The 238,520-nt window shown below is 37.3% G+C and overlaps 1 protein-coding gene, 1 long non-coding RNA gene and 1 other non-coding gene across 7 annotated transcripts; 2 read left to right on the top strand and 1 right to left on the bottom strand.

The window, feature by feature from the left end:
* The first annotated feature begins 12,382 nt into the window (after positions 1-12,382).
* DAAM2 (dishevelled associated activator of morphogenesis 2) lies at positions 12,383-229,214 on the top strand. Of its 5 annotated transcripts, none has more exons than XM_087935119.1 (26): positions 12,383-12,494; positions 109,860-110,065; positions 132,453-132,542; positions 147,666-147,740; positions 151,023-151,117; positions 159,668-160,001; positions 168,502-168,612; positions 168,747-168,850; positions 170,335-170,401; positions 172,344-172,461; positions 176,795-176,933; positions 177,266-177,324; positions 177,683-177,867; positions 179,486-179,806; positions 184,683-184,790; positions 186,990-187,025; positions 188,216-188,319; positions 200,370-200,454; positions 202,634-202,740; positions 203,807-203,895; positions 204,517-204,685; positions 206,165-206,272; positions 208,118-208,178; positions 214,732-214,863; positions 224,951-225,121; positions 227,027-229,214. In XM_087935119.1, the coding sequence occupies exons 2-26, from the start codon at positions 109,892-109,894 to the stop codon at positions 227,243-227,245; spliced, it is 3,261 nt and encodes a 1,086-aa protein (XP_087791245.1). In that variant the 5' UTR covers positions 12,383-12,494; positions 109,860-109,891; the 3' UTR covers positions 227,246-229,214. The 5 variants fall into 5 exon arrangements, with proteins under 5 accessions (XP_087791245.1, XP_087791225.1, XP_026551382.1 ...); XM_087935099.1 differs by lacking the exon at positions 12,383-12,494 and adding an exon at positions 50,749-51,070; XM_087935110.1 differs by lacking the exon at positions 12,383-12,494 and adding an exon at positions 51,438-51,515.
* LOC148127628 (uncharacterized) lies at positions 92,864-98,980 on the bottom strand. Its single transcript, XR_015740977.1, has 4 exons — positions 98,865-98,980; positions 98,623-98,665; positions 93,903-93,988; positions 92,864-93,245 (listed from the first exon to the last, which is right to left on the bottom strand). It is a non-coding gene; the product is annotated as an uncharacterized LOC148127628 (long non-coding RNA).
* Positions 206,279-206,465, top strand: LOC113433457 (U2 spliceosomal RNA). The gene has a single exon (XR_015741348.1). It is a non-coding gene; the product is annotated as a U2 spliceosomal RNA (small nuclear RNA).
* Positions 229,215-238,520: the final 9,306 nt, after the last annotated feature.

Here is a 238,520-nt window from a genome sequence, read left to right as displayed (position 1 = left end):
ATGTCTTCAAAGAAAAACTAGAAAGTTCAGTTGTCTTTTGAGAAGCACCTTTGAGATATGACATAAAAGGAATGGAATGAATTGGGTAATCAATATTCTTGATTTCATTCAACACATATTTAATTATACTATCTCAGGCAATTAGGTTACATAAATTCACAAGCAGTCGCTCAAAGAGCTAAACCAGATTATGATTATGATCTGTGAATCTAGATCCAGAGACCTTTTAAGATAATAATTTGTGAATTTGCAGGTGTGATAATCTGTTTGTATCCTAGAATAGTATTACATTTTGAATTAATCCATTTGACTACAAGGATGTCACCGTGGAAAATTGCTTCATTGTTTTAAGATCTTAGTATTTTGAAGAAACATACCTTACTGCACTTCAATATTTTTTTTTAGTGCCTCTCCCAAATATTTTTGAAGGGGAATCCTTACCTGGCCCTAAAATGAAATCCCCTTATTAGCTCATAATCACATAATGTAATGGAGCTTATTTTAATCTACAAAAGTTTTAATCCGATAATCCTGCCATGATGGTGTTGTACAACTGGATAGGATAGTTTAAAAAACATTGAATCCTAGGCACTGTTTATTAAAAACATTTTTACCAAAAATATTATCTATCAGGAAGTTTTATCCCATGTTTCTGTATTAATGACCATTAGTCTTTAATTTCAAACCAGAATCTGCTTTCCTTTCTTTTACCAAAGTTCAAAATATGTACTGAAAATGCCAAACGAATGACGGAATCATTTATTCATAAGATTATATTATTTGGAGGGATTTCTTTAAAAAAAAAGAATTTTCAGAGTCAAAATCGGTTCTCAATGTGATCATAGATGTGTTTGTGTAGTTTAGTTGACAACAATTTCCCCTTTGTCATTCCAAAATTTAATTTAGAACTTACTCTAAAAACTGATTCCTCATAATTTAGTAATGGAAATAATATATTTCTTGATCCATAAAAGGAATGGTTATTCTCTACCAACAAAACATGGAGGATTACTAGTCTCAAATGTGCAAATTAATAGCAGAATATTAGGGCAATAAAAAAAACCAAATTTGCTAATTTTAGAAAAATTTAATAAAAACTCCAATAAATGAAATATTCAGCTATTCTAAGTGTTCTTTTCTACAATAACATTACATTATTGTGCAGTTAAACATAGGCTTCCTTATATTAAATTGTTACTATAATCAATATCATTCATTGGTTAATGCACTGTGAGTGTATTATTTGAAAGAGGACTACGAAAGCTAGTGCAGTTGTTTGTTACAATATGTCACAGCAAGCATTTTCTGTGAAGTAATGCTAAGAAACTGAGAAATCCTACATTCAGTTTCATGGATGACCACAAGTTCTATAGAGTAGACTTAAGAGAAAATAGAATTTCTCTTTTACAATTCAACATATAAATGTGTTCTAAAAATATACATTACTTGTTCTTCATAATCACAGTGTTCTCACTCATTAGCCATTGGAGCTATCCTTTTTTTTTGGAAAAGGAGCAGAATTGCATACGGTAAACTGAATGTAGACATTGCATATTTTTTTGATTTATGTAAAGTCTCCATGTAGCATATATATTAAACCATAATTCATCTCCAATGCATATAAAACTATTTAATGAAGACTGGCTTGAAGGCTTATTGTCTTTGTGTCCAATTCCCAAGTCTATTCGGCTTGCTTTTTCCTGGGCGGCTTGCCATATACCCCTTTACTCTCTGTTGTTGATATTATTTGGAGTCAAAACTTAGAAATATCCACAGTTCAAAAAGAAATCATATAAACTGTTGTGTTCTCTGGATCCTAATGGGCAGCAAATGCAATCATGACCTATCAATCTGCAAAGGAATAAACAGAAAAAAACTATTGGGGAAATAATTTAGGGGATTGTTAACAACTCTTCCTTCTCAAAAGAATTATGATCCTACAAAGGCTTCTTGTATGTTCTGGCAGGAAAACTTTCTTATAATAATTTTAGATGTAGTAAATGGTATTTAATGATCTGAAAAGGCTGTGGGGAATACAATAAAGCTTAGAACACATGAGATGAAAAGCTGATAAATTCCCATCAGTATGTACATTTTCTGATAGTATCTTCAATGAAAATATTTGTCAATTCTAATTTTATTGCACTCTACATTTTTCCAATTTAAGTTTGGAGGAAAAAGTGAAGGAGCACCATTTTGATTTGCCTCATTTTCAAGGCTGACTCAAGTTATTTTACTTGAGGGCAAGGAAAAATGACAAATAGGAGGAAAGAGTATTAAGTTGTGTTCGCCACCTTAAATTATTCATAAAAATAAAGGTGGGACTTAAGAAAATCTAAAAACTTTAAGGCTAAAACCAGTGATGCTCCAATGAATCTAACCACCAGGTTCCCTTATGATTGTCTGTTTAGGCCCAGAAATAGCAATTAGTTCAGACCACGAAATAACTTTCAGTGGTGGTTCTCTATATTCCTTCCAAGTTCCAAGCCTAGCAAGAGCCCAATATCAGAAATGGGAATAAGTTCAATTTTGGGATTTATTATTTTTTACATAAGAACTGAGCAAAATGGTAAATTCCTTATAAATGTATAAAAATTTAAATTTATAGATTTATAGAGTCTTACGAATGGAACAAATAATCAGATCAGGAAGTAATAAAATAAATTTGTGCAGACAGCCAGACGGATTTGAATACTGAATTCTTAAACATATGGGTGCTGAATTCTGGTTCCCCGTCTTTGCTTTTCACAGCCCCATGATAAGGTAAATATAACTTGATCCCACGGTGTTGTAAATATTGAACTTGGCTGGTATAGATGGGCTGGGCTGACAGGTTTATTTTTTACTTGCTAGAAAACATGAAGTTCTTTATAAATGTAATGGAAAGTTTATTTATATTTTAAAAAATTAAGAAAGCAGAGTGACAGTTTTGTACATCACTAATTTTGACCCCCTTTCTTGTTGATTGACAACTATTTATATGCTAGATACTTTTTGGGAATAAAGCATAGTCTGATAACATTTGTCAAGATGAACTAGGATGATAATGCAAATTTTGTGGTTTCCATGTTCAACGCTGTTGTGGGATACAAAATAAAAGCATGTAATTGGTTTAAATCTCATGTAGGGCATTGGTCCAAGATATGCAAAAGTTGTTTTGATGTTTAACAATTTCATATGAATCAACCATCTAGCCAGAGCTTTATGCAAGTCATAGCAATAAATCTCTCTCTAGAAGGTCAGCCAGCACTCAAGAGTAGTAGTGGCAATATTAGTAGTAGTGGTAGCACTGATAGTAATGGAAAAAGCAAGAACAAAGCTTAGATATATAAGTTGTTTTTACTATGAACAAACAAAGAAGCCCTAATAACAAAGATTATTGGCTACAACATGATATAGCAACCATAAACAGAGAACATTTCCTGGATTTAAATCTTCCCTTTCCCCCCTTCACTTTTACCATAGTAAATTCACTACTTATTTGTTGCCTTTTGATGTGGAGCATACTTGTTTTAATAATAATTATGTCTGGCCTTAACCTCTTTGCTCCTGGTTTTGGCAAATTAGCAAAGCCAAAACAAAAGTTCTGTAGAGAGAAATTAATCCTAATAAGAATGTATTGATTAGGCTAATCAGAATAAAAATAAAAAAGACTATGTGTTACAAAATAGAATAAAAGGCAGAACTAAAATGAAATGAAAATCAAATTGTCACCCCTACAATTACCCAACCTGATCTATATATGCAATTCTCAGTTGTAATGTTTTGTTCAGATAAAGAGCTGTGTTCTATGTACTATTTTGGTGCTGATCACATTTGGAATATTTTGTTGTAATGTAAGATTCCCATAGGCCATTCATCTACTCTAATGTATGATCCAAGATATTGATCTCTCTTTCTTATATCGTTGACATTCAAATAATGTATATGCTGTATCTATCTATCTCCAGAGCTTCACAACACTAATAGATTTGTCATAAGGAATTCGGTTAAAACTTTCCATATTTAACCATTGCGTCCAACTACTCAAATCTCACTCAAATAACTATCCCCCTAAAACCTTGGATATGTTTGCATTTTAAATATTTTGCAGTTTGGATGATGACCAATGGCACATCCATTTCATTGCGGCAACCTATTGAAAGTAGCTATATCTCTCTGATCTTCAATGACCAAAATTATTTGTGCACCTTTTTTTACATTTGTTTTCCAAAGATAGATAGGCAGGAAACAGGGAAACCACACAGTTCTTGATATAGTTTGTGAGTTGTACAATCAAAGAGCTCTATAGTTGGGGTTTTAATATGTTCTATCAGACCCAATATGGGGGACGGTCAGCTTTCATAGCATTGATTTTGCACCAGTAACTTTATGCCCCGATTTTAGACTAAAGTACTATAAATTCTCAATTTGTCTCTAATTGCAGCAGTTGAGATTCTTTTATCCACATCTCAAATGCTTCTCAAGATGTTTTTATTGCATTTGCTTAAGTAATAGTATGTGTTTTAAGTTCCAGATTTAGCTGTTCCATATAAGAGCATAAGGATATCTTTAACTTTGCATACCTTATTAATTGGGATTAAGAAAACTAGATAAAAGGTATTTATTAATTTCAGCAATAAAATTCATATGTGGTTGAGCTCATTTGATATTGAGAAAGCCAAAATCCATTCTCAGAGAAGTCTATTCCAAATAAGGAAAAATGTTGACTTGCTCTATTGATTCCAGAAATAATAGCCATTTATGACCGTGATTTTCTATGAATTGTTTGAGGACTTTTAAAGACTTATTTTATGAAAACCATGATCTTTGACTTTGATTTATTAATAATCAGAGACTTATTATGATAGAAGGAGTGAAGAATTTTTAAAAGGCAGCCCAACCTTTGAATATTCAAAGCAGGGTTTTGCAAATTTATTTTATTAAACATTTGTATTCTAATTTTCTGCTAGTAATAGAAGTGCACAAGGTGGCTAATGATTACTGTAAACATTGTAAATATTTCACTCAACATTAATTAAAAATTCCCAAAAATAATAGCAAAAAAGTACATCATATACATATTATTTCAATTTCTTTGTGAAAATATAAATGCAAGTTTTGCTTGTTTCTGAAATCAAAAAGAAGAAATAAATTAGGCATGTAAGGACAGCCACTGTCTGAATGCCACCACCAAGAGGCACTATTTTGTATACCATTCATTTGTAGAGCCAGAGAAAGGTCTCTTTTGAAAAGCAAAATATGTAGAGAGATACTGTGAAGAGGCAGTCCTGTAAAAACTTTTAAATAAATGGAACTGACAGTCAGAAAATCAATTTATCAACTCAGTAGCTGGATATCAACAGTAAACTAAGCCCAAGCTAAAATATGATTATTGTAGGGTTCCTCAAGTGTTTTGTGACTATGTGATGGTAAATGAAAATGACCTTGGGAGACAGGTAGAAGAGCTACAGAGTATACAACTCAGACAACAGCTAGCTGAACCCACAGAAGAAATGTTGGCTTTGCAAATATCTCAGAAGAGACCTTCCCCAGCAAAGGGAGAGAAAGTGAAGGGATAGTTACACTTTTAGACTTATAAGATTGAGGTCAGCCTTGTGAGGTAGTCCAGGCAAGAAACACACATCTAGAAGTACTAGTTCTACTTTATTATAAAGATACATTAATGGAATTAAGTCTGAAATTATTTTCTTACCACCACCTGCTGTCTTTACAGTCCAAGAAAGTAGTGAATGTCCCTCCTGAGATCTTTGCCATGATCACATTCCTTCTGTGGGCTCAGCTGCCTCTTGCCTGCCTGCATCTAGTCTGCAACCCAATATAATCTCATACTGTGACCCACTAAAATAATGTACCCCATAAATAAATCATTAATTATTTAATTAGGGTTAAGGTGGAATGAGAAAGCAATATACCTCTTTTAATAATTAAATATTATTCTGTGTCAAAGCAAGAATATTTGCAGGAGGATCAAAAAAAGTCAAAAAGGCAGTAATGACTGCCGTTCTTTTTGTAGGTGTGTTGATGTTGCACACAAAGAGGTAGAGCTTTAATTCTCCAGTGGCAACCATTTTTTTTTAACTTTTTGGATTTTACCCTGCAGACATCACTAAACACACTAATAGAATCTTAACTTGGTAAAGTAAGTTTTGTAGTAATTTCAGAGAGAGAGAGAGAAAGAGATTCCTTACCTTAATCAAGTTCTCTTAATTCTAACATGTTGCAACTTGATAGGTTGTAAGTTTCCTTTGGTGCTTTATCTCCTAGCATAGCCAGATTGAGATAACATTTATGACCATTTCTTCTTCTTTTTAATATTGATCATTGTAGATCCCTCTTGCTACTGTTGTGATTTTTCCTTTCTGCTTCCTTAGGCAGATAGGTGAAGTGTAGACGCCTTTGAACTGTGGTGCTGGAGGCAACCATTATGCATCCCGTGGACTGCAAAAATAACAAGCAAAGAAATCTTAGACTGAACATCACCAAAAATATCACTTGAAACCAAGATCACCAAGCAGTGGCTATCATACTTTGGTCATGTCATGACAGCTGACTCACTCGAAAAGTTAATCATGCTGGGAGTGATCAGTGGAAAAAGGAGAAGGGGCCACCCTAGTCACCGTTCATTGAATGCTACAAAAGATGACACTGGGATTAACATGGCAGATCAGAAGGAGGCGAAGAGAGATCGAGGGGCATGGAGAATGCTGATCCATAGAATGGCTGAGGATCAGACACGACTGAATGGCTGAGGATAATGACTATGCTTCTTTAGAGCCTTTCCTCCTTTCGCTTTTGTCAAAATTCCTTCTGCAGAGCAGGGGTCCCCAACCACCAGGCCTGGACCGGTACCGGTCCATGGATCATTTTGTACCAGGCCACAAAGAATGAATAATCATGATATAAAAATATGTTTTTGCCTCTGGGTGTCTTATTTTGAAAGACAACCACTTCCACCCTCGCCTAACTTCCGTGCTTGACTCTTTGGCGCGTATTTATCCTGCATCAGCAATGCAAGCTAGCCCTCGCAAAATGAGCCAGAAACAGAGATCACTGGAGGTTTTTTTTGGAAAGGGTAAGTTACGGGTTCATTGCTTATTTATTTACTGTTATTGGAACCTTCACGCCCCTACACGGTCCTTGAAAAAGTGTTTCTGCGTGAAACTGGTCCCTGGTACAAAAAAGGTTGGGGACCACTGCTGCAGAGGAAATGTCAAAATTTTGCATACTCTTCATTGATACGTGATTATTTCCTCCTGTGAAAGGAGGCTTCATGCAGGGCTTTGGATCCCTCACATTGCCTTGCATTTGACATATGTTTGCATCAAACTATTAAGGTTGCAGGTAAAAAATTTTGTAGAAAGCACTTCAGGAACCTTCCATTTATTGTCTTTTAACTCCCTTTGGAATTTGCGCACCCTCCCCACTTGAAAAAATGCTGGCTTGATGCAGTATTGCATAGGATGGGTACAAGGGTACTCTGGTGAAGTTCTACCACAGATTCTAGCTATCACTGGAGAGGATTGCTCTAACCTGCCCTTCTGTTGTCACAGAAGCACTTCTGTCTGAAAAAATAGCAGCAGGCTTATGAATCTGGATTCACACAGCACACTAACTTGTGGTTCCTTAATGTTGCTGAATATATAGAAGCTCAGCCATTATGGTATGTAAATTGTGGTTTATGTCTCAGTATGTTGAGCAATCAAAGGAAAGTTCAGTAAACTATGGTTTGGCACAATGAGAGGGAAGAAATAAGAGGCAGGAAAAACACAATTTTCCATCATGCTGGGTCTGACAATTGGAAGGGATTACAGCTGCTGTGTTCTGTCTAGGCACTCGGTGGAGGTGAAATAACTTCTAATGCTAGTTCAGTTTAGTTTTAGTTTACTTTATTGTTATTGCACCTCATACAACAAAATCAAACACCATCTTCAGTGCACATCATGACCATGACCATGAAAATAAACACAAACACACACCCTTCACCCTACACACATTGAACCTAAAATCCCTGACACCACACCAATACTACACTATACAGCAGAATTCAAAAGAGCTACTGCCCTGGGATAGAAGCTGTTTTTCAGCCTATTTGTCCTTGTTTTTATTATTTTGTACCATCTACCAGATGGTAATAGTTTTTAAAAAAAAGGGTTCCCAGGATGAGATGGATCTTTGAGAATGTTTTGAACTTTCTTAAGGCAGCGGGAGCTATAAAGCTCTTCTAAAGAGGGGAGAGGGCAACCAATGATCTTCTGGGCAATGACATTAACTCTCTGGAGTGCTTTCCTATCTGCCACTGTGCAATTGGCAAACCATACAGAGGTGCAATATGTTAAAATGCTCTCTGGTGCAGTGGTAGAAGGTCACCAGCAGTTTCGCATTCAGTTGTTGTTTTCTGAGAAGCCTCAGGTAGTATAATCTCTGCTGGGCCCTTTTGACCAGGGCTGCAATGTGGGCACCCCAGGTCAGGTCCTCTTTTAGCATAACACCCAGAAACTTAAAACTGGCCACTTGCTCCACTCGGTCTTCATAGATAAGCCAGGGCTGGATGTCTGGTGTGTTCCTTCTATAATCCACTATAAGCTCCTTGGTCTTATTGGTGTTGAGGACCAAGTTGTTGTCTCCACACCACAAAAGCAACCGGTCCACCTCATCTCGGTAGGCAGACTCATCCCCCCTGGAGATAAGTCCTACCACTGTTGTATCATCTGCAAATTTAGCAATATTATTACTAAAGTGAGTGGGAATGCAGTCATGCACATAAAGAGTATAGAGTAAGGGACTCAACACGCAACCCTGTGGTGTACCAGTGTTAAGAATAAGGGCTGCAGAGGTATAATTACCTAATCTGACCCTCTGTGAGTGGCCAGACAGGAAATCCATAATCCAAAGGCAGATTGAATTAGAAAGCCCAAGGTGCAGAAGTTTAGACACTAGTCTATGTGGAAGAATTGTGTTAAACGCAGAACTAAAATCCACAAAAAGCATCCTCACATAGCCCTCCCGCTGTTCTAGATGAGTCAGAGCTGTGTGAAGAGTGATGGCTATAGCGTCCTCTGTAGATCTATTTTTTCTGTATGCAAACTGGTGTTTATCAAATGTGTGCGGAAGACCAGAAATGATGTGCCAGAAGACCAATTTCTCAAAGCACTTCATGATGATAGGAGTGAGTGCCATTGGTCTGTAATCGTTGAGGTTATTGATAGGGAACTTCTTTGGCAGCGGAACAATGGTGGAAGCCTTCAAACAAGATGGAATAGTGGACTGGGATAAAGACCGATTGAAGATCCTGGTAAAGACTCCAGCCAACTGATCAGCACAGTCTTTAAGCACTCAGCCAGAGATATCATCAGGACCGGCAGCCTTTCTAGGGTCCACAGCCCTCAGAATGCTCCTCACCTCCTGTTCATCCACAATGAGGTGGGGGCTACAATTGGCTGGTAGTTGTGTTTTATCTGTCTCTGATGTCTCCACTTCAAAGTGAGCAAAGAAATGATTCAGTTCCTCTGCCAATGAAGCATCCCCCTTAGCAGGGATGACATTGGTTGGTTGATGGTTTGTAATTTCTTGAATCCCTCGCCACACCTGCCTCATGTTATTGCTATAAAAATTATCCTCAATCTTCCTCTTATAATCAGTCTTGGACTTCTGAATACCTTTCTTCAGATTAGCTCTGGCAACACTATATCTTGCCCCATCACTGGACATAAAGGCCTTGGTCCTGTCATGCAAGAGGCGCTGGACTTCATTGGTCATCCAGGGTTTCTGATTGGGATAGATCCTAATACGTTTATCCACAGTGATAGTATCTGTGCAGTGTTTGATATAGCACAGAACAGTTGCAGTGTGCACCTCTAGGTCAGGGTGGTAAAAGATGTCCCAATTTGTGTTCTCAAAACAATCCTGAAGTTGTTGGGAAGCATCTTCTGGCCAAGATTTCACTGTCTTTATTATAGGCAGAGCCCGTCTCCTAAGAGGGATGTAAGCTGGTGCTAAAAGCAGTGACATATGGTCTTATTGTCCCAAGTGTGGTAATCGTATAACTTTATAGCCATGTTTGATGTTTGTATATACTTTGTCCAATATGTTTGCTCCTCTAGTAGCACACTTAACATGCTGATAGAATTTAGGGAGCACTTCTTTTAAATCAGCTTAATTAAAGTCCCCCGCTATGATATGCACAGCATCGGGATACTTATTCTGCTGATTACTAACAATGTTATATAAGAATCCCAAACTATGGTAATATTGGCATCAGGTGGGATATAGACTGCAGTAATCAAAACCATGCTGAATTCCCACAGAAGATATATGGGTCTACATTTAAGAGTCATATACTCCAGATCCATGGAGCAGTGGCTGTCTACAGTCTTTGTATTGATACACCAGCTTTTGTTCACATAAAGGCTTAAACCTCACCCTTTGATCTTGCCAGAATCTCTACTCCTATCCTGCCGGTGAGCTATGTAGCCTTCCAGCTCAACAGCTGCATCTGAAATGAGTGAATGAAGCCAAGTTTCTGTGATTAGCAAAACACAGCTGTTCTTGATGAATTTAGTCTTTGCAATCTGTAGCTTAATTCATCCATTTTGTTTGTCAGAGATCTTGCATTGGTAAGAAATATACTTGGAATTGAAGGCTTGTGTGGAAACTTACTCAGTCTAAAGAAAACCCCAGCACAGCATCCTCTCTTCCTCTTCCTGTTCTTCTTTCTCCACCTCTTCCTCCTTCCTACAGGGATAGTGATCCATGGCTCCCCCAGGGGCCTAGCTGCCTCCTTCGGTATGTTATGAGATTGTATAAAATCGTCTGTAATAGCTTTTCACGTTTCAGTCCAATTTGTAACAAGGCTTGCCGACTATAGATGCTCCTTGCCCCGCAGGATTCAATCAAGGAAAGGATCCAAAACACACACAGAATCATACATAACACACACCGAAAGAAGGAGCGGTTAGCCGCAGCATCCATGTGTGCAACCGTTTTCTAGTGTGAAGAAGGAATTCAGAAATGGGGTGGTTTGCCTCCTTTCAAAGTTTGATATCATTTTTATTATCAAAATGTTAAAACTTAAACTGTACGTGATTCTGATACAATTTAAGTTGCCCATAATTTTTAGTGCAGACTGTTCCCAGGATGCTTCTCTCTTTTATAAATAAAATCCCATCAATCCTTGCAGAAGAATGATGTGTTACCTTAAGGAACTGTCAAATGGCTTTTATCAGAAACTTTCTCAAGCAATGCTATAGACTAGAATTTATCATGCCAGCTATCTGTGAGATTCTGTATACCGTGGATGTTTTCCTTGTTTTGGCAATAATTTGGCTGATACAAGTAGAAAGTCAATGAGGTTCTTTTTTTTTAATTTATAAGAAGAAATAGGGTATAAGGAAAGCAGGCAAGACACACCAGAAAAGCCAAACTTCACTGTAAGACTGTGCAGTGCATTCATCCCGCTCTGCAGCACTGCTGTGATAAAGTGTATGTCTCTACCTGTTGGTTGATGACCTACTGAAAAAGAATGAGAGCTCAGCTACTGAAGACCAGTCAGCTTGCTTTTAACAAACTGCACTCCCACAAATCAGATCAACACAATTAGGCAAGGGGTTGCAATAGAAACAGGACAGGGATGGTGAAAGTCAGCAAAATTCATTATGGTACTATTTGGTGCTGAAACGGAGGAGATTGGATAATGCTTGGCTAGGGAGAAATGACTATAGGAATCAGTTTTTACAATAGTAATGAAACCGGATGGGAGTCAGACTTTCCAAAAGGCAAAGAATGGATACCCAGGACATAAATAACCGAGTGGATATTGAATTCCTGGATGGATGGAAATACCCAGCGGGCCAATTTCCATCAAAAGCATCCGGTCATTTAATATTGAAGTCTTCAGGTGCCTGATCTCCGCTGAGGCATTCCAGCATCGCCTTGTGCTGCACATGCTCTCTTTGGCCCAAATCAGAAGGTGTAGCTCACTGCAGGTGACATCCACTGCAGGTGAAGGACGCTCTTAACGCTCCTGGGCACCTCCTTGAAAAACCCGCGAGAAGCCTCTGCGAGGGACGAAACACCAGCAGCGGTCTTTCCTTGAAGTCGGGGGGAAATCCCGCTTGCCCAAAGTCTGCCCGGGTCCCACGCCCAGCTCCGGAGGCTCTGGGAAGGCTTTCCAGCGCGCAAACCCCGCCTCTCCATGCGGGGCAAGCAAAACCCTTCGGAGGAAAGCGATTCCGTCCATTCGACCCATAAATAAACCTGCTTATAGAAGCCTCTTGACGTCACAGGCTCCGGCCAGAGGGAGGTTTGCTTGGAAAGGGAAAGCTGCGGCGTTCCCCTCCGAAAGCGGCGCGGGGAGGAAAGCAGAGCGAGCGGTCGGGCTCCGCGTGGATTCCAGATCGCAGAAGGAAGCGGCGGAGCGCCAAGGACCCAGGAGAGTGACTCGCGCAGAAGGTGGCTTAGTCGGGTCCCGGCTGCAGGGGAAGAAAGGCAGGAGAGTAAGTGAGCTTTTCCCTCTCTAAATCAGTGCAAGACCACGAGCTCGGGCTTCAAATGTGGAGAGCTGAGGTTGAATTCCTGTGAAGTGTTGCCCGCAGAAGCAAGGCGACTATGGGGTTACCTTTAGGTAGGTAGGTAGGTAGGTAGGTAGTAGGTAGGGGACATGGGTTTAAAAGAGAGGGAGGAAAACCAGCGGCCTGGTTCCACAACACGCTTTGCGGGGACAGGGAAAAGATCTTGTATGTTCCAGCTTCGCAAGCCTGAGGCTCGGCTCAGCTTCTTTTGATTAGGACGTTGGTTCGGTACCCAGGATGAGTTGCGAGACTGCAGCCACGGGGTAAAGGTAAAGAACAGGCTGACTGGACTTAGCTCCTCTTTAACTAGTCGAGGACTCTACGATATAGGGAAAAACTTAGAGCAGGCTTGTCTGCATTCGACCCATGCCTAATTCCCTAATCATTTAATTGGACCTTGCAGCCATCCTCAGTTGTGTGTCAGTGGTAACATAGTTGGAGCCTAAGTATTTCTGAACGTGTGTGTGTGTGTGTGTGTGTAAGAGAGGGAGGGTGGAGGGAGAGAGAGGCCTTTCAAATGCTTTATGAAGTCAAAGGCAATTTCCTTGGTGGTTTAGCTGTATTTGAAAAATGTCTTGTTGCACTGCATCAAACTTCAGTGGGTGGGTGGACAAGGGTGGGGAGAGTTACCTTACTGGTTCTCTGACAGGTCTTAGACTTCCTAACCAAGAGAGTCAGGATTTGCAACTTCAAGCTGGTGAAGTAACATTCTGAGATGAAGGAAGGAAAAGCAAGTGTAGGCTATCACCAAGCCATTACTTTCATCTCACTGAATGTTCATCCATATTGGCTTGAAACCATGACTGAAATGGAAAATCACAGGAACTGAATCTATCTTTTATGGAGCAGGTTATAATAGGCAAGAGACGTTATCATTAGGTCAACCAAAATGAATCGTTGGTCAAAGATTAAGAATCCAGATGGCTTGAGAGAGATGCTTTGACTGTGCAACAGAACAGTGCCATTAAGATGGGCTAAGAAGGAAAATAGAAACCTACTGTTTGCCACAGCTTCCTCATACCACATGGCCACTTAATTCATTCATAGCCCTTTCCATTAAATTAGTGTAGTTCATGTGACCAATGAGATAAAAAGTGAAATAACAGGGCAAACAGTGTAGTCTGATTTCATTCCTAGAGGGGAAAAGAAAAAAAAAAGTTTGATCATTACGTTCTGACTTGAGCTTCATTGTGTAGAAGCAGAACTACATATAGAAATAATATGATAATTGCGCTGAAGAGTAGGTCTCTAGATTAGACTCCTCTAATGGATCCTTCCTTGGTTTTTTTACATGGAAAGCTACTGATCTTTGACTCCCCTCCTTGTCTTTCCTCTCTCTCATGTCATCTGTATATCTTAGTTGCTTTGCTATCTGCTTTTGTTAAAAACCATTAGTACATTTTTTTAAAAAAATATTGCTCAATACTCAGCCCTCCGGGTATGCTAAGATTATAGTTTTTGAAATCCCTAGTCGTAGGCTGTGCTGTCAGGGAGATTACAGGAGAAGAACCCTATGGCTCCAGGAGGTAGGTTGGCCAAAAGTGACTGAACTGGGAAGGAGTGAAGAAATGGGAACAAAGGAATGGAATTGTTTATGCATCCCCATTCTGAAGCCATGCTTACAAATGTCCCAGTGCACTACTGGGTACTGTATGACATAAATGCTGGCTGAAGTGAGCCTTTAGAACATTCTCTCATCAGCACTCTTTCTGTGCCCTCTTGCTTCACAGGCCAGCAAATTTCAAAGAAGCATTTTCAAAATGGCTTCAGCTTTTATTTATTACTTGCTGTGGAGGATATGCTTCTGAATAGGGGAGAGTGGGACAATGCTGTGTCAATAGAACCACTTTGCTGCAAAAGAAATGGTTGCTGGAATCCTTTTTTATACTGATGTTAGGTGATGCTTGGAATGGTGCTTTTGTTGACTAGCATGATGGGCTAATGTTTTAGCAGACGTGTTCAAGGCTAATATGCCCCCAGCTCTTTTTTAGATGGAAAAAAAATGGCTGTTTATGTCCTTGTGAGTAACTTTTTATGCTGCAGTCTGAAAATTTTGCCTAATACCGAATATCTGGATTTGCAGAAGAGTAGCACAAAAACTGTTCAGTGCTGCTTTCTGAGTGGAGTTTATTTCCAGTAAGTGTACTGTAATTTTTCCTAGAACAACTGCTTATAATGGACAAACTGAGTCAAGCTGGCATGACCTCAAAGAAAAATATTTCCAAATTGGCCCAGAGTATTGTTTGCTGTCAAGTGTATTTTACATAATAAAAAAGTTGCAGAGCTAGCTGATATTTATTCTATTTTTGGTCTCATCTCAGTACCACCAAGATAACTCTTATTATCATTACATCACTGGTGTGGTTCAGCAGGAAAAAGTTCGGTGAATGCTACATTGTACATGGTATCCTATTGGGTAGTAGATATAATAGATAAAAGTAGAGACATAGGGATATTTTTTTCCAAAGACTTTTTTTCCCCTTAGCATTGTGTTATCTAACATTTGATCTTACTCATCCAATACCAACTTATACGTATTCCATTTTATAATAACCAAGGTTTTTTTTCAGTAGAATATTTATTTTCTAACAATTTCTCTAACAATTCCTTAGATTCTCATCTTGCAACATTGTTCTCAGACACAACTACTGATCAATTTTTAAGAATGCATTAAAAGGAATCGACACAATGCACTAAAAGATTGTTTTGGCTGTTGCTTTGTGAAAGTCATTTGACTCATTATAAAATGAAAAACAGGCCCCCATTGGCAAAATGGAGCTTTGGGGTAAAAAGGTACTAGAGTTTTTCAGTATATGCTGGCCTTCGTAGGTGTAGCTATAGTTTTCTTAACTGTACTGTGTTCAATAAATCACAGTGGCTGGGTTCATATAGCATGTTCCACCAGAAACAAACCATATATGATGATGTGAATTCAGCCTTAGTGATTCAGGCATGTATCACACTTGCCTGAAATATTTAAAGGCCTCAATATCTTCAGCAACTGTGGAAGGAACTTACTACAGACTTATATTTCTGTAATATTCAGATTGAGCATAAGATGATGTGTTAATAAAATTCATACCCCATCAGATCTCTTGTTTGCATCAGATTTCTAAAAATACTCAATACGGGTATTTTTCCAGAGAAAGTAAGGTTAACAACCTCTTCTAACTCTTGTGCCTTGGCTTTTGGAAAAGAAAACCATCTCCCAGTTCCATTCAGGAACTACTGAGAAAAACTCGTAACCATTAGCTATCCATTAGTTAGACATAAGGGGCATTGGTTGCCTCAGGGGGCACTACTCTAGTTTTAAAACATAAGGAATCTGACATTATAGCTCATGATTTGTAGTAATAAACACATTCTCTGGTAACCTTTTGAACAGTGTCTTAAAGTCACAACAATATATTCAAAAAATCCAATACAATAGTACTAAATGGAGAATACTATAAGCCACTTCTCTACTGTTTGTGGCTGAAACCCATTCAAATGGATTTGCTTCACCCCAACAGAAAACAGATGATGTGTTAGATGTACTATGATTTAACATAGCTAAGACCACAAACTGTGGAACATCTGCTGACAAGCTACACAACAACTATTGGATATATTAGATGCAGAAATGTGATGCAATATGGAAAACATGTGGTACAAAGGGCCATTGGGCACAGAACCTATTTTCCTAGATATTTTTCATTGTAATTGTAGCATGTTATCAATTATACTGTACTGTTTAAAATATTGAACTGATACTAAGGTTCAAGTTCCTCTCCATCTTGCTGGATGATTTTGTGCTGAGAAATAATGACTAGACCTATTTACACCATGGAGCTGTTGTGCTCCTAAAGAAAAAGCAACATAATGTAATGATGAAAAATAATAAAACACATAGTTACTTTCTGAATACTCTTTTGTAGATTAAGGAAGAACTGACATCAGTATTACCTAGCTCAGGGGTATCACACTTGATTTGTTTGAGAGCAGCATCAGGGTTGTATTTGACCTCGGGGGCCAGGGTTGCTGTGGACAGGGTGGGCCTGGCCAGCTTAATGTCACTCGTGTCAGGGGTGCTTGTGGTGGCCCGAGTGCTCTGGCAGTGAAAGTGGACTCCTGAGCTCTGTTTTCAGTTGCAACAGCCTCCTGCAGTCCTCTGCCAAATTGCTGGCAGAGGACTGCAGGAGGCTGTTGCAGCTGAAAACAGGACCTGGGAGGGCTGCATGTGGCCCTCCCGAGCTCAATTTTCAGAGCAGCCCTGCGGGCCAGATCTAAGCACCTCATGGGCTAGATTCAGCCCCTGGACTTTGATTTTGACATCCCTGACCTAACTTATGAATGAAAAAAGCAGGGAAATCTTAAGATAACCACTAACAATAAATAGTTGAGAGTAATCATTGGAGTTGTGCAAAGCTTTGAACTTCATGGGGAAAATGCTGCTGGAATGCGGGAATGTAATACAGCACCACTCTGTGACTTGCTACGCAGTTGCAACTGGATTCAGAATCGCCTTGCTACTTTAGGGAGATATTTGCTACAGTCATGCAATCTTGAAAATAATTGCAGCTACTTTAATGAGTTACAGGACAGGTTCATGTTCCTATGCATTGTAAGGCACCTTCCCCAAACTACATACCGCTGGTAGTTATGAAATTTTGCAAATTTGGGTTTTGAGTCAAACATTTTTCTAATTTGCAAAAGATGATATATTCTGCATTTGGAATATTTTTGGACCAGTACAATAAAATAATTCAAGTCAAAGAATGAAATTGTTGACATTGAGTTGCCTAGACTATGTGGAATACTTTAATAGTCTCTTCTTGAATCAGGAGTTTCCCTTGACACAAGCATGAAGACTTATTTTCAAAGCTGATGTCTTAAATGGGAAGAATATTTGGGTAATCTTTACTGATAGCACAGGGCTGATTTGTTTGCAGGGCAACTTTTTCTTAAACTTTAGCTTACTCTTGCAATTTTCAAATAGCACCCTTTTATTTTACTAAATGCTATAGAACCAGTGTAATCATTTAATAATCTATGAGTAAATTTGTGCTTGGCGGGACTGTATCTACACACCAATTTAGCTGAATTATTTATGGAGTATCAATCTGTAACTCTTGCAATTTGGGGTTAATGTTTCTTCCTCAATAGGAATAAATCCATAATGGAAATGTAGAAGCATTGTAGAATCTTTCTAATTATCCCATTTAGTATTTAAGTAGTGAGTGAAATCCCACTGGATTTGTTTAGCCTTTTATAGACAACTTCCAGATGTGTCACAATTCTGTGCATTATTGACCATGATTAACTTATTTCCTTGAGGAACATCCAGATAATTCCAGAAGTACAGAAAGTCATTTTAGGGCAGCTACATGTTCTGACTGTTGAGACATATTCTAGAACAAAAAATAAGATGAGATGAGATGGGATGAGTAGGAAATGTATTTCTCAATTATTGTATTACTATAACTTCTTAAGTTTAAGAACTATAAGAAAAATCTATAAATTAAAAACTGCTAATTAAAAACTTTGGGAACTTTGGGAACATTTTGTTCTGATCTCATTAGGTCATCTCTCCATATTATCAATTCAAGTTTTAATAATGTGGAGAGATGATCTAATAAGATCAGAACAAAGTGTTCCCAAAGTCTCTAACCAGTAGGAATACTTTGTAATTTTTTAAAATATTTTCCTTGTATGTCTAATCACTACTTCTTCCCAAGTATTCATTTTCCCAACTGTCCCTTGTTATTCCTGGTAGATGCCTATCCTTTTTCTAGAATGTTAATTCATATGAATTCATTACATTTTTTCTTCATTGTAAGTATCTCCTAAAATATAAATACTGAAGAGCCTTTAAAGCTAACATTTTATATGGGGTTTATATGGATTGTTCCCCATTATGCTAAGTTCAGACAAAATACTAAATTATAAACCATGATGTGCAAGACACAAATGAGTGAGTGAAACAAATTGCACTAAGTCAAAACAAATAAAATCACATTAAGGCTTAATACAATACATGAATCATGTGAATATGTAATAAACAATAAGTCTGTGGATCAATTCTTTGATGCAATGACATCTGGTTTAAATTTCTACTATTGTACATGGTCATAACTAATAAGTAATTGTTATTATTTTTACTTTTTACATTTAATTTCTTTTCAATTTAATTTTTCTAGTTATTTTCATTTTAACCCCTCCCAAATAACTGTGGATAGCTATATAAAAATCAACATTACCCCACCCCCCATACCTGAATTCTCTACAGAGTCCTCACCAAAATAATTTTCTGCTCATTCCTGAACTTAACAAAGAGGAAATAAGACTGAAATCCAATTGCAGTTTGCTCCATAATAGAGACCTGACAAAAGAAAATGCAGCATGCATTGTTGATATACATGATGGGACCTGTTGAAAAACATTGTTCAAGGCCTTACCGGTCTCTGTACAGGTGTAGCCATTCTTACAACCAAAGTGTGTATTTTGAATTTGGTTTGGGAAATAAAGAGCACCCCGTTGAACTGTTGCAACATGGGATTGATGTGGCATATTTGAGAAGTGCCTTATGCCACCTATGTTACAGCATCCTGGATTAGCTGCAGTTTCTGGACCACCTTCAAGGGATGCCTGAAAAATGCCTTACAGTAATCTATCCTTTATGTGACCATTGTGTATAATAATCCAACTTTGGATTTACAGTAGGTGTAGTTCGGTACTATGAATGTACTGAATGTTCATGGAGATTTTCAGACATCCAGGTCATGGTTGTCCCAAAGGTGCTTTTTCAAGAGGCAACTGGACTTTATGACTATAACTTTTTGACTTACTATGAGTGTACTGATTTACTATTCCGTTCCCTAAATGCATGTATCTGTGTTGCGTACATAGTGGGATTATATACAAAGTGGGGTTTGGTTTTGCATTAATTCAATTTGTCAACCTTTGTTGTGAATCAGGTTTGTGGTATAGGATTATCTGGAAAACAGGCTAACATAGCTTCAATAAACCTTTGTTTAAAAGAACCCTTAGATAAATGCTGCATATGAATAAGCCATTCTTGTTACATGTTACGTTCATTTGATGGAAAAAAAATATAGTTCCAGGAAAGTTTACGCCATAATAAAGATGATAGTTTTCAAAGTGCTGTGAGACTCTAGTGTTTTTCCTGCAACTATTTATCATTGCTGTTCAGTTCAAAACTCTTGTTAGGTGATTTACCACAGTTTCAGCTTGCCCTTAATGGAAAGAAGATTCTGAGGAAGAGAAATATCTATCCTTCAAAATGCATGCACTGCACTTATTTTCCCAAAAAGAATTTTAGAAGTCACTACATGCTCCCTCTAGCCAAAAAGGCTGGTCTATACATGCACATATACACAGGAGTGAGAGGAGGGGGGAGTTCTAGTTTGTTCAGGTTTAGACAAAATTTAAGAAGCTATTTGAAACTCAAATTATCAGTAAATGCAAGCTAAACATACTAATAATTGACTTATATTTTGTTTTACAATAAGGATAGCAAGGATAAAGTAAACAAAAGAATACTAAAAGATGTTTATATAACTAGAGCTGAACAAAAGTAAGTCTTACCTGTTCCACAGCTTTTAATAATTTAGGGAAGGACAAAGAGAAAAGAATTAATTGATACCAGTGACAGCACTTTAAAGTCTTGTAAGAGGGGGAAAAAAGCACTCTTATCTGTGATAAACTACACTACTGAGCTTTTCTCCTTTGCAGATGTGGGTGGAGGTTATATTTTAGAAGGCCTTTGTAGACAGATAAAACGTCCCTCTGCCTGAGGTATTCTGTTCCTGCCAAGTTCTCATAGGACGATTGTGGCTATAACAGATCTCAGATTTCTCTAAAAGGAGAAATCTTGAGCAAGCAGACAGTTGGAGTAATTTTGCATTTGGGAATATAAGAGTGCATCATTTTTAGTGTTAAATGAATATCTCCAATGTATACTGACCTTCACAAAGATTTACAAAATATTTCCATACTGGAAAGCACTTCCTTCCAAAGAAACTATGGGTATTTGTCCAAGTCATTATTAAGAATCAATCAAGATTGACTTTCAAGCATTCTTCCTTTGCCACACAATTAACATTCTTCTCTTGTTAATTTTGGCCAGCAGCATTCTGCAATTAAGTTTTAATTGCTTTTCCAATTTGGGGAACCCTTGGACATTTATTGATAAGATATTAACAATTCTTTGACATATATGCTTGTGAGTGATTAAATCGGGCAACATGAAAATTAAAAAGAGGGAAAGAGAACAGACAGCATCAGCATGGTACTGCTTGCTGTCCCTGTATATTTTTCAGGAGGTTGTGACGATGGCTCAGTATGAGTCAGCATACATCAGTAACAGGCAGCCTCCCCAGATGTAGCATAATGGTACCAATACACAGCTGTCCAGTGAAAAATTAAACAGAGATGAGAGCATCATGGTAAGCCTGGGAATGATTAATTTGTGCCATTCTATAGCGGACACTTCTCAGCCAGTTGTCCACATGTACTTGTACATACCAATCCAGCTTTTCCCAATCTGATCTACTTCAGATGCAATGAAAGAATGATAGGATTTGAAATCTAATACATCTGGAGGGCATCAAGTTAGGGGAAACTATATTAATAAATGGTATTAAACTCATGTGTGGTGAAATTCCTCTGGGTTGAAATATTTTTAAGGAGTTGTCGATACTTGGAGCAGAGTGTAGCAACATGTTAGTGAATGTGATGTTAGTGAATGTTTGTGCATGGCATCACATATTTATTTTGCAACTGGTTGTTTGCCCATTTGTTTCTGAGTGGAACTGAAGACTTGTATAATAATAATTGTATCATGCTGCTTTGGTTTCTTAAATTCCAATTCTGGCACACCAAGTATAGCAACAATAACACATATTAAAAAGTATATACATGCTTATATCCTAAAATATACCACTATTATAAAACATCAAAAGTTTTATAGTTTGTTTTAGCTTCCTTTAAAATAGCTTTAGCTTTCTTTAAAACTCCTCAGTGTGATTAGGTGTTTTAAGCACAGGGTAGATAGGAAGGGATACATACACCACTATTCTCTTACTATGTATACTACTATATAACACCAAATAGTTTCAATAAGTTTTGCCTTTGCACTTTAAGCTAGGTAGGTATTTCCACATTATTAATTATAGCATCATTCAGAGATTTTTCACATGTTCTGAAGAAAACATACAGGTGAGTGGTGATCTCACTACTAGGGAAAGCAGAGGTACAGAACCCTGTGTGGTTGATGAGAGCACTGGTTTTATAGCTGACCAATTGGAATCTTGCATGTTGCACCTCATCAGGTTCCTTTTTCAGATGAATGGAATGTTTGCACAGAAAATAGTGGAAAGCACCACTTTTTGCGAGATCTAGCTTCCCTCAGCAGCACTCTGGCTGGCACTAAGGTGGAAGTGAGGAGGACATGTCCTTAAGAAATGGTTAACTGGCCATCTTGTCAATGAAACAAGGAAGGGGCGTGAATGAAGCCTTTATGTACAGTAGGTCTCAATTTTGTTGCACAATAGTCACTGGAATTCTTTTGTAATGGCTGCTTTGCTTCTCTTACAATAAAACTTCTTATTTCTGGAGTCTTATATGTCAGTTTAATTGCTTCCAGTCTAGCCTGCTGGGCAGAAATCAGTATTCTTTCATTAGTTTTGCACAGCCCAAAATATGGCTGACAAGTTTGTGGCTCAATGAGCTTCATGCATCTAGCTAATACAGTCAGTTGTTTACTGTATTGTGCAAACTCAGGCAACTGGGAAAATAAATACCATTTGATTAAAAAATACCCATGGATTAATAATGTGGACTGTACAGTTTTGAACTTGTTCACTTACCATGCTAAGACATTACTAATGGGGTTGAGTCAAGCTATAGGCATCTTCCATTTTATAAATGTCTTCTCTCCTGAGCTATGAATGCTGGCATTTTACAAACTAGCCAAAGCTATATAGATCCAGTGGGCATTTAATCTTTAGTGCTTATGATGTGGCAAGATTTTTTTATAAATGATTTGTATTATTTTGATCTGATTTTTTAAAATATCTTGATTTGCTATACTCAGAGTCCATTTGGATTAGGGCATGCTATAAATATTATTGACCAGATGGAAAGATGAATAAATAGATAAGCCAACTTAGGCACCATATTTTAAAAAATCACAGTTTACGGCATGTGTTCAGTGAACTCAGCCAATCATCATTTAGCCTGTCCTATATTTCTTTAAATTATGCTAGATCAAGACATGTAAATTTTTATTTGTGGACAAAATAGAAACTAATGTTCTCTCAGATAGGATACTATGCTGAATGTAGTTTGTTGACTGTCATCCAGAATAGTCAAAACCTTCTGCTGCAGTTTTTTCAACCAAAGATCAAGATACAGTTTCAAAGATATCTTGGTGGTTTTCCTGTTTCTTGAAGTCAATTGTCTTCATTCTGGCCAAAAACCATTCTACAAAAATCACCTTCAAGCTTCAGACTAACTTTTGTAGTTTCTGCCCTTTCTCTTCCTACTTTATTTCAGCTTCCCTGAAATTTCCCTATTCTGGCAAGCATTTTTTTTTGTAAGGCAGATGTTTTTTATGTGGTAGACCTTCATTTCAAAATGTTTTAATCTGCTGAGTCTGTTTCCATTTTTATGTTGCTGTCTTTTGTCTTTTATGGGATTGTTTTGTATTTAATCATTGCAAGCTGCCTTGTACTCGGCAAATATATTGGAAGGGCTGAGTATATGTTTCCTAAATAAACAAATATTTTTTCCACATACAGATGCTAATGTTTTAAATGATATATCATTTGCAAATGTAGAACAAATTATCTTCAATATGACACAAACAAGATAGGCATCATAGCCAGAGAGGCATAATTGAAAGGAGAGGAAAAGATGAAAGTAACAAAGACATAGTTGCAGCCCATGAAAAAAACCACTTGCTGATGAGCAATTTGCATTCAATTTTATTAGTGTTATGGGAACACTGAATGAAGCAGAAGACCAGAAGGGAAGATATTATCATCACAGTGGTCAAGCCAAGCCCAAGGAGAAGTTGAAGTTGCAAAGTGAGCATACTGTTGATGCTATGCACCTCTGCCTCAAATTAGTTTTTGAGAAAGGAAGACCCACAAAAGCTGTTCCCTAATTCTTTATAGATGAATCACTTTTATTTAGCACCCCCTTTTCCCCCCAATTGTGAAAGTTTGCATGATTTTGGAGAAGTATGCTAGCAATACTTAATGACTGTTTGAAGTTATGGTGACAGTGGACAAAATGACTTATGTCCAGTCCTTGAACTTATGGCTGTCCCAGCATCTCTGCAGTTAGGGGATCAAAGTTCAAGTGTTTAACAGCTGGCATGTATTTATGATAGTTGTAGCATCCCAGGGGCTCATGATTGCCATTTGGTACCTTCTTAGGGGGCTTCCAACACGCAAGGTTAATTGGGGAAAGTTGGATTCACTTAACCATTCTTAGTGATTCTTATAGTGTACATGGCAAGCATGGCTGTAAAATTTCACCCAATTTGCTTAATGTTCTCATCACTTAGCGATGGAAGTTCTGAACCCAATTGTGGTTCTAAGTCAAGGGTAACCCTGTGAACTATTTCAAGAAAGATATTAGTTTGAAGAAGTTGTTTCAATTTAAGCATCATTCAGTGCTTAGCCAATAAAACACATCTTCTGAATGTGCATTATCTCTTCTTTTAAAGTCTCTGATAATGATCATCCTTGTGCTGAATCTTATGGAAAACATCTGGCATTGCTGTATATTATTAGTGGTAATTGAGATTTTTATTGGGTTTCTTTTTTTGGTTTTAATAGAAGCTTTAATAGAACCTTTGTTCATTGCCCAGAGTTTCTTTGGACAAATGTGGCCATATAAATAGGAAAAAGAAATAATATGTAAGTACTGCATGGGTATGAACAGGCACAAGAAATGTTTGCTCATAATTACCTGAAGTATGATTATTCTGTATACTTCATTTTCTGGATCTTCAATATATTGGAATTGAATTGAAATCAAATTCTGGTTGCAGGGACTGTGTTGTAGTATACCCTAAGCAGATATGTAGTTGCCAAGTTTATAGTTCAGAAGGTTGAACAAAACAGCAAGACTTGATGCACAATGTTTTGGTTCCATGAAATGGGCACACCAAGCCAGTCAACATTTCCACAGAAGGCTCGCCATTTTTCTCAACATTTAAATTTTGAATGTATATCATAACCTTCCATTTTCATTTCTTCTTCTTTCTTTGTAATGTCTTTTATCATTTTTCTTTTTTTGTTAAAATCCTTAAGAATTGAAAGAAAATTGCAGTAGAATCCCAGAATTAGAAGGAGTCATATAAAGTATCCAGCACAATAGTGGAGGTGCCCAAATGGAAACATCCATGGCAACTGCCTACCTTCCACTTGAACATAAATTATAAAAGGGAGCCAAACAACTTTCCGGGTACCTGGTTCTTTTCTCAACTGCTCTTCCTGTTTAAGAAGTTTGCTTTCTTAAAAATTAATCACAGTCTGCCTTCTTATAATTTAAAATCACTTTTCCATATCCATTCCATACTCTAGAATAATGGATTATTAAGTAGTGCTCCTCAAATACCTGAAGAACACTATCAAATCTCTTTCTCCTTCAGTCTTATTTTACTTTACTGGCCAGTGGAATACCTTTTTCTTAGAGAAGAGTGAGACTTTATTGGCTAGCTTTTGTCATCTTCATTGAACAGCTGATAGGTCAATTCTTTTTTGTTCTTTTATTCTGAATATCTCTACAGAAGCATGACATGATTATTTTCTCTACTATTTCCACTATGTTCTCTGCAAAGTTTTCCTTATTAGTTAGCATTAATTCAATGTTTCTTAATGTCTTCTTGTACCTTCTAAAGGAGAAAATAATCAGAGAAGCATGTTAGAATTTGGGAGAGTAACTATTCCAACATTTATTGGAAGATACAAAAAGCTGTGGCTACTAATTTTGGTTTACTAGCCATGGTTTGTGAACCAAGATATTTAATTTTATTTATTTATTTATTTTTGTCAATTACTTACAAGATAATAGGTATAAGTAAAAACATAGTTATGAATACATGGATACATATAAGAAAAAAAATAAAAGAAACAATAGGATAGGGACAGTAGGCATGTTGGTGCGCTTATGCACCCCTCCCCCCAGACCTCTTAGGAAAAGGGTGAGGTCAATAGTAGACAGTCTAAGGTTAAAGTTTTGGGGGTTTGGGGAAGAAACCACAGAGTCAGGTAGAGTATTCCAGACATTGACCACTCTGTTGCTGAAGTCATATTTCCTGCAATCAAGTTTTTTTTGCAAACCTATCCAATAGTTTAGCCATTTTTAACCAGCCATTGCTATGCATGCTGTGTGAACCTAGTCATGAAACTCAGTACATAGTACTGGCATGATAAGAAATTGCACAAGGGTAAATTTTCCCTGAGAAAAAGAAATATGAGCACATACTTAAGTTTTAAAGATCTACTGATATTTTCAGTTCCTTAGTTGAAATTAACAGAGTAAGGGCTCAATGTGTTTTTGGTCTGTTCTTAGCTAATTGGATTTGATCAAAAGTACTTATGACTTACAGAGTCCTACTACTCTCCAAAGCCTTTTACTGAAAAAAAGAAAAGAAAAAGGATTGAGGGAGATCTCCCAAATGAGAACAATGATCAAAGAGAGAGCATGTTGGACTACATGGGGGAAAAGAGAGGGTGATGTAAACATGAGTCTGGAGGGATGGGGAGGAGGTTTGTTGTAAAGGAATATTATGCTTACTTTTGTACTTTCTGTATTTGACTTCTTCAGAGCAATAATCCTGTCAGCAAGCCAAAATTTTTGTTCATTAACTTTAAAGTTGACATTTGTTTCTTCTCAAGATCATTTTCCCTTCTCTTTCAACAGTGTCCCAGGATGACTTACAAGCAGTTGACATGTATCCTAGCCAGTGAACATTTTCCAGAACTATGTAAATCAGGTGTTATTATATTTAGAGCCACAGTGCTTCCTTTACTACTTTACAACCTTTTAGTATTTTAATTTTATAGCAAACTGTGTTTTTATAACAAACTGGAATAGGCATACATTTACCTTGGATTTCCCTCCTCGCACATCTTTTGATTGGAAGGAAGAAAAATCCTTCTATTTATTGTGATTATTGTCTTTATGCCCTGAGAGTGCCAACAGGCTAATGTTTACATAAAATTGAGGTGAGGAATCAGAGACAATTTCATTTCTATAACTAAAGCTCAAAACACTTGTTTTTTTTTTTCATGAGCAACAAAAAATTCAGCTGGATCAGCTCAGCCTAAAGAAAAGCCAATATGGTGTGTCAGTTTATGGGCAAATTTTAAATATCTGCATTATGAATTAGCAGATAATCTTTGCCTGTAGGCCTCTATCATGTCTAAGGCAACAGAAGGGTAGAGGCAATTCTAGCTTAGTGTGCCCAAGCTGTGGTATTATTCTGGGGAGCCCTTGTGGCACAATAGTTAGAATGCAGTATTGCAGCTAACTCTGCCCACAGCCTGGAGTTCGACCCTGATGTGGCCCAAGGTTGACTCACCCTTCCATCTTTCTGAGACCAGTAAAATGAGAAACCAGATTATTGGGTGCAATATACTAACATTGTAAGCCACCCAGAGAATGCTGCAAAGCACTTATGGGGTAGCATATAAGTCTAAGTGCTATTGCTATTTTATTTGTTTGTTTGTTTATTTATTTGTCAATTGCTTACAAGATAATAGGTATAAGTAAAAGCATAGTTATGTATACATGGATACATATAAGAAAAATAAAAAAAACATAAAAGAAACAATAGGACAGGAATGGTAGGCACATTGGTGCACTTATGCACGCCCCCTACAGACCTCTTAGGAAAGGGGTGTGGTCAATAGTAGACAGTCTAAGGTTAAAGTTTTTGGGGTTTGAGGAAAAAAAAATACAGAGTCAGGTAGAGTATTCCAGACAGTGACCACTCTGTTGCTGAAGTCGTATTTCCTGCAATCAAGTTTGGTGCAATTGACCTTGAGTTTGTATCTATTGTTTGCTCTTGTGTTGTTATGGTTGAAGCTGAAGTATTCATTGACAGGTAGGACATTGCAATGTATGATTTTATACACTATACTTAGATCAGACCGAAGGTGGCGTAGTTCTAGGTTTTCTAGGTCTAGAATTTCGAGTCTGGTGGCATAAGGTATTCTGCAACGAGTAGAGGAGTGGAGAACTCTTCTTGTGAAATATTTCTGGACTTTCTCAACTGTGCTAATATCAGATACGTAATGCGGGTTCCAGACTGATGAGCTGTATTCGAGTATTGATTGGTCTAGCAAATGTTTTGTATGCTTTAGTTATTGGTGTAATATTATCAGAGAAAAAGCTACGTAAGATTAGGTTAACAACTCTTAATGCCTTTTTGGCTATGTAGTTACAGTGGGCTCTAGCACTTAGGTTATTTGAGATGAGTTCTCCAAGATCCTTGATAGAGTTTGGATCATCAACAAGGTCTTGACTATTCAGCTTGTATTTTATTTTCTGATTTTTTTTGCCAAAATGTAGGACAGAGCATTTATTCATTGAGATTTGAAGTTGCCATTTGTTTGACCATTCTGATACATAGTCAAGGTCTTTTTGAAGGGTAGCAGTATTGTCTGTGGTGTTGAATAGCTTTACATCATCAGCGAAGAGAACGCAGTTGCTCTTGATATGATCACAGAGGTCATTTATGTAGAGTATGAAGAGAGTTGGTCCTAGAACACTGCCTTGGGGGACACCACTGTTGACAGGTACATAATTTGATAGGACGCTCCCAATTTTGACCATTTGTTGTCTGTTTGACAGGAATGCTTCTACTCAGTTATGCAGGTGTCCAGAGATACCGTAAGATTTTAGTTTTACGAGTAGTTTGTCGTGTACCACTGAATCAAAGGCTTTACAGAAGTCTATATAGATTGCGTCTATTGCTTTGCCCTGATCGAGTGGTATAGTCCATATGTTTTTGCAGTGTAAGAGTTGCAGATTACATAATAATTTTTTCCTGAAACCAAATTGTTTATTAGAGAGTAGGTTGTTTGTTTCTAAGTGGAGGAGGATGGATTGGTTAATAATTGATTCCATGACTTAACAGGTGACGCAGAATAAAGAGATTGGTCTGTAATTTTCAACTAGGCTGGGGTCTTCCTTTTCGAAGATGGAGATGACCGTAGCTTGTGACCATAGTTTTGGCAAAGAGCTGGTCCTGAAAGATTTTTCAAAGATTATGCTTAAAGGTTCGGCTATAGCAGTGGATAGCTTTTTAAAGAAGTAGGCACATATTCCGTCCGGTCCAATAGATAGAGATGGTTTTAGATTGCGTAGTGCTTTTTCAACATTGTCTTCTGTAAAATCGATATGTATTAGATCATTGTAGTTGTCTGTGGTTCGGCTAAGAAATACTGGGCATGATCCATTGCTGTTTACAAATACTGAGCCAAAGAATGTCTTAAAGAGGTTGGCTTTAATAGTGTTGTCATTGCAGTCTTTACCATTAGGTCCTTTCAGGGGTGGGATGGACCTCAAGTCTTTTAGTTTGTTGTTTACAAATTTGTAGAAAACGTGGGTAGGATTGGTGCATAGAAGGTTTTTTTCTTGTTTAATGTGATAAATGGTGCATTCAGTTTTTATCTGGTGACATACATTTTTGTATGAGCTTTTGAAATTGGTGACATGATCAGATTTGTTTTTCCACCAAAGTGATTTCTTTTTGTATTGAAGCTTCCTTACTCTTTTGGGTAATTTTTTTTTCTGGTTTTGGGAGTTGTTAATGGTACATATAGTTTGATGACTCTTTTGACTTCAAGTAAAAATATGTTGTAATGGTCTTCTACAGTATTTCATCCAGAGAATAGAAATTGCCAATCAAGGGATGAGAGATTGTTGTTTATAAGATCATAGTTGCCTTTTTTGAAGTTATAATTGGGGATTCCATCATTGTGATGATTTTTGTGTGGACGTATATTGAGACAAAAGTCAATCATGTTGTAGTCACTGTTGGAAAAGGGTTCTTTAATTTGTATTCTGTAAATTGAATTCAAACTATTGCAGAAGATGAGATCGAGCAGTTGTTAAGTCTAGTATAGTTGTTCCAGTCCCACGTTTGTTACAGCATTGTAGAAGGTTGCATGTGTGGGTTCAGTTGTACATTCGTTAAGGGTCCAGTTAATATGAGGAAGATTGAAGTCACCAAGAAAGATAAAAGCGTGTGGGCAGGATACTGCCTATGTTAGTAGTGTATTTAGCTTTTTTGCATGTTCGATGTCATAATCAGGGGCTCTGTAACATAGTAAGAACCAAAATGTGATATTTAAGGACAGTTCACAGACGATGGCCTCAGGAATAGCAAGCTCCTGGGTAACTTGGATGTTTTTTAGATGTAGGGACTTTTTATAGAAGATAGCAACACCACCTCCCCTACGGATTTCATGATGTGATTGGTAAACATGATAGTGTCTTACTGTGGTAATGGAGTCAGGGAAAGATGCATTGAGCCATGTTTCACAGACATATATAATGTCGACTTTAGCCATATTTAGTAAGAGGAGAAATTCAGGTATTTTATTTACAAGGCTTGAATTGAGTAGCTTGCACTTAAGGCCAGTTGTGGTTGGAATGGAGGTAGTTAGGGGTGTGCATGCCTAGTTTTGAGTGATGTTGGATTGGATGGGGTGTGGTTCGATGTGGAGTTATTATTCAATGTTGTTGTTGTTGTTGTTGTTGTTATTATTATTATTATTCAATTATTATGATTCAATGGTTCAGATAACCATGATTTATTGAAACCATAATTGGCTGAGTTTGCACCACAGACCCTTAACTGTGGGTTGGTGTCTACAACATGCTAAGCCAAAGCCAAATAAATCATACTGTGTATTCTATTCTGTGAATTTAAAGTATGGCAGTTGTTGGAAAAGAAACTCTCCTTTTCCAATTAATTTGTTCTTCTTCCCAGACAGAAGTCATTAGGAAATGGCAAAGGAGAAGCAGATAATGAAGAGAGAGCTCAACCATGTTTCCTGTCTATTTACACCATCCTTTAAGTTGTTTCTCTTCTCATATATAAGAAAACAGACATAACCTGTGTTTTGTCACAGAGATCATAACACCATAAGATCCAGGCAAAAAGTATTGGACAAAAATACATACATGGTTAGAAAAAATGATAAAGCAACATTATTAACTTAGAATCAGAAATATTTTTGCTGGCTATTTTACCAGAACAGTATAATAAAGGGAATACATATCTAATTTTACATGGGTTGACAGCAGCGAGAATTGTTTTTGCGCGACAGTGGAAAAATGAAGAGATCCTTACAGATGAAAGTGTTATAAAAAATATTAGAATGAACAGAGATGGATAGATTAACCTTCAAAATAAAGGAGAAGGAAGAAACAATAATTTTAACATGGGGTTTGTTTTACCAATGATTAATTAACAGAAACAGAGGTTAGAAATTAAAGAGATTAAGAGAATGATTAACTACATAATGAAGGTTTACCAGTATCGATAAGCTAATATTATTATTAATATGTAATTATTATTAATGATATGTATATTATTATTACTATCCTTTTGTTGTTCAAAACTAATTGTACTCAGACAACACAGTCTAAATAGATATTGAGTTCTTATGTTTACTAAAGAAAAATGTGTGTGTGTGTGTGTGTGTGTGTATACTCAATATCTATATCTAAATCTAAAACTCAATATCTATATGGACAGCGGTTCAATGAATGGTGTTGGTTTTAGTTTAGCATGATGTATAAATCTATCTGTAATAGATTATAACCGCTATGTATTTTTAAGTTGTGTAAATCAGTCATTGCCTTGTTTAACAAGCTAAGTTGAAACAAGCTGCAGTTACTGTGATATAAAATCAAGACTGAATAGACGTTTAAAGAGCAGCCATGTTGGATCAGCATTCTTCATATGCTGAAGAGGTATTGTGAGATTTTAAGTGTCACAGGCAGATGGTAGTGTCTTGCATAACCAAAAATAAGGAATTGTTTTCTGTGATTAATTTATAGCCAATTAATTAGGGTAGGCTTTCTTTCTCTCAATCCAATCATCTTAACTTCAGAATCAAAGTTAATATGGGTCACTGTAAAAATTTGCTTGAAGGGGACAGTTCAAAATTTGCTCCAAGTTATCAGAAACCATCTGATTTCATTAAAATTGTATGCATTATCCTTAAATATTGAAACCGCAGAAGCAGTAAGCTCTTGGAACTGAAGCAAAGCATAACAAAGTGTCTTTTGGAAATCCACACCAAATTTCTGGGCTCAACAGTGGTATATGTAATTTTTTTCAAAAAGAAGTTCTCCCAATTTTTTTTCATGGACTGGCTTAGCTCTAGGGATGTCCACAAAAAAACCACTTCTTGTTCTCAGAGTGATAAAAACAAAATCAATGTAATGGGAAGGAGGAATAACCTTGAAGAACAGAAGGAAGAGCCACAATGATGAAAATGGTCAGTTTAAAGGTATCTGAGTTGGAACCAGAACTGTAACTTGAGAAAGCATTTCAGATAAGACTCTTCATAGTCTTCAGGAAGATAAAGGAAGCAAGAGGGGACACACACTCAGACTTGCAATATTTTGTTAATTTGTTTTTTCTTCCATTCAGTTTTATCTGATTCTGAGAAGCTGTCTGGAAAAATCCCTACACTTTTCATGGCAAAGTTTTTCAGGAAGTGGTTTGCCATTACCTCCTTCCTAGGGATGAGAGAAAGTGACCAGTCCAAGCTGGCTTCATGCCCAAGGTGGAACCAGAACTCATGGTGTCCTGATTTCTTGCTTGATGTCTTAATCACAATACCAAATGGCTCTCCAGTTTGCCCTGTTACTATACCTTAGAATAAAAATAATATTATCAAGCATGACTTTATTTTCATAGTCCGGTCTACCTTGAAGGGCTAACAATCTCAAATCTGCAATTCCATCAATTTGGGGTATGTGTAGAAGGTTGTGATGTACATAGAAAAAGGACAGGTTTACAGTTAGGGTGCCACTCTACTGCTGACAACAATCTGACATCCCGCCGCTTGGCATGTTACTGGATTTTGCTTCCTGTTTTAGGTCAACAGTCCTTTGTATCTGAAATAAAAACATTATAACTTGAAGCTGTTTTTTCCTTGGTGGTACTACATCTTATTTCCATAGGTTCTTGGTTGTAAGGTTCCTCAGTCTGGTTCTGTTCAGAGGAAGCTGATGTGTCCAGCTGAACTTTGACACCAACAGTGCGTTGAAAACAGACTACTGCTTTCAATGAAGGGAAGACAATGAATTATCAAGAAAATGGTGAATCTCAGCTTTTCAGGAAGCTTATTCATGAGTTCTGGTTGTACAAGCCAAAAATAATCTCTAAGAACACTGCCAGACAATGTCCTAGCTATAACTTTGGCATCTAGGTCTCAGCAGTTACGACGAATAATACAAAATTTAGAGCAAACCATCAATTGATTCCTTTGGCCAATGAAGACAATTCAATGTTTTTCAGATGTTTTAAATTAATTTCCTAATAGTCTTGCAATTGGTTATACTTATTGGGGTTCATGGGAGTTGAAGTCTAAAGCATCTGGAAGAAATAACATTGCCTTCCTCTGTTCATACAAAGAAAACTCTTTAGCCCTCAGAAAAGTTCTAATGGCTGACATTTTGAAGCTCAACAGCAGCAAGGTAGTAACTTAATGTAGAATACATGTATACTTTACTTCCAAAAGGTCTGTGATCCAATATCTGGTATCACCCTGTAGGGTTGGGAGAGTTTGAAGTATTGGAAAATTACTTAGCACAAGCTTCAAATTAAATCAGTAAGTGTAATGGTATGTGAGAATGTCCTTGTGAGGCCAGGGGAAGAACTGCAGCCAGGGGAATGGTTGGATAAGAGGCAACTTTGCCCACAACAGGAATGGGAATGTGACAAAAGTTGTAGAAGTGACCCTCCCTAATGTTCTTGACCTATAAAGGCAATGGGAGACAGTTGTACTGTATTTTCAGACTGGCAATGTAACCTTACAATAAAATAGAATTAGTTCATCTGGACATGCTTCCTGCACTACCTCACAAGGCTGACAATAAGTTGATCTCTTAAATCAGTGGTTCTTAACCTTTTTGAAAGAATCACCCCCTTGAGCCATTGAGGAAGTTATTGCCCCCTCCCCCAGCATAACCTCTCAATCACAACACCAGGAAATAATTCTTCAATTTATGCAAACATGTTTTTTGTTTTCTTTAAAATTGTCATCAAGACATATCGATGCAAATAATTTATTTCCAATCTTTTTCCCATATCTCAACTGTGTGAAAAATTCTGATGCCAAACTTCGTGATACATGTATTTCATTATTATCTTATTTATTCAAGACACTTAAATGCAATGACCACTGAAAACAAAATTCAATTGCAAGAAAATGAAATGCCTGAAAAAAAACAGTAACATTTAATGATTTAATTACAAGTGAATTTTAAGACGCAAAAAGAAATATAAAAAGGGCATGAGAACAAAACGAAAACTCTGAAACTAAATTAAGATTCGAGGAAAATATATATTCATGCACACTATAAAAAGGGTTAAAAAGACACAAAGAAATTTTTTATAGAAGGAAAGCAACAAAAATCAGAGCAACAAATTTAATGCTTAAATTGAAGGAAGATATATATATATATATATTTTCATAAGTTTTCGCAGGTACTTACATGTATGGCATTCAGCTTTGTTCGGGTATTTTCCCACATCATTGTAGTTGTGCTTTTAAAGTTGTAGCAATATTTCGGCAGAATCTCATCTGCCATTATCAGGCTTCTGGTGAAGCCTGATGATGGCAGATGAGATTCTGCTGAAACGTTGCTACAACTTTAAAAGCACAACTACAATGACGTGGGAAAATACCCGAACAAAGCTGAATGCCATACATACACACACACACACACACACACACACACACACACACACAAAGTTTACATGAAGACAACAAAAAATTTGAAACCATAAAACCGAAAAACCAAAATATAATATCAAACTGGAGTGCACACTAAAAAAGTACAATACAAAGAGACACACAAAATGTTTTACAGAGTACAACAAGAATTCGAAAATTAAGCCAAAAACTCAAACTGGAACATGAAAGCAAGCAAATACAACAATAAGAGCTGAGACAATTATTAACGAAGAAAATGTATGTACACAAAAAGCAAAAAAAGAACATCAATGGCTGCCTTGTGATTGGTGAGCTGATGCCAATTTCTTGATGTCTGGAACCATTTCTGTTAATCTCATTCTTAAATCGCCGCACTCAGTGATATTCAACATGTTCCTTGACTTAAAAAGGATCTGTTGGACGATGCTGAAGCCCCTCTCCACTAAGTAAGTAGAAGAAGAAACAACTTAAGAAACAACTTAACTTCCTTCCACAATATTGGGTAAGTGTTCCTCATTTTCACCCAAAAAGCTTCGTAGCTGTAACTTTGAAAATGTGATTGGGCTTCACAGTCGTATTTCAGATCTGTCAGTGGCTCTTCCAGTTTGGGATGAGGTTGTGCAAAGTCAGCTATGAAAGGATTTAGCACCCAAGTGGGGACTTCCAGATTTATCAGATCATAGAATCTGGTTTCCATATCTTCTTTTAGATGCTTCAAGTGGCAGCAAAAAATGTCCAAATCTTTTGCTTGGAGTTGACATTCATTACCAAGGCTTGGGAACTGATACATCTTCTGGAGACTAATGTTGCTTGCAAGGAGGTCCAATTTGGAAATAAATGAGCAGGTTATTTCTTTGGCCTTAAGAAAATTGATATTATCTCCTTGCAGCTTTACGTTCACTTCATTCAGCTTGTCAAAAACATCAGCAAGATAAGTTACATCCAGATGTCGAAGTTTAAGAGAACTGCTTAGACTTGGATCAATGGATTCAAGAAATTCGACAACTTCGTCAAAAAGTTTGTGGAATTACCGCAAACACTTTACTTTTGAAAGCCACCTTACTTTGGTGTGCAAAAGGAGACATTCAAACTCCTTGTCATTTTCTTCACAAAGCTTGTGAAAAAGTCGGTTGTTCAAGGCATTTGACTTAATTTTATTCACAGCGTTGATGACATAACGTATAGACTCGTGCAAATGGCCATTCAAATTTTTTGAGTCAAGATGCTGTCTAAACGATGCAATGGACAGTCATAACTCCAGGTACAACCAATTTTAGATGAACTTGAAATCCACGATATCATCCAATCATGGATGCACATGCCATGACATTTGTCAAAGGGATGTTTTTCTCATTAAAATACTCTTCAACCTTTTTAAATATCGAAGAACCTTTTGTGTCGGTGGCTAAATTTCAAGCAAATAACAGTTCTTCCCTGATCTCTTCATTTCTGTTGATGAAACGGACATAAGCCAATAACAAGGCTTCATTTTCATGAATTGTTGACTCATCAATCTGCATCATGAATTCTGTACTTTTCAAGGTGTCAATAAGCCTTTCTTCCACATCAGCAGCCATTTCATCAATTCTTTTTGATATGGTGTCATTGCTCAAAGGAATCGATTGTGTGACAGTGCTTGCACTGAGCCCCAATATGGTGGCAACAATCTGTTTCACTGCTGGTAAAATCAGGGTTTCTCCGATAGTGTGAGGTTTGCCACATTTTGCTATCAACAAAGATACTCAGTCACCCAGCTAGCTTTCATATCTAAGGGAGGACTAGAGCTCACAGTCTCCCAGTTTCTAGCCTAATGCCTTAACCAAATATTCTTACCTGAACTTCCCAAAAGTATTTGGTTCTGCACAGGCTGAGTTTTGCACCATTATGTGCATCTGTTTTTAGTTTATTCAAGCGGCTTTCTCATCTCAAGCAGTTGTCCGTAACTCTTTGTGTCTACTTGTCTGTGGCCAAATACAGAGTGTGCAGGGCCTATCCTTTAAAATCCTTGGAATTTACATAACCTCCAATTCTAGCAATGTGAAATGTGGCTTTGGTTACAATAACAAGTGTTTAGGGAACACAGGAGATTTCTAACTGCAAAAAGAACAAAAGCAAAACAAAGCAAAACTCTGCATATTGTTTTGATTTTCAATAGCCATGTGAGGACATCCTCTAGTTTTTAACTATAAATAAGCAACTGCTGTCAGTTGAGGATGGATAACATTTCACATTTCTCTTGATGTTTTCTTAAATGGTAATTTTCTTCCCACAGTCTTTCCAAAGTGAAAATCAAGGCCAGTAAAGCAAAATCCATAGCCATGATGGTTGATTGAATAAACAACAAATTGGCTGGGTCCACATGGCAAGCTATACCACAATGGCTGGGTGACAAAATATGTAAACTAACAAACAAGGAATCACATTTTGACTTTGCATGGTGCATGAACCCATTTACTGCTTAGATGGCTCTATGAAGCCACATAAAGTCAAACTGGAGTGAAAACACTTTATTTTTACATTATCAAAACTAGGATCCTCAAGCAAAGTGGTCTCCAGCAGACAGTTCTCCATCTGAGGGAGGACAATGAGGAATTCTTCAAATTCAAATCATTTTGTCTTTGAAATATGGGTGATTTGAAATATATTCAGTTTAAATACTGAAGCAATAGCACTTAGCCTTATATACTGCTCCATGGTGCTTTATAGCACTCTCTGAATGGTTTACAATGTCAGCATATTGCCTCCAACAATTTAGATCCTCATTTTACAGACCTCAGAAACATGGAAGGCTGAGTCAATCTTGAGCCTTGTCAGGATCAAACTCCAGGCTGTGGGCAGAGTTAGCCCGAAATACTGCATTCTAACCACTTTGCTACCAGAGCTCTTAAAATCAGAGTTAAGACTTGTAATAGTACATCAAAAATTTATACCTAGATCTGTCAACAGTCACAGAGGTCATATAGCCATAATTCTTGTTTTCATGTTGAGAGTATATTAAATTCTTCCTAAATTTCAACTCATACAGTATATATGTAAGGATGTATACAAAGTTTATGCCAAATCATTATACTAGATCTGTGGATGTGATCAATAAATGAAGTGTTCTGTTTCTCAAAAATGGTGGATATATGAATTGGTGAGTTTCAGAGTTTCAGAGACATGGTGCTCATTTCAAATCTTTGAATACTGATAAATTCTTTGCCCAAATTACACTATGTAGAAATTAAAACTTTGAAAAAAACAAAAAGACAAACAAAATGCAGTAAACAGCATCAGAAACATAAAATCAAGTGTTCCAGTACAAGTGAAAGAATTACATAGAGAATACATAAAACAGACTTTTCAAAGTTAGGGTCATTTTAATGTGTTGGAGATTAATTGCCACAATTCCTATGCTGGCTGGGAAGTTGGTTCAATTCATCAGGAAGAGAACAGCTTTGGGAAAGCTGGCATAAGGGATAGTTTTTTCCACTGTCTTTTCCCACCATACATAGATATATATTTAAAGCTCTGAGTCTCAAGGAGATCATCATGATATTTTCTTCCTAGAAATCCAATTGGGAAATGTCTCAGATTCTGATTGTTTGGGTTACTTTTCAAAGTAAAAACTTTAGCCCACTAGGAGAAAATGATTTGTAGCTGCGATTCTTGGTCATCTTGGAGTAATAGATATACACAGCCTGGCCAAAATTATACTGCCAAAGAAATGTAGCTTAGCAGGCCAGCATCAAACATATCATTAAAGCAGACTGTCAAGGACAGCCTGAGTTGGCAGTGCATGCCAGAAAATTATCAACAGAATATTTGCAGAACTAAATCAGGATCCAAACTATCCATTGGATGGTCTGCTAACAGTCTACCATTTGACATCAGTAGACACAGAAGCCATGTTCTTGCAGAGGTAGTGTTATCATGCAGATGACATTAGTGCAGGTGACTTTTTAATGGATCTTTTTAACATACAGAAGTTACAGCACATCACCACAGTTTTATGGTGTATCCGTATGGTACCATCATCCTTTAATTGGTAGCCCATGTTTTCTCTCCTTTTTCTCACTTTGTCTCAAAATGGAGGTCGTTTTAGGCAGAAAAACTTTTGAGTAAGAAGTGTAAACCTCAAGAAGCAAGCAGGTGTTTCAAAACGACTCATTCATGGAGTTTAGGAGAGGGAATTTAATACCAGCAATGATTTTCCCTTTTGCAGTGGCTGTGGTTGTAAGCATCTGAGAAGTTGAGTTACTTAATTGGTTAAGTATATTGGTTAAGCTCTATTTCCAAGCAGCTTATAAGTTACAATAACAAATAAAAACAAATCAATATTGTTGTTTGTTAGGTTTTTGACATTGATGTTTAGTGGTTGATCGTACAGAAATCGTATTGTTCAGCTTGGACATTCCTATGAATATTATAAATAAATATTAAGCACAACCAAGTTCAGCTGGGGGCCCCTGCTGATAACAGCCCCTTAGCAAACCTTTTCTGCTAACCCTTCTCTAGCAACCTCCCTGGGCAGATAGTTATTTTTATACAGACATTTCCCAACCTAGCACACACCTTCTTTTATGATATTAATTTCAAGCACCAGACTTTTAAGATAGAAGACCATCACATTTTAAAATCAACTGCGTTTCACATTTAACTTTCAAGTCAGAGCTGAGGAAGATGATGCTTTGCTAATACAAAAGTAGGAATGGGAAGTCTAGAATTCTTATCTGGAAAAAAGGGGTATGTAATCAAATGGACTGCTTGCATGGCAGGTTAATTTCATTTCGGTGCCAAGAGAGAAGTGCTTTCTCCCTTTTTCTATGCAGACACTCCTTCCCTAATATCTGCTCCAGGAACATTTCTCAATCTTCTCTTGAAGTAGTCTGTTAAGGAAATGCAGAGGAAGTGAAAGAGTTAAATCTTCCACGATGCAAATCCTGCTTGTGGCTTGTTAGTTACTAACCATAGTGCTTGTGATTTATAATGAGCTATGGATGAGCATTTCATTCTTTCAGAATCCCAGTGGAAAAACATTTTTTTTAAAAAGATGCCTACTTATGATCTTATCAAAAAAGAGTGTAAGTTGTAGTTTTGAAAGTTTACAGCTCAAATATGAAAAAGTAAAGTTGTGTAGGTGATGACAAAAAAGATCTGAGTGCAGGATCATACTTACATTGGTGGCAAGAGAAGAGAGGGTGAAATAGGTAGGATAAGCATCTCTAAACATAGGCACATCTTGTTATGCCAGTATGTATGGGATAATGGAGATCTGGAAATAAAACAGAGAACTTTTTTTAAAAAAAATAGTTGTGTGGGTTGAGAATTGCAGCTCAACAAACAATGAATGGAAAAATTGCAATATGCTGCAGAAGAGGGCTCAGAGGTTTGTGCAAATCAGCCAAGATTCACTGTAAGCTGTAGATTCAATTCAGATAAATCAACAGATTGGGACTTCTGGGTTGGTGTGTGGGGGGGGAAATTCTCTGTGCATGTATAATTGTTCAAATAATCCAATTTGGAACATTTGATTCAATTCAGTGTTTCAGATTAGTCAATTGGATTTGGAATTCATTTGTCTTCAAAGTGAATCTCCAAACTGACTAAATACTCCTGACAGTAATAGGAGTGGCTATGAGAAAGTAAATTGAGAGGATATTGGACCAAACCCAGCAGGCAAACACAGACTGGCAAAGTGTGGACTAGAAGTGCAGGTTTTGTGGCATCAGGTCTAGATTAGAAGTCAGATTAGAACAATACAGGAAACAGATATAAAACAGCTCAGCTCCAGCCACAGCAAGTAAGAACAGTCTTCAGAAATTGCACTGAAGGTGGGTTTGTGAGAGCCTGGAAGCTCTTTGAGAGATGAAGATGATATAGTAACTATTAAAAAATGGCAACACTTGGGTGTATATTTTGAAGTCCCACAGGAATCAAAGAAAGGGGAATCATATAATCTATCAACAGGCAACATTCCTGATCACATGTAGAAATCTAAATCTAATACCTATCCAGCTTTGTTCAGATCTATGTCTAAATATATTTAAAAAAAAACAAAAAACAAATGACCCAATCTACTCTATTCATGCTTTCATATGCAACAGGTAAATTACATTTACAGAAAGTAATACAGAGAAACAATTAGGAACCAATACCAATTGTATATACATTTATTTCTTCATCAAAACATCCCAGCTATCATAAAAACTTTCCAGGCATTCCATGATGGACATGACCTATATTTGTGATGAACTGCAATGTCTAAGACTCTAAAGAGAAGAAAATAATGTGCTGAATTGTACAGGCCAGTATTGAGATCTATCTCTAGGCAGTATAAAATATCTTAGGAAATTATTTGGGTTGGAGATTTCTGGACTGTTTGCACAGAGAGAAAAACTTTATCGGATGGGTTTACAACATTGAGATTAAGTAGAAATAACATGGTATAAAGAACAAGGTGTCAGAAATAAGAGTAGGTTTTATTGACTTATTATGTCCTGCAGATTGTCAAAATATACATGAACATCTAAATTTTATCTCTCTGCAGGGAGGACATGAAACCTGGGATAAAATTAACAGAGACATATATTGTTCCTGTGAATTAGGAATTTCACCTGTGTATACTTGGTAAAAATGTTAGTCTAGAAAGATATGCAATAGAAAGCATCTGGAATACCTCAAAATGAATTAACAATATATAAAATTTATGCAATCCTTATGCATATTAATAGTATGAGTGAGTATTGGATATATCAAAGACCATAGAGCATAGAGAAAGAAAACTAAACAAAAACAGAAAATATACATACATACATTGAATTATTGTACAAATTCTCCCCCTTTGAATGACTAAATATATTAACTACATTTAATATAATTACATCTAAATTAAATCAAAGCAGTTGTTAATCTAACTCTGACCAGTTCATTTTGGAACGTTGCCCCTTGCATGATGTTTGAAGGATAAGGGTGGCTCTTGGGCCAAGAGAAAAATTGCACACACTGCTTTAAAAGTGTGAACAGTGCTAGATAGCAATGCACTAGAATTATCTTGACAAATGCAGAACTTGTTCCAATTATTTTTGACACAAGCTGTGTACTCTCAGACCATTTATATTTTTATTAGTCAAGGTTCCAGATAATTGAGGCCAAGATTAAGATCCTCTGATTCAGTGGGATATGATGGCTGCAGCACCCCTTTCCCATTTCTCTTGGCACATTCTCTGCTACTCTCTGTTTTTCTATTAATAGGGACTTTAGTCTCAAAGCTGAAGGTTTATATAGTGGGCTAAGTATAATATTGTGGGTCTCATTGAAGTGAATTGTAAGGATGACCCAGAAGTATGATTCACATTGTTTTATTATTTTTATTTAATGTTTCTTTATTCTTTAGCTTAGTTTTATTAATGTTCTGTTTTATGCTCTGCAATTTGTTTATTGGCTAACCAATAATAAAGTTAGAGAGAAGCATAATGATCTTTGTTTCAATTTCATTTAGCCTATACAATCGATGGTTTAGTTTATAGAAAGGCAAGTTGTTGGAATCCAGTAAATTTAATCAGAAATTATAGTAAAGCTAACAAGGGTTTAGCAAACTGTATGAATACATTCAATGGGTATTAAAAAGAATTGATGATGGCCTGGACTAGGGATGTACACACATTGCAGTTTCATTGTACCCATCATGATTAGGGCAGAGTACACATTGTTATAATAAACAATTGATTAAAACATATGTTTCTTAGACAGCTATCTTAAGATTAACCTAAATTTAGCAAGAATACAAGTATTTGCAAGAAAGACTGGGTTGGTACCAAGGGTACTTAATGTTTCCAGAATTTACAATTTTTTCATGCAAAGCACCCCTCCTTCTAAAAACATCCCCCCCCCCTTTTAAAATTATGCACAATTTGAAAATGATCCAGAAGCATTGCTTTGGATTTCCCACAAACACAGAATTACTCTGCCATTCATTAAAGGAGCCCACTTTTTTTGTTTTTACAATTCCATATGAGCCTGAGAAAAACTTGCAGCTACTTTAAATATAGTCATTATTCGCTTTAATGAATGATTCTTTAAAGCAGCAGCAACAACAGCATCATTTTTTTTCCTCAGGAAGTCAGGCTGTTTTAATGAATAGCTGAGAGATACTATGCATGGACTTGGAGGAGACCTCAAGTGCTTCTGAATCATTAGTGATTTGGAGCCTGGTGGTGAGAAAAGCAGGAAACAAATGTGTTGGGTCAGCTAAAGAGAGAAAAGGTAATCAGATGGGTTTCACATCCTTCTTCTCTGCTTTCAGCAAAATTACTCCATGCCTAGTTTTATTGTGTAACCAGTAGTTCTGCCTTTGGCATTACTTGTTGTAAAAGCAAAGTGATCTATTCCTTTGGATGTTTGTCATATGCCCAAGAATCTTATACAGAGGAATCCTTGTAAGCCAAGCATTCTTTAGGAAATTAACTGCCACAAACTAATTTTCTGTACTCTTGGAATGATAACTAATGGTATCTTTATGACGTACACGATTTCAAAGCCAAAACAAATTGAGCTATGAATTGCAAACTAATGTGAGATGTATAGCCTCAGATGTGCTTTCTCTTCCCCTTTCTCAATATATATTATGGAGGTTTTGACTAATAAGAAAAAGCAATCTCTTTCCAGTTCCCAACTGGGCTGTTTAAAAGAGAATATTTCTCTTAAAAGCTTCCTACTTTGCTGTGTCCACAGAGTGCTGGCCCTATCATTAGACAGAGTGAAGCTGCCACCTCAAGAAGCTGAATCAGGATGTTATTAAAAGACAAATTGATAGTTAGTTCCGGTATTCGTTTTACAGTCTTACAGCCAGGAAAGGGAACATTTGAAAAAACAATCTGCTGGTCACCATAATGTGACTAGTCTTGATTTTGGTAAGGATAGGTGTGCAGAAGCCTTGTTTGATGTTTTCAGCTTTCCTAGTAGCCAAGCTGAAGAGCGAATGGAAGCATGCTAATATTTCCCCTGCTGTTATCCTAAATGGTTCTTTCCAATCTTCTTTTTTACTTCAACTGCCAGCTCTTAAAATAAGGAGATTCGGGAATAATTTGCTAAATGAAAACAGATATGTTGGAAATGAATGAAAACTGATTGAGAAAGAGGAAGCTATCCTCAGCCAGAATTGGAAGTGGAATCCCTTGCTCCGTCCAGATTTCAATAATAAGGAACATTCTGCTGTGTTGATATTTTTATTCAATAACGTCCTGTGGTACTAGAAGAACTTGGAATATGGAACATTCAATGATTTGTTTTTATAACATTCCTATTGGTTTTAAGTGGAGAGCAACAAACAATCAAAACTCTTGATCAAGACTTAAAGGAAAGGTAATCATTCTAGCAATATTTCTCATTTAAGGAGACTAACCGTAGTTTTTCCCACTACTATGGTAGTAGTTTGGGGTTTAAGTGGGATTCAGATTCATGAAACTCCCATGGTGATTTTGCCGAATCATAATTTTATGGTATTCTGACATAAATCCTCTGAAAATTTGTTGCTAATTATAATGTGAAGGAACCAAATGTTCATATGTGTTAAAGCCTAGGCATTTGGTGAAATTTCTAATTATCTGGGATTATTTCCTCAGAAATAATGGACTCAAGCCCAACAATATTTTAAACATTTTATGAAATAAGTAAGACTTTAAGCAAACAAGTTTGGGGGATGAAATTTATCCTGTAAAAATTGCCATGCCAAGCAATAGTTACAGCATATTTACATGTCAAAGTGGGAATTAATGCCTTCCCCTCTCTACACATCAACATTATTTCACAGTAGTGTGAAAATTCTAACCTTAAACCCTTCCCAGTCTTTCATTAGATTGTTAAGGCTAATATTTTCCAAACAGGGCTTGGTTGTTCTGGGCCTCAATTGAATTTTAACCTCTGCCATTAGCCTCCTTGAATATTATTTTTAATGAACACACACACACACACATCTTTCTCTGCCAGTCCAGCCCTTTTTTAGTTGTGTATCCCAATAACTTCCATCAGTCTCTCTCACATTATCCAGACAGAAACACTCTGGGGGACTCTGATTTGTTTTTTGGAAGCTAAGGGTGTCCCAAGAAGAGACTTAGGAGAGCCCCTCTTACTCTAGGATTAATGTGAAACAAGGTCAGAAGTCAAATGGCTACTATGAAATTAGTTGGGTATCATTCTGAAGTCAAGTTTCTTTGAGTTTAGCAAACTCAAGATCTCCCCTGTTTTATCTCTGAGCGTAGATGAAGATGTAACTATATTGGGTCAGATGTAAGAGATATTTACAATTTCTAACAACAAAGCTGGGCACTGCTTATTGTCCATTCCCAATCTATATGCGCTTGTTTAACCTCTTTGTCAGAGGGAACAAGCAGCCTGGCACAGAAACTCTATACACAATTGGTACCTTTGTCCTTAGTTTAACAATACTCAGATTCCTTTGTTTTGACAACTGATCTAAGAAATGATTTAGATTAGCCAAGGCTGATACAGAGGCACAGCACAATGCAGAAAACAACTTCCTTTTATGGAATAATCTCACTTTTAGAAAATGCTCTCCTGTTACATTTTTTTAAAAACTCATCTTCTTATAATTAGAGACATGACTCTCCACTGAGATATTTGTAGGTTCATTTCAGTCTCAGAGCAGCTTCTGAATACTTCTCTTTCTGAATCATAAAATTAGATTTGCAAAGGAATTATTGAAACATTTTTGAAGCTCAGAATTTATGGACTTTAGGCATAGTATGCATAATTAGAGTCTGGGTTATGTTTACATACATGGTATAATGACAAAAAGCTTTATTTCTGTTAATTAATCTTACATACTTTTCAGGGGTGGCTAATGAATGGCCCTGTTGATGTTGATGAACTGTCACTTCCATTATCTCTCATCATTGGTCATATGGCAAGGGCTGATGGGATGCTCATATTTTTCTCATGTCTGGTCCTTCAAGTGCATCTATAAGTACTAAGCACTGGGGAGTTCCAGAGGTTCTGGGAACACTTAAATTTAATTGCAAATATTTTTAAGCCAGGTTTCCTATGGTTTTCTTCAGCATCTGTAGTTAGTTAACTGGAAGGGAACTAAGTAACACTGTTCTCTCCTTGTCAGCACTTGTTTTGGTGGAAGGGAAGGTGAACACTATGTAATGTATAGAGATTTGGATTGTAATTCTTATTTATCTTGGTTAACATTGAGTAAAAATTTGAGGGGGTGCTCCTGGAGAAATATCCCCCTGCAGCCAGAGTTGGGAACACTAACTGGAATACAAATAGAAATTGAAGGTCCATAAGCTTAGACTTAGTTTATCTTCTTTTCCAATTACTAGTGTGTCCAATTTTATATAGAATAGATGCAGAACTCTGCCTCTTCCTTCCAGGACTCTCATTGGTCCCCAGGAACATGGCCCAGCCCTCTCAGGTGAAGGTTAATCCATCAGATAAACATTGTGCACAAAGCCAGCCCTATCCTACTTTCCCCACCATTGTACTTGTTAGTGTTTGGGGATAAACCCCCAAGCAGAGTATGCAGCAGCAGTCAAGCCAGGCAGGCAAATGAGAGAGAGAGTGGGCCCAAGAGTATACACACACTGGAGACAAAAACACTGTTTGTAGTTATAAAATAGTTATTTATTGCACACAGAGATTAAGAAGTGTCATTCAGTCCATATATCATTATCCAGTATATCCATCCAGTTATCAAGTCCATTAACAGTAAATACAATGCCCTTATCTGCTTGTAAATCTTCTCCTCCTGATACCTTTCTCTCAAAGACAACGCTGAATCCACAGCTCACCAAGCAAACAGTCCTTGTGTTCAGTTGAAATGGTATCTGGCACAGTAGCCTCCAAAAGTAAGCAGATAGACGTTCCAGCAGGCAGCAGACCAGGAACAGAACCAGGTGCATCCAGAAGCCGGGTCTATTACGTTTCCCTTCCTACCTATATTACTGCCTGCAACCGCACCCACAATGACATTGCAGTTTCTTGTGCTTAAAGCTACAAGACACTTAATCCTAGGTTTACATATTTATTCAACCCAAACCTGGTTGGTGTATCCATATACCTAACAGTACTTTATGAGTTTGGCTGAACATTTCTTTCATTTCTTTCTATTGGCTGACTATTTGCTGGCTGAAAAGTTTCCATGGTATTTTTTTTTGGCTCAGAGGTCAAATTAGAGATTAGAGATTGGCCATTGTTTTGAGGTCTGCTTGTTCTATCCTTTGCTGGCAAAAATTTAGCAACGGAGAGAAAACTAGGTTTAAATAGCAATGATTTAGGTCACGCAGAAATCTTTATCAAATTCATTTGATGCAGTTTAATAGTTATTAGTCATTTACTCCTCATGGAAGGACTGCCTCATTGGTCCTTAGGAAGGAATGGTCAATATCACAATAACTACCAAAAAAATCCCAATTTTCACTGGAAGGTGATAATAAATAATAATAAACCTTGTTGTAAGAAAGATCTTACTCATCCCATTTTTTCTTTATATAATAGACGAGGGCACACAGACACATACTATAGAGGAAACTGCATTTGCATTAAATATTGCATGCATGTGCAAATTTGTATGGCTATTGATCAAGAAAAACTTTTTTGAAAAATCATAGATTTCTTTAATGAAATCCTGACATCAATTTATATATATATAAAGTTTTCACGGGTACTTACATGTATGGCATTCAGCTTTGTTCAGGTATTTTCCCACGTCATTGTAGTTGCGCTTTTAAAGTTGTAGCAACGTTTTGGCAGAATCTCATCTGCCATCATCAGGCTTCTAGTGACACACCCCCCCACCCAATCAGAACACAGCCAAGCCCCCACCCAATCAAGTCCCACCCCCACTAGCAGTTAAAAGGAAGAAGCAGCTGCAATCTCACATCACTCTGAGAAGCACAGAGCCGGAGACAGAAGCCTGAAGATGATGAATGAGACTTCATCGAAACGTTGCCTAGATATACCCGCGAGAACCTCAGAAAACAAATATATATATATATATATATATATATATATATATATATGCACATACATACATACATGCATGCATACATACATACATACATACATACATATATAATTGGAGAGCTTTGATGAGGTTTTTATTGGGTTCCTTTAAATCATTCTATTGTAAAAAAAATATATGATGCTGGATAACTCTGGCAGTGCAGGGGCCACTAGCACAGAAAAATGCATGTGTATTATAGTTGGCAGCATTGCCATTTCTTTTACCAAGATGTACCTTCCCTGTGGTTAGCTGGTCATTCATCTAGGCTAGAGGTTTTCAACCACTAATCTTAAGAATGGGGCTCAGTCTGCAAATTGCTTTGCCTTGGTCTGCAGTTAGAGAACCAGTTCTGCCTATTGAGTTGGAAAACCTACCATCTTTCTCCTCTAAAACACTAGCACAATCAAACATCCTGGAGAGACAGTTACTTCCTTCTTTTTATCCCACCAGATTACCTGCTTGAGCAGGAGGCTGGACTAGAAGACCTCCAAGGTCCCTTCCAGCTCTATTCTAAGGTTATGTTAATAGAACTGTTGGGGTTGCAGAAAGTGAGAAATCCCTTGTGCTAACCTGCACAACCTCTAGGAGGGAGATGTTCATGTGTTCAGGCCTATCACTTCCAGCTATATTATTCTAAAGAGCATGTTATAAGCTAAAGAGCAGATTCATATGAATCCTCTCCACTGACTTCCCAGAGTTTTGGAGTGATTACTTTTTATCTGCTAGAAGGAGAATGGGATTCAACAGTGCTGTCTTCTTATTGATTCTTCTTCTTGTTTCTCTCCCTTTTAAATTGTATAATCTGCTGTATCTTCTTAGAGAAGAATGGCATTAAAAAACTGTACTGGTTTTAAATACATATTTTTTTTAGGGAGGTTTTTTTTTTTTTTTACAAGACAAGAGCATTAAAAATGACTGTGACTTACTTTTGGGATTTCTGGAAACATTGGGTAAATGTTCTGGCTTCCAGATACCCAAACTGGTTACTGTTTTAAGTCTGAACAAAATGGTAAACCACGATTAGTTGGCTGTAGAACTATATGTGGTGGGAATAAAATGGCAGCTGACACTCATGAACCAAGCTTTTTAGTCTAGGGCAGAGGTCTCTAAACTTGGCAACTTTAAGACTTGTGGACTTCAACTCTCAGAATTCTCCAGTCAACTATGATATGCCAGCTATGCATAGCTAAGCCAGCTTTGCTGGCTGGAGAATTCTGGGAGTTGAAGTCCACAAGTCTTAAAGTTGCCAAGTTTGGGGACCCCTGTCCTAGGGTGTCTGGCAAACATGGCCATTATTATTTACACAATCTAGTATTATTTATTCTCGATTCACACATTATATGAGTTATAATGTATTTTGCTCAGTTTTGCCTCAGCATGTTGACTAAATAGAGAAATATAGTTTGTAAACTATGATTTGTGGCTTAATATAATTACAGATGCCATTTATTATATCTATCTCTATCTCTATCTCATGGTTGAACAAAACACTAGTGATGCATGAACCAGGTCTGACAACCGCATTTCATATTGGTGCTGCAAAATAAAGGTCTCAGGCCTGTTTTCAAAGGGCCCTTTTAAATAAAAATCCTGTGACTTTCCACATCTGGGCCATCACATCAAGCCTGTAGCAATAAGATCTTTGGATGCTTTGGAAGAACTGAGCATGAAGCCCCACAGAGTCAGGTAATTGTCCACACAGTGTATTGGTAATTGGGAAAAGGTGCTTCACACATAGACACAGTCTCTCTTTACCAATAAAGGAGAACATTTGCAGCTCAGGGTTGAAAGGAGGGGTCCTTGGTGCTCTCTGAGGTTGTTTTCTTGCAGATGTTTCATTACCCAAACTAGGTAACATCATCCATGCTAGTAAGAAGAGTTGTTAGCCATCAGTTTATGTTCTGGTTTCTTACTTGTCTGTGTGGGTGGTCTTAGGGATTCTTTGGTTGGGCTGTTTACTAATGGCTCTTTGGCAGTCTCGCTTTACTTGTCTTCTGCAACCTTAGCATCTAGCACAGGTGTTCCCAACCTGTGGGCCACAACCTATTTGCAACCGGGCTTCAATTGCACAAATGGTGGGGGGCGTTCTCCTGCCCCGCCCACAAAACCATCTAACAGATAATCAGAGTTGGAAGGGATCTTGTAGGTCATCTAGTCCAACCCCCCACCGGAGTGGGAGAACCTACACCATTTCTGACAAATGGTAGTCCAATCTCTTCTTGAAGGTCTCAAGTGATGGCTCTCCCACAACTTCTGAGGGCAAGCTGTTCCATTGGTTGATTGTTCTGTCAGAAAGTTTCTCCTTATTTCCAGGTTAAATCTCTCCTTGTTCAGTTTCCATCCATTATTCCTTGTTGGCCTACAGGCGCTTTAGAAAATAGCTTGATCCCTTCCTCTTTCTGGCAGCGCCTCAAATATTGGAAGACTGCTATCATGTCTCCCCTGGTCCTTCTCTTTACTAGACTAGCTGTCCCCCCCTTCCAGGCCCCCAACCCGGAAAATCTGTTCCCATCTAACAGATGGGATTTTCAGAGCTATAAGAGACAGGACTCTAAATCTCATGGGCTCAGAAGCAAAAGGGCCCTTTCCCTACTTGCCTTTAACCACGGCCCCAATAAATGCTCCGGGTTTGGCCCTGGTCCGCATGTCATTACCTCCATCCGTTCCCCAGCCCACGAGTGACTTAATCTTCTGAGCTCCACGAACGTTTTTTTTTAATACAGCTTCCACAGCTCTCACCTGTCACATATCATCAAGATCTGCCAAGCTGCAAATCTTCCGCAGCCGTCATCTTTCTTTGACAGGTAGCCTGGGAACAGAGGCAAGGAATGGAATCAAGAGAAGGCCATAAATGTCACCGCTGCAGGATGCAGCATTTGACGAGAGAGAGAGAGAGCTTTAAACGGGGATCGAACAAACCAGCACCAAAAGCAAAGGCTCGGCTTCTGGTGTGGCGAGGTGCGGGAGCGCAACTTGGCATCCCCCCAAGCGCCGTTTTCATTCAAGAGCGTCGAGGCTCCTTTAAAAAAAAAAAAACACACACACACACACACAGAGCACAAATTTCGGCAGCTTCACCGCAGCGCTGCTTTTCCTCTGGTTGGAACTGGAGGCCGGTCCCTTTAAGAGAGGGTAGCACAGTAGCGGCGCAGGCGATTCCCGCCGCCTAGCTCCAGCTTGCGGTGCTTTTGTAAACCGGCCTCCGACTGGCAGCGGAAAACAGTCCCGGCTTCGAGCTTCGAAGGGCGCGTCCACGCCGCCCCGTTTCTCCCCCACCCCACCCCCTTCCCCCACGACTTAAAAAGAGTTTGCTCGCCAGTGCGAAATCCCGCGGGGGAGGTTGGCGGAGGGCGTGGAGCCGCTGCCGGGGCATGGCAGGTCGGGAGTCCTCAGCTGGATGACGGAGAGAAGCCAGCCAGCCAGAAGAGAGGGAAATAAAACCTTCCACCCAGCCGACACCTTCCCCACGTCCCCCATCCCGGCATCCCGCATGGAAGAGCTTGGTAAGTTAAGACTGTGTGCATGCATGTATGGTAGGTATGGTATGGTATGTATGTATAAAATTCTTCGCCAGCTCCTTTCGGCGTCTCCTATACGGGACAGCTGACCAAACACCAACCGCAACGAGAAGGGAGCCGCTTGAGGTTGCGGACTCCTTCGAAAAAAAATGCCCCCTTGCCGTGTTAACTCTTTGCAGCTGGAGTGAGAAACGGGAGGAGGAAGGAAAAACGCCTAAATCACCCGAGCGAGCCGAAGAGCGAAGGGCCGGGGCGGAAAACAAGCGACAAGCTCTCTCACTTGGGAAGGGCGAAGGGTTGGGTTGGGTGCGATTCAATCTGCAGGCAAGAGCTGCGTTCAGGGGCGATTGCTTCCATTGGGACGCAATTGCGGGCGCAGGGACGGCAAAAGACAACCGCGCGGCGCCTGGTGAGAGGGTTTCATTCTCAGGTACCGTAAAGCCTTCGCAGGATTATGGGCTAAAAATAACTCCCCCGCCCCCCGCTTGTTTGCCTGGCTTTTAAATGTTGCGTTGCGCTTCGGGCTATCCATTGGATGGCGGGGTGTGGGGTGTGTGGTGGGGCTGGAAGAGAAGGGAAGTAAGTAAAAAAGTAAAAAAGCAGGGGCGCGTTAAGACGTTGAATTTGAAGGTTTCTTCAATCCGTTTCGTCGCCAGTTATTGGAATTGGCTTGATCCGAGGCTCAGCTGGAGCAATCCTTGCAAGTGCCGACGACGTACGGCAGGGGGCATCGCTGCGAAGCTGGTGTGTGGCGGGGTGATCGGGTGTAAAAAATACGGGCAACCGGGTAGGATTTGGCGAGTTGAATAATTCAGTGGCGTTGACTTGGTAATGGAGAAGGGTGACCGGCCTAAACGGATGATTACGAGGATAAAACGTGTGAAGTGCTATTATTGCTCTGTCGATTTTGAACTCTTTTTTTTTCCCGCCTGTACAAGAATTATACAAGAATTATTTTTTTGTATTGTACAAGATTACTGAAAGATATGTAATTATCATTCCATAGACGATAATAATCTGTCTTTGCATGTTGTTAAAATATATTGATTTGGAATTTTTCCCAAACTTTAAAAAGGTGCACTTAGTTGCTAAGCGTATCAAGTTTGAGAAATGCTCCAGGCCAGGGGTCTCCAACCTTGGCAACTTTAAGCCTGGTGGACTTCAACTCCCAGAATTCCCCAGCCAGCTGGGAGTTGAAGTCCGCCAGGCTTAAAGTTGCCAAGGTTGGAGATCCCTGCTCCAGACTGAGCTCGGATGGCAGGTCTGTTCAGTAAAAGGACTGTCCCCAGAGGAGAATGCAGACTTAATGTTTTATTGAAAGCAACTGGAATTGAACTCCGAAGTGTGAGCAAAATTTACACACAACTATTCCCTGAATTGAAGATTAAGTAACTGGATGCCCATGAACAGCAATGATATTTCTTCTCCCATTTTTTTGTGAGGCCCTTGGGGATATTAATATCCAGTTGCTTGAAGATGTCAGCATAGGGCAATATCTTGTCAAATTCTTCATCATGTAAATGAGGGGTCCTTGGTGGTCTCAGAGCTTGCTTGTTTGCTTCATCAGTGCCTGATGATGATGATACCTAATTGGGGTAATTGAAACTTCTGCAAGAAAACAAGCAAGCTCAGAGACCACCAAGGACCCCTCATGTCAATCCTGAGCTACAGATACTCTCCTTTATTAGTATCACGATATAAATGTCCATAAACATATTGCAGGGTTGAGTGATCCTCTTCAAAAATGCCAACCTTTGTGTTGTCGGGATATTGATTTTTCCTTCCTTTCCTCTGATGTTCTGCCTCTACTGCCTGTTGTTGAATTCCTGTTCTGTGGCTACAGTGTAGCTCCAACCTGTTACATTTCTTACCTGTTGAATTACTATTTCTTTTCTGCATTTTTTGTACCTTGAAAAAAAATGAAATCATCTGATCATGAAATCTGTTATCTTTCCCTACTGGGTATGGGGTCAAAACCCTTTGCTTTGCTTGTAGACAGGTGACAGGATGGTATTCAGGACTTCTTAGGCTAGGCTGGAAAAAGGCTTGCCTGAAACCAGAGAGGGCAGATGCCAATCAGTCTCCATACTGACAATGGACCCAGAGGCTGACTTGGCAACAGCAGAGCTTCCTATATGCAGATGGTGCAAGTTGGGTAGCTTGAGAGTGACATTTGGAGAACGAACTTACTCCTTTTGATTCCCAGGACTTTGAATTGGTCTGACTATGATTTGTTAGCCCTTCTAAAGGATTAAAAAAAAGGGGACGAAGCACTGTCTTCTCAGCGGGAAAAGAAATAGCCTGGCATATCAAGAGCAAGTTTGTGGCTCTGAAGAAATGACCCATTGAGCCTCATCTGGTCACTTTATTTACTATTAAGTCTTGAATCTCTATGGTACAGTTTTTGAGTGGGTTTAATGAGGCTTCCTGATAGAGCAGTTGCATTGATGGATTCGTAAATACAAAGAACATCCTTTCCTGCTGAGCTGTGGTTTTCTTTTCCAGAGCTGAGTGTGAGTTCTGGCCAAGAACAGAATATAAAAGTTGAAGCTTCTTGCTTTTTTTCTTTTTTTCTGATGCTGAAATTGGTAACAATCTTTTACTATCCCTGTCTTCTCTTCATTTCAGGTTGAAGGCTTATGCATGCTTTCCTGCAAATATAGTTAAGTTTAGTGCTAGTAGAAAAGTGCAGTTTGAAGTGCAGATGATTTAATATCAGAGCTTGATTGTGTCTGTAGAAATTCAGATTTTGAGATTTCTAGGGAAAATCCAGGACAGGCATTCGGCTGAATATGCAGAGCAATGTTTCTAAAGTTCTGTAACCATAACATTCTGAGGCTGGGAGATCACTCACTGACTTACTCTTCTCAGTGCAGACAATAAATCTTGGAAAAGCTACTGAAAACATGTCACGAGATTTGCTCATTCAAGTCTTTGGCATTTACAATTCACTGAAGATTTTAAAAGCTTGCTGTTACGGGTGTTGCTAAGCACATCAGACAGGAAGGTTATCTTTACACACAGTTGGCAGGTGATGTGTATATTTTCAGACCTACTTTCACTTTTTAGGGCTTGGTGAAATCCAGCATTCTGTTTCTGCTGGTAGAAGAGACATAGGAGAACTGGCTCCCCCCAGCCTCTTCTTCTGAGTTCCTTAGTGCACACTTAGATCTGTTCATAAAACTTGGAGGGACCCACTGGAGCAGCTTTCTGGGGGATGTCTGAGGATTGCATTGGGGAGTGGGGGAATGAAATGTTTCTTTGTGCCTCTAGATTGCAGCTCCTGCAGCCTTTAATTTGGGCCTTTTGTAGGTGCGCACACTGGGATTTTTCCTTTCCCCCAACCCCGTCCCCTAATTCCATTTACAGTGATGGACAATATCAGCAGCAGAATTGAGAGATTCTTAAAAAGGCGTTCTGGAATATGAATGGCCAATTGAGGTCTGGGGGCATAATGGAACTAAACTTATTGTTCCTCCAATGTGTGGGAATGAATAAAATGAAAACTAATGTGAAGTGGTACCTTGTTTAAGCTAAGACCATCTTGTTAAAAAGTAAGATCTTTGTGCAGCCAAATATTTGGGTTGACTGCTGGAAGACTGGCAATAGAGAATGTGGACAAAGAAGACAAGTGCTTTTTTGTTTTAAGTCTGATATCATTCTTTTCTCCCCTGAAAGGATTGACAAATTATGCAAAGTTTTCTCTAAAGTTCTGGAAACTGGGATTCTTGAACATCTGGGTAGTACAGATTGAGGAAAAATGGATTATGCAAAGTATTGCAATTAAAAGAAATTGACTCTCAGGGGACATACAGAACATGCCATTTAAAGATACAGTGACACAGTACATTTGAAAGTTAAGAATTTTTGTCTTAATAACAGCAATACAGCAATAGGTACAATTTCCTAGGTAGTAGTGGGTCCCATTTATGGGTTATGTTCCACATTTATTTGATTCATCCAATTTAGGCATCACCCATGTCACAATACAAGTCATTCTGGGTAGTTTGTCAGATAAAGATCATAAAACCATCTAAAAAGATACAATTAAAATAGACTTGGGCTATTCATGAAGTCGAGAAGCTTCATTTGGGGGGTATTCCTATGTTGAATCCCAGGTTGGATTTAGTGGCTAATTTTTGCACTTTCTGGGCACAATATGGTCAATTTTTATGTATCTGGGTTTTCTATTCTGTTCTGAAAGGCCATGAAGGGCTCTTTCTAAAATGCTTGGTTTTGTCTTGGGAAAAAAACTGTATATTTGCTACATCGGCTTTCGTAAGATTTATCCAGCAGCCTTAATCTTCACACATAGCATATTTTAAGAATGGACGTTTGCATTGTGCATTTCTTAAGAATTTCTTATACAACATGGACCAGTTATATGTGCCACAGTTTATTATGCTACACTGACAAAAATATAAAGATACATGGCCTATTGCTTTTTCTTATCATAGCTGATAAATCATCTTGGTAATAAATGGTGAAGGATGGGGGTCAGGGGACTATTTCTCCTATTGCTGCAATCCACCAAACATCTTCCTCCTCAAAATATTCCAGACTCTCCAAATGAATGCATCGTTTTGGACATTAATCTCTTGGAGAATTCTGAACCAGTCAACGCAAAGTCATCTTGAGATTTCTAAGGCTACTTCCAGAGTGAAGTTTCTCTAAGATCTAGTGCTCTTAGCCCCCACAAGCCATGCAGAAATTACGGCCTTTGTCTGGTTGCTGTTAACTCAGGTTGTGTTCCTTTTGACACATCCACCAGCATAAATTGTAGTGTGAAGTCATCCATTGGAATAGCATGCAAGTGTCACTAAATTATAGGGTATAGTGCCAGAAGGAAGAGTTGCAGTGAGCTTCAGATGTGTGTACTGTACTGTACCCACACACTTCGTTCTCTTTTGTCCAATATGATTGTTAAGTGGAACTTAACAAAAACTTCCACTTTTTATTAAATGCAGTTTAGTATTAAATCCAGCTGCAAACAGTTGAAGCAAGGGCTTCTAAATTTCTCTTTATAATTATGCGGATAGGCTGGGAGTAAGGAACCTTTATCTGCAACTCCATGAAACTCTAATTGTGATCTGTCCAGACCATAAAATAATGAGTTTGGTTTTGAAAAGGAAGGCTTTGATGCTGCATAGGCCTAAATAAAGAAAACATTAAAAATTCCAGTTTGACCTACTTGTTCATGCTGGTATTCTGTCTTCCGAGCGGTTGATTTTAGAAATGTGCATAATATTAGTGATCTGTAAGGCACCAGAACAAGAAAGCCTTTTTGCTGTTGTTTTAGAAAAAGAATGTGTGGTTGATGGTTACTGAGGAAATTGGTGTAATGAGAAGACAAAGGCTTTATGAATATGCAGAATGGAAGGTTATTATAGTAGAGTTCAGTTCATTATAAAATGGATTAGAGGAGAGGAAGCTGTTTTTGCAGCGATGTTTGCATACTGTACTTCAAGATTAATAGATAATCCTTATCCATAGTATGGGATTGATCTTGATTTATTATGTTCTGTGAGCACTGTGGTTATGTGACTCTATTATGCAAACCCAAGCAATTGTGATCAGTTCTATAAGCCTTAATTGAACAAACCATGGCTTAGCATGTCTGAATTTGGTCAGTAGTAAGGATTACTTGACTGGTTAAACAAAGGAAAGGGAGTTTTTTCTGTGCTCTGAATGTGATCATCAGTTGAACCCTGAGCATGAGGCAAACTTTTACATTTTGAATGCATCCTCAACTCTCTCTCTCTCTCCGTCTCTCTCTCCCTCCCTCTCCCTCCCCCCCCCCCTGTGTGTGTGTATGTATGGTTTCCTAACAAACTGAATTCCAGGGGATGTTTGTGCCAAAAGGATGTAACAGGAGCCAATTTTCCTAACTCTTCTTTTAGTTCTGATGAACCATTTAGGGGCCCCAGGGGGCTGATATCCCTGTAAACAACTTTCAATCTGGAAGAAATGTGCTAGAGAAAACCTGGCTGCTTATGGCTTATCTTATAAGGTGAGACAATACAGAAAAATGGGACATAATGAAGCAAAGCAGATTGTTGACATGGGATGATAGAGAGGCAATACAACTCTTGGATTACTGCCAATTATTAACATTAACATTTAACTAGGTTTAATGCTCTGCTCTCAGGACTTAGGGATGGTAAACATCAAAAGATTCCTTTCCATGAATGCATCTCCCAAGGCCACAGAAGGTATCTCACATTGTCCTCTTACGGTGCAAATTTTACAGAGACTTTTGTGATATGTAGGCCCTTTATATGTAGGCAGACATGGTGATTAATTTAACTCTTTTTGTGCTGGCAGACCATAAGAATGCTATTACTCACCGTGTAGCCAAATCCTATCTGGCTGATAGGAGAAAGAGGCAGCAGAGACTGTCACACCCAGTTGTACTCTCATTTTGTGAAATTCAATTAAGAAGCTGTAACAGCTGTAACAAGAGCCAGTTTGGTGATTAAGGCACCAGGCTAGAAACTGGGAGATTGTGAGTTCGAGTCCCACCTGAGACACAAAGCCAACTGGGTGACCTTGGGCCAGTCACTTTCTCTCAGCCCTAGGAAAGAGGTAACGGAAAGCACTTTTGAAATTTTGCAAAGAAAACTGCGGGACTAATCCAAGTAGTCTCCAGGACTTGTCCAGATAGTCTTCAGGAGTCAAAACTGAACCGAAAGCACAAAACAAAACAAAACCAGCTGTATTGCCTTGGCTCTTTAGTGGAAATGGAAGGAGGAAGTATGATTTTTTTTTCTAAAGCTCAAACTTATCTTTCCTAGTGCAATTGTTTCTTTTGTGCTGCTATTTAATTGGCTGTAGCACAATTGTTAATTTAAAGAAGGCTTTTAAAAAAAGTGGGCTTCTGTGCCAGGATTGTCCCATTTTTTGACCTTTCTCTCTGGAATCCCCCATTTATGGTATTTGGCAGTTCTGAAATGTGTGGGTGGTTGAAAGTTTATCCAATTTCTAAATGATCTTGCATGTGGATTTTATGTGTTTGATGCAGTATCCATGCAGAAGAAGGTGGACTAAGGACAAACTAGAAGAAATTGCTTTTAGTTTGATGAATATCTCATTAGTGTAACACACATGGTTTGAACCTGGCATTTTGTGGCTTTTCAAATGCACAGTGTGGCTGCCATGTAGCGAAATTTAGTGGGTGTGCCAATGTGCACAGCTCTGTGGCTAGTAACTTTACCTAGATCTGGCTATTTGACAGCCTGATCATATGGCTGTGTTTATTTTGAAATCTGCGGAAAGTACTGTAACTTCAGCTTTTTGGAGTAAACATTTTCCAGCCATTGATGAAACTGGAATGCTCACCAAATGGTACCGTTCTTGTGTTATTATTTTCAGTTAATTAAAAAAATAAATTTTGGAAAACCTCGTAGAAGCAGTTTATGCTACAGTATATTTCAGCTGTTGCCCTACTGCCCTTCCTTAAAGAAACTCCAGGGCCTGAGTCTTACAAGTACTGCTGAGAGGAAAAGGGGAAAATAAGTGGTTTCTGCTCCAATTTTATTAAAGATATTCTTGATTAAAGCTTAGAAAGTGCCCAGATAGCATGAACTGGAAACTCTTAAGCCTGTGAGGGAACTTTTGATGGAAATATTTAAAAGGATCAATTTTATCGGCTGCTAGCAAAGCAGAACGTTTTTATAGTAACCTGATACTGTAATACCAGTAATGTGAGCGGGACTTGATTGGCTGTGCCAAATGCTTATTGCAAACAGAGAATATAGTTCTCGGTATAAAAAAAGTGTGAATGAAAAATGGGAGCAGGGACTCTCTTCTTAATTATAAAGTTGCCCTCTTATTTTTAATTTGTTAGAAATAACTCATGTCCTGCACTTTCATATCTATAATTACCATTCATTCTGACCCGTAACGCCCGCTGCCTTCCATTAACATTAAATGTGCTCGTTCCCCAATTAATTACATGCAATTTATTTTTGATATTTTGTGCAGAATAACGGTACTTTTTTAAAAACATGCATTTGCAAATGTATTTGAGATTTTATTCATCTTTTATTGCCTACTATGTATTCTAGTGTGCATCAACATCAGGGAAAACTCTTTGTGTGTCTTCCCCATTTGAAAAGCAAGGGAGTTTTAATAAGCTGTTTTGCTGCACAAAATAGACAAAATGAAGTGGTATAAAAATCCAGTAGAAGAGGCAATGCTTTAAACGAAATTATGAGATGGAACATGTATTCTTATCTCACCCCAACTTTTATATGAGACAGTGATTGGCGAAATATTGTTGTGGCTATAAATCTGTATTTGTCTGGCTTAAATTCATTTAGATGGAGTAGGTATGAGTACAGATAGTTGATGCGGGTGAGAATTTACTTATAGACTTGATTCCCTAGTATTACACTTCTAGCCTCTGCAAACAGTGAACTGTTACGCTGTGGTGTGATCCAGGATAGATCTGGTTCTTTAAAACCTTCAGAGGAATTGTCAGAACTTCATAAATCCTTTTGAACCCAAATGGGAGGATTGTAGCTTTCTATTCTATTTATATATAGTAGGAGTAGATACCTTGTTTTTAAATGATGGAAAATTTTTAATAGAACTAACTTTCCCTCCCCTGCTGGTCAAAAAAGAAACCGCTGTTCACTGAACGTTGGTGTCTCAACTTATTTTCATTTTTGTTTACATCTCTTTTTCCTTTCTTGCAGACCCCTTCCATAATCACCATGGCTTCATCCTATTGCAGCCTTGCATTTTACAGCTCACCTTGTTGCCAGCAAAAAGAAGGAAAACTATGCTTTACTTGCCAAAGGTTCATGAAGAAGCCTCAGAGGCTAGATTCGCACAACCTGCTGAGCCCTAAAGTCATTTGCTTGATGTTGTGAGGGTCAGAATGCCTTGCCCCTCTTGTGCAGTTGCTATTAGAAGTAAAAACAGGATTACAGGTGGCCCACTTTTACCAGCTGCCTCATTTAGTAACCAGAGACCAAGAGCTGAGGTTAGAATGCAGTACTGCAGGCTACTTCTGCTAACTGCCAGCTGACAGCAGTTTGGCAGTTTGAGTCTCACCGGCTCAAGGTTGACTCAGCCTTTCATCCTTCTGAGGTCGGTAAAATGAGGACCCAGATTGTTGTGGGGGTGATATGCTGACTGTGTAACCACTTAGTAAGGTCTGTAAAGCACTGTGAAGTGGTATATAAGTGTAAATGCTATTGTCATATTGCAGTCACAGCAATGATGAAAAGTAACTTTATAACCTGTTCTCACATTTGCAACTTTCTCAGATCTGTAAAGCCAAGGAAACCTGAAGTAAAATCATAAGCACAGTTCTGGTTTCACTTGATGACTGCGTCACTTAATGGCCAACTTGTTGGTTCTGATTGTAGTCACTCAACAAGAACTACGTATTGCAAGTCTTCAGGATTTATATCTACGCCAAACTTTGCTGTCCTGTCCCAAGCCTAACTGACCTGTTCCTTCCATATTTGTACATTTCTGATTTCTTCACCATCTTTCTTAACTCTGCATAGTAGTCTCTCAACCGAGAACACCTGTCTCAAACTTAGCTATATGACTTGGCAAGGAATTGAAGTAATATGGGAGATAGTGCATCACTTCCCACTTCTTCGATGTATTTTTCTAATTTGTCATATCATTCAATATTAATTTTTTGTTTGTGCTAGCCCCACCTGAGATTCATCAGATAATACAGGTAATCCTCCACTTACAACAGTTCATTTAGTGAACATTCCATTCAAAGTTACAACGGCACCGAAAAATATGATTTATGACCGTTTTCCACAGTTCTGATCTTTGCAGCATCCATATGATCATGTGAGCAAAATTCAGATGCTTGTGGCAACTGGTTCATATTTATGACTGTTACTTTGTCCCAAGGTCATGTGATCACCTTTTGTGACCTTCTCACAAGCAAAGTCAGTGGGAAAGCCAGATTTACTTAACAACTGCAGTGATTCACTTAACAACTGTGGCAAGAAAGGTCATAAAATAGGGCAAAACACACTTAACTAATGTCTCACTTAACAACAGAAAATTTGAGCTCAGTTATGGTTGTAAGTTGAGGACTACCTCAGTGGTGGGATTCAAATATTGTTGGTTTGGTGGGCGCGGCTTGGTGGGCGTGCTTTGTGTGCATGCACACACTTTGCATATATGCGTGTGTCAAATGCACACCTTGCACAGGCACAGAGGGCATTTGCGCAGGCGCGAAGGCGTTCTAGCTCACCTCCTGAAAGCCTGCACGATCCCGGTTGCTTCAGAAGCTGCCGCGCGGCACTCTTCTGTGCTGTGCAAAGCAGCTGCGCTTCAAATTCAGCAGATAAAAGGGAGTATGGGGGAGGGTGGGCAGGCGGGCGGGCGGGCAGGCCCAACAGCAAAGCGGTGGAGAGAACCGGTTCGGTCTCTGCTGCTCATTGCTGCTACCGGCTTGCCAGAACCAGGCTGAACCGGTTGAATACCTGCACTGGACTACCTGTATCTGTCTATCTACTATCTCCTTTTTAAAGTTTGGATTTCATGTGTCACAGTTCTAGGTTTGATTGATATGGATTTGTTATCCCGCCCCTTGTGTTCACAGCTCATGGTGCTCCTGTTGTGTGAAATTGTCAGTGTGATGTGTTGCACATGTGTGTGTACAGCAGATGTTTAAAAAACAATGACAATATTTTTTTCCAATGAGGAATTTTTAAAAAACTTAATTATGAATGGTGGGGACAGGCTTGTAAGAGTGGCTGATTAAAGAATTCTGAGAACTGTGTAGGCAGCACAGAGCTAGTACTGTTACTATAGAAGTTGGAGTGAAACTCCTGGATCTTTATTTGACCTCTTTTGGCAATCATCCTGTACCACTAAGAAATCAGTAAGGAATCCTTTGCAGCTTTAATTTTTGGAGTGCAGAGATGGTTATACAGCTCTGAACAAAACTCAATTGATTTCTAGAAGTTCGAAGTTACTCAGCAATCTTGTTTTAGTTACTTTGAGATATTAAATGAATATGGTTTTTGTAAGGACAAAAATCCACATTTTCTTTTCCTTGGCACTGGGAAATATTTAACTGCTTCCTACTATGCTGTTCCAGTTGATTTGAGCCTTGATTGGACATGTTGATAATCTATGTGCAAAGGAAGAGAAATCTGCCCAAAAGATCTCTTTCCGAATATGCTTCAGCTTAGTTTGTAGAATTCTATGCGTGAATTGATTTTGTCTGATATTTTAATCTTTCATATTCTGGGTATAAAACTAGGAGTAAGATTTTAACCTGGTGTGGTGGTGGATGTAGAGAGCCAGTGCAGTATAGTGATGAACTAGAACTTTGGAGACCTAGTTTCTGGTTGATGCTCAGCTATGGAAGTTCAGTAACTAAGTTTGGGCCAGTTTCCTGCCTTCTCTCACTCAGCATAACCTATTTCACAGGTTAGGGTTGGAGTTGTGGGGAGAAATGGGAGGAGTGAACATCATGTACCCTGCTTTGAGCTCCTGAACTGGAATCTAATAAATAAAACCAGAAAAAGGAAATGAGTAAGTTATAGGTAGCCAGATTGACCTGGGTTAACTATACTTACCCAAGGAAACTGGCCAAGTTGAGGATTAGCCATAGATAATATTAGGTTGCTGTGTTCTACTATTGTGATCCAGAAACAAATTTCTGAACATTTTCTATACGGAATCAAGGCAAAAATGTGAAAGCACTGCTTTTCTGGTTTCAGTGACATAAATGGTTATCCCAGCTCTCTTTTTTCCCCCTCTAATCAGTTGCGAGGCAATATTTTCATATTTATCTTGTGAAGAAATGTGGCGTTTTCCTGCTGCAAAGAAATCCATGCAAATTTAAGTCAGCTGAAGTTACAGTCATTTTCCTTTCTTTGAGATTTATTATACCTCTGTATTTTTTGTATTTTTTGTATGGTCTAGTTTAGGGCTTTCATTTCTTCAAACTCTGAAACAAGACTTAGAGAAACAGCCAAAAAACTTACAGAGGATATTTTAAAGACCAATTTTGTTAGTATGATCCTTCCAGGATAGAACTGCTTGGGGTGGTTTTGTGTACATTTACATTCAACATTTATCTGATTTGTTCATTTGGATCTGCCTTAAACAGAAATAAAACACAGTATCTTCTAGCAGAATCCTTGGCAAAGTAGAAACCTTTGTCCCATCATGTATGTCCCAATACAGGAACAAAAGCTTGGAAAGGAGGAAATCTGTTTCTAGAAATTTGATTCTCTGAGATCGGGATAGAGGTCAGTACGGAGCCTGAGAGTTTGCAAATATTCTCCAAAATCTGGAATTGTATGTTACAAAGTACAGTGGCATTTTACATGAACTACAGACGTCAGATAGCCCTTCAAAGCAATTGGCTGGTTGTTATGAATTAAGCGTAGTCATGGGCTACTGTGGGAGAACAACGCTATGATGGAAAGATTGACAAGCTTTGTTTCTATTTTTCTTTTCCTAACATCTTGCTGGGGTTTTGGAGTGTTGGAAGTTTTATTTCTTGCAGCATGTAGGATACACAGTAAGATTTTACCATGTATGAGGGTTGGCTTCAGAGAATAGCAGGTGGGCATTAACCAGGTCTTCATCCTGGTTGATTCTACTTTTCTATTTTGCAAAGAGAGGGGGAAACAGGGAAAACAAACTCTTGGCTGGTATCTTCTGCTTGGGGAGTAAACTGCCCAGAGGGCCTAGCATGAATTCAACCATTTGTTATGATCTCGCTGTTTCCTCCCTCCACCTCTCTCCTGTTTCTGAGTGGAGTATAAACCCGTCTGTTCTAAACCACACTGTTGCTTTCAGCTAGGAGAGAAAGACATTCTATCTAGATATAATGAAGGAAATCGGGCAGAACTGATTTTCATTAGCATGTTGAAGTTTTCAAAATGTAGTGAAGGAAAGAGGGTAAAGATTCTCTGGGTTTCCTCTGTATGTCTGTTTTTGAGGGATGAAAATAGCTACTCGTACTCAGCAGGGAACTGGGACTTGCTCATAAAGAAGAAGGAAAATGTTAACTGTATTTTTATTATCATAAGAATAAACAAAGTACCTATTATCATCACAGCACTGTATCCTTCCTGTGCTTTCTAAGGGCTTGCCACAAAGAAGAGAGAGACAATCTATTTTTCAAAGCACCTGAAGGCAGGACAAGAAGCAATGGAGGAAAACTAACCAAGGAGAGCACCAACCTAGAACCAAGGAGAAATTTCCTGATAGTTAGAACAATTATCAGTGGACAGACTGCCTCCAGAAGTTGGGGTGCTCCAACACTGGAGGTTTTTAAGAAGAAATTGGACAATTATTTATGATATAAGGTTTCCTGCTTGAGCAGGGGATTGAACTAGAAGACCTCCAAGGTCCCTTCCAAGTCTTTTATTCTGTTACACTTCCCAACTTTTTCAAGTTTCTTAACCTTTCTATAGCAGTACTACTGTGGGTCTCTCATTCAGAATAGCTAACAGGACAGGCTTCATATTTTGGTAGAGGTGGAGGAGTACAATAACATAATAAAGTTCAGTCTTAGTTAAGTTCTTGCTGAGATGTTGTAAGTTTGCTGAGTGGGAGGATATTGAATGTACTGTACTGCTATAGGAGAGAAGATTTAAGGATTAAAGGAATGTTTTATCAAGAATTTTCATTTCCCATTAGAGTCCATTAGAGTTGAGCAGTAATAAATGCAGATAAATAAATAACATTTCCCAAGAAGCCATGAAACTTAGCATCGAGTATTAACTCAAAAGAATGCATTGAACTTCAACTTCTTAAATCCCAGCATAAGAAAGGTTGAAGGTTGCATTAGAGGTGAAATAACAGGAACAGATCTCCAGTATTGTTCTAAAGTGTAACCATCTTGTCTTTCTAATTTTACTCCCCGTTGCTACAAAATCTACTATAAATACTACCATGTAAAAGCATACAATTTTGGTGGTGGTGGGGGGACTTGGTGTTGCAAGATAATCAGCACCAGTTACAATCAGGTATGCATTTAATCATAGGACTGTGATCTTGTGGTGTTCATCGCTTCTCCCAAAGACAAGAAGATGGACTTAACCACTGGCTGAATGCCTTTTCCATAAGTGTGGGCCATGATGTCATTTCCCTCTTCTTTTGAATATAATTTTGGATAGACCGTTTTGAAAGTAGCATAAGCCCCTGAGTGGGATTTTCTTTTTCCTCCAATAATTTCCTTCAATTCCTAGAGGACTGACTAATAGCTTGTGAGAGTCACTGTTACAGCAGAGCAATATTATAGCTAATGTGGAATCTGAGACTCTTGTCATCTTTATAAATTGAAGTAGGCAATTACCTTTCCTTTCTCCCAGACTCACCCAGAGTTGTTAAAGGACAGAAGGGAAAAGGCAAACTAAAAAAATACCCTTATGCCTCATTATTTCCTCCACCCTCCTGTTCTATGCTCCAACATTGCTGGCAACCTTGGCAGTCCTTTAGGCTCAGGATAATTGGAAAAGTTGCCTACTTAAGTAATTGTCTAGATAAAGTTGGGCATTATGTGTGCATATGTGTAGGAGTGTGCATGTCTCTCTAACACTTTCTCTCTCTCTCTCCCTCCCCCCTCCTTCCCTCTGTCCCTCCCTCCCTCTCTCTCTTTGTCTCTGTCTCTCTCCTTAACCACTAGATCTCATAAAACATTATACTGTATTCCAGGGATGTCAAACTCATATAGTCACTTGACATATTGTGAGTTTCCCCCCCTTTGCTAAACTGGCCATGGCTGTGGTCAGCATGTGATACATCTGGCCCACGGGCTGCAAGTTTGACCCCTGCTTCCAGGTATATGTATTTACCTGGAAATTTACACCTAGTTCCATACCCATTCTGTTCCTGAGACCTACCTCTATCCCATATTTCTCTTCTTCTTCATGAACCTTCCAGAATATCTTAACATGTCAGCATCTTTACAATTCTCTTTCTCTTGGGAAGTTAGAACATATCTTGGAGTCTGGCTTAGAATATCTTCAGAGCCATATCTCTCAGGATTGTTCCAAATCTGTTGCCTCCCCAAATATAAGCTTTCTTTTAGGAGGTTCACCTGGGTGCAATACTACTTATTTTCTGTATCCAAACAAAGACATTATTTCTGGCATTTATATTTCTGACTTAATTTTGATTTTCCATTGTCTGCAATGGCAAAATACAAAAATATACCATCATTCCTGACAATATTTGCAGTCCAAACTGGTTTATTCCCTTGGACAGGATACTGCTTTTCAGTGGATTAGTGGACCAGTGTCTCAGAGTATCAAGTTAGTTGTCTGGTCTACAGATAAGTAGACCACGTCACACATACTACTCTGCCCTTCAACATTGTGGTGCTAATCTCCCTCCCCAGCATCTATAGATAGCCTAGGCTACTACCTCCTGCCTCCTGCTACAAGGGACGTCTTCTGTGTTGTTACGTTAGATGCATTAGAACAGTCTTATTGCACCTGGCCAAGGTCTATCTTAGTCCAGCATTTTTTATCACAGTGGCTGACCAGATACTCACTAGCAAGAAATGGTGGATGAACTCTCCTACTATAGTTCTTCTGCTACCTAGTTTGTTCATCTGCTACTTATATTCTGCTCTCACCCGAGACATAACACTGAGTCTTCATACCCCTTATAGATTTACCCTCCATGGATTGATCCAGTCCTCTATAATGAAGTTGGGCATGATTCCAGTGTCTTATAGTTAAAAGCTCCACAGGCTAATAATGTTACATTCACTTCCTGCTTGGGGAAAAAAAAGAGATCAGCATTTTTACTTTTGTCATATTCTTGCAAAGTATCCTGGTTTAGCCTAGGGTAGTGAATACGCCTTGGCCCGACTTTAAGAGCAAGGAGATATCTCTGGGGCATCTAAAAAAGTAAGCTCATGGCCAGGGCACAGCATACATACAGTCAGATTTATTTTACGATTCTTCATTGCAAGTGGCTTTCAACCAGCAGAAAGTTTGTGGCTATGGTTTCTAATTTTTCATTTTAATAGATGACCTCTGTTGCTTTAATTTTATTGGATACTTACAAAAACGTAATTGTCTGCCAGTGAAAGAGTAAGAAATACAGGAAAAAGGCTAGTTAGGATTCCAGCCTCTGCAGCTAATAGCTTATGAATGCAAGGGGAGCTTTCCAAGACCCACACGGTTGCTTTGAAACTGCAGTTAATACTGTCAGATGCAATGAAGTGTACATAAACCTCTCCTGTTTTTATCACAAAATGACTGGCTTGCATTATGAATTGGAAGTGTTCTTCCAGGTTATTAGTACAGCAGAGGCTAATTGGATCAAAGCCCACCAAAGTCTGCCTTTTTCCACAGTTTAACAAATGACCTCACTGTGGTTTTGATCCATTGGAGTTCACAAGAACATGGATGTCCAAAATTTCTTTTGGAGAATGTTCTCTCCACCGGTAGGCATTTATATTCCTCCCTGGGTTTTATGGGATAAATGTATTTTGATGGCTTTCTGCTGCAGAAAGTGAATCAAAAGTAGTGTTCTGGTATGGTCTACAACCACATGCCTGTGGTGATGGCCAGTATTTCTGTGAAATAACAGACCTGCAGGGGTAGACACTTTCCCAACGCTGGAGCCAGATTCTTCAACAAACTGCAGAATTCCCTTGGGTCTCAAGGGCATCAAGCTCTATCCTGCGTCTACGGCTTGTGATCATTTCTGGGTCTTGCTGTTGTCTGCAGAGTATTTTTGATGGTCCTGTGTGAGAGAAGCTTTCTCCAAGTATCTCCCCAGTCGCTATGTTGGAATTCTTCAGATCCCTAGCCAACCCAGCCAGTAACTGAGAGGGAAAGATGTGATACACCTTTTTTCTTCTCTGGATGAAGGTCTATTCCTTTTTCTGTTGAGGCTGAGGTTGAGGTGTGTAGCCTTGTGGCTTCCGACTGCATACTTTGTGGTTATCTTTAGCCATAGCTGCCGATATGCTCTTATATTATAAGATAGTAGCTGGTCTTTATAGTGCTTTGAGGTGGTAGATATCAGAATATCTTCTTTCTGCACCAGTTAAATCTGTTAAGATTTTATGCAGACCCATATTTTTCCTCAAACTGAACTCAATTTCTGAATTACATGATCTTATTTATTTAGTTTCCTTTGCAAGAGTATTAAAATGCTTTGCCATTTGCTTTTCCAGGCTGTTTTTTTCCCCTCTCTCTAGTCTGCAGCCTGGAAGTTTCCTAGTGGTTTCCTGTCCATGTGCTACCTTGACCTGATTCAGCTTAGCACTTTGCAAATCAGCCAAGACTGGCTAGGGTGCTACTACCTGTATATTCATAAATGAAAAGAAATTATGCTTCAATTCTATCCTTCTCCATTTTTTGTAAGCGATGCAAGGGAGAAACTGGATATAACTTCCAGTTTCAAATGAATTGCATTTGATTTTGTTTCACCAGAATATTATTGCCTTAAAGATAGTTTGTTAAAACACACAAATCAAATCAAGGAGTTTTTGGTTAGATGTGCCTTTTAATATATTATAGATTAAAGTAACTACAGTTCCTGATTCAGACAAGGCAAACTGACTGGTTTAAACCAGGAATAACACCGGAGAAGAGTTACCTAGATATAGTTTCTGTGCAGTGTAGGGTTAACACTAAATCTGCTCTCTGTTTTGGGGGGGAAAAAACCCTGCACTAGAAATTTTCTTCCATGACTTTTTAGTGACTACTATTAAGCATGCCACACCTAACATTGTGCATGCTGAAGTGTTTCCACAGAAAGGTTGGGTTTTTGTGCATCTGGCTTCATATGCAGAGGCATTCTTTTGTGAAGGTTACAAATACAGCAAACTCATCTCTCTTGCTATGTTTCTCTAAATATGGAGTGGCCTAGCATCATGAACTGTTGTATATATTCTGTTTATGTGGTTTCTTTTCACATCTTTCCTCCTCTTGCACTAAATCAGCCATTCCAGTCTATCACGGAACGTGCCTAAACAGTGATGTCCTGGCTAAGCTGGATTTGTGTGTGTGTGTGTGTGTGTGTGTGTGTGTGTGTGTGTTTACAAAGTTGCTTGTGAGACCTAGTCATTTGCTTTTAAAGCATGATGTGAATGTGAACTGGGGATATGAAACAAGTATTGCCAGGAACTATGTATTTTACGATGGGCCATATGGGGTAGCTGAATGGTTTGCATGCTTTAAAGATGTAGTTAAATGATAAACTTTGCTTGTTCTGGTTTTTAGAATAGTTCTTCGTTCATTTTGTTTTTGCACGTAGTTTCTGGTGCATCAAAACAGCAAACAAGTTTTGATGCTATGCCTATGAAGGAGAAAAACGAAGAAGTTCAGTTTTCCAGATGAGTAAAGGGCAGCCTAGATGAGCAAATCTACATCTGTAGAAGCCACAAGAAGGTAACAGCATGAAATGATGAGAAGGGTTGTTCTGAGTAATGAACTCAGGGAGTCAGGACTCTTACACTTCTTTCAGGTTCAAGAGATCCTTTATTGAGTACATCATATCAGCACTTAAAAAGGTGAAGCTAGCTCTAAATTATTCCTGAACTCTGGGATAGAATAAGACTTCCCCACCAGGGGTGGGATTCAATTTTTTTTACTGCCGGTTCTGTGTGTGTGGGTTGGTGGGCGTGGCTTGGTGGGGAAGGTTACTGCAAAATCTCCATTCCCTCCCCACCCCACTAACATGCTTTCCAGCTCCATTCTCCTGTGCAGGGCAACAAAAGAAGTCCCAACTGATCAGCTGGGACTCGGGAGGCAGAGAATAGATGGGGGTGGGGCCAGTCAGAAGTGGTATTTGCCGGTTCTCTGAACTACTCAAAATTTCCTCTACTGATTCTCCAGAACTGGTCAGATTGACAGGGGTTTCATTTCAAGGTCTTGTGGTCTTACATTTTGGTCCCCACTCCTTTTAGTTTATGGGGCAATTTCCTTTGGCATTTAAGTTTCTATTATATAGTTGAATGAAAAAGATATTTACCTCAGGAAATATTTCTATTCAATCACTACTTTTCTAAATGATTCTCTCCTTGTAGCTGTTGTCAATAACTCTTAGGATTGTAAACAAGTTAAACTCAGTGTGCTAAGCCATAGCATATAGAGTAAATCATAAGTGTACGCCATGTGGGATTACGGATAAAGACACTGAAGTAGGACCAAAAGACCAGGTTGATTCACTTTCAGCTGTAGAAGCTCCCTGGGAGATGTGGGCCATTCATTCTCTCTCAGCCCAACATGACCCAAAGGATTGTTGTTATGGCAAACAAATTACAAGTTGAGTGAGCTCCAGAAGAAAGAAACGAAAAGATAAAATTGTATCTCAGCTGTCCAAGTGAGGTATATGTAAGCTGGTGATGTCAGTGCATTGATGAGAGGGCAAATCTGCAATGGTATGCTGGCTTCCCTGAATTCTTGCTTTCTGAATTACATATAATGAAGATTGATGGGCCTTGTCAGTTCCCATTTTCTTCTTGCCTTGGTCAAAGCATATCAGAAAAATAGTACAGCAATGGGAGCCATTTAAGCCTATTAAATTCTTTCCTGGTGATGGGAGACGGACACTCAGATAAGAAAAACACTTTAAAACTGGTAAGATTTTTCACTGATCTGCAAATACAGCTGTATAGTACAATGTGTATATAATGCAACCTATTATTTCCTTTGGAGTAGACTACACTAAGGAGCCAAATGTAAACTTTGAGGATATGACCTAGAGAAATTTATTGGTTTCATCTAATAGCTCACATTCCTAAGGACTTCTGTCATTCTTGTATCAAAACTAGTCAAGAGAGGTGGGGGGGGGAACAGTAATTTTTCTCTTGGTAAATATCTACATTGCAGTCTCTGATTGCTGAGAGTTGATATTTCATTTTGGATTGAATTCTGTAGATGGATGCCATTTATAATGAGGAAATATGAGTGGATTTCCTCATCTCAAATATGTTTGACAGCTCCAAAGCTCAAAAGTTCAAAAACAACTTTTAGAACGTATTTTCCCTTTGTCACAGGAAGTATTTATTGGTATGAATTAACAGATGAGCTCCAGTTGGTTTTTGTGCCTTTCATCAACCAGAGAGGTAATATTTCCATTTTGAAGACTGAAAGATGCAAAATCTCCCTGATGCAGATATTGTAAATTATTACAGAAGTTTGTAAGCTGCTGCAGGTGGAAATTTGTGTAGGACTATACAGGGAGTAGGGAGGAACCCTTAAGGAAGTTATTATAAAAGCGCCATCATAATAAATCTACCAAGCATTTCAACATTTCTCTCTACCCTCCTGTAAGCTACCTCACACCTTGCATTTTTTTTTAAAAAAGTGTAAACCTCAAAAGTTCTAATCTAAATTAACATTGTCTCAAATTTTGCCTTCCTGTTTCCTAAAGGTTTTGTCAGCTGTGGAATAGCTATTTTTCTGCTTGATTCTCTTGGTTTAGAATGTTTTTTTAATGGTAGTTTTGCAAGGCTGGGGCAGGTGTTGATATATGTGTTTCCCTTAAACATCTCAACATCAATCTCTGGTTGTGCTTCCTTCCTTCTTTATTTATTTTTTATTTATTTATTTGATTAGAAAAATAAATAAAAAAGAAACAATAGGACAGGGATGGTAGGCACGTTGGTGTGCTTATGAACCTCTTAAGAAAGGGGTGAGGTCAATAGTAGACAGCCTTAAGGTTAAAGTTTTTGGGGTTTGGGGAAGAAATCACAGAGTCAGGTAGAGTATTCCAGACATTGACCACTCTGTTGCTGAAGTCGTATTTCCTGCAATCAAGTTTGGTGCGATTAACCTTGAGTTTGTATCTATTGTTTGCTCTTGTACTGTTATGGTTGAAGGTGAAGTATTCATTGACAGGTAGGACATTGCAATGTATAATTTTATATACTAAGATCGGACTGAAGGCGGCGTAGTTCTAGGTTTTCTAGGTCTAGAATTTCGAGTCTGTGGCACAATGTATTCTGCAACGAGTAGAGGAGTGGAGAACTCTTCTTGTGAAATATTTCTGGACTTTCTCATCTGTGTTAATATCAGATACGTAATGTGGGTTCCAGACTGATGAGCTGTATTCAAGTATTTGTCTAGCAAATGTTTTGTATGCTCTAGTTAGTAGTGTAATATTACCAGAGAAAAAGCTGCGTAAGATTAGGTTAACAACTCTTAATGCCTTTTTAGCTATGTAGTTACTATGCAGTTACAAAGGGAAAACAAAGCATGGAGGACTTTCCCTGGAGTGGAATTGAAGACATTGAAGGGTGCGTGATTGTAAATGTACGCCAAAAGTCCATACTTAACCTCATAGTTTTGTACTGTTCTACCAGTGGTACTATTGCCCATCTGTCTAGTTTTGCAAGGACTCCTGTTTCTATTGTTACCTCCTCATCCCGACATGCAGCAATGGCAGAAAAAGAAGGGTGTAACAATGGAAACCAGAGATGAAAGAAACCACAGGTAAATACATGGCACAAATGACAAGATAATATGGGCTCTCAAGAAATGTTCTGAATTAACTTTATAATAAGGTTTTGCAAGAGACTGAGGCAATTACAGTTTCCGCATTGCTAACTCCCTACAAATGTGGGAAATACTCTGTTCCTTGTAACCATATAAAGTAAAATGGAATTGAAAGTAAAATGGAAATGACAGCCAGGCATTTAAATATAAGACTTTGCCTGACTTTGCTTTATAAAACTGACTAAATAAAAAAAGGGAAGGGGGAGGGAAGGAACAAATCACAAATCACATAGCCTGCTGATGCAAATTCTTTTTTTAAACAAAAAATAGTCTAAATGCTATGTAACAAAGAGCATTGTGGCCTCATTAATGGAAATTAAAAATATTTTGAATTAGAAATTAAAATAGCTGCCCACAAGTGCTTATGGAAAGGAGTTGCAAGAATCTGAAACCTCCAGCAAAATTTGCACAGAATCAGCTGCAGCTCTGCACAACACACAACATTTTATTGAAGATTTTTTTTTAACACAATAAAAGCAATGCCAATATTAGAAAAGAATAAAAGAATATGAAAAGGAATATTGCCTAAAAAGGAAAATAGGAAGAGAAAAAATAAGCAGCTTCTAATCTCTTTGACAGTGGATATAAATGCATTTATATTTTACTTTTAAGATTACATTATAATTTCCCTTTTCCATAGGCTGCCATAAGCAACTCTTTATCACAATTTCATTTTTTTTCTTTCTTCAGAAAAAATCATGGAGTTCCAGTCACTAATAAATGCAACATTTGATCCTTCCCTAAGCAAACAGGCTGATTCTGCCATCTGTGCTACTTCCATCATTTTCATTAACCATGCCTCCATTTCGGGAATATCAGAGTCGTTCCATTTTTGTGCATATTGTAGCCTTGTAGCAGTAATCTTATAAAAATAGTCTTTTCTGATCCTTTTCTAGTTGACTTCCATTAATCCCAACCAAGAAAAGTTCTGCTTTCAGTTGAATCTTAGTCTTTAAAATTCTTTGTATCAATTTGCATATTTGAACCCAAAATTTTCTGACTTGTTTTATAAGTCAACAGGGCAAACCAGAGGTGGTATTCAGCAGGTTCTGACCAGTTCTGCAAAACCGGTAGCAGAAATTTTGAATAGTTTGGAGAACTGGCAAATACCACCTCTGACTGGTCCCGCCCCCATCTATTCTCTGCCTCCCCAGTCCCAGCTGATTGGCTGGGTCTTCTTTTGTTGCCCTGCACAGGAGAACAGAACTGGAAATCAGGTTAGTGGGGTGGGGAGGGAATGGAGATTTTACAGTATCCTTCCTCTGACATGCCTACCAAGCCATGCCACGCCATGCCTACTACACCCCACCACGCCCACAGAACCGGTAGTAAAATTTTTGAATCCCACCCCTGGGGTAAACCTAACACTGAGGTAGAGATGCTCACTGCCTGCACAGTCAATAAGGAGAAGGAGGAGTTACTTGACAAGATGATATTTATCCAGTGTATCTGCCATATTCACATAATGGTTTGGATCACAGATTACACTAACCATGGCTTAACATTGGTTGAGGGAAAAAATAGAGTGGTCAGGCTCATGGAGAGATGACATAAGGCTATACAAATTCTTTGAAGGAAGGGCTTCCAACATGTTGCCTTAACAATTATACCTAACTAGCTGTTGAGATACAATAGCAGTTTCCAAATATCTGAGGATTGCTACAAAAAGAACAAAAAGAACGGACTTATTCTCTATGGCTCTAGAAATCAGGACCAGCACCAATGCATTAAAACCACAAGTAAGGATGTTTAGGTTAGATATCAGAAGGAATATCTTGACTGTAGAGGTTGTCAGCCAGTTGAACAGTCTGCCACATGATGTTCTGAGTTTTTGCTAGAGGTTTCAACAAAAGGTTTGAGAGTCATCTGTCAAACATGCTTTAATGATCTTACTTTGAGCAAGGGATTTGGCTGTATGATAACCTCTAGTCCTATAAACTAGGGATTATGGCTCAGTATATTACCCAGCCAACAGCACTAAGATTAATGGAGCGATTGCTTTCTACAGTATGTGAACCTAGTTGCTATACTGTTTAGGATTTGGGCCTACCTTTGCTCTCTAAACATTTCTTATTTTAAGATTGTTCACTGCTCAGAGTCGCTTGCTGAGATGGGTGGCTATACAAATGAAATAAATAAATAAATAAACAGATAAGATTACAGGGAGCCCTCGATTTACAACAGTTCATTCAGTGAGTTTTCAAAGTTACAACAGCACTGTATTTATTTATGACAACCATTGCAGCATTCCCATGGTCATGTAATCAAAATTCAGAAGCTTGGCAATTGACTCACATTTAGGACGGTTGCAGTGTCCCAGGATTATGTCATCACCTTTTGCAACCTCCTGACTAAGCAAAGTCAATGAGGAAGCTGGATTTACTTAACCGTGCTACTAACGTAACAACTGCAGTAATTCATTTAACAATTGTGGCAAGAAAAGTTGCAAAATGGGGCAAAATTAACTTAACTGTCTCACTTAGCAACATAAATTTGGGGCTCAATTATGGTCATAAGTTGAGGACTACTTGTACTGTAGAGTTGTTTTCTTGTAGGATTCCAGCATAACTATAGTATTCAGAGTCTACCTGATAAAGTTGTTTGTGCTGGATGCTTGTGGTAAACTATGGGAAGATCTAGGGGAGACATGATAGCAGTCTTCCAATATTTGAGGGGCTGCCACAGAGAGATAGGGGTCAAGCTATTTTCTAAAGCGCCTCTAGGCCAGACAAGGAATAATGGATGGAAACTGAACAAGGAGAGATTTAACCTGGAAACAAGGAGAAACTTTCTGACAGTGAGAACAATCAACCAATGGAACAGCTTGCCCTCGGAAGTTGTGGAAGCGCCATCATTTGAGACCTTCAAGAAGAGACTGGACTGCCATCTGTCAAAAATGGTGTAAGGTCTCCCCCTTGGGGGGGTGTTGGACTAGATGCCCTATAAGGTCCCTTCCAACTCTGATTATCTGTTATCTGTAAGATAATTAAGGAAGAAAAGGAAAAACTCATATTATTAAACTTAACTGAACTTTGATATTCAGTAATTTCAGCATGAAAAAGTCATAAGGAGGCAAAACATAAGACATGGGAGAAGAACCACAGGGAAATGCTAGCTAGTCTCCTTAATGGAGTGGCATTGCTTTAATATGTTTTAATAATGCTTCAGAAGTACAGCTGAATGTGTTTCTTTCACAGTATCTGCGTAAGCATTCAAGGAGATGCAATTTCCATGCAGATACTGAGATTAGAGTATTTTCCCACAATCATTGACCATACCCTAAAGGTGAGTGAATGGAATAAATGGTTTCATTGGTCAGATAAAAAAAAACATAGTCTTCTTAATTTATATGTAACATGAAGACCCCCTTTCAGATTAAGATGTGCACTTGGTGGTGAAATAAACCCATTATTGTAGAAATGAACTGCTTCATAGATGCAGCCAAAGTACTACAGAACATTCAGTGTTTATCCTTGGATAGAGGTTGAATTTGATCCACATTTGAGAGAATTAAACACATTATAGGTGTTGTGCTGCTTCTGTTATCATCCGCGATGTCTTCTTTATTTTTTTTCTAATTAGAACTCCCAACTACTAAAGGAGGATATGATCACCTTCCTTTTTTCTTCTATATTTTTTCAAAACACATCAGGTGTGAAAACAGTTGTAGGAAACAAGCCTGTCTTTTAACACCCAGCTTCAACGATAACTAGATAGACTACACTTCCCTGAAAGTTAGAACCCTTTCTCTGCATTTGTTCCAAGGTCAGATGCCTGGAGCTGAAGCTAGGACTTGTGTGCCTTCGCGTTACTTTGAATGATAACAGGCCAACACTGGAATGTGGAAATTGAACTGCCTTGGATAATACAGATCGTCCTCAATTTATGACAATAATTGAACTCAAAATTTATGCTGCTAAGTGAAAATTTGTTAAGTGAGTTTTGCCTCCTTTTAAGTCTCTTCTTGCCACATTTGTTTTTTTAAAAATAAACTTTATTGATTTTATCAATTAAAAGCAAGGCAAACAACACAAATAAAAAGATTAAAAAATGTCAACAATGACGGATTGTGGTTTTCTGTTTGCAACATTATTTTGTACAATATTTACAGTGATATCTTGTACGAATATATATTAATTGCAACTACTGCTTATATTCCAATACTGTTTTCCATATAGTCTATCTTCGATCCACCCATTCATACCAATAATCACAAATCTTATAATATTCTGATAACTCTTTATCTTTTAAAGCTAAGGTGAATTAATCCATTTCTGCAAAACTCATTATCTTTTGAATTATCAATTCCTCTGGTGGAGTGAAAGGTTGTTTTCAACACTGAGCATAGGCCAATCTAGCCACAGTCAGTATATGTAAGATTATATATTTAACATTTTTAGCATATTTTCCCCTAAATATCCCTAGTAGGAACAATTCTGGTTTTAATTCAATTTGTTCATTTGTAATTTCTTCCAACCATTTTTTGATTCTCAGCCAATATTTTTGGGATTCTGTACAGGACCACCACATAAGGTAGTATGTACAATCCTTTTTCCTGCATTTCCACCATCTTGTTTGCCACATTTGTTAAGTGAATCACTTGTTAAATGAATAACACCATTGTTAAGTGAATCTGGTTTCCCCATTAACTTTGATTGTCAGAAAGTTAGCAAAAAGATAATCACATGGCCAAGGGACACTGCAGCCGCCATAAATGCGAGGCAGTTGTCAAACATCCAAATGTAAATCAGGTGACCATGAGGATGCTGTGATGGTCATAAGTGTGAAAAATGATCACGTTACTTTTTTTCAGTGCCATAGTAACTTCGAATGGTCACTCGGTGAACTGTTGTAAGTTGAGGACTTCCTGTACAGGCAGTCCTTGACTTACAACCACATTTAAGTCCAAAATTTATGTCACTCACATATATTAAATAAGTTTTGCCACAATTTATGACCTTTCTTGCCACAGTTGTTAAGTGAATCACTGCAGTTGTTAAGTTATTAACACGGTTGTTAAGTGAATCTGGCTTTCCCATTGACTTTGCTTGTCAGAAGGTCACATGAAGGGGATCACTTGACCCAAGGACAATACAACCATCATAAATATGAGTCAGTTGACAAGCATCTGAATTTTGATCATGTACGGGGATGCTACAACGGTCGTAAGTATGAAAAATGGCCGTCAGTTTTTTCAGCACTGTTGTAACTTTGAATGGTCACTAAATGAACTGTATGTCGAGGACTACCTGTAGTCTGCCTGAAACTAAGAGGGAATTCCTTAGCTTATTTTACCCACATTTGACTTATTTACCTATATTTGCATTGCTGTCCCTTGGATGGCTCCTGTGGTGATGTTGCAGAAAGGGTTGCTATGGTGATAGGATTACAACGGGCAAGGTGGGGTTGAAAAGTGCGTGCCTACAACAGAGCTGGGCAACTGCTGTAACAGAGCTGCTTGGAGAGAAAATGTGTGTATATTTAGGGCCAGCGTACATCTGATATGCTTTCTGAGCTTAGTGTTTCTTAGTAATAGAGGACTGTGATTGTGCAAAAGGCCACTTTATTAATGAGGCTTGGAGAGGTGGGGAGATCGTAATGAAACAAACCACGATTCAGTTTCTGCTGACCAATAAGATGTTTTACCATCCTGCTCAGTGGGATGAGCCTGGTGAGCCAGGCCTTTTCCACACATGTATGAAGAGCAGCTCGCTCTCAAGCCCTCAGGCATGCCTCTCATTTCTGAGGCAAATGTCTGCTTAAGCCCAAACAGCGTTGAATAGGATTGTGCAGCCGGCTTGGATGGGGATGGGTCTGACTGGCCAGCCGGCCTCTGCCCTTCCCCAGCCTCCTCCACAATCTCCGGAGCCACATCTCCACTCCCTGTCAGCTGTTCCTCCTCTCTAACAAGGGCATGACACTGGGACACTACAACTGTCACAAATAGGAGTCAATTGCCAAGCATCTGAATTTTGATCACGTGACCATGGGGATGCTGTAATGCATAGACCCGGTTTCTAACATCCTGTTGGTGCAGTATTATTTAAGTTTTTGTGCCATGCTTTTTTCACTGATTTGGTGCTGTAGCAGATGTTATATCAGCAGTTGGGGCTGACCCATGTTATTATACACACAACAATGACAGATCCCAGTTTTTTAGATGTTGACCTTTATACTGATCAAGTTCTTCCCAAGAACCTAGGTCTTAGGGTGTTATAATGGATCTCAGCAGTGTGGTCTTTTATACATGTAGTCCTCAACTTAAGAACCATAATAGTGCCTTTAGTCATAAGTCATAAGCCATGATGGTTTTTTTATTTTTATTGTCTTTTTGTGGCAGTAATTAAGCAAATGTGGTCATTAAATGAACTAGTTCTAAGTAATAGATCCATTGCAAGCATGAACTCCGAGGTAGGTGAATTCCTCAAAGAATAGCTTTATTGGAAATATCATATTGGCACATGTCTGGTGAAAACCAACTCTGAAGGGTCTCTTGGTTTCGACCTATTTAAAAGTAAAAAAATTTCCCTCAACCCCAGTCAGTCAGTCACATGGTCCAATCAAGGCAGCATCTGCTGGTCTGGTGACATCACTCCTCTTTCTTCCAGCCAGGTGTGAGAACGTCCTTGGTTCCCAAGAGAAAGTATTTTATTTTGACCTCACAACCCCAGCGATTTCTAATACCCACTCCCTATACCTCGCTCCAGTGTGGCAGCACTGTAGCTCCAAAATGGCTTTGGCCAGGTCAGCTTCAAGGTTGACACAATGGACTGTGGATACAGTTTTGCTGAAAAGCAGAAGTAACTGCTGGTTTCTCTTAAAACTGATCTATACACGATCACAGGATGCTACAAACAACTCTAATTGTGACCATGTTGTTAAGTGCATCAGGACTTTGAAATCTGATTATAAGTAGCCCTAAGATACGTCTGTTGTAACTTTGAATAATTGCTAAATGGGGAGGGGGAGGAACTTTAGTTGAGGACTACCTATAATTGACAGATGGAAATTTGTCAGTACACAGATTTTCTAGGTGCCGTCCAAGATTTGTGCCAATAACAACTGGGACCACCACATCTGCTTTATGCCACAATATTTCAGTTTCTATTTTCAGAACTTGATTCTTTGTGATCTTCAATTCAATCCCCTGTATTGCCACAACAATTACCTATACTTTATGGTTGGCTGCATAGTCAGCCAGAAATTTAGACTAGATTTGGTATGTCCTTCCCTAGGACTTCAGATAGGCAGTTGCTGTTGTTTAATAATGTTAAAGATACCATCACAAGATTTAAGCAAGCTGTTCCAAATACAGCTGCCTTTTGCAATTGTCAATGCATTTCATGTTCAAGTGTGATCCAATTGCTTCTGGATTGCACCTAAGGTGCCTATTACTAGTAGCACTATCTTTGCTTGCTTTTGCCACAGTCATTCTATTTCTATTTGCGCTGTTCATATTCTGTAATATTCTCCAGATCTTTCCCTTCTTTTCTGCTATCTCCAGGTACTGCCAAACTCCAGCATCCAGACCTTTTTAAAAAAATCTTTACTTCCATCAGTTGTTAAGTCTGGGGTGTTATGTAGCAGGTGCCTGTCTGTATGAATTCTAAAATCCTAGAGATTAGTTGCTTCATTTTCTATTACTTCATCTATTTTATGATTCCCCCAGTTTTTGCTTGTAGGCAAATGGTATTTCTTGCAGATATTCCAATGTATGATGAAGATGATGATGGCTGGTCACACAGTCATTTTTATCTACTATTAAGTCCTTTCTAAGGCCCTGAGATAGATACTGTAGGTGTTGTTTGATGGTGTTAAAGATCACCTCATCATTATTATTAAGTGGAAATCATAACCTTATTTTGTTTTACACGCAGATCTTTTGATGGAGATGGCTACCAAAATTCATCTTCAATATACCAATAATCAGAGCTGGGGAATGGTTTTTGAAGTGTCTCCCTATCACATGAATTGGACTACTGGTCTAAACATAGACAATATGCTGCTAAAGTTAATAAAGTGGAGACCCTGGAAATATATCTGAATTATTTGGTGAATCATTGGCGCTAACAAAAATAAATATTATTTGCATATTTGTGCTGGATGGCCTCTGAGAAAACCCATCAGATTTGAAAATGGTCATAGTACAGTTAAGCTATCAGAAGTGTGAGCCATTTGTCTCGTTTGCATGGGAATAGTGTGGTAGATACTAAGGCACACTTACAGAATAAAAATGCTAGATTATCTCTTACTGGGTTTTGTTTTGTTTTTGGTCTGTCAGTCTCTCTGTGTATGTAATAGATAAGAATTAGAAAACTACTGGTGTAGAAGAAAGCAATCCTTATAAGAAAAGAATGCAGAAATGACCATGTGTATTCTCCAAATTTATTCTCTCTGCTTCTCTGGTTTTCTGTTGCACAAAGTGAGAATCATGTTTACTGCAATTCTGAGGTGGGAACAACTTTTATGTGAGCTCTAGACTAAACTGAATGTATTTAAACAACAACAAAGTCCTTTCACTATACAATGTGCCAGAACTAGAAAACTAACTTGAAACTTGTGTGTTTAGGTATGTAGCTTTACCTCTTTTGATCACTGCCTTTGCTAAAATATTAAAAGCTGTTTCTGGCCATCTAAATATTTCCTACCTTTATCCTAGAAAATGGTAGCCTTCTGCTGCTAAAGTTAATAAAGTGGAGAGCCTGGAAATATATCTGAATTATTTGGTGAATCATTGGTGCTAACAAAAATAAATATCGGGGAAAGGGTTAGTGGGGTAATTTTTTATGGCACAACAGAATGATTTTGGCTGTATGGTGGGTTTGGATTATCTAAACAATGTTTTCTAGCTGGGAAATTCTGGGAATTGAAGTCCATGCATCTTAAAGTTGCCAAGTTTGAAAAAAATGCTGATCTAAAAGGACATCATGAAGAGATCCATATGGGAAAGAATAATACCTTCTGAGGATGACAGACCCAATTTACTGGTATTCTGCTAAGTGTAAGAGTCAGAAGAAACCACCCACCTGGAGAATTTCTAGAAAATTCTTCCTTGGAAGAAGGAATCTGGTATCTGCCAGCGGTGAACTTGAACAGATGCTTAGATTTTGAGCTTGTGGGTAGCCATCTGGTTTTGTTCATGTATTGCATTTAGAATAGTTTTTCTTAGGACTCTTATAAAAACTTGATGATGATGATTTCAGAATGTTTTCCACTGATGAGTTTTGTTTTGAGGGGCTATAAATAAAAAGGCATTCTCCTCCTATCCCTGTCTCCATCTCTTTCCCTTCTGCTGTCTCATGTAGCCATTTGTAGCCTTTCAGCCGCATATGGGAAGATTAACTATGTGGGGATTAAGAGAGTATTTGCAAGTCTTACTGCAGGGCCCCAAATTATAGAAGCACTTCTAAAGACCTTTATACATTGTGGGTGAAAGTTTGCTGAGGTTTCATAAGCAGCTTTTGCAAAATGAATGTACAAGCTGACTGATTAAAATTCCCAGTGGGGAAAAAGTTTGAAAATGAGTTAATCTACTGATGACCCCTTTGCAAATCTTAGTACAATACAATATACAGAGTTCAGAGAAGGAGCCATATGGATAAGCTGAGAGGTTTGTCCACATCTGTCCATTTTCTGTATGTTTTACCTCTCCATGTCATTTGAAATTTAGATGCAGAGGGAGGGACCTTTTAATGTTTTAATGTTCTGTTTTTGAACAGTTTTTCAAAGATATTAGGTACAACTTTTAGAAGTAGAATGCTAGGTTAGTAGGTCCTCTGACTGGCTCCCGCAGGGTAGTTTTTGTTCATAAGACTTGTCTGTTCATGTTCACTAAATGTTCACTAAAATGCCATAAATTAAATTTATTTAATCCATTTCTTAGCCAGCTTTCAAAACCATATGAACTTCTCAAGGCAGTTCAGCAACGGAAAATACATTGTATGCATTATGTAATTATATTATTATCATAAACAAAAATATAAATATATTAATTCCATATTAAATATAAATAATTTTAAATAAAACCAATTATGATAAAATACATTTTCAGAGCGCGCATCTGCAATAAATACTATGAAATTTAAGTGTGGCTTTTTAAAAAGATGCAGCTTTGTGACTGTGTGCGGTGATGTTCAATGGAAGAGAGATGGGGCTTTATGTACCTCCCCAGTTGCTTTCCTATTACAAATTGCCTCTAATTGTTTTTCCCTTGATTGGCTCCAGATGTTTTAATATGATTATTGTGCTTTCTTACTGAGAAATCATAGAAGCTTTTTGAGCAGTATACAGTTGGTAAAAAGATACAGTCAAATGGCAAAACTGTATTAAAATGCTGTGAAGATAAATGAAATGCAGAATCATTTACAGAAATAAAAGGAATTCCTATAATGGGGAAGAGTTAATAGGGAAAGTGTTAAGTGTTAGGAAAAAAACTTGTTTTAACTACTAGGCTGTTAGAACTACCACTAATAAATGCTATAAACATCTTGTCCATGATGGGGAAAATCTATATATATGTTTTCTGAGGTTCTCGCGGGTATTTGTATGTGGATCTTTGGTTGTTCGGGTTTTCTCCCGCGTAAGATTCGAGGTATCTAGGCAACGTTTCAGAGTGAGAAGCACAGAGCCGAAGACAGAAGCCTGAAGATGATGAATGAGACTTCATCGAAACGTTGCCTAGATACCTCGAATCTTATGCGGGAGAAAACTCAAACAACCAAAGATCCATATATATATGATTTATATCTTGCCTTTCTTTCAGAAAATCAAGGTGGTGTACCTTGATAGAACTCTGTGCTCCAATTTTTTATCTCTTTAATCTCCTATAATATTGACAGGATGGAAGGTGACAAAAATAAGTAAGTGAAGTTTCTGTTCAAATCAAAATCAGTGTATTGGTCACTGAACAAAAATAACAGAATATAAATGATATTATATTCTAAACACCTTCTCTATAACTTTCCCTCAGAAGGGAAGACTGGATGAATATTATCCAGTATCATTGGGTCCAGAGATGGTTGCTCGAGCATGCAATGAATTATCACCTCCTTAAGACATGGCCATCTCTCTTAACTGAGAATTATACTCTCCCTCACTTCTATCCCAGAGAAGCTGAGCTTAGCTGTCACATCTGGCTCCATGTTGCTTAGCTGTCTGCTTCTCCTGAAAACGACCTCATCAAAACCATATGGCTGTTTCCAGTTTCTATCTTGCTTCCATCTTTTAACAATCTGACATCCAGACGTTCTTTCTCCTTTCTTCCCTACCAAATAATTTGCTTCCTTTCTTGTCTCCCAGGTATTTCTTTTTCACTTTTTCTCCAGACAATGCATTTGGACATTAGAAATGGTATTTAGTATTTTGGAGAGCAGGGCTTTTTTTTTTCTAAGGCTGTAGCTTTTTTGTGGTAGAAAAATTGTTCAGTTGTGTTCTTGTGGGAAGAGGGAGGGTGCTAGGTTAGAAACATGCATGTACAGAAAATGACAACGCATTGTCTCTTAATTAATTTGCTGTCCCACCCGTCTCTGGAGGGCTTGCATCATCACAATGTTTTCTGTTTTCCTTCTTTAGAGTGGCAAAAACAGAGGTAATAATTATTTTCATTTAAAAGCTGTGTGTCTGTTGCTTATTTGCAAAAACTGTGTTTTTGCTTTTGGCCTTGAAAGAATTTGCACCCCAAAATTCATGTTCACCCCTAAATCGGGAAGCAGCAGCATCCTAATTTAACAGAGACAGCTTTCAAGTTCACCACCTCCTTGGAACTGAGTGAAAAGGTTGGTAGTTCAAGTTCTTTTCTACTCTGGTAAGATTAATGAAATATACAAATATTACATGGTTCTGTGTTGTCCATATTTTCATCTTCTTCCTCAGAAGCAAGATTTGACAGAGAATCCTTTAACTGGCAGAATATCAAGAAGTTAGTTAGATGACAAGGTGTATTGCTATTTTTTTTAAACTTAATTCATATATGAGTTTGGCAATTGGGCATTTGCAACCAAGGTCACACAGATGATAAAGTTTCAGGATTTGGGGATAGCTGATGATTTTGTCCTTCTCTGGGCAGTGCAACTTGCTTTGAAGTCCATGTGTTTGGTCTCTTCTCTTTCTGAGGTGTTCCAGTTATTAAGGAAATTTAAAATGAAATTCAATCTCTATTGGAGAGAAATCTTACTTAATTTCTCCTCCTTGTTTCCCCATTAAAGCACAGATGATACAATGGAAGGAAAAATGTGTAGCAAAGGAAACTATTATGATTAGGCAGCTATTAGCCAGTTAATTCATGTCTGGTTTTTTTTATGTATTTATAAAAATGATGCTTATTAGTTGAATTGGTTACTATAAATAGTATCTTGTGCTGGCAGAGTTTCATGTAATATCTTTACTCTTTCTTTTAACATTTCAATATGGACCTTATCTTGCTATTGTTATTAAAAGGAATTAGTCCATTATTTGTAAACACTCCCAAGCATTAAGGCAAAGAATAATGGCCACGGTATGTTGTAGAGTGCTGACACCTAGGACTGATTAATTGATTGACTATATTTTTTATTATTTTATTTATTTATTTATTTTTGTCAATTGCTTACAAGATAATAGGTATAAGTAAAAACATAGTTATGAATACATGGATACATATAAGAAAAATAAAAAAAATAAACAATAAGACAGGGACGGTAGGCATGTTGGTGCGCTTATGCACGCCCCCTATAGACCACCCATCTCACTTGCATGTGATTCTTGCTTGATGAAGGTTCAGTCAACATCTTTACTTTTAAGGAATTCTCATTATGGTAGAATTTTCAGACTCCCACACTACATTTCCAAGAATTTCTTAGAATGGAGGCATGACTTTTGAAATGAAGCTATCAAAGCAGATACCTTTACTTCCTGTTAAGGCTGTATAGAGCTCTTGATTTGATATGAGAAAAGTACTCTCTCTTGATGAATTGACAATCAAAAAAGAATGGGATTACACGGAAAAAGTAGAAGTTTGCTTTGCTTTTATGATGAGCTGTTGGGGTTTTGACACTTTTTAGAAGTACTGATACACTTCTCCCCCACTCAGCTTCTATAGCTTTTTAATAACTTTATATTTTAAAGCATTTTAACATTCATTGTAAGGAAGTTGGTTGTACAGAAATTATCCTTGAAACATTCTTCTCAAGCTGGTTCTCCTATTTTTATATTACAATATAATTAAACTTATCAGATTATCTCTCCCTTTTCCCCTTCCCCATGTCCCCACTATTTCATTTCTATTTCTTTAAAGCCATCTCTTCCACCCAACCTCATGGCTTCTAAGAGTGCTGGACTACATTTCTCCAATGGCAGTTGTAGTCTAACACATCTGATAGGCACCAGGTTGAGACAGCTGTCTTAAAAATATTTGACCAATGCTGAGTATAGCCAGCCATAGAACAAATCGCAACGGGGATTGAAAAACCAAAAATACACACTCTGCATATATTACAAACATCTATGGCATGCACTTGCAATCATCGTTCTAGGTATCAAAAGTGTTATACATGCTTTAGGTCAAGTGGATGTGACATTTTCCCATAGAAAGGGAGCATTTAGGTTGCTGTATCTTTTTTCACTCTTCCTTACACAGCACGTGCTATTAAATGACATACTGTTCAATGACAGATGAGAGAAAACCCAGCCCACAGGCAAGATGCCAGAGATGCCTGTGCTGGCAGTCAGTGGAAAGGCTTGAATGAACATGAAGGTTGCATCTAATTTTTCACACCGTTCTTTTTGACACAATTATTTTCACATCTGAAAGCAGGAATTCCAATACCTCTGGGCTTCCCCAAAGCTTTGGTTACCCATTTGTGGCACCATGGTGGTATTCCGTTCACTGAGGCAAAGAACACTAACAGAGTAAAATAAATGATTCAGAAAGGCATATTTAATATATGAGGCCTGAATGCTTCTTATTAATGTGTAACTGGACTATGCACCCAATCCTCAGTATAAAACACTGTGGGATTTCCTGTATTGGCAGTAATAGTGATAACAGTAACATTAGTTTCTGTTGTGAAAATTAAGAAATCCCGACATTTCAGTCACTTGACACATTAAGAATGTAAAAAGCTTTATTGTTGTACTGCTATGCCAAATGGTTTGCGGTGATATAATTCTGGCAGAGAGGCAGGACGATGAATGAAAATATGTTTTTGTAAAAAAAACAACAACAACCCTGTGACATGCTAGGCATGATTCAATTGAGAAGCCTGGAATTTACCTTTGAGAGTGGTAAAAGTTAGCTGGTGTTAGATGTCCATGAATATCTGTACCTATCACTTCTTAGCATAATTTTGGAATATCTTACATGATAGTTTTATAGTGGGCAGACTTTATTTTATTTGTTTATCAAATTTATACGATTGGAGTGACATGGTGGCCTAGAGGTGAAGACGCTCTCCTCCCATTCAGAAGGATGAGAGTTCATTCCTAAGCAGTGACATATATTGCTCTATCAGGGCACAAAAGAGAAAATATCTGCTGTGAACTCCACATAGGCATCAGGAAGGACATCTGGCAAGTAAATGCTCAGTTGCATTCAGTCGCCCAAACCCCACCCCGAAGCAAGGGAAGGGAAAAAAAAAATCAAATTTATATGGCCATCCATATCACATAAAGCGACTCTGGCTGGTGTACAGCATAGATACAAAGCAACAAACACGTAAACAACCAGTTATTATTAAAGAGTTTAAGAAGCATAAGGCAACACAAGAGATTACATTAACAAAGGAGCCACCACAAAATTTCCCCAGTCCCTTGGAACCACCAGGCCCAATGACATAGTCAGGTCTTCAGAGGACTTCTGGAAAATAAATAGGAATGGAGTTGACCTCACTTTGGGGGAGGAGAATGTTTCATAAGGTAGGTGCCAAGACATCTTCTTGGGTCTACCAATTGTAGTTCCCTAACTCTGGGAACCTGCAGCAGTCACTTCTACCTGATTTGATGGGGGTGAGCAAAGGTAATTTAAGAGTCCCTCAAATAAAATAGATAATCCAATTCCTCCAGGATCCCCTGGAATTGTGGAGTTATCCTCTTCTCAACAACCTTTTCTACAAAGAAAAGGTTGGGAACTAGTTGAAAGCTGACCAGAACAATAGGATCCAGCAAGGGTTTCTTGCAGAAGGAACAGACTACTGTTTCCTTAGCTGTGGTGTGCAGTGGTTAAATGCAGTACTGCAGGCTAATACTGCCGACTGCCAGAAATTTGGCAGTTCGTTTCACTGGCTCAGGGTTGACTCAGCCTTCCATCCTTCCAAAGATAATGACCCAGATTGTTGGGGTCAATATGCTGACACTATAAACCACTTAGAGAGGGCTATAAAGCACTGTGAAGCAGTATATAAATCTAAATGGTATTGCTTTTGCTATTGCTATAAGTGTATAGCAATGATCTCTTCCCAGGTATGTTTGTATGAAATCTACCTTACAACAGACTGCAGACTCTCTTATTTAAATTATCCTGAGTGCATATGGAATATTTTAATTTTTCCTACAGTGACGCAATAGCCCATTGGGACAACTTCCTTCATTTCAGTTAAATAGCCAAAAGTGGAAGGTTTGAAATACGAATGAAAAAAAACCAACCCTGATTTCTTCACCATAAGTGGCCATGCTTGTAGAGATTAGTAAAATCAGAAAAACAAAAACAAAAAACAAATTCAGAGAGTTGAGTGTATGTGTGTAAAAAGAAGCTAAGGTTGATTTGTTCTCTCCCCTCACCCCCCGTTTTACATGAACATAGAAACAGTTGGATATGCAATCAGTTTCTTCTAGCAGAATTTAAGAGAATGTCCCATTATTGATGTCTTGCAAAAAAATAAGTGAAATGTTGGAAGGAAAAAGGAAATGAAAATTGCCTAGGCTTCTGTAGTCTGAATCTTGCATATGAAATATTTCAACTTCCCAATGTTTATTCCACTACATTCACTGCAAAAAATCTAAATGGGACAACTTTGGGATACTGATTTTGAAAGAACCCAAAACCATTAAACCAACAATTAAATCAGTGAAGACTTGGTTGGATGAGACAAAGCTGAAACTCCAGGCCTGCCTTGATTGCACTGACTGGAATGTTTTTGAAGATGCCTCTGCAGACCTAGAAGAGCTCACAGATACTGTAACATCATATGTTAGCTTCTGCGAAGACTTATGTGTACCAACAAGGAACCTGCAAATATATAGTAACAATAAACCTTGGTTCACAGCTAAACTTAAGCAGCTACGTCGTTCCAAAGAGGAAGCCTACAGAAAAGGTGACAGATTGTTGTACAACCAGGCCAGAAACATATTAACAAGAGAGATCAGAACAGCAAAAAGAAGCTACTCTGAAAAGTTAAAGAATCAATTCTCAACAAATGAACCAGCAAACATGTGGAAAACTCTTAAAAACATCACTGGCTTCAGCAAACCTCCTTCCCAGGCAGAAGGAAATCAACAACTAGCAGATGACCTGAATGTGTTTTATTGCAGGTTTGAAAAGAAACTACAGCCACCTATCTCCACAACCCACATCTCAAACACACCAACAACAGCCAAGCCTCCTACAACTGGCCCCAATCCATTGGGCTCACAACCACTGGTGATCACAGAAAAAGAAGTGCAAGATCTATTACACAGAAGCCAGGAAAAGCACCAGGGCCTTCTTGCTTAAAAGTCTGTGCTGACCAATTGGCCCCCCATCTTCACCCGAATCTTCAATAGATCACTAGAGATGTGCTATATTCTTTCCTGCTTCAAACGTTCTACCATCATCCCAGTGCCAAAGAAGCCCTCCATCAAGGAACTGAATGACTACAGACCAGTTGCTCTAACATCTGTAGTTATGAAAATTGTTGAAAGGCTTGTGCTGTCCTACCTGAAAACCATCACGGATCTGCTGTTAGATCCCATGCAGTTTGCATACCGAGCAAATAGATCAACAGATGATGCTGTTAACATGAATCTGCATTACATCCTACAACACCATGAATCTCCAAATACCTACGCAAGGGTCCTCTTTGTAGACTTCAGTTCAGCATTCAATACCATCATTCCAGACACCCTTCTAAGTAAATTAAACCAACTAGCGGGACCTGAACACACTTGTAAGTGGATCATAAGCTTCCTAACAGGAAGCAGCAGGTGAAGCTAGGCGGAATCACATCCGATACTTGTACAATTAGCACAGGGGGCCCCCAAGGCTGTGTGCTATCTCCACTTCTCTTCTCCCTATATACCAATGACTGCATCTCAAATGATCCATCTGTTAAAATACTGAAGTTTGTTGATGACACAACAGTGATTGGTCTCATTCGAGACAACAATGAATCTGCATACGGACAGGAGGTTGTACAACTTGCCTCATGGTATAACTGGAATGATCTGGAACTGAACACACTCAAAACTGTAGAAATGGTGGTGGACTTTAGAAGAAACCCTCCCATACTACCACCTCTTACAGTACTAGACAACACCGTATCAACAGCAGAGACCTTCAAATTTCTAGTTTCTACTATATCACATGACCTAAAATGGACACCTAACATCAAAAACATCATCAAAAAAGCACAACAAAGAATGTTCTTTCTGCACCAACTCAGAAAGCTCAAACTGCCCAAGGAGCTGCTAATACAGTTCTACAGAGGAATTATTGAGTCTATCATCTGCACCTCTATAACTGTCTGGTTTGGTTCTGCAACCCCACAGGACAGACACAGACTTCAGAAGATAATTAGGATTGCAGAAAAAACAATTACTACCCACCTACCTTCAATTGAGGACCTGTGTACTGCACAAGTCAAAAAGAGGGCTGTGAAAATATTTACAGACCCCTCACATCCCGGACATAAACTGTTTCAACTCCTTCCTTCAAAACAACGCTATAGAGCACTGCACACGAGAACAACTAGACACAAGAACAGTTTTTTCCGGAAAGCCATCACTCTGCTAAACAAATAATTCCCTCAACCCTATTCAAAGTGTACACTGTTTACAAAGTGTACACTACTATTACTGTTAAATCTTGTCATCACTCCTTATCACCCATCCCCTCCCACTTTTGATTGTAGAACTGTAACTTTGTCGCTTGTATCCTTACGATTTATATTGACTGTTTCCTAGTATGATTTGATTGCTGATTATACCCTATGACTATCATTAAGTGTTGTACATTATGATTCTTGATTCTTAACGAATGAACCTTTTCTTTATGTATACTGAGAGTATTTACACCAAGACAAATTCCTTGTGTGTCCAATCACACTTGGCCAATAAAGAATTCTATTCTATTCTATTCTATTCTATTCTATTCTATTCTATTCTATTCTATTCTATTCTATTCTAAGATGGGGAATATTTAAAGGTTCTGAATGGTTGTGTTTTTGTTAAGGCAAAAAGTATTTAGATTTTAAAAGGTTGGTAGCCAAAATCTGCTACCGCAGTGGGGTATAGAAACAATAACGCCTTGGAAGTATCCCTTATAATTTGCAGAAAGAGAAAACCATTATCTTTTTCATGCTCTGAAGAAATGCATTTTTCCACTGGGTTAATATTCCAGAAGAGATTCCTGATACTCAAAGCAATTTCAAGGGCTAAGCTGCTGAGAACCTTAATTCACCTTATGGTTTTGCTTATGATTAATTCCCAAACCAGAACTATTACGTTATGGAGAAGAGCAGGATATATTAATCTATACTTAAACTGCTTTTAAAAACAAGTCCTAGAGTTGTCCAAGCATTATTATGTTAATAAATATTTCCAATCTGAGTTAAATTAGAGCAAAATTGACTTGGCAATGGTGAAAAGTATTAGCCTTTTATTACCAGGTTACAAAACAGAGGAAATCATGATAGTATAAAATGTCAGTATACTAGCTTTTTGTTGCTTCCTTTGCATAGCATTTGTCGACTCAGCGTGTCTTACATAAACTATTAAATATTTGGGAAGATAAAGGCCTCTAAGCAGGAAATTGCTTCCATTTCTTGTCTCTCACACAGTAAATTAATTAAGCAAGTTGCTGAATGCAGTGTATACAACATGCCTGGGAGGGTGGATACCCTTTTTGCTAATCTTGTTGTGTGTTGGACATTAATACTGTATACATCTGGTTTCAAATTTTGGACCCAACAGAGTTCCAAGGTCCCAGACGAAGAGATGTTTTATTAGGTTTCTAGAGGCATTCCAATGCCTTTTTTCCCTGTTCAGCTGTTCTCTTACTTCTATTTACTCTTAAGATTAATGTATCAGAGTAGACTAGGACTGGACTGCTGAAAATGGAATTGGTAGTCCTTTGTCATCTCTTAATAAGTTTTCGTCAGTGGAGAGTACATGGAAATTCTATATGGCTGACAGAGAAGCAAAAAATATTAATCAATACAGAGGGTCTGTTCCTTAGCTTTGAAATCACAGTAGATAGATAGATAGATAGATAGATAGATAGATAGATAGATAGATAGATAGATAGATAGATAGATAAGTCTGCCTGCCTGCCTGCTATAGTATCCTTATCTTTATTCTATCTGGCATTCCGTTTTCCATAGATGCCTAATTTTAAAGAACAAATTATACTAAACAAAAATCCTAAAAAGGTGCCATTGATGACCTTGTTAATTAATTATGTGGCAAAACATGCTCTCTAAACCAAACCCCTGGCACATAAACCTATGGGCTTTAAAAAAGATGCAACTAGAAGTGGATTTGTCCGCTTACAGTTTACCATTTCAATAGTTTTAGTAGCAAAACAACAATGCAGTAAGTTTTTCTGTGATCAGATATCATTCATTCTGTCGAATTATACAGTCTGGAACCAAAGGTTTCTATCATTGCCCATTAGAGGAATTATTGAAGGAGTTGGCTATGTTTGGCTGAGAGGTGATATGAAGATATGCATTATAGATCAAATTGTGTTTTATTTTATTACCCCAGAAGAAATGCTCTTAACCAGTGGTTCTCAGCCTGTGCTCTGAGGATCTCAGAGGGGCTGCAATGTCGTCACAGAGAGTCTGTGAAGGTTTGAAAAAATGTTATGATTTAAATCTTGAGTTAAGTCTTGGGGATCCATGAACATAGTCAGGGGCCACAAAAGTTATTTAAAGGGTGGTGAAGAAAAGGTTGAGAACCACTGCTCTAAATCATTGGTTTTAACACATAGAGATTCATGATCACTTTACAGCTAAATGTTGGAACAGGAAGATAACCTAATCTGACTCAATTTAATTGCTCCACCTCAAGCAGTGAAATTAAAAAAGAGAAGTAAAATTCTTTTTGCAAAGTTTTGTCAAGTGGCCATTAGTTTATTATTGTAGGAAGAAACAGAGGGCAGTTTATCCACCTGGAAAATACCATGCTGTTGCTTCTTGAAGAGCATAATTTGATGGTTGGAACTCCATCTACTTTCAACAGAGCTTCCTGAGGTGATGAGTTGTTGAATGTTGGAACAGTTTGTCTCATGCATTGTGAATGTTCTTTTGTGAGAAGTTTCTAAGTGGCAATTTGGCCACCTAATGCTGCAGCAGTGGCTATTTGGAACTGGCAGGATTGGACACAATGGTTTTTGAGATCTTCGAATGATTCTGAACCATTGTTTGAATCATATTCTGTTTTTAAATCATCCGGTGTTCTACATCTTTGTCACATTCCCCCATTTGCTGTCTCATTCAGCTGCTGCTGACCTTTTAGAAGCAATAAGTAGATTTACTAGGCTGGACATCTGCTGACATAGCTGCTGAACTGATGCAGTTATTAAATCATGTAGTAAGCTTATCTGATGCCTCTTCTAATATTTATCAGCTGCAAAACTATTGGAGCAAAGCCCAACAATAGGTCATTACCATTCTTCAGTCTCTGGCCAGCTCTTTCTGATGGGGCCTCCCTTCCAATGCAACAAAACCCCAGAGTTACATTTTGCCCCTATTATTACAATTAGGCTGTGAGTATTTTTAGAATTTTCACAGGAAACTTCTGAGCATTTAGAAATCAAATGTGACATTTTGTTTTCTCCACAGAATTTATTTGTGCTACTTCTACCCTGACCACTTAATAAACTCACACAATAGAGCTGATGTGACATAGCAATATTTAAAAAGCCATTTAAATAAACCACAGATAAAATCGTTGTTTTAAAAACTATGATTAAAAAAATCAGCCCTGTACCCCGGACATTTCAAGCTGCCTAAGTTATTGGACGTTTAATAACACTTATTTTCCATAGAGCAGGAAAAGTGATTGTCTTAAGTATCCACATACTTTCCTATGCTGCTCATTTGTCCTTCTGACTTTGGGAAGTAAAGTGTATCCTGGATTAGTTGAGGTTTTGAGAGTTGGCTCACCTTTGTTTCCTTGTTTATCCATCATACGTTTTGTATATTCCTTTGTTGCTATGTCTTGAGGGAAGTCTTTGGTTGTTGTCTTTTCACTAATGATTGCAAAAAGAAAGGCAAACTTAACACTGTGTTTGGGTCTATGACATGCTGAACTAAGAATGAGTATGACAGACAAGAGAACTCATAGGTTTTTCAATCTTAGCAACTTGAAGATTTCTGGACTTCAACTCTCAGATTTCAAGTTGCAAAGGCTATGTAGGTGTTTTTGATAGAAACTTCTCAGTTGAGTACTGAGTCCTGAAATATCAAAAGTTACCATTCCTGCAAATCAAACTTAGCTCCAAGAATCTTCTTCAACATGCCATATAATTTTCTTGACAACAATGTGGAAATGAGTTACAATGTGGGAATGAGTGTCAATTTTCTTGGCAACAATGTGGAAATGAGTTACTACTGAGTTTTTATTCTTCCAGTATGTTTTTTTCCTGCCTGCCATACAGCTTTGTAATTTCCTGGTGGTTTTCCATTCAAATACTAACCAGGTTTAGCCTTGCTGAACTATGTCAGATCAGCCAGGATTGTCTAGGTGCTGCCACCTATTATGACTTATGTATCCTCTAAATATAAAACAACTTTCTTAAGAGAAGACTAACTAGGGGCTTCCATCTAGCTTGGGTCATGTTTATGTAGCTATCATTAATTATGTCTGTGCAGCATGCTCCATGTGGGACTGCCCTTGAAGACTCTTTAGAAAGTGTAGTTAGTTCAGACCCAGCAATGTGGGTAGTTCGGGACATTTCTTGTTAAGGCCCTGTGAAACCTCTACTCTATGAACAGCACCTGCTTTGCAGTGTAATTTATACTGCTGATTGCCAGCTATAAATCTTTACATGGCATTAGATTGGTTTATTTGTCAGCCCACCTAGACCCAAGGGATCCTGCCTATCCTTTTTGGAGTATGTGGGATTAAAACAATGTCATCTTGTGGGACGCAAAAGTCATGCCTCAGACAGTCATCTCTGCCCTTTGGAATGACCTTTTCCCCAACATATGGTTGAGCCCAACCCTTGAGACCTATACAAAGTTGATTAACACGTGACTCTTTCCTCAGGCCTTTGGTTCAGGACAAGTAGTGTTCCTAATTTGAGTAGTGTTCCCAATTTGCTCTTTTATTGTTTTGTAGGTTCTAATGAGATACACTGGTGTCTGGAGGTTTTGACACTGGTGCCTGGAAATTTTGACCAGAGGTGTAAAGATGTTAATCATGTTCTTATCTGCGCTATCATTTAAGTTTGCAAGACATATAGAAGAAAATATAACAGTGCATTGCATATAGACAATTGTAACGGGGTATTGGGATTATTCCTGCATGTTTTTTGTGTGTGTGTGAGAGGAGGGGGAAATAAATCTCACAAAAAGGAGCAGCTTTTATTTCTAGATACATATTAAGGCTCACATGACTTACTGCCTGCCATTTAATTTGCCCAGAAAACAGCACTTTTTGATCTGAATGTTATTTAAATATATATACGCAGCCCTTATCAGATAGAACTTCTGCCAGCTAGCAATTATTCATCAAGACGTTTTAGGTTAAAGGTTCAACACTGATGCTAAATTGCTGCCTCAGAATCCAGATCTGCTTGCGTAGTACTGAGGTTGCAGAGTCATTAAACCCACATTTAATGGCTGCAAAAGGCAGAATGAAAAGGAAAACAGTGCATTGAAATATTGTGCTTGACCTTTCTATAACATTTTGATTTCCAGTGGGAATGCAAAGTTGATTCCACATTGGGAATCCCAGAAATTCCCAAGTACCCTAGCTATTAAGTTTATTGTGTTAAGTGAGACGTTTGCATTGATGTTTTTTTTTTCTCTTAAGAGCATACCTTTGGACTTCTCTCAGCACTAAGCTCTGAAATGCTGAAGAAGTAATTGTGATCCTGTTCATAGCTTGTCACATAAAGGTCAACTAACAGCAATCAACCCATGACATAGAAATTGCTGTAGAAATAGCTAACCCACTTAATATTATCTCTTTGTAGGAGGAGGTGGGTAAAAATGCAGTTACTTTCCATCCATAATCTGGACATCAATGTTCTTGGAAGATAAACCAAGCAGACTCCATCCTTTATCTTAGCAGCAAGTAGGACCTACTACTAATATTATCTAGTCTTGGAAGCTAAATGGGATAGGACAGGTTAGGATATGAGTAGGAGACCATCAGGATTGTACACTACATTAGTAAGTTAGAAAACATCTTGGAAGAAGCCAGTAGCAAACCACCTCCATACTTTAGCCAAGAAAGGAGCATGTTTATGTTCTCACCAGGAGTCAAGCTTTGCTCAGATAAACTTTTAACTACTAATAAAGGAGTATATTTGTAGCTCAGGGTTGAAATGAGGGGTGTTTGGTGTTCTCTGAGCTTGCTTGTTTTCTTGCAGATGTTTCATTATCCAAAGTAGGTAACCTCTGTAAGAAAACAAGCAAGCTCAGAGAACCTTTTAACTATTTTTGGTTAGTAATGATTGATACACCAGGGACTAGAACTGGAATCTTTTGGTTTTTGATTGTGTGCTACAGTCCCTGTAGCAGGACTAAAACAAGAGTAGTCTTCTTATCTCTACATATATTATTTTCATCTGATCTTCCTCTTTTAAAATATGTAAAGGGCAAACCAAACTTTGTGGTGTCTTGGTGTCTTCCTGTTGGAAGAAATATTCATCTGGTTCAGTTCCAAATAGGGAGAAAGACACTGGAAACATGGAGGCTGCTTGGAAATGGTTTATAGATGAACAAGACCACGTGGGTTTGAGGTTCTGAGCAGCTGATGACATGGAGTGGAGAGTGAGGGTTATTTATATCCTCTCTGTATTTGAACTTCAGCTTCCTGTTCCTGTAGCAAGAGCATGCATTCTATTGGTTGCTGTCAAGGTCATAGCTAATTTTGAAGGTTATCTGAATGAAGCTTGGTTGAAGCTTGCTGATGCAGTGAAGGGGCTTGTTGGCAATTGTGGCTAAATGGCTTTGCCCTGAAGGATAATCCCATTATCCTGGAGCTGAAGGTCTTTTGTTTTGTAGATAGGCTTTCTTAATGGGCACCAAATATCTGCTGGGAGCAGGGAGCTGAAGCTCTGTGTTTCTGTCTCCCTTAAGATTTCCATTTCTCTTTTAGGGGAAATATAATATTCTGCCTTTTAAAATGTTTCTCAAAATATTTCATTCTTCTAGGAGGGGTGGGTGCTAACTTTCTACATTGCCTTAATTTCCCAAGCCCTTATAAATGTCTTTCCATGTGTAAAAATCATAGCACTCCTTGCCTTTTTTTTCTTACGTTCTTCTTATATAAGCCCTGCAGAAAGAGCAATATCCATATGCAATTGGTGTCTACTATTCAGATTAATGGATCTGTAAACCTGTCCCTTCCAAAGCATGAAATTACTCATATCTAGGAATAATGTAGATTGACTTTACATTTACGCTGCTCATCTATGCCTGTTACAACTATGTTATTGAGGTATGCAGTTATACTGAGTTTTATCTAGGTATTGTATACACCTAGCATACATTTTTAAAAAGAGATTCTTCTAGCATAATGGAGTAAATTAGAAAACAAGAATCTTTCATTTAGTTTGAAGTTAATAGGTAGAAGAGCACAATAAAATCAATGCTATTTTGTACCCAATTCCATTTTTAAAGTAATTTTAGATAAGATATTCCTCCTCTCCTTCAGTACAAGTATGTTTCTCATGCATCTGTAAATGTAATGCTTACTCTGTGAAAGTTTGAGCAAAAATAAAACTGTGCTGTGATAAATCTGTTAATCTTTACTATTCTCCTCGTCCAAGGAAAAAGTAAAGGTTTCCCTGCCCAATCATGTCCGACTCTAGAGGGTGGTGTTCATCTCTGTTTCTTGGCAGAGGGAGCCAACATTGCCCAAAGACAATTTCTGTGGTCATATGGCCACATTGCACAAAGCTCAGGTCTTGAATCTGGGTTGTCAGCTCTCTAGTTGACAATCTCAGCTTCTTTAATTGCTGAGCCATCATGTCCCCTTCACCCAAGAATAATAATATTTAACAAGCTAACTCTTTAAGTATGATTTTAATATTGCAGATGGGTTAAGGCTTTGACCCTAAATGGGTTCTGTAAGTCTTTTTTGACAGGTTTCTCACAATTTATCAGATGCTGTTTCTAAGTAAGTTTCCAACTTTGAAATTTCAAGTTTTCATGAAATTTGGCAACAATTAAATAACCACAATATTGACTAGATGCATGGGTGACATTAGATGCTCATGAACTCCACAAATTTTCTCATGTTTCTCTGGGAATAAATTCCATTCAATTTAGTGAATCAGCTTCTGAGAATAGACACAAAGAGTAGCACGCCTCTTTTACAAACAAAACCATTTCCTAAGCAGCTCTCTGATGTCTTAAAAGTACATTTTTGGATGCTTCTTTTTGAACAGGAGGCAACAAAGAAGAAGATATTAAAATATTTTGTATTTCTGAACTAGGGAATCATTATATAGGCTTTATTTTAAAACAAAGATCAGGAGTGCTGGAGAGTAGCTAAACTGGCCCAAACTTCAAGCAGACTTTTTAATCCATTATTTGCACAAAGGGATCTGGCATTTAGAAGATGTAGTGTATTGAGAGCCCCACCCCAATTTCCATGCCAGTGTGGCTCTCAGAGAGAGAAAAACCTTAGATGCAAATGTCTACTTACATTGGTCAATCCTGTTCTCATTGTGTTCTTCGCCTCTGGTCTTCTGTGGGAAGGAAATTGCACATGTTTGACAGCAGACAACAAGATGTTATACATACACCCATGCACTCTCTAATTAGGCTGGCAAACCTGGGGACAATAGGTCATTTGCATAATTGCCACTATGGGAACTAATTATTTGTAAGAATGATTAACCCAGGACTTTTCCCCCTTTTAATTATGTCTTAATTCTTGGAGAGTACCTAGCTAAACCCCTGCAGTTTTCTTGGCAAGTGTTGTCTCCTTCCCAGGGTTGAGAGAGAGGGACTGACCCAAGGTCATCCAACTTCATGCCTAAGATGAGACTAGAGCTCATAGCTTCCTGCTTTCTCATGTGATACTTTAACCACTGCATCAATTTGGCTCTCCTAAATCAGGACTATTTTTTTTTTAAAAAAACCTGACATCCATTTGATTGGAAGAGATGAGGAAGTAAAACAAATGTCAGTCACTTTTAGCAGAGCTACAGAGTAAATTAATATGGAGCTACTTTTTCTGATCAAGCTTGCTGTGGAAGGGGAGATACAACTACATTAAATTGGTTGTGTTTGGTCACCAGTCCAAGTGACTTTGAAATGAACATGTACACCCTGTCAGAGGAAGAGGACATTGCTATAATTAAGGTTTCTGGCAGAAATCCAAACTCTACTGCCTGACCTGGACCAGCCTATTGACTTAGCTGGATGGGAAATAACAGGCTGAGGAAGGGTGGAAATGAGACATCAAGGCGTTATAAGGAATTGCTACATGTTTGTAAAAAATATACAAAAAAAATCACAAAGCCAAGAACAGTTCAGAAGAAGCCTTGGGTATAAGGTAAACACAGTTTTCAATAGGGAATTCCTGATGGTTATCTTGGTACACAATTTCCTAGCAATATAAAATATGACAGCTCTGCTTTGTTTGTTTGTTCCTGAATAAACCCCTCCCTCTTGAACAATGTTTACTATCCTGACAGGAAATTTTAAATAGGATATTTTTTGTCAATAATAATTTTCACAAATGACATACTTCAATATTTTTTTTTCATCATGGTGAACAATATAGAATATCCTCCACTCACCCCCAATTAAAGCAGTACTTTAGTCTCTTGCCCTCTTATTTAGAAATGTGTGCAGGCATTCCTAGAATTGCTATCCTGATATTATTTTGCCATAATATATTCTTGAAAAAATGCATGATTTGCAAAAGGATCATGAAAGAAGGCTGTCAGGAAGGCTGTCCAAAGTAAGCTATGTGTATTAAAGGTATGCAAAAGATTTTAAGGTCTGAATGCCCCATTTCAAAGCTGGGCCACTTTAGGCAGTTGTGGAGTATCCTGTTTCAAGAGGACATCCTGATGTTGAAATATTCATTTAAATTCATATTCATTTTATTCTTGCAACAACCCTGTACTTAAATGGAAGAGTAATGAAGGAAGCTTTGAGTCCTGAGAAAATAGGTTAACCATCATGCCACTTTTAATGCACATATTAGTCCATATTTAGTCCAAACACTTGAATGATTTTTTTTCCACATTAAAATAAGCTCCTTCACTCGTCAAACATTCTGGTTTTTTTTTACAGTGGCCAACAGGAAGACATGAGGGAATCAACTGTCCGCTGTCACTGTTGTATAATCATTTTTAATTCCATGTAGATTTCCTCTGAAGTTAATTTTAGCGCCAGAGGAACAGCAATAAAATCCATATAAATCAAATCAGCAATATAATACACAAATACATTAACAAGTGTAGTCATCTAAAAGCAGCAAAAGCTAGACCTGGCTTTGCTAGAGGTTTAGCAGTGCCACAGAGATAAAATGCAACATGGCATAGAAATATAAGGATTAAAATTCTGAATGATTAAGAACGTTGTTGTCTGTCATCCAGACATTAAAGAGACTCCCCAATAGAAAGTCTGCTGGTAAGTAATTACCTGCCTTATCTTAACAGGCAAGATTTCTCAGAGCAGGACCTCTGAGAATTTTTAGGATTGTAGAGGAAGGAAGAAATATTTAAGCTAGCATGGCTGCAAGTCATAAGGGCTTGGATCTGTCCCATAAATTACTATAATTTGGAGCTAGTGAATGAGATATAATGACTGTAATTATGGAGAGGTTTTTCCAACATGATTATGATGATGTGAGCTGATGGCCATTGCCACTTCTTGTCTAGAGTATCAATACCACTTGATTCCTTGTATTTTGCTTAAGAGATGGGGCGCTAAAAATGTTCTGAGCAAGAGTTGGATGAGCCAAAGTTGCTATATTAATTGACAAAAGTCTGTATAAGTCTGTATAAATGCTGCTATCAAACAAAGCAAAATTGGACTTGTGTCCTATTTCGATTTTTCCTTAATGAGATAAGGGACAATTCTCATGAAATGAATGTGTAATGTAGATTGTTGAAAAAGAAAAAAAGGACGTTCTTTCACTAGCTTTGTAAAGCTAACATCCTGATTTTTGAAATAATTCTTTTTCTGAACCTCACCTACCTTCTCTCTTGCTTACAAATATACTCTTTTTCTTTCAGTGGGTTTACCTAATTTTAAAATTCACTGTTTTGTTGAATGTGGGCTTTATGAGCAATAATGATATATTTGAATGAATATCTCAAGGAATACAGCATTAGAGGTGTGACAGTAGCTTGCAGAAACAGCGGAGAAAGACTATGAAACAGTCTTTTGCTGGAATGAATATCTGAGTAGATTCAGGCTAAGGAATAGTACAATCAGGCTACCATATTTCTTCCTACAAAGTACAAGCCTTTGTAAAAATAATAATAATGTGCTCATTGTTTCTTGAACACCTTAATTTCATCAAGTTTTAGGATCCCCAGCTAATGATCCCCTCTGTCTCTCACATGCATACATATACACTTAGCGATTTGCCTGTAACTTTGAAAATTATAGGAGGTTTTAGAAGTATGAATTATGATTGCTGCAAACTACACAGACTGTGCTTGCAAATTTTCAGTAGTGTTTGTCACACTGTGATTTCATCAGTGGTCTCTGTTTTTATAAACTCCAGACACAATTATATGCTTAGGCTCAGGAGGTTAGAATTTTCCCTGTGTAGAGAATGCTGCTTACAAATGTGGTGGCGGGGCTGGATGCTGGAAATTTTTACAGCTTCTAAATATAGACTGTATAATGGAGAAGAATACATTAAACCTTTTATTGCATTGCTGTTGGATAATTGCAATGCTGGTGGGTCATCTGTAGATTTTCTCCAACACCTGGTCAGGAAAGTATTGCAATAGAACTAACTAGCTGCAAGAAACTCATTTATCAGGGTTTCCCATGGCCATCCTTTTACCTTTGATTTAAACATGGAAATGAGTGTAAGGCTTTATAAATGTAGCTGTTTAGGATAACAGGCACCTATCACTAATTTGCCTGCTAGAAATGACCCTTTGTTCTTTAAAAGCAGGTTGCTAAGGCCTTATTACTAAACAGCAAGGAGGCTGATTGGACAGCTGTAAGTTTATTCCTCATGACAGTGATTTCACATGATAGAAATTGGAGTTTTGAAATTGTTAGCTAGGAAATTTCTCAACTCATTCTGTGTAACTCTGTAAGAATGAGTTGAGAAATCCTAGCTGACAATTGTGAACACATCCAGGTGGCCAAGTATCAAGCAATTCACCATATCTGAATAGTTTTATGTACTGTGGTATCTGTTTGATTAGTAAGCTGCTACCTGCCCAATGAGGAGGAATTGTTCATCTGTTCAGCAGATCTGAAGGTTGTTTTAATGCAAAATAGGGAAATCAATTTTAGGCTGGATCAACAGAAGGCTAATTATACATTATTGAAAAGAAATTTTCCATTTTATTCTGCTTTGGTCAAAGCCAGCTCCAATTCTGTGTCATCTTTGGCTACCCTCTTTTATAAGGACTCAGAAAGATTGGAACAATTCAGAAAAAACAGCAAAGGATGATCAGGAATTAAAAACTAAGTGCTATGAAGCAAATGAAGGAGCTGTAAAGGTTTAGCTTTGAGGAAAAGTTACAGAGGGAATACAATAAAAAACCTATGAAAAGATATCACACAGAAGAATATCAAAACTTTTATTTTCAGTATAGGACATGATTTAATGAATTGAATTGACAGGAGGTTAGATATTAGTTAAAAGTGGTCAAAAGTTCAACCAATTGTCTAGAGAGATTATATTTTTGCCCTTCAAAAATATATATATCCAAGTAGAAGGTGGATAATCATCTTGTCAGAGATGATTTAATTTGCATGCGTCCATTGAGCAGGAAATTGAATTTGGTGGCTCTCAACTCTATAATCCTTTTTTTTGGACTATGAATATTTCTGATGAATAATACCATTTATATAGTTTGTTCACCTGAGGTACTGACCATGGTGCTGCTTTTGGACACTTAGTTAATTATAATAACGCAGAAATATAGAAGGAGAGCATATAGCAGGCGTGTCCAAACTTAGCAAGTTTAAGACTTGTGGACTTCAATTCTTATAATACCATAACCAGCCATGCTAAGAGTAGAAATCCACAAGTTTTGTAGTTGCCATGGCTGGACACCCTTGGCATATAAGCTGAAAAGCCCAATCTTCTGCTTCATGCAGTAATCCAAAGTAAAGCAAAGCTGCTTGTAATATGCTAATGCGTGGAATTAAGCAAAATGAAATAAAATTAATAAAGAGGTAAGTATTACTAATGGATGAAAAAACACTTCAGTTTTATATCAGATTAGTGCATTGTGGCAGAGCAGCCTTGTCCAATGTGGTGCTCTCATAAATGTTTAAAGAGCTTTCTTAATTGCTTAATTCTCAGCTGTAGCAAATGGTTTTGCTGATGGGGAATGTTGGGACTTGTGGTCTTGACTTAGTTAAACAACATAAGTTTGGGAAAGATTAGGCATATTCACTACTGTTTGTGTCACAATATTTAAAAAAAACCTTCGAAAGTTCTTGGAAGCGAGATCTTGATCTGTTTTCCCCAAAGCCTGGAAATGTGCACAGCCATTGCTTGCTGTTCATTCTGATTTACACTAACTGGTTCTGTGGGTGTGGCCTAATTTGTGGGTGTGGCTTGGTGGTCATGTGATTGGCTGGGCATGGCTTCTATGTAAATATTATAAATATTTATATAAATACTGAATTTTTTTTATAAAAAAAGAGCAACTTTTATCCAAAATCAGGCAAAGCAAGCAGGCAGATTGAGTTGCTCACTGAATCATTCAGTGATCTATCTATCTGCCATCGGCTAGCTCATTCTCTCAAATTTACTTGCCATGAGTCTGCACTGAATTTGCTTGCAAGCAAACCTTCAGTCCTAAGGGAGGTTCAGCTGTGTTTAGCTAGAAAGCAAGAAATCCAACCATTTCCTGCTTCCTAGCTAATCTTAATCTCCCGCCAGAGCAGAACAGATGGTGGTTGGAAAAAGGAAAAATAGCAACTTAGCAGACAAATGCTGGGTAAGGGGGGAGTGGACAGGGAGTATTCCTGCGGGCAATGTGGGCGGCACAGCCTTGTGTTTCTGCACAGCCTGGATTAATTGCTTTGGGGGGTGCTCTGGGGATGATATTTCTCTGCGGCCCACCAAAATTTTCTCACGGCCCACCAGTGGGCCACAGCCCACCAGTTGGCGACCGTTGTTCTAGTTGAACCCCCTGCTCCAGCAGGAAACTATATCTTTTCAGACAAATGGTTTGTCCAATCTCTTCCTAAAAACTTCCAGTGTTGGAGCATTTACAACTTCTGGAGGCAAGTTGTTCCACTGGTTAATTGTTCTAACTGGTAAGAAAATTCTCCTTAGTTCTAGGTTCTGATCAGTTTCTATCCATTGTTTCCTGTCCTTCTTTCAGGTGCTTTGGAAAATAGGTTGACCCCCTCTTTTTTGTGGCAGCCCCTTAGATATTGGAACACTGCTATTATGTTTTCCTCTTTGACTGTATGATTTATGCTTTTACATAGTAATAACAAAGATGATAATTTGCTTCTGTGGGGCTGTTTCACAAGAATGGGGCTTAAAAGTTACTGGTAATTCTGGGGATCCCAACTGTTCCTTTGGGAAAAAAGAAAGTTAAATTCTTAGATTCTTAGAATTTAGACCCTTTTCTTTATTTCTCTTAAACCGGTCAGAAAGTTTGCACTAATGTGGAAAGGAAACATAAAATAGATTAAGAAGAAACATCAGGAACCAAACGATTGTTTGATAGTCTTGGTTTTTTTGTTTTTGTTTTTGTTTTTAAGAAGTGGCATTTTTGGACTTTGCTGAATACAACTTATTCAGTGTTGTAACTTAGTTCTACAGCTACCATTGGAAAAGGTAATGTGCTTGGTCTTCACAAGGGCTCAAGGCAGCCTTGTTCAGGCAAATAAACAACACTGTGTTTCAGGGCTGATTAAAGTGACTCAGTTACAGCAGCCTGCTGGAGACCCCTCAGCTGTTGATGAGTGGTTGACTGAGTTGACTGAGTGGTTCTGTTCACCTGCCTCCTTGTTCCCTTCTGCTCCAAGGAGCCAGTATTTTGAAAGACAGCTTTAATTATTGACACTCAAAATGTAGTTTATTCTGCAGATTAAATGAAAAGGATGAAATGCTTGGAGGGTGTGTGTGTGTAGGATAACACAAACAAACTCCGAGCTGTTGGACAACTAGTCCCTTAAAAGGACAAAATATGCAGGGTCATGCGGACTGCACAGATCCTTCCTTTCAAACTCCTGGCAGGAGACTTCCTGTTTGGATGTAGGACTCACAGTCCATGCAGTGTGCTAAGATCTAAGCATTTTCCCCTCTTTTTCTCTCCTTGGCTTTCTGTAGGCAATTCAGACTTCTCATTCAAGAAACCTTTCAAGCACAGAGTTGCTCTCAGAATATAAATGGGAAGAGATATATTATATGGCTATGCTGTCATCCAGCCTGCAAGTATCAGCCCTTAGGCTTATGTAAAGCCATAAATCTACTCAGAATTGTGGCAGGATGTTGATTATCTGGCTAGTTGACACAACAATTTGTAGGTTAAGCGACATCTTGCTGCTAACTAAGTGTGATAGATTATGATTAACTAGGCATTAATTAACACAAGGCTAATTCCTTGTGTTCTCTTGTCAAGGGCAAATTCAGGGCAAGGAGGAAAGCATTCCTAAAGCACCCCCAAATTCTAAGGAACTATCATTCTTAGCATTTGCTACCTTGGTTGCATTATTGGAGACTGGCCAATTAAGTCATCCCACTGTTTTTCAATGAAATTCCACAAGGCTCTTGTCTCTAGGGTTTAAGGGTTAGGAATTAAGAGGGGTGCACCATTCTGAAGGTTGCTTCTGGATTAGGAAAGACCCTACCTTTCTCCGCATACTTCGTATTCCTCTTTTTCCATCTTTGACAGTAATTATTACTGTTGTTATTTTTTGCTTTATTATTTTAATGCGCAGTAGTTTTAATGTTTGCAAGCCACCTAGAGTCGTCCAGTCACCCAAGTCACCTGGATAAGATGGGCAGCATCTAAATTTAATAAACAAACAAACAAAATTAATAAGTAAGTTGCAATTGACATTGGTTGGCTTACAGTTAATTTATTTGACTCATTAGTGAATTACAGAAGAAGACAAGAAGGTTTGACCTACATACCTGTGGCTCTTATTTTATGCATGGAACACAATGCCAGCTACTATTTAGAGTAAACCAATTAATTGTGTCTGTCTATATTGTACCAAAATTAAATCCTGGTAAACCACTGAAATACCAGTGATTTTCATTGACAAATAATCTCTGTGTCTTGCTATTCAGCTTGACAGCTGGGGCCCAGCATTAAGCTGTTAGCTTTTAAATCTATATAACATTGCTGATTTTTAAACATGTCCACCAGCTTGTTTCAACTGTTCCTAGTTAAGATTCTCTATAGCATAGGGATGCATGCCATGCAAAACAAAATATTTTTGAGTTTAATTGAAATCAGAAGCTCATGTTTCCATGAACTTTTGAAACTACGACTGAGGAGGTATATAATGGAATAAACCAATACTTATTGTTGCTAGGATTTTACTCATTGGTCATCACTCAAAAAATCCTCAGTAGTTTTATTTTTCCTATCCTAGGTCTTTTGCAGGACATGGTAGCCTTATAAATATGATTAATTTTGTTTTCTGGCCCATTCACAGTTTTACTTTTTGGGCTTAAGTTTAAGTAGTTTATTTAATAAGGCTTAAAGTATGGGTGTCAAACTTGATCATGATGTTTTTTGCCTTTGTGGAACTGGGGTTGGCCTGGCCTGTGTAACACACCCAGCCCATGGGCCGCCAGTTTGATACCCCTGGTTTAAAGAATGCCCACCTCCAAATAACTCTGGGCAGCTTACATGAAAAAAATAGTAAGAACAGCAAAAAAGAAACAGATCATAAGTGTACAGAAGGGAAACTCTGTATAATAATTAAACATCCTAAAGGGCCCAACTACCACTCTGCTCCAGGATTCTGGGAGAATAGAAGAATCAGTAAATAGACAGTCCCACAGTTAGCTAGGCTCTATGCTGTGAAGGTCTGAATAAGTGATAATCAGCATCTTCAATGGCATGCAGAAGCCAACTAGTAGCCAGCGCAGCTAATGGAAGTGCAACATCACATGGATAGAATGTGTCACGAGCATCACTGCCTAGCCACCAACCTGGAATAGCTGTCTCTTTTGAGTGGTTTTTAATGGCAGCCCCATATGGAGTACATAGAATAGAATAGAATAGAATAGAATAGAATAGAATAGAATAGAATAGAATAGAATAGAATTCTTTATTGGCCAAGTGTGACTGGACACACAAGGAATTTGTCTTGGTATAAATACTCTCAGTATACATAAAGAAAAGATACATTCATTAAGAATTAATGAACGTACAACACTTAATCATAATGTACAACACTTAATGATAATACATTGCAGTAGATTTATTTCTGAGCGACTATATCATGAGCAGTTTCCCAATGAAGGAACATATATAACCGGTGCACTAGATGAATCTGTGTAAAGGCCCTCTTGGCCACAATTGTTTTTTGCTCTTAAGAAGGAGTTATAAATCCAAGACAACCCCCTGACTGTAGAACACTCTTGAATGCAATCCCATTCAAGACAATTTTTGGAAAATCCCTAGAACTGGGAGTTCCAAATATCTACATCCACTCACTCTTGTCAGGAATGAGCCTGAGTCTGTTCCTCACCATGCAGGTTCACACAGTCTCTAGACAGTGGGACAAAACCCTAATAGTATTTTTGGGTTGGAAGATGTACAGTGAATATTGCCAGCATACCGATTATAACTCACTTCAAACCAGCAGTTTTATATAGTTGTTAAGCAAAATAGAGTCCTGAGTTTGAGACAGGCCATAAATGAGGGGCCAACAGACTTAGTCTCTTCCCGCATCAACAGCAACTTCCCCCATCAACAGAGATCAAAGTACAAAGGAAGGAGGAGAACCTTCTGCATTGTACCTTTACCGTAAATCCCCTCTACCAGTTTAGGAAGGATGCACCATCTCCATCAGGCTCTGTCAGAGGTCACTGACAAGTATGACCAGAGCTATCTCTATACTGTAGCCTGTCATAAAATGGATCCAGATAATCCATTTCTTTCAGGATCATTTAGAGGCTGCTGCCTAACCACCTTCCCATAAAGGGAAAGCTGGAGACCAGGTGGTATTTTGTCCAGAATTGTTAGTTCATCTGTGGCTTTTTGAGGAGTACACTATTGCTTCTTTAAGGTCAAAGAAATATTTATTTTTATTTTATTTATTATTATTTATTTGATTTGTCAATCGCTTACAAGGTAATAGGTAAAAGTATAAACATGAGTAAGAATACAGGAAGTAGGTATGAATAAATGGGTACAAAAGGACAGGGATGGTAGGCGCTATTGTGCACTTATGCACGCCCCTTACAGACCTCTTAGGAATGGGGTGAGGTCAATAGTGGATAGTTTGAGGTTAAAGGAGTGGGGGTTACAGGATGTAACAACAGAGTCAGGTAGTGCATTCCAGGCACTGACCACTCTGTTGCTGAAGTCGTACTTTCTTCAATCAAGTTTGGAGTGGTTTACATTAAATACTCCCTCTTTTAAAGAAGCTGATGGGACCACATCGATCTAACCATAGTTCATCTGCTAGACATCTTTAACAACCCAGGAGAAATCTGAGTCTAATAGGCAGATTACCAAACTTGCAGTCTGAATGACCTTACCTACTTCATGAAGTGTCATAAACATAAGCTTGATCCAAGTAACCCCATAAGACTATGTTCCAGGAATGGGAAACCTGATCTGTCGAGTTGGGAGTCCAAAACTAAGTAGATCAAAGCAACGTTTTGTCAAATAATGAAAATATTCTTCATATTGGTCCTGTAGATATTCCTGTGTCACATGCCCAACAAAAAAAAAAAAGTCAGGTTATATAGGGACACCAGACAGCCATTAGTAGATGCAATCAAGGGTTGTGAAATAATATTTTTCCACTTTTATCACCATAACATAATCCCAGATATGGTGGCTTTTTGTGTTTGATCGGCTTTGTCTTCTTCCAAAGATGTTCCAGGCATCTCTTCTGCAGTATATTATATTACTTCTGGATACTTCTTGGCTGGATCATATATTTTTTTCTAACTTGTATCCAGTTCTGGCACATATATTATATAGTTATGCTTCTGTCCCAAATAAATAAAACTGTTCTGGGTTAAACAAACAAAGAAACAAAACCAGAATTGATTCACAGGGCTAAAATCTGCTTAGTTTACTGCCTTATATTTTGCACTAAGATAACCCAGATAAAGTCTTGAAAGACAGTGGTTGTTAGTCATTTTGTAATTTAACATTGCCTGCACCTCTTTCATTTCCATTTTTTCTAAAGAATGCTTAGATACTGTAGTTTTTTGGTTTTTTTTAAATATTTATTTATTTATTTTTGTCAATTGCTTACAAGATAATAGGTATAAGTAAAAACATAGTTATGAATACATGGATACCTATAAGAAAAATAAAAATAAAGAAAGAAACAATAGGACAGGGAAGGTAGGCACGTTGGTGCACTTATGTACTCCACCTACAGACCTCTTAGGAAAAGGGTGAGTTCAATAGTAGATAGTCTAAGGTTAAAGTTTTTGGAGTTTGGGGAAGAAACCACAGAGTCAGGTAGAGCATTCCAGTTATCTCAAAGTATTCAATTCATGGGCCTTCATTTGGAGTCTTTATAATGTTTCTTTTCCTTTCTCTGCAGATCATGACTGTTAGATAGCATCCCATATCACAATGACTATGGCTCCCCGAAAACGGAGTCGTCATGCTTTGGGGTTTCTTTGCTGCTTTGGGCGGAGTGATCTGCCTGAAATCAACCTCAAGGACAACAACCCTCTGCAGTTCTTGGAGTTCTCAGTGCCAATCCCACCAGCCGAAGAACTGAATGCAAGGTTCTCTGAGCTTGTGGTAAGTATATTTAATTTGGGGGGAGGAAATGCCTCAAATTTTATCTTGAGTATCTCTGTGCTGAAACCTCTCCATTTAATATCTCTGAGTTAAAGCTTGAAAGAAATTCCAACTTTCAACATACTCTGGGTATGTCTTGACAGAAGAGGATGGTAATTGAATGGCATTAGAGGTAAAGGTACATACAAGTGTCACAGGCCAAGTCAGCTTTGTAAAGATAGGAATGGCAATCATCCAAACCTAATTTAGTATAACATATCATATGAATCTTCCATTATTAGTCATTCAGATTCACAAAGGCACTAATAATATGGAATTATTTGCTGACCTTTAAATTTGTGGTAAAATAAACATTTTACCCCAAACTTAAAGTGACTGTTTTTAAGGGCAGAAATGACTACTGTATTCTGGACTGAATCTAAATGTGAAAAAAAGGCACAAGGGTTTATGACAGTGGTAGTCTGGAATAGAAACAAGGATTATAAGTTCCAGAATCTGCCTCCTAGGCTTCTGCTTGGAACAGATTGACAGCGGGCAGCTGCATTTGTATTGATTGGTTGTGCTGAGGTTTTAATTGAATCTGAAAATTCAATCAGAAAATGAAGTAGTGTAAATCAGTGACCTGGAAATGTTTGAAAGAGTTGTGTACATTTTTGTTAGCAATTCAACTCTGCAACCCACAGTTGTGCAAGGGCATGTAAGTACTCTCGTTTGATGCCACTGTAACTTTGAATAGTCGCTTAAAATGAGTAGAGTTAAATGAGGATTCCCTGTCAAAGTTTGACCTTTAATATTTGCCATTTGCTTTGTAGAAAATATAATGCAATGCTTTTGCATTTGATTCTATGGATATTTGTACATGCATAGGATCACATTAAGCATCAGAATGTGGGTCAATCCACTGCCTTTCTTTTTTCTTACAAAAAAGCAAGCAATAAAATGCAGTCTTAACAGGACTAGGCTGACTTTCTTGTCATCAGTAAAAATATTAATTATCCTTGAATGCTTTACCTGCTTTTAAGGAAAACACGTTGGCTACTTCTTGGTCATTGGTTGACTTGTTTTCTCTGTCTTCCTTCCCTCTTGAATTTATTGTTTTGATAAATTTGTTTGTCTCCAAATTGTTGGCACCACTTTCAGAAACACCCTTTGATGGACAATGGGTTCATAGTGTGATTAGTTTTCCTTCTGCAGCCCAAGAAGTAAAAAAGCTCCAGACTTTCTTGATTAAATGTTCAAGACGCCAACTTAGAGTTTGATGAATGTTGTTAACATACCTGCTTTATTCAGGATTATTATTATGATAGGGAAAATAGGAAGCAGATCTGGTGCTGGTCTTGCATGGAACTATTTATTTAGCATTATTTGGATAAAATGGGTTTCCTAAATTTGTGTCACTTGCCTGTGTCCTGTATGTAATTTAGAGGCAACAGATCATGTGATGGGAAATTAAACCATTGGAGATCTTTTCTGTATTTTTGTGCAAACATAGTGATGCTTGGTATGAGATGAGTAGCCATAAAAATGGCGGTCTGCAAGGAATAGAAATCCTTCCATTTCCCACCATCCAGTCAGAGCTGAAGAAGGTTCTTGGATGAGAAGCGAAACAGAAAAACAAGATAGTTCAGTTGCCTTTTGAAAATGCACCTTTGGGACAACCATGACTTGGATGACTGAGAATCTCAATGGACTTTTCATTGTTGTGCGTACTGATTTTGTACAATCAGCTGAAAACAAGCATAGAAATAAAGAATTATGGCAATAATCCTTACAATTACTAGGATAAGGATCTGCTCTTGCAAACTGGATCATAAATTCCTCTTCATTAACCAAAATCTGTTGAACCATGTTTTGAGATTCCTTTAGGCCTTGCCTTAAGGTAAGCTCTCAGATGGAAAGGAACTTCTTGAATTAGTGTTGACTTTCTTCTGGCCTTCTTGAAACAATGAAGAAAGGCCTCCCTATATATTAGAGGATGCTGGCAGGTTGTATCCGTACCCCAACAGTTGTGAATCTGGCCCATGGCCATAATTCTAGTGTGTCTTGGCTAGCTCCCCATTTTTCTCTGGCACGAAACACATTATTTCTAGTGAAGTACTTTTGCAGTTGGTGGTCTGTGCAAAATGTGCCAAGCTGGTTGTATGACTGCTGGCAATGTGGGCTTTTCTATGAGCATATGTTTTTCTTTGTGCAGATTTATTGACTGAAGAGGAAATAGCAGAATTTGAAAGATTTGCTCCTCCAACTTCTTTCCCTAAACTTTCAAGGTGTTATAAACTGCCATAATTCTATGGAATATTGATGTGGGTTTTTCCAAGGCCTTCTGGAACATAATATAATAGGTGGCAACATTTTGGTTTATAACATCCTTTGATATTGCAGATTTTGGAAATTAAATGAAACATGAAAGGAAAGTACAAATATTGCAGAGTAGAGTTGCTAGATGAGAATATATTGTCAGCCAGAAGTCAACATAGAAAAGCAAACAAGGGGAACGGGACAATCGCAATAATAAAATATAAAATATAATTATAGACTATGGGATCCACTGCATTACAGCTCTACTCTGTTTACAGCATTTTATTTTTATTTTATTTTTAAATTCAACCTTGGAAGTACACAATAAATCTCTCCTAGAGTGGGGCATTGGCCAAACCATAATAAGTTTGTCAGGAATTCATCTTGATTTAGAACTTTTCCTCCAAGTCCTCTTTATTTTTGTTGTCTCTTATGTTGAAGTTGTTATTGTAAGTAATGTGGGCTTCTTGTTTATACAGAAGCCTAAACCATCCTTGTAGATCTCTCATCCTCTGACAATATATATTTTAATTAAGTCTTGATTGTGGAATGATACAGAACTAAGAAGAGAAGGATAGAATTTTACTACACATCCTGTGCTCCATTGGGCCACTGTTTCAGAAACATTTCTTTACCGAACAGAGGAACAGAGTGACCAAGGGCAGATTTAAAAAATGCAGTGCTAACAAGGGCAGCTCCCAACTTCCTGCTGGCTTCTTTATTGAGTTTCCTTTTGGGAATCTGGCAAGGAGCATTGGAAATCTTCCCTTCTCTACAGGCAGGAAAGTGGCTGCTGCTGCTGGGTGGGAGAGGGAGTGAAGGATTACAAGACTGGCTGGGAAACTGTCTTGGAACATTGAAAATGAAGATCATATGACGGCAGAAGCAGCAGCCAGATACATTAAAGCAGACACAACTTCCCCAAATTTCATTCCCTCAGGAGTCATGGGTCCTAGATTTTAAACACATTCTGTAAATTGGCTCATTTCAGATACCTTAATTCAATAATTGTTGCCCTTTGATGTAACATTTCATCCAGTTATTGATAATGGCAACAATAGCTTTAGTCATCAAATTTAGGCCCCAGCACTCTCACTTTTTAAGTGACTGGGCAGATAACATTCATAAACTCATGTCAAAAATACAGTTAAAACAAAATTAAAATGGAATGACAAACGAATAATAGCAAGAATAAACAAATTAAAAGACAGAGGGAGCTTACTTACCCCCTCTTTTGGGAATATCTGGATAATTTACATGCTACAGAAGATTATGCATTGTTATCTTCAGATCCTGCCAGTTGTATGTTTGACTCCACTTTCTGTCATTATCAGTTCTAATTTTTATGACATACACATACAGTAAGTTTGTACTGTATATGAAGCCACTTTCGTGCAGTAGCTAAGGTGCTGGCCTAGAAACCAATCACTGTATCTAAACTCAGTCCAATCCCCTTCACAGAGTTATTTTTTGTGTGGAAAATAGGAGCCAGGATTATCTATGTTCACTGCCTTGAGTTGACCAAATATAAGAAAGGTAGGATAAAAATATGATGATGATGAACATGTCATTTATTGTAAATTCCAGAAGTAAATACATAATGTCCAAAGGATTCTTGAAAATATGAGAGTTATTTAATCCTGTGCAAGTCACATATATAACAAGTCTGATGTAGCAAAAGAATAAGACTGATAAACTGATTTTTGTGGTAGTCAAATTCTTGCTATGATTCTGTGTCATCATCCGAAATTGGTCAAGTGGCAAGGGTTTTGAAATTCCTTAAGCAACTTTTTAAAATTGTTTTAAAGCCACCCCTCAATCTATTACTATTTCATATCTGTCAATATATATCTGTGAATTAATAAATCATTTCCAGGAGCTGAATATAATTCAAATAAATAAATATAAATTATAATAGGCATCCTGTGAAGCTGGTTGGACAAATTAGAAAATATGGAAAAAAGTAATTCCTCACATAGTGATAATTAACTTATAGATTCTACCAAAAAATGTAGTGCTACCACTAATTTGGAGAACTTTTAAAGGGAATTGGACAAATTTATGGAGCACTTTATTCATAGGCCTTTCTGTCAGCTGAGTTGAACTGATCTGCATAAAAAAAAGGTTAAATGCCTTTTATCCATCCTTAACTTTTGTGCATGTAGAAATGCTTCAAAAATATCTGATGCAACAGCTAAATATAAAAATGTAAAACATAAACATGCAAAAACCAACTGAAGATGGTCATAGGTTCAATTACGTGCCAAGGGTTGCCATTTCTAGAACAATTATTGTGGTAGGGAGATACACATAAAACCAGTTACTTGTTAGGTTGCTTTATTTGCAAGATTATGAACACATCCAGTATTCAGGATAATTATTCATTTCTTTACATAGGACTAAATCAGTAAAATGAATATTTCTATCCAATCAGAAACTTCCCATCCACAAATCTATACCAGAAAGTTTCAGCAGGCTCTGAAATAGATGGATTTGAAACAGCTAAGGGAAGAGACAATTCACATTGACTGGAGTTTTTGTTCCATTAGTGGCAAGCCAGTCATATAACCTATTGCATTCCAAAATCTGGTGATTTCCCTCCACCCTCTCATTCTTCTCAAGCACAGGAAGAATTTATTTAATTAACCTGAAATTATTCCTTTTTCAAATACAAACCTTGTATGACTGATTGATGGAAAGAAGCAGGGAGAATGGTGTTTTTGTTGAGTTACTCCCATGTAATGAATTAATCACCCTTGTTTGCTGCTGAACAATATGTCTACTTCCTCTAATTGTTGAGCAAATAGTAGCTCAAAAGTACATAAATTTGGCAGAAAGCCATCAGTTCCTACTGAAGCAGATGTTATTCACTGAAGAGTATGAATGATGGTCCCATTCAGTTGCATAACTATTTCTAGTTATCTTTGAGGCAGACTTTTGCAGCAACATACTGAAAGTAGTAATTTGTGATTCTGGATCTCTAGAGCGCAAGACTTTTAATCTCTGCATCCCAGTGACTTAATCATGTTGATTACATGGCTTTTTCTCAGAGAAAGGAGATGGAAAGGATGAGATGATCAGCTTTGCTGGTTTGGTTTTATCAAGGGTTCTTTGTGCTCTCTGAGCTTGGTTGCTTTCTTGCGGATGTTTCAGTACCCAAAGTAGGTAACATCATCAGTGCAATTTGCAAAAACCGCCAAACTCAGAGAGCACCATGTACCCCTCATTTCAGCCCTGAGCTACAAATATTCCCTTTTATCTCTTTTATCACTCAGATACCGTAGATCTTTACTCAGGTGGCTACAGATATCCTTCTTGGCTCTAAATAGTTCAGCAAAATCAATAAAAATACCTTAGCAATTGGTAAAGCTTCCTATCAGTCCGCTCGCTGTATTTTAAAATCAGTAATTTACTGCTAATTACATAGAATGAAGTGGTAAAGTGATAGGTCATATCATTACATATTTTAGTTGGGGGGACATATTCTAAGACATAAGACATAAGAATTTATTTGTCATTACACTCGCAAGCGGGTGCAACGAAATGAGGTGCTCTTCCACAAGTAAAACTGGACAACACTATTGAAAAAAAAATAAAATTAAACACAACAGACCATACAATAATCTCTATACAATTTAAAAATGTAAATACCCCATTACTCTCAGCCATTCATAACATACTTTTGAATTCTGTTGCCTTTTTAAAGCGCCATCATGTTTCTAGTTGCTGCATTGGGAAGATAAATGTACAACTTATTTCTTTCACCCAGTGGACAGAGGACTTGGTTGCACTGGCCACCTTTTTATTTACTAAAAACATTTATATAACCCGCCCATCTTATAACCAACTCTGGGCGGCTCCCCAATCAAAAGTTACAAGAGCATAAAAGCCATACTAAAACTACTAAAAGTAAACACATGAAAAAAAAAACCTGGTGCCAAGTCAAACTTCTGATGTATAGTCACCTAATCTTATCCCAGTGCTTAGGCAAAAAGCCAGGCCTTCAAAGTTTTATGAAAAGCTAGAAGAATAGAGGCCTGCTGAACCTCAGGGAGAAGAGTGTTCTAAAGGGCAGGAACTGCCACAGAAAAGGCATGCTATCTAGCTCCCATCAGATGCCTGTATTTAAGGGATGGGACTAGGAGCGTGCCCACCACATCTGACCTGCTAATATGGGTAGATGTCCTTAGGGAAGGCAGATAACCTGTGAGAATCTCAGATAACCAACAAGTGGATTGCCCATAGACCTGGACTTCGTATATTCAAATGCAATGAAATGTGGAAATAATTTATACAATATGCAGTAGGTTCAAAAAGGATAGTTATTATAGATAGTTTTTCCATCTGTAACATGTGGAATGGGAATGCAGTTCATGCTTTATAGTGGCCATTAACCTATGCAGTCATTTCAAGGGTAAACTGAATTTTGGCTGGCTTCTTTAGTGTTTGTGGACAAAGGAACACATCCCTGTAGCCAAGTCATAATTCACATATACGAAATGAAACAAGGCAGGCTTCAGCAGAGACAAAAGCTGAGCCAGCAAAAATGAAGAGCTATCTTTCAGCACGTCGCTTGTTTTCTCAGAACGGAATTCTTTTCTCTTTCTCCCTCTCCCTCCCTCCCTCCCTCCCTCTCTTCCTCCCCCCTCTCTCTGTAACAATAGCACTTAGACTTATATACCGCTTCACAGTGCTTTATAGCCCTCTCGAACCAGATTACAGAGTCAGCATATTGCCCCTAACAATCTGAGTCCTCATTTTATCTGACCTTGGAAGGATGGAACTCTGAACCTTGAGATGGTGAGAATCGAACTGCCAAATTGCAGGCAGTCAGCAGAAGTAGAATGCAGTACTGCATTCTAACCACTGAGCCGCCACTCACTCACTCACTCACTCACTCACTCACTCACTCACTCACTCTCTCTCTCTCTCTATCTATCTATCTATCTATCTATCTATCTATCTATCTATCTATCTATCTCTATCCATCCATCCATCCATCCATCCATCCATCCATCCATCCATCCATCTCTCTATCTACGGTATCTATCTATCTATTTTAGTGAGTCTTACTTTTAGACACAATGTACTCCATCATATTGCTTAATATAAGGAGGAACTATAATGCACTTTTTTTGCCCTATTACAAATTTAATAGTAATTGTTTTCTCCAGCCAAGTATATGAAATTACAGAATCAAAATATGAGCGTTTGTGTTCCTTGATGATCTGGTGACCTGCAAGGTATAGATTGGCCTTTCTAATAATTTTCATGATGCAGTCTCCTCTGCTTCTGCTGGTGCTTTTATGTGATATTGTTAAGGACAATTCAAGGTTAGCCAGAAGTTGGTTCTAAAGCCAGAGGTTTGCTTAGCAACATCATTTGGAAAATAGGAAGCATGAAGGAAAGGGAATTGCTGAGGAAATGTGAGGGTGGCACAAATGCTCTGCTTTGGAAATGCAGCCTGGATTTGGCCAAGGGCCCTTGCTGTAGTGAGATTATTGTCTTTCCTGGCCCATGTTCTGTGGTATGAGACAGCCAAATTTGTGTGGAACAGGAAGTGATCAGAAAGGTGTGTGCCTTTGTGTTTTGGCTGAAGCTGAAGTCCAAATTGCCGTATTTTCTTCTAAGTGCATCAGAGCTTAGTAGCTGAATAGAAAAAAGTACATTAAAAAGGAAAATAAACTGGGTGGGAAGCTGGAAAAGTAACAGCTCTTTTTTAACCTTTCCCAAATCTAGCTTCTCTGACAGTGCCTATCTGGGTGACTCTGGCCATAGAAAACAAAAACAAGAGAGGAAAGGAGTAGAAAAAGTAAGAGCAGGGGAAAACTAAAATGAAGAGTGGGGTTGCTGATTTTTGGCAGAATCAACTGATGTTCTGACAGGCAGACAATCAAAAGGCTTCTGTTGAACTTGGCAAACTAGACTCCATTCCATGTCCTCCAAATTCAGCAGTAGCTCTGCTGTCAAAAAGGTTGAGTTGAGCAATGAGTACAGTACTGAGTAATAGACAAGGGCTGTTCTATTGCTGAATATGTCAGAAAATTCCTCCTTTGGAGTCTAGAGTCTAGTTGTGGGTCTACTTTGAACCAGAAATAATGAAAAGCCTTAGAGGCAGGCCATTCTATTTCTTTGTGCCTAAATTTTGTGAAACTATCTGGAAAAGATGGAGGCAGAAAGAATTGGATGGTGGAACTTCCTCAACCAACATTAAAAAATGGATTGTGTTAACTTTAGATCTGATTTAGATTATTGCTCATATTGCATATTTTCTTGCTCATGTTAATATCAGGCAGCCACTATTTACCCATAATAATTTCCTTAAATGTTTTTAGAAGCAGCTCCATATAAACTACATTTTAATAATCTAGTTTGTAAGTAATTGGTGATATAGTTGAAAGCTAATCAGTGTTCAGATCAGGGACACTGAAGAAAATCCATATCTGTAACTCGGACTGGACAGTTTAAAAAAACATCCAGAAAAATGTAATGCAATTCATTTTCATGCCATTGTCAAGAAAAATGCATGATTGTACCTGAGTGGTCATCAGGAGTGGAGGTAGATTTCAGCTTTGGTTGACGCTAGGGATGGACACAGTATATGCTTTAGGGAAAAACATATTTTTGCCCTCTGCTACACCATTCTTCCTTCTCTAGGAGCATAGAGAAATCTTCAGGCAGAACGTAACTCCATCTAAGAGTCCTCCTGCTTCATTGAATAAATTGATTGATTTTAAGGTAGAGGGAAATCTCCACAACTCAGCGTTGGAGGCAGCTTAATTCTCAGAATATTTTTGACTGAAAATAGTGAAAAGAGAGCTCCTGGGAGAAAGAGCTTAGAAACCCTACGAAGAAGGCCAAATTTACTGTGCCTACCGTTTCTAGGCAATGACGGTTTTTGAACAAAGAGAGCTTTGCACTTAATGTTGCAGCAGTTCAGCTTGGATGAGGCCAAAAGAATGTGTGAACTTGGTTAAAGCTACTTTCTCAAGGATGGAATGCAGCTATTGCATCAGCCAAACACTTTCTAGGACATAGCTGCAAGTCCGGGTCCTCGAGAGCCTTCTAAATGCATCTCTTCCTTGTGAGAAAATTATTTCATTTGGAGAATAGTCACTGGCTTTCTTAGTAAAAGCTGGCAGAAATTTCCTTTGTTCATAGAAAAGGAGAAACTTTGCCTGCGCTCAGATAAATAAATGTTCCAACTCTTTTCTGGCTGGCTGTCCAAACCTAGAGCCAGACTGAGCTTGATAATACTCTTTGCTTGAATGTTTGAAACATGAAAGATATTTCAGGAGAGATGAAAACCTCACAGGCTTACCTCCCCAAAAAGCAGGTGATTAGCACAGGAAAAAAGAAGAGAAAAGGAAGTTGGAACAGAAGTGTGGGTGTGTTGCTGGCAAGAGCATTGTATTTTTAGCCAGCGTTAAAATTGCCTCCAAGCTAGAATTCACCATGGCTTAGACTTCTAAGGTGTATTCATTGCCAAGCATCAGCCTTGGAATTTATGAAATAATAACAATAATATTATTAAGGAAAAGATTAAGCCAGGAAAAAAGTAAATTTTCTCATTGCTCATAAACTAAAAAAAAAAAAACAACCTGCCCACCTTTCTACTAGTATACAGACAGAGGCTTCCAAGACAGAGAAAAAGATATCTAGGTATACTTAAGTCTTGGCAGATTTCAAATTAGAAATGAAACTCCATTAAGAAAAGTGTGATGTTGAAGGAATGAGTGCAAATATGTTTAAAATTCTGTGTTTAACATTACCAAAGGAAATCCCTTTTAAAAAATATATTCTGGATCTGGAAAAAGTTTGAAAAAAACAAAAGCTCTATATCATCCATAAGATGTTAAGATGACCACCAATTTCAACAATACTTGAAGAACCATAAGATTAACCTTTGTGAATTTGTGAGGAAAAGTATATTGTTGAAAATATCTTGCTTCACAGTGAAAATTATGAACACTTGGACTGCAAAAGTTTTTCCACCCAAACAAAGCTTTCTGAAAAACCTAGTTATTGCATAATTAAGAAGCAGCTAATGAAAAACTGGAATGGTAATGGAGGAGTAGGCCACCTTCTGCACATCAGAAGTCTTGGATTACAACTTCTTTCCATTTGCCATATTGTCAAGTGCTGATGAAATTTGGAGTTCTAAAGCCAATGGCGGCCACCAATCTGCTACCTCTGCAATGAAAAAATATACTTTGTAAGTTCCTTCAGTGATTACAAAAGGAATTTGCTTTCTAATCTATTCATTAATGTGTAGAAGTGTGAAACTGATTTTGCTGACAATATTGTTCTAAGTGCTAGAGTTAGAATAGACTGAGAAGAGTTTAGAAGGATTTAAATTAGGTGATGTCTAGATACATCTGTGTTAGCTAAAAAATTTCCTATTTCACATTTGTGGCGAGGAGTTTGATATAACAACTGACCAGAAAATATTTTCTGGGACAAAGGTGGTGACATCTAACAAAATGAGATGATGCTATCTCTCATGTGTAGGGCTGTGTACAAGAAGTGTTAGCAAAAGCTGGAATGGTTACAATCCTTTTTATTTTCATGATACTTGTTGTAAAATGTGCAATTGTATAGCCTTCCAAAATTCATTTAGGATAATTTTTAATTTTGAAATATTAAAATTAAATTGAAATTGAAATATTTAAAATGAAAATTGGGGTCAGCATCCTTTTCTGTATACCACTGCCTTTGAACTACATTGTGGAAATCACAAAACACAAAAACCAGGAATGTTGTAGGTAGAAACCATATATTGTAATCTAACTTTAATTCTCTTATCACTCAATTTGCTCAATGTTACACACCAGTAAATCTAAATCAAAGTGCTGGTTTGAATCTATAAAGCCCTACAAGACTTAGCTCCAGAGACCATTTCCTCCAAATAGAATCTGCCAGCCTGTGAGAATATGTAGAGAGGGAATGTATATTATTATTAGATTTCTTATTAAATATGTATCCTTATGATCCTGTCCCTACATACTCACTTTCTGAATTCCACCTGATATTCTGCTTATTACCATTCAGTTAAGTTAAGTTAAGTTAAGAATTTATTTGTCATTACACTCGCAAGCGGGTGCAACGAAAATGAGGTGCTCTTCCACAAGTAAAACTGGACAACACCATTGAAAGAAAAATAAAACTAAACACAACAAACCATACAATACAGAAACTGTGGAAACAATTTTGTTTAAATTAGTATTGGGAATTAGTTTGTTTGCTTGCTTATTGATTGAATTGGGTTGGATTTGGCTACCCATCACTCCAAGCAACTAAGGTAGCTAACAATGTATAAAAATAACCAAAGAGTTTTATTTAATGCTGATACATGAGATTTTATGGTGACAACCTGGTTGTTTCTAGTTGGGTTATTTTTTAGGTATAGAACTGGTTACTTTATTGTTTTGGACTTGTCCCACTGATAAATGTTCTAATTTTTATAAATGTAAATTGCCTGGCTTCTAGGTGGTAATTACTCAGCTATAGTGACTGATTCACACATTGAATTAAGCCATTGCTTGTTTTACAAGTGTTTATTTAAAAACTCAATGAATTGGTTTGTACATGAAACTAAACCAGAGGTGGTATTCAGCAGGTTCTAACCAGTTCTGGAGAACCGGTAGCAGAAATTTTGAGTAGTTCGGAATACCACTTCTGACTGGCCCTGCCCCCATCTATTCTCTGCCTCCTGATTGGTTGGGTCTTCTTTTGTTGCCCTGCACAGAAGAACGGAGCTGGAAAGCAGGTTAGTGGGGTGGGGAGGGAATGGGGATTTTACAGTATTTTTCCCCTGCCACGCCCATCAAGCCACACCACACCACTCCTACCAAGCCACGCCCACAGAACCGGTAGTAAAAATATTTTAATCCCACCACTGAACTAAACCACCAACCATAAACCATAGTTTGAAACTTTGCTGGGTAATAAATGAAGAGCAAATGAATCATACTGTGACCTTGTCTGGAGTACAAAGCTAGCTAGTCTGACTGAAAATGTATGACTGAGAAATTATAGAGGAATCATTGACATAAAAATATTTAAGATGTGAGGAAAGAAAGAGAAATGATGATCAATCAGCCTCATATTAGGTTGCTTATAGTACAACAATATGGTAAGTAAGCAAGCCTTCTGAATAAATGTATTCAAGAAACAAGTCCTTGTGGCACAATTTATATCCCATGTACTTTATTAATATAAGAAAGAGTGTTCTTTCATCACTGTGTAAGGAATATAAAAGAATGACCTTTGTATAAAGGGTATCTCAACATTTATTTGCAATGAAGGTGGAATAGAGAAAACTGTATAAATAAGGTGGGGGATAAGTCTTTATGACATATTAATCCTCTGCATACTTGGCCATCATATGAGGTAGCTAGTAATATTCCTTACTATTGACTTCTTGTCTTTATGGGTGTGCCTAACTTTGTTTAATAACTCTTGCTTCTGCAGCTGCTTCTGTGAAAAACTTATCTGTATGGGGAAGAATAGAAAATCCACCTTTGGGATTTTAAATAGACCAATTGTAGCCCCAGCTGATCCACCACATTATAATTAAGCACAGTAATAATTTTGCCAATGCAGTCTCTAGAATGCTTTTTATATACAATAATGATATAGTGTCCCTAACACTGACATTGTTCACATCTTAGAATTGGCTCATTTCATATTGTGGTAAGAATTGTGGGATTTCAATTACTTCATGCTGGCTTTTTGTCATGCTTTTGTGGTCTGTGGAAATTATTTGAACATTGACCAGGGCAACTGTATATGCAATTAGAGTAGATGTTCGAGTAGATAATAAGAAAAGATACTGAAAAATGGCACGCTAATATTATAGTCAGTGGTACAACAACATCTGAAAAGGTGTGTGAAGTTCTGGTCACCTCAACTCAAGGAATATAGTGAAGCTAGAGAAGGTATGCAAAAGTATGCATAATATGGATAAAGTGAACAAGGAGAAGCTATTTATAATCCTGAAAGAATCAAGACAGACAAAAACAATTATTTTTTATACTACATATAATTAAACTTTGGATTTTGCTCCTAAAAGGTGTGGTATTGGTTTCACAAAAGGGTTTGGAAATTATTCATGAACAAATATTCTCTTTACTATTCTCATTACCAATTCATAGAAGTTGTGGTTAGTAGCCTTGATGGCAGTGTGATTGCCACTGGCTAGGAAACAAGTAGACTTCTTTGTGAGGTTGGTTGAATACTGTGAGAATATACTGCTTGACTAAATGGGTTAAGTGTCTGGTCCAGCATGGCACTGCTTATTGTTCTTTTATCCAAGAAGGCCATTTGTAGATATCTTGACAATAGTATTATTATTTCTAAAGTGAGGGTGGCTCTGCCAAAAATAGGTCATCTTGTTTCATTCTTTGACAAGACTATTTACTGGACAAGGAGAATCTTATGGATATAACCTACCTTTTCAGCAAAGCTTGTAGTAGAGTTCCAAATGACATTCTAACTGACAGGTTTTTGAAGTGTGATTTAGAGATGGCACAATGTTAAAGTGGGTATACAACTGGCTGGCTAACTGCACTCAGAACATTGATATATCTACATCAAGTTGAACAGCATCATCAGTGAGGTCCCTCAGAAATCTCTCAGACTAGTTTTATTCAATATTTCTATTCATAATCTGTGTAATGGGACTGATAGACCATTTATTGTATTTGCAAATGACAGAAAATTAGGTCAGTCAGCATCTAGACCAAGGGTCTTCAAACTTGGCAAACTCCCAGAATTCCTGAGCTAACATGACTGGTGGAAGAATTCTGGGAGTTGAAGTCCTCAAGTCTTAAAGCAGTCAAGTTTGAAGACCCCTGATCTAGACTGACAGAACATGGTTGCAATATAATTTTGAAAGCTTGGGCTGTGATGAACAAGAAATCCTCCAATGGGAAAATATATATATATACAGTATAAGGTATTATATTTAGGAGGGAAAAATTGGGGACATAGGTACAAGATGGGAGATTTCTGGAAGCAGAAATATCAGAGAAGGATTTCAGCATGAATAACAAGCTAGGCTGCCTTACAAAAAGCATTGTATCAAAGATACGTGGAATCCTTATTTCCCTCTATTCTGCACAAATGATATTGCATCTGGAGTACAGTGTACAAGTCTGTGCATTTCATTTCCAAAAAGGTATTAACAGGTTAGAGTTAAGATCAGAGGAAGGTGGTAGAGGTGATATGGGGACTTGTGGACATGTCTTATGACATGAAGGTGAAAAAATTTGGGACACTCAATTTAGAGAAAACATAGGTGTGTACCTAAAAGAGTGCCAAGGGGAAGCAATCAAAACTAATTTTCCATCACCACAGAAATTTGTACAATTTGCAGGCAGCAGTTACCATGATTTAATTTTAATATAATGAATACTTGATGGAAAATCTGTACAGTAATAATTCAACCTGTGTCATTACCATAGCATCTCTGGAACATTTCCATTTTAGCTAGTTTTCAGAATTGTGATCCAGTATGTATTTCTTCTTTGCTGTGAGAAAAATCTCTTAAATGGAGATTGTGTACATTTTCTCATAAGGTGAAAACTTTTATTTGCCATGTCAACATTGGATGAAATAATGAAGGGGAGAACTGTAGTTCAATCTATGTAACTCAGTAGTGTCTCCCTGAAATTAAGAAACATTGCCTGGATGGTTTACTACTCAGACTGATGGACAGCAGCAATATACTCTGAGTCAAAGTTTGAACATTTTGAGCAAAATAAGATATTTGTAAGATGAAACCAGTTTAATCTGAAACACAGTATAACAATTTTAATGTTGATAAAGAACTACCTAGGCTCAGAAAATGACCATATCATTATAAAAAACAATTACTGTCCACCTTTAATGTCTTATACTGGAGCTTTGTCAAAACTACCTATAAATATAAAACCTAGGAACAAGCAGGAATTCATATAGCTCATAAATACAATATGGAATTCTATTCCCAAAATGAAATGTTTGTATGAAAAATGTTTTCCCCAAGATTTTAGCCCTTTGGGTTTTGGGGTTTTTGAAAACAGCTGTAGATTTGGAAGAGGGGGAAGCCAAGAATCATAAAAATGTAGCTAAAATTAGAATATTAGGTGTGTTAAGATTTAGAGCAAAAGGCATTTCACCATCCTTTTTTAATCAACAAGGATTACACTGTTTTCAGAATAATCCATGTTGGGTTTTATTTCTTCCTCCTGAAGAAAAGGAAAAGCCACAGAACAAAGGCTGTTGAGATACTGTTGCATTAATCCCAGACATAGAACTGAACAGTTGTTATTCAGTTTAAAGTGACTTGCATTTTGAAATGAATATTTTCATAGAGCAAGCAGTTTTGTACTTGTGATGCTTTTTGTGACATTGAAGGCCATAGCTTTAAGATAACTGGCTATGAAACAGTTTCTTGATTAGTAGCAGAATAATAATAGTCATGTTGGCCACATGACCAAGGAAAATTCCTCGAATGGCACTGGCTCCCTCAGCTAAGAAATGGAGTTGAGCACACTCTCTAGAGTTGGACACAACTGGACAGGAGAAATATTTACCTTAGTATCAGTCCCAGGTTAGGTCAACAACCAAGTCATTAACTGTCCCCTTTTAAGCAGAAGAAATTTATACCAGAATTTGTTCTCCCATGTGAATTTTTAAAATTTTATGAAAACTTGAGGTTTTGTTTGTGTGTTGTGCTTTTGAGTCATTGTTGACTCCTGTTGACTGCCTGGGTTTTTTGACGAAGTTTTTTGGAAATGGCTTGTCATTGCTTCCCTCCTAGAGCTGACAGAGAGTGATTGCCCCAAGATCATCTAGCTGGTTTCATGCCTAAGACAGAATTAGAACCCAGTGTCTTAGTTTCTAGCCTGATGTCTTAACGGGCTACACCATACAAGTACATTCATCGTACAAATTACCATTATTAAAAAGTGTAAAAGTCTTCTTCGAACCCTAGCTAGATTTTTGTGTACTTCTTAGGCTACCATATAGTTTCTTGAGAACAATGTCGCAATAGCAACAGCACTTTTAGACTTAAATACCACTTCATAATGCTTTTACAGCACACTCTAAGTCAATATACAGAGTCAGCATATTGCCCCCCAACAATATGGGTCCTCATTCTACCAACCTTGAAAGGATGGAAGGTTGAATCAACCTTAGTATTCCTGGGCAGTGCTGAGCAAACTTGACCCAGTGCTTCGCTTAGTTCTACCACTTGTAAAGAAGTGAAGATAAACTTCTGTCTTCTGTCTGTCTGTCTGTCTGTCTGTCTGTCTAAAACTAAATAATATATGCAACAAGGGAAGATACAGGGTTGAAAAGAGAAGTGTAGCAAAATATTGTAGCATCCTCTGCCAATTTGGAACTATGAAGTAACTTGCACATAGAAAAAGTAAAACCCTGAAAAATTGGAAAGAATCCTGAGATTAAGGTATAGAAATAGAATCATTTTTCATAGGGGAGGAAAGTTTTCAAGAGCTTAAATACTTCTGTATGTTTCTGGCCTGCTGATTTTCCTATTTTCATGAGGGTTTTTTTCAGCCATTTTGAATCTTGCCAATCTAATTTTAAAATCTGGATTGGAAACATTTTTTCCACCAGCCATGTCCTTTCTCAGTAAATAACATACAGCAGAGTAAGGTAATTGAACAAGAGACAGAATGTTAGGAACATTAACTGGAGGACCTTTATTTCCTCTTCTCCCTGAGGTCAACCTGGCAAATGTTTTTTTAATCAACATTATATCAGCTTTTACATCTTGAAATACTTTTTTGAGAGTCAAGCAGCTGATTCCTCTGGATTCAATCTTCTACTCAAGAAGAATTCACATATGATTAGAAAATCACCACAACAATTGTTGGAGAAGAACTATATTGTGTATTTCTATTTGGAGTCCTGGTTAGGCTTCAAGGTTACAATGGACTGAAGCTACTGAGCCTGTTACAATATTGAGTTGGTCTCTGCATAGCACCCAGTGGTGGGTTTCTACTGGTTCTGTCCACTTCTATAAAACCGGTAGCTCTGAAGAGCAGCAGACATAAAACCGGTTCTATGTCTGCTGATGTTTTTGCCTACCCGCCTACCTGGGCTCTTACCTAATGTTTATTTCCTGATTTTTCAACTTCAGCTGCCGAATGAGGCACAGCTGAAGTTAAAAAAGCAGGAAAAGAGGGCTGTTTCAAAGGCTGCGTCTCTGCACACAGCATGCTGATGACAATTTACAGACATGCGGCTCACAGCATGCAGGGAAGCTTGTAAATCCCGAATCGGTAGTTAACCCTGTCGTATCCCACCCCTGAAAGCACCGTCTCCACTTCATCATCATCTATCAAGGCTTTTCTCTTCAATCTTGAAAGAAGACTCTTAGCACAACAGAGAGCCAAAAAAAGAGAGTTTACACAGCTTGGTGCTTTCATCTGAATTACAACTATCCTGAGTGCAATTTATAGACCAATGATGTGTATTGATGGCTTTCAGTTGATAGATCAGATGTATAGCATTGTGTTACAAATAAACAGCATGGAGCATAAATGAGGATGAATAAATTGTTCAATGTCAACTTCTCATGGTCTCTATTCTTTTCTAATTATAACATAGATTCATAGGACTTTTTATGTGCATTTTTCTTAATGTGCACATTGTTGCAAGCAACTACTGCTAATATAGTGTATAGCACCTACTGTTATCATTAATATATAATTTTATGTAGTTTTTTCCTTAAAAGATGAAGTAGATTCATGTTTTGATCGAAAAACTGCCTTATAAAATACAGACACCTGTAAAATATCATTTATATTTACATATTAGTTCTAGAAATGTTTCATCTTTTAATGTGTTTTCTCCAATATGAAAAACAAACTGATGTATCTGTTGCTTATACCTGTGGGTATTTTCCTGTTTATTCTCAGTGCTAAGTTTATTATTGTTTTTTTTAAAGTATTTGTTTCAGTATGTGCTGCTTAAACAAACTTGCAAATCAGCACAAAGTAGAACAAATTTATATAAAAATTATAGAAAAGACAGATTCAGCCACATGTAACATATGTTTTGTAAGATGGGTAGTTTGATAGCTGAGTGAATTAATAATAAATATTCTTCAAGTTCAATTCCTACAGACTTTATGGACACATCCTTGCAATTTTTGTAGTACTGATACAGAAAAGTTTTACTATTATTTTATTATATCATACATTTTTATTTCCTGGATCACTTGCAGGTCTTGTATTTCCTAAAAGTCTCCCATCCAAGTCCTTATTAAGCCTGACTCTGCTTAGTTTCTTTTTTTTTTAACAAATTTTATTCAGTTTTTCACATTAAAAACAAAAATCTCTTTTTAGTTGACAACATATTTCTGGGTGATCACCTTTACATACAAATATGACAGCAATTATACATTCATATATGCATATTTAATTCTATTATTACCTTTTCCATTCCAAATTTTCAGTAAGGAGAGAAACAAGCATATTAATTCTAGCCTCTTTCATTAATCTCAATCGAAACATCTTTTTGTTTCATTTCAATTATTTCAAATATAATCCTTTAATATTTATTTTAAAAATAAAGATAAACAATATGTGTTTGCCTAATAATAATAATAATGATAATAATAATAAAGTTACTAATGTCTCTCCTTGCTTTTAAAAGTCTATATTAACTTATTAATTTAGCTGGTTCTTTAGTCTGTCATATTCCCTTTCCATTACACATTCTTTTTATAAATTCTAGATTAATACAAATTTTAACACTAAAAAAAAAGTATAGGTTTCCCCCCTTTTACTGTTTTGAGTGTGACACCTCAATGATTAAAATATACCTTTATTCCCTCATTTTGATTTCCAATAAACCATTATTTTTAAGAAGTTACAATAATAATCATTACATCTTTTCAATTGGATTCCACAGCATATTTTTCCCCCTTGATTTTTAATATCAGTATCTATATTACCCTATTTTCTAAATATTTTTAATTGCAGAAATGTTCTTATTACCCCTTGTCACCCTGCAGAATCCCCCTTTTAATTCATCAACCGTTATCTCTGAAAAAACAATTTCTTTTCCACATTTTACTATTTCCGTATTTCTTTATTTCATGCACCTGTTTCTTACTGCTTCTCCTCCCCCTCTTTTCCCCATATCTTTTCTCATTCCAGTTTATATCCCTCTCTTTCTTAATATCTTCCTTTCCTCTTTTCTGCTGGGTCTTTCTGCCTTTCCCGACTTCACAGGTATTCCCCCTTTTGATTGCCTTCTTAAATCTCAACTTTTTAACCTTCCTTCTTTCCCCACTTCTTTGTAGTGTTCTTTGTGTTAATTGTCTATTTAATCCCGGGGTACTTTTGTTTAGTTGTATTGCCCAGTTGTCCTGGTTCAGATGTTATCCACCTCTTTCTTCCCTCCTGCACAAATCTTAATCCAGCTGAGTTGTCCTCTTCGGGGTGGCCATTTTAAACCACCGCTGCAGTTGTCTTCGGTGGGAAAAAGACCAAGCCCAGGGGGGAGATGCGGCTCCCCTCAATCTGGCTTGCGGCTTCCCCTTACTCCACCACCCTTCCAAGGCAGCTTCAGCCCCTAATCATAATAATTGGGGTTCTCCAATGAAAGAGCACGGACACGATGCCACAGAGAGTCGCAATCTACGGTCCATCAGCGAGGAGGCTTCGCCTTCTTTTTCCCTGGCCCTGCTTAGTTTCTAAGGCCAGACAAGACCATTCAGGCACTCACTGCTATCTGTTGAGGCAACAACACCTTTGGTAATAACTACAAAGGCAGCATCAATTAAACTTTATGTCTTGAATACTTTTTTCTCTCCAATTTCATTTCCTTGTTAGGCATGATATATTAGACAAGTTCTATATAAAACATTAAATTAAGTCCAAATATATATCTCTATCTATCTATCTATCTATCTATCTATCTATCTATCTATCTATCTATCTATCTATCTATCTATCTATCTATCTATATTAGCAGAGTGCGCTTGTATGAATCATCAACAGAATTATTTTGGAAACTTCAGGACCAGAATGGTTGGAGTAGTAATTTGTGGGCTAATCACTTACAATTTCTACCCTACCCCTTACACATAGGTTGGGCAATTATGAAAGTTCTCAACTTACAACTGATGTTCCTTAGCTGAGCTATTGACCTTAACATGCCTCCCTTTCTTAGATGTTTTTAATGACTTGAGAGTATTATCCATTTAGCTGATCATTGCCAAGTAAATAAGTTCTCAGCTTGTTCCCTCCCTCAAGCAGCGGTACCTTGCTAGAAAATTTTGCTGAGATGGATTAGCTTGTGCTTGTGGATTTGTGCAGGACTTCTGCTAAAAAAGTTAGTCTCCCCAGCACCCACAAACATAAGTCCTCCTGTGTTTCTTTTTCCCACTGGACCTCTTTCTAGATTCTTCATTTGAAGTTGTGATGTCCAGCTTCTTTCTTCCTTTTCTCTTTCTATCTCTCCAAGAATGTGCTCCTGGCCCAAGCATTTCTAAGTTTGTATTGCAAAGAGAAAATTCTTTGCCTTCTTTGGCTGCCCTTTTGTTTGGAAAAGAGTCTCACTAACCATTTCTGCATGGCTTGCAGTCTTCCTACACATTTAGGGAAATATACCTGAAATCTCTTCGCTGCCACATCTACTAGCATCAGCACCCTGGAATCCCTTTGGCTTCTTTTATCTTGGGCTCTTGGCATTGACCTAGCCTTGTCTTTTCTTTTTTTTTTAACCTTTCTGTAGCTGAAATATCCGTGGGCCTTTAAGTCTGTCAGCAGCTGCTACCAAGCTCAGTGTGCAATTTTAGTTCATTGTTTCCCCAAGTTTATTGACTCCAAAAAAAGCAGTCCAAGTCTTAAAGAAGCATTGTCCGAAATTTGGAATGAAGCTAATTTCAGTATCTCAGAAGTCACTTTAATTTTGGTTTCCTTCTCAGTAGAGAGTTCCTTTATTTAACTTTCTCCTTCCAAAAGCAGAAAAACTAAGATGCTTTATGTGAAGGGGACAATTAAAGAGAGTTTTTTTCTTAGTAATAAACATTTCCTATTGTATAGTACAGCTTTTAATTTCTACACAAGAGTAAAGTAGTTAACAGATGCTATGTAAGAATAAAATCTGGCTCATAATTCACCTATAGTATTTCAGTGTTTAGGAGGATATTATTGGAAGAAGCTTGGAAACGAAAACACATCCTCTTCAGCAGCCAACACCCTGATAAGCAGGATTAATACCAGGCAAACAATCAAGCAAAAAAAAAATATCCCAATCAAGGAACTACTAAAGAAGAAATTACACCCCCAACACTTGCCAGCAAGCTACTATTGTACTGTATATATAAACAGGGACCAAATTTTACATTCAGTTTCATTGATGATGTTACCTATTTGGGCAATGAAACATTTGCAAGCAAACAAGCTCAGAGAGCACCAAAGACTCTACAATTCAGCCCTGAGCAACATGCATTCTCTTCTGTTGAAAACACTGATTAAAACTGCTTCTGGAGAGAGAGGTAGTTCTGTGTCATTATTAAATGTATGTTTTTACTGCTTGTTTGCAAACCAAATACAAAGGGATCTAGATCCTAGTCTCTCATTGATTCTGAAACTGCCACTGTGCGGGTTCTATATATGAATATAGATCATGGAAAGCAAACTTTTGGAGCCAAATGTATATTTGAAATGTTAAAAACATGTGGGTGAATATTCACACAGAGGCTTTTATTCAAAACTTTACAAAAATGAACTGTGCCAAGATCTAATTAGCAAGATTGTTTCAGAGCTTTCTGGTATGGCTGCTAATAGGACCCCGCAAGAGGTGTTTTTTTAATCTTTAGATGAAAAGAAATTGATTTTCCATGTTCTATGTATGAAAGAAAGCCTCTGTGTTGAAGAGTACAATGGGCAAATTATTTAGTGCATTGGAATATAAAGGATATTTTTACAATATCAATTATTTGAGAAAATTACACCTCTATGTACTTAACTGAGGTGATAATGATGATCAGAAAAAAAGCTCTGAAAAACTATTGATGCTGTTGTTCACACATTGTCTTTTCACTTGCCATCTCCAGGATGAATTGGATCTCACAGATAAGAATAGAGAGGCAATGTTTGCACTCCCGCCAGAGAAGAAATGGCAGATCTATTGCAGCAAAAAGAAGGTAATATTTACTGGATTCAAATTATGTGATAAATATTGCATCTAAAGTATGGCTTGAACTGTGTTATGGTGTGCTTTTTCCTTTGACATTTGCAGTTTTGTGTACTTAATGCAATTTTTTATACAGAGACATATTCACCTACATGCATAAGCGCCTACCATCGCTGCCAACATGCCTACCATCCCTGTCCTATTGTTTCTTTTATATTTTTCTTATATTTTTCTTACATGTATCCATTTCATGTATCCATAACTATGTTTATACTTATACCGGTTACCTTATAATTGCTTGACAAAATAAATAGATAAATAAATAAAAAAATAAAAAAATAAAATAAAATAAAATGTTGTTATCTTCCCTCCCTGTATACTTGGAGGGGCTTAGGATGCTGGCAAAATCAACCCACCACTTATTTTTTAAATAATCTTAAGGGCAGATTTAGTTCTAACTGATATTATCACAAAATGTTCACAATGCCCCAACAGATAACTTCCAGCAGTTCCAAGACATTTGTGAAACAGCTCATAGGTGTAAGGTCTCATTTCTGCTTTCACCTCTTCCACTTTAACAAAGCAAAGAGTGCTGCTTAACTCCTAGCCAAGCACATTGATGTTTGTTAGATTTTGGGAATTTATTCTCCTGTACAAGTTAGTTCTCACATAGTCAGTGGGGGAAAAAACAACAAGATAGAAATGTGACAAGACAAGCAGACAGTCCAACTCACCTAAAATATAGTCTCCTTCACAAGGTAGGAAGGAAAGGGAAAGACAAGGAGGTTTCAACATTGTTTCTGTATACAAGTGTTTTTTTCTTGAATCAGAGAAATTGCTGAAATTCTTGGCTATCGGTTCCCATTTTGTCAGTAATTACTTATCTATATTTTTTCTTGTGAGCTTGCCTAAGTAGTTTATTCTTGCCTATGGTGTGAAGCCTGACAGTCCTGAGATGAAAGGATACTTTGAAAGTAGATGATTGGAATAAATTAGCTTTCTGGTAACAGAGCCTCTTATTGCATCATGGCCTAGACGTCATGGTTAAGTTTGTCTATGTTGATTTTGAACTATAAGATACATCCATGATGTGAGTGGTTGAAAGCTTGTGAAGCATATAGCATTTGGTTCTGGTCTGGTCTAGACTCAGTGTTCACACAGCTAAGAATCATGATATCTTGAATCCAAGTGTTAGGAAGTCTTGCAGTCAAGCCTTCAAACTTTAATGTAAAATGTAATGTGTGAATAATATCTCATTTCAAAATATGACGCTCCTTCTTAAAAGATTCTGCCCTGATTTATTCTTAGTAAGAAAGGAGTCCTACCTTTCACATGGGAAGTATGTCAGCTTGCTTACTCCCATTAGTTTCAGTATGAAACAGGAGATCCAGAAAGTTGAAAGCTGTTGATTCTAATCTTAATTAATTTTGAGCAGACCGCAGTCTGATTGCTTTCTTTGGCCCACATCTTATCAGAACATTAGTCCTAACAAGCTAGACACTGGATGATATAATAAAATTGTCTTTTTTTCCAGTATATTTTCTTCTTTATTTTGAAGAAAGAAAACAAATAAATGTATGGAATGGGAATGTCCCAAGATTGGACCTTGCCTTTTGGGCCCAACACCTCTGTGAGACAGATTAGTGGGTTTAATAACTTTAGGTCTCTAACAGCTGTCCATTATTTAGGAGTCTTCAGACTGAAATGTCAGCACAATGTTGCCTTTGTCTTCCTTGCAAAGATTGGTGACATTGCTGAGATTTGAAGAATGGTCAGGAACGTTGTTGATCCCATTCTTGAGGTATTAATGAACAGCTGTACTACTGTTTCTGTGAGGAGTAACTTAAAACCCAGTATTCTCTCTCTTCAGCATCTCTTTTTAAAATACCTTCCCCAGGGAGACTTTCAAAAGACAACCTTCACCCAAATTGTCATCTGGTCTCATTTAAACACAAATGCACCAAAGGAAGGTCATGTCATCTGTTGTCCCAGCATGAGTGTGGGGAAATAGGGGTGTCTGGAGATTTTTAATTTTCTGTTTCAGATTGTATGCCCTGAGTGAGAGGAGCCATGTGTCCCATTATACTTGCACAGTATTGCACAGAATGTGTACAGTATATCCAATGCATTAGAATAATGTCTTTAACTTTATTTGATTTTGGTAGTGTATTCAAACCCTCTGTTCTCAGTCTATTTGTCAGGGAATCAATCTTTTGTATAAGTCTATTCCAAGTTCTATTTCATAGCTACTGTTCTGTAATATTCTGACTCATTTATACTTTCCAATATTCATTGTTACCCTGCAAATCATACCATTGCAAGCGTATGATATGGTGGGTGATAAGAGGTTTTTTTAAAAAATTTTAAGAGCCTTTGAACTTTCACAACACTTCTTGATTTAGAAAAAAACTGTTTTTAGTGTTCCTCTCATCTGGAAACCTATAAAGATGTTTATCTGTGGCTTTTGAAAAAAATGGAAATCAGCCTGTCCCCCTCTTATCTTTTTTCTAGACTTGCTGTATAAGAGCAGGCCTGCTTGTTTAAGGTCACCCAATCAATGATTTTATTTTGGTATCTCCTCTGTCTTGCAGTAGTGCTACTTAATGTCTCTTAATGTTTGCACAATTACTTGACAAAGACACTGGATAGTTACTAAATCTAGAAAATCTGTTTGGATGTATGTATATGCCTCCAAATGATTTTTTTTTAGAACCATTGCTTAGTTTATGTAATAGAAGCAGGTAGGTAAACAAATTGTGTTACTATGTACTTCAATTTGACCGGCCACTCAGTGTAGTTAGGAGTACAGTCATTTTTTTTGCCATTGTGGCCCTGTTTTTTGGAGGGAGGTCACATTGTTCCAGTTGAAACATACGTCATAATGTCTCATCCTTTGCAGAGGTCTCTTTCCAGTAGCACACTGATGCTGGAAATAGTGATCATGTTATGAAAAAGACTTCTAAGATGGACTTGCATCACACTGAAAATAGAAAACATGCTATGTCAACACTACATTTCATAGAATTAAGAAGACAGAGTGAAAAGAAAGACTAGGGATGGTGTGATAGCAGTGTTCCGATATTTGAGGGGCTGCCACAAAGAAACAGCCTATTCTCCAAAGCACCTGAGGATAGGACAAGAAGCAATGGATGGAAGCTAATCAAGGAGAGAAGCAACCTAGAACTAAGGAGAAACTTCCTAACAGTGAGAACAATTAATGGCTTGCCTCTAGAAGTTGTTGGTGCTCCAACGTTGGAGACTTTTAAGAAGACATTGGACAATCATTTATTTGAAATGGTATAGGGTTTCCTGTTTGGGTAAGGGATTGAACCTCTGGCATCCTTTCCAACTCTATTATTCTGTTCTTTATTCTGTTATTCTTTCTATGATCATGTATATCCATCCCATCAAGGCCAAAGAAAGTCCAGAATGGCATAGGATCTCGCACAGGCAGGGAATTGGACTAGAAGACCTCCAAGGACATTCCAACCCTGTTATTCTATGTTCTACATATGCTACTAGCTTCTGACCCATTCATTAGCTGGGAAGGAGTAGATACAGAACAAAGAACTTTCTCCAGTATATTTCCTTTGGCATAAAGCTAAGATGTCAGGCTACAGAACTTTTTCCCATTCAATTAACAAGAATGAACTTCTGAAAACCAAACGTATCAAAAGGAATACTTTATTGAGTTGAGACAATTCATGTAGGAGTTCAAAGCAGCGTCTAAGGTCTCTCAGGCATACAGGGATAGATAAGGGAGTTTAGAACACCTCCCCTTATCTTGATATGTATTTAGTGAAACAAAAGCCAGTATATTAATTCCCCCTCACCCCTTTTGTAAGAAACAATCTTTTTCACAGTTTCCCAGGTCATACCTAATTTCCTCCCACCTCCTTTCAGAACTAACTTTTCCAGAGGTTCCCAGGACACATCTCACTGTGGAATTTTTATGGTCTTCTCATCTCCGGGCTCTGCCTCTCAGAGGTGATAGGTTCCGGCCATCTGGGTTTCCTCCCTTCATTGTATCATGTGTAGGTTATACAAATTTGATATAAGATTAAATATATTCAGGTTACATCAAGAAAGGATTTCTTTATCAGTCTTCCCCCACCTTTTCTTCTTCCACCAAAGAAATGACAGATACACGGATCTGACAGAAAAAAATGGAATCATTTAAAAATATGAAGTCATTCTTCTTTCTGAAAGAAGAAAATAATGAAAAGAAAAGTAATAAGACCCTGTAAGTTTTTGAAAAGCGAAAATCCTGAACAGAATGGAAAACCTTGATAGGAATGGGGGTCATTGGAAGTATAAGGCAGGCTATTTAGTTGGCAGAACTAAATACGTTATTTTATATGATAATGATGGTACCAGAGTTCAGATAACCTAAAACTCAAAACTCATTGTGACTCTTTAGTAATTTTCAAGTTACTTTATAAAATATAATTATTATGTTTAAATTTCATCTCATCATTTCTCAGAAATAGAAGCATAACTGTTCTGCTCTCCTTTAACAACCAGATGGAAGAATATTCTTATTTGCCTAAGAAGGTTTTCATCAATTTTTCACTCTATACTTGATGACATCAAGGGGAAATGATTTGAACTCCTCAAAATTCCATTAAAGTGCTAACATTCCAGTGGAGAATATCCACTCCTAGATAAAACTCTGACATGTCAACTGTTTCCTGGGGAATGAAAGTTCTGCTTTTTCTCTTGTTCTCTCCAACTTTCTCAGCTTAACTCACAGTTTCCGTTATGTAATGCTGGATCATTTATTTATCTTAAGAATGGAGGTCATTGAGGTTCAGGCCCTTGGAATTATATGTTTATTTTTTAAACCTGAAGAATTTCTTCTCTTTTTTTAACCATGGGAAAGGCAGTGAATATCTGTAATTTCCTCATTTCTTCCTTCCTTCCTTCATTTATATTTATTTTCTAGAAATGAAGCTTTACAGATGTCTAAAATCTACAGTCATGATCAATTTCTTTTAGTTTTTTGTAGAAGGCTTCCTCAAGGATATGTTCTGGACATGGATGGCTTCAGTGTCTCAAAGCTGAAAGGTTTATTTTTTAAAAAAAACAAATGCTCAGTTAAATCAAGTTAAAGGCTGCTTAACCTGCTGCTGTCAAGCAGATTAATAATTAATAATATCGGAAGCATTGAGAAAACTTGGCTTCTCATATTAATATTGTTGTCTTCCCTTGAGTATTCTTAGTATATAATCCCTTCAAAGGAAGCTGTTCCTTCAGCTGCTACCAGAAGCAGCCATTCTGGTGTCATTCCTAGTGCAATTATCGGTGATTTGTTCTAAAGAGGAAATATTTTATATGACTGATACAAGGATAATTTAATTGTTTCAAACTGACCACATAAAATGCCCATTAGGCAAGGTGCCACATATACTTGGCATTCTCCAAACTATGTTTAGAGTAACTGGTGGCTGTTGTGGGGAGAGGAACAGTGGTGGTATTCAGCTGATTTGCAACGGGTCGGGCGAACCGGTAGCAAGAATTTGGCATGGGTCGGCGAACTGGTGGTAAGTTCTGGCTGGCCATGCCCCCCCAGCCAGTTGCCCTCCCACCCGATGCTTGCTCACCCCGCCCACCTGCCTGACATTTGCCTAAGGTATTTCTTTTTTTTCCCCTCCCAGTAATCAGCTGTAGATAAGATCAGCTGTGCCGGGATTCCCCTTGCTGAGGCGCAGGAAGGCAAAAAATGGAGGGAGGAGCTCAGCCCCTTCCATTTTTGCCTTCTAGAGCCCCAGAGGAGCCTTCGGGAAGCAAAAACTCCCCCAGAGGCTTCTCTGAGGCTAGGAAGCTCCCAAAATGGAGCTTGGAGGGGTGCTGCATGCCCCTCCCATGCTCTGTTCCTTTTCTTCCTGAGCCCCAGAGGAGCCTTAGGGGAGCAAAAACACCCCCCAGATGCCCCTCTGTGGCTAAGAAGCTCCCCAAAATGAGAGCGCTGCAAAAAAGCCATGCCCACCCAGTCATATGGCCACGCCCACCAAGCCACGCCCACAGAACTGGTAGTAGAAGTTTTTGAATACCACCATTGAGGAAATGATTTTTCTTCAGTGTTTTTTTTTTAATTTCTCCTTCAATCAACCCTGCAAATTGTTCGGAATAAGTCACTGAGTATCCTGATAGAAGAGGTGTCAAACAATCCTTAAAAGCACTCTATTCTGCATTGACATAAAGGGGACTGGGACATAAGCCTTCCTCACTGCTTCTGTTACCAGAAAATATTGTTCCAATGGCCATTGGTTTGTGTTTCATCTGTTTCACCCTGAGATGTGCAATTTTGCTCAGGCTACTGTTCGTCATATCTTTTAATTCATTACTCTCGTTTCCCTGTAAACTCAAGAGCTTGATTGGCTGCTGCAAAGGAGAGGAGAGGATTAACAACAGTAGTATTTCCTCTTCAGACTATAGTTTTTCAGTATTCCATATATTAGCCAGACCTTTAACAATGTTAGCGACAGAGACAGCAGAAAACCTACTTCTGGGTTTTAGAAAACCATTCTGATCTAACAGGCGCTTAGATTGACATTTTAATGCTTCCTCAGAATTGAAGAGGTTCATAGAGTATCAATCTGTCCTTGACAGTGGAGTTACACAGAGATTTTCTAACCAACACCATTAGTCCTAGTCCTAAAATATGCTGTGATTCATGTACAGAAGGAACTAATTGAAGGTTTGCAGTTGCCATGATAGACAAAGATCCTCAGGCACTTCTGAGTGAGAGAAATGTATGTGACTCTCTTAAGACAAGGAGCCTGGGCAATTTCTTGCCACTTCTGACATTTCTCTGGTTAACTCTGGATGGAATATTAGCAGACAATAGGGTAAACTATACAGTTCTATACTGTTTTGGGAGCAGCATGTACCCCAAAATTGGTAGATGGGTGAATGGAGTGTCTATTATAGATCATTGCTACTTCATTTTCCTACCCTCAAGACTAGTATGCTGCACTGTAGAATAACATATACACAGAAGAAAACTTATGAATGATTGATGTCTGATAAGCAACCAATTAAATGTGTTTTTTTTTGGGGGGGGGGGGAAATCTTGTTACCCTGCCATTAAACTTCCTTGACTAGATGGCCATTACTCTATGCTTACTCTTAAGCTGTTTCCTGCTGTTCTGTTTCCAAGGAACATTCCTCAAACTCATGGCAAAAAGAGGGGGAAGTCCATTTTTGTTCTCCAACGATTATTAATCTCCTCTTTATATCCACCTATTTGTGCAACATACGAACATTTACTTGGGGAACATGTGATTCTAAAGAGGTAGCCTACTTTGCTGGTAAGACTGCCAAGGTATAACCTCATCACAAGAGACAGTGGACCAGGCAAGATGAAGCAAGTCCTGACTTAGAGTAGAAGTCCAGGTGCTGCAATGAGTAGCCAAAGATTTCATCAGCTAGGTGTGTTCCAAATAAAAAGTCTTCAAGTAGGAATGCCAACAGGAAGTGGCTGCTTACTCATCTATAAAGTCTTCCTCCCTTTCTCTCTTTTTTAGTAAAGAATTCCATATATCTGTGAATAAACTATGCAAAATAGCTTATCACCACACATAAACAAACACACCAAAACTGTTCTGAAATAGAAAAAATGGAGATATTAATTCAAGGTCAACTTTCTTCTCTGCATGCTAGAAGATTTAGCTGGAATATTCTTCTCCATTATACAATTCCTGAATAAGTAGAAGATATATGATTTAGAGAACTATATAAACGCTATATGTAAAGAATAAAAATAAGTGGAATATAAATTGAAGGGATGAAAAGAACTAATGCTCTTTTTCATTTTCAATCTTATTGCTCTCAATTTCATAAACACATTTTAAGAAAAAAAGATAGTGAAATAAAACACATTCTGATAGTTGAAATATACATAAATTAAGCTCCTATGCAAATATCAAGTTTATATCATTACTAAAAGAATCCAAAATCATCCTGGACTAGAAGTCCAGTGGGCCTAACATGTAGCTGTCATAGGTAGCTGTCAAAAACATTATTTGCTGTATGATGATCGCTCATATAAACTACAGATTATGAGAGAAGGTGAAGGGAGGAACCTCTAGAGGAATTTACCAGATTTAATAGATAATCAGAGTTGGAAGGAACCTTGTAGGTCAGGTCATCTCGTCCAACCCCCCACCCAGGCAGAAGACCCTACACCATTTCTGACAAATGGCAGTCCAATCTCTTCTTGAAAGTCTCAAGTGATGGCACTCCCACAACTTCTGAGGGCAAGCTGTTTCTGTATTATGCTGCAATTGTTTGGGCACAGGGAACCTGTGTGTGTACAAAATACTCAAGAATGATGTATCTATAAGCCTGGAATGGGCCATATTTTTCAGAAGTCTATATATAGCTAAATTTATGAAAGATTAGAATGTATGGTATGCATGCCAGTGATGGTATTCAATTTTTTTTACTACTGGTTCTATGGGCATGGTGTGGCAGGCATGGCGTGGCTTGGTGGGTGTGACGTGGCTTGGTAGGCCATGGCTTGGTGAGTGTGGCGGGGGAAGAATACTGTAAAATCCCCATTTTTACCCCACTCCAGGGGAAAGATACTGTAAAATCTCCATTCCCTCCCCACCCCACTAACCTGCTTTCCAGCTCCGTTCTCTTGCGCAGGACAACAAAAGAAGACCCAGCCAATCAGCTGGGACTCTGATTAGCTGGGACTTGGGAGGTAGTGAATAGATGGGGGTGGGGCCAACCAGAGGTCGCATTTACTGGTTCTCCAAACTACTCAAAATTTCTGCTACTGGTTCTCCAGAACCTGTCAGAACTGGCTGAATACCACCTCTGATGCATGCATATCAGTGTGTTTTGGATTTACAGAAAAAATAGCATATTCTGAAGCATTCAACTTCTGTAAGATGCATTCATCTTGATGTGATCTTTGTGTAATGTTTGAAGAGGTGCTTATCTGCTTCTTGCCCACTAGTATGAAAATGCTTTCCAATTTTAAATATACAATCTAAGCTTCCAATCACTTAAGCTTTCCTGCAGTGGGATTTTATCCAGAAACCTACATAACAGTCTGCACCCAATATAGTTATTGTAACATTTAAGCCTGTTTTAAACACTGCAATTACATAGTTTATTTAAATCACAGTCTGAGGTCTCTGTAAATACTTGGGTTTAAGAAAATTTGACCTCGGTCATCAAATTTCACACAATGCACCCACATTTTATCTTTTTCCACATCTGAAAGGCCAGGCAAGTTGACTTATGGGTAGGGCCCAATTAAAAAGCACATTAAAGAGACTATCTTGTATATTCATTTATTTGAAACAGAATTGTGATCAGGTAATGCCGGAATTGGGCTGTACATGTGCAGATTTGTATGCTCAGATATGTTTAGAATGTTTAAAAATGCACAGCACTTTCAACCCACATGCTCTGGAAAAATGTGACAAGAAGAATTTCAAGGAGCCATTAAGACAACTGTGGGTTATATTTTATATATCACCACTATATTTTGGAGAAAACAGATATACCCAAAAGGAATTTTTGGTCTATCTCTCATATTTTGTGGAAAAGCTTCATAATAGAGAAGTAATTCATATTCTATTCTTTTTCACTGCAAGCCCCCTCCGCCTTAAATCTCCCCATCTCTTTTTTGCATGTATAAATAGCTCAGTGCCTTGTCCCAAAGGTGCTTTTCAAAGGCAACTGGACTTTCTTGAGTTTTTTTTTTCCCCTTGAAAATGAACTGCAAAATAACTGAAGAAGCTTCTTGGACGAGAAGCGAAATGTCTTCAAAGCAAAAATCAAGAAAGTCCAACTGCCTTTTGGAAAAACATTTTTGGAACAACCATGACCTGGATGATTGAGAATCTCCATAAATAAGTCCAGTATTTTGTAGACATAGAAAATGAGGATATAAATTAAAGTCAATATTTTGAGTGGTCCAAGCTGGCAACAAATTTGTGTTCCAGGGATTTTAAGACTGATTTGAGTGGCATTGTTTTCTGAATATTCAACTCCTAGGAAATAATCTAATAGAAAATTAGGGAAGTGTGCCCTGTAAGAAGACCTGAAGGATGAGGTTGAGGATACACTTTTGGAGAAGGTGGTATGTATGGTTTCTAGTAGCCAACACTGATTTGATGTCATATAATCAGTCACTCTATTATTATTCCTAGATTAATATTACATAAGGTTTAAGTAATGTGTAGTATAATTTGTATGAAAGCACAACCAAGGGGCTCTTTTTTAACACAGTCTTGCCTTTTGCTCAGGGCTCTTGGATCAGAGCAAAAATCATGGTCGTGTCGCTAATATGTTCCTCTCCACTATTATAAATAAATGACTAGTAACTCACAGTAGCTGAGAAAATCAGGTCAGGATCAGAGATTTGAATAAGCCCAGACTTGGAGTAGAGTGGATTAATTTGTGGCTTGCTGTCTCCCAAGTAAATGTACTACAAATTGACCTGCTCTGTCTTGGAATTTGGATTTCCCTATGTTTGATACATCCTTCTAATAAATAAACAGATCAGAGGTCTTCTTTTCTGATATAGTATGATTTGCTAAAAGATTAGTTGGCTGCTTTCTTCCCCTGCTGAAACTTACAAGGAAGCCAGGAAAGAGAGAACACAGTAAATACAAATTGAATTGCCATACTTTTCTCTTCCCAGACAATAGGTAACTCTGCTGTTGATTTTTTTTTTTAAAAAAAACATGCTCTTACTGACATAATCAATCAAGCTTTCCAATTCTTTTTAGCGGAGAAAACTGTTTCTAAAAGCTCATCAAGCTGTCAGTCTATTTATCAATGATGTGTGCTTTATCATACCAAATAAGTCAGCAGGAATTCACACACATACCCTGACAGAGTCAGATGGTAGTCCCAGTGGGTGTTTTTTCCTCCCATGGAAAGCTTGGGAAAGCAGAACTTCCACAAGAGTCTAACAATACTTTGGAAGTGCTAATCATGTGTTATGGGAAACAGGACTTCTCAGCCACATCTGCCTACTGAGTAACTGGGTCCCTGTGGTCTGTCTGCTTCAAATTGGAACCTCTTGTGGCTTGATTGCCTTGGAGGGTGTGTGTGTGTGTGTGTGTAGTCTGAAAAATCTTGACTTTGTTCCAGTTCCAGTTATAAATGTATATTTGTGTCCTGTGGGGAAACTCTGCATATTTTGCACATTAATCAAAGAACACCAGTCAGCAGAAGGGCAATCAATTGCAGCACAAAATAATCCTCCTTTTTTGTTTGGAAAGAATGTGTTGCATTTCATTGATCTGAAGGGATTAATTCTTTTTTCTTTTTAAGGATAAACTAGCTCTCACGGAAGAGGGCTCAACAATGTACCAATTAAATATTGCTTCACTATAAAATTCCAGCTGACATTTTTCAAATAAATCCTTTTTTTTAAGAAAAATATTCTTCCAATATAAGCTGTTCTTTTCTCAGTGCATGGTTTTATGCTCTTCTCTAAATGTTGATTTTTCAAATAGATGAAAGAGATTTCTGCTCTTCAACATTCTGACATACTACATTCAAGCATCTTTTTAACACATGAGCAGATAAAAAACAATGATCTATACTGGTATTTAATGTAGGCTTGGCCTCCCTGATTTGCCCTCTGATAATTATGTGGGAAATCCAAAAATGGACAGGAGGAGGGGATTATCTGAGTAATTTAATTACTTTGGAAGGTTTCATTCACAGCCAGCTATGTAAGCCAAGTGTTTACATCCAGAGTTCCACAAGGGATAAACGTGGGATCAATATAAATTTTTCCTGGCTAAAATTAATCATGAGCCTCTCTTGGCTTTTGTACACCACATTTTATAAGGATTGATCCAAGCAGCATCCTGAATGATTGGTTCTTGAAAAGGCTTGGTGAAATAACCAATGGCCAATAAAACAACAAGAATATCATAACTAATTTTGATACCTAATAGGTTATAAATGAATAGAATGAGCCCGTGTTCTGTAATAAATGGTATCTTAATGTCTGAACTATTTTGTCATGATGGAAGGAGAGGTGTAACAGATCTCAACTTCTTCCATTACAATATTTCTGTGTTTGCAGTGCCTTAGATAACACCCAGTCCAGATTTAGTATGTCACTTCACTATCAGTAACATCATTCAGTAGTGGGGCAAATGTGCATTTTCTTTACTATGTTGCCCTCTCCCTCCCCCCCCTCTCTCTCATTTCTTTTTTGCTTTTTCTTAATCCCTGTTTCTTCCTCCTCTTTGTCCAGGCAACTCTCAACTTTTCCTCCTTGTTTGAAGAAGTTTTCCCTTCTACTCATTTGTCTCTGCTTCTCAGGGCAAGATAGCAAAGCTTTCTAAATCCTTTTGCCTTTTTGCTGTAATTGTACCTTGAATTTTAACAGCCTCAAGATTCATCTTGTAAATTTACAGTACCTGTATTTGTGTTCTTCTGTCTCTAAGGCAAGGGTCTTCAAACTTGGCAAGTTTAAGACTTGTGGACTTCAACTCCCAGAATTCCTGAGCTAACATGACTGGAGGAGGAATTCTGAAAGTTGAAGTCCACAAGTCTTGAGCTGTCAAATTTGAAGACCCCTTCTCTAAGGTATCATTTTGTTTCCTTATTTAGATAACTGGCTCCTAGTTGCTCATTTTTACAACAAGCTATTTTGTCATCTAGTTCAAGCTTTTCTGGACTTACAATAACTTGGCCTTTTATGAAGCAATTGTTAGAAGTCTTCTTTTTTATCTCTTTCATAGATCTTTCAGTTCTTAGGGATGATGGTAGATATCCCTAGAAGCATCTTAACATTATTAAATTCCCTTATGCTTTAGAGGCTTTTAGTCAAGATCTCCTTAACAAGAGTGAGAGCCACAATTAGTCCCCAATTAGTGAACCTTATGGTGGCTGCAATCTCACCCTACTTGGCTATGCACCCTATAGAGTGGTACAACAATTCTACTTCTCAGGGTACAGATATAAGAGAGATTCTCTAATATTGGAGGCTTTGCCAAACAAATAATGATCTTTCATTTATTTGGGAAAGGGAATGTTTTGTTCCTTTAAAAAATCATTGACTATTTTGACTGAATTTTTAACAGGTAATGTTTCTGTAGGTTATTTTAAGTAGTATTTTCCCTTTTTCTAAAACTTTTTATTTTATTAGAAAAAAGTTAAAATCTAAGTCTTGTTTTAGATGTTAATCTCCTAATACAATTAACAAGTAACTATAGAGAAATATTTGTGGGAGAACAAGTGTAAATTCTAGGCTAAGTATCTTTTAAAAAATATAGGAATTTTTTTTTAGTTGACATATGAATGTAAAGATATCTGACTCAAGTCAACAGATTTAGTCTGGCTTTTTTATAACAATTCTACCTTTGTTCTTCATTGAGTACTTTGATACAATTTGCCTTTTATTGATTAATAATATATCCAGGTCCTGTTAAAATCTTTCTTTGCTGATGTAGAATTTGCTTTGCTGTGCATGGCACATAGTACTAAATGCAAATGGAAGAACAGAGGCAGGCAGGAATAGCAATAGCACTAACATTTAAACTGATATAGTAAATAGTATTGAATTCAAGCATCTACACTTAAATTGTATTAATGCTGGTCCAAAACGTATATGCTGCCCATGTTCAAAGAAATGAGAACATTAGCCTTTTGTGTGTGTATGAAAATACATTCAAAGCTCAGTTCAGTTCATCAAGAATAAAATCATAGTTTGACAAAAAAAAGGATGATTCCTTTTTTGTTCCAAATGTAGGCTTGAAGTCATCCATTCAAATTGCAGTTTATTTATCTAGACATTATTCTGACTCAATTTCTGGAAAACAGTGAACTGCCTCAGTGCATGTTTCTTTCTGGATGGAGTAAAATTGAGGGCTAAATAGGGCAATGTAAAGCACAGCAATTTGCAGCTAGTTTTTGAAGCGACATCAGGAACTGTCCAATGGGAGCCTCTTGTCATGTCTTGTTCTTGTAAAAAGCCAAGCTGAAGTTCGTATTCTAACAAAGAATGGCCTCACACTGTTTTGTACATAACAGCCTCACCCTCCTGTCTTTAGTTCACTGGAAAACACACAGTGTATGTTGATAAATAGCACAGCAGTATTTTTAGAGAATAATCTTATCATTATTTGAGTACAGCAAGACACCAAGAACCTAATCTCTACTTGTTAAATGAAGGTCATTCCAGAGAGGACTGTGTCTTACATGCTATCCTGGTTAAAAGTGATGAGGATAATGAAAATATAATTTGTTATTTAATATGTATTGTTTGTTATGAATTGAAATGTTTCCAGATGCAGGAGACCCAAAATTAAATGGGGTGGTATTTAATAAGACTGTGGAACAATTTTTTCCCACAACAATATCAAAATGAGGTATCTTGATTTAACTTAGCAAAACTATCTTAGTAGAAGCCATCTGGGGAAATGCATCAGTGTAATTGTGTGGAACTAAATAAAGCAAGATATTAGGGTCTCTCAGGACCTTGGACAGATCCTTTAGGTAGGTTTCTCCCCCTCCCCAACACACACAACACACACACAAAACTTGGGAAGTTGTCCCAGCAGGATGAAAGGATTTCTAATATGAATGTCCTCTTTTACCTACTTCCTCTGAAAAATGAGCAGTATCTCTTAAAGGTCTAATGGTATATTTTGTACTGAGAAGATGTGTGATGAAGACTGAAGATCCCAGTAGAGCCATGTTCACTTGGTCAAATGATGCCCACCACCACAAGTCATATTCTTATCTGGGGTGAAAATGGGAAATAGTCTCCAGAAAACAACAGGAATTAAGTAATCAGTTGGGCACACACAAGAACTTCATCTTAATGAATCATATATTGCTGTTATTCATAAAGTTTGGTTTTTAGCTTGCATATCAGGGCCAACATGGCCTTTTATTTTATATCTGAGAAACCTGTAGATATGCAGGAGAGGAAATGGAAACTAGAAAAGGCAGAGTTAATTTGGTAGGAAAAACTAAGGTTTTAAAATGTTGATTCTAATAAATAATAGAGTTGTGATATTAGCATTTTGTTTAATCCATAAACTGTTTTGAGAGGACACTGCTGAAGACATCCAGGCAAATGGAAGTGACTCTGATTTTTTCCTATATATTTTTTCTTTATTTTCTGTTTCAGGAACAAGAAGATCCTAACAAGCTTGCTACAAGCTGGCCAGACTATTATATTGATCGCATCAATTCCATGGCAGCAGTAAGTATTCTCTTTACCCTCCTGAAATGGTTGTCTTGATCTATCTAACTCTGCTTGATCTTTTCATCCACCTAATTCTCAGGAATAATCCAGCTTCTCCACCTTGCTACATTTTCCTAAATTGTAAATAGTCACAAAGCTTTTAAGCCAATGGTGCAACTGATACCAAGGCTTTCAGTGGCATGTCAAGGATAGTAGTCCAAAAATGTGTTGGTCAAAGCCTATTTAAGGAGAATTTCAGGAGCTCTAAGGCATGAGGGGTTTAGACTATGCTTTTGCTCTTTAAATCTCCTAAATCATATAAAAATGCAAAAAAAACCAACAACCCCAAAACCTCTGAAGTTTGGCCTTACTTGGAGAAGGGGGATCAGAAAAGAAAAGCCTATGGCTCCCAATCAGTACATTTGCACTCCATCTTTAAGCTCTAAAATTTGTGAAGAGGAAATGAAAAATGAAGGTGCTAGCTAGGAACTCAATTCTACCCTTCCATATTCATTTAAAGAGGGCAAAAGCAGCATGCCTTTTTCTTTCTCTATATTTTTTAAACTTAAAAAAAGGCTTTTTCAGTAATCTTTGATAACAGAATAACAGAGTTGAAGGGACCTCAGGGTCTAGTCAAACCCCTGCACAAGCAGGAAACCCTATGCTGTACCATTCTAGGCAAATGGCTGTCTAGTCTCTTCTTGAAAGCCTCCAGTGATAGGGCATCCACAACTTCTGAAGGCAAGCCATTCCACTGGTTAATTGTTCTCGCTGTTATGAAATTTCTCCTGAGTTCTAGGTTCCTTCTCTCCTTGATTAGTTTCCATCAATTGTTTCTTGTCTTGCCTTCTGGTGCTTTGGAGAATAAGTTGACCCCCTCTTCTTTGTGGAATTCCTTCAGATATTGGAACACTGCTATCATGTCACCCCAGTCCTTTTCACTAGACTAGACAAACCTAATTCTGTTATTCATATGTTTTAGCCTGCAGCCCCCTAATAATCTTTGTTGCTTTTTTTTTGATACAGTCTAAAACTTTCAAACTATCTGGTTATCTTTCTGTTTGCTGTCACCTCAATGTATCTAGCTATGGATCTGTGATCCCATGGTTCCACCCTCTTCCTAGCCATTTGAGGACTATCCTGATCATTTTTTGGCCTGTAAAACAAATGAATAGTTCATGCCTTTGCCAGATTCAGTGAGAGGCAAGGAAAATAGGCATGTTTTGGTAATTCTTAGGAATCGCTTCTCTCACCTTGTTCTGAAACACATGAAGCATTTGGTGAAATGGGTCTTTGTATTTCTGTGTACTTATAAACATATACAAACAAGGGAGGAAATGTCATTGTATACATGTTGTATTCTGACAATAAAGGTAATTTAAAAAATATGATAATCATTATTATTAACATCTTTCTTTCCTCCTCTTTCAACAATATAAAATAGTGAAGAGTTCAGGCATTCTTCTTTCTGTCTTCAGTCGCCTGAACTTAATAATGCAAGCCCCTTTCCTGCTTTATGAGAAGAAAGAAAAGTTACTTTTACACCACTGTGTTGCTTTTGGAAACTTGTCAGTACTTGTACTCCAAGATATATTCATTTTGTTAGAAAGGTTTGCAAACGAATGACTGAAGCTACTCTTTAGAACCGTGACTACCCGCAAACCTATGATGTGTGTGTGTCAAAGGCCAAGAAGACAGCTGTTACGCATTTAAATTTCATAATTTAGAAATAATTTACTTGGAACATAACAGCTTGATGGAGCAGAAAAGAAAATATATCTTTCAGCACACCTAACTCCACTTTGGATAACTTTCAGTTCAACCCATTTCTATAAACAAGGGGGACAAAGAACAGGCAATGCATGAAAGTTAATGTATAGGCAGTTCCTATAAGAATGATGTCAGATGTTTCCACTTTCTTGTTCAGGTGTCAGAGTCACTGGATGAGGAGTTTTGCTGTTTTTTAAAAAATGTACGTTCACAAATTAGCTCTAAATTATTTGGTATATGTCTCTTCCATCTTTATGAATAAATCCCAAAAGCAAAACCTGGTAGGAATAAGATTAATTCCTTAATGGCAGTCGCTACTGGAGAGAGATTATCTATAAGAGTATTTGGGGGTGATTGGTTTTTGAAATGTTTAAATTTCATTTTGATAGAATCCTTAAGTGTTCAGTAACAGTAACTCTAAGAAAAAAATAAAATTTCACTATAACTTGTATTGGCAAAGGGTACTTGTGAGTGAGCCAAGAGAAGAAATATTACTTAATAGAAGAAAGTACAGATTAAGATCCTTTTATTTTCTGAAAAACCTTCCACTGAGATTGATTTTTTTTTAAAAAAACCTCTTTTTCTTGCTAGCTTTTTAACATTTGGTTTAATTTTTTTAACTTTCTTGCTGTGAAGAGCTTCCCTCTCCATTAAGAGAGACAATAACATGTTTGGATTTAGTGGACTGAATTTGACTTTCTAAGGAAGGCACTCTCAAAGGTTTATTCCAAATCTTTGCACCAGTTGAATAGCATACAGTACAAAGGTCAAATTACTTCACTGACTGACCATCCTGAAGTTTAGACTTGTGTTGGAATGTCCAACTCTGGATTCTGTAAGCTGCAAACACAAAGTGAGATGGAAAGTTTTTGGGGAAAGGAGTAGAATATAAAGGGTATGAGTGAAAGAAAAAAATGAATGGAAACTTTATTTGAAAAATTTGTTCTTTTGTAACATGCTACTGTAAATGTCTGAGGATATTGGTGTTTTTTTTTACTTTTTTCTTTTTACAGTTATTTAAAATCAACTGCAGTGGAAGAATGAAATATACAAAGAAAATCATGTCTATTTGAAATCCAAACTTTCAAAATCAGAGGGGCTTCCTAGAAAGTAGAAAGTTTTTTTCCAGCTCTGAATATTATTATTATTATTATTATTATTATTATTATTATTATTATTATTATTATTATTACCTTTATTGTCAGAGTACATGTGTACAATGAGATTGACTGAGCCTCCCTTGTGCACCCCCTCCACACAACTCACAGTGAGGATAGAAGTCCCTAACCCAGTCCCAATCTTATTACATTATGTGACTTTGTTGCACAATGCACTGGCCCTGCAAGTCTGTCATACTGTGTTGACATGAAGTTATTTTATACTGCTGAAGATTTTGTTTTCTTGACAACATCCAAATGATTTCTTCAACTTACTTGGGTGGGTAATGCTTGATTAATCTTGAATTACTCAGTAATTCCATCTCTTCTCCTGTTCTGAATTCGTAACTCTTTCATGGTCTCATCCAAACAGATGCAGACCCTGTATGCTTTTGATGAAGAGGAAACAGAAATGAGGAATAAAATAGTTGAAGACTTGAAAACAGCTCTGCGAACTCAGCCCATGAGGTATGTCGTATATTTTGCTTCCATTTGTCAGGTGCTTTTTAGGTTAGAACTGTCTATCATGGAAAAAAAAAATGTAAGATACAAGATAATCCCTTCCCTTGTTCTCAAAGTATCATGTACAGCAGGCTAATTGAAGAAACATTTTATTTTCTCTTGGTATAAAGTTTTAGAATGGAGCTGATAGAGGAGTCCGTCATCTTCCACCTTCTTTCTTTAAGTATGTCTAAGCTCAATCTCAAACAATTATATACATTTCCCTTTCTAAATGTATTCTTCTTTGTCACCTTCCACCTGAATCATATGGAATATTAAAAATCTTCTCCCACCCCAGTTATTTTTTGACCTACAAATTCTTCTGCCTTTCTGATAATCTAGTTCATACTTTCATATGTTAACTCTATATACCTCCTTTCTCCACGTTACTTAAATCTATTTTGGGTCTCACGGCTTTTAAAATCCCAATACTTTATTATTACCACTTTGTGAAATGCTGAGCTTCTAATATATAAAATGAAAGAAATAGAAGGAAACATGGGAAGTTTGTACATAGAATCAGGGGTGGGATTATACCTGGTCGGAGCAGTTCTGTAGAATTGGTTGTTACGATTCTGTGCAATTCGGGGAACTGGCAAATTATGCCACTGGCTGGCCCCTCCTCTCCCACTCACTCCTTACCTGGCATGCGTGCCATCAAACTTGCCTGTGTTTGGTAAGTTGCTATTTTTCCTCCCCCCCCAACCATCAGCTGTTCTTTGTGCCAGGAGATTTAGATTAGTTAGAAAGCAGGAAATTGTTGGATTTCTTGCTTTCTAGCTAATCTAAAAGCAGAGCTGAACCTTCCTTAGGACTGAAGCTTCTATTTTTTTAGTGCAGACTCAGGTAACAGATTGCAGAAAGATAAATCTCTGAATGAATCTGTGATTCTGCAAGCAGCTCAATCTGACTGACTGCTTTGCCTGATTTGGGGTAAAAGTTGCTCCCTTTTTAAATAAAAAATTCAATATTTACATAAATATTTATAATATCTACATGCAAGCCACGCTGAGCCAGTCACATGACCACCAAGCCATGCTCACAAATTAGGCCACGCCCACAGAACCAGTTGTTAAGAAATTTGAATCTTTGCATAGAACTTGATATAATCTGAACTCCTGCTAAATTCCATTTGTGTAGGCTATACACACTTGTTGCACAGGATAAACCTCATCCGGTAGAATCTTGAAATGTTAGCATAAAATATTAGGCAATCTGCTTTTAGTTTTCTGCATGAATCGTTAGAGTTGTGCAGAGATTTGTAGTGAAAAAATTGCTTTTCATTTTGGTTCAGTACTTCCATGATAGAATCTTTCTGTATATCAAAGATGGAGAAGTCACAGAGGACGTAACCAAACATGCTTTCTTCTGTTGCTGATGTAAGGTTTTTAAAAACAATGATACAATATTGAAAATTATTGATTAATCAGCCTCATCAACCTCTTTTGTCCCAATAAGTTATTCCATAATAGGCAGTGGATCTATCTGCCACGTTAAAAATGTCCATAACGTGTATACTATATATAGTTTCCTATCATCCTTTTCTATCATGCCAGGAAATACATTACTAATAGGACTGGCTGTTTTTCTGAAACTTTTCAGAGTTCATTTGGAATTTTTTCCAGATAAGTCCAGCATTACTTTGGCTAAAGACCTCTGACAGCAGGCATTTATTTCCTTTGTTTATAACAGCTGTAATGAGTGTCAGCAGCAGCCGCCACAAAGTATCACATAAAGTCTTTGCTTCTAAATTTCTGGCTGCAGCCCTGAGGGCTTATCCTCCCCCCCCCCACTTTTTTTTTCTTTTTTAGCAATCGCCAAGCCAAATTTCAAGTTAAGTCTCATGGCTCAACTGATTCCAGGGACTCAGTTTGCTTATTGCAGGATTGACTTTATGCCAGCACTCATTATCTAAGCCAGTTTGGTCTTTAACGGAAAATAGAGGTCCTCGTGGCTCTATCCAGTTCTTTTTGATAGAAAGTCCCCCAAGATATTGGTCTTGGAACCAAAGAAGGATGGTTGCTGTTTTGTAATGCCAGTTTGAAAGCCTTATAATCACACCTCTGGCTGAACCTGGAGTAGCAATAAACTTGCCTTAGTGTTCACATTTGAATATCTGGCAAAATTGAATATGTTTATGGCATATACTCACCCATAAAATTAATTTTATGCATTGTTTATGTAGCTTGCTAGCTGATTCCGTTGTAATTAGGTTTCTATCATTCTTTGCCACATAGAAGTCAAACTTTGCACTTAGGACACCTCATTTGTAACTCAGAAATAATCACAACATATTAAACACATCTGCAGAAACTTTCCTGTTTCCAGCATCACCCTTGGACACTGGTGGTAGAAAATTTTAAAAGGAGGGAGGAGGTAAACTTCCTGTATATCTCATACAAGCCTTTCAACTGACTTAGCTGCTGAATTTTGAACTTTCACCAAATATTTCCAAAGTGTTTCTACATTTGGTCCAGAGATGTTCTTGACTGTAGGGCTATGTAGATCTTCAAAAGCCATTTTGCTTCATCAGAGATCCAGTACTAATTAGCTAAATAAGCAGTGCCATGCAGAGAGGAAAGGTTACACCATCCCTACTCAGTTTAGGAAGAATTATGAGCCAAATTATTTCTGCCTTGGTGCCTTTTCTATCTTAAGGTAAAAAAATGCAGTACTGAAAGGATTCTGCTGCTCGTCAAGACAGATCACCTATAACCGTTGATTGTATTTGTTCATGTCTCTAAAGTAATAAGAAATTTGAGCATGCAAGTAGCTGGCCATATTCTAGAAATAAAAAAGTCTACATCAATTGTACTTGAGGCATTCTCCAGTGTATTTAGTGAAATTCCATTGTTCTTTCAGATGGTAGTTACATGGCCACAAGAGACACCACATTAATAGAACTGCCTATTTTTCCTTTATAAGAAGAGTTTAAGGTCCAAACTGAACTCAGATGTATTTTGGTAAAGTGAGTGGGTCCTTTGGTATGAAAGGTAGATTTTTACAATAAAGTTGATTTTTAATAGTAGCTGTTGTACATATCTCCAAGTCTGGTACAACTGAACTATAGGAGTGCTTTAGCGATTAGAACCAATTCAGCAATTACAAAGCATTCAGTCCCACTGCTTAGGGAAGACCTGACAATAACATGAAAGGAACAATTGGAAGAGAGTGAAGATTTCCTTGTGCATCGGTTTTAACCATCAGCAACTATGATTATAGAAAAATCAGGTTTTGAAACACAAGGGGAAATATGTAGTACTGCTTCTGTTAATCATCAGTTACCTTGGCAAGTCAGCATGTTGTGGAAAAGAAAAAGTTCTAAATAGAATAGGCATAACTTAGCTGGACTTTTGTTAAAGAGTGGACAAAATGGAAAAATATCAAGAAAACTTGTTTTCTTTTAGCCAATATATGCTTCCATCATCTGGTTAAAAAAAAAATCACTGGAACATTGTGTTTTATTTTAGCATGCCTTTGTCTTATTCTTCTCATGAGCTCTGGTAGATGAAACCTATTTCAATTCATATTTTAGGTGGGATATAAGACCAGGATTTTTCAGTGCTGAACATGTCGCTTGATCATAATAACTCAAATAAAAATGCAATGGAATAGCAGCTGCCAGTTAGGTTTAAGGTATGCTGGGAATTATAACATACCTTTTCCACAGAATGAGATATGTATGAAACTCGAAGAAATGATTCTGTAGGATATTTTTAAATCCTGTGTCCATAAAGAGCACAAACTTTGTTAGTCAAGGGTTTCATTTTGAATAGTATGCCAGTAACTGTATTCCAAGAAGTGAATTGAGGAAGGCTTAAACCAAATGCATTTTTATCTAAACTAATCATAAATTTAATTGAAATTTAATTTCAAGATGCATGTTGAATCAACCATAGGTGTCATTTGTTGGACTAGGAGCAACATTGTTCAAATTGCAATGGTTGGGTTCTCAAAACAGTTAGATCAAAACTAAAACAAAACCTGATACAGATTGGATCCTTAAAAAAATCTGTATGATGGCTTGACACAATATGCAAATGCAGCTAGTTTTTAGAGCCTGTGGAATAATTATAATGTATAGAAATATCCAAGCTAAGCGCTTCAGTCAGTTAAAGTCTTATGGTTTTCTACAATAAAAATAAGAACACAAACATATCATAAGATGGAGAATCTGTGGTTTTCCAGGTAATTACAGAAACAATAGTTCCTAAGTGGGCATGTTGTCTATTGGGTTTTCAAGGACTGGCGGTTTTCTGCGTTAAGACCTCAGAAGGTAACACCAAATGCCACTGTTGTGTGTCCGCTCCTTTGAAGCAGGTGGGGATGTTGTTCTGAAAATTAGTTTTGAGAGAATGCTTTGCTTAGGGCATTGAAGCAAAGTTCCCTTTTAAAAACTTTACTAGAAGGGTAATCATAGAAGATTCTATCATAACTTTTTCTTGGCAGCGTTAAGTTTTCCTCAAATAGATTTTTCTCCTCTCTGAAAAGCATCGAGTAATGTTTTCCCTAAACTGAAAACCCATCCATAGGTGAAAAACAGCAAAGAAATGTTAAGATGAAAATATTACTTAAATGCCAAGATTATAAGTCACACAAAGTAACAGTTACCTTTTTGGGAAATGAGAAATGCAATCCTGGAACTGGAAAGCCAAAACTAACAATAGACCAGCAAATCATTGCCATCTTCATGCTCTTTCATTGCTTATGCCAATGAAGGTTGGAAAGAATGCTATCCCAAAGTGATTTTTATATCCTGGCCATTTAATGCATTTTCTGTCTAACCATTTGTGGTATGTGTTTGCTCTTGAGCTTTGTTTGTTCGCAAAGACCAATTTTAAAGCTCAGGCTTGAACAGGTACCAAACCTCAAACTAAATCTCGTGATACTCTCAGTAAAGTTTTGGTTTTCTCCAGGCCTTCAATCAGTGAGATGAAGTTACTAAAGAGATAAGCTATGCAAGGAATCTGCCCCAAATATTACACAGTTTCTCTGATTTCCCCTTTAGGAATAAAATATAGTTATTCCAGATTTCTATTATTTGATACATTTTGTGCATATGCATTGGAAGCTCAAGTAAAATTTATAAACAATATTGTTTTATGGTCTCATCATACAGAAACACCGCAAAGTGATCTGATATTGGGGGCCACATGATATGTGCCAAATTTTAAAACTCCAAATATATGAAACAGACCTGGATATTTGCACAGTTATGCCCCAAATGGTTGTTTCATGGAAAATGTATTGGTTCCATCTTAGTTTTGAATTGTTTTATTCTGCTGCAAACCATTTGAAATGTACCTCTCGGTACTTTTTTTTTTTGCAATTCATTTATTTTTTATTTATTTATAGACAACTTTAGACTAGAAGAGATATATTGTCAGTTGCACACATTTGAATTTAACAAGGAATATTTGTTGAGTTTTGATTTTTATTGTCTTAAGGTGTTCTGTTGTTGGACGTTTCAAGAAAAGATTGGGAACCATTTGTCCCGGATGGTATAAGCACTGCTGCTTTGATCAGGGGCTTTGACTAGAAGACCTCCAAGGTCCCTTCCAGCCCTGTGATTCTATGATTTTAAAGTTGTCCATCTTTGCATCCCCTACCACAAATTTAACTCTACACTATACCAACAGAAAATATTGCTCAGACTGTTTTTTAATTGTGTGTTGCAGAAACGTTCAGCAGGAATTCCTTAGATGCATCTGTTCTGACCTAGGCTTCCCCAAAAAGCACTAAGCCAACTCTTTGTCTCGGCAAAATCCCTTTTATTAAATGAAGGTGAATGTCTTGTATTCACATTCAGCCAAAGGCCTGGCAAACAGTCTTACAAGTTGTAATTGGGAGCACAGACCTTATCTAGCGTGGAGAGCTGCCAAGTAAATATTTTCAAACACAGTGCTGACAAGGAAGGACTTGGCACAGAGTCTCTGAGATGCACAGACAGACCTTCACAGTGCTTCAGTGAATGACTTGTTTCTTGCAAAAGCCCCTTCCCCTTTTGCTCCCCTTTTAATCCTTATGGTAGGGGCCATTCACCGTCGACCTGTGGCTTTACTCCCACATCAACCCTTAGTTTGTAATTGCTCTTTTCCTTTGGCTGGCTCCAGATGCTGCCCCACCTCACTGTTGTCTGACTCCGAAGACAGCTGATAACTGCCAGACTGCCCTGGCCTCATCTCTTCCCCTGATGCAGAGCCCTTGTCCGAGCCTTCCTCAGCCTCCAAGATTGGCCCATGTTCCTCCCCAACCTCTGACTCTGCTGCCAGCTCTGCTAGCCACCAGTGGGCCACAACAGTATCGTTTCCAGATTATTAACTCCTTTCTTATAGGTCTTTATAAAGTGGCCGTGCCTTACCATGTCTTGATTAATTAAGTACACTGAAGCAGCTCCTTCAAGTAGCAGTGGCAAATGAAAGCTCAGCCATTCAGTTTCATGAGTGGTATAGCCACCTCTGCATCCCTAGCAAGTACCGATATCAAGAGGTTAGGTTTCATGGCTATCCATGTTCTTAAATCTATGTAGTATTATAATGATGCAGGAAACGATCAGACATTGTAAACAGTGGAATACAAAAAAATGAAATTCTGAAAGATCAAAGATTACTAAAGTTTCCATTTGTTGTAGGGAAACTGCTTAAATACTGCTTGAGGTCTTTTTATAAGTATTTATAAGGGGGGAGGGAGGGAGAGGGAGATTTTGTGTGTGTGTGTGTTTGTGTGTGTGTTCCACAGAATTCTAGGGGGCTTACAACAAATCAAGTAAAACACATCATTTTACACCATAGAAATAGAAAACACATGATAGCAGGAAGGGAAAAAACAATAGCAAACAAATGATTTTCAATAGCATATAACAAAAATAGCATGTGATAAAAACAAAAAGAGAACTAAAGGCCTTCCTAAAAATAAGCCATCACCAGCTCCTGGAAGATTGTTGGTGAACAAATGAAATATGCCTCTTGAGAGGAATTCTAAAATGTTTATACAGCTATCCAAAAATCTCTCTCAGGCAATGTAGGAATTTGCAAGAGACTCAGAACTTGCAAAGGAAATCTTGATATGCAGGGCAGATTAATTTTGGGCAAACTGGTCCTTCATAGATCATGATTCAGGTTCTGTGCATAACTGTATATGGAGCTTCAGGCTTTCCTCTCTGTCCCAAATTGTCAAATATACCAGAATTTCAGCATTCATGTATGGTATATTTAAGATGTAAGAATGAATTGGGGAACTTTTGGGAAATGGCCATCTTGCAAAGTTAGAACCATTTAAAAAAGGTACCATTTGAATATAATGTGGCAGTGTTAAGAAGGCTGTTTGGGGGATCAGTGGACTCTCTGACTCTCATGATATCATTTTATCCCAAGCAGTGCACTGCCAGTACCTGTCAGCTTGAATTGATTGAATTGTACCTGGAAACAAATACATACATTTGAATAAAATAAGGTGCCTTGTTTCCAGATAGATATTTTAACTGTTAAGAAGTAATTTTCTCTTGTCTGCATATCCTATGATAAATTATTTATGAGTAGTATGATTTCCCCCCCCACACACACACATTTCCACTTTATTAGGTACATAGTATGGTTGGAAAAATGCCTATTTTAAGTTCTTGAGCTACATTTATAGGTAACTGTATCATGTCATGATTGCAATAGCCATTTTTCTAATTGAGTGAATACTATCTAATCTAAAAGAAAGATTTAAATATAGATCTTTCTCTTGAGTTTGATTATTGAGGATATAATTTTTTTTATTTGTAAAGAAGCATATTTTAAAGAGAATTTTCAGTTAATCGAAACTTTATAGGTTTAATGTTCTCATAAATAAGGAAAATGTAACTATATGTAGATAAATAGTGGGCAATAGTATTTTATCTATTTTAGTAGATGGTCTGCAGTTTAAAATCAACTTGGTACATGTTTTTCATTTTCATTTTCTGTTGACAGAAAACTAACTTTTATGTAGTATATAAAATATACTGAGCATTCTTTGATTTTCATACCTCAGGAAAGAAGTACAAAATCAGATAGTTTGTTGGACTTGAGCTTCCATTTTTTCCCCATCAGTATTTCAACCAAAACAGCTGACCGACGGTGAGGACAGTATGTTAGTTATTTTCTGGAATAGAAAAAGGATGCTTGGATAGGAGACAGTGTGGTCAAAAGGTTGTTAATAAGGTGAAATGGCTTTGGGAATGCTCAAACATTTATCCTTGTGGAAATTGTTTGGTCAAGTGAGTCATTGCTTTTTTCAGATTAAGTTACTTCAAGTCATTTACATGTGTGGTGTTGGATCCATAATGCAATTTCTCTTTGTAGCAGAAAGCAGAGGGCGCTGAACAAATTTTATTCCACATACACATCTGTAAAAGGGGTTGCCCAGATCCTCAGCTATGTACACTTTAGAGTTTCCCAAATTAAGAGAAAAGGCAATTTGGTTCTTTTATTAATCTGACACCATTTACGCAAAGTGCCTTAATTGTCCTTTTTCTTTCCTATCTCTGAACAGATTCGTAGTAAGGTTTATTGAGTTGGATGGCCTGAGCTGCTTGCTGAACTTTTTGAAGAGCATGGACTATGAAACCTCTGAAAGCCGCATACACACATCCGTTATAGGATGCATCAAGGCTCTAATGAACAACTCCCAAGGACGAGCCCATGTTCTAGCCCACCCGGAAAGCATCAATATAATTTCGCAGAGCTTACGGACTGAGAACATCAAGACCAAGATTGCTGTGCTGGAGATACTTGGGGCTGTTTGCTTAGTACCAGGAGGTCACAAAAAAGTTCTACAGGCCATGCTTCATTACCAGGTCTATGCAGCAGAGAGAACAAGATTCCAGGTAAAAATTATGAATTGAGCAAGATAACCTGTAGAATTGGTTCTTTGCATAAAACAGGATCAATCAAAATAGAGCTGGAAGGGACTTTGGAGGTCTTTTAATTCAATCCCCTGTTCATTTCAGATAGCTCACTGTCCGGTCTTTTCTTTAAAACATCCAGTGATGAAGCCCTATAACTTCTGGTTAATTGTTCTCACTGTTAAGGAGTTTCTCTTTAATTCCATGTTGCTTCTCTCCTTGATCAGTTTACATCCATTGTTTCATATTTTGCCTTTGGAAAATAAGTTCTTTGTGGCAGCCCTTCAAATAATGGAATACTGCTTTCATGTCACCCTAGTCCTTCTTTTCTCTAGACTGTCCATACCAAGCCTAGGGTCACATTTGGGTTATATTGTTTTGTTTAATAACCTTCCATATCTTAACTGCACAATACTACTCAAGGGAGACATTTCACCTAGTGTATGAAATCAATAATACGTAAATTCCTCACTGTGTTTGTGAGAATTTTGGTCCAGTGTGCTGAGCTACACCATTTTAGAGTATAAGCAAAAGAACAACTGGGATAAAAAGGTCAATCATGTACCAGTTGTTTCTCAGGAAAAAGAAAAGGAAGAAAAACTAGTGAAGCTTATCTTCCCTCTTCTTCTAGGCTTTTTAACACCAATTTAACTTTTATCTTTTCTGAACAGATAGATAACTATCCACCTTTTCTGTCTTTTCATAGAATAAAAATGGGGCCGAGAGACATTTTTCTACATAAAAGTGATGGAAGTTTTGTGACTTAGTAACTTTCCAACTATTTATTGTCTGACAGAAATAATCTCAAAATGTATTATCATGCAGGGCTGCCAGCCTATGGCACCTGCTGACTGCACTTGTTCTAACACTTCTTTTAGCAGTAATATTACTAGCATTACAAAATAATGATAATTAGACAATATGTATAACTATGTGCACTTCAAATTGCTTAGAAAGACTATATGGATTGAAATAAGTACCCGAACATGCGAACCAAAGGTGGATATGTAGTAACAGAGCAGTTCATGGGATGTCTAATAGCCTGAATGTTGAACACTGAATATATTTACTTAATTTGCTTTGTTTTGGGAAACACTTTTATCATATTCAGAAAACTGAGTCTGAATGTTGTGATTAAAATTCTGCCATTACAGGTATGCAATACTTGATTGAAAGCAGGAAGAGGATTTTGGATCCAGTGTGGATGAGCTCAGTGTAGTGACCAGGAGCTCCTGAAAAAGAACTTTTTTTCTTTTCCTTAACTTCATTATGATAATATATTTTTGAGTTAAGGAGGCCTTAAGGAATTAGACTATGCATCATTGCTCTGTCACTTCCTTAATTCAGGTATCTGTTTTCCTAGACTTGTTTAAAGAACTAGTGACAGGTACAGGAAATGTGCTCATGCCATATATGCATTTCACAATTTCATGAAATAGTGAAAAGAAAAACTGGAACTAGAAAATCCCTGCCTAATCTCTGTTAAACAATCTAAAAGTGAAAAATAACTTGGAAAAAAGTAATTTCTTAATTAGTATGGAATAGAATATGTGTGACTACATTTTTGACAAGTTATTGTTTATTGTTTTCAGAGTATCTTATGAACCTTTAGGGAACTGACATCCTAGCTTTCCCATGAATGTGCAGAATGTGCATGTATACATGTGTATTGTAAAAAGAGTTAAGGATGAATCTTTGCCTGATTGGTTTTTTTTTAGTTCAATTATGAACATAATTTCATTTTATTGGCTTTTGTTTTTCTGAGTCTGTGCATAACTACCATCTTTTCTTTCTGCAAAGAGTTCCTTTCAACAGTCTAAACTTGTCCAAGGTACTTCAGGCCTTTCTTTCTTTCAGTTTGGTTTCAGAAGTGCTAGCATTAGTGTAACAGACTCAAAGTTAAATCTAACTTGGCTACTTCTATCATCATGAATATTCATGCATTAATGCTTGTCAGATTTCTGTGATTAAAACCCAGCAGTTATTATAGAAAACAAAACATCTAATCAGCTCCAAAAGATTAATATGATAGTGTTCTAAATCAATTACTTTAAAATGTTTTGAAATTTGGATTAGCTTCTTACCCAAAGTATGGACAGAGAAATGTGACGAATTATACTAGTTTTCTGAATAAGGGGTGAGTTATGAAATAATACAGAAATTTTATCAGAAACATGTACAAATTTTATCAGAAAAATGTCTTCGCAATATTCAGCTGTCACAATTACAACCTTATGTATATTATAGAGAAAGTGTCATTGCTAAGGCCTGTATAATTGATATCTCTCATTTTAATGTTATATCTATAACCAAAAGTATGCAAATATCTAGGAAAGCCTTTAACTCCCCATTGACATTTTAGGAGGAAATGCCTCCTGTCATCTAGGCAATGTCATTTAGATTTGCCCAGAGAATGCAATATTCCACAGGGCTTGAAACTTGCCAAGTTAAGTTAATTTCAGTCAATCATCATAGGTGTTCCTGCCTCTTCCCTTAGATATTAACTATTCAGCCTCAAACGTCAGTCCTGATGTTTTACAAGTGGCTATTTGGCACTGACAGCGAAAGTGTTATTAGTGTTCTTTCTTCCTGAATAGTAAAAATGAATGATGAAAAATCCTCTCAGCCAAAATGAAAAGAAGTGAAGACAGAGTAGAAGGAATTTTTTTTTTTACATTCTTAGTCTCCAACTGAAGAGGAAATTGTGGATTAATAATTCCAAGGAGGAAACATTTGAAACTCTTTCCCTTCCTAGATGAATAAAATGAATATACCTATACAGCATCTTCTTCCAATCTAGAAATTCTCTTATTAAGTAGTAAGCACAAATCTCTTCTGTTCCAGTCAGCATGGCCAACCATCTTCCTTTTTACATATGTATATAAATACATGTATGTGAATGTGTATTACAGATTCCAGAATGGAGATTTATTCCTTGATATATGGCTTATGCACAACAGACTTTTGCAATAGTGCTTTCATCAGTGTGTTAATGATTAGCACAAATAACCGTTCAACGTCTTAATAATGTAGATTTTAATGTCTACTATAGGTCCTTAATATAGAATAGCTACCCCAAACAGTCATTCACATATGTGAATAAATGGGAACAAAGAAAGCTAATGCTTTCAATTTTGAAAAGCATGCATGATTATTAGATGTCTAAATACGCACAGAAAGTCAAGAAGAATTCATTTCTATCACAAGGGAGAAAATAACATAGTATGAACACTCCCTAACATATGAGCTATTATACTGAAAATAAGATCTACTTTGGGGAAAAGCCAACAGTTACATTGTAAGCCCCGTGATCCTCTGGATAGTAGGCTATCAATTTTTTTAAAACAAACAGGAAATATCTCACTTCAAAGTTGATTGCTGAGCATTAAAAGGATAACAGTACATAGGCTACCCTACAGAGTTGGAGGGATGATCTCCAGATGTTTTTGAATTCAACTCCCACATTGGCTTGAAGTGAAGGGTACCATTTTACCTAACCTTGCGGTGAAATCTCAGCGTTTCATTCTAAATTTAAATAGAATTAAATACATAATCTTATTCAGGCACAATCCAAGAATGCTATCCAGAAATGGGGGGTGGGGGGAGATAAAGCAGACAACTAACAATACTGATTTGCTTAATTACTGTGATTGAATAGAATTCCCTGAGATATGCAATACATTGTTGTAGTCATGTCTACAAACCACAGTAGCTTGGTTCACACAAAATAGGTATAACCCAACCCACCCAACCCATAGTGACCTAATGCAGCAAGAAATGATTGGGAGACTAAATGGAAAAAAAATAAATAAACAGCAATAGCACTTTGACTTCTCTACTGCTTCATAGTACTTTATAGCAGTCTCTTAGATGGTTTACACAGACAGTATATTACCCCCCAAACAATCAGGGTCCTTTTTTACTGACTTCGGAAGAATAGATTGTTTAATTTTATTGATTATATTGAACACTGCCCAAAGCCCTACTTCAAGACCAATGGGCAATGAAGAAATATGAAATATAACAGAACAGATCATTTTGAAAAAAAAAATATATAATATAATTTTGTCCAGTCCATCTCCATAATAGAATAACAAAGTTGGAAGGGATCTCGGAGATCTTATAGTCCAGCCTTCCACTCAAGCAGGAAACCCTATACCATTTTAGACAAATAGTGTCCAATTTCTTCTTTAAAAAAAAAACAAGTTTTATTCAATTTTTCACATAAAAACAAAAAGTTCTTTTTGGTGGACAACATATTTCCAGATCATCACTTTTACATGACAATAATTATACATTCATATATGCATACTTAATTCTATTATTACTTTTTCCATTCCAAATTTTCAGAAAAGAGAAAAACAAACAAATTAATCCAAATCTCTTACATTAATCTCAATCCAAACATCCTTTCATTTTTCAATTATTTCAAATATAATCCTTTAATATTTTTTAAGAGTAAAAATAACAATATATGTTTGCCTAATAAAAAAAAGGTTACCAATGTCTCTCCTTCCTTTTAAGAGTCTCTATTAGCTTATTAATTTAAATAGTTCTTTAATCTGTCATATTTTCTTTTCATCATACATTCTTTCTATAAATTCTAGATTAATACAAGTTTTAACACGAGAAAAACAAACAAACTTAGGTTTCCCCCTTTTTACTGCTTTGAGTGTGACACCTCAGTGGTTAAGGTATACCTTTATTCCCTCATCTTAATTCCCAATAAACCTTTATTTTTAAGTAGTTACAATAATAATCATTACATCTTTTCATTTGGATTCCGCAGTATATTTTCCTCAATTTTATTTCTAATTTCAAAAAGGGAAAAAAAATGACTATTTAATTCCTGGTTACTGATAGTGACCTCATTTTTAAACCTCTTCACATTCATTTCAATTGTTACAATTTCTTCAATAAACCTTAACTTTTCTTTTAATGATAAAAATGTGTGTGTATATATATATGAAAACAATTTTATTGATTTTAAAAACAAACAAAACAGACAAAACATAAAAACATCCAACTTTCTTTCATAAATAAATAAAAATGTATATTCATCTAATAAGTCATCAGTATCTATCCCTCCTTTAATAATCTAGATTACCCTATTTTCTAAATATTTTTAATTGCAAATATATTCTTTTTTTTTTGAAAATTTTATTGATTTTTAAAAACAAACAAAAACAAAAAAGCATAAAACATAAAAACCTAAAACATCTTTTTTGAAAGCAGCTTGATCCCAGGTTATATCTCTTTGTACAGACACAAATTTAAGTTCATGCTCATTTTTATATACCATTCCATATCTTGTCACCATTCTACATTTTCTATATAGCTTCTCCCCTCTTTTAACTTTCTTAATTTTATTTTATTTATTTCATCTCAAATCAGATCATTATACTTATATTCTTTGTCTGTCCTCTTTCAGCTGTCTATTATCTTTTCTCATTGAACCAAATTTCTCCTGTAATCACTGATTGGAGTATGACACCTTTATATCTTTCCCCTAACATTATAACACTTAATATAATACATAACTTCCGTTTGGATTCTGCTTGGTACATTCTAAAACTACACACTGTATTTTAAAAAAAGAAAAAATTATAAATATATAATATAATTAAGACAACAATCTATAACAATTCACTTCTATCATTAATATTAATATTCATTTAAATCTTAAACATTTTACACATTACTTTTCAAATAGATATCATACTTCTATGGGAACACTTATAAACTTTCCATAGTTACTTCCCCCCCCCCCCACTTCACTTATATTTTATAAAACATTGAGTAGTTAAAATGTTCCCTTTCCTTCCTAATTCAATTCTCTCATTTATTTCATTTCATTTATTTTGTTCACAAGAGTTTCACTGAATTACACTGACTATTTTATCCCACTTTTTAATCATATGTTATTTCCAATTTTCTAACATTATTTCTAATACAAATATAACCATACAATTTTATGTACCTTTACAGAATCCCTTTTTCAGTTAAATTTTCACCCATTATCTCTGAATAAATCCTGTTTCTTTACATCTTGCTCCAAACCTTTGTCATTTCTTTTCCCTTCCTTCTTCCCTTTCTTCTTCTCTCTCCCCTTTTTACCCTCTTGTCTCTTCACCTCCATTTCCCTCTTCTGTATTCCCCTTTTCTGTTGCTTTCTAACATTATATTCGCTTTTCACATTATTTTTCCCTTTTATGGCTGTTTTTTTTTAGGTCTTAAATTCTCCATTCTCTTTTCCCCCTTTCCCCTTTCTTCCCCAGATAAAGTTACTTGTTCATTAAAGGTGGTTTCTTCTTTGTCCCAATCTTCTTGTAGCACAGTCTTTTCTTGTAGTTTCTCGTAGGTACAGATTGCCATTTCTAAGAATTGAAAAACTGAGCCAAAAGAGCCCTTCCCTTCTTGTGCCTCTTCTTTATATTTTTAAAATTCCATTTTCAGTTCATCCACAAGTGATGCCACTGTAGAATTTTTTTGAACAACCACCCAATTGTTTTTAGTCATTCAAATATAATTTCCAGAAGTCCCAAAGTCACCAAGCAATCCAAATACACACAAGCTGTTTCTTTTAACACTTTCTTCTTTTTTCACTTTCTCTTCCTGGGGTTACTATTTAGTTGCAAAGTTCCAGTTAAAATGTATCTTTTAGAAGTCTTATTAAGATTTAACTTTAGATTCTTTTGAATTCCAGGCAGACTCCTCCTTCCAAATCCTGCCCTTATTCTTTTCCTCTCCCCTCCCACTTATAGCAAAAAATTTTTTGTTAGTGTTCAGAAATCTTTATTGTCCCCTTGGCATTTAATTATATTTCCAGTTTAATTACCTATTGGTGCCAAAGTGGATTTTCTGATTTCAATTGCAAATATATTCTTGTTACCCGTTGTCACCCTGCAGAATCCCCTTTTTAATTCATCAACCATTATCTCTAAAAAAACAACTTCTTTTCATCATTTTACTATTTCCGTGTTTCTTTATTTCCTGCATCTGTTTCTTACTGCCTCTCCTCCCCCTCTTTCCCCCCATATCCTTTCTCATTACAGTTTATATCCCTCTCTTTCTTAATATCTTCCTTACCCCTTTCCTACTGCACCTTTCTACCTTTCCTGATTTCACAGGTATTCCCCTTTTTGATTACCTTCTTAAATCTCAACTTTTTAGCCTTCCTTCTTTCCCCTCATCTTTGTAGAGTTCTTTGTGTTAATTGTCTATTTAAGATGGCTTCTCCTTGAGTCTCCTCCTCCTCCTCTGAAGTTCTTTCTTTTTGTTCAGTCACCATTTCCATTTCTTCTAACACAGAATAAAGTGATTCACCTCTTTCCTGTAGTAATTCTCTCATATTTTTAAGTTACATTTTTAATTCCCGAAGAGATATCATCATTATACACTCTTATATTTTATAATCGTTGAAGTCCACAAAAAACACTTTTACTTTCCTTCTTTCTTCTTCAAATTTTCTAAAGTTCTCAGTTGTTCCAACCCAGGGTCTATACCAAAAACATCAATCAATCCCATGGTCAGTGTTTTCTTGCTTCTTTCTTTATTCTGGTTCAGCTTTCACTTTCTAAGATTCTTACTTTGTTTCAATATTTCTTTAACATTATATCGACACAAGTTCATACAGAAACAGGATGATTTCCCTTTTGTTTGAGTTTAAGTTTTTATCCAGAAGATGGCACTCTCTGTTATACAAAGTCTTCACCTTTTTCCCCTATTTTGTTATTTAGGGTTTTTTGAACCTCAATATTTTAGAGCAATCCAGTCTCCAATTTGTAAATTTTATTATTATCATTTTTTGACAATCTTAAGTCCAGCTTTATTTTATGCCTATTTGTAGCCAAAATATTTTAATCCAATTTAATTAAGTCTTTAATTCCGGCTTCTTCCTTTCCTGGTTCGAAGCCCCGCTTAGCTGTCCAAATTATTTTCTTGTTTTTTTTTTCCTGTCCCTTTGTATTTTCGCCACTTTTCTTTTCTTAAGAGTTCAATATTACCTTAATCCCGGGGTACTTTTTGTTTAGTTGTTTCACCCAATTGTCCCAGATCACATGTTATCCACCTCTTTCTTCACTCCTGCACAAATCTTAGTCCAGCTGAGTCCTCCTCTTCGGGGTGGCCATTTTGGACCACCGCTTCAGTCGTCTTCGGGGGGAAAAAGACCAAGCCCAGTAGGGGAGATGCAGCTACCCTCAACCTGGCTGGCAGCTTCCCCTTACTCCACCACCCCTCCAAGGCAGCTTCAGCCCCTAATCGCAATGATCAGGGCTCTCCAACGAAAGAGCATGGACCATAGGCACGGACAGTCGTGATCTTGGTTTGTCAGCGAGGAAGGCTCAACCCGGAAGTCTGTGTCCAATCTCTTCTTAAAAGCCTCCAGTGTTGGAGCACCCACAACTTTTGGAAATTTATTTAATGTTAAATAAATAAATGACTACCCTATCTTGCTATTATCACTTCTCTTGCTTTACAGACTCTACTCAATGAGCTAGACCGAAGCATGGGGAGATATCGTGATGAAGTGAACCTAAAAACAGCCATCATGTCCTTTATTAATGCTGTATTGAATGCAGGTAGTGGAGAGGTGAGTGTATGTGCTGAATTTCTTTTAATCTCTGAAAATAGCTGGCAGAATTTTGTGGCATAATGAAATCTTCTCTAAGCTATATTTTTAGGACTTGAATCTAAGGGCTTTTTTCTTTCTTTCTTTCTTTTTAGGACAACTTGGAATTCCGACTGCACCTACGATACGAGTTTCTAATGCTGGGTATTCAGCCCGTTATTGACAAACTAAGAGGACATGAAAATGCAACATTGGACAGGTGAAGCAGAATGTGGGAAGCATGACTATGTTGTAATGACAAACCAAGCATAGTCTTCTAATTCAATTTAATATAGCATAACACGACCATTTAAAGAAAAATATATTTCAGGTCAGATAATAAACAATATATGTTCTGGCGCCTCACAATTAACACCAACAGTTCCAATTATACAGTTAGCACAACATAACTAAAGTTTTATCAATATATTGTACTGGTTCCTGAGGAATCAGTATGGTTTGGCTACTAACAGACTCTAAATATGGAGGTTTATTAAATGCCTAGGAAATTAAGGAATATGTACACTGTACAGGGATATTAAACTGTTGATTTAGAACTAAATATTGCAAAGTGCTTTGAGCAGGGTTGCCTTTCAGTTGGTCTGGATGCTACAGTTGGTACAGAATACTACAGCTAGACTGTTGAAGGGAGCAACCTAGTGTAAACATATTTTAGTTATTCCAAAGTTTGTTACTTAGTTAAGTTTAAAATGCTCGCACAAAGATTGAATTGAGTCTGACTTAAGACCTACAGAGCTTTTGGAGATTACTTGCAAGCTCGCCTATTCCTTCTAAAGAAGGATGCTGTTTTGACATGGCATTTGCTAGAATGTATAATGGTGTTCTTAATGCAGATGTTTTGGCCGTGGAATTACCGGTTCATTGTTGGTATCAAGCCTTGTAAAATTTAGGTTGCCAGCTGACATCTTATTTGTTCACTCAGGCTTTTAATTGAATCAATGCTATGATATCTCTTGCTATCTTGTTATCCTATTTTCCTCATATTCTAATATTTTATGTTTGACTCATATTTTACATTCCCACTTGATGTTTATTGCAATTATCATGCAAGCTGGAAACTGATGTAAATAGAATGAACTAAATCATAAAATAAACTGCATGATTTAAATATATAAGGGCAATTGCCCCCTTTCCACTTGAAAAGTCTTGAAACTAGGCAATAGCTTGAGTGAGATAGTGTAGATTGGAAAACAGTTCTTCTTCCAACTAGGGATTCTTTTTTAAAACGAAAATCTGGAGTCAAAAAAAAATGGACCTGGGGAAGGGAATTTTGTAAACAATAAGACAGGAAGAATTGAAACCTCCAACTAACATACAGTGGTCATCACTATATTTCTATCTGAGAATAAATAAATCTGCATGCTATATATTTAATATTAATCCTTAGTTGATTATCTCAGTTGATGCCAACTTGTATCTTTTAGTTGTCTTCCAGTTGGTCTTATTCTGTGTTCAAATGGCAGTTTCAGTTTTTTCAAGATAACAACTGCCTTGTGCTTAAATCTAAATAAGCACATTGATTTAGTTTTGTTTTCTATTATGTCATGAAAATCATATCTGAATGTAGGCCCCTCAATCCACATTGATTTAAGGGCAGCATATCAAATTTGGAAACTAATTCCAACTGAGTTCACATCATTATGAATAACACATAGATGATGAAAATGTTTATTTTTCCTCTAGGCACTTAGATTTCTTTGAGATGGTTCGAAATGAAGATGACTTGGAACTTGCAAAGAGGTTTGAAATGGTGGGTGTTTCCCTAGAAAGCTTTTGCTGCTAAGAACTGTTAGTTTGTGTTAGCTACTTCTATAAATATGCCAGATTTTTCTGAGGGACAAAGGCACAGTTTTCATATAACTAAATAAAAATGAGAAGTTTTCTTTCTCATATAGACAGAATAAAAAGTATAACAAAGATTATGTTTTTTAAAAAGTTATATGGTCATTAAGCTAATTTAGATCTTGTCAGGAGCCCATCATTTAGCTGGACTATTACGGCAGTGATGGCTTTTACATGCCACAATTAGATTTTTGTTAATTCACACATTTATAGTTTGGGTCTTATGAATATTTGTTGGTTATCAAATAGTTCGCTGGTCCAGATTGCTTACTATGCTTTGCTAACTTAGGAATGAAAGACACTGAATGATCCCAGAGTCCTTTTCCAATACAGTTTTCTTTAGCTCTATTTTAGATCTGCCATCTTTATATTCTGAAATTCTATTTCTGTCTTTACTCTTAGGCTTTGGCCACCTAAAATGGCTTTTTGTGACATGTTCCTGCCATTTGGATATTTGCACATTTGTTGTTCCAATTTCACTCAGTTTTAATTTGATAACCCCAGGTTCTGTCCACTTTAAGGGGCTTTAGATCTAGTGCTGGATTCAGCACCATGAATCTTAGTATCTCAGCGGACAGCTCCTCACTCCTCTTTGAAGCAAGCACCTGCTGCAGCCTAGCTCTTTAGTCCTCAATGGAGACCCTTCCTTTATTTGAAGCCTGGAAGATCTAAACAAGTACTCAGTATATCAAAGCCACACTACATTGCACTACACTGGAATTATTGACATGCTTGTATTTATTGCTTCTTTTCTAAAAAGGCTAGAACATGTCCTAATGTTATGAATGTGTCTCCATAAGTGCTAGTTCCCATCTCCTGTAGTGTTAGTACACAGACATTGTAGACATAAACAACATTCAGTGTCAGATGTAAGTCCAGTAAAATGTTGATGCATCAAAATAGGGATAGTTTTTCAAATAACAGTAATGGAGTAGAATATAGAAGTTACCAAATACGGTAAGGTAAAAAGGTAAGCATGATCTATAATATAAGATAAAGGTATTTTATAATAGGTTTGTGAGCAGAGAAACACGAATGTCACCTATTATAAGAGTATGAAAAAGCTACTAAATATGCTATAGTATTTTTTTTTTCAGAAGCCATATTTCTTATTCCAAGCACAATAGATTCAATTATTGGTTTGTAACAGTGTATTCTTTTTAAATAAATGGTAGATATTTTCCCAATCATTTGTTTAGTTTTTAATAGCAAAAGTAACATATGCATTCTTAATATTAGAAACTGGGAAAAATTGTTAACCTACAGAGTATTACTGAAGTATATTGAATCTATTTTGTTCACAACCTTGGACACACCACACAACTATTTGCTTGGAAAATATATTTCCAGAAATCATCAAACCATTTGTATTCCAGAAGTAAATGGAAATTTCCATAATTTGCTAGGTCATTACCTATAATGTAGTAAGATATTTTCTTTTCTTTGTGGGAATAACTTGGTAGATGTGAATGGATCTACCATTAAATAGGCATCCCAATGTCAAGTAGCATTCTAACTGGCATGAGTCTTTTAATAGATACACCCTCCAATAGCTGAACTGAGTTTCAGAAGTGTCACAAATTATTTTCTTTTTAAAATTTGGCATTCTCATGCAGACATCGCATAATGCAGCAAATGCAAGGCATAAGCAGGAGATTGCATTTCAGCTTCCAATTTCTTGCTGAACATAGATGTTGACAGTTGTTTTCTACAAACTAATATAATGTCACTTGATTCTGCTCACCTTTTTACACTCTGAAATGTATGTGTTGTATGACTTGGCTAAACTTGGTCTCATGGTGATGTTTTTATTAGAATTTTTGTTTGCCTTTCTCGGTATTCTGTTGTAGGTACATATTGACACAAAAAGCGCCTCACAGATGTTTGAGCTGATCAAGAAAAGGCTGAAACACACAGACGCTTACCCCTATTTACTATCTGTACTCCAGCACTGTTTACAAATGCCTTGTAAGTAGATCATTTATTCTCACAATCAAAGGGAAAATGCTGTGATATGTAAGAAGAAAGTTAGCTGGTGAAACTAATGTCCATGAGGCTAGTGCCAAAAATGTATCCCCTTCAAATTTCATAATGCAGTATGTTGGGTGATTACCACATTTTACCATATTACCATTAGGCAGTCTGGTCTATTGATTAAGGCACTAGGCTAGAAAGCAGGAGACTATGAGTTCAAGTCCCACTTTATCTATGAAAGCCAGTTTGCCCAAGTCACCTTACAGGGTTGGGCCAGTTTGCCCATGTCACCTCACAGGGTTATTGTGGGGAAAATAAGAGGTGGAAGGTATATTGGATATGTCCCTGTCTTAAGTTATTTGTAAAAATAATAAGCTTAGGATACAAACAAATAACATTTTAAGTCTTTTGGCATGGACTGTAATATCACATCATTGTGTATTACAACATAGAACATTACAATATTACAACAAAGGATAAAATCACCTTACTGGAGCAAAATGAACATTGATATTTTTTTCTTTATCTAGCAGCTGTCCAATTCCTTGTAGTAGGAATATTTTTCAGCTTTGTTCAAATCCTAAAATGAAGCTGATCTGGACAGATCCAAGGGATATTCTCATGTAGAAGAGTTCCTCAGAAGCGGTAGAGGATGAATCAAAAACTGAAGCTTTATTAAATTTCTTTACAGATTTTGATATTGGTTAAAACCAAAAAATAGGCAGTAACTCCTTTAGTTCTGCCCGTAAAGGTGGGAGAAGGGTTGGTAAGCTTTCCAACTATAGCTACATGGGGTGGAGAGTTAGAGGGGAAGAGAAAGTAGGGGTATATTCTTAGTAAGATTCTCCCATTATAGTGTTTTGGAGATAGGAAAGTAAATTAATGTTTTCTGAAACTATTCTGCTATTCACTGTTGTGCATTAGTTTTTTATTCCCAAATCAGGAAATATAAAGGTTTTGGTAGAATCTGTGAGCCTTGCAAGAACTATATGTCATTTAAATATAGATAACATAGTAAGGGGAAAATCTACATTCCCATAGACTGCTCAGAATGGAACAGTCAGGAGCGTTTTCAGACCTGAAAAAACAGACCAAATAGACCTTATTAAAATATTGATGGAGCCTACTCCTTCAATCAAATAATCTTGTCTTTTGCATTTCATTTTCCTGATCACTAGGGCAAGATACATGGCATCCTGATATCTCATTGTTGCCAAAGCAATCTTAGCAGGTTCTTTGGCATGCATCTTTGATAGCAAAACACTTAGTCTCACACTTATTTATAATCAAAGGTTTTATAATAAACCAATACAATCTATCTTTAGTGTGCAGTTCTCCACCTAGAACCACAATCTCTTAATTAGAGGTGCAGAAGAAAATGGTTCAGATACAAATTGATTAGTGGCTGCAAAATAGATCCTACTACTACCTTTCCAAGAAAGGAAAGGAAGATATGACCTGTTATTCTTTTGCAAAGTTGAAAGCTAATTCATTAGACAATTTTGATCTTCTGGGAAGCTGATTACTCATATATTCTGACCATGCAGCATGGATGATTTCTCAGACTCACCATTTCCATAGAACTAAAAGGAAGATAGGGATATATTAGCTCACTACAGATTTTTTTGCCTATAGACAGCTGGCTTTCCCAGAACACATTTTCCTGTTCCCATTTAAGACCCCCCCACAAACATGAAGCAGCCATTTCATGCTTAACAAGCAATAAAAAGAGAAAAGTTGGATGAAGTCCATCTGGAAACGAAGTTCATCTTGATTAAATTATTAGATTTTTTTTCTTTTTTAAAGAAACAAGAAAGAACATTTGTGTTAAGAGTCAGAGGTATGCAGGTTCCACTCTTAATTAACACAGAATCTTGATGAAAAACAAAGCACTGGCCAGATGAACACTCTTGTTATAGTATGGGAAATTCACAGAAAATACTTCATTCCCATCTTACTTCATGGGAACTGATACATAAAAAGTTCTCAAGCCCTAATTGGAAGAACAAATTAGCAATTTCTCTGAACTATATCGTACAAACTTGGCAATTTTAAATTCATTTAATAATCTAGCAACAACTACATATAATTTGTTTTCATTCAAAGTTAGCCACTAAAATTTAATCAAAAGTGCTAATGGCAAATATATAGTTACTGTGATGACCCAGGAGTGTAACACAAACGTAACAAAATCCAAAACTTAAATAAATGTCCTTTAATGCCTCCAACTTGGCCCCACTGTTCAATAATTCTCAGTTGGAGATAAAAGGTACTCAAAAATAGTCTTCAAAAGAAAGCAATACAGTCCGAACTTAATGAGCAGATAGAGGTGAAAATAAAAACCAAACAAACTACAATGATGAAATTTCCACAATGGACCCGGATAAGTAATTACCAAATTCAAGGAGATAACAAGCACAGTCTGTTGGAAGGATGCCAGCCAAGATAACTTCAGCCCAAAATGAAACATGCTTTGCTTCTGGCAATGCTCTGTTGTAATCGTTTCTCTTATATACTAATCTCCCCAGCTGCAACCAATGAGGGGGATCATGGCCGCTTCCTCTCTCCCAAGCCAAGTTGTTGCCTTCTCCGTTCCTCCCTGCGTGTCCTAGGATGCAGAGGGGATAGGCCTGGTTCTTCCACTGACTGCCCAGCTGGCCTCTGCCTTTCCTCAGCCTCCTCCACAACCTCCAGAGCCACACCTCCACTCCCTGTCAGCTGTTCCTCCTCTCCCTCAAAGTCTGACTCTACCAAGGGCATGACAGTTACTGACCTCTTGCAGCCCACTTTAAAATTTGGGCTTGACGTGTTCAACACACTCTTCATACTGGGTCTACTGGCTGCATTTTCTGCCTCATGTTTATGTGTCTGAAGGCAGAACAGTTGTATCTATATAGACAGTCCTCGACTTATGACCACAATTGAGCTCAACATTTCTGTTGCTACGGGAGACAGTTTTTAAGTGAATTTTGCCCCACGTTATAACCTTTCTTGCCACAGTTGTTAAGTGAATCACTGCAGTTGTTAAAGTAACACTGCTGTTAAGTGTATCTGGAGTCCCCATTGACTTTGCTTTTCAGAAGATCACAAGATACTGCAATAGTCATAAATATAAGTCAGTTGCCAAACATCTGAATTTTGACCATGGAGATGCTGCAACATAAATAACAGTCAGAATGGCATTTTTCCCCAGTGCCATTGTAACTTTGAACAGTCAATAAATGAACTGTTGTAAATCGAGGACTGCCTGTACTATGGACATACATCAGAAATAATGAATCTTTCATGCTTTGAACTTCAGCTCCTGTCAGTCTAAGCTAGAATAATCAATGGCATGAGATTATGAACTAAAAAAAAAAAAACTTCTAGAAGGAAACTCTCTAATTTACTATAAATCTCTTCAGCTTGTTTCAACCTGAAATTGAAAACGAATAATACTATTGGCAAGCAGACGCTGCATACATAAAAGTATCTCTGTGGTTTAATTAAAACTTTGGGCAAGAACTAAAGTGCTCCCCAAAATTATTTGTGGTGTGTGTGTCTTTGTATATGTGTATGGGAGGGAGGGAAGGAGAGGGAAATACGTTAGCCTTGCCAGAGTTCACGTGAAGGTAGTTAGATGGATATTAATTGCTTTGAGTGAACTTGAAGGAGGTTTTTTTTATTTATCTTATTTGGTCATTGCAAGACTATTCCAAATATTCAAGCTTATGATCCATAATCCTCAGGTCAAGAGCTGAAGTGTGCAATAGTTTATTTTTAATTTTAAAAGGGACTTATCTAAGAGGGAATACTTAGCAGGCTCTGTTTTTTATTTCAGAGGTTCTTCCTCCCCCTTTTTTCAACTTTTCAATTAAATTTACTGGGTAAGTAAAAGCCCATTTTCCATAAGGTGGAACTTATTGGCCACATGCTTTGGGATAACTTGAATATGGAACTTATTGGCCACATGCTTTGGGATAACTTGAATATCTTTCTATAAATTTTCCTTTGAAAGTCATAAGGAGATAGATAATAGAAATTCATTTATTTTTAAGCAGTATTCATTTTTTATTTCACATTTTCTCAAAAACCAAGTTTTTGAGTTCTTAATCAAGTGAGAACTAATTCTAAGCAAAGGGAAACTGAAGTAGGTTCATAAGCACAGTCGCAGTCTCACTTAGCAACTACTTTATTCAATGACTGAGTTGCTGATCCCAGTTGTGGACACTAAATGAGGATTACTTGTAAATATATTTTTCACATGTGCTCATTTATAACATCCAAAGAAATTACTTTCAGGGGTTTGTGATTAGACCTCTAAGTTTCATTGTGTTTGTGATTGCAGATAAAAGAAATGGGGGAACTTTTCAACAATGGCAACTTTTAGACAGGATACTGCAGCAAATTGTTCTTCAGGATGAACGAGGGAATGATCCAGATGTATCTACTTTGGAAAACTTCAATGTCAAGAACATCATTAAGATGTAAGAAACATGAAAACTGGGACTGGATTTTATTCACGCAATATGTTTAAGATAAGGGTACCTTCATATATAAGGTTTCATCTATGTAGAGATAAGATTAGTCAAAATAATGTCCACATTTTTGCTGAGTAAAATTTGCATTAAACTATGCTATAACATTTTTCACTAGAGGGTTAACTTTATCTAAAAAGCTAACAGCAATAACAAGAAATAAGCTTAGAAATGAGCTTATTATGCTATTAGTTCCTAATATGTTCCTATTCTTCTAGGAATATCTCTATTTAATTTTTTTTGGAATGGAGTTTAAATGATCTGGCTTTATCTTCATTCAGGTTGGTAAATGAAAATGAAGTGAAACAATGGCGAGATCAAGCAGAGAAATTTCGGAAAGGTATGTTGTTATTTCATAGGAAATAATGGAATTTAGGCATGTAACTTCAGATAATCTAAAAAAGGACAAAGCTCAGGGAACATGTTTTCTTGTATTACCAGTTTACCAATGGTAAAGAACAGCCGATAATGCCACTTAACATTAGACTGATCTACCTATTTTAAGTGCCACCCTCATTAAAAAAAAAACCATGCTGATTTTCAGTCTAAAGTGTTTTTTTCTTTTACATCTGTAGTAATCTGCATCAATATTTTAACGAAACTCTCTTCTCCCCCTACCACCTTATAGTTTAAGTTTTCTGGATTTATTTTATATTTGGTTCCTTGTGATTATTTAGTTCTCCCTCTGCTGTTTGTAGAACATGTTGAACTGATGAGCAGGCTAGAGAAGAAAGAAAGGGAATGTGACATAAAAACCCAAGAGAAAGATGAAATGATGAAGACACTGAATAAAATGAAGGACAAGTTGCAAAGAGAATCCCTGGAGCTTCGCCAAACTCGGGATCAAATGAGTGAGCTTGTTGTTCAGCTGAATGATTTTTCGGTAGGATATGGGCCCTTTTTCTTCACTTTCTCTAATTTACTTAAACAGAAATATAAGTTTTGAAGTTTTCTGTGAAGAAGGCAACATGTATGGAATCAATACTTATGTTTTTAATTCATTCTTATGTTTTTAATTTATTCCAGTATTTTTAATTCATTCTTGGTCATTGCTTCTGTTTTGTTTTGTTTGTTTTGTTTTGTTTGTTTTGTTTTGTTTGTTTTGTTTTGTTTGTTTTGTTTTGTTTGTTTTGTTTTGTTTTGTTCCTGTTCCTGTTTCTGTTTCTATTTTTTATTTTATTTTATTTTATTTTATTTTATTTTTGTTTTATTTTTGTTTTATTTTTTATTTTTTATTTTATTTTATTTGTTTTATTTTATTTTTTATTTCATTCAATATGAGTGCATGATAGTATATCTACAGAGGAATTATTGAGTCTGTCATCGGCACCTCTATAACTTTCTGGTTTGCTTCTGCAACCCAACAAGACAGACACAGACTTCAGAGAGTAATTAGGACTGCAGAAAAAACAATCACTACCAACCTGCCTTCAGTCAAGGACCTATATACTGCACAAGTCAAAATGAGGGCTGTGAAAATATTTACAGACCCCCTCACATCCCAGACACAAACTGTTTCAACTCCTACCCTCAAAACGATGCTATAGAGCATTGCACATCAGAACAACTAGACACAAGGACAGTTTTTTCCCAAATGCCATTACTCTGTTAAACAAGTAATTCCCTCAACACTGTCCAACCATTTACAAAGTCTGCACTACTATTACTATTAATCTTCTCATCACTCTTTATTACCCATCCCCTCCCACTTGTGACTGTATGACTGTAACTTTGTCACTTGTATCCTTATGATTTATACTGACTGTTTCCTAGTATGATTTGATTGCTCATTGTACCCTATGACTATCATTAAGTGTTGTACCTTATGATACTTGACCCTTAATGAATTATCCTTTCTTTTATGTACACTGAGCATTTGCACCAAGACAAATTCCTTGTGTGTCCAATCACACTTGGCCAATAAAGTTTTCTATTCTATTCTATCATGTTTTTAATTAGTAGAAAGTGTCTACAACATATTCAGTCTATTGGCAGTAAGATAAGTGTACTATTTTAGTGGCAAGGAAAGACAAAAGTAGCTATATTAGAATATGTTGAAATTCATTTTGGCAGTCATGTTTTCCATAGGGCACAATATTATATTTTAGCTTTTTTTTTTTTCTGTTTTAATGCTGCCCTGGATACAACAGGCCCCGGGCTGTTGCCTCTGAAAACTGTGCTGCCACTGTAAACTGCTTAGAGAGGGCTATAAAGTGCTGTGAAGTGGTATATAAGTCTAAATGCTATTGCTATTGCTTATTAGCCAAAATATTCCTCATGGAAGCCCTGCAGATTATCCACGTTTCCACACCTACCTGGCAGGGACTGGATGACCCTTAAAAGGGACACTTTTAAAATATTGACATTTTGTCACCCTTACCAACATGAAGTAATCACTAATATGATTCTTACAATGTTTGAGGAGGGGTGTTATATTTCTGACAATGCAATAAAACTAGTATGATTTTACTGATTGCTCTCAAATATTATTTTTTTTCCAGAAAGGGAATAGTACATTCCCAATTCCTCCTCAACTACCACCTGGTGGACCATTTTCTTTGTCCCCTTCTCTACTATCCTCAGAGATTTTGCCACCGCCTCCCCCACCTCTTCCTTTCTCCAGCTGTCCTCCTCCTCCAGCTCCACCACCACCTCCAGGTGGACCTCCACCACCACCTGGAGCACCCCCATTCTTCAGTGTCAGTCTGCCTCCAGTTTCTTCCACCACCACGTTCAGCAACAGTGAGATTAGCCTACAGAAAAAATCAATCCCACAGCCATCTCATCCACTGAAATCCTTCAATTGGGCCAAATTGAGTGAGGTAAGGTTCAAAAATACTATTTTTGTTTGGCTTGCTGTTGATTGAAAAGTTGGAGAAGATTGGAATGTTGAAGATTGTGGTAAGGTAGATATGTAATAAGAACCCAATTTTAGGTGCAAAACTGATATTCATTTATTAAAATTATATGATTATATACATAAAGTTACGTGGCACACACACAGAGATATATCACTGACAGATAGCTAAGGTGACAGACATTGGAAAATCCAATCAACTCAAGTATAGGCACTAACACCAGATCTGTAGAAGCAGGGGTCTACCACACTAGACAGAACCCAAGGTGCAGACTATGCAGAAAGACCTCAGAGAAGTCCAAAGCATAGTGGCAGAGTGTAAGAATTCAGGCAGGAACATTATATATAGAACAGCACAACAAAGTAGCTATTGTGTAGAGGAACATCTACGAAGTGTATGGGCTAGACTCTCCCAAGCCCAAATGGAGAGATTATGGAGAATAACAGGGCTAAGATCTTGTGGGACTTCCAGAACCAGGCGGACAGGCAAGTACTGGTGGTGATAAATTAGCAGTGCCAAGTGCCAGCAACATCAGGAAGAAGGAGTATGGAGGAGTAAGGAGGAATTAGAGGGGATGTGGAAAGTAAAGACCAAAGTGGTCCCAGTGATGATACGAGCACTCATGGCTGTGACTCCTAAACTCGGAGAGTGGCTCCAAACATCCTAGGAACAACATCAGAGCGTTCTGTCCAGTTACTAGACAGTTACTAGACAGATACTCTACAGAACCCTCAGAGTCCCAAAGCTCTGATAGATATCCCGAGATTGAGGAAGACACATATCACCCTTAAGGGTGAGAAGGGAATTTTTATACACACAGACCCACATATCATCTTAAGGTAGATTTTGAAAGTAAGGCCTATTACTTTTAAAATGGGAAGAATTTTCTAATTAAATTTAATTACAAAACTCATCACAAAGCTTCTAATACCGCAGTTTTGTAATTTAAACATTTTAGAAGACAGAGAAAATACCCTGACATTTCAAAATACATTCTTCAGTCAACCCTATTTAAATGTTCCTTCCTCCCCCATGTTAAACTCTAGCAAAAACATTCTTTCCACATTGCATGTGGAAGAGTTAACATTTAAAATTTTATCATGTGTTTACCTAAACACATGCAAATGTCGTGGTATTTATATATACCCACGGTCTGCTGGAGCTCTTGTGCAGCATATTCTCAAGCAAGCCTCTTTGGAAGGAAGCTTTTAACTTTGCAGTTTCCAACAAAATGGATGGAGTGTTTGTGGTGGGGGTAGGATTGGTGGCAGTGAAAAGCAGGCGGAAAAGTTTGAGACAGCCCTGGGGCTAGAACGTTTACAGAGACTAAATGACATGCAATGCTCTGAACAACTCATTCATTGCATAACTATGGATGAGCATAATCTCCCTCTTCTAGTTACAAATCAATGTAGCTCTTCCTTTTAGAGTACCCAGCCTACCTTTTGCATAGCACACTTGTTTTCATCCAACTCTGCAACTGCCCCCACCTCATAATTTCTGTCACCCCTATTACTCTTTGGCCATTAAAAAATGCAGATAGAATACTGTCTATGTTGAATTTGGGTAGCTGCCTAGAAATCCATGCTCTTTTTAAAACTCCCAAGTCACTGAGGGCTCAGCTCAGGCATGTGGAATAAGTGTCTTGGGACCTTTGGAATGCCACAAGAATGCACTCTCTCTCTCCTCTCGCTTACTCTTCTTTTCTTTTCAAATATGATAAAGTGAAATATTTTCTGTTCCTCCTGTTCTTGTCTTTCAAAGCCACGTGGGGAGACCATGGGAGTAAGTTTTATTTTCAGGAATTGGTATTTTTGGGGGGAGGGAGTTATATGCACATACACAAACACACTGAACCACAAGAGACACAGATGTTTCTTTTTAGTTTACAATGACCAAAAGCTTCTCCTTCATTGGTTAACGGTGAAGACAGCTGTATTGATAAATAGGGATTAGAGAATGAATAAATCTGCAGTTTTGGAGCATGCAAGAATAGTTTGCATTTGGAGAGGAATGATTTGATTGCATTTGCCATAATTTACACAGTATGTAGAAGCTACCAAAACTAGGGTGAACTTCAGTAATAATATTTAATATGAGCCATGGTGGTGCAGTGGTTAGAGTGCAGTATTGCAGGCTACTTCTGCTGACTGCCAACTGCCTGCAATTTGGCAGTTCAAGTCTCACCAGGTTCAAGGTTGACTCAGCTTTCCATCCTTCTTTGGTGGGTAAAATAAGGATCCAGATTGTTGGGAGCAGTGTGCTGACTCTGTTAACCGCTTAGAGAGGGCTGTAAAGCACTCTTGAAGTGATATATAAGTCTAAGTGCTATTGCTATTGCTATATAGGGAATTTCGTTTGTATGTTGTTTTTCATAATGGCTTATATTGAATTATATCAGTGCATTGCAGATGCTTCCCAGTTGGCAAAATGAGGGCAACAATATGTTGACTTGCTGCTACAATGTGATTATGTAATCATATGACAAGTATTTGGTGTCTAGCTTACAATTATGCTGTCACAGCAAGCTGCAGGTATGCTCTTGTGATTTTCAGTGTTCCCTGCTGGCTTCCCACAAGCAAAATCAACTGGGAAACCAGCAGGAAGTCAGATGCCATCATCATGCAAGATTGTCCCCTAATGAAGGCATGAGGACTTCTGAACTTCTGTTGCTAAGTGACACATGTGCTAAGTCACATGACCTCATACTTAACAACTCATGTGCTAAGTCACATGACCTCATCCTTAACAACTGCATCATTTAGCATTGGGCATTCTGGTCCCAAATGCTTTCATAACCCAAGGGCTACGTACGTATGTACATCTAAATATATAGATATATGCTCATTGAATCACACATTCTAAACTTTTCTATGTTCTTTCCTTTTATTTGTGTCTATCATTTTATTTCCTTCCTGTTCTAAATCTAATGTAGGGAGCTAATGACTCCAGCTTAGTTTATTCCTTTCCTTTGCTGCCCTCCCACTTATGATGTGTAAAAACAAAAGTTATTTTCTTCTCAGTCTGACTTCTGGCTATCTTTTAGCCATCCAAGATTTGGTTGATGGTTGTCATTTTTCAGGCTCTTCAGCCAGGCATCTGTTGCCTCTGGCCTGAATTGCTGCTGAAACTTTGGCATCTCTCTTTCTGACTCAGAAGGAGAAAGTTTGCTATCACTGCTGTGAACTATTGTCACCATTTCAAAGGTTGGCATGGCTGCCTAGCTCTGCAGCTGCTCTCACCTCTTGGCCCTGTTGCTGCTCACAGTTTCCTGCTACTCATGCTTCTGAAATAAATCCCATTTCTTTTGGCCCCTTCAGTCACCCTTTGCAGATAACTCCAGGCCTCCAACCAGTTTTGTCCTGAGCTTCTCCTGTTTGCTCAGCTCATTCCACAACTCCTGCTTGTAATAATGTCCTCACTCCCTCTGCAATGCACATGAACAGAACATCTCTTCCTGACACATCTACAAACCTCTTCTGTTGTTGTTGTTGTTGGAGATATGGTGTGGTCAATTCAGCTGTAAATTCCAGAGCAAAGCATGCATAAGTGCACCATCATGCCTCCCGTCCCTCTCCTATTGTCCCCATTTAATCATACCTATTTTCTGTATTCTTACTCATGTTTATAAGTATACCTATTTTGTAAGTGATTGACAAATCAAATAAATAAAAAAATAAAAAAGGAAAAAAAGTAATGCGCTTGGACAGACTGTTACAAAAGTCTCCTACCATAGTCTATGGTAGAAAAAAATGACATCAGGACAAATTGAATAATAAAAAAGGGAATACAACCAGTGTGTCTTAATGGAAAAGTTTCCAGAAGTTTAATTTTCAATAACTGCTGTTTTCATGTGATAAATTAAGTGAGCTTTATGGGACTTCGTCGGCCTTCATTTTTAAGCAATCAATTCTCGACTATATTTTTGATTGTAATCGTCTCCATCAGTGCCTTCCCCTGCTGCTCATAAAGATGTACAGAGTAAAATGTGTCCCAGGGTCATTTTCCATATTCTGGTTTTATGTCTCATTCAAAATTATAAACTAGACAGACCAGAACACTGCAACAGCTCTGAGTAAATTTAACAGAGATAAAGCAGAAAACTTTGCAGTTCTCAGTGGAAACTTGCTTTGGAATAAAAGCCATCCTATAAGCCAAAAAGTGACTTCAGGAGAGTCCAAAGGCATTTTTTGCTTTTGTCTTTATTTCTTTTTTTCTTTTTGGCCTGGATTTTCTCCAAAAGTTGCATCTTCTTTTAATCATGTTCTATCCATTGAGTTCTTCCTGAGCCCTTTTAGCTTCTCAAAATAATGCATTTTTTTCTTGTTTCTTTAATAAGAGTGAGTGGGAGATAGAAGCTGTTCTTAATTAGTTTAATAATGAAGTGCTAATGCACTTTACTATGTGAGTGCCTTTAGTGAAGTTCAGTTTAGGTGCTAGGAGTGTCCTATTTTTAGCCAGTCTGGTCTCCCAAGATACCACATGCTGGGCAGCTTCCCCACCTCCTCCTCCACCACTTTTTCTTTCTTAAATATAACTTTTTACAGTTTCTAAAATTTCTGAATTTTTTTTTTTGCATAAAAAGTGTTTTTAGAAGAAAATGTATTTTACCCAAAGTATCTCAGATATCATTTAATAAAGTGTTAGAAGAATGAATTGCAATCAACTATGAAAAGAAAAAAAATGAAGGAAGCAATGCTTTTAAGTATGACTTTTAATAGTATTTCACCTTTGTATGTATTTGGGAGTTGAAGATGGAACGATGATAGATATATGGAAATTGTGATTTTCTTGAATGTTGTAGGGCTAGTCACGGTTATATACATCCCTTTGAATTTAGGAAAAGATACAGGGTACAATCTGGAATGAAATTGATGACATACGGGCTTTCAAGATGCTGGATTTGGAAGATTTTGAAAAAATGTTTTCAGCCTATCAAAGACATCAGGTAAGACATTTCAATGCTATTTCCCTCATTCCAAGTTCTGAATTGTTTATGTTCCTCTATAAAAAATAGTTTCAGTGTTTGATGCACCATCAGAGAAGCAAGCAGTAGGAAATGTCTTTTCATGGATGTGGTATTTTCAGGATAAACAGAAACAGTTTGAGTATGCCAGGTAAAAAGCCTTCTGGATGGCTCCCTCTTTTATTAACTTATCTGGTGTTGATGACTGAAAATGGGGTGCCACAGTGCTAGGCTCTGTTTCCTGCATATAACATCATTCTGAGACACTGTGAGACATCGAATGGTGGTTTGACCGAGATACCTAGTGCTGATGAAAATGTCAGTCAATAAGCAGACAAGTTTGACATAGTTTCAACAATTGCTTCAACAGTTTCTGATACTGGTCTTGGAGATAAACTGTTATTATTACTTTACATTTTGTTTGCCATAATGCCTGTCTTTAGTGGAAAAATACATCACCAATCTGATTTGTGTTTGCAGTTGTTATATAATGGATAGTGGTGTTTAGTGTAGTTTGGCATTGGCTTGCTTTGATTTGGTCTGGTCTGGTCTAGTCTAGTAATTTAAATTTATTAGCCACCCAAACTGAATGGAATCTTTTTAGTCATTTTTCACTTGTCTTGTTAATGATGTTAATTCCATTTTATAATACTGTTTCTTCTTAGCTAATAAATCTTGCATAATAAATTTAGATTGGCTCAGCTTTGTGTTTGTCTTACTTCATTTTCTTTTTTCTTTTTTACTTTTCTTTCTTATATTTTACTTTCATTTTCTTATAATAGATTATAATGGATATTTAATGCTCACAGTAGTGACATACTTTTAATAGCAGCTGTACAGGTTTTTTCCCCTCCTTTTCTTGGAAAGTGGATTGCTCTCCTGCTGTTTTTCTCTCATAAATGAGACTCAACTGGATAGTTCAATGGGATTTTAACTTTTTCCCTCCTTCTTTTCCAAATTCTTTCATAGCTATTAAATTATATTTTGAAAACATGGTTTCTCCCAGTTGTCTGGTGTACAAATGCTAGTCCAAAACTGCGCTGGAAGTTCAGCTTTTCTTCTCCAATAATATAAAACAGTGATGCCACACTCTACTGAACTGTTGAAAGATTTTACTAAATTAGTCTAGAAAAACTGACCTGACTCCAACACCTTTCCTTTGGAAATGAACCATTTAATTTTCAGGACTCCTAAAAGATTCAGATTCATTTTTATTGCTAAAAGCACATGAAAATGAGTTGGCCACTTCTGAATCAATGTGTAAAGTTTGGTTCCCATTCAGTGACAAATGCCCTCTTCTTGTCAACCACAAAACAACCAAGTTTGGGACAGGCTAAGGCTTTAAACCAAAGTGAGATTTTGTTCTTGATGTATTCCCATCCGATTAAGCAAAGTTTAGAGATTTAAGTAGTTAACTGAAGACTTCCTGTCTTGTCATAAGGAAGTGGAATGGAACTGGATCATGATTCTGTTCTTCTGTTAAGATATGATCAAAATGAGCTTTGCTTGTCTAAATAGATCAGTTCTATTCTGGTCATTCAACGGCTTTAAACTTCAGCCAAATGAAGCCAAACTCAGCAAATCCCAGAGAGATTTGTGGAGCGGGGTTGCATGCGTGAGCATGAATGAGACATTTCTTTTTCTTGCTGCAGTTAATATGATATTGTATTTGGTCCCCCAGCTTCTTTTCCTGTAAACGACTTCTTTTTTCTTAGAAAAGACAAAGAGTCTGTTCTTCACTCCATACAAAAGTATTTGCTGTTTGTTATACACTGAGAAGGCAATGTTAAACAGGAATAGAATCTTATTCCAAGGTCTCTCACTGATTTTTTTATGATGTTCAAAAGGCCAGTTTATTATTTTATAACATCACATAATTGCAAAAAGAAAGTACCGAGAAACCTTATTTGTTGCCTATAAAATCCTGTTAACTATTGTCTTTAGAATCTCTATGGAAAAGAAATTCTGCACAATTCAGTAATAGCTCCTACTTTTGTGTCTTTGGAAGGGAGAACACGCTGTCATGCATTTTGTCTTTGATTATTTTAATAGTGTCGTGCTAACCAGCGCTTCAGTAGAAGACCAAATATTATTGCTTTGATAAACTCTGTATCTTTTCATTGCTGTTGCTAACTGTTGGCATGTTTCCTTCTCTGTTATCTTCAACTGTTGCCTGAGTAGGACCTGTTAACTAATCCTACTTCTTCCTGTAAGCAGGTGAGTATTACTGCCTGTCCCCTTTCTGGCTTTGCCAATTTCTTTTCCAGGGTTTAGATGATGAGATCCAACTGTAACTTCATAATCCACTTTGTTTATTGCATGAGTAAACCTTATCTTTCATCTGCACATATATATAGGTGTTTCTGTGACTAAGACAAAGGATTGTCTTTCATGAAGTTTGAGAGACAGAAATTAAAATTCAGTCTGCTTTTGTGTATCCAAGCCCCCATGAGTAAGTGTGAGATATCAGAGATGGAACTGTCACTTTTGTTTATGAAACAGAATAGGTTTTACTGACCTCTTGCAAATAATCCTGTTACTTTTATTTACTAAAGAAAGGATCCTGAGTTTCAGTTGTTAATGGGAGCATCTTTTGAACTAAGTTATGTCATGGATGTCCCAATGAATAGAAGAGGGGGATGACTTCAATTACTCTTCCTCTTTTAGCTTCTCAATTCTTAGAATATCTGCTCCATTAAACTGAAGATCTTCTGGAACACTATGAAATTTTAGGAATTTGGTTGTATTTTTATTTATTTGCTGGGTTCTATGTACTACCCCACGTTGATATGACAGTCAGTGACTTGTATTCCTTCTTACAATAAAAAGATTGCGAGAGTAAATCTCAAACATAGTTCATCAACATCCTCTTCTTAGTCTCAATCCTATCCATAAAGTCAAAGGTTATTTCATTTACCAGGTGCTGATATAATCCCTGTGGTATCTCTTAATAGTATTGTTCCTACTTTTTAAACATTATTTATTTGGATTCAAGTTTATATCATGTGTCATAATGCATGTCATTATGTGTATAATGTGGTCTTCATTTAATTACACTTTTCAGGCTTCCATTTATAGCAAAGGCAATAAGATGCACCTTAGATGCACATATATATGCATGATGCTTGTACATATACTGTTGCCTGTTTCACTTACATCTGGATTTTCAAGGAAACACAAATAAGGAAATAAACCATGTTTATGCAGTTTCTTAAATTTTTTTAAGTTTTATTTTTATAGCATTGTAATCCAATAATTTTGGAGGGTTTTCTCCCACGCTGCTTACTTTGGTTATGATGGATTGCCCACCTAGTGTTCCTTCTCAGTATTGCATTGACTGAAAAATGGAACCCCCCCCAAAAAGAAAGAAAGAAATAATTCCACATTTTTTAAACTATTTGTAGAAGGAAATGGGATCAACTGAAGATCTATACTTATCCAGTCGAAAGGTGAAAGAGCTTTCTGTGATTGATGGCCGGAGAGCACAAAATTGTGTCATCCTCCTTTCCAAGTAAGTTTACCTTATCTTGCATTTGTCTGGAATTTCAGTTTTCTGATATACAGGAGGGATGCAAGTAGAATTCCTATTTGATTGCTGCTATTCCAAACATTTTAAACCAGAATCTGTCTCTGAAATGTTCTTGAGAAATGAAAGATGTTTAGGTTTCTCTCCAATGTCAATGTTGATCAATTCTGTCTTTCACGTGAATACAAATGCATCAGCTTGGGATTTAAACTAATTGCGATATAAACTCAAACAGTGATTTACATAGCTTGGCAGGTTGTGTGCCTTGAATTTTTAAAATCTAAATATTGATTTATTGGATTTTATATCTTCACTTATCGGACAGCTTCTTAGAAATCTTGCTTATATTTTCCAATGTATGTTTGTGGCTCTTAATAATTCTTTCTTCCGACTTGGTAAATTTTATGCATTTTTTTTCTGTTTTATTCATATCAAATGTTTCATTAAATAAAATAATGTTTTTTGTGTAACCTAATTCTTTACATAATTGAGTAAAGAATAATTGGAAGTAAATGCTCCATTTACTCATGAACAAGGCAGTATGCAAAGAAATGGTATATTAACATGTTTGGCATTGTAAGCAGCTGCGCTTTTGATGTTTAGCTGAATTGCTTGTCCATCTGCTTTTGACAAAAAGTTTGAGAATAGTTATAGTAAATGTATTGTGGGGTGACAAAAACAGTGCTAAATAACTGATAGAAGTAACTGATGGAAATTTTCAGGTTGCATTCATCTTTTTAGGTACATAGGCATCAAATATTTGACACCAAGAAAAAACATTCAACCGTCCTAACACTGCTTTATTTCCTAACATGGAAAGTAATAGGATTAAGAGCTTTTGTATTAAGAACTCAAGTTGTTTTTATGAATGAATACACAAGAATGGTTCCAGACAGAGGCATCTTAGCACTTGTAGACAAAGTGTGGGTTGTCCCACCTTTTACTTTTTAACAATTTTTAATGAAAATTACAAAGAAGATGGAAGGAGAAAGACCATAATTGCCTTCTATCAGCTTTATGGAAAGCAACTTTTACAAGCAGCATTGTACGACATGCTTTCAGCATCTTCATGTTCTGTTTTACACATTATTTTTGTTCTTTAAACTTTCCATCTGTCTTTCAGGATTTCCATCCAACCACGATATTTGTTTCTCTCCCCCTTCCCTTCACTCTTCTTTCATTTATTTGTTTGCTATGTGATTATCTATTCTTACCATAATGCTCGTTCACTGGAGCATAATATGGAACTATCACTAATCTATGGATTTCTATATTCTTATTCACCTACAGATTCTGAATGACACTAATTTATGCTTCCACGCTTTTTAGCCCTTTCCTACTGAACCTATAGTTTCCTTTAATTATATTCATCAATATGAGTACATGCACTCAACAAGAGCACAATTCTTAGTTTCATAGAGCTTAGCTATTTCATTCCATTTGTTTAGTCATGTTTTTTTAGTATTTGTTCCTCTTTATGTTCAAAGTCATAGTTTTCCATATGCAACATTCATTATCTAATGGATATTGACCTCCATTACCCACTATGGACTTGATCAATCATGTTTTCACATAACATTTTTAATAAGAACAATTATTAGACTAAATCATCCTTTGCAAATGTTTACCATAAAGATAGCACCACTCATTTTGCCCAACATACCACAAAAGCTATTAAAGCAACCTGGAATCTGTAAGAGACTATTATGCAAGTCAACCTGTTGTTACCTACATCCCACCAACTAGAATACAAGCAACATACTGACATGCTTAAAATGCAAGGTGCATAATTTTGTAAGCAAAATATTTTATTTAAATCTCAAACAGATTCTTGAAAGTTTAACTATACAGCTCTTGAGACAACCTACTTTCAATAATAAATTGGGGAATATATTAACAATTAAGAACTGTAGTCAGAGCTTTTCTTTGTGCATGTATACCTTTGAATGGAGTGAAGAGTCTCCTGCAATTTTGTTGGCCAGATTTCATAAGTGATTTGCCATTGCCTGCTTTCTAGAACTGAGAGAATGTGATTAACCCAAGGTGCATCCAGTTGATTTAATCCCTAAGGTAGGACTAGAACTCACAAACTCTAGCCTTAAGTGGTCAGTTTGTAAGATGATCAGTTGTAAGGACAGTTTATTTTGATTTATATTAGAAATGGATTTTTTTTACTTCAGAAAAACAATTGCGAAAATCTCAGGATATTTGGAGAGTATTTTGCTGTTATATCTTATATAGTATTTTAGTAGTGGTGTCTGTTTCCTGACCTTACCTAACTCAAGGGGCTGATATCTCACATCAGAAATGTCTGTAAGAAGAGAAAAAGAAAAGAGGGTATAGTAAAATTTTTGTAAGACTATTTGGGCATGAAATTCTTGAAATTAGTGAAATTAGTGGACATGAAATTCTTGCTGATTCTTATGGGATGAAATGTTAACCAGGAGGAATGGGAAATTAAACTGAATGTTCTAGGAAAAAAACCACGATTCACTGTTCGATGAAGAGTTTTGTTCCATCTGGGAGCACAGGGCATGACATGAATTTAATGTCTGCCTGCACATTTTTTAAGATAACTGCATCATGTGACAGCACTCTGCAGCTGTTGCACAGTATAGAAAAAAGTGTAGCTACTTTGAAGAGTTGTAGACAAGTATAGTGTTTGAGCCGCTGTGAATTCCGAAATGTCTTTTGGGTACCTTTTGGACTCAAATCCAAAGCATTTCATAGCTCTAATAATTCACTGTTGCAACCTCCAAAGATGAACAATACAGACAGAACATTTTGTTTATTCCTATATATGACTCTGTGTGTATATATTGTAATTAATAAGATATAAAAATTTAAAATGAGAAGTGCTTCAGTCTCAACATTATACTAAGCCTCACATTATCATTATACCATGTGTTTTTGATATAAATCTCAATCAGATTTTATGTTTATGCAAATGCATATACTGAAACTTCAGATCCTGCAATGCCCACATTTTAGTATGGAATGCACATAGAATTTCAAGATGGATTAAAACAGTAGACTTAAAATCTGAAGCAAGCCAAGATATCCTGTTTAGTTTTAGCCTCTTGCACAATTTATTTTCCTTCATTTCAGAGAATAAGATAAAACTGCATGTATAAAATTCCTTGAAAGTGAACCCTATTGCTTAAAGGAATAGACATCCAACATGAGTCTCCTCTTCCCCCCTTTTAATTCTCAACTCAATTCTTATGACTCAGATTCATGGTCTAACCTTCAGTCATTACATAGTGCAGTCTTTAAATCAAGCATCCTGTGTAAAACTATTGTGCCTAAAATTTCTATCAGTAAGCCGTGTGCTCATCTTTACTCTCCAAAAAGGCATGCCTTTTTTTTTTTTTGGCAGTCATAGGAATATCTAAAGGCTAGAAGGCAAGTCAAGCAAAGTTTGATTTTGGCTTGGCATCCAACAAGACACTACTTGGCAGACATCAGCAATGTTAACAAGCATGTCACCCTCTCCCCAAATCCTCTTTTACTCAATGCAAGTTATTAGGGCCAAAAGAATAACATCTTAATAATCTGTAATTCCAAAATTGTTTCAGACTTGTCCTCTTTTCTCCATAGTTGGTTCAAATGAAATCAAACCAAACTTATGATGATCAAAAATTAGCATACCAAAAAAAAGATTAAATTAATAAATTGAAATTAGTAATACAAGTCCAAACTGGCAAATTTGAATTAACTGTTGCTTCATTTTTACTGCAGCCATACAAAATTTGGCTCCAATATTAATATTAGCAAGATTAGAGACTGAATGTGTCCTTAATGTGTATTACTAGCTTGAAGATTTCCATGTGATTTTCACTTTCAGGATTGTTCCTGGAAAGGATGCTAACTTGATTTTGGTATTCACTATCATTCAGCCTTTGAAGGACTTGCTTTTTTTGCCTGGTCAAAACCAGATTAACTGCCAATATGCATGGTGAGGGGTGGTCATCCATCAAGATCCACAGATCCAGGCCATTAGGGAAAACTGTTATCTTCAACTAATGTGTCATCATGCCCATTTATTGTGGATTTTTCTGTCTTGAGCCTAAAACTCTGTTGGAGATGCATCTTGCAGCTGCCAGTACCTTAGAAGCTTTTCAAAAATGATTTTTCTTTAAAAATGTATATTGATTGTGTACAAACTATCAGATCCACTATCCATTATTTAACAGAGGATTATAGTCCTCTTATTTAGTGCCTGATCTATTGCATTTCAAATATACTGGACGTATACGATTGACTTTAATTTTCTATAGCTCCCCAGTTAGACTGACCATCAACTGTGACTTGAAATCACCACATTCAAAAAGCTCTAGATTGGAGAATCTTGTAAAATTACCTTTTCCACCCACTCTGAACAATGACATGTCCTCCCTTCTTATTTTTCTATTATTTTTTGAGAATTAATTGTTCTGTTTTGAAAAAGAGGAGGCTGAGCATTCTCCAATGTAGCATATACAAATAAATGTTTTTCTTCCAATATGTTTGTCACAGAATTTCTGTTAATATCATTGATAGTGTTGGAAGAAATGTCCATCTGGATTCAATTCCAAGTGGTGAGAAAGACATTGGAAACATGGAGACTGCTTGGAAGAATGGTGAATAGGACCACATGGGTTTGAAGTCCTGGGTGGCTGACCACATCGAGTGGATAGACATATATATTTATATCCTCTCTTGGGCTTTGAACTGGAGCTTCCTGTTCCTGTGGCAAGGTCAAATATCCTATTGGCTGTCAGCCTCCCAGGGAGTGTAGCTAACTTTGTAGGCTGTCTGTGTCCCAGGCTTGGTTGAATCTTGCTGGGTGATGCAATGAAGGGCAATTTCTTATTGTGGCTGAATGGCTTTGTTCTGAAGGATAATCTCATCATCCTGGAGCTGAGGTCTTTTATTTTGTAGATAGACTGGTCCATTGTTTTGTCTTGTTAAATAAGTTGGCACCAAAATATCTGCTGTGGGCAGGGAGCTGGGGTCTTTTGTTTCTGTTTCCTTCAAGATTTTTATTTCTCTTTCAGAGAAAATATTCTGCCTTTTAAATATTTCCTAAATTATTTCATTCTTCTAAGAGAGGAGTGCATGCTAACTTTCTACAATAGTTTCAGAAAGAAAGAGAAGAGAGATGTTTCTAAAGTAAGAATTCTAGTTAAAGGTAGGACATGCCATATGTTTTAAAAACGTAATGGATTAAACAACACTTTTAAGCAACGTGTTTAAAAACACTTAGCTTACCCATCTTTAAACACTTAACAATATTTTCCTTCTTACCTAGTAGCATCTTACATGGTTAGATGTTGAATTATTAATAACCTAATCTAGGCTGTTGCTATTTTGTCTATATCTGGGGTTTTCTCCCTGCTCCCCCAATAGCATGAGAAAATAAAATACCAATGAGTTTTCTCCTAAAAAAAGTCCCTTGGAATCCTCAATGCCATCTTGTCTCTTTTCTCAGTGCCTATATTCTTATTTCTCTGACTCTTTGCTTAGTCATTCACAGGAAATGAAACAGGAAATATTTAGGAGAAGAAAATAGTGAAGGTTTTGTTGAATAATTATGATGTGATTCATTTATTTGCCCCATGGACAGAGATCCCCTTTCTGCAGCCTGTCAACTTCAGTTATAATTCTGTGTCTCTCTGTAAGATTAACTGAGCTATATCAAATTGGGAGCGCAAGGAATGCATTTAAAAAAGGCCATTTGGTTTCTTTCCTCAATTTCCCTTTGGAGTTTTACGTGATTTATGGTAGTAGATAGAAGTTGTGCTGGCTAGAGATTACAATAAGCAAACTGGCGTTGATCATGTTTGTGTGTGCATATTTGTACATTCATTATATGGACTGCAAAAGAAAGAAATAATTCAGGTGCCAAGAAAGTAATTAGAAATAATATACTTTTTTGTCCCTTTGATTTTTTTTTTCAGTGTTCTTTTTCTACATGTGCATTTTGCTGTGTCTATGGTAACCATAACTTTAGAGATTAGTACCTTAATATCCTGGTTTTAATGCCAGGGCATGATTTGCCAGATTTCAGATGTTATTTTGCCAGTATTTTAATATCTTTTTATTAGTTGTAGTTGGAAGTGGTTAATGGACAACAAAATGCTCTCTCATCAAAAATAAATTTCAGAAGATGACTCTCAAAATATTTAGAACTTTGATTTTGATCTTTTTTTCAATATACCTGAACTTGGGGAAACAATTTTTCAGAAGGAAGTTTATGATCTGCCCTTCTAATTTTAGACTTTTTAAAAAAATACAAGGATGAGAAAGCACCCAGAAAGAATTCTTCCATTGTGAGGAATTGAATGATATAGATACTGGAAAACTGCATGTCATTAAAAAAAATTTCCAAATTATTTTTTATATATATAAATGCAATTTTATATATATATGCAATTCCAGTTTTAAGGTCATGGTGAGTTTGTGAAACTATCCTGTTGATAGTTCTGAAAAGTGATGAGACTTTCATTAGCCTGGAGTTTTCCAGATGTGCTGGAATATAAATTGCAGAATGTTGGCTGTGCATTAGATTATAAAATCCATTCTTTATCATCGGAGGAAGGTAGAAGATCTCCCTTATGTTGAATATCTCTTCTGAATTAATATTGCTGCATTTTGCAGAGCTTTCTGCCTCTTTATGTATATATATCATCTTACAAAGGATTTCTCATGGAAATTTGCCTTTATGTATTACAGTTTTCATGTCTTTGATATTATGTCCCAATTACATTGTGAATTTATTTATTAGATGTTTATCACATCTGTATTATTTTATAAGTAACTCAAGGTGGTGAGCATATCTATTGCCTCTTCCTCCTCCTGTTTTCCCCACAATAGTAACCTTGTGAAGTGAGTTGGACTGAGAAAGAGTGATTGGTCCAAAGTCACCTAGCTGGCTTTCATGCTTAAAGTGGGATTAGAACTCATAGTCTTCTGGTTTCTAAACCAGCACTTTAGCCACAACACCAAATTAGAATCTTCTTTTCCAGGCTGGGATGGATGGCCAAATCTATTAAATTACATAATTAAGTTAAAACTGTGCAGAACGTAATTTAGATTCCAAACATACCCGGAAACATTAAATTACAGGAGAAAAAGGGTAGAACTTAAAATAAATAAAATAAATAAAACTTTTTTTCTTTCTAAGGGCAAAAAAGTTTAAGAATAGTGACAATTTTCCCTTGATTTCATTAAAATAAAATAAAATAAACCAATGACCATCTTTACAGAGAAAAGTAAAAGAATCTGCCTGTAAAAGAATATAATTAAATATAGCAGTTTTGCCCATTAGATTCAGAGTAAAATATTTTCTTTCCATCTTCCCTTTTCTTGCCAAGCAATAAATAACTTGACTTTATTAAATCAGTGGTAATAGGAGTGTAATGATGACTGGATTATAAAGATAATTATGGGATAAATAAGATCAAGGAAAGTGGTAAGGGTCACATTAGAAGTGATTATCCCATAGTTTAATTCTTTCTTGGAGATTTGGATATCCTTATTCCTGTGTGAAAAGAAATATTTCTGACTTCTGTTAATCACTTCAATGGTGAGATGGCTGGCATATAAATTTAATAAATAAATATATCTCCTACCATTATGCCAATTTTTAGGAACATATATAGAAATGATCAACAGACAGAAAGTTCAGCTATAAAAACTTGGACAATTGCACAAGACTACTTTCCTGCCTTCTCTTTTTTCCTTTAAGTAATTGTAAAATGCTTCTTCGGTTTGACCAGTGTGCTTCTAATGAGTCCATCTGGTACTATGTTATCTTTATTTATAAAAAAGTTCAAAAAAAATCAACTGCTTGAAATATAACCAGATAAATTAACATAACTGGTTTGGGAGATATCTTATTATTGTGAACCACAGTTTAAGATTGCAATAATACATTTTATGGATGAATTGCACTTAATTCTGTTTAGTTGTAGAACATTTTTTAGCCTGACTGGAGAGTTTTTTTTTTCTAAAATAGATATCATATTGCATATGATATGATACATAAATCCAGCAAAATGTAGTATTTCTTGAATATTAATTGAAAGAGCCCTGTAATTTATATGTGTTTTGAAAATATGCTGTAGTTATACACAACTAGAGAGAATTTTTCAAATACATTTTTCAATGCAAATAAAAATGTGTAAATAATTGTATCTTAGCAATTTGCTAAGATACTTTTTTCTTCATTAAACAAAATGAAAAACTGACAGTGTTCACCAAACAGACTTTCCTTGCCAAACTTCATGTGATTAGGATAAATTATCTTCACTATAAAATGACTATACTGTTAAAGTGTTGTCATTGTAAAGTACAGCTTGAGCTGTTTCCTTAGAGGAAGCTGACTTACACAAACACCCCCTTTTCCATTCCACTTTTCTTTTTAAACACTGTACAGAGACTATGAGACAAGACAGCTTCTTCTTGTAGGGTCATAATCTATTTGACACAATAAATATGGAGAAAAAAAATGCAACCACATGCTAGTACTAGATGTTATATGTAATAGTAGTTTTAACTATTCAGTTATGTCCATCTCATGGCGATTTTATAGGCAAGTGCTCTCCAAGGCGACCTTGTCGAGCACAGCTTCTTTCAGTTGTTGGATGTTCATCTTTGTATCAGCTATGATGGTATGAAGCCACTTAGTTCTTTGTTCGCCCCTTCTTCTTGATCCACTAACCATTCCTAGCACCATAGATTTATTCCATGAATATGATGTGGCCGAAGTAAAGCAGACATAGATTTGGGCTTCTAGTGATGTTTCTGGTTTTGTATAGTTCAACATCTTTGGCTGTCTGTGGTAGACGCAATAATTTATGCCAGCACCACAGTTCAAAGGCATCAGCTCTTCTTTGATCAGCCCTTCTTAGTGTCCAACTCTCACACCCATACATCATATGTTACATATACATTTTGTCATTTACGCTCAAAGAATAATCCAGTGCTCTTGAACACTACTTGAAAGCACAAAGGTCTAAAGAGTGATCCCAGATTCTCACACAACTAAATAGTCCTAGAATCATCCTACACATCCTTGTACTGAGAAGGAAAAAGGGAGCCATTGAGAAAGGAAATGTAAAAAGCAGTAATAATGGATTTTCCCCCTTCCCGCGCATAGCACTCTTGGATAACAAGTAAAGTTTATGCCCAGATAGGACTTTGATTGCAGCCATTTCCCCTGATCTCTATAGGAAAGCCTCTGTAAGTTTCCTAATCTTTGTCCTCCGGGAACATGTGGGTCTTGCCAAAAGCTCTCTTTGCACTCAAAATGCAGAAGTGTCCATTGCAATTGTACTCGGTCCTGTTCTATCTTCACATGTCAGTAGAATTGCTAGCTTAGTTATCATTCCATTATAGTCTTGGGGGGGGAGGGGGTTCTGTAAACAAATATAAAACAGACCGGGCAGTGGTTAAATTATGTATGCAGTCTGGGGTTTGTCAGTTTTTATGCCAGTGGGAGAAATTTAGGTTTGGCTCTTATAAGACCGGTATGAAAATTACTGATGATACATATCCAGCAATGAGATATGACTTACTTAGTGTGTCTCTTCTGGCCATAATCACATTTTAATGTGGTGTCTGCATTGCAACAAATCCCCCCCCCCCCCACACACACTTCAAGTAGTCATCTTCTTTCTGCCTTGAGTGGAAAGATTTTAGGGATCTGCTCTAGGTTTCTGTTCAATTGGTTCACCTGTTTTTGCTTAAAGCTCAGCACATCTGCTTTATGTTACTGTTGGCTATTTTAAGATCCACTGCATGGTTAGTCAGAAATATTGGAAAAACAACAACAATAAGAATACTTCATTAACAATCTGTTGGCCAGTTGCTTGTCTGCTTTTGAACTCTGTGTGAATAGCACATTTGTGGCCATGTGGCTTGCTGACTGTAATGAGACTGTTCTGTAAGCAATTGCTTGCTCATCTAGCTAGCCTGAAGTGCAGCTTAAAAGTATCTGCAGTGATCATTCAGATGCACCACAGGCTTTATATAGGCCTTAGAGTAGCCTCATTGAGTTGTCTCTTAACATGGGGCCTGACAAGCCCCTGTGAGAGAAGGATGTGGCACTTGAGCCAGATGTTTCCTTATAACTTTCTGGGCAAAGTATACAAAGTATGCATTTCTTGGATTTAACATCATCTCCTTTGAGCATTTTAAATCATGTCTCAAGAGATTTGTACATCTAAAAGGTGCCAAACTCTCGTATTTGGACATTGAAAACTTGGTGAGGCTTCAGGTGCAGCTCCCCTGGCCAGGAACAGTGCAAATTTCTTTGTGTTTCTTGCTTCACAGTTCTGAAATCTGAGTTGCAGGAAACTTGTCTTGGGAAGGAAAAAGCTAATTCGTTCTCCATGGCCTCTTCAGTTTTTGGCTTCTTTGCTTAAGTCAGTGCCAGTTGGAAGGATGAGTCTTATCTCTTTCCATATACAAAGAGGAACTATTGTCCAATAAATATGACTTCTGTGTGTTTATTTGAAAATGATGGGCCATTAGAAAAGATTCCCTGAAATGCTGATGTTTAATGCACAATTACATAAATAGAATCCAATGCTTAGATACCCTCAGTAATACAGATGGGTATATTATATAATGATTCTTCTCTGAATTTAGTAAGCTGTCAGGATTTAATCTGCCAAATAAACAAAGCCCTTATTTTGTTTTTGAACACCTCGAGGGAAGAGAGCTAAAGTTAAAAATTAAAATTAAAGTAAAGGCCTAATTTTCATTGGTCAGTTCTTCATTATACAGTCAGCCTCTAAGTTTACAACTGATCATTAGACCATTCAGAGTTATGACAGAGAGAGAACTACTTACAAATTGATTTTGAAGTTATGATGGTTGTATATGCAAGACATATTTACATGCACACATGCACACAATCTTGTGACTGCATTTTGGGTTGCATTTTGGACTATTGGTAACCTTCATGGTCATTTGCAACATCCTGTGGTCATGTGACCACAGTTTGACTTTTTTGGTAGTTTACTACTGGTTTCTGGCAGAAAAAAAAAAAGCCCACTAGAAACGCAAAAGGCGTTTGCTCAACAACTACCACAAAAAGCATTGAAAAATGGGATCTGGTTAAATGATGCCTTACCTACAACCATAATTCTGGGCTCACTTACAGTCGTAAGTTGGGGACTACATATAATGTCTCTTTATTTTGTACTGTAATATATTTGGTTTTGATTTGTTAAATTACATAGTGAGTTACAATATAATTTGGAGATGTGAATTAATTTTTATGCTGTGAATTTATTTTACAGTGCAATAAATATGAATTAACAATAAAAAACATGTTCACAATCCTAAAATATAACAAATATCAAAATATTTATGTCAAATACTGTAAAATATAATATAAAGTTTATACTTGACAATTATTGATCACAATTTCCTCCCTTACTTCTTTCTATAGTATGCTAGAAGTCAATCTTTGGATTTTTCCATAATTGTGAATTATGTTTTTCTTCCCTGGTCAATTGCAAAAGTGTAAAAGTTTTTTGAAGAGAATCCCAAAGGCTTTTCTACATGACAAGTCATTAAAGGAAAGTTACTTTGGTGTACATGTTTTGTTCAGAGCACATAACATATTCTGAGTTACCACTCATGGGTTTCCCTGAATGTATAATCAATCATTTTGCTTTAGCAATTTTCTTTGTGATTTTTCATTTGTTTGTAACTTTATGGATATAAAGGAAGGTCTTGCAATAGATCCTCACTGACGATCTATGGAAATTCTCAATCATCTAGGTCACAGTTGCCCCAAAGGTGCTTTTCCAAAAAACAGCTGGGCTTTTTTGTTTTTTTTTCCTTAGAAATGTTTCACTTCTCATCCAAGAAGCTCCTTCTGTTCAGAACTGAACCAAAGTGAAATATTTTCAAGAAAAAAACAAAGTCAATTTGCCTTTTGGAAAAGCACTTTTGGGACATCCTTGCTGAAATTTCATATTTACCTAAATGAATTGTGTGAGCAAATTAATTAGAGTGTTATATTATTATTACAGGTTGAAGCTATCTAATGAAGAAATTCGGCAGGCAATTTTGAAAATGGACGAAGAAGAAGATTTGGCGAAAGACATGTTAGAGCAGGTGAAAAAACTTAATTACTTAAACATTGACCTCAATGGTCAAAGGAGAGTGTGTTCCTCTTCTCAATAGCAATTTGTATAAACCTGCCAGCATGATGATCAGATTACTTTCAGATTTTTTCCCCCTCCAAAGTTCCTCATTGTTATTGGGTTGATGAGTATAATAATGGTGTTAGTACATAGTTACTAATGTTCTTGTACCTTAGGTGAAGAGTTGTTGGTCCTGAACATGAAAAATAGCAGGGAGAAAGATATTTTTAAAATCTGGGAGAAAGAAGGAAGGCAGGAGGAATAGTATAGTGTGTAGACACCCGAGAGAGACTATTGGTATTTCACAAAAACAGCAAAGTCATTACAGAAGTCTGTGTTCATTTTTAAATACATTTTTGTAACTTTTGCAACAATAGTTATTCTTATTCCCTTTCCATTCTTCAGATGTCTGGAGGGTGAGTGGATGCATTCATAAGTATTTTATCTCTCCTGTTAATTTGCTGTTGTAATCTTGACCACTTGAAATTCTACGATGTCTTAAATGTATCCCAATTTACTACTCTAATCTCTAGAGTCCTACTTGAATGCCTTAGGAATTACAACAACAATAAGAGAATAGGTATAAACTTTTTAAAATCAATAAGTATTCCAAAAGAAAGTGACTTAAAGCGTTGCTCATTTGTTGCATGGAGTACATTCATGAGGCAGGCTTATTTGTACTAGGAATGAACTGGGCTTTGAATTTGAAGGGGGAAAAAGTGCTTCAGAGCACGCCAAGGCATGAACGATGCACCTGTCAGCAGCTCCTTAAACTTGTCTTTTCCCAGGATCACGTGCAAGCATTGGAAGGCAGTTGTGTAATCCTGGGCGAAAGAACAGCTGAGCTGTTAGTTGCTAACAGGTGTTACATATCCCCATTCTCTGAAGCATCTTTTAGAAATCTATAACAGTGCACAGCCTCGCCTCTGTGTACGGACACACACGTACACGTAGCTCTTTTGGGGTAAAGTGTGACATAGTAAAGATGATCTACAATGACCTTTAGCAAATCATTAGGTATCGTAGAGACATTCTTGGATTCAGTGGTGGCTAATGCATATGCTGTGTTTAACTTTACCTGTTATACTTTCTGAAGAGAAACTTGGCTATTTTCCAATAATTTCTGTTCTCAAGATTGAAGGGTAGAGATGGCTAGTTACAAATAGTCCTTAACTTACAACAGTTCTGTTCAAAGTTACAACAGCACTGAAAAAAACGACTTATGACTGTTTTTCAAAGTTACAACCTTTGCAGCATCCCGTCCTCATGTGATCCAAATTCAGATGCTTAGCAGCTGGCTTGTATTTATGATGGTTGTAGTGTCTCAGGGTCATATGACACCATTTGCGACCTTCTGGCAAATCAAGGACTACCTGTATAATTAACTTTTATTTTATCTGTACACATTTTTTTCACTTTTGGGTGGCAGGTAGGATTTATTCTATTGCCAATAGCTCATCTGTGGCCCAGTAACTGTTAAACTACTCATTGGAATAATTAATGAATTGGTAAACAAGCATATAAACCAGGCTGAACTTCCAGCATATTTTGGAAGTGGCATTTGGATGTGTGAAGCCAAGCCTTAACCCCACCAGATAGATTTCAAAAATATCTGTTGCTGAATGAGCTGTCTTTTGAGTTCAAACTTTGAATGAGCACCCTATAAATCTAGTGATATCGACATTGTTCATTATCCGTCTGAAGCAACCATTTTAGAAATGTGCTGGAGGGGATGGAGGGGAGAATAGATAGAACTTTGTATTGGAGGAAGAATGGGAAGAACACTTTTAGTGCTTTATTGCAGTGCTACACTCTGAATGGCCTTATGTGTCAAAGAAGTGCTTTATTAAATATCAACAAGATATGCAGCATATAGTAGCTGGAAGTGAAAAATCCTACATGGAATTACGAACCATGTAACAAAGTCACAGTAGGAAGACAAAGAATCAAGGAAAGGTTTCAGGAAAATCACTTTAACTACTACAGATGCATTGCTTCAAAAATACTATTATAGCAGGATGTAGGGCAGCATTTTCAGTACCAATCTATTAGTTCATTTTCAGGCTGTCAACCTCCCCCCAGGTCTGGTTGGTTGTTTCGTGTTGTCTGTATTGTTGTTGTTTTTTAAAAAATCACTTTTGATGTTCCAGCTCCTGAAGTTTGTTCCAGAGAAGAGTGATATTGACCTGTTGGAAGAACATAAGCATGAAATTGATCGCATGGCGCGAGCAGATCGTTTCCTCTATGAAATGAGCAGGTACATATACGTACATACATAGGTCTGTTTGCATTTGATAGAGAGTGAGAGAGAGAGAAAAGGAGAGAATATTGTAATATAAATTTACACTCTCTATAAAAAAATATGGGGCTGACCAGATGGCTGAGTGGTTAAGACACTGGGTTTGTAAGCTGGAAAACCTGAGTGTTATGCGACAAAGTGAACTCCTGTTTCCATCCCAGCTCCTATCCACCTAGCAGTTCAAAGCATGCAAATGCAAGTAGATGAATAGGTACCACTTAGGTGGGAAGGTAACAGCACTCTGTGGCATCATGCTGGTCACATGACTGTGGAAATGTCTTTGGACAGTGGTGGCTCAGTGGCCTTGAAATGAAGATGAGCACGACCCCCTATAGTCAGCAATGACTAGCAGAGTAAAATCCACAGGGACTCCTTTACCTTTTTATAGAAGAATGTAGCTCTCATAGTTCCTAGACATTATGACCTTGCTAGTTCAAAATTATGGAAGTTAAATCTAATAAGTTGAGAAAACCACAATGGGTGTGGGGACAGCTGATACAATACAATATTTCAAATAGTATCATTTAGAAATTCTTATTGTTTACATAGTTGTGTTTGTCAATGAAATTCAATCACCTGCTTTTCCTATGTAAATTATATAAAACATTATCATTCATTTGAGTAAAAGTTCTATCTTTGTGTGAAATATTATGTTGTGCAGTGGAATTGGAAGCTTGAGGCTCAAGTTAGTGATGCCTAAGAGTGACTGTTGTGTGAAATACTGGGAATATACTGGGAAAACATACTTTCATTGAATAGAAACTTCTTCCTACTCTTTTTCCTCTGTGTTTGGGGTCGCAATATCTTCTTCTACAGGGGAATAAAAATGCATGATTGTTATGTTATGATTCAGGATTGATCCTTGTCTGTGGGCAGAGCAGCAGATAGCATTTTTCATATTCAAGCATTTCTGTTCTAGTAATAAGATGGACTTTGAATAAAAAACAATTGGTCTTACAGGTATTCTGTTTTGCTGAAAGACTTATTGAAGTGCATCTCAGATCTCTTGCTGCTTTCTTTCTAGGATTGACCACTACCAGCAAAGACTTCAAGCATTATTTTTTAAGAAAAAGTTTCCAGAGAGGCTTGCTGAAGCTAAGCCAAAAGTGGAAGGTAAGTTATATTCTTTACAAACAGTAAACTATTTTAGGTGTCAGAGGTGTCATCCTGCCCAAGGAATGCTGTGCACTGAAGCATTCTGTGCAAGCTTAAGCAGAAGAAAATTGATGCCACTGTAGTTTGTGTTATGAATTAAACAGCCTGAGACATCTAGCTCTTTGGCAGGATTCCAGTTTCTTGGTGGGTTGGATGAAGCTTATCAGTCCTTGGGATGCATCAAAGATTACTGCAGAAGAAAATTTGTCACAATCCTTCCTTCCTTCCTTGACAGTCTTATCTCCTAAGAGCAGTGAGAGGGTTGAGGATGGAGCAGGCAGGGACTGCAGGTTACCCACTTTTGCTGTATGCCTTTTGATACGTAATGCAAAATCTCTTGAATGATTTTTTTACTGTGTCTCCCAAAAACCTTTCTGCAGAATTAGAACCGCCCAAACAAACACACTCAGTGGTCTTTTTCTATGCTCAATATTGCACTTCCTGTGTTGAAAAGTGAGAGAGGAGTTTTGGCTTTAGAAAGATGTCATAGGCATTGTTTGGGAGATCCCTCCCCTACATTCTCCCTTTCAACTATCATCAGTCTAGTACGTCAGTCTAAGGGTCCTTCTTGTCTTTCAGCTATTCTCCTGGCCTCCAGAGAGCTCATCCGCAGCAAGCGCCTGAAGCAGCTCTTGGAAGTTGTGTTGGCCTTTGGCAATTACATGAACAAGGGACAAAGAGGAAATGCATATGGCTTTAAGGTTTCCAGCCTGAATAAGATTGCAGACACCAAATCTAGCATAGATAAGTAGGTTCACTTACTAATGATAAATCTTCAATACTGTACTTCAGTAAAAAACAAAAAAAAAAGTTTCAAGGGAGTTTTCATAATACAGCTAAAATACAGCTTAATTTTGTACATCATATCTGAGCATGCACATCTGAAAAAGATTTTACGTTAAAAGTGATTACAGTGCATATAATTAATTTTGGTGCAAGCTTGAAACAGAGAAAACAGCTTTGTACCAAAAGGAGATTTCTGCTACTCTTGAAAATAACAACAGTTAGTGTAAATAGAACTAAAAGACAGCAATGTTTTTCAAACTGAAAAAACAAGTCTCTGCGAGACTAAGATTATTTAATGGTATGTGTGCAATTTCGAGCTGAAATTTTTGAGCACGCTCATGGGAATTTTTTAAAAAATCCCAACCATCTTCAGGGGATGGTAAAATATTTCAAATCTAAGAGGCAGAGTACTTCTTTTTGTATAAATTGCCAACTCTTTTGAAATTGTCTGTGCTGCTACAAGAAACCAATGATGGTTCATGGTCTCTGTAGCTGTTTTACTCCACAGTGCTTCTATCCAATGATACTTGGTGAATAGAAAGGAATGTTTTGTTTTTCATTTTGAGAGCATCCATAAATATCACTAGGAGTGAACTTGTTGGGGGTTTTTACAGCATAAAAAGGTTATATTAAAAGAAGAAAGGAAGTCAGCTTCTCTAGAAGACTATTAGGAATATTAATTTTTCTGAGCCAAATTGTCAGCACCTCTTTCCTGCTCTTCCAAATTGTTCCACTTTCACAGCCAGGAAACGGGATTCAGAAGATAAGAATTTCCATCCCCAGATTAAAAATGTATCAGTGACCTGAGCAAATGCAAGACTCTTCATTTTGGGAATTACATGCACAAACAAAACAATATAGCTATTGAATAGTCTTCTTGGAGGCTTGGGGTGTTTTGCTAGGAGACCTTTGTACTTTGTACAGTGTTGCTTCTGTTGTTGAGTCATTTGCAAATAATCATTTGAGCCTTCAGGGCAGAGGTGGGAACATCTAGTCCACCAGATGTTGCAATGCAGCTCCCAGAATGTCAAGGGCGCTGGCAGGCATCATACACATCACATTTGAAGACAAATAATTCCTCACTCTTACTTTAGCACAAAAGATGTGAAACCTTAAATGAATACAAGCATTTATGCGGCTGCCTGATCAGATACAGTGACCCGAGAGGGGTAGTGTCCAAAAAGGGAAGAGAAATCAAACCAAGAAAGAAACAATACTTACCATTAAACCTTATCAAAACAATAAAATGGCAATTAGGGTTAAAATATACTGTAGCTCCTCAGATTGAGGTCTCTACTCAGCATGACTCAAAGGCCTGGGGAAGTAGCTATTCATCAATTCTATTTTTAAAATGTGAAGGTTAGACTTCATTTTAAGCTTTTCAGATACAGCATGGTACCCTGATTTTGTTTCCTGTCTCTTTCATACTTATTTCTCTTAGGAATATTACCTTATTGCATTACTTGATAATGATCTTTGAAAAGAATTACCTAGATGTGCTTGAAGTACAGTCTGAACTGCAACATCTTCCAGAAGCAGCAAAAGTCAAGTAAGTATGATTTCTGGCCATTTGGCCAAGATCAGGTGTATTAACTGTTCTTAACAGCTTAACAGCTGCTATGTTCTCAATGCACACTGCCCAGAATTATTCTGGTGGACCCTAAATTTGACCAGCTATCTCACTCACAGGTGGTGTATAATGAGAACATATCAGATATGAAACTGATACTTTATAAATAAATAAAAGTGGTGCTGCTCCTAAAGTAACAATGGGTGGTTATGTTGAGATGTGTTTATGGCCTGTAGATCAGCATTCTGTGTAAACATACAGAAGCAGATATCATAGTTATCAGTCAAAAATATAATGGAAATCATTCTCAGATTAAAGCGCTTGAGTATATATCTGACCACAAGAGTCTTCAACTTTTAATCAGTGAATACCTCTATAATTCACTCAGTTAATACTGAATAATATTCTTGAGTATTACTGAGAATAAATATTCTATTTCAGAATATATTGTTCTAAGCAGGAAATGGTCTAATAAAAGTGCTCAGGATGAGATGGGCTATAGTAATTTGATTGGCAATACATTAATTCATAGGTAGATTAACATTGAATAATTAAATATGTAATAAGTCTTAATATTCTTAGTAGCCCATAAGTTACAATAAAGAGAGCGTATTTTATTTGATTTTTTTTATGTGAGAATATCCAAGTGTCATGTGAATAATATCAAAATTGTATATGCATCTCAATATCTTTTAAATATATTATGTAGTCTTTAATGCTCAAACTATTGCAGAATTATGAAACAAATAAGAGCCAAAGCCAGAGGTGTTATTCAGCAGGTTCTGACCAGCTCTGGAGAACCGGTAGCGGAAAATTTGAGTAGTTTGGAAAACCGGCAAATACCACCTCTGACTGGAGATTTTACAGTATCCTTCCCCTGCCACATCCACCAAGCCACACCCACAGAATCAGTAGTAAAAAAAATTTGAATCCCACCACTGGCCAAAGCCTTATGGTAATATCAGAGCATTCCCACAATAACTTTAGTAACTTTTGATCTCTTGGATTCTGTAGAAAAACAGAAAACAAAATATATGACAATTGATAAATCTGAAAGTCAGGATTTTTTTTAAATAAAATAAAATAAAAACAGCAGCAATCAGTTACATCAGTAAAGGATACCTTACATTTTGTAAGGTAAGGTTTCTGTTCCAGTAATCCTTTTTCACTTATCTGAAGATATTGTTTGATTCACAGAGTGGCGCTATACAATTGTATCTGAAATAAAATGTTAGAGATTTGAAAGTCAATAAATCCTAGTGCTTTCAGAAGGACTAAAGAACATTAAAAGAACTGTACTATTTGCTTATTGCCTTTCTTTGAAGCATGTTGATGTTTTGAATTGAGCTTATTTCATTCACTGTTCTAGTTTTAGATAATGCATCAGTTGGGTATCCGATATACAAGGTTCATATTCAAAGCATTAATTTGATTTGATTTAATATGCTAATGTGTAACCCTTTCAGTTCTAAAAAAAGAATTAACAACCAAAATGTACTAAGTTAACAAGCACAAAGAAGCAGCATAACATAACCTAAAGTGTAATTAAATCAGGAAAAATATAAAAAGGTTTTCATCTACCACAAAAATACGTTAAGATCCAGTAGGTGGATAAGTACGGCACATTTCCTGTAACACACCTTAAAAGCCAGTGAACAGCAGAATGGGCATCTCTCTCTGTTCTAGTATCTGCTGGGGGGCTCATGTTGGGGAGAAATTATGACACTGAAAGGATGGGTGGTTATCTCTACTTCAGTTGTTCCTCTACCATCCTTATAACATTGCACTTTTGCTTTAAACCACTCTCTCTGTATCTCCTTGCAGCCTCGTGGAGCTGGAGAAAGAAGTTAATAATGTAAAGACTGGGTTGAAAGCTGTTGAAGCTGTAAGTATGTCACAGTTCCTAAACACACTACTTTAAAAATGTCCCACCAGGGAACTGGAGTAGTGGGTGTTTTGGTGAGAGAAGAAGGAGCTTTTCTTCCTTGTCAAGCAAAGCCTGTTTCTCTGAGACCATTCCCTACCCCTCACCCCTATATCTCTTGCAAAAGCTGATGTGATGGTATTAACAGATGTGCAGGGAAATTTGTTTGATCTGGGGCTGTGAGCGGGGGAACGGCAATTTGATCAACAGTGCTAATCCAATGTTAAATTCTTTTTTCTTCTTTCAGAGACTTTTAGTCTCTGAGCAGGTGTTAGATGTGGTCTCTGTGGACAGATTTACACAGACAGGGTGTAGCCTAAGTATTAAGGCATTTATTACCTGCCAGAATGATGCCAAGTAGGGAGGGAGCAGGCAGAGCAAGTCTGAAAGGAGATAGCCTTCTTGCTGTACAGCCTTCCCCAACCCAGTGCTCTTCAGATGTATTGATCTTTTATCTCCCAGAATTACTGAGTTACTGGAATGACTGAAGTCCAACATACCTAGAGGAGCCCCCAATGGAAGGAGGTTTACAGATTTACAGAGTTGAAAGGGACCTTGTAGGTCATCTAGACCAACTCTAGTCCAAAACAGGAGACCCTACAGAATTTCTGACAATGGCAGTCCAATCTCTTCTTGAAAGCCTCCAGTGATGATGCTCCCACAACTTCCAAGGGCAAGCTGTTCCATTGGTTGATCGTTCTCACTGTCAGAAAATGTATTCTTATTTCTAGGTTGAATCTGTCCTTGATCAGTTTCCATCCATTATTCCTTGTCTGGCCTACAGGCGCTTTAGAAAATAGCTTGACCCCTTCCTCTCTGTGGCAGCCCCTCAGATATTGGAAGACTGCTATCATGTCTCCCCTGGTCCTTCTCTTCACTAGACTAGCCATGTTCCTGCAACTGTTCTTTATATGTTTTAGTCTCCAGTCCCCTAATCATCCTGGCTGTTGTTCTCTGCACTTTTTCTAGAGTCTCAACATCTTTTTTATAGTGTGGTGATCAAAACTGGATGCAGTACTCTAGGTGTGGTCTTACTAAGGCTTTATAAGAATGGTATTAGTACTTCACTTGATCTCGATTGTATCCCTCTGTTAATGCAATTTAGGATTGCATTGGCTTTTTGGGCTGCTGCTGCACACTGCTGGCTCATATTTAACTGGTTGTGCACTAAGACTCCAATGTCCCTTTGTCATATAGATATTATATAGTTTTAAACCTGTTATTACATTAAGAAGTAAACACAACTGCTTCCTACTCAAAGCCTTTAAGCATAATTCTTTTTCCCCCTTAGTAGACATTTTGCCCATTTAATGTCCTAACAAAACCTTGTATGAGATGTAGATGCATATATTGTAGGGAGCTGTCTAAGATCAGATATAGCTGGCATTTGTTCAGATTGTAAGGCAGGACTCTTTTGTCTCCCTCTTTATAGGCAAATGCTATTTTATGAATGAGCCAGGGCATTTTACACCATTTATGGCTTTTCTCTAGTTCTTGCATACAATTGTGCAGAAAAAAATTCCATTGTAATTTGTTTTTAAAATAAGGGTTTGGAACATTGCAACCTGGTCTTTTAGGGAGTAGCTCAGACTTTGAATAGTCTTTCTATTTTCTGGATTAGTTGTCCAGGCTCTGGGTAATTTCTGTGGGATCACACTGAATTCATAAGGAATGGAGCCAGCCAGCTTTTGCAAACAGAAAGACTTAGTCACACAGGATTCTTCAGGGTATTGCATATGCGTGAACTGGGGGTGGGACCTACAGCCAGTAACATCTTCTTTTTCATTTTATCTGTCATGGGCCTTCTGTGTGGCCTTCCTTCGGTCATGCTGCTTGCCTGTTGAGTCTTGAGACTTCTGGATTAATTTGCAATTATAAAACAGCCTCTTAATATTAAATGTTTGCACCCATTTGAGAGCGTTTTAGAGGGTTATCATTTCATCTATTGTCTCTTACTGCAAATATCTCTTTTTAATAATTTCTTTAATTTTCATGCAGTCCTTTGGAGATAGAACAATGAAATGTTAAGGCCAAGCTTTACTCAATGTTTACTGCATGCTTTATTTGCAAGGAATGAGTCGAACACAGGATTGTAACATAGACCTAGTCACCATATAATGAATGAAGTAGCCATTGGTGGTGCTCTGTATTAGCAGACATAATATATATTCAAAGTACAGAATAACACTTTTTTTTTTCTCGGAGCTATAAATACCATGCTCCCCTTGTGAGGTTATTTAGGAACAATGGGTATATGGGAAAGTTATAACACTCCCTTGTTTTCACTTCCTTCTTCCTCTTGTAGATTAATCTGTGAGATTTCAACTGATTGAATTAAATCACATTTGCTGCTATTCTGTTTATCTACAAATGGCATTTTAATCCTTACAGACAAAGAGATATTTAGGAGGTTTTTTTGGCTATATAAGTGAGGGCTAGATGAGAAGACTCACCTTTCACTTAAATTAGTCCTCACTTGTTAAAAAAAAAAGATGGCTACAGAAAGTTGTCTAACGATAAGGTTTAAAATAACTAGCTACAAGTACACTAGAAGTGGCATCATTTCCTTGCTTCTCTTGAAGGATAATAAACTTACAGTATCCCAGATCAGGGATTTATTTTCAAGTATCTTTAGACCCTGTTAGACAGATTCAAACTTCTTTTTAATTTACGTTCAGAGTAGGTTTTGGAATTCATTCCAAATTCCACTGCCAAGTTTAAATAACACCCTTTGCCTTCTTGCTGCTCTTCATGCTACACAGCCTTGATTCATAAACCCCCCCCCCCCAGAAAAGGTATTTTGCATGGGAGATGCAGGCATCAATTCTTCCAATATGGGGGGGGGGGGGACACCCATTCTAGAAGGTATTAAAAAGTACCTCCAATTCATTAAGTGCTTCTCAATGTGTGTTTTTAATATGCATTTTAAAGCCAAATATTATAGGAGAAGTCAAGCAGTGGCAAACAGGTGGTCCGTTTGTTTGCTAATCCTGAGAAGGTAGTTCTCAAACACTAGATGTACTGCTTGACAAATTCTCTTTGCCCATCTTCCAGAAGAGGCAGAATTTTTAATTTAATAAGAATTAAAAGTCCCAGCAACTCTGTGATGGGTATTTCATAAAAGCGAGAGATAGCAAGACGCAATTCTTGAATGGCAAACTGCTTACTCTCAACTTAAGCCAGTGTCCTTGAGGTACCTTCTCCTTTTTCTTCTTCTTGGCCAAGCATTTTATCCCATTCATGTACCAGTTCTTTTCCCTCTCATGTCACTTTATGATTATCATAAAACTTGGCAGCTAACATCTTCCAGTGTAGCTCATTCATTTCACTCTTGTGGAGGTATGTAAAAACGTAGCACTGTAACAACAATAGAAGGCCATTGTTGGGAGGAGACGACAGGAAAAGGGGGCGGGGGGGGGGAAGGCACAACTGTTGACTGCATTCCAACATGTTCTCACCACAATCCTGGCACTGACAGCAGAGAGGGTTCTTCAAGGCCCCTTCTTACAAACATCAGACTAAAAATAGGTTTACAGTCAGCTGCTCACAGAGGCACTTTGTAATCCGTCGCTTCCCAGGGCTGGCAGCACCATTTGAAAATGAGATGTGAGCCTAGCTTTGAGCAACTTCACAGACTACAGCCAGCAAAGCAAAGTAAATCAAAGTGGAAAGCTGTAAACCCTCAATTCTCTTTATGAGGATTGCTGCCAAGGCATCAGCTCTCCTGCCAATGGCATGTGTAACTTTTATGGGATTGACTTCACTGTAAAACCGTTCAGACAAACAGTAGAAAGCAGGATTTTTAAACACATGTCTTAAGTTGGGCGCTGTCTATAGCAATGCCGTGTTGATTTCTAAACTTTTCCTCCAGGCAAAGCATAAAACAAAGAAAGTCCTACCAATGCCCTCCCAAGGGGCCTATTCCAGTCAAAACTGAGAGCAGTAAATAAGCCATTATTATAACAAAGCCATTCGTGTTAATGCCTTATCAAAGGAGTTTGCTACCTCAACTTAGAGGAAAAGAACAGGGGAGTAGGTAAAAAGAAGCAATGCCTAATAATTACCAAACAAAATACAATTGTAGCATTGGGGAAGGAAGTCCTGTTGCTTAGATAAAGATGTGCTAATGAATCCAAAGTCAAGCTCCAGGATTTGTTAGAAGTGAGATAGGCATGTGTCTTAATATTCATTGTTAGTCAAAGTAGGCAATAATGAGTAAAATGGACCAAGTTGTTAAAGAAATAAGGCAGCTTTCTCTAATTCTACAATTTTCTGGATTTCTTGCCTTAAATATAATCAGATTCTTCACTTCCTTCTTCATGAAATCAATTCTTTTTTTAAAAAAAATGTATTTTTATTAAGTTTCTTTTGTTACATCATAAAACATAATGGTATCAACAACGTTCTTGGCATCTATACAGGTTTTTGGTTTAAATATAATAATACATTGTATTACATTTGTCTACTACTGAATAATAGCTTTAACTATAATTACTATTCTTATATCTTTATACAATTTACAAATGTTTGTTTTACTTTCTAAAGGATTGTTTCAATTAAAATTTTGGTCTCACTTCTTAGTTCTGTTTGTTAGCCATTTATACCAATTACTCCAAATTGAAAAGAATTCATTCGTCTTTTTCTTTCAATTTCATTGTTAGCATATTCATCTGAGCACTTTCTGTTACTTTGTGTATTATTAGTTTTTCATTAGGGGTATTTGGTTTGGAAATCAGATTCTTAATGCTTTCTTATAAATCCATTTTTCTCTAGGATCATACACAAAGAGATCACATTAAAACTTGTGGGGTAGATAAAATTGTGTGGAATGGATGAGATCAAGTGAAATTCAATCCACTTCTCCTTAATCTGCAGTCTTAAACTACTACTGTGTCAAATTTGAATCATGAGATCAATTTCCGGACTTCCAGCAGAGTTCTCTGGCAAAAAGATTTTCTCGAAGCCTTCATTTTGAGGAAAAAAAAATGTGACAAGAGCAGCAAATGTAACCTCAAGATAAGAAAGTTTAACCAAAATCTAATGAGTTATTATTGTAATTTGTCGGGATGGTGGTGGTGGTAGAAAATTAATGTTCTGTTCTAAATAAGTGAAGGCTCTGCAGAGGCTAGAATTTAAGTGGGTAAATTTAAGTGGTAAACTCTGCTTGGCAGCAACAGTCTTGCAAAGAAGGGGATAACAACTCTGTTTGAAATTGTCCTCGACTGACCTCCTGAGGTCATTCAAAATATTTGCAAGGTTGTTTTTTTTTTAAAGAAATGTTCAGACATCCTGAATAACAGTATAGGATAGGGTCTTTCATGTTGTCATATTGGAAAGAAAAGTATAACTACAGCATATTGTGTGGTAACAAGTTTTCTGGAGTATCTAAGATGAATAAAGACCTGGAGACGAAAACATACGAAGAACAGTTGCAGGATTTGAGTATGGAAAGCCTAGAGAAAAGAAGGACTAAGGGTGATAACAATAATCCAGTATTTGAAGGGCCGCCACAAACAAGAGGGGCTCAACGTATTTTCCAAAGCATCGGAAGGCAAGACAAGAAACTAATCAAGGAGAGAAGGAACCTAGAACTAAGGAGAAATTTCCTGACCATGAGAACAATTAACCAGTGGAACAATTTGCCTTCAGAAGTTGTGGGTGCTTCTGAAATGCTATAGACTGGAGTCTCTTGCTTGAGCAAGGGGTTGGATTAGAAGACTTCCAAGGTCCTTTTCAGCTCTATTTTGATTCTGATTCCAAGTGTTTTGCTTTTTCAATTGATTGTTAGTAGAGAATACATTAGGGGTTTCCATTATCTTATAATTGTAGATATAATGGAATGTTCTCAAGCTGTTGGTAGCTTTTTTGGTGATATTCTGGTCATTCTTAATTTAACTCTTCCCAGATGACCATTATTTTCTTCCCCTTTTCATTGCCATCATATATCATGCTAAACCATGATGTAATTTGCTTAATTTTAGCTTAGTATTTAATGTAAACTCATTCCATATGGATTGAAAATTACAAAATGGTTTACTTGCAAGTACGGACAACCTAAAACTTGCAGGAAACTAAAAATTTGTAGTGGCAAAATGGCTAATTCTCAGAGATGTGTTTTTTTGTGACAAATACAAAACTAAAGGTGAAAATGGATGTACTAAAATTCTTATATACAGAACACATTCATTATTGTCTCTAAAAGTACCTGGAAATCTCTGTAAAGGACAAAGAATGTTTAACCCTGCCATTTGATAACATCATTGTGTCTCAGGACATGTCTCCTACAGCTTTTGAGGCACAAGAAAGTGGTCATCCCCTTCTGGTTTGGTGTGATGTGTGAACTGAACCAATTGTGGTTTTCAAGAATTCTAGTTAAACCAAGATGACTTGATTTGATAGGGGAATTATTTTTAAAAGGGTTCAGTCGTCACTTTTCAGTGTTGTGTTATCTTTTTATATTGTTATCTATTTTGCTAGCTACCAATTAGCTGTTCCAATCTTTTTCTTTCTTTAGGAGCTAGATTATCAGAAGAGGCGTATGCGGGAATCAGGTGATAAATTTGTCCCAGTCATGAGTGACTTTATCACAGTAGCCAGTTTTAGTTTTTCTGAGCTGGAAGATCTTCTGAATGATGCAAGGGATAAGGTAAGACATACTTTTTATTTATTTTTTAAGTCACTATATCATGAAAATAGTCGTTTCACCAGGCAGTGGGATGAATAAAGCTGGATTTTCAGTTCTATAAACACCCCCTTTCTCCTTGTCTATTTCTAAGTCTCAGTCATTCTTAGTCACTGAGAGTGGTCTGGTCATGCTTTGAACTCAGTCTTGACTTGAATTGTGGGACTTCCAAATTGGAACATATCAAGGTAAAAACAGTCTCCATTTGCCTATGAAAAAGTATCTCCTAAATATTTCCAAGCTGTAATTGCAAATCTCTCTGGATCCTTAATCCATTATTAACTTTCCAAAATCCATATACTAAATACCCTTTTGCTATGTATGTATGTATGTATGTATGTATGTATGTATGTATGTATGTATGTATATGTATGGTATTCAGCTTTATTCGGGTATTTTCCCACGTCATTATACTTGTGCTTTTAAAGTTGTAGTGACGTTTTGGCAGAATCTCATCTGCCATCATCAGGCTTGTGTATTGCATTCATCTGTGAGTCAGGCTTTCACAGCCGTTTCTGTTTTAAATTTGGTGCCTACTGCTGTGTTAGAATGTTTTTTTCTTCATCCTGATTGGTTGGGAGTCTTGGTCTGTGTTTATTGGTCTTGGAGTTTGCTGTATTCTGCTTGATTGGTGTTTCTAATATCTTCTGTCTGTTTTGTAGCATTTTTTTTGTCTTGATTGGCTGGCACCATTGTGTTTCCTGTATTGGAGGCTTGGCTTCAGATAAACAGACCGCTATCATTTATTAGGAAGCTAGGTTTCATCTGGGTGCCTGGTTGGGGTGTGTTTGAGCTGGTGGTATCAGGGGGAATCTGTTTGTGCCCAGGTGTTTGCTTGGCTTGTGGTGTGGAGATTTTTTTTTGTTTGTGAGTGCAGGCTTCCAGATGATTGACAGTCTGGTGGAATCATCTCCTCTATTCATGCTTTCAGGTCTTTTTTCAATCTTTATGGCTTCTCTGATAATTCTGTAGCTGGGGTTTTCTATAGTGGCTAGGGTTTTGGTGCCATTGAAGTCGATGCTATGACCTGTGGCTTTCATGTGTTGGACTAGTGAGGAAGTGTGTTCCAGCTTTTTTTACTGTATTTTTGTGTTCATCCAGATGGGTACTTATTCTTCTATTGGTCTGTCCGATGTATGTGGCAGGGTATGATGCACAGGGGACTTCATATATGCCTTGGTTTTCCAGGTCAATTTTATCTTTGGGGTTTCTTAGGATGGCTGCTATTTTTCTGTCTGTTTTGAAGGCAGTTTTGATGTGATGCCTGTGTAGTATCTTACTGATTTTGTCTGTAGTACCTCTTATGGAGGGCAGGACAGCTGTTCCATAGGTCTGTTCATCTTCTAGGTCTCCATTATATCTCAGTGTGTTTTTGTGGATCAGGCCTGTGATTTTACTTTTGTGGAAGCTGTTGGCTGTCAGTACTTTAGTCAGGGTGCATAGTTCATCCCCAAAACCCTAGTCACTATAAAAAACCCCAGCTACAGAATTATCAGAGAAGCCATAGAGATTGAAAAAAAGACCTGAAAGCATGAATAGAAGAGATGACTCCACCAGAGTGTGTATTATCTGGAAGCCTGCACTCACAAACAAAACAAATCTCCACACCACAAGCCAAGCAAACACATGGGCTCAAACAGACACCCCCCCCCCCAATATCTCCAGCTCAAACACACCCAACCAGGCACCCAGATGAAACCTAGCTTCCTAATAAATGATAGCCATCCATTTACCCGAAGCCAAGTCACACTAAAAGCCTCCAATATAGGAAACACAATGTTGCCAGCCAATCAAGACAAAAAAAACCTCTACAAAACAGACAGAAGATATTAGAAACACCAATCAAGTAGAACACAGCAAACTCCAAGACCAATAAACACAGATCAAGACTCCCAACCAATCAGGATGAAGAAAAAAAGCATTCTAACACAGCAGTAGGCTAGCACCAAATTTAAAACAGAAACAGCTGTGAAAGCCTGACTCACAGATGAACACAATACACAAGCCTGATGATGGCAGATGAGATTCTACCGAAACGTTGCTACAACTTTAAAAGCACAACTATAATAACGTGGGAAAATACCCAAACAAAGCTGAATACCATACATATAGATACCCACAAAAACTTAAGAAAACAAATGTGTGTGTGTGTGTGTGTGTGTGTGTGTGTGTGTGTGTGTGTTGATTTTCACAGGTACAGGTATGTAGGTCTAGGTGTGTTCAGGTCTTTTCCTGTGTAAGATTAAGAGTATCTTGGCGATGTTTCGGCGAGGTCCCACTCGCCATCCTCAGGCTGGTGCTTTCGGCTGCCATGCCCACCAAGCCCACCCACAGAACCAGTAGTAAAAAATTTTGAATCCCACCACTGATAGAAACACCTTCCTAGTCTGAAGGGTATTAATCTCTCCAATATACATTTTTAATAAATAAATAAATAAATAAAAAGTGATTAAAATATAAGACTTGGTAAACCATAATGTTCATAGAGGCAGTTTTGATATAAATCCCAACTCACAACCATTTCCATTACAAGCTGACTTCGAAAACAACCGTTTCCATGGTCTACTTGTGAAGAGCAGCTTTCCAGAGTCACATGGATGATCTCAATGATCTCTCCTTGTTCTGGAGAAATTAAGCCAACTCAGATCCAGTATTCAGTGGTGATTCCTTTCACAAAGCTGTCTTGCTAGCTAACAAAAGACAGCAAGGCCTCCACTTGCTAAGGCACTTACAGGAAGTAAGATGCTTCTTTCCAATGAAACGTTTTTATTTTAAAAAGTGTACGGTTCTGTTATTGCTTTACCTAACATGCAGACCAGTACGTAATTGTTAAAAATAAATTGTACATTTATTTCATGCCCAACTCTAATTCTAATGAAATCTATTTTTACTGATTTTGAGGGGAATCACAATATTGCAGAGTTTCAGCACTCCTGCCATAGATTATTGATCTAAAATGTTGATTTCATCAAACACACATCTGTGATGCAGTTCAGTTAATACACTGAGTTTTTGAAAAGGGATCTGCTGTCCTATTTCAACAACCTAAATTAATTCTACCTTTATGATTGAATATGTTACGCTTTCACGTCCTTATCTAAGCCTTTTTCACTCCTTGGGGAGAGTGGTAGCCAATGTAATCAAACTATCCAAGTGAACCTGTTGTAGTCTGCTTCTGATGAGTAACAACAGATTAAAAGCAAATAATATCTGGTATATAAATTATTGGTGTGATCTGTATTGTTCTTGTTCCAAGAAAAGCAGGAACATATGCCAACTTCCTAGCATATTACCCCAATCCAAACAGGACACTTCCTTCTGAACTGCTGTGTTTCATGTCCCCAAAGCCAGATTTTAATGTAACCTAGAGAATAGAGTATTATTTGCTCCTGTCTAGAAGTTGGCATTATGCCCATAAGTCCCGAGGGTGAGGAAGAAACCAATAAAGAGAAATTACAACAGCCTGAAATTGTTTGAAGAATATGTCATAATGTAAATAAGGTGTGACAATGGCAAATCTTTCCTTCTTTGCAAATGCAATAAACATTACATTAAACAAAGTAAATATCCCATTTGGTTTTTCTCCTTATGTTAACAGCTTGTCAAAAAAGATGGAAATCCTATTACAATTATTTAGTTATTAGATTTTTCTGTTGGCCCGTTACAATTTAAATTGCTTGTTGTTTATAACTTGTGAATTTCTTGGCAAGCGATACATTCTGAAGACCCCCTAATTGTCTCTCAGGATAGCATGACCCTTTGAACTGCATCATCACATTTCATAATAGGTAACACATAAGCAGAATTAGCTATCTGTTCTCTGTCCTGCTATTCTTGCTATGTGTCATTTGATACGTGGCTCTTACTCAGATTTGACTTATTCCAGATTGATTTAATCATCATGTCTATCATTTGCACTCTTTTTTTAGTCTGAGAAGCATCCAACATTACAAAAAAGTAAAAACCAGATAATTCTTACCTTCAAGCTTACAGTTCAGAGGTCTTTCTTCATAGGTGGCAGTATTATAATATGACAGTTTGGCAACCCTAATTGGCCTCAATTTCTATGGTCTCAGTTTCTACGGCCTTTGATCACCTTAGACCATCTTGTCCTTTCTGTTTTACTGAAAGTTCTTCCCAAGCCATTGTAATCTCACCACAGTTCAGTGGTGGCTGAAATTGTTAGCATTTCCCCTTCTTTTAAGGGAAGTAGTATGTGGTAGTATGACCAGTTCATTTTAATTGTTCATACATTCCTGTACCTACATGCAGTTCTTGGTAGGAATATCTCAGTTAGTTTATCAATCAAACATTTCACTCAAAAAGATCTACCCACTCATATGGCCAAAACATTTTGTCAGCTACAAATACATAAGAGAAGAATGAAAGCCAATACAAGATATCATTATGCAGACCAAATTTTTGTCCGTGTAGCAAAGATTGGGTTATGATAAGTCTAAGAAGACACATCTCAGGTGGAAAAGAGAACAAAGAAGAAATAGACAAATAAGACAATTTATGAAAAGAAAATGAATGAGGGCAAGAAATCTGTAAATGGCAGTAGCATGCACCGATGTCATTTCTTCACCAGCTACTGTTTCTTTGCTTCTATTCTCACAAGGTGGGTGGTTCAGTTAAATGATAGGTTCCCAGCTTGGTTTATATCCACTGAAACATGACTAAATCCTTCCACCATGAGATGAAGTCCTCAGACTCTGAGTAATTTCAGGAAAACTAGTAGTCCACCCAATTGTGGTCTTGGTTAATGATGTCACTACACGGGTTCCCATTTCAACCTACCAATGCAGCAGAAATAGCCAGCTTCTCTACCCAGTCCTATTATATTGTATCCCGAGACAGGATAGAATCCTTTGCCCTCCCTGTTGTTTTACAAAATTGTGCCATAGCTTTCTCTTCTATAGTAGCATAGCCATTACAAGGTCAATGCAAACATGAAAGAGACTCATTTGAAAATGAGGAAATAAAAATGTTATAAAAATAAAATAAATATTGTATTTTATCTGGTTTTACTCAGAATTAAATGTTTTCTTTTTTATCTTAAAGAAACAGGAATGCTATTTCATGCTGTCAAACATCTGTCTTTTAGCTCTGGGCTAATATAGTATTAATTTGAACCCTAGTGTACATAGGGCTTTGTTTCCCAGACTCTTCAATTTTTGTTTGGTTTTTCTTCATTAAAAGAACCTTTCTTCTTGATTTTTTTTAAAATCTATTTCTGGATCGCTTGGCCCATAGGACTAAAATATATAACTGGCAAGCCAAAAGGAACAGTAAAGGACAAGAGCCAAAGTGTACAGGCTCTCAAAAAGGCCTGGCTTTAGTGGGAATGTTACCTGTTGACTGAACTGAGTTTCCAAAGTAACTAGGAAGAAAGAGATCATCCTTAAGCTAGAAAGCTTCCTTGCCAGATTTCAAATGCCTTGGGATCCACTTTTGAGCCATGACCAGTGTATGTTTCTTTTTAGCATGTTACAGATGGAAATAGTTTTTTTTTTTACTTCTAACTGCCATCTGAAATCTACATCTGAATGGACAGCGTGGACATTCAGTTTTCCATGCTTCACAGAGTCCTTTTAATGAACACTTCTTTTAACCTACCTAATAATGTGGTCATTGTGCTTCTTTTTTTTTATGAAATAGGAATTTCTTGTGTTGAACTTTGTAGTGACCTTTAATGATATCCATAGTAGAAGGGGAAAATACATTTCTTTGACACACTAAGGACTGTCCCATGTAGTGCAGTTGCTTTATGGATGTCAGGACCCATTTCTTACAACAATTCATTTAGCATAAAATAAGCATACAAAGGTTTTCTATTTATCTGTGCTGATTCAACATAAAAACAGTCTTTCCATTGCTATTAGTTTTTCCAACACATTGTGCAATTTGTTTTCTGGAGTTGTATGGATTAAGATAGTAGAGAGTTATTTTAATCCAAAACAGGATTTAATCATACTGGGGAAGGAAAATTGAGTTCCTGTTTCTGCTAAGCTAATTAAAAAATATTTGCACAGCAAAGCCAATCTTTTCTGGAAGTGGCGGAGTACAGATTTGCCAGCATAATGCTCTCAATAAGAGAAGTTTAATACTAATTATTATAACATGTCCAATCATTTATCACTCCCTAACATCTTTTCATAGCATGCACACATCTACTGTGCTTGAAAGAGTTTGTGTTCTCTTTTGGAAGAGTGCATAGCTTTTACTCCTCCTCAAATACTGAGTGGCATGTGGACTTAAGATCTGAAAACTTCTATTTCCAAGAGAATCTAAGCTATTTCTTAGAATTGGTTTTAATTTTTATCTTTTTCTTTTCCCTCCCCATTTTCAAAATATTAAGTGGGTGTTACACCAAATCAGATGTATTTCTGTGAGCTCAAACATTTCCAAACTCAGTGGAGTCTGTTGGTGAAGTTGTGTTTTCTATGCCATAGAAACATTTGCAACCAGCCAGTAAAGATGGAGGCAAGACTATATACTGTAGAATCCACACTACTGTTCCATTTGAGTTTTGCAACAGAACATGAACCAGTGTGATTTTTATGAATGGAAATGACACTTAACACAAAGATTGGTCATTAGGCTAATAAAGAAGCACAACAGTGGAAGCACATCTCTTTCTGTTTGTGGATCTGGCAATATAAATGCCAAGGCCTAAATGGTGGGGCAGTATATTTTTAAAAATACATTGTTTAAAACAGGGATGGAAAAAATGTCTTGCTCCTAGGGCAAGCTTTCAACTGAAAGCTTTCAATCATCAGTAGATGAAAGACAGATTAGATTCCCCCCTATGAATTTTGATGCATGCAAGGACTAAAACTGGACGAGCCAAACATTATTTGCATATAAAACCCAGGCCATCATATTCTCTTACACATTGGCTCCTCTCCCCACAATATCTTCTATTGGTTGAGTATGAAGGTCTGAGAAGGCATTCTGACCATGTTCAGCTCATAATGCCTTCTCAAATGTTCAGGACACATTTGGAAATTGTGCAGCTATTAATTCTGCTTGTGCATGCGCTCCTTTAAGAGTACCTGTGTGACAAATCACTTCACTTTTCTTCAATTGAAAGCTAAGGTAAATGGCCAAAGCAGCGCGATTACAGCATGGGTTAGATCCGTAAGATTTCAGATCATTAGACAGCTTTGGTGTGATTGATTGAAGAACTGAATCAGTGCAACCCATTTTTATTTATTTAATGTGCAAATTTCAGCCCATCGATAACATTTTATTGTCATATTGTCAACAAGCACTGACTTCTCATCTGTGCATGTGTCAAAATAGTTTTGACACAAGAACCCAATCAGTGCACAACTGCTATATGACACTATTGCCTTCCTTTTGGATTTTCCAATGGAATCCAAGACAGCTGAATTCAGGCATACTGGGAAGTATTGTGCTTACAATAACCATTCAGTTGTGAAAACCATTAAACAGTGAATCCTCTGCAACGCATACACACACACTACTTAAAGCAAGAAGAAAGTTGGGGATGCATGAACTTAAACAAAATAAATTATTGCAAATAATGTATTTTTCAACTGAAAGATTTTTAAAATTTTGTCCTTTTTCTCTACCACCTCAAATAACAGTTCTGCCATCTGGCTCAGTTTCCATAATTGTGCTTTCCTTCTGGTCTGAGAAGACCTCTTCCCCCATTTCCCCCCCTAAACTTCTTTTCATAATGGCATTTCTGCAGCTGCTTAATTTCATTGGCAGGAGTAGCAATGATTGAGTGCTGCTGTTCCTCTTTCTACTTCTGTTGAAACAACTTTACAAAATGAACAACTGTCTAAATTATTTGCTTTGGCAAAAAGATGGATTGACTGGAAAGTTCGGTAGTAGTAGGATTGCTGGCGCTGAAGTTAGCAGGCCTGTTATGTCATAAGATGAAGGAGTGATAACTTGGAGAAAAAAAATATTTATTTTTTAACAAAAATACATTTGTGTCTCTTAGGTTACAAAGTAAAAGGGCATGTCATTCACATTACCAGGCTATATACAGTTGTGGGTCAGGGCTTGATGCCATTCCTAAAGGATTTTTATTGGGTACTGGGGAAATGTAGAGAAAAATCAGGCAAAGACATAGAGAACAGTATGGAAATCAACCAAGAGCCATAGAAGCAGAAAGACTGTATTATTGTATCCAGAGGTGAATAATAACGGATAAATTATTTTGGGATTGGTAGGGTTAACAGAAGTGAATTAACAAAAGAGAATGTAGTAAGCCTTTCAAACTACAGAACTACAGAGCATTGTAAAGAAAAAGGATCCCTAACCCCAGTGTTGACAGAACCTGCCAGTGGGTCATCATAAAAGCCATTGAAGATCTAATAGAATTTGTAAGATGGGTTTTCTTTCTTAGCTTACATCAGAGGATCACTAAACACATCATTTGTGTAGACTCAGTGCCAGGCAGAGGTCAACATTCAAACTGTTAAAGATTTAAAGGTATATATTATCTATGAGTAATCACCCACTTAATAGATTTCTTTAAAAAAAAACAGTGCTGCTAAATTACTCATTGGGTAAGTAGTCATGTAAACTGTGCCTTAATTGAGGTTTCACTTTTAAGTTTTGTTTGAATAACCATTGATTTATAATAACAAGAGACCCATTTAATATTAAAAAATTCTGAAAACTGAAGCCTGTTATTCCCTATCCAAACTCTGACAGCCTTCATTCTGTCATAGGTTTGCTCTGCCTCTCAAAGAGACAAAACAATATGGCTGTTGATGATTGTTGGTGTGAGGCATGGAGGTTAGATTTTGGATTTGAGATTTAGATATGGGCTATGGTTGAATTTTAAAGATCTCATAATGGCTTTGAAGGTTTTTATATGGAAAGGAAAGAAAAGAAAATTCAGACACCTCCAACCATGCTTCTTCATTGGGATTTAAAAGCAATTCCAGAGCGGGGAGCTATCCAAGCTGCTAAATTCCTCACTAAGTTCCACTGATGTTGTTGGTGTAGTTGTGTTTTTGTAGGTTCTATCCATGTCAGAAAGAAGAAAGAGTCATGTTCACCAGTCTGCCTTGTCACTCCTTCCCAATAAGATCAGCCAAGACAGCTAAGAGCTTATCATAAAGAAATAGCTTAGTATTATGTCTGAAAGGACAGTTCTCAGTTCTCAGTTTTCTATCAAGCCACTATGATCTCTTGTTTATATGGAACAATGAACTAGGAATTAGTTTAGGAGCTTTCCTTGCCAGACAGTTCCTGGTTTGCCCAGTTGCTCACCCACTAGAAGAACAAACAGGAATCATTGAAAAGTATGTGTGATAAGTCGGGATTCTCTCGCATTCTGTTTCATCATTTTGTATGATTTTAGCTGAAATTAATAAAACTGCTAAATCCTCGTGATTGTCAAGATTTCTTCCAGTCAAATAGAAGTCCATTCTTCGTCGTCTCTCCACTTTTTGCCTAGTGTATAAAATATGTTCTGGATTATTTATGCGTTCTGCTAAGTCAGTCCCAGAGCTGTTCCAAAGCAGTCTAGAGGAATGCAAATTTGTCTATTTGTTTATCCTTAGCATTCAACTTTGTGAAGTATAAACTTTTTTCTGGAAGCTTTTCTTAATATTTGTATTTTCCTATACAGCCTTTTCTGCATAGGGGAAATGCACACTATAAATTCAGGCTTTTGTGTAGGGTTTTACCCAATGTGTAGAGATCTAAGGAATATGTTTAAGTTGCCAGTAGATCATAAAATTTAGCAAAGTACAGAGTTTGCTGAACAGGTACATTCCATGCTTTGGTCAGTTCCAAGATTGAGGATATAATAAATTAACTAACATACCAGTAACAATTTGGATGGAACAAATTTCTCATTTATCCTTATTAATATGAAGCATTTCTGATGTTTAAATTTCAAACGTGTCTCTGAGATGGAAACAAAATACAAAATGTACAGTCTCCATGAAATTGAACAGTTCCGTTAACAAATAATAGTATTTTTTGTTTAATATACATTTGCTTTAGTATTCTTTTCCTTTTAAATGCCAGGAGTTCTTCCTTTCTTTCACAGTATGCCAAAGCACTGAAGCATTTTGGAGAGAGTGAGGGAAGGATGCAGCCAGATGAATTTTTTGGCATCTTTGACACCTTCCTGCAATCATTTACAGAAGCTAAGCAAGATCTGGAGAATATGAGGAAGAAGAAAGAAGAAGAGGAGCGCAGGGCACGCATGGAAGTCATGGTGAGGACTCAAAAGTTAGATTTTAAAAAAATTCTCTCCCCCACCCCTCCGTCTTGGGAAGTTAAGGGCAGTGTGAATAAAGGACATATTTTCTTAGAGTGTAATTTTGTACATGCCAGTTCACAGACTGGCTTGCATCATTGTTTCTCTTGAGTACTTCTTAAATCGAGAATAACCTAATAGTTTTGAAGGCTAAAGGAGCTAAAGAATTTCTTGCCAGCCTGCAGGGGATGAGGTAGCAAAGCCTTCTACTCAGAAAGGAGAGGACTTTGTTCCCAGTTCTGTGCTGGAATAAGTGATGGGGATGTTATAGGTGAGAGGCTGAGGAGAAATTGTAGGTGACCAGAATGCAATGATAGTGATCTGCCATAGTATTATTGATGACACTTGAATCACTGGGATTTTACAGCTGCTGAAATCAATGTATCAAAATAACACTCTTAATATCCACATTAGTATAAGGAGCAATTCTCTTTCTCATTCCCCCTAAATGTTCAATTCCATGGAGAATAGCTAAGAACTGAGGCATCTTTTTTCTTCACTGAAAGCCATTCTTATGACTTTATCCTAATTAGATTTTTACCTTAGCCTTTCTTCAAGGAGACGCCAATTTCTCTTTTTTCACACTATTGCTTTATCTTCCCAGCATCCTACCCATGAGATAAGTTAGGGGGAGTGGCGGGGAAAGGTCCAGTTCAGTATGAAAGGGGATACAAATCTAGATACTCTTGGGTTCAGTTTGGCAGCCCAATCACATCACCTCACAGGATCTTAGAAGTAGTTTCCAGAATATTTCATAAACTGTTTATGTTCAGTCTAGAGTTGTCTTGCTGGCTTTAATGAAACAATTGTTGATACAGATGGTTTGCAAGCTAAGTCACTTTTATCCAAGGACTTTTTCCATTCCGTTGTTTTGCATATTTTCATTCCAGGCCCATCGTTTACAGATGCCCCATGTTCTAAATGTAATGTTAAGAATCCAATGTTACTTACACTTTTTTGCAAAACCCACAGGGTGGCTAACAAACAGAAAAAGCAGTTAAAAGTTCAATTTAGGACTATAAACCCCAGGGAACAAGTCTGTCTTATTCCTGACCTTTGTAAGTCACTCTGGGAGGGTTTTTTTTTTTAGTGGAATAACATGTTAAAAATGCTTTACTTAAATACATAAATAACAGAACGTTAAAAAACAGCAAAGGAAGGGAAAGAAAAAGGCAAACTCCATAAAATACAAACCAAGGAAACAAATAACATAAGATAGCTATCATTTTTAGATGTATTTGGCTAGCTACTGTTACAAATAGTACTGTTACAAAAACAGTTACTTTTTGAGAATGATCCCAAAAAGTTATATTTAGCATCTCATACAGATAGTCCTTGATTTACAACCATTTATTTGGTGACTGTTTGAAATTACAACAGTAGTGAAAATAGTGACTTATGACCATTTCCCCCAGTTATTACTGTTAAAGTAATCCCTATGGTCACATAATTAAAATTTGGATCCTTGGCAACTTATTATTTATAATCCTTGCAGTGTCCTGGGTTCATGTAATCACCTTTTGCAACCTTCTGAAAAGCAAACTCTATGGGGAAGCCAGATGCACTTAACAACCAAGTTACTAACTTAACAACTGCAGTGATTCACTTAACAACTGTGGCAAAAAAGGTCATAAAATGCAACAAAACTCACTTAACAACAGAAATGTTGGGCTCAGTTGTGGTCGTAAATCTACAGTATTGTTGAAGTTTTGAATTATCCCAATGAATAGCTGAATCTGGTTTGCACAAGCAATTACTTATGAATGTCTTTTTAAACTTTCTAATTAGTTTTGTTCCTTGTCTTTATCAGTGCATTTTCCAGCCAGCCACAATATTAAATCTGTTAAATCTGTGTCTTAACAGCTTAAAGAACAGAGAGAGAAAGAGCGACGTCAGAAGAAAGCAAAGGCTGGTAGTATCTCAGAGGAAGGAGGAGGAGAGTTTGATGATCTTGTGTCAGCACTGAGATCAGGTGAAGTTTTTGACAAAGACTTATCCAAGCTCAAGCGCAACCGTAAGCGTTCAGGGAACCAAAATCTGGAGACAAGTCGGGAACGAGCAATAACAAAGCTCAATTATTAAATACGGATGATGTACAGATGACACAAAATGCAAAACCGTCATGAACGACTGCTGCAACCAAGATGGTGAGATTGTCTAAAACCTTTCCGCAGGAAGCGCATCCTAGTGCCAATGGCTTTTTTCCCTCCAGGATAAACTTATTCTCCTGACTTGCTCTCTTCCATATTTACATAATCTGGAATGATTGTAAAAGTGCCTCTCTAGTGCCCAAAGGATTTGTCATCAAACCTTCCTTTTGATTGATCATATTGCTTCTCGCTTCCACTACAATTTCACCTGGACCCTTTTGATGGGACAGAAAGCTCGGGGTTTTTTTTGTTTTGTTTTTTTGCACCAGTTACTTGGGGTGGGTAGGGGAGGATCATTGTGCCAAAGTTTACACATTTTTTTAAAAAAATCTCCAATGCTGAGAAAATGCAAGACACTCTCAGGATGGTTCTGAATTTTCCTGCCATTCTTGGTTTGGCCTGCCTTCAAAAGTGAATTAGCGGTATTATAGTGTTGTGGTTCTCTTCCTCCACTGGATATCCAAAAGGCCATTGACTTTGTAAAACATGACATTGGACTCAAGGACTGGTATTTACTGGTGCATGCCAAGCAAGTGATGTTGCGTCAGAGGAAGTAGTTAGAGCTGTTCTGTTTCTGAGATGCATAAAATGTTTGGGAAACTCACTCCCCCCCCCCCACTAATCACTTGAGTATTTGGAAGTGTGCTAAGTCTTTATACTAAGTTGTGAGAAAATAGGAGGAACCATACTCTAAGAGTGATCAACATTAACCTGAACCTGATCCATTATCGTTGCTAAGCAATGTGGAAGGAAAGGGTTTGAGGCATAGCAGTATTTCCATTTGTAAAACTGCATTATTTTGATAGCACAGTAACATGAATTATTTGAACTAATAAGAGGTAGAAACTTAAAAAAACAACACAAATGGTTTGTCTGATAGTTGAAAGGGAGAATCCGGTCATTTATTGGAAGCAGTGACTCAACTGGGATGGACATTTTTCATTCTAACAGATTGACCTTTTCAGAAACTGCAACCCTTCCAAAACCATTTTCACAGTATTATGAAATTGTAAGGTGACTGGAACATTCAAGGACTTTTCCATCACAATGGAAGTGACAAAGAAAGAATTAAGATATATGGCAGACCCAAAAGGGATTATCCAGTATGTTTGAAAACAACTATTGCAGTGAGAATAAACAAGCAGTTTATTATGTAATAAGAAATTGTCTGTAGAACAGCCAAACAGAAACATGCATTTGTAGAGAGAGCCAAATAATACTTCCCTGTTTCATTGTTCTTACATGGTTGTACATTAATAGAACTATGCAGTATAGGATTTTTAATGTTATGAATTGAGTAGTTATTCATCAATTCTCAACTGGATCTCAGGAAAAAATAAGATGGATGGTGCAAGCTTGAGTGTGAGCAATATGGAGGCAAAGTTTAATATGTCTGAAAAAGCTTTTCTGCAAGGGCAAAACCCATAGGATTCCAGGGATTATAAAAGACACTCCAATTATCATGTTGATTACTAGCTTTTGTTGGTATAAAAACGTTGTTAGATTCAAGTTTATTTCTGTAAAGTAGAAATTCCTTTCTCCCTCAAGCACAGATTAATAAGCCATATTGCAAGATTCCCCTATCAACGTTGGGTTAAATATTAGGAACCCTAAATAGAAGTGCTCAAATCTTCAAAAATAATTGACTTATTTTTGTATGCCCTTGTTTTCAGTACTCTGGTTCTGAATTTTTCTGTTCATAGCATTCCAGAATACAGGATGTTTTCAATACATGTATGGGAAGATAATTTGCCTTTATATATATAAAAAAAACCCTCTGTCATAGGGCTGTCTGTTTTTAAAAAATATTATTTAGAGCAGTATTTCTTAAAAGTGTCCTGGCCATCCTCTCAGAAATCCACAAAATCAAAATTCTTAATATTAAAATTCCATCAAATTGTGAGAACTGGCAATGAATGCAAATGTTTCGTATAGTAAATGGTGATAAATATAATCCTTACAAATGAAAGTTCATTTGGAGTCCTCCATAACTTTAAAAAGTGGAAAGGGTCCTTATAGAAAAAAGTTTAAGAAACACTGAGTTATAACATGATCCTTCAACACATGTAAACTGACCTCTCTGTCTATGGAGATTCTTAGTCATCCAGGTCATAGTTGTCCTAAAGGTGCTTTTTCAAGAGGCAACTGGACTTTCTGGGTTTTTTTTTTTTTTGAAGACACTTTACTTGGATGAGAAGTGAAATGTCTTCAAAGAAAAACCAGAAAATCCAATTGCCTCTTGAAAAAACACCTTTGGGATGACCCCTGTCTTCCTCTTTCAGAACTGAATGATTCCACCCTAAATATTCTTGAAGATTAACAGGGTTATACTTTTGGGATTCTTCAGGATGAATGATGAGTTATTTTAAAGAAAAATGTGAATGTTACATTCAGCTTCTGGCTGTTCCCATTAGTAGAAATGTAGTATTATACTATGTCTCTTGTGTTGTCTTGTCCAAGAAAAACTAAAATGGCATAAATCAAGGCAAGTCCATTTTCCTTGCACCAAATTTCAAGATTTCACCTTCAAAGTAATAAACATAGTATTCCCAAATTCCTTATAGAGATTATATACTGCAAATAAGATGTAGTCCTGTTCAAGTTCTTCATCTGTGACTATACTCCTTCCCTTCCTATAAAGTATAATCTGAGCCATCTAATTGTTACTGTAGTAAGGTAAGTAAATAAAGTAACATTGTTACTGCAGTAAGGAATCAGGATGAAGAGAAGGTAGCTAACCCTAACCCTAACCCTAACCCTAGCTATAGGTTTCAGGGAGATGTTCTCAGGTGGTCCAGACATCTCTTAATTTAGATGATGGGCAGGTAACCCTGATGTCTGGAAGATACTTAAGTACATTGCATCAGAGTAACTTTAGAAATCACCTTCCTTTCAGCTAGAGTGACTATCAGCACTAGAGGCCCCTACAAGAACCTGAGGAGGTTGCCAATTATCAGTGTGGTACTTAAAGCAGGAAGGGGGAGATTCTGTGTTCAAATAAACATTGAATGTTTTTTCCCCTAGGAGATTGGGCAGTCAAGGAAATTCATATGATAGTTGAAGAGAATCAAACATTTCATTTTTGTCTCTAGCTCTTCTATATAACACCTGGTTTTTAAAAATTATTATTATTGCCAAAATTTCTGTCACTGGTTCTATAAGATAAAGCACTGGAGTATCTTTTCACCTATCCTATAAAATCTATAGCAGTCTTGATCAGAGATTTGTAGGTCTCAGTAGTTTCAATTCTGTTCCTTGCAATAAGTTTTTTTTTTTTTCAGAGCAATACCTAGCAGTTTGGTTTAGTGATAGGTTTTCCGGCGAATATCTAAAAATAATATTAAATATAATTACACTTACAATAAGATTCATTTCGTTTGTAACCCGGGCTTGCTATATTTTGACTCATTCCCTCACTTGGGAAATGTCAACTCCCATGAACAGTTGATGGAATTTAGTAGCAACTTCCCATGACCTCTATTTCAGATTGTCATAGATTTAACAACATAGTTGGAGCTGAATTCTATGATCCAAAATAGAAGTTTTCAACAACAAAAAAATCCCAGTTCAAACCAGGTTTTCTCAGAGGTAACAATGGAATTTATTTACCACCATCACCCCTGGCCAAAAGCATACCATCTCTCTGTGTGAAGATTATTGGCTAGGCTGTTGGCCATGCATTTTCTTTAGCCAAAGGAAGCTATTGCTGACATTTGCAAATCACAAGTTACCATTTTGTAGGTGCCTGAGGCTTAGAACAGCATGGATGTATTGAAATTAAATATCTAAAATAAAAATAGACCAGAATCCAATTAATATTTTTTTTTTACCATAGGTGGTTGGAAGTTCTTCAGCCACACTCTGTGCTTTCCCTTATTTCTTGATATTTGGTAATTTGTTAAAAAAAAAAAAAAGCTCCAGAAGGGCTGCATTATTTTGCTGCAAAGTTAGCAAGTGGAGTCTATAGGAGTCCACTCAAAAGGCACAGAAGCACCACTTGCGTGCCTTGAATTTGTGCATGCAACTTGAAGCAGAGAAGTCCATTTCGCCATCCAGTTTTCTATCCCTCCCCCAGAAGTCAACTTCTATCCCTTTCTATTCCTCTCCCCCCAGAAGTGAACTTTGACTCCTGTATTGATGTAGATAACAGCTGTAACATGTTATGTTCAGTTTATTCTCTCTCAAGAAGGGAACCTGAGAATCTTCGGTCTGAGAGGGAAAAACGCTTACATCAAAACATCCAGAACAAATGAGATAACTCTTGTGGTATCCTCAGCAAAAGTGCTTTTTATTTTATTTTTTTTACTTTCCCACATTTTGCTAAGTTCTAAGTTCAAGCAATAATATCTCATAGCAGTTTATCTGCCCAATCAGATACAACAGCAATAACCTTCTGCCTAAGAGGCCAAGCTGTGGGTTGCCACAGAACAGGGGAAAGAAACAAAGAGTAACTTTTAACCATTGTGTTGCCTGACCTAATTGGGGCAGCCCCCAGAACAAAATTAAGCCTTTTGTGGAGATCCTGTTTCATATAAAAGTCTAGGGAGTTTCTCAGTTATCCAGTTAATGGTTATCCCAAAGTTGCTTTTCAAAAGGCAGCTGGACTTTCTTTGTTTTTTCCTTGAAGATGTTTTGCTTCTCATCGAAGAAGTGTCTTCAGTTCTGACTGAATGGCCGGAAATGGAAAGGTTTGTATTCCTAGCAATTTCTTTGGAAAAGCACCTTTGGGACTGTTTCATATAAATTAGATAATTTTCACACAGTGATGCATTTATAGACTCAAAGCCTTATTCTCTTTTTGAAATTTTGTGATAGGTTGATCCTTTTTCCTCCAGTCTCCTGACTATTCATGTTATCCGGCTGTATGCACAGGTAGCCCTCGACTTAAAACAGTTTGTTTAGTGACCGTTCAAAGTTGCAACTGCACTGAAAAATGCGACTTGTAACCATTCTCACAGTTGCGACAGACATGTGATCAAAATTCAGAAGCTTGGTAACTGGTTCATATTTATGACCGTTGCTGTGCCTTAAGATCATGTGATCCCCTTTTGCAACCTTCTGACAAGCTAAGTCAATAGGGGAGTCAGATTCCCTTTACAACCGGGTTATTAACTTACCGACTGCAGTGATTCACTTAACGAAGGTGGCAAGAAGGGTCGTATAATGGAGCAAAGCTCACTTAACGAAAGAAATTTGGGGCTCAATTGACGTAAGTCAAGGACTACCTCTACTGCAGTCCAAGAGTTAAATGTTTAACACATAAGAAAGGGAGTTAGGGTTTTTCAAAATGCAAACCATGTAAAATACCTGCAATATAGGGAAATAATTCCTGGAAGATGCACTTCTAACAGAAGTGGTTCCTTTGAATCCATTGCTGAATAGCAGCGATAGAAGTAGTTTACCAGTTCTGGTTAGTAGGCCTACTGTTTGTTAGATCCAACCCTGTTCATCTATTTCAATCCAATACAGCGGTTTCTTTATGTGCAACATAGCAATTCATGCAAAGCGTTTCAAGTTCTTTAAGGAAAAATAAAGCAGCCTAAGTCTCCCTCACCCCCAAATGTTTGTAGCAATGTGACTTAAAGAGGTACTCCTCATTAGTAAGACATTTCCATGTTCTTTGGAAATATGGTCACTAGTGCTGCATTGGAGGCAGAGAGAAAAAGGGTGGAAGGATTTCATCATGATACTAGATACTAGACTATTGTTTTTGGTGGGGTTTTTTTTTTTTTTTGGTAGCTTTGCTTTTGCTTTCCAGGTTGAAACTCAGAGAGCATTTGTACAGTCCTGTTATATACATGATGTATGCAATCTTGTTTAATATTTTTTTAAGTTTTAATTAAAAATATTAGGAATATTTTAAGGGAAACTGTAAATGCTACACTTCTATTTATTTTGCCATGTTTTAATTTGCTTTGTGTGTGTGTGTGTGTGTGTATGTGTGTGTGTATGTATGTATGTATGTGTATGTGTGTCTGTACACCATGTTTCAGCCATGACTATTGAGTCTGCACCAGGGCATTATGAGCAAACTGAGTGATGTCTTGGTACTCCATAGACACAGCAGACAAGGGCTGGGCATGTTTGCTTTTATCCTAATACCACAAATGGGCTCTTCATTTCCAGAAAGCTCAGAACGGCTTATCTTCCATGGTATATGACAGAGTTCCCCGCCTTTCTGGTTTTGCGGACCAGTGGCGGGGGAGAAGAGATTCTTCATGAGTGATGGGTGAGTGTGCATGCATGCGCATGCAACTCCATTTGCACAAGCAGCGGACACGTGCACCTGCTGCTCACCCACTACTCACACTTCTGTGGCTCGATCCTTAACGGCTCAAGGTCCAATAATGGGTTGCGGGCCTGAGAGTCGGGGGGAGGCTGGTGTATGAGAACCACAGTGATCGAATGGATTTGCCAATCAAATCCAAAGGGTGAGGTAATGTCAGTCGTGCATAAATGACACATACAACAGGCCAGCGCTTGGGTATTTAACCTCAAAGCCAAATTGGGGAGAAATGAGCAAGATGGCAAAACCATCTCCTATCATTTTTCTACCTTTTCTGAAAACATCTACAAATATGCAATTTTTGTCTCCATCCTCTCAGCCATGTTCTGGGCAAGAATGTAAGACTCGATCAAAGACTTGAGAATGGAGTCTTCTAGTGAGAGATTTTGGCTTATAATTCAGAATGGTTAGAGGGTACCACTTCTCTCTCCTCTATGAGCACAGAAATAAGTGGAGGAATCCCAGCCTTTTATATGTTAACTAATCTGCCTTAAGCAATCTTAAACATCTGTCTCTGAGGTGTCCCCATCCCCAACCAGTAAAGGGCTTCTTATTCTTTGTGTGGATATCAAGTCACACTCTTCTAATGCTGCGGTGTCTCCTCATTTGTTGGTCAACTTAATTCTATACCTGAATTAAATGTACAAACCCTGTAGCATCCTTTTTATCTGCACCTTTTATAAAAATATAATGTAATACTAAAAAGAAAAAAAAGATGTTGCCCCTGTTTATTTCAATGAGTTATTTCGTTAGTGGAGCCAAATATATTTAAGCAATAAACTCTAATAATATTCACTAAACTTGTTTATTCTTTGGTTTTTCATTTCACAGCATTATCAGTCCATCCACGATGGGCTGACACTTTGTTAATATTGTTAATATTGTAGTCTCCAAAATATATTGGGAGATTGGGATGAGAACAGCTTAAGGAATAAGTACGTCCAATCAGGATTGTGCTGGAAAGAGCAACTCTCAGATAAGTGAATTCCCCAAATGGGAATATCCATAGTATGTCTACTTATTGGAGAAAGTGGTACTAACATTTTAAAACTGGCCATGCTCTTCAAAGTTTAGTGACAACAAAAAGTCTGTATGTCCACTCAGTCCCAAAAAGGTTGCTGTGCTATCTCTACATTCCCAAGCCACACAAGAATCATGTGAATGTTGTCCCATCTAGCAGGAATGTCTGGAACTCCCAGCTCCGTTTATCTTCACAATAACTCAGTGAAATAAATAAGATTAGATTGAGAAACAGCAACCTTGGGCCAGCCACCCAGTGTGTTTCATACTTGAATTGGATATGGAGTGAGTGCAATGTGCTCGGCACACAATCATTGTTATGGAGATTTAAAAAAAAACAGCATTCACTATCAATATATGATACTGTACTCAAAACTAAATAGACAAATGAAGCAAAATTTCTCAATTTTATATCCTTTGAACCAATTAAGGAAGATTGGAGTTCCCTTAAATTGGAATTATAATCTCTTTGGGACATTTTGACAACGTGTCCAACTTGAAAAATGTTTACTGGGTTAACATTTGGTTATGAAAGAGGGTTAGGAGAGTGACAAAACAAGATTCCAGTGTTTAAACAAGATAGAGCCTAGCTTCTTGGATTGTTTCCAACCTTGTTACCAGCAGTGAAAATAGAAGGCATCTCTGTTTTCATCTGTAAGGAAATAATGTGTTGCATATGTTTGTATGCACTCATACTTTCTCCTAGAGATTTACCACAAGAGGCATGTTACAAATAAAGCCTTAGGTATGGGGTTCCTGACATTTGGAGCTCAAAGGAAGTCTTCCAGTGCAGATTTTATTGGATGGGCAGATGCCCCAGGAAGTAGATGTTCTCAGCAATACTCTGGTCCTGAGAGAGGTGAGGATTTAAAGAGGACAAAAGCAGGTTGAATTGTATTAAGAGGCTAACTGGTTAGAAGTGGAGTTTTTCAAAAAACACTGCTCAAAAAAATAAAGGGAACACAAAAATAAGACATCCCAGATCTGAATGAATGAAATATTAAATACATTGTTCATTACATAGTTGAATGTGCTGACAACAAAATCACACAAAAATTATCAATGGAAATCAAATTTAGAAACCGATGGAGGTCTGGATTTGGAGTTACACTCAAAATTAAAGTGGAAAAAAAACATTACAGGTTGATCCAACTTTGATGTAATGTCCCTAAAACAAGTCAAAATGAGGCTCAGTAGTGTGTGTGGCCTCCACATGCCTGTATGACCTCCCTACAATGCCTGGGCATGCTCCTGATGGGGTGGCTGATGGTCTCCTGAGGGATCTCCTCCCACACCTGGACTAAAGCATCGCCCAAATCCTGGACAGTCTGTGGTGCAACGTGGCATTGGTGTATGGAGCAAGACATGATGTCCCAGATGTGCTCAATTGGATTCAGGTCTGGGGAACGGGCAGGCCAGTCCATAGCATCAATGCCTTCATCTTGCAGGAACTGCTGACACACTCCAGCCACATGAGGTCTAGCATTGTCTTGCATTAGGAGGGACCCAGGGCCAACCACACCAGCATATGGTCTCACAAGGGGTCTGAGGATCTCATCTAGGTACCTAATGGCAGTCTGGCTACCTCTGGCGAGCACAGGGAGGGCTGTGTGGCCCCCTAAAGAAATGCCACCCCACACCATTACTGACCCACTGCCAAACTGGTCATGCTGGAGGATGTTGCAGGCAGCAGAAAGTTCTCCATGGTGTCTCCAGACCCTGTCACGTCTGTCACATGAGCTCAGTGTGAACCTGCTTTCATCTGTGAAGAGCACAGGGCACCAGTGGCGAATTTGCCAATCTTGGTGTTCTCTGGCAAATGCCAAACGTCCTGCACGGTGTTGGGCTGTAAGCCCAACCCCCACCTGTGGACGTCAGGCCCTCATACCACCCTCATGGAGTCTGTTTCTGACTGTTTGAGCAGCCACATGCACATTTGTGGCCCGCTGGAGGTCATTTTGCAGGGCTCTGGCAGTGCTCCTCCTGTCCCTCCTTGCACAAAGGCAGAGGTAGCGGTCCTGATGCTGGGTTGTTGCCCTCCTACGGCCTTTTCCACATCTCCTGATGTACTGGTCTGTCTCCTGGTAGTGCCTCCATGCTCTGGATACTACGCTGACAGACACAGCAAACCTTCTTGCCATAGCTCGCATTGATGTGCCATCCTGGATGAGCTGCACTACCTGAGCACTTGTGTGGGTTGTAGACTCCATCTCATGCTACTACTAGAGTGAAAGCACCACCAGCATTCAAAAGTGATCAAGCCATCAGCCAGAAAGCATAGGAACTGAGAAGTGGTCTGTGGTCACCATCTGCAGAAACACTCCTTTATTGGGGATGTCTTGCTAACTGCCTATGCTTTCCACCTGTTGTCTATTCCATTTGCACAACAGCATGTGAAATTGATTGTCAATCAATGTTGCTACCTAAGTGAACAGTTTGATTTCACAGAAGTGTGATTGACTTGGAGTTACATTGTGTTGTTTTAAGTGTTCCCTTTATTTTTTTGAGCAGTGTAGTAGTCTTACACGTTTGAAGCAAACCTATAAATGCTCAAGGTAGTACCTTCTGGACCGGCTGCATCTTCTAAATGAATTAAAGTGCAGCCCCATATAGAGTGTACTAGAAAATCCATGGATCATCGTTCCAGAGATATTTTCTTACCTAAATGAAGAATGACCACAGTCAGTCAAAAATTGGGAGCAGAAGCATCTCCTTACTTCCTGTAAACTTCCCCCAGTGAGTTTCATTATAGGAATCTGTCAGTGTCAAAAACCCTTCCTTCCATCCTTCTTTCCTTCCTTCCTTCCTTCCTTCCTTCCTTCCTTCCTTCCTTCCTTTCCTCCCTCCCTCCCTCCCTCCCTCCCTCTTCTACAAGCAGGCAAGTATCTGGCTGCTGTTGTGTATGGGAAAGATTTGCAGGGAATATGCAGTTGGATGAGACTTTGCTGGTGGGAAGATAGCAAGGGACTTCGTTATATGGCTTCTCCATTGCCTTGTGGGAAGCTGTCAGAGAACACTGACAATGACAATCACATAAGTTTGGCTCATTTTGACAGCAACGCTGAACAGCAACAGCAGAAGTGGCATAAACTTCCCCAAATTTCATTCCTTCCGGAGTAATAACAAGTAACCAGCAATAGCCCATTTGAGGTACCTTTGTTGACAAAGTTTAACATTCTATGATGCAGTGTTTCCTCCAATTGAATGTTACAAAGTATCAAATGGACACCAGTGTTTTAATAATATAGACCACTATATACATTGGCAACAGTCTGACCAAAAGGTAATTAGGGCATGTGTGACTGTAAGTGTTTCATGAGCCAGAATTCGATGCAACTGGCACACAAGATGGAGTTGCATATTGTCCTTCCTGAACACAACTGTCACCTGCTCCTCAGTCAGCAGTTGGCTTGGCTCTCAGATTATGTAGCACTCTTCTGCACAGAGGTGTATGACCTCATCCAGGAGTATCAGTTGTCTTCCAAATTCAGTCTCATTTCACCTTGCTGGAATTAAACATGTGGGATTTTTTTTTCCCTCCTGGAATTTTTATCTTCACAGCTCCACATCTAATTCAACCACTTGTGTTTTTAAATAAATTCAACCTTTCTTCTGCTGACTCCACCCACCACACCAAACTAGAAGATTTGCATGCTTTTCCTGGCTCTGGCCTTTTCTGCCAATAAGAATAACTGAGCTTTGCATGAATTCTCTGTGAACCCAACAGCACGGAGCCTTTGGCAACATTTTGCCTTTTCCACCAACCACAAGTGGAATTAAATTTGGACAAAATATGCAGTGTCTCCTGAATTGCCAGCCACAATAGGAGACATGAGACTTTGTGGGTAGATAGAGTTATCACCTCTACTCAACTGTTTATTACTTAGAGCCTGTGAAGGAT

Source organism: Pseudonaja textilis, chromosome 1 (genome assembly GCF_049901715.1).
Source record: "Pseudonaja textilis isolate UNSWEBS1 chromosome 1, rPseTex1.2, whole genome shotgun sequence".
Classification (NCBI taxonomy): Eukaryota; Metazoa; Chordata; class Lepidosauria; order Squamata; family Elapidae; genus Pseudonaja; species Pseudonaja textilis.
The sequence above is the reverse complement of the archived record's forward strand: the minus strand, read 5'-3'. Positions and strand labels throughout refer to the sequence as shown.

Excerpts from the sequence above, each read along its gene's own strand:
- DAAM2 (XM_087935119.1), top strand. The coding sequence starts at position 109,892 with ATGACTATGGCTCCCCGAAAACGGAGTCGTCATGCTTTGGGGTTTCTT. Across the intron at positions 132,543-147,665 it reads TCTATTGCAGCAAAAAGAAG|GAACAAGAAGATCCTAACAA; the intron begins GTAATATTTACT and ends TTTCTGTTTCAG. Across the intron at positions 208,179-214,731 it reads GGTTGAAAGCTGTTGAAGCT|GAGCTAGATTATCAGAAGAG; the intron begins GTAAGTATGTCA and ends TTCTTTCTTTAG.